Raw genomic sequence first — 288,358 nt, forward strand, 5'->3', positions numbered from 1 at the left:
ACCTAGCTTAAAATTAGAGCCCCTTTCTATATAAACATAAAAGAGTGGTCCAAGTTGATATTCTTTAATGTCTATTTGGATCCATATGTGTCACTACCAATAAAGGTAACTTTTGCAAAGGACTCTGAAGCACGAGCCAGACCACAGGCTTTCAAAAAGGTTTATTTTATTGTAATTCAGATCGGGGGGGATCTCAGGTGAGCCTCTTTTAACAGAACAGAAATGGTCTTCTTCCAGACAGCAGAGATGAGAAATTGATTAATTATGGCCAGAGTAGTACTGAGGGTTTTTTTTTTAGCAGCGATTTTGATTTGAGTACTTGAGCTTTTTTCTTTCTTTCTTTTCCCAGAACAGGCAGAATAGGGAGTTTTTTCAGGAAATACAGGAAGCAGTGGAGGGTGTGGAGGCTGTTGAGTTTCAGGTAAGTGAAAACATAACATGCCAGCTCAGGATTGCAGGTGAGTATTTTCCAGTAGCCCAGGGAGGTCTCAAAGGGTCTGGTGGCAAAGGAGGTCATAGTATTTTTGGCGCACTTGATCCAGGGTAACTGTGAACTCCAAACAGAAGGATTTAGGAAAAAAACACATTGTAAAGCAGCGTCCAGGTCCTCGCCATTATTTGTAGGATGAAACCCAGAGGTCAAACTCAGAATAGCTCTTAAGGCTAAAGGAAAGACTCTCCACACCTAAGAAATTAACTGAAGTCCTCTAATGTCTATGTAACTGGTAAACATGTTGAACTAGGAAGTTACTCGTTTTAGTGGAGGTTGAAAGTTTATTTAGAACAAAAGATGAGCCGACTTAGAAGATTTGTCCAAGTTTATTTTTATAAGACCAAATCACAAACAGCAGTTGCCTCAAGGCATTTTATATTTTAAGGTAAAAACACTAAATTAACAGAGAAAACAGAAGACCCCAACAATCAGATGACCCCCTCAGAGCAAGCACTTTGGCGACAGTGGGAAGGAAAAACTCCCTTTTAACAGTAAGAAACCTCTGACAGACCCAGGCTTAGGGAGGAATGGCCACTGTCATGTTCATAACCAGGTCATTTTAGAGTGCTTCATGGATAATGAAGGCAGACTGCTAATAGCACACAAAGGTGGTAGGATTGCTTTAGGTTCCAAAAGTTTAGCCTCTGGACAAAACTTTCATAAGAGGGCATCAGGTCTAATTCTGCAAGAACCAGGGGAGTAGGTAAGGTTAAACCTGAAGTGACCAAAAAACAGAGACCACCTTGCCTGTCTGGAGTTTAGTTGTCTGGCGGATTGCAGATAGGAATGATTTCAACATTTGACCAATGCCTCCGATCCACAGCTGACAGCTTACAGGTCCCAATATTTTTGCTTTGCTCAGCAGAAGTCCGATGTTGTGAAAGGAAAGAGCAGGAATGTAACTTACCGTGTGGGCCTAACCACACCAGAGTCAGAGGCATCCACCTCCACAATGAACTGTTAAATTAAGCCATTGATTCCCAAAGTGGGGGGCTGGGCTGGGCTGTCCAAATCACGGACAAACAGTATCCCACAGTTGTTTATGTTTTTAAACCTATTTTGCACAGAGAGACATTTTTTGAAAAAATTGATAGCAATGTGGAATATTATTACACAGTAAAGAAAAAAAAATACACATAAAATAATTACACCATAACAATGTTTTTTTTTCCTGTTATTTGAAAGAGGTAGCAGTTTATTTTATTGCAACCTGTAAATTATTGCAGTTTACTTTAATTTGTTTAATTGTTTACAGAAAGTTTGAGGTGTGAAATATAATGCAATGGAGTTTGAAAACAAAAAATGGGTGTGTGTCGCTGGATGATGTGTTTGTGCCGGGCAAGAGGGGGCGCAAAGATTTTCTTGTAAAAACAAAGGGAGGCCTAGCAAAAAAAGTTTGGGAACCACTGAATTAAGGTTAAATCAAAACTGGGGTTGAGGCGATCGTGTTCTTTAATTCCAGGAAGGCTGCATCTGCTTCAGTGGAAAAGAAAAACGTTTTTGAGGTGATGTGAGTTTTGTGACGGGAGCATCAACCTTACTGTAGTTCATGATGAATCATTGGCAGAAATAAACAATTCTTAGGAATCAGTGCGAGTGCGAGTGCGATTACTGCGTACAAATCTGCACAAATGAACCAGAGTTTGATTAAAATGAACTAAATGCCGTAGGTTCAGGAGTGACACCCACCATGTAAGATATTTTAATCTGTCATCAGGAAAGGAACAGAGAGACAAAAAAATCCCACCAGTTGCCCGAGTCTCGGGAGTCTCTGGACTTGATCAGAGTGATGCAGTTGGTTCTGTTATGGGAGCCTGAGGTAAGTTTGCATGAACTGACTGAACCATGCTACACAACTAACCAAGGTGTTCATGGGTAACTTGGTGCTACCAAAAAGGGCTTGATCATACTGGCCAAGCAACATGCATTGATTAGATATCGTATATGTGGCTGCAGAGTCCGTTTGGTTAGATTGTTCTGTCAAAATCAAACAAACAAGCGAGTTTTTCAAAGGACTCTGAAGCAGGGCTTAGATCACAGTGCTCAATTTTAAAGGGTTTATTTTACTGAATTCAAATCAACTGAGGGAGACTCTGGAGTTGGAAAAATCTCAGGTGACTGTTCACTTAACTGGAACGTTCTTCTCCCAAAGAGGAAAAATAGATTAGTTTTGGCCAGAGTTGCACCAAATAATATTTTCTGCCCTCAGTTAGACCACAAGGTAGAACCAGCCCAGACTCCACCTGAAAGTGCAGAAAAGGGGAAAGGCTACAGAGAGAGAAAAAGGGAGAAAAAAAGCCAGCCACCCATGGAGTGTGAGTGCTTACTGCTACTGGGTTCACATTGAAAAGCTCAGTATAATCAACACATGTTTACACAAACACAGGAAACTAAGACAGTGCTGGTTGTCTTGTTGTTGAAAAAACACATTCATTTATCTTTGTATTGCCATGTTTCAACATGAAAATCACACTCATATGTATGCAGATCACTTTCATAACCCACCAGTGGAGGTCACTGTTCTCCTGTTGCACTTCCTGTGACCTTATGGACAAGAAGGCTGCAGGACCTATAGGTCCTCAGGTCACAGTGTGGAGAGATTTGGTAGTAAGGATCGATCAGTGTGGCAACTGAGCACAGTCTCACACAGTGTGGTCTACACACTGGATATAAAGTCAAACACACCGATAATACAACTACAAGACACGTACGTGTAAGTGAATATAGTACGGCTGATAATCACAGCACAAGAAGCGACTGAACTATGTTAGCAACGTATTCAGTTTGGATTTTAAGACTGATGCTATGGTTGCAGTCTATCTTGCTATTCTACATGCATTTTTCTATTTCTAGACTAAAACCACTTGAAAGTGTTGCAGATGCTCATGATCAAAAGCTTAAACCAACAAATTTGCTTTGATCATAATGCAAAGACATGCGGAGCTCTTACTATTCAGACCACCAGTAGAGTGTACGGCTGTAAAAACATGACAAAATGGCATTTAATCCCACAGACATCCATTACGTAGTACCTTTGCAACAAACAAACTTACCAAAATCTAATTATTCGACAAAAAAGACAAAGAAAGGTAAAAAGAACAAGACATGCAAGCAACAATATGTCAGACATATGTTACAAAGATACATGCTAAAGATGAAAGGATTTTCAAAGAGACATATTTTAATCACAATGTACAAATATATTAATGAAATAAGTCTCACTTTTTTTTACTTTCCCTTTGTAATTTCTCTGTTCCTAAAGTTGTGCTATTTTCATTGATAAATATCCACCAAAACAAGAACGTGGGGCACTGTCAGGCTGTATAAAATAAAATGCAGCTAATTCCTCTTCAAACTCAAACAGCTGTTTCCAGTTATTTTGATTGATTAGACATCTGGTCAGACTGAAATGTGAAGAAAGAAAAATAATGTGAAGAAAGTGTATTAATGATGATATTGGTGTTATTTGTCCCACCTTAACAGGTGCAACAAAGCTAACAGGAGGGTGAGACATCAGCCAATCACAGCCACACCCACACACCCTACACAAGAGGTTTACTCGGGACAGAACAAAAAAAATGCTTTAACAGCTGAAATAAAGACAAAATGAAAATTGATGTTGACCTTACTTACACAACTGGAAGTGAAAAAAAAGTTGGTTCAAATTCAAATGCAATGTTACCGTACTTTACACTTTATTATCATTAGCTTCAAAATGTGATCTAATCCTGCTTTTAGAGCACCAGGTTAAAGTACAAGTATAACCAACCTGGGAGTTGATTCACTGGATGACATTACCAATGCATACATACCCATCCATTTCTGATTTGGTAATAAAGATTAGACTAAAGTTAGGAAAAGATCATCTTTTTGGCTCAAGTTGCTGTGGACATTTTTCCCTGTTAAACCACACTATCCTTCTAATCATATCCAAGAGGTGCCAGTGCCTGAGCACAAAAGTACAAAAGCTGAGTAGTGAAGGATGTTTCACTGGAGGGTATTTTGAAAGAAAGCAAATGAAATCCATCACCCATAAACAAGTTCAACACCAACATTTTTGCAACTCATTGAACAACATTTCTGCATTATGTAATAGTTTTTTTCTAAAGCTGTTGCAAATCAGTCCTGTATGAACGTAGCTTCTAAGAGACAGTGTTGTAAATGAAACTATCATTGATCCACTATGAAAATAATGATGATGCTGAGCAGAAATCAGACCGATGGCACTGGATTAGGTGTTAATGAGATTTACCAGCCCTAACACGTTGACTTGCATTAGTCAGAAAACAAGTCGGTCCCCCGTATGGTAAGTCGACGGAACAAATTCTCTGGGAATCGTCCAGAAACCCCCAAGAACCCAAAGGGAGAAGGAAGCCGTTAAATCATAAAAGGTTGACTTCACTCTTCTGAATGATTTGCCTTATTGAAACAGCATGTTGAAGCTGGACCATCAGAGGGATGCTGGAGTGATGCAATACGACCAGAGCTCTTCCACAGCGACTGGACCAGGCCTACAGCATTATGTGCTATAGTGTGGAGCAGGAAGTGTAGTGTGCAGGGTGGTTTTGGTTGGGCGGTAGGTGGGCAGGCGATCAAATCGAACAAATAAAAAATCACTAATGGGCCGGTTCACAAATTGAGAAGTCTGGAGTTGTTCCCCGCCTGGCAACCATTCCCACTCGTTTGGAGATGGTGAGGAGTGTGAAGGGGGTGAAATGAAGGAGGGCGTTTACAAATTTAGTCTGGGAGGAAACGAGCTTAGCACTGCGGCTGGCTGAAGCCGGTGCCGCTTTTGGTTTTGGCGGTTGTACTGGGTCCAGATCTAAATGGAGGTTTTAGTGTGGCGACCCCGGGCTGTTTGAGGTGTGGTCTGACTGGGTGCGGGGGCCCTGCACAGCATCACACACGTCTACTCAGGCTCCAATTCCTTCAAGCTGGAGGCAAAGGGGAACCATCACACCAGGCATTTCCAACCAACCCCCCCATTATAGATGATGATCTCACCCCGGCTGTCCACGGCCATTACAGACACAGAAAATGGCCACCTAAGAGCAGCAAGTGAGTTAGATGACACCATTAGAGGAGCATAACAGACTCTAGAGACACATTTTTGCAGAGGCATTATCATCAGCGCTGTGTTATGTTTGAAATAACACCTTCTCGGGGGGAGAAAACGAGCCTGTTTTTAGCTTATGTTTTGAATCTATCAGATTAATTTTGTACATTTTTGTCAAAGGAGCCAAATAATTTTTTCAAACAAAACAAAAGTAACAGGAAAAAGTGGAGTGTGTGAATGTTCCCGGCAGCAGTAATATTAAAAAAAATACTTTGAAAGTAAAAAGGTATCTGTTAAACTAAAAAAAATTAAAGGTTTATGTTTAACAAGTGCATTTTAAGCAGAAAAACCTTCCTTCTCAGAGTTTAAACAAGACATTCTTTCCCCATCATGTAAACAGAAATGTGTCGAATCTCATGCGAGTAAAAGCACAAATGTACTTTGCCCATCTCAAGCCAGAGTTAGTCAGATTGAAAATGACAAAATGATTTTAAAGCCGTCACAGTTTTTTCTTTATGCTGTCTCACTGTCACTCCCTGAGAGGGCTGCCGTTCTCTTTATGCAATTGAGCTGTAAACGGAGACAACTTTTACTGTCTCTCTTCATCATATATCACTGACATCCCGCGATCCTGCATACGGACAATATTCCTGACAACTGCTGTAAATCTGCGGCTGAAGCTTGAAAGGAAATGAGCAGCGACGACAGCTTCCACACCACCCGCATACAGTCATCCCGACACAGCCACTGTCCCTGTTCTGTTATTACTCACAAAATCAGCTCAGTGTGATATGGTATTTGTCAATGAAACTGTAGCACATTTAAGTATTGTCTCCTTATTAAGAATTTGAGTCCTAAAAATATGTTCAAGTTAAGGAGCCGGACAAAAATGAGTAAAAACTACTTGCTGCTACTAATTTTAAAGTTATTTTCTATTGATTACAATCATGAAAATGGCTTGTCTTCTAACACATTTAATGCTTGCAATTGTTTTAAAAGAGATAATAATAAAATTTATTTAAAAAAAAAATCACTGTACTCACTCCATCTTGGGTCAGGAGAAATCAGTGTTCTAACTTCTGCAGGTTTCTACTTATTTACAAAGACACTTCAGTTATCACGTCTGTACTTGGCTGCACGCTTTAGAGGCTCACTGAGTGTTATACACTCTGAAGTGTTTCCATATTAGCCGGAGACTAAAACAAGAGGAAAATCTTTAATACTGATTACGCACACACTGGGCCTTTTTAAATGCTCATATTAGACTCCGAAGCCGAGAGAGCTGGCATCAAAGCTTTTCTGTAGTGAAGCATATTACACATCCGGGCCCGTTAAATTTGGGGATTTGAGTGCAGCAAGTGGCAGCAAGAATAACTGAAAGGATTTAGTTTTATCATAAAGTCTGGTAAGCTGGTGTGCCAGCAGATTTCTTTTTAAATGCAGTATATAAATATATAGTGTTTTGTAACACACTCTAAAGTTGCTGCATGTGGACATACAGGCAGCAATTATAACTTCTCCTAAAAAAGATATTTTACATTATTACGTCTGTGTTTTTCTAATTTGTGTTTGAGCCCCATAACGACATATTTGTTACATATTAACAAATATATTAACATCTTTGTTCACTTCCAGGTGCCATATAAGGATAATTTACATGCTAAATAAAGGAAATATGAAAACATACAGTTACACTTCTCTCATTTTTTCATTTCTTTAATGCGTATAAAACACTTTCAACACATTATTTCTTTTATGCCTCTGTTGGACTTTTGTTGTTAGCTCTGTTTGCTTTTGATCATGTCATTGCTTGTGTGCTTATCCGTGTAGTACTTCTGTATTGGCCTATTTGCATTTCCAGTTAAGATTTTTCTCTTCCAGGCTCTCAGGGGCTTTTAAATCCAACTACACAACTTCCTTCTATTCTTTTCTTCTAATTTTTGCTCTGTTTTGTGTTTTGCCTAGAAGAAAAAAAAAAAAAAAAGAACCCTTAGAAGTTTTAATAACATGTTAAAGAAATGCAGATATACTTTTTCACTGTTTTATCTTTTGGCTAAAGCCAGAACTTTCACTGTTGCTGGCTGGTAAAATTTCAGCAATTAGACAAAGTTTGGTAATTTAGCAGCAAATGGCGATGTTAACTTTAAACACCATCACACACTCCTTAAATTAGTGTAAGAAAAGGAGTAAAGTGGTAGTTGCATGTTTGTTTTGGTGACGGTGGCACTGAGCTGTGGTTGCTGTAATCTGTCCTGCCTGTGGGACTGACTGACAGCCACAGGTTGAGCAGCAGGTCTTTTACCTTCAGTTTCTGTCTACTGTAGAGATAACATGCTGTCCCGAGCCCGGCTTTAAGATCATTGCAAACACAGCCTCTTGATAGCCTCTTCTTTTGAACTTTTTATGCTTTACACACACACACACACTCGCCTTAAAACGTCATGTCACATGTCATCACATAAAAAGTCAGACAAACGTGTGCTTTTGGAGGCCAACACAGGTAGCGGTGGATTTACAGCACCACGGTTTGTGCCAGTATTCAGAATATCATCAAATGGGGCCATTTTTATTTCCAAATAAGAGTTGTTGTTGTTTTTTTTTTATTTCAGAGTTGAAACACATTTGAAAATGCATTTAAACCATCATGCAACACTGAATATCTTCACTGAATACAAACTAATGACGTTTACTTTTAGGGTTCAGTGCTCTTAAAGGCACAATATGTAACCAGTGTCAGGGATTACATTTAATTTAAAAAAAGAAAAGCTAATTAAATATATATAAATGTGTGAAATATTTAATTGCTTTTATGAGGGCAATAAGACTCTTTGATCCTTCTTTTTTTTAACAATAAAAGATGTCAGCTTTAACTATGAGTGTATCCCTATTTTACACACCAACACTCTCGCACTTATTCACACACTAGAACATTTTGCCTCATAAAGCTCACAAGGGCCAAAGACTCGGACCGACTGAAAACACCCACGCCACAGGCCATCGGTGCAGCGAGACCAGCAATAGGATTGGAAACACGTGTGTATTAATACCTGCTCAAGGCCCTGAGCAAATATATAGCCTGGGCTAACCTGCTAATAGCCTTAATTTGTAAGATAAACAGTAGAAGAGTTTGACACTCACTCACCTAAGGTGCCTTTCCTCTGCTGCGCTGCCTCTGCTGCCTTCAGAGGCTTTGGAGGGACTGGGGGGGAGCGACAGCGGCAAAGTTACAGCCTGCCTCCGCCATGCTATCTGTTAAAGTAATTTTCCCCTCAAAGAGGAATTAATTTCCTTTCTCGGGCGGCTCACAGAGCCCCATGGCACAGCCTGACTGAATCCCCAGAGCGTGGAGTCATCGTGACCGTCTCCCTCTAAAACCTGGCCGAGCCATGAAAGCTCTGAAGCAGCTTTGACTTTTAATTTTGTTTTATAGATTATATTGATTTAATTTATACTGTGTATTCTTTTCATTTATACTGCGGGCAGTGTGCAAGTGTGCTTTTGAGTTTTAGAAAACAGAAGTAGGAAGGAAAGGAGATATCTATCAGATGATTATTCATCTGTATTTCACCGAAAATGTAAAACACTTAAGTTACAATTTAATTCTATTATATGAACCATCAATATCACGCAAAGTGTTACATTTTAAATTACATGACTAAGAAAATTTAATTGCATAGAACCATTTTTATAATTCCCCCATTAGGTCAATACCATACAGCTACAAATCCTTATTATGTCTCATCTTTTTCTTCCAAGACTTTCTGTCTTAAATGAGGTTGACAGGAGAAAAATAAATGAATTTTATTTGATTTTATTTGAGCTTTAGTTGAGCTCTGGATATGAATAATTAGAGAAAATAAGAGAAACCAGTGACACATTCACAGCTGTTTTCCAGCTGCTATTTTCCCCCCTACTTCTCACAAAGAATGACTTTTCTTTTATAGCCAAACAAATTTAAAGAGAGACACTAATGTTAGGAGCAAAGAATTTATGAACAACTTTCCTTCTGTTCATTTCCTTCTCTACACTCGAATACTCTCCACATACTAATATATATATATATATATATATATATATATATATATATATATATATATATATATATACATACATACATACATACATAGAGAGAGAATGTGTTACAAGCATAGTTTATACAAAAACAATGTGTTGGCATCTGAAATTGTATACAATAGCGTTTCCACATTTGCCACGGCAATTATTGGTGATAAAAAATAGTGGAATAAAGTTTGTTATTTCAGGAAGCAGATTCTTGACCTTCACGACCTCGTATCAAAAGTCGAAATGTATCCATATCGGTTTAATGATGTGTTTCATTTCAAAATGAGATAAACACCATTTCCAAAAAAAAAGTCACATTCACAAAATGATTGGTTACACTACATTAAAAAGGAACCGTGGTCATTCTAAGTCTAGCATGGGCAAAATGTTAGCCTTCCTTTCACTCAAACACTTATTTTGGAACCAAACTTTTCATATTTGTTGCCAATAAGTTGCAAGTCTGCATCGCAGTGACAAAATAGCTCTCTTAACATCACATGATCGTGATAGTGATGGTTTAAAGTGACCTTTAATGGACGCTACAAGCATCCTGCCCGCTACCACCAACTTTTGACAAAGATGGGGTGACACGCTGAGTTAACCCCTGACACCTCTCCTTCGCTCTCTCTTCACACTCTCTCCCTTCCCCTCATACGACCTCCCTCTCCCTCCCCCAGCCCCACCCATGAACCATTAAGGCTGTTTTCTTGTAGGAAAAAAAGATGGCCACCCGAGGTCAGATCCAAGTCCAAAATAAATTGCCTTCTTTCCTGAGGCTCAGCCATTTTAATAGTACAGATTTATTATGCTGTGCTTTTTGGAGGGTGATCATATGTATGTGGTCAGTAGCGCGTATGCAGTCTATGACCCAGCCTCCCTCTCACGTTACACCCTATTTATAACATCCCCTGCGCTGGCTCCCCTCGTTCTGCAGTTCCTAGGAACCTCCTTCTGCTCCCAGCCTCAAGCTCCAGTCCCGTGTTCCTCCTGACATCTGAGAGGCTCAGCTGCAACTTGTCCTGGGCTAACTGTTTATCCTGTACAGCCTGGCAACTGGCCGCATGCTCTGGATTACCACAAGACACCCATTTCAAAACACATTTTACTTGCTGCTCTGACTATTTTTTCCTAACTGAAGAGAAAAGTTTTGGGATAGTCAAGGGAGAAAGGGAAGCATCTTGGATATGCGCTTGTGATCTTTCTGTTTTTGGTTGATTTAGTAACATTGCCTCTTACGCTTGCCCTTCTCGCCTTTCCTGGAGGGCCGTGTGTGTGTTTGCACACAATGGATCACACACTGTTCGGCTGCCTGCGGAGCCCCCACGCCCCGGCGCAGGCCCTACATCCCGCCTTCACCCAGTCTCCCCTGGCGCTTCACGGACGCTCGGACCACGTCTCCTACCCTGACCTGGCCTCTTCGTCGTCCTCCTCCTCTACCTCCTCACCCTCGCCCTGTATCATCTCCAGCTACCCAGGTGATGACAGCCTGTTTCCTGGGCAGCACCACCACCACCCTCACCGCGGCCACCTGCCCTCCCAGCAGCATCACCACCCACCTCAGCACCATACATCTTGGCATATCCCGCAGATGCCGTCACCTGGCAGCAGTACTCGCCACAGTCTTTGCCACCCACACTCCCACTCATCCCACGACAATGGGCCCACGCCTTCAGACCTGGGCCACCCCGGTGGGCCCAGTATGTGCGCCAGCACCCCCAGTCTAGGCAGTGGCAGCACCCCTACAGGGGCCTCTTGTGTGCCTGCAGACTTTGGCAGACAGACTTTGTCACCTGCTGAGGCCGAGAAGAGAAACGGCAAGAGGAAAAGTGACAGTTCAGGTAAGAGAAGCTGGGATTTTCTGAAGCGAGAAGTGAAGCAGTTCTAAAGGCAGAGATTTCATTTGTGTGTTTTTTTAAAGCTGACACATTGCACAACCCGAGACTTCATGTAAAATACATTGGAGGCATTTCTAAAATGTCTTTGTTCATTATTTTACTTGGATAAACATTTTAACATAAATATCAGCGTTTAAGAAATTCCACACAGAGCTCAAGAATAACAGAAACATCTGTACACATCACTCTAAATCATTCAACAGCACGACTGTTGGGAATTCTGCAGCTCCGATACAAAAACAAAAAAATGTCTGGAAAGCAGTTTGTAGGTGCCGGCTGACACGCAGCAAGGCAGGAGGCGACAGGCGGACTGAAGCGTGGAGCAAAGGCCACATCATAAGTGTGCGGGCACATCTAACTACTGGCATGTTTTGTTTAAAAATCACATCTGGTTTGTTGCGACACTTTTTAGAGAGCTGAGAATAAAGAGGGCAGTAAAGAATTAATGTCATGGATAGTAAAAGACTACACCGGTGCCTCATGGCACACTAAACAACCGGGCGGACGCAAATTGTTTTCATTTACTAAAAACTGCAGTTAAAAGAAATCGCAGGTTTACTGAAGTAAAATGAAAGTGAAGATATTTGAGTGTCATGTTTAACAAAGGCCAAGTTTAGATAGGGAACTTCCTACTGTTACAAAATGAATGTAGCTAATCATATTAATATTTGATCTTTTTTCATTGATTTTAAATTATCTTATTATCACAACAAAAAAAAAAAAACACCACTTAATTCCTATAAAATTTAAAAGACCATTACAAGTTTCCTTTATTTTTATCTACAGGCAGTTGTATGTTCAGTACAGTAAAGGTCCCGAGGGCAGTGAGCTTTAACGACACCTTTTTGTTAAATTTTACATTTGTGATTCTCCCAAAAATCACCCTTGAACTATGCATGTATAATCATTTTATTGTTCTTGAATCGGCCTCATTCATACAAATGTATTTAAAAATTCAAAACCACAGATAATTATAAAAAGCACACTTCTCACAAATCATTAATAAATAAACACCTTTTTAATACAATTTTTAAATTGATAATACACCAGCTGATGACCTGCAAAACCTTTGCAACCTGCAGGCACCACAATAATCAATCACACGATGACAAATGGCCGGGGTCGGGTCGCAAGAAATCTCACTAGCAAAGTGATATCAGTGAGAGTTTCTCACAGAAAGTCTTCTCGCCAGTTTGTTTCCATTTGAGGACTGCAGCCTGTCATTGCTAATCCTGCACCCTTTGGATAAGGTCTCTGTACTCACAGTGCATCATCTGCAGTTGACCGGTGATATTCCCACATCTCCACAGGATACTTGGAGAGTGTGTTTTTTCCCCCTCTGACTGGTTGGGTGTTGCGGTAGCTGACAACAAGTTTATATACCAAAAGTTGGGGAAATATAACAGGATTAACTTCAGACTGACTTTAAAAAATAATACAAAACAAAACACCACTGGCACTAATTTAGTTTTCAATCCAAATTCTGCGTTGATTATTAGAAACTCCATAAGTGAACTGAAATATTTGCCATTTTACAACATAAAAAGACAAAGTTTTTAACGTTTTATTTTCCTTTGCACTAAATGTCCAATTGTCCACATGCAAAATGTTGAAATAGTACATTTAACCCATTAATTTATTACTCTACCTCCTACTCCCTTTCCTCTTTTGTCAAATCACTGGAAAACTGAGCCCTTGCCTCCAGATCCCACTTCCTCTGCAACAATAGTCACTGCGTACTCATTACATGTGCAGTGCATTCTCCCAATGCTAACACCAATCACGCTGATTATTGGGGCTAACTAGGCTGCTGACTCAGTCAGCTGTCTAAATATCAGAGCGCTGCCTGTTGCATGAGATAGAGCTCTGATTAGGTTTCACCATCTGGACGAGAAACTTGAGCGAAACCTGAATTTAGATACAGAAATAATAACAAAACCCGAGAGCTCACTTCCATGCTAGAGTTTACCCCCTTTTTTTGCTCAAATATGAAGCTTCTCGGCTTTCTGTCTTTAATACCCAACTGTGAATGTTTCCTTAAGGAAGGACGGAGGGTCAGCTAATGAGATGAGTCCGTGTGTCTGGTTTCTGGGGAACCTGCAGCAGACTTTCAGCTGCAGTGACGGCAGAGGGCCTTTGCTTAGTTTCTCGGTCACATTTGCACAGTACTGTCAAGGGAGTGTTCGTCCTTTAAAAGTTACTAGATTTTCTGTGGGGAACAATAAAAGGTGCTTCAAGTCTTATTTTGTTGAGGCAGAGTTGTAAAACAGACGAGTGAAGTGCCGAAGGCGTTTTGCTGGCATTCGAAATTTCTTTTAAAGCAGTTTAAGAAAAACATTGTGGCATCGTTGATGTGTTTGAATTCATTTTTGTGCATAAAAAAAAAAAAATAAATAAAATCTATTTTTCAGTAAAGGGAAAACAACCAGTGCTTATGTTCCCAGCATAAGAAAAATAACCCGATCATTATTTTATCCATCCAATCTTACATTATTTTTTAAAAGCGTCACTCCTGTAATGCGCTAAGTTCATTTGGGAACCCTCAACGATGTGCCCTGTCTGGGTGCATGTATTTTTCTCATATTATTCCTGCTTTTTTGTGGAGAGATGAAAGTTACAGGGAGAACCTAATTGCTGTGGTGTAGTGGCTGGGTCATAAAAGCCCGCCGCTTGTTTCAGCTCCAGGCCTATTGGTCTGGAGCAGCTGGCTCTGTTATACTTTTATTTCTCTTTACACAATGTCTGTGTTTACCAGAGAGAGTGGATGAACACATCTGAAAGGCCTGCTTCAATAAGACACACACTGTAGCAAAAGGACTGAAATTACAGAGAGGGAAAGGCAAGGTCAAGGGGGAGCTGGACACAAGTTGCGGGTCAAGCAATGATCGGTTTCATTTCATAAAACCCGTGAGGGAATTCTTGCAGTCTTATATATGTTTTGTTTGTCCTTGGCTCTAAAACTGTGTGACTACCATACAAATATAACTTTTGTAGGGCAGTTTCAGTTTACCTCTCATCTTCTCTTCAGACTCAAGGGAGTTATTTTGCTTGAGAAAATATACACTTAATTAGAAGGAAGATTCTCTTTATGACAGGAAAACAGAACCAGCAGGGGTCCCCGATGGGACAAATCTGAGTTAAAGTTGAAGTTTCCTCTCTTATGTGGCTTCACACTTTGCACCGTTTGTGAGTCTGGCTCTGAGCTGCACGACTATTTACAGTTTGGCTTGACGTAGACCTGCTGGATTAACACACACAACAGAACAGGACCGCAGATGAATTAGCATGCAATCGCTACTGCCTTCAAGTGCAATGTGCAACTGAAGCGTGTCCAACAGAGAAACCACAAAGACTGCTCACAATAGGAAAATTTTGGAGGGCAAATGAGCCGTATGTGTTTTCTTCGGAAAGTTTGTGGAAATACCAAAACAAAAAGTATTTTTCTGGCATGATGAATTAAAGTGGAGATGTCACAAGCTAGGAATTTATATTTTTTTAAGGAAGTGCATAATTTGTTCCAAGTTCCCACTTTGCCCATATTTGTATTACTGGTATATGCATTTTTGAAGACGTTCGTTTGCAGCTTCCTGGATTTTACATATCTAACATCTGATCTTATGACTGCAGTATATTTGCTGACTTTCTGAAAACTGCAAACTTAATGGCAATCAAAAGACACACAGTTGAAAAATAATAGGATCAAAATAAATGCAAATAGCAGCACTTCAGACACTTTTTCCTTTCCTGATATAAAATTTAAAGCTGGAGCAGCAGACTTCTTCAAGCCAAATTACATCCATGTTGACAGTAAAAGAGCCAGCCTATTGTAATAGCACAGCTGCCGTCGTGCAGACACACATGTGTTGCCGCCCATGAGTCCTTCCAGCCACTTAAAGTATTCATAAACAATGTCTGAACAATAAAGTGTGACTGACAGCTCTCACTGTTTCTCTTACTTTGCCCCTTTTCTCCCCCTGCTGATTTGCACCTGCCACGTAACATTTGCCTTATTTTTATTTTTGCTGCATATAAATCTGCTCTGAGTGCAACACAAACCTGTGTGGTGTTTGGTTTCAGAGTCCCAGGATGGGAATTACAAGTCAGACGTGAGCAGCAAGCCCAGGAAGGAGAGGACGGCATTCACCAAGGAGCAAATCCGAGAGCTGGAGGCAGAGTTCGCCCACCACAACTACCTAACCAGACTAAGGCGCTACGAGATTGCTGTCAACCTCGACCTCACTGAAAGACAAGTATGTTCCTACCCACCACTGTTTGTTTTCCCCTGGGTTTAGACATTATTGAACCCCCCCCCCCCATTAGCACATTAATGCCATGTTGTGAAAACAAAGGCGGCCTCGGGACGACGAGGAGGCTTTTCAGCTTGCTACTGTGTTTTTGTAACTTCGGTGTGAGGGCTATTGTACTCCAGATGTGGCTGTATGAAGGGACTATCATATTCCAGATGTTCCTGACTATTCTTTCAGGCCATCCACAGTCAAGACAGGGAGACGGGTTTAAGGAAGTGCTGTCTAGCAAGTCACTTCCTCTCTCCCACTACCCCTGCAAATACAAATTGGTCTCTGAGCGTGGGCCGATTGCTGTAAAATGCAGGCACATGAAATAAATAACAGGAGACAAATGGTTGAGGGAAGGAAAAAGTGTAGTGTCTGTTTTTCTGTGACACCCGTTTGGAAGTTTTAACTCACACTTAGTTGACCCCATGCCAGCAATATTTTGCGTTGTGATAAGGTGTAGTTTGAATGTAAAAAACAGACGTTTTATGAGATGCTCTTAGAAGCAAATCACCACATTAGACCCACAAATTATGTATGTATATATATATATACATATATATATATATATATATATATATATATATATATATATATATATATATGTAGAGAGAGAGAGAGAGAGAGAGAGAGAGAGAGAGAGAGATGTGTGAGTGTGTGTGTATCACACCACATAATATTGCTGGCATGGGGTCAACTAAGTGCGAGTTAAAGCTTCCAAACGGGTGTCACAGAACAACAGACACTACACTTTTTCCTTCCCTCAACCATTTGTCTCCTGTTATATATTTCATGTGCCTGCATTTTACATCAATCGGCCCACGCTCAGAGACCAATTTGATAGCATGCATTTATAGCATGCATGCTGGTTAAATTCCAGAGCTTAGTGGAACACATTAATGATTTTAGTTCCACTTACTCTTACTGCTTTCACATATAAATATGTCAGCTACAAGAAAGTAAAAAAAGTTGCACTAAAATGTATAATAGATTAAACAGAGGGACACAAATTAAAGTGCATTACTAAACATGAAAACCTAAATTTCAAAAGAGGTGATTTGTTAGGGAGGAAAAGAAAAGATTAATCTTAAATTGATTTAAGATTAAATCAAGGAAAAGTCTTGATTTACGACCCTGTCCCCCCAGTTAGAATGTAAATAAATACATAATTAAATGCAAATAATTTAAAAGATATATTTAAATGCAAAGATTACAAAAGCCAATAAATAGGTGTGTCAATCTATTTGAGAATCATACATTTTTAACATATAATTTCATTTTAATTTGATGCCAAAAACACAGTAAGAAACTGGAACTGGGACATGTTTCCCCTTGTTGCATCATCCCTTCATTTAACAACAATCGGTTTGGGAAAAGTGTTTGGGAAAAGGTTTTCTCCTTCTTGCTTGTCATAGGATTTCGGCAGTTGAGCCTCAAATTTTTTTTGTTTGCTTTGTAAGCCACCGAATGTTTTAAGTGGGCGACAGGTCAAGACTGCAAATAGGCCAGTGTAGCACCAAGGGTCTATTACTGTGCACTGTAAATGTCCTCATTTAAAATTATGTTTTAATAAATTTAACCTAGTTTTTACTGGGCTGTGTGCATTACTTGCATAATAGAACACGTTGTTAAAAAGTTTCTACTTGACTTTTCTGAGAATGGAATATTTCCACGAGTGCAAAGGATCATGGTACTGTTAATGTTTAATTTAGTGCTGTAGTGTTGTGATCTTTTTTTTCAGTCATGTGTTTAGACTTTGATTCTTGTGGATATCTGATGTGGTTTCCAGGGTTTGTGCTTCAAAGGACAGTGTAAAGGTTTAGCTATTAATAGGATGAGACGGTCAGTGATGCTGTTTAACTTTGCGATTTTGTAACTGTGTGGTGTGTGGGGCAGAAAAAACACACTGATATCTTTGTTTCTTAACATGTTATGCAAATAATGTGTAAAAGTACTTTTTTTTTAAATAAAAGACCTTACAAGTTTTATGAATATGCAAAACTACAGTTGTAAAAAAAAGTACATTTAACAAAACTGAATAGAGATTTCTTTGGTATATACTCACCAACCACTTTAATAAGCAGAGATTGTGGTCCATACTGACATGAGAGCATTACACAGTTGCTGCAGATTTTTCTGCTCCACATGCATGATGGGAATCTCCCATTCCTTCACATCCAAAAAAGTGCTCTCTTGAACTGAGTTCTGGTGACTATGGAGGCCATTTGAGTACAGTGAACTCACTGATATGTTCAAGAAACCAGTTTGAGATGATCTGTGACATGGCATGTTAGGGGCACGAAGATGGGTACGCTGGGGTCATAAAGGGATGGACGTGGTCAGCAGCAGTACTCGGGCTTGTTGTGGTGTTTAGTCGATGCTCACTTGGTATGACGGAACTCCAAGTGTGCCAAGAAAGTTTTCCCTCACACCATTACAACACTACCGCCAGCCTGAACTGTTGATGCAAGGGAGGATGAGCCAATCTTTTGTGTTGTTTACGACAAATTCTGACCCAACCATCCAAATGTTGCAGCAGAAATTGAGACTCATCAGAACAGCCAATGTTTTTCCAATCCTGTTCTCCAATTTTGTTTCCCGTTCTTTGGTGACTTGTAGTGCATTCAGAGAGGCTCTTCTTTTTCTTCTATCAGCACAAAACTATCTGGCCATTCTCTTCTGACCTCTGGCATCAACAAAGCAATTTTTGCCAAGAGAACTGCTGCTCTTTGGATAGTTCCTCTTTTTCTGACCATTCTCTGTAAACCCTAAAGATGGTAGTGTGGGGAAATTCCAGCAGATCAGAAGTTTCTGAAATACTCAGACCAAGCCATCTGGCAACAATAACCATGCCACATTCTGAGTCACTTAAATCACCTTTCTTTGCCATTCTGATGGTTGGATTTAACTTCAACAGATCTGCTTGACCATGCCCACAAGTCTAAATATATTGAGTTGTTGCAATGTGATTGGCTGATGAACATTTGCTGGTGTACCTAACAAAGCAGACAGCTACAGTGTATATTAAGTTTATATGAAAACGTAGTGAAATCTTTGAATCCCACTAAATGTGGTGACTTTCAGAGTAATGTGCTTCTCAGGCTGTAAGCAAATGTAAATTGTAACATGAATGTGAAATGTACCTTAATGTGTATAAGTCATGCTCTGCTTTTCCATCACATTTCAAAGTCGCAAAAACTCAAGAAAAGGCCCAACTTTTTTCAGCCTTCTCCAAGACTATCGCAATTAATCTTTACGTGGCTTTACAGAGCAGGAAATTTGTGTGAAATTTTGTCAGCTTATGCAGCATATGTTGTGTGTGACCTCAGTTTGGTCTGGGAAGTAGAGCAAGAGATAGTGAGGTAAATATTGGCAATGCAATCAGTTCTTGATTTATGCTGCGTGTGCTGTTTGGGGAAATCTGATGGATGTTTTATGTCTTGCAAAAATAGAAATATTTTCAAAGATGGCAGCTGTAAAGCTCCCACGCCTAATCCCTTGCATGACTGGGTTTAACAGAGAGTTTATTGTAGATTGAGAGTAGATAAGAGAGTAGATTGTAGCTACACACCTAATTGCAGTCATTAAATGTTGTAAACAAAAATGTGATATAAACCTAATCAAACTTTGAAGGTTTTAATCAATATCATTTTTATCCAGATTTGACTTGAAATTTTAAATTGCACGAACCAGTGCTTCTTGTCTTCTTTTGTACGTGTATTACATTAGTGCACCAGAGTGTTTCCAGAGAGGCCATTTCCAGACAACCACGTGCCCTATAAGTTCTCCCTATATGCTTGTTTCACACCTGTAGCTGGACCTACCCAAACCTGAGTTCAGGGTCTTTGGTATTTTGTATAAACTGAGTGTCACTTTCAGTGTAATGTTAAGCAGTTCAGGTACACTGCAGGTGAGTCTGAATAGTAAATTTTTCTGATATCTTGAGAATATTACTAAATAAATGCTGCTCAGCTTCAGTCCTTGTCCCTCTCCTGCTTTTAGCAAAGACCCCAAAGCCTGTGAAGAATCCGAGGTGGTGCTCAGTCCATTGTACACCCTTAACATTTAAGACAAACGTTTGTGCTGTCAACTAACTTCCTGACCATGTGACTGCTCACCCCCCTGGGAATGACACTCCCCAAAAATAAACCGCTTCCACCCTGCATGACAGGGACAAGCTCGGCTTCCCATCTCATCCTCCCCCTCCCTTCGAGCGCGTGTGTCGACACTAACGGAGCCACTGCTTCTATTTGACGTGTAAACTGTTTTAAGCAACAGCTTAATCATCAGTCTGAGAGACGTAAATACGGTCGGGGCTGTTGAGTCAGGGAAAAACAGGTAGACACCAAGTGCCAGATGTAACCGAACATCCATACATAATTGTTGGTGTAGAAATAGCTGCCAAACTTTAAGAGAAAGTTGCTGTCGAGAGCATTAAGGCTTCCTAATTACTTTTTGGTGATTTATGTTGAGTTTAATCTCTCTTCAAGTGCAACGACATTGATATTTTCTGTCTCCGTGCAGGTGAAGGTGTGGTTCCAGAACAGAAGGATGAAGTGGAAAAGAGTGAAGGGTGGCCAGCAGGGGGCAGCAGCTCGAGAGAAAGAACTGGTGAACGTGAAAAAGGGGACGCTGCTGCCTTCAGAGTTCTCTGGCATTGCGGCGCTCCACCATTCGACGGACTCCTTAGCCAATGAAGACAGTCATGACAGCGACCAGAGCTCTGAGCATGCCCACTTATGATGCACACACGTGCAACCCTGTGCCCCCGGAGCCTCCGCCTCAGGACCGTCCTTAGAAGGACTGCTGTTTGCTGATTCGCCATCGTCATACAACGATGCTAAAAAACATGTACAAATGTACAGAGGAATGATGTATAGTAGAGACGGAGTTGTCATGCAGGCAAAATGTAAATTTGATGAACTGAGCACATAAAAGGAGACGGTGCCATTGGTTTAGAAAGTCCTCAAATGCCAAAAAAGAGAAAAATATTATGAATCTGGAAATGTGAGATCATTGGTTATATAATTCTTCTGGACAGTACAAACAAATTTGGAAATCATATTCATTTAAACATTCCATGTTTGCCTTGAGAAAAGCAGGCTGTGGCTTCGATTTGCACTGTTAAACATACAGTCTGCCCTCAATCGGTTTCTACTGTAAAAACTGTAAATTAGAATGTAATGGAGTTATTGGTTAAATCAAGTGCCAGGAAATGAAATTTGCCTAGCTAATATAAATGATTTGTAAATAAATATCAGTATTGTTTTACCTTAACAACGATTCTATACCCAGACTATTCAGCTCATGCAGTAATAAACACTGATGGTTCTTAAGCTGACACTTTTCTGCCTGGAGATGATGTTTTGCAAACAAATCTGAAACCCCTTTTTCAAGGTCTGTTGCAAATTGAATAAAAATTTAACCAGTGGTAAATGGAATTTCTTATGTACAACTTTTTCCCCCATTTATGCAGCCATCCACACTTACAAATCCAAGGTGATGAATGTGTGTTCCACAAAGTGAAGCCGAAACCAATTAAAAATTGCAGAGTGTGTAGAAAGCCGCTGATGTGGGAGCAAACTAAAATCACCTTTGCCTGGGGGCAGGGTAGGGGCTCCAGCCCGCAAAGGATCGGATTCTGTTACAACATCCAGTTGAAAATAATTTCATGTCTTGATCTCATCTTTCAGCGCGTTGTGATTGTGCATGCTAATTTGTTTAAGAGGCACCACTACATTTTTTTTCGCTCCCCCAAACCCACAGCATGAGCGTGATTTCTTTTTCTGTTTTCCCTGCCACTTTATTTCCATGCATTATTCTTTAGAAAGTATTTACAAATATGAAACACTCACCGTTTCCACAATGTCTTAAATTTTAACCTGGGAACAGTATCGTCCTCGATGTAACAGACCATATATGTAACTGATAAACAAGTCACAGATATGTTCTTGCCACAACCAGCTTTCCCCTGACCTCTGGAGCTTGGCTGCTGTAATTAAAACAAAAGCAAGTAAGTAAAATTTTCTTTAAGCCTCTAAAGTTTACGTATAAACTCTTGAATAAATACAAAAATTGCCCAACTTCAATCTGCCTGTATATGGCTTTATGCACATAACATCATGCAAAAACCTCTATAAATCAGATCTCGATTTATAGAGGTTTTTGCATGTTGTTATGTGCATACAGCTCAAGAGTTGTCTGCCATATCAGATGTGACACAACCACAGCTACAGAAGGAAAATGTGCATTCCCTGACTGGTTGTCATGTGGTTCCTGGTGGTTGTTTGCTGTCACTAGGCAAAACTGGTCACCAGCAAATTATTGGGGTTGCCCATAGTTTGCATGGAAGATGCAGGCATGTCTGCAAACACTTGCTAACTACTAGCAAAATGACAGTAAAGCTTGAAAAAGTGCAAAACAAACTATAAATGGAGACTATTTGACTTCAAAGTAAAAGTTGTACCTTGGAGCTGTGGTCAATGTGTTTCAAAAGCCACAGCTTTTACTTTGAAGGTAAATGGTCTCTGCTTCTGCTTTGTGTCACACTTTTCACAGTTTCACTACTGCCTTGCAAGTATTTGGTGAGTGTGTTCCATGCAACTTGGAACCATCGAAATCACAAGGTGGCCTTCTTTAACATGGCAAAGAATGTATATTCTTAGTAACCGTATGTCACAAATGGTCCACAAATTAATGTCATGTGGTTAATGATCATGTGACCACAAAAAAAAAAAAAACTTAAAATAAGGACTATACACAATTACACTTATTCGTATGCTAAGTATGACAGCATAACATATGCTAATAGCCCGGTGAACAGAAAATGTTAAATATTTTATCCAGCAGTGAGTCTTATTATCAGCTAAGGATAGCTCTGGTTGGCTATCAAGCTTAGTTAGCAAGGCACTCAGTAATTGTACATCATGATATAGGATGCAATGCACATATTTGCATGGTCAAAAAACAAGTGTAAAACAATAAGTAAGGCTAAATCCTTAGAATTTATTTTAGTTGAATGGAACAAAACCCTTCAAGAATCAAATCCTGTTACTTGGGCATTTTCTTAGGTAGCATTAAAAAAGTAACTTTAATTTCAAAACTGCGTATATAAAACTTCAAATCTGACATAAAATGCTTAAACAAAATAATATTATAAAATGTTTTTTTTCTCCTGCATTTAAGGATCAAAAGGCCTAAAAAGTCAATGACAATCAGTGGCTTTAGATGATTACAAGCAAAATAACTGCTAGCAACGCTAAGCGGGCGGTGGCCGAGTTAATGTTTTATAAACTTTGAGGTAAGGAGTTGAAGTGACTATCAGTGACAGGACATGATACTATTGATTAACTGATAGTAGATACATTATAGGGTTATCAGTTAGCAACCAACAATCTGAGAAAAAGTGGTGCACAAAAAGCAAATTGCCCTAAAGCGGCCCAAATCTTATCAGTGCATTTAAACCTAAACAACATTAAAGGTGTGGTGCTTATAAAAAAATAATATTCCCTTGTTACCTGATACTGAACAAATAGATGAGTTTAAGTTGTCTTTCTTTTACTTTCAAATAAGCTACATGATTAAAAACAAACAAATAAACAAACAAAAACATCTCATTAAAGGGTCAAATCCCAGAGGTTGTTACCTCCTTATGTAGCCTTATGTAGCCAACCCTCCCCCATCCATTTTTAAATCAGTTACAGTGACCAGATGTCCCACTTCATGTGGGACTGCACACCATCTTTATGACCGCTGCCCCACAAAAGCGAACAAGTGTGAGTCATGGCACATTCCCACTAGAACCCAACAATGATCAACAGACAGAGCAGCAGCTTAACAGTTATTGCAACACACACAAAAAAAAATACGGTAATCTGTGTACACGATGACGACTGCATAAAACTGTAAAAATTAAACTTTCGTTTTCATTTATACTCACAGTATTTACATAGTGATGCATTTGGGAAAACAGTCTCCAAATAATACAATGCTACTGTGAATTTGTCCTTCACATGATCAATGACAGGCCTACAACATGCACAGTATGTGTCTCTATGGTTTAAGTAACGTGTCTCCTGCAAACACAAGATCTCACATTTAGTTTATGACCTTTAAGGGTCAAGGTCCACCCAATAAGTTACTGCTGTTTGAGCTCTGTATAATCATTCGGTTCACAGTAGTTTGGCACTTCTGCACCAATCATGTACCCAGCTTGACTGAAGAGGACACTGAGCTGATTGTCCAATGCAGGTCAGACTTTGGGAAGTACCCCTCATGTCTCTTTCAAACCAAAAAAGAAGTCATCCATCAGCTTGTGCAGCTAGTTTTAAAGCATGACCAAAAATAAATGGAAATGTGTTGAGGGAACTGTCAGCTGTTCTAGTGTGTGGTGATCTTATTCACTCACTTCTGTGCTTGGATGCATCTCTCAGTATGCCTCTGTAATCTATATAAACTGTAAACTATATATAATCTATACATATATGCCCCTTGTCTAGTTCATATTGGCTGTAACCCTGTCGAATACTTTGAACAGTTTTACCTGACATTCAGACAAATAGCAACAGTGCGTGAAGATTAAACAGCTGGATAACTTCACTTCAGCTCACAAAAACATTCTCCACCCTCCAACACACGCAGACAGTAAGCTGCGTAAACAAACTCTCGCGAGATAAAATGACGTCAAATGATACTAATGTATCAGCCTGACCAAAGGTAAACTTTCGTCCTATAAAGGGGATTTAAAGGTAATTGGTCGCAGTAACAGAACCCTGCGGCCACTTTAAACCCGGGCAGAGTCGGTTTCCTCGATGTGAGAAGTTTACTCATCCGCTTGCACGCTCTCTATTTCGTAAGCGACCTACTCTAGGTGAAAGGGGCAGGGCGCTTAGACTGTGAGCAGACGTCTTGAAGTGGTTTAGCAGAACTTCGCACCTGCACAGGTAACAGAAACTCACCTGTGTAGCAGCTGTGAGTGATCCGCTGTCAGATCTGAAACCATGGAGTACGATTCGGTGTCGAGGGGAGCCCGAGCCATGTTTTTCATGCTCACACCGAATGAATCATCTTTTGAGAAAGTGGAGGATGTCCCTCAGTATGTGCAGCAGGTGGGTGTCGCCTCGTTCTCGTTCACAACTAATACATCTGGTGTTTTAGGGTTATACTGAACCCGCCCCATTGTCCCCTCACTTTATCAGATACAGTTGACAGAGCCTTTTCACTTGGTCAGTAAAGTATCGATTTGAGTTGAGTCAATCAACTGAAAATCGGCATATTTAAAACAGTTGAAGTATTCGTCAGAAGAAAAAGGTCAAACAGTCTGTTTTTCTTCTTTCTAAATGAGACTTTTGAACTGAACAGTTTTTATTCAGAGCACTTAGAGCTCTGGGGAGTAAGTGCATGAGTAAATATGAAGTGAAATTTGAAGTTTAAGTTAATAAATGTCAGCCTATGGAGAATATTGCATTAAGTATGGAAAAGTTACATTTGTATCAACACAGTAACTAATCTGCTCAACTTATATAAATCTAATTACTTCTGCCTAATGAAAAATTTATAGCAACGTTCTTTCTTTTCTCCTTCTGTCACTTTACAGCATCTCAATTACCCTTTTATTGTGACAAATGGCTGGTGCAGGTTTAACAACACATGTTTGTTATGAGTTTTTATGAGCAAATCAGGGGAGGAGAACAATTACCCTCGCAGCAGGAGTCCTAAAAATCCACTAACAAGTGTGATAAAGCAAATTTGTTGTTACTGCAGGGCTTACTGGTGATTAATATTTTGCTTGGGCGTGCCTGAGCAGTTTAGTGACTCGGCACTGTTTACAGCATGTCGTTAATTATTCTTCATCACTGTCATTCTGTGATCCCAACAGGCCAAATTAGTCAAAGGGGGGAAAATCACAATGCAATCTTGTGATTTTTGGAGTTATTTGGAATTGTGGGCTTCTGGGTTGTTACCAGTTCTCTCAGCTGTTTGGTGATTTGAATGCAAACACAAAATTTCTCAGACAGCAGTGATAAAAGTGTTTTGTCAGTCTGCATGTTTTTAGCCAACATCACTCAACTGTGACCTTTTTAAAATGGCTGTTTGGGGGGTGGGGGGGACATCTGGTCCACAAATGTTATTTTCCATGTAGGTTTGAATTCAGAAGAAAATAAAATACAATTATTACAACGCCACAACAAACAGTCCACACAAGCTCAAAGTATACTCAAGTTTAAAAAAAGGCTTGTGCAATTTTTAGTTCAAAATATAATCGCGAACAGTGTGACTGCATGCAAGATCATAAAGAACTGAAAAGAAAGAAGGTGATGCAAGTATTAAAAAGACAAAATAATGAAGAGAAGCTTTTCCTTTTGTTTTTTGATGCGCCATTTGAGAATCAGCTTGCCTTGCTGAAAAATCTTGCCGCAAGCTGTCAAGAACTCAGGGGTGCAGCGGTAAAACTATCTGCTAGATAGGAGAGGGGGGGTGATGTCGGGGGGTGGGGGTTTTAGGCCAGCGTCCAGAATGATAATCTCTCTCTCAGCGGGTTTGGAGGAGGTCTGCCTACGCAGCGAGCCCATTTGTTTGCTGCAGCTTTGCAGTCTGCTGCCAGATGTTGGAGTGTTGCGTGTGATCACTGGTCTCTGGTGGTGCTCTCGCCTCTGCTTGTGCGCACACATTCACACACACTTGCATCACACACCTGCATGTTAAAGTTGAATCATTCACATGGGGATTTGTACACACACACACACACACTCTCACTTTAATCCACACATGAATACGCACACTTCCTCCCTCCTCACCTGCAGATGTGCTCCTCTGTGGTCTCGTCACGCCTTTCATTCCTTGCTGCTCTTGTGGGGGCCATGTGTCCCCTTTATGACTGCAGTCACTTGGTCAATGAGCACATTTGAGCTAAAGCTAAGCAGCAGGGCTCACATGCTGCCAAAGTCATTGTTGTGACCCGTTTGCTAACCCCGTCCCTCACTAATTTGTTCCATGTTTGACAAACCCATCAAGAGGTTATTACGGCTTTCCACGACTGTTACAAATAAAGGCATGTCACTGACTGTTTGCTTGGTGCTCACCATTTGTTTTGTCAAAAGCAATTATTGTCATGTGTTCATGGCAACTTTTTCTGTTTGCTATTTGGTTCTTACAATGTAAGAAGTTATTCTTTTAAAGTAGGTTTTATTCATTTACAGACATTTTACCCCATGAAACTCTTTCTGCTGTTGTTCGTTTCTCTTTAAGTGTGAACTTTCAGTTTTTAACTATGTATCTTTAAAATGAGTAAAAGTTGGTGCACATCTTTCCAGATGAGTGTTTTCTAACTTGCAAAAACACCAAAAGTTTATGTACAGTCCATTACAATTGAAAAAGATTATACTTATTTGACTTATGAGCATTTTAAACTGCTTTTTAAAATTATCAAACATTCATCTGAAAGAAAAAAAAAATACTAAAAACCAACTTGCATAGCAGATGAGCCTCTTTTCTTAATATATTATTTGAGGTTATGCTAAAAATGCCATATTTGTTTTCCAAGACTTAAAGAATGAATTTCTAGGCACAGCCAAGTGTTGGGGGGTTTTCAGTTTGGTGCTTTTTGCAGATTATGTGGTGGTTCTAGCTGCTTCAGGCAGTGACCTCCAACTCACAAGGTTTGCAGCTGAGTATGAAACAGTGTAATAACAATTAGTCCCAAGTATGAATTGGTCCCAATTAGTCCCGAGGCAATGCTTCTCAGCCAGAGAAGGGTGGAGTGTGCACTCCATTTCAGGATCAAACTTCTGCTCCAAGTCAAGGAGTTTAAATATATTGGGACCTTCTTGACTTAGTGGAGAGGGTGTAGAGAGCAGCGTCAGTAGTAACATGGCTGCTGTACCATCTGTTGTGGCGAAGAGAGCTAAGCATGAAAGTGAAGCTGGCAATTTACTGGCCAGTGTACTTGTGTACTTGCCTACCCTCCTCAATGACTGTGAAATGTGAGTATTGAGTGAAAGAATAAGATCATAGATAGAAGTAGTGAATATGAGTTTCTGGGCTCTCCTTTAGAGATGAGGTGAGAAGCTTGGTCATTCAGGAAGGGTTCAGAGTAGAGCTGCTACACATCAAAAGCAGAAACGTTGATGTGCTTTGGGTATCTGACTAGGATGTTGTGGTTGATCTGCCCCCCATGCCCCCCCCCGACACCTAAAACCTTAGACGTCAGTTTGCTTGAAACGCTCAGCTCTTATTGTCTCTTTTTTCCTACCAGTGTGCCTACCCGATGTCAGCTCAAAGAATTCCATGTTTCATGAAACTGTGGCTCAGAATGTGCATTGAATACAAAGGTGGATGAATCCATGTGTAGATCAGCCAGTTAGAAGAAATTTGACTGTTTAGGGAGGATGGCCTTAAAGTGATAATGAAGTGGATGGTTTCTAATAGAACAGGAACTTAAGAATTGCATAAAGGCACAGTATAAGAGGAGTAAGAATTCTACTGAAATGTGAATCATGCAAAGTTGATTTAGTAGAGGTCCATGATGAAATTATGGAGCTGGAAAAGGGCACATCAGCCCTTTACTTGTTCCTGTAACATAAGATGCGTAGCTTGTTTACCTGCGGTCTCCATCTATTTACGTAGCCTAACAGACTTAATGCGCTCTCTCTGAACATGTATGACTTTATATTATCAGTGAGCGTGAAGACAATTAGGTTTCTTAAAATAAGATCTTGCTCCTCATTCTATTTTGCTTGGGTTCTGCCTGACATCACTGAAATGAAAGCTTGCTGTTGGTTAGCACTGATGTTTAATTCATCCACTGAGATAATTTCTACCTCCACTGCTGCCGTGCTTGGATAAATGTTTTTGTTCACCAATCTGCCAATTGGTTGTGGTTTTATACCCGTTGCTCCAGACTCATACAGTGAAACAAACATCATGGATCACAAGACATGAAAGTCCTGCAAGCTTTTAGCTCATCTGCCAAAACAAATGCTCAACACAACGGGTAATGGCAACAGAGGACTTGGAACAGTTGTGTTTTCATGGTTTGTAACACTGCTGAATCATGATTTTGTGTCTGTGCAGGCAACTCCTTTCTTTGTGGGACTGATAGTTCTGGAGCTGGTGGTGGGCTTTCTGAAGACGGGGGCCCCAGTGATCACAATCAGTGATGGAATCACCTCCCTATCTGCTGGAATGGTCTCCAGACTCCCACTGTGAGTGTTTAGGCAGGTCAGGTCACATAGTAATAGTGCAAGTAAGGCATAATTTGGCTTCTGTTCATTTTAAACACCGTGGTTTGGTGTTTTTTATATGGCTGAGCAATGTGGTTTTTTTTTTGTTTGTTTGTTTGTTTTTAGTTTAGGTTTTTTAGTTTATTTTTTTAGGTGCTGTAACTCTGGATCTTGTATTAAAGAACCATTACCTGTTAAAAGTGAGTTCATGTGAGGAGGCCAGCAGGGAACAGATAAATTAGGTGATAAAAGGATGCAGTATGGCAGGTTTAGGATGTTCAACAGAACTGAATATAACTATTAATATTTATTTTTTCAAACAAACTTCAGCTTACTGAAATTGGTTTTAAGATGGTTCTCTTAAAATGGTTCTTATAGTGGTTCATCTTCAATGTAAATATAAAGTTAGTTTCAAAGTTAGTTGAACATAATCTTTTCTAGTTCTGCATCGTTTTAAAATGTGGATTGAAATGGGGAGCAGTAATAGGGCTGAATGATGGGAACTCCAACAGGGGAGGCTTTGTAATACCTGATGTACAAAATTACTTACAAATTAAACAAATTTCTGTCAAGATGGAACACAAGGTGAACAGATGACTATCGTGATCCTTGGAGCGCAGCTGTACGTGATCACAAACTGAATGCTGTACTTGCATAAGCACATTTGAGCTGACACTGAGCTTTGACCTTTCCTCTCCACAGCTTGCTGATGAGAGGCTGTGAGCTGAGCGCTTACATGCATGTGTGGAACCACTACCGCTTGGTGGAGCTGCCCTGGGACTCTGCCTGGACCTGGTGGTTCACCTTCTTGGGAGTGGACTTTGGCTACTACTGGGTCCACCGTTTTGCTCACGGTACCAGTCGTACACTCACCCACAGCTGAAGGGAATTTATTGTGCAGATTTTAATTTACAAAAAAAAATGTTTTGTGTAACAAGTTATGTTAATAGTTGTTGTTTTTTGCGTGTGTTCTGAAAACACGATTGCTCCTTTACCTGTAGGGTGCAGCTAAAAAGTTCTGAGACCCGCCCAAAAAAACCAACGACATACCTGATTTTAAATTTGCGTGCTCACCTTCTGTTGTGTTCACCATTGTTAGTCAGTCAATACAAACTATAGCACAGGAAGAGTCTCTTTTGTTACCTGTTGGGGTTTACAAGTTTATAGTCATGATTTCTTTGGCTGAAAAATTTGAATGTAGACACATTGTAACATATTAAATGCGAGATTCTATTTATTCAGGAATTTCAACCATAATGAGCACAGTACATTCAAAATATTCTTACCTGTTCCAACAGGGTAAGGTTGTTAATTGACAACACATCTTGATTTTGTTTTACTCAACTAAATATCATAACAGGAATAACAGCAAACCAAATCTAAAGTTCAGTTAATTGACTAAAATAGAAATAGTAAAAGTTGGATCTTTTTGCCGCTAAGTGCTCCACGTGGTTTGCGAAGCGTCTTGTTTTCCTTGATATCACACGCAAAATGTTTCCATGTTTCCATTCTTCTCTTCGTCCCGTGTTGACATTACTTTGCATTTTCATGGGAAACGGAGCATGGGAGCTAGTTGTACCGTTTCCAAAAAAACCGCTGTGCAGTTTCCCAGGGATGGATTAAATCTGCCCGTCTAACCTTACTGCACAAGGACATTGCTTCTGATTGCATCACTTCCACATTGGTCGCACCTTTCTACACAACTTGACTGGGTCTAGTCTCTCCACAATATTTTCCTTATAGTTGAAGCAAGTGTTCATACATGTCATCATCGTTTTTCTCCTTGTGCTTTAGTTTTTATTCATTGTCTGCATTTCTTTAAAAAAAGGTCGTTGACAAATAATTGCTTTACAGAATTATCACTAACTGGCACCATTACCACTGGCAAAAGCAGAGACCTGAGATATTCCGGTCATTCAGTTGGGGTTGATCCTCCATTTCTATGGCTTATTTCTGCAAGATGTGTCTTGTGTTCCATAACCTTTGTGAAAACTCCAGGTGCACAAGTATCTAGATCCACACTGTTTTGTAACATTGCTTGAAATGAACTTATAAAGAGCATTGTCCTGGTCAAGGTTGGTGACTCCTGTCAGTTTGGATTCATGGTGTTTGTTGTAAAATTTTTACAATGAGCAATTTGTGAATAGTAATAAAACCATTTAAAACATGTATCCAGGTTCATGCTGCTGAGTTGTGAATCACTCTGCTGCTTTTGGCTGCTCCCTTATTCACAAGAGGATGTCGTAGCAGGTAGCTCTACATGTTTGATTGTTAGTAGATTTTATTTCATTTTTTTTAATATACAGAGAATGCTCTACCTCACAAAATGGCAAAGGGATTTGTCTCCTCTTGGGATCAAACTGGTGATCTTGCGCTTGTTAGGCCAGTATGTAAAGTAATAACAAAAGCTGCAAAGTTAGCTGATGATAAATGGCTGTAAAATATTGATTTAGTTGCCATCCCCACAGGGAGGAGTCTTGAAGATAGGATGCACATCATGCTTTTCTGGACGTTGTAGAGGAAGCAATTATTTTTGAGTTACATCCAGCTGCTTCAGAGCTGTGCAGATGTGAGAGGCCATGGTCTCCAGAGGACTCCGGTCTTAACCCAGAGCTGTTGCAGCAGCAGGCTGTATAAAGTCATGTCTCAGAAGTAGCAACGTCCTGCAGAATATGGCTTTAAAAAAAAAAAACATATTAAAAAAATGTACATGTCAAAGAATTTTGTAGAGTAGTGGCTCTACAAAAAAGGCTTCTCCACATGTCTTGTCTGATGTTCATGCCAGATGCTCAGCTGCCACTCAGCACATCGGAAGAGAGCTATTTATCTGTGGCCTGCGCTGATGTTTATTTGTGTCAGAGGCACATCAAGCTGACCGCTGTCTAGTCCACATAGCTTTGGATGAAAGTCCACTGGTTCTGTGTTGATGTTAGAATCTGAGTAAACAGAAGCTGTGTTTTTTAAACTTTCTGCCACAGCTGAACTGGCCTCTGTGCTTTTGAGGTGACCGAGAGCATCAGCTCAAGATGCTGGTGGTCAGTTTTACTTTGACTTTTACTGTGCACTTTCAGAGTGCAAGGCATATAACCATCATGGTTATGTCTTTGTGTAAGTTGGAGTTTAGGCACTTTGGAATACAGTGTAAGATGGTAAATTACAATCAGACATTCAGTGTCTGGTGTAACTATTAATGATGAACATACAGCATTTAAGTTTTAAAAATCTACACGGCAACCTCTGTAGTGCCTGCAAAGATGAGTAACTTGGATTTTTTTTTTTTCAGTGCACACTGTTTAATTGAGGAATAGCTTTAGATGCACACATATTACTTTATTATTTTTATAGGGACATGAGGGATCCTCGTTTCTTGTTAGCATCACCTGCACACTAAACCTTTAAATGATCAATGACCTGGTAATGAAAACGAGTGTCAAAGTACGGATGCGAGTTACCTCGTCTTACATGGACTGGGACTGCACCACACTTTCCTGGCAGGATGACAGGATGCTCATATTTTTCTGTGAGCTGAGGAACTCATGAGTCCATGTGGTATCTGTTTAAAAAGCCTGCTTTCCTTTTAAATGGGAAATGCATGAAAGAAGAAAAAAGCATTTTTAAAAAAGTTTAATAACTTAAAAGAAACAAGTGAATCTGCAAAAAGCCAAAGTTGCAACATAAGACTTGGCTAATGAATACAAAAACATCAGCTTGTGTCAATGTATTGCATCATATTTGAAAAATGAGAAAATCTGTGTAGCTGCTCAGCAGCTGTATTGATGATGATAAGCTTTTATGTTGTCTGGATGCTCACCGGTGATTCAATCAAAGTATCTGTGAATCATTGAGGCAAGAATTGGCAGTCCTATTAATTGGGTCTCTCAGTTCAGCTGTTGGGACAGAATAAATCCAAACCACTACCTGATCTGGGAAAAAAATACTGGGCAAGGATCAACTTTCTGACTGGAAAAGTGCAGAGTCCATCTATCATGTACACAAAGCTCCAGACTTTTGTTTTGACAATCCAAGAAAACTGAGTTAAGTAACATTCACTGATTTTTAAGTAAAGTAAAGTGTGCGTGTTAGTCCCCATAGGGAAATAGTTCCTCTGCATTTAACCCATTCACCCAGTGAAGCAGTGGGCAGCCACCAATGCAGCGCCCGGGGAGCAGTGTGTAGGGACGGTACCTTGCTCAGGGGTACCTCAGGGTAGCCGTTCAGTGGAGTCGAACCCCCGACCTTCTGATCATGGGGCCGCCACTCTACCTACTGAGCTATCCCTGCCCAAGAAGTATTCTGTCTGCTGAATAACATCCAATAACACCTGAAAGGCGATCTCATGACGTTTTCCCACTGTTGTCGTCCTCTTGGTGTCACATGATGCAGAGGAATGTTGCCAATACTGTGACATATCTCTGTGGTGTGTTCGGTTGGAATTATTTTATTTTTGAACTGCAGAATCAGTTTTGTCTCAAAAATGTTCCACTTACTTTCATTTCCTCTTTCTCCAGCCTCTTTGGGTTGTTATTATGGAAGATTGCGAGGTTGCAGATAGTCATCTGGTGCAGTGCTTGCTCAGGAATATAAGCTTTTTCCCTTGTTACCAAAGGGAAGTGGCTGTCCCTGACCACAGGACAGGGCCGGCACGGTCCTCACTCCTCACTCTGGTCAGGCGAGGTCATCTTGGTCAACCATTTTCTGACCTCCAGCTTCTTCCAGAGGAAGGTTCAACCAAAATGTTCCAATGTGAGTGAGGCATGTTTCCTATAAAGAAGCACTGAAGAATGAAATGGATGTAAGACGAGCACTGTTGCCATTTGTTGCCTCAACAGTCTGAACACTGCAACTGTAATTGTAGTGTCCAAATGAATAAGATAGAACTCGTAATATTGCATAATAAGAAAAAGATCACAATAGAAAAATGCTAGAAGAACCAACTACATGCTTGGAAATGTCAGCCTCAGCATGAAATATCACTTTGTTTGACCAGCTTTATGGATATTTTCATAGTTTCCCCCTCATGACTTCCACATGAAAAGATGATTCAAAGATAACTGGAAGGGCAGCAGTCGTCTGTGCTGATGCCATCTTTACTAAGGAGACCTTATTAATTTGATGTTGCTCTTTCCAGACACTGATCTTGGGGATAACAGCAAATTAAAGAAGACTGAGCGGTTCAATCTCCAGCTCTGTTTTTTAATTTGAGCTGGATGAAACTCGGGATTCTCATTCACAAAAGAAAAGGCGAAAGCCTTTTACTACACTGTATTTATGGCCTTTGGCACTTGGTGTGATTCTGCTTAGGAAAACACCCGTTGTGGTTAAAGTTGAGGCAAATCTGGAATTCCAAACATTTGAATGACCTTTGCGCACATACAGGCTCAAATGAAGTGTTTGTTTATGCTAACTCCCAATATCAGTATTTGCTTGATCACATTGCTAATGCCAGAATTTTCACGAATCATTGCTGTAACTTTACTTGGTACTGCTTGGTAATGTTTATCTATCTTTTCATGAAAGAAAAGATGTAAATGTTCAATTGCTGACAGATTTCCAGAAAATTTAACTCCTCTGGCCTCTGAAATAATATGACCCTTGGTAAACATTTAACCGCTAGTTTATCTATTAGCAGCCATAGAAGCCACCTTCTATAAACGCATTGATTCAATAATCAATGCGTTTATGATGACTGACAAGAATAGAAAACAGATTCCCATTTTAACCCCACACTTTTTTTTGGGTTCCTTCTCCCCACAGTTCTTTCAGCAGCAGACGCACTATATATGTTAAAAACGCTGCTATTCTGAACCAGCCTGAACGCAGATGGTTTTGGGTGAGCAGCAGGCCAGCTTGATTCAGATGCGGCCATGTTGTTGACAGCACTGTTGATTCTGTTTATTCTAACCTCATATCGCGAGTGCCACTAATAGCAGCTCTGCTCTTGGGCAGCATCTATATCCAGGCATGCCTGCCAGAGTAAAGCCATTAATCAGCTAGTCAGCTGTCTGTACTCTGATTATATGTGAGGTAATGGAGTTATGCTGCAGTTGTCTCACCACAGTAACTGCTGCTGCTCACAGAGCTCAGAAACACCAGAGCATCACTTAAAGGTCCTGTGAGATGGTATCATTACTTCCACAAAGTGATGTATTTTGAGACAAGGGCAGTTTAATCTGATTTTAACAGCACAGAACTGGAATTGGTAAACACTGTATGGTGGCATTTTTAACTGGATTTTTTTTTTTTTTAAATACTGGCTAGTGCATTTCTAGATTAAAGTAGTTTTGGATTATTCATGATCCAAGCTGGAACAGAAATATGATAAGAAGTAGCACTAAAAATTCAGTTGTATATGTTGTAATCCTTATAAAGTAGTGCACTTTACATTCAACCATGATAAAGCAAAGGAACTAAACTATATAAAGTGGACACTGGATTATTTATCTTCTACTTTCGGTGACAATTAGATAGGAGTACTTTGAAAAAAAAATTGGTTAATCAATTTTAATGTTTGCGCACGTAATATTAACCCTGTTAATCATTACTTTTGGTTCAGAGAGGACCATTATAGTTAAAGATTTTTATTTACCTCATTATATTTGTCATTATGCCTCTAATGTGGGCCCTCTCTGACTTCTCTGCATGCACAGTAAATCAGAAGCAGCAATATCCAGACAGTGGTGTTGTTTAGTTGGTCAGTGACAACAAATTGTTTTGGTCTGATGCAGCATAGGAGGAGGAGAAGCTGGGCAGAGGTAGGTTTCAACATGGATTGCGGTTTAGCAGCAAATATGATGCAGCTGCACCACTGCAGCTGATACTATGTGACATTTTCCAGTGTCACATAGTATCAGCTGAGGCATCAGCTTGATGGCATTTTTTTTTTTAAACATACAAGTTAAAATGATTTGGAGTCAAGGAAATGGATGATTTATTAGTTCATACAGACAATTAAATTTAGCTGCAATCCCAGTAGATAACCTGAACTCAACTCAACAAACAAACCTAACTTTAACTTTCTGCTGGTGTGTCCAAACACCCGCTGTCATTCAGCCCTGCAGACAGCAGCAGTTGTTGAGACAAACAGATGTGCTTATCACTGTCCATCCATCCCAAAGGAGAGCTGGGCGGTGTGGATGTTGTTTAAAGAGAAGCACCTTCTGGCTGTGGGGCAAGGTTGAGAGGGTCTGGGCCTTGAAAAGACCCCCAGGCAGCCAGGTCTTCATAAATCTTTATTCTGACAGCAAGTTCCTGGCCTAGTGCAGGTTGCAGGGCCAACAGAAGAATCTGGACTCCTGCTTGGTTTGCTGGTTCTGTCTGTACGGTTTGGTCAGGATGTGGGAGTCTCACTCACGCAAGCAGAACAGAGCAAGTGAAAGGCCTCATGGGAGGTAAAGATAACATCAACAGTGATCTATAGGCCTCTTTGCTCATACTGTCTGCTCTGTGTGCATTGAGAGGGAAAGAACTTTAGAATAAGACCAAGAAAAACTGGTCTGATTGAACCTACACATCACAAAGAGATAATATCCACAGTGCCTGTATGTACAGCTTTAACCAAAGTGTGGAAAAGAAGTGTGTGTTATGATCACTGAGAGGGTCGCTGAGCTCAGCAGAGGCCAGAGTCAGGCTGTCTGCTGCCCTCGTGTGCTCTGCTCGCTGCATGGACAGACTTCCCTCTGTCAACAGTTTTGACAGAAGAGGTGATTTCAGCTGCAGACAAAGCTGAGGACAAACTTCCACTGAGTGGAGAGATGAAGTGTGAATGTGAAAAATGAATACGAGGATAGATTAGTAAAACTTTTTTTTGTTTTTTTTTTTTTTACTTTTGAATTTTAACCAAACCTGCATTTTTACGTAGGATTTTCTCATTTCCTGTTAAATTTTTCACTATTACTACATTGCTTGTTCTTGAGTGGTAAGACATTACTTCAGCAATTATTGTTTTTATTTGATTTGCTGGATATAGTCTTTTTATGTAATATTTAAAATGAAAAAAAAAAATCATTACCAATTTATTTTTTTCTTTAAATGTCTCTCCTTTTCATGTGAATGGGGTCTGATTACCTGAAACATACACATGCAAAGCAGTAATTGAAATTTCTCTTTAAACTTGGACATTATAAATGTCATTTAAACTCTCATTATATACTAAAAACTATAAATGGGTTCAACTGTAAATGTTTTTGTCTTAGAAATGTCTTAGAAAAAAAAGCCCCGTCTTGGACAGTCTCGGTCGTTGTGTCCTTGGGCAAGACACTTCCCCCGTTGCCTACTGGTGGTGGTCAGAGGGCCCGGTGGCACCAGTGTCCGGCAGCCTCGCCTCTGTCAGTGCGCCCCAGGGTGGCTGTGGCTACAATGTAGCTTGCCATCACCAGTGTGTGAATGTGTGTGTGAATGGGTGGATGACTGGATGTGTAAAGCGCTTTGGGGTCCTTAGGGACTAGTAAAGCGCTATATAAATACAGGCCATTTACTATTTACCAAATGCTGAAACCAAAATTAAATTTTTTATAATGTACTCAGTTTTAATTTGATGCCACCAAGGCATTTTAATGAAGCTGGGAAAGGTGTATGCTAAACAGTGTTTCACCACTTTTTAAACAGTTCAGTAAACCTCTGGGAACTGAAGAGGTGGATTCTGATGTTGGGTCTGCAACAGAAAGCAATAAAAGGGAGGGCAAAGAACTGGTGCTTTGGATTTCAGCACACTGAAATAATGGACGTGGAAATATGATCAATTAAAGCACAATGTTGATATAACAAAATTAAACAGAAAATCAATTTTATTTCTCCTGTCACTTTCTTTGCATAGTTTTTACACCCTGTTTGTGAGAGCTGCAAGTGGGCCTGACCAGGGTTAGTGTGTTTACTTTAGAGTGTGTGACTGAACTGTGTGGACAGCATGAAGTATGGCAGAGATGGAGGAGAGTTGGCCGACCATCCCACTGAGCCCTGCGTTGCTGTTTGGGTTGGCACCCTATCCAAGAGTCCTCCAATCCAAACACTGGAGAGCTGTTCACAGCCCATTAGTCCTGTGATTGACAGGGCAGCCCACCACTCAGAGGGCTGCACATGATGGCTGAAGGATGTTGCTTAATACTGCCAAGTGTTTGTCTCTGCGGGTGATGATTTAGACATCTAATTGATGTAACTGTAAAAGCATTTTATATGGTTAAAAGAGTGTCAGTTTGGATCTACTCCTATGGTGATTATTTTTCTTTTATTTAGTCATATTTTCTTCTTATAGAAGCATTATTCAAGGTATAAATTGGCAGTTGTAGGGGCTTGGTGGTGGCCTTGACTAGAGCTAAATTTATGGATCTCAATTGGACTTTGGCTCTTGTGTTTACATGACTCTGGTTATATAAACACTGCTCCTGACATGGTTTGGATAGATGTAAACAGGCCGTGTCAAAGTTTAACCTAGTCACATTACATGACTGATTATGATTTCATTATTATGGACCTTGATTACGTGCCAGATAATGATTCTAAAAAAAAAGTTATAACGTAGACGTCCTGCAATATCTCTTCAATTGAGCCCACGTACTGGGACAGTAAGTTTCAGCTGCAGCAGTGTTTAAAAAGTTGCAGAACAAACTGTTCAAAAGATGAATGAAAAGAAAAACATGAACCTTTACAGTAAAGGGATTCTCTGGGTATTTTATCCCGGATGAACCCCCATTTTGTTGCAATTGACTCTAGGCTGTAACAAAAAAGTGTGTCCACAATATTGAGCTTTAAGTGATTTATTTACAGGAGGAAAAGGAAATCAGTTGTGTGGTATGTGGTGAGTCTGTTCTTTAGCCTAGAAATCTCTCTTTTGTGAACAGAGAAGAACACGAATAAATCTCCAGGTCACAAATGGTCCCCAGTGACAGCCAGCTGTTCGGGCTTCCTCTGCTCCTGCTCAGGGTCACATGACTTTAGAAGGCAAACTCTGCCATCACACATTCTTTCCCAAATAAGATGACATGAGTGAGTGTTATTAAAATTGGCTTCATCACACACTGGATTGTTTATGACTTTGAGCCAGGTGAAAATTTCACTTCCTCTAATACTTTCCTAGTTTGAGACTTCATCCTTGGCAATATTTGGTCTTTAGTGCCCGTTAGTTATTGCACTAATAGGTATAAATATGCCATAGTTGAAACCTTCTTTTTAGCATTTGCTTAACTATTAAACATCACATTTTGTGTTTCTATTCTCAGTCTGTTAGCAGGCTTCCATTAGCATGGCAGCAAAGAGCCCAAAATCCATTACCATTTTTAATCTTAAATCGTGAGTTGTTTAAATTACATTACTAAACTTAAAGTTAACTAATCAATCAAAAATCTTTTAGAAAAATGTTTCAAAGTTCAAAAGTGCCTTTATTCCCAGTGAGTCTTTTGGAAGACTCACTTGGGGGGGGTGTTTTTTTTTTTTTTTTTTTTTGGAGGGGTACCACATCAGGTGAGTAGTAACAAAGGAATAAAGTCTTGCTTTGCATTATTCAGATGAGTATTTAACCATGGAGTTATTAAACCTGAACACTGATTTAGTTTTAACGCATATGAACCATGTGCTGTGGCCATACTTATGTGGTAGCAGTGTCTTAGAAAAGAGGAGCGAGCTTCAGGAGAAATGCCCCCCACCTCCACTTATTGCAAGTTTTGCTTTATCTTTCAGTTTCTTTAGCTTTTCTGCTAGCGGCCCCTTTTAAATATCTGCTAGTTTGGGTTCAAGACAGAGATCCCCTTTTTAGATTTTTACGATTTGGCTTAAAACCCTTAATAAAGCTTAGTTGGGGTTGAACCAGGTGACCCTACTCAGACTTCCAATGTACTGAACACTCATAAGCACACATAAGTGAAACTACTATTGCATATCACAATCGGAACCTTTTTTTTAAAAAAAAAAAAAAAAGCTATGCTTTTATTACCCATCTATTTCACAGTTGATTGTTTCTCCCTGAAACTGGTTCTGCTGGAGTGGGGGTGGGGGATACTACCACCCTATTTATACCAAGTGCCTTCACATAAGGGATTGTCTGGTTGTTGAGGTTGTTTTTGCTCTAATATTGTACATTCTGACAATAAATAAAAACTAAATGAACTAAATAAGATTACAACTGCTTTTGGTACCTGCAGTTACACGGATATGCACTAGGGGTTAAACAGTTGAGCAAAGCAGTGGCACATTTAGGTTTCCCGAGTTTACTGGGGAACTGACAGTCACAAACATGTATCTCCTGTGGGTGTGGTAAAAAAGTGTCATAAATGTCCATCACCTGATTAGTATGCACTCATCCTTGTTGTTCCCTAGAAATCCTGATTTAAGGCTCACTGGAGGACAGATGGAAGGGCCGTCCACAGCATTTCTGTGCTCTTGCTGGGAACGTGGGCTCTGTGGCACTGGTTCTCACCATTAACGGGGCTTCCCTCCTGAATAGACCCTGCCAAACTATGCAGTGTCCCGCCGAGTCCAGAGATGAGGACATGGGCTTGCAGTGAAGCTTAGCTGTTCCAACTTCCTATCAATGACAACAAACATCAATCTTAGCCGCCCTTAGTCTTGAACCCCGCCAAGCATGACTCCAGTTAGAAGAAAAAAAGCAAGAGCTTCAGGCTGCTGGAATTGAACAAAGGCTGGCTTATCCTCTGAATATGTCTCTTAGCAGGACAGTTCATCTTTGAATACCCTATGGTTCAGAGCGGAAGAAATATCATAATTTTTGTGCTTGACTGTTGTAGTTCAGTCACTCTCCTTCCTTCTTCCTCTCCTCCCACACTTCTCTCCTCTGCCTCATCAGCAGATTTCAGTGGCACTTGGGTTTAATAAAGTTTGAAACAAAATCCAACCCTGTTGCTTCCATTTTGAGTCAATCCAAAATATGGCATTTAACACGATACATGACACTTCCAAAAACAGTCTGTGACATTTATTCTCACACCTGCTGAAGTCCAGCAATAACCCTGTTAAATATGAGTGGTGTGGACCTTTTCACTTGAGGTTTTCTGAAACTGAATTCTGCCTCACTGTCACTGATTAGAAATGTGTTAGAACAGATCACCATGCTCCTCCACTCTCTTACCACTCACCTTAAGTTTTCAGCAGTTTGTTTGTTCAGGTGCAGAGACCCGCGACCCATTTTTGTTTCACGACTGCTGGCCTTAATACAACTCACATATTTGTGAAATGGAGAGCAAGGAAGAGTTAAACTTGTCAACATTATATATTTGTAATTTTCTTTTCTTTTGTTTTTTCTATAAAGGTGTCACTGAGCTGTTCATAAACCATTGTCCTCGAAGTGTCTCTTCCTGTGTGGTGTCCTTCCATTAACAGTGTTCTAATTGGTTTGTACAGTGAACACATGAACATCAATATCAGCAACCTGCAAAACGTGATGCTCTTGGGTTCTTGTTCACAGCTTTCATCTTTTTATGGTGTTCTCATGTATGATCTGGTCCTTGGAAATCCTTAGTAGGATTCTGTAGCTTCTATGTAATGCTTATTCTGTAGTCATTTGTAAGCAAGTCATGGCTAACACCAACCAATCAAGAGCAGATTTGATTGGTTGACAAGAGCAGATTTGTCAAATATTGATTTACAACTTTATGTATTGATGGGTAATTTTACAACCCGTATTTTTAATTTCACTTGGACATGTTAGTATGGAAGTTCTTGTATTTTATTTTCTTTTTATTAAGCCTGGACTGTGATTGATTTTGCTCTTGTCTACAACTGAGGTGTGAAAAGAACCTTTTACCCTCCTTCACTTCAGGGGTGGTCATGAAGTGGTTGACAAAGTTGCCTGACAACAAGGTTCCTGATTTGAGTTTTCTATTCTGTGTGAAGGTTGCATTGTAGCCACACTAGGGGCATGATCAGATTAATTGCTGCTCTAATTTGGCCATCTGCGTCAGCTGTGACAGGCTTCAGGCTGTGAAAGTCTTAGATGAAGATTGACTTCATTTGATTAGTCAATGTTGAAGTCCTAGGAATTCCAAAGAGTTGGCGAACCTAGACAGAAAAGATATGGGCATTTCTCAAGTGTCAAATGTCTTGATGAGAAAACATTTAGATGAATAATAATAATAATAAAAAACAAAAACAATATAAAGTGTCGTTTGAGCCAATTCTAAGCTGAGATTTTTTTAATTTTCAACCACCCAATTGTGACCACATTCACAGATCCTAATACCTAATTTAACTCAAATGTAATCGCATTACACAACAAGGCTGCAAAAAGAAACTCAAACCTAATTTAATTGCTGAGGCTTTTACTATAGGGAATATATTACCATATATAGTCTGCATATAGGGTTATGTGGTTCTGAAGTATTTGAAGGTTACTATTCTCCTTGTACAGCAGCAGAAGCCAAAGTAGCCAGGAGGTGCCAAAAAGCACAGACCAGACGGGGTGGTCCGGAAACGGTCTGGAGATCCAGTGAAACTTAACAAGCATGTTCCCTTTGGATGTTAAAATGAAGTGTAACACAGATATTAATGTAGCAAGTATCACAACACAGCAGAGGAATGTAAACTGGAGCACTGGGACATCAAGCTGGACGCTAACCAGCTGCAGCCAAATACCCCCATAGTCATAATAGCCTGAAATCCCTACCCCCTTATGACCAGCAAGGCTCAGGTCTCAGGTTTTCTTCACAGCTGGCCAGAAGCAAGGTTAAAATGGCTCCTCCTGGGGATAAAAGTGTATAGTTGCTTATTTGGGGATTGGGCAGGGTTTGATTGGCATAAATCATTTGTTATACTGAGAGCCTTTAAGGCTAGTGCATGGATTGTATATAGAGGGCTACATGGCTGCTGTCTAATCTTTAACAATGTGTGTGTATGATTGCTCTTCAGAGGTTGCTGTCCTTTGGGCTGCTCACCAGGTTCATCACAGTTCAGAGTACTACAACCTTACCACTGCCCTCAGACAATCTGTTACCCAGCCGTTTACCTCATGGGTAAGACAATATTCATTCTTTTAAAGGATGTTTCAAGTGATAGCCTTTGTTTTAAACACACAGATTTTTTTTTCTAATAGAACAACATGATTGCATTCAAACACAAGTTACAGTATTAGACAATTGTAATTTGAAAAACGAGATTCGGCTAACTACAGTAACTAGCTATCTCCAAAGAGTCTCTCATTCCACAGTCAAACTCCAAGTCCACTGTAGCAGACTGCATGTTTTACTGCTTGTGGTGTAGAAACCTGCTCTGAGCTGGAGGGCCACTCTAAACAGAACCTGTGCCAGGTGCAGACCTGTACAGCTGCAACGTAGAACATGGACTACCACCAGTGCCAGCAGTAGTTTTAGGTTGATGAGATGAAGACTTCACTGAAGAGTCAGTTGATGTCATTGTGACATACGTTTTTAATTTAAGCCTGGGTGCATCAAGTGTCATTGCTAACAACAAGAATACAGTGTAATTTCATGGGAAACATTGGATGATGAACGACTGAAATGCTCTAACGAATATTGTCTGCATATCCAAAACTTAATGTTTTTGTTTTTTTTTTTTTTATTTCTCTGCACCATGGAGCTGCCTCATTGTCCAAAAACAATGAAAAAGAAATCTAGTCACACTTTGGTACTAGATAACTTGATTCTTCTGATCACAGTGGACTTGGAGTTTGACTCATTTACTCAAGTGCAATCCAACTGCTGTAAAGACTCTTGACCACCAAATCTGCCCAAAATATGTCCCTAACAAATGGACTCCTAATATATAACTTCTAATATAAAGCACTTTGAGGCAACTGACTATTGGGATTTGGCGCTACATTTAAAAATTAAAATAAGTTTTATTCAGTTTTGAATAATAAAGACTTAAACCTACAGGACATTGTTACCTGAATTGTTTTACTTTTGTTTAACATAGTCAGTCAGGAAAATAATAAAAGCATCATTGAGCATCATTTAGCAAAAACAGGCTTGTAGTTCCACCTTATTGGAGCAATAAACCTGTGTTATTGGGACCCTGTCACATTGTACTATGGTTCCATAAGATTTCTGTTGAAATCTTTCTTTCTTCAGGTTTTCTATTTGCCGATGGCTCTGGCTGTACCTCCATCCATATTCGCTGTTCACATACAATTAAACCTGCTCTACCAGTTCTGGATCCATACTGAGGTAAATGCCAAACAGGCTCATTCAACAGTGTATGTGTTTTTTTTCTGTTAAAAATGCCAAAACAAGGGCCTGATTTTAATACTAACCCACGGTAGTTGTCCATATTCTTTGCTTACGTTTTCACTAGGTGTGTATTTATAAGAGATTTGGTGTCAGTACATTATAAAGATGACACTGTTACTGTTTAAAGGTTTGGAGTGGCATTTTCCTATAAAAACGACTCACTTGTTATGTTTTTATGTATATATATTTTTCCCTTAAACTGAATCGAAATCATTACTGACTCTGGATGTATGTCATCATCAAACTGTGTTTCCTGCCTGGTTGAGTGGTTGCTTGTAGGTTAATAGTCATTTTTCATGGAAGATCTAGAGTTGTCTGCAAACACCTGCTACCTACTTTCTGAGGAGTAGTGAAACTTAAAAAAGTGAAACATTCCCAAAAAGGAGAACATTTGCCTTCAGAGTTAAAGTTGCAATATTTTTAAATTGTTTTGTTTGCAGCTGTAAGAACAGCTGTTACTTTGAAGCTAAATATTTTAGTACATATGTAAGAATTCCTTTTCTAGCAATAATGAAATTTCAATGAGGTACAATTAAGTGCTGAAATGAAACGTTTTTGCATGTTATATTTGGTTCTACAACAGACTCTAAATGCCTTTTTGAGCAGTTATTTAGAAGCATTATCTAAATAGACATTAAGTGGTCACCTGGCTATAGACATTGGATGTTGAGGACTGGCAGACAATCACCTTACCGTTGGGGAATTCTTCTGCAGATTTCAATTCGGGGTAGTTTTTCTTCAGTTTATATCCAAAATATCAAAGTTTTGTTTATCTATGGTGACATAATGTCTGGAAAAATGCTTATTTGTCAATTATTCAATGGCATAATTCAGTAACATGGCTGCAACTTCATTGTTTAGTCAAAGAGGTATTATACCTCTATGATGCAATTATAAAATATTTTCAGGCAGCATGTAGCACTACCAGATTAGTATTACCTGAATTAATGTGGTTGTTGTTTAAAGAATCAATAGGAACAAAAAATCTGTAAAGTTGTCTGTCTCTCTGTGCCAGTGCTAATCTGTCTGTTAAGCCAGACTTTTGTGGACTCCATGTTGCAGTGGAGCCTGTATTCAATAAAAAATAATGAGATTTTATGAAATATTCCAAACAGAAGCATGACCATTCTGTCTGCTTTTTAAAGTGACTGAGAGTATCACTTTTACAATCCCCACAATCGTTAGAGGGAATGAATGGATTTGGAACGCCCTCGATCTTTTAGTGCGCTATTAGTGAGAACAGTCGTAATAGTCACAATTTTCTGAGGGATGTAATTTATGCCTTCTCTAGAGGGTGTTTTTTTTTTTTTTTTTTTTGATGTCATAGAATTTACTGGCTCACTATTCGCTGCAGCTTCAGAGCTGGAGTGAAGTCGTGGAGACCCCTTTCATTCAAGATAAAACTCTCACGCTCGGCTGCCAGGCGCAGCCATTATGTGGAAATAATGAATCGCAGAGAAATTCTGTCCAACCACGCACATTTCTCCGTCTGTCATACTGATGTGATCCATCGAAATATGACTTGCAACCAAAAGAGAAACATGAACTGTGTGAAATATGCTCAGTGTGACCTCTTTAATCTATAATGACTCACGGAGGAATCAGTTTGGTACCTTCCAACAAGAAATGAATAAGAAAATGTATTCCTGATGGTTTAAACCGTGTGTGTGTGTGTGTGTGTGTGTGTGTGTGTGTGTGTGTGTGTGTGTGTGTGTGTGTGTGTGTGTGTGTGTGTGTGTGTGTGTGTGTGTGTGTGTGTGTGTGTGTGTGTGTGTGTGTGACAATGTCTTTAACCATTGTCAGGAGTTTTCTGCTATTGCCACAAAGTCTTTTTTCCAACACTGTAGTTGTTGTCCTTACATCTCCAATAAATAATATTATTTATGGTGAAATTAACTCTTTTGAGTGTGTTAATCAGGGCAACAAATGTAATTATGGATGTTGTGAATATTTGAAAGTGATTCTGACAGCTATAGTAAGGCTTCCAACAGCAATTTGCTGGAATATTTAACTTTTTTTAGTACTAGTTTAGATTTAAAGAGTTGCCCAAATTATTTCCATCGGCCAGTCTTAGTAGCTGGGTATCGGCCCGCCAGGACCTCCGCTCCTGGCCGCCGCCTGGCTCACAATGCACCCGACCCCTATGGTACCTCCTGCGGGGTCTCTCCCTTAGAGATAGGGTGAGAAATTCGGCAATTCGGGAGGGGCTCAGAGTAGAGCCGCTGCTCCTCCACATTGAAAGGAGACAGTTGAGGTGGTTCGGGCATCTGACAAGGATGCCTCCTGGGTGCCTCCTGGGTGAGGTGTTCCGGGCATGTCCCACCGGGAGGAGGCCCCGGGGCAGACCCAGGACACGCTGAAGAGATTATATCTCTCAGCTGGCCTGTGAAGCCCTTGGTGTTCCCCTGGACAAGCTCTAGGAAGTGACTGGGGAGAGGGCGGCCTGGGCTTCTCTGCTTAGGCTGCTGCCCCCGGTACACAGCCCCGGATAAGCGGAAGAAGATGGATGGATGGATGGATATTTCCATTGGTCAGAGAAATGGTTTTGTTAATGCAACTCTTGCCAATTGAAACACTAGGGCAACAGTTTTATTCAAATTCAAATAAAGTTTCATCATTCCACTATTTAATGTTGTTTGTTTGTTAAGCATCCACAGTTTTCAAGAAAATTCATTGTGATCATTGACAGTTTTCTTTGTGGTAGCTACATGAATACTTCTGTGCTGCCACCATCAGACCAGTTATACCAGTTGCCTTCACTTATAGTACTGTAGCATTCCTGCTCTCCAGAAGATGAAACTTCGTGAGTTTACCCACTGCAGCAAAAGGGTTTTCTGTCCACTTCATTCCAAACAGAATTGTTATTGCATGTAAAGTAATATATATTTGGTACTATTGCTCTGTTTTGGGACCCCCTGTGCCCTTCAACATACACACAGATGTTAATGGCTGCAGACATTACACTGAGATGTCTGAATGGGACCAGATGGAAGAAGAGTGATTATTCTAGTGTTTCGACAAACAGGCAGTTGGACTAGTGGCAATAACAGCAACAACTATTTCATTCTGGTTTCTCTGGGAGATAGAAAATAATAAGTTGTCTGAATTTTGTCTTTACTGGAGCATAAACGAAGCAAAAAGGACAAAAAGAAATTAAACACTTCAATGCTGTCACTGGGAAACCAAGTAAAGATGGTTTATTTGTATTTTAATTTGTATAAGGAAAATGAAAGTGGTTATTACTTTAAAGTTGATTTTATGTCTTTCTTCCAGTTAATCAGAGACCTTGGACCTCTGGAGTGGATCTTGAACACTCCAAAACACCACAGAGTTCATCATGGTAAGAGGACGGTAATTTTATCCAACCTTACGCTGTTTACATCAAACATTGCATAAGGACTGAAAGATGTTTTATGGATCAGAGTTAATTCTGAAAATGTTTATATATCACTGAGATAACAGATATCTTTTTAAAAATGTGAATAAGTAATACAGCAACCTCACAAATGTAAACTTAACAGGGCGGAACCTTTATTGCATTGACAAGAACTATGGTGGTATTCTGATTATTTGGGACAGATTATTTGGTAAGTCATTTGTATTTGCTTCTTATTGTTTTTCTTTTGGATGCAAGTGAATGTACTTTATTTATGACAGTGTGACTTTTGTGTCAGTGTGTCTGTGATGGCATTTGTAGAGTGTGACAGCTGGATCACCACTGAGTTGTATCAACATTTGTATCTGTTCTAAAATAATAAAATTCCTACAATGGGATTAATTCTTAATGCCACCAGTGCTGCCCCCCACATCTGTTTTGTGCAAAAGGCAAATGGTTCTTCTTGCACTGACTATACCATTTATAGCTGCTGTTGACATGCATTATTTTTAGCCACACAGATCTCAAATACACAAAACTGCATAGTAACCCTTGCACGGGAAACTGTATTTCTATAGATTTTTTTCTAAAATTTGAAATCGGAACTTTCCCTTCAAAGATTCAAAGCATTCAGGTGAAATACTTTAATTATGATCAAATTTCTGTATGATGGACTTTCTGTACCATGGAAGTCTTCCAGGTGTTGTTAGTTTCTCCTGTCTGTGATAGTCTTGATTACTTGAGTTCAGAACAACTGAAATTCTTTTGGTTTATGAAGATACTTTTACCTCTCATCTGATTTTCTTTAGTTTCAAAAACTATTGGAGACCCCTATTGAGGTTGTCCCTTTTGGAGGTGGTCCTGAGAGTGATTGTGAGTCTACACGAGTGAGGCTGTGAACCCAGGCATGGGTCATTATGCTCACAGGAGTAAAGATGTGGAGTCTGAGACATTGCCATGCCACATGGCCATAAAAGTTAAGGTCATCTGGTTCAAGGTTTGAGTGGGGGTTGAAATGCCTGCAAAGGGATGTCAAGACTGTGACTTATAGGTGGGGAATATTTGGTGTCGTATGCTTCAATTTGGTGATGATGGCTCACAGTAGAAATAGATGGCCTCCTCTCAAATTGTTGTCATTGTCCAAAATATGAATATTCAGAGGCACTCCTTTGAGGATACGAAGTGTATCCGTACGTCTGCGGCTGACAGTCCACTAGGAATGAAATACCTGGGACTCCATCAGTTTTTAGAACCAAAGAAAGAAATCCTGTTCCTTTCAACTCAAATGCTTAAGACTACCGTGGCCTACATAACTGAGAACATGCAGACATACCTGTGATGCTTGGGCTTGAAAAATTAAGGTATCACCAAATACTACAGTGATGAAAATAAAACAGTTTGCCACAAATGTCTGTGCAGGGTATCTGTTTAAATCATGAGAAACCCACTTCTCTGTAGTTGATGGAGGTTTTATAGATGTTGAATAGATGTTCCTGGTATTTTTATAGTACCTTATTGTTTTTAGGGTATATGTTCAAAGAAAAGTCAGTTTATGCAAAGGATACTGACTCAAAGGAGCGTTTCTACATTCCCTTAGTAGCATTTTCACTGTTAAACTGGAGGCCGAATTAACCATTGTCTGTCACTAACCCTCTCAGAGTTTTAGCATCTTTTAGTTCATTTTCATTTTGCACTTCAGTTTTATTGTCTTGGTCAAGTGAACAACAGATAAAATCAATGAAAAGCTGGTGAACGTGGAGCATTTAGCAGCTGGGTGGAGGGACAAATAGCTTAAAGATGAAGAAAATGCTAATAACAAGAGAAACGTGATTCATTTCATGTTTGTCTTTCTGGTGACACGTTTTCTTTGTTGGATATTTAAACATCTTAAACTTTTAAACCTTAATGTATTACCTCAGGTTTTAAGAATAAATAACAGGAATAGGAGTTTGAGGCATTTATTCACATCATTTTGTTTTGCACACCGCTATTCATACCATCCCCAGGTACCTTTGCTCAAGAAGCCGACCAAGTCGTGTACGGCCTGGTTTTCCCCATCAAAAGATTTGAAATCCTCTATGTGCAGGTTAGTCTCATCTTTCATCATTGATGTGGCTACCACAAGTTGGCGATTGGTCAAGCAGCTCACCTCCATCTGGGTATAAACACCTTTGGTAGATGAGGTGTGAGCTCATGTTTCCCTCACTGGCCGAGTGGCCATTTTGTAACCATAACATTATGACTCTACTCTAAACAAACTGCCCAGTTGAGGTGAAAGAGGCCAATAAAATGTAATGCCAGGTGGATGTTATGATTATTTTTGCTGCCATCACTGCTGGCAGAGCACTGCATGAGCAATGTTCTGCCTAAAGAAAATAGAAACATTCATTCTAGGATTATTGCTGTTCCTTTGTTAGTATTCATCAGTTAAATGTAGTGTTTGATTATTTATTAAGGTCTAATTTGGTTGTATTTTTTTTTCTTTTAGTTGCATTACTACTTGTATTTGTGGAAGAAATCCAAAACCTACAAAACTATCAGCAACAAACTGTCAACTTTCCTCAACGGTCCAAGTTGGAAACCTGGTAAACGTCGGCTGGGTGACCACAATGACAATCCAAAGGTTTGCATCATTTCTAAGGACAAAATGCCCTCATGCTTCATTACCCATCATTTTGACAGACACAACACACAGGCCTAAATGACTCAGAGCATTCCTTATTGAAGGACTCGTATATTCTGCCAGTTTTACAAGAAACTGCCACATCAAATAAAAGCTGCAAAGCCTTTGTAGAGGCGACACAATAAGTTTAGTTTCACTGTCTTTAAACACAGTCTGCGTGAATAAAACCACTTGCAGTTTAGCGTAAATGTGCATGTGTGTGCGTGACTTTGTGTGTATGCAGAAAGAAATACAGGCTCCAGCTGAATGCCCCGGTGGTTAGCTTTGAAATAACGCTGATGGTGTCGCATATTTAGTTCCCTCATGCTTCAGACTGCAAAAAAAAAAGTCCCCTTTGACTTTACGATTAAATTGGCTCTTTAAACCCAGCAGGGTAATTCTAAACATGGTCAGAGCTGGAACTTAACTGAAATATCTTGAAAGGCTTTATGTAGGCGGCTACTTCTTGATATCTGCTGGTGAAGGAAAGAGGAAAAAGAGGGGAGTGAAAGAGGAAAAAGGGTTCAACGTGTTTCAACTCTGAGAATAAACAGAGCAGCAGACTGGAATATCTACAGGGTTGGGGATGGGATTTTGAGGGGGAACCCACATGTGATGGTTTGGTTCCTCAAAATCCTGGGAAACCCCCTGAATGAGAAACAGGCATTGCTGATTGGCCAGTTATTTTTCATTCCCATAAAGCCCTCAGGGCTTAATTACTTATTGTCTTGGACAGAAGGGAAAAACAGGTCAAATGACTCAGGGAATTCTTACAGAAGGACTCAGATATTCCTCAGTGTTTAAGGGAAACCGCTGCACCCAATAAATCCTGGATGACTTTGTAAATGGAAAACAACAAGCTAATTTTCACCAGTTCTGAAATTCCACTAGTAGGACACTAAAGTAAGAAAAGGTCTTTTTGAAGAAAGGCACATTGGGTGGGTTTACAAGTTTGTTTGTTTGTTTTTAATTAAAGTTTAGCATCTTTTCCTCATCTTTATCATACCCTTTTGTTTTGTTTTTTTCACCACCAGCATGCAGTGTTTATACATGGCATATTCTCAGAGTTAGCCACTGGGTGCAATTGCATTCTACAAATGGCATTTTCTTTGTTTCTGTCATTACTGGTAGAGAATAATTTCGTCATGCATGACTCAGATGATTTGCTGGAAATGATTCATGCACATATCTGAACATGCTGCAAAATAGTGACATGCATTTAGAGAAGAAAGTTTGGTGGTTGCAGACGGTTTCCTTTAATCCAGTCTGTTAACCTAATATGAGACGACTGGACCGCTTAGCTCATCATTTGTTCAACAGAACAGTGAAAAGAGTCTGTTGCTGTTTATGTTCTGTTGCATGTCACAGTACCCTTAAAGTCATCTTTTTCTTTGTCCAATGGGAGCTATGTGTATCATTTTAAGGCAAACTAGCGTGAGGTGTAGCAAATAATAAAACCTATATTGACCTAACACTTTGTTTGTGTAAACATAACATCTGAGAAAATTAATTTATTGATTATCAATCTGAAATTTTTAGACTATTGTGATAATGCCACAATCATAAAGCAGACATGTGTTGTTGTTGTGTGTGTGGACGAAGAAGCCTGTGAATAGTCTTGGTGCATGTTCTGTCATCATTTGAACTATTTTAACTATTCACAGGCTTCTGTGAATGTGGGGTAATGTGTCACTGGTTAATGGCTTCAGTTGTTTTTTTGAGTCAGAAATAATAGCTTACATGATGTTTTTAGAAGATCTGGGGATTTGGGGTACTAGTTTTGAATTCAAATGACAGCATGACATTAAAGCTGTTACCATCAGGGTAAAATTGGTATTTAAGCCATGTTGGCTGTGAGAAACTGTTCAAAAATATCAAGGTTCGGGGAATTAAACATGTTTATTTTCCATTCACAGGTTACCGGAAAGGAAGTGCCTCATAATCCCAGCTGGTCACTGCCTGTACAAATTTATGCAGTCATACATTTCCTTTTGGTGCTGAAGACTTACCATGATTTGTTTGAAAACAACATGGTATGTATTTGTCACATTAGACAAAGTGATTGTTATTAAACTTTATTTGGAGGGTGACACTTCAGCTCCCTTCATAGAGTTCTTTAAATTCCCTTTCTTAGTTGGATTTGTCAGATATATATATATATATAGGATTAAATCTGGGGTAGCTTAGTCTAGACTAACTATTGATATGTTTAGGCTACTGTAATCCCTCAAAGTATGACAAGGTGGTCCAGAGTTCCCAATTTAAGACTATCTGAGTTTACGTGTTTGTTTGCCAACACTGATTCATCCAGTTATCCAGTTTGTTGTGGCTGGTCCATAATGGAGCAGAGTCCTCTACTTAGCCAGCAGAAAAAGACTAGCTGTGTCTAACATCATGACAGAATGACGGATCAGCATTCCCCTTTAAAGCAACCTTGTCTATTATTTTCCACCCGACAAGCCAAAAGACCCCCTTCCTCCTCCTTCAGGAAAAAAAAGAAAGAAAAGAACCTCCCCAGCAGTTATCTTTGGAAGGATTTTTCCCCCAAGCACAGTTTTGGTTAGCCAGAAAGTGCTGTCACACCCAACCTCTTCAAACTCTAAATAAAATGCCCTGTCTTCTCTCCCCCCCCCGATCGCTACCTCCATGGGGCTCTGTTAGTTGTGGTCACCTCTCACACACAAGCACATACACCTCCTCTGCAGCATCGAGGGATCCCCTCCCTTTTGGCGAACGAAACACCAGCTGGTGGTCCAGCAGTGAACACAAACGCCTTAATTGTCGAGTCAACCATTTCCCAAACCAAATAGCCTTCAGGATGCAGCAATCAGACTTGGAGGGAAAATAACAAAGTGAGCTCCTTGGCCCAACAATAAATCATGTCACTCTTATGTATTTATACCCACATGTTCGCTAGCTGCTTATTTAGCTTGACAATTGAAGACACGCTGCCGGACAATTTATGTGCTTTGTGTTAATTCGAAGCCATGAAAACATGGCTATTTCAAACAAGTGAAGCTACTCTTCAATTACATCATCATCAGGCCAGTGTGTATGCTTTACATTTACGTATTTTAAACAGTTATTATTAGAGGCAGTGAGGGAAATTGACCATCAGAACTTTTTCTCATTTAAAGTATGTTTGGGCATTTCTACCCAGCAGACCAAAACTGAAACACACACACACACACATGCACAAACACAGGTTTTGCTTTCACTCTTTTGAAGTTTTTGCAAATTACCAAAAGTACAAAAATATTCACTATTTGAGCAAAAGTACTGAGCTGCACTGGTAATCTCTGAATTAAGGTGTTCTCAATAGCATTGCCACAGGTGTATGAAATAAAGCATTAAGTCCACCGTGTCTTTACAAGCAATGTTCTAAAGAGCTCACTGAATTAGTTTGCTAATATAATAGGATCCACTGATGCAACAAGTCAATTTTTGAGATTTCTTCTCTGCTAGATATTCCACGATCAGATGGTGGTATTGTGAAGTATTTCAGAACAGCTGCAACGCAGACTGTAAAGTTGAAGAGTGCATATAAGAGTGCATGTAATAGTTACCAATGCTCTCAGTGACTGACTTAATAACTACAGACTTCCAAATTGCCAGGCATTAACATCAGCACAAAAGCTGTACGCCAGAAGCTTCATGGCATAAAGTCCCATTTGGAGCCTTTAAGTGAAGGTTTATTTTTTCTTTTTTCCCACCACAGTACATTTCAGATTTTTGAAGGTAGACACATGAGCATGGGGGCAGATCTGACTGTAAAATCAAGAGCTACTATAAGCTCATTGGCTAATGAATCACACAGTAGAGCAAGCCCTGCTTTTCCCCCCATTTGAATCTAATACAGTAAGAGTGCAATCAGTTCTACAAAATATAAAATGCTGAGACTACTTTAGAAGAGCGGTTTATTCAGATGTGTGGTCACTTTGGATGATGTAGTTTGTAGAGCTGTCCTTGTTACTTTACATTAACAGGTGTGTTATTTTGTTATCCCATTTAATGGTTTGCTGGAAACTCTCCTTAAAATAGTTCAGTATAACAGGAATCATGTTTACCTACCTGATACCTGATTCATTATTACATGTTACTTGCACTGTTTTTTGGTTTGTTTGTTTTTTCCTGTTTGATCAGTCTTCGTCAATAATGGCCTGGGTAATTAGTTAATTTGCTCATCTCAAGAGACAACATAACACAATCAGTCCTTACAGTGCTGCCACCAGATGTTAACTGTCATTTCTGACCTCTGCTGATATTGCTACAAGTTGTCAGTTGATCACTTGAAAAATTACCATGACAAAAGAAGCACAAAGTGTTTCTTTAAAAACTCTTGGAAATGAAATGTGAGTTGGTGACACTTTTTATGGAGGAATTTCTCTCTAGTGTAGTGTCTCAGCTGCATGCCCCCTGGATGATAGAAAGACAAACAAACAACAACAAAAAAAGATTAGGTTACTAAATACGTCTGGTCTGCTGAGCCCCTCGGGTTATCAGACACAGAAAAGTTCACATAACCTTTGATATCAAAAAAATTCTCCTCTCATTATACGCTTACCAAAAATAACGACATCCATAGCCCTTGAACTCCATTGTAGTGATTAATCTGCCTTAATAAACTATGAATGAAGGTCACCCTAGACTGTCAGTCCTTCACAGATGGACTGAGCTCAAATTATTTCCTTGTCTGATTCATGGAAAGCATTATTGTATCCGTGTTCCTGTAAGAGGCTCCTGGTAATATTGTGCTTATGGCAGCTTATGGGTTATGACTTGGATAAACGTATAGAAATACAGTTTTATTGCATCCTGTTGATGGGTTGATTTTTGTGCTGGCAAGCGCGAGCCCTCTGGGTATTTACAGCATGGGAGCAGTCAGTGAGATTTGGCTGTTAGACTCTGTATTGAGTGTCAGAGAAATATAAACCAAAGCTGACAGCCCACAGCATCCTCAGGAGACAATGGCTTTCCAACGGCTGCCCTTAGCCAAGGCCGTAGGTTAGAGAACACAGATTAGAGCGTACGTTACTCTTTGTGTTTATGCAAGTCTGTTTGTGTGTATGTTCCAAATAGCTTGGAAAGGTCAGTGAGAATCTGCATTGGATTTCTCCTCCAAAGTTGGTTGTTTTGGCTCCATTTAGGGGATTCAAACTACAGTCTCTTCAACTGTGGTCAAGTCCCCTGTCAAGACCCATCTGGGATGATTAGAGTGTCTATGTAAACTAGGCATGTCAGTGTAAAGTAAGAGGCAGCATATCGTGTGTGCCAGTACACTTATTCCGAAGGTCAGACATGTTTTGGTTGGCATTACAGCTCTGCGGTTTATGACTGCTCTCCCAGTAAGGTCTCCTGTGATCGTAACTTGACCGGCCATGATATTGATTTAAGGGTTTGAATCTAATGTATTTTTTCCTGACCGCATTTCTCATGGTATGCAAATGTATCTCAATCCTAGATACTGTCCCAGTTAACTATTCTGGGTATGACTGGCTACGTTCTGCTCACTCTCACGTCTCTGGGGTTCCTCATCGACCAGAGGTACAGTACAGATATTTCGTTATGGATTCATTTTCAAAGAGACTTTTAGAGGATTTAAAAATTAGACTAAACAGTTAAAAATGTCTTGGGGGGGAAGGTTAGAGAAAAGCAAGACGGAGAACTATTCTGGCTTTGGTAGAGGTTCTCAAGCTTTGAGTCGCAATCATCCAAAGACTGAATTTGAAGGAATACAAAATGTGGACTGTTAAAATTAGCATTGAAGTAAAAATGCCAAGTTGATTGTACTTATCTGTTTAGATTTCTTCAGTTGTTCTTTATTCTCCTCTGAGCTGCTAATTCCTAATAATGTATTTGCATCTTAAACTCAATGATTCTGAAAATGGCTTGCTTTTAAGACAGTCCAACCTCTTGTGGGGTCCAAGAACGAATCAAAGAAAAACTCTCAAAGAATCTCTGTGGCTGGGAGCTATAGCTCTTTGCCAGCCCAGAGTTAAAGGTCTGAACATTAGTATTAATATTACTGTGGGGTGGTCAGTAGTATGTACCCTTGTTTTCAGTAACTAAACTATGAACCTTGCATTGAATCATTTCATTTCTCTTCATTGTTACCAAATAAAACTCTGCATACTTAGCTTGTGAAATTCACTAAAAGAAACAGAAACAGCATAAAGACACACTCCTACTATACATACATTTGTTGTGAGTGAATGTAAGATTAAATTCAGTCGACGCAAGTACCACAACACTGGAGCTGACTTCAAATCTCAAATCAAATCTCTCCTCATCAACTCTATTTGATCAGCACAGGAAGTTGATATTAGCTCACATTAAAATATAATTATTCCATCTAAGTGATGCGTTGTTGCTTAATGTGTCCTTATATTCAGGCCATCATCGGCTGTCTTGGAGCTATTTCGCTGTGTCGTCATGATGACATTGCTGAGGTACAACTACATGAAGCCCCTCGCACCTTCACTGGCAGTGCCTACAGAGGTAAGTGCAACTGTAATGTGTGGAGTGCAGTTTAAAATAGGCAGCATGACTTGAGATTTTCTTTTCATTTTGCCTAAATAATAAGCAAATATGTGTGCCGTATATGAAAGATGGAATTGGTGTTCATATCTGGAAAGTGAAGCCAGTGCAAAAGTACCTTAAACCTGTATTTTTAAAAATAGATGGGCTGATATTTCATATTAAAAAGAATAAATATATAAATAATAAATAGGTGTGCAGGGAAGAAAAAAGCCCTTACACTTAAACACATCTGTGAGCTCTGTCTTGAGGATTATTTAATCCATGTTGCTAGGTGCAAGTCTTGTCTTATGCAGCATGATAATGCAATTTAGCAATTCTAAGCAAGCTAGACAATAATGCAGGGTAAGATCGGTAGCCTTGTTACATTGCAATGCACTGCTTGCTATGGACAAGTGAAGTGTCCACTGATCCACCCCAATACCCTCAAATCCCAAATTCAAGGCTTCAGAAAACAAACCAAATGTTGATGTTGGTGATGTCAATCTTTTACAGAATTTGTGATGAACCTGGTGCCTCTTTTTACTGCAATATACTTCACCTGCTGGTGTACAGCAGGTGAGTTGGAATATAGGACACACATATTAACAAGCATACAGTTCATGGAAAAACTCTGTTTGTTTGCTTTTTTGGTACTTTTTTTAATGATTATTAGACATAACTTGTCTAGGACTGCCACGACAGATACCATAGGCAAAAGTATCGGGCCACATCTCTTAATCTCTGAATTCAGGGGATTTCATAGCACCTAGCCATGAAGTTTGCCTTTGCAAACATTTGTGAGAGAATAGGTTATTTTACGGAGCTCACTGAATTTGAGTGTGGTATTTTTAACAGATGCCACCATTGCAACAATTCAGTTTGTGAAAATTCTTTAGATATTCCATGATCAACTCTATGTGGTGTCAGGAAATGGCAGCTCAGCTTTAAAGACCTGCTAAATTGGACTGAGTCAGTTGCACAGATGCAGTTATGTGACAATTCATAAGACAGGTGAACTATGGAGGATTTATATATTTAATTAGCAGTTTATCTGCTCATTCCTGCTGCTTCTCGCTGTTTTCCAAAGTAACACATTGCTTTATTACTAGCTGCTTTGTTAAAATGTGCTACTGTGCACCCTGATCTGTCTGTTACTGGTCTTTAGAGTCACTGCAGTTTCTGCTAAATTTATGATTACAAATACGTATTGCATATTTCAAAGGCTGTTCATTTGCTGGTCTAGCAACATCTTTCTTTAGCATTTTCTTTTATCAGAATTGATTATTAGTGAATAATGGTCTGTCTTTATGCATTCCTTTGATGGTGTTAATACATCCTGGTAATGATGTTTGCTCTTTGTTGATATGCAAGTTGTAACTGGTTGACATTGCCCATTTGATCCACTAAACAATTTAGTTTAATTTTATCCACTGATTTTGTGATATCATCACTATCTTGAGTTGTTGTGCAACAATAATGGTGGCACTGTTGACTTAACAGCCACCTGTCTAGCTGCCATTTCCCTGTCTCAAAATGAGGTATTCGTCTAGATTACTTACAAAGGTGCTGTCCCTTTCACGAGTTAAACAATCTTTGATGGAGTGCCTACATGCACTGGTCCCAGAGACCATGTTTACCCATTTTTAAGTTTGTAGTTTGGCCAAGTCTTGGAAATAACATTAATTAGCCACAGTGAAGTTGTTTTTTCAGCTGCAGATATTAGCGGTTACCAGTTAAAACAAAGAATGAATTCTGATGTATTAATCGAGTGCCCAGATCAGCAAAATGCGATGGCCTTATTGCTAAAAGAAAAAAAAGTAGCACTAAAACATGATGGTAAAATGGATGTTTAAAAGCAGCGCTGTTGACAGAGAAAAAATTAAATTTGGCTAAAATCTTACATTGAGTTCTCTTTTCACGTATGTGTGTGTGTGTGTGAGCTTTTCATCACACGGCATGATGTTGTTCATCTGCACTCTGATTTTGCTCATTCATCAGGAAATTGTAGCTGTTTGTACTACTATGTTTCTTTTGGCTCAGCAGCCGAGGTTCAAAGATCATGGAAACAGCAGTTGACAAAACAAACTAACCTCAGGTTAGTAGCTGTTCTGGAGCTTCCAGTCATATCGCATGACCTTTTTATTTAGGTTTTTTTAAATACCCCATACCCCATGGAACTTATACCTTCCAGCAGTCATTTTGATATTCACATTCTCAATGTGGTGACCTTCCGAATAATTTCCAAAAACTATTTCATATAATTTTTCAAAGTACCATAATTACATGTGGTGGAAATCCTTTATTCATTTGACTTGATATAGTGTTTGGCCACATGTGTAATTCCCTCCATCAAAGTATAGTTCAGCTTGAAAACGAGAACCAGTTTTTGTCCAAAATACATTATATGCAACATTGAAACTGTCTAAACACAAAGTCCAACCAACAACACCTAATTAGTCTGTTATTAGGGTGTAGAATAAAGACTGGGTATACAGTGAATCATTGCATAAGCATGTTTTTCTAAGGCTACTTACTAATTGCTTTCTCTGGTGGTAGTATGTTTTCTATCTCTGTGCGTGTTGAAACTAGTTTTATTTAGCATCACAGTCTGATTATATACTTGGAGCCTAATTCCAGCTTGTTAACTATGGAAAATACTGGAAATAAAAGAGAAAAAAATATGTCTTATATGTCTTAAGATGACAGTGGTATGATTTTCACAGTGCAGCACTTAGAAATCCTTACTTTATGAAATCATTGAGGAAAAATATGTGAAGCTCTGGTATTAAATGCGCATATGCCTCATGTATCGTGTTTCTTCGGTTTGTGTGTGTCTAGCCTGTTTGCCTGTAATTGTGTGTGTTGTGTGGTCTGTGTTGTGTGTGTGAAATGTGTGAGCTGGGTGCTAAGTCCAGCCTCGCAGCCCTGTGATCTATGAGTCCAGATGCGTCGCCCAATTGACCATAAAATTGGCGTGCCTTTCTGGCTCTGGCAGCTCAACTGTAAGGCGGCTGACCTCTCATTACTTGCCCTCCCTTGCAGCTTTTTTTTTTTTTTTGTCCTCCCGCTTTCTGCCTCCGCTCACCGCTTGCTGTCTCAGCTAGTGTGAATGAGAGCAACACTTCTGGAACCAATTAACGTCGTCTGCTGCTAACTAGCGCTGGCTGATGAGATTTGCACGTGAGATTTGCAATCGCTGCTTTTATGTCCTCTGACTGCACATCTGTGGCGCTCAGGTGTTCAAATGACAACCCGAGGCTCTCCAACCTTTTCTTTTTCTCACCATAAAATGAAATAAAACTGAATGAATAATAATTCATCTAAAATGAAGCGCATAACCAATCACCTCGAGAGCAACGAAACGGGGTGATTTATGCTGCACATGCTGCACGGCTGTGTCACTTTGACAGGGCTGTAAGTTTTATGCAGCCGTTTCCTTAAGCAAATCATTAGGCCTCATTTCAAGTCATAGTACATCAGTTTGAGCTGAATGAATGTCTTGCTTGCAGGTGGGGCTCATTGAAAATCCTCACAATTTACTTGAAATGGTTCCTGACATGTTTGTGCCCTTTGTTCAGAACTACAGCAAAGGGGAATATGGTTGAACCACCCCCAGACTTTAAGGTACTCAAGTGATATATGGATCTGACGCGTGAGGCGAACGGCGGGCTCTTTGTTACAGAGGGAGGGCTTGTTTTGAAGTCGAGCCAATCAATTAACAGTCACTCGAAATGTAAAAGGGTTAAATTCACATTTAATTGTCTTCAGACTCACTGTACATTTGAGAGAGGGGGAGGGGGAAGTACAACAAAAAAACTACAAAAACTAGGTCGGTTTGTGGTCCTTCAAAACCAGTGGTGTGATATACTGCACCCTTAAAACTCACAGTGGTATTTATAGTGGCTCTGGAGATTTCCCTTGTAAAGCTGCAGGCTTGACCTGTAAACCAGGGCTGCCTCTTGCTCCCAGCCGCCCACTCGCCCGCCCAAACCCACGTCTGTGCGGCTCACATGACGGCCTCACTGCTTCAGAGGAGACTAAGCTGGTAACCAGGGCTGATGGAAGCTTTAGCTCTATGTGCATGTAATATTTATTTGTATTTGTGTGTGCTGTTAACTTTAATTTGCTTTAATTTATGTCATTTAAATAAAATTGTAATTACATATACATACCTGGAAATATTGCAGCTTATAAATATAATCTTTGTCTTTCTGGTGCACAAACTATAGAAGAATAGAGGTTTAAATTACAGTCAATATTTAAGCACTTTATTGTGCGCAACATACTGAGTTTAAGAAATCATTTATACATTAATGTCAGCTTGGATAGCTTATCAGATTTACATGCATGATAGACAATTTTAAAACATCTAAATAAACAAAGCCTGTTGTGCTGTGGCTGCACAGTTTAATCATTTAGGTTTGAAATGAGTGACATTTATTTAAGAAGACTATGAATAACTGTACACTGGTCACAGCACACTTCTGGGTTTTCTGGTCACACCAACACAACCTTTGCTAACCAGCACTACAAACCAGATTTTGCTTCCTATTATTTCCCATTCTCCACACTGAAACACAAGCTAAAGAGTCTCTGTTTTGATGCAGTGGGCAAGTTTGGGCGTGCATGGGGGTGTGCGAGTTGAAGAGGTCAAAATGAGACTTTCTCAGGGTGAAGTAAAAATAGCCGCAGTGCAGGGGTGCACAAGGAGACGGGTCATGTTAAAATGTTATTTTTCTTTTTTAAGCTTTTGTTTGGGCGGACTCTTTTTTTTTTTTTTTTTTTTTTTTTTTTTTTCCTTTTTTTTTTTATCACACCTCGTAAAGGCAGCAAACTGGCATTTGGAGAATATGTAATTTATGCTTAAAAATTGATTTAAATTATCATTTCCTTAAATCAGTAATTTGATCATCTAAATAACTAAACATTTAATCGATTTAACCACAACATTGTGCACTTGAGGATGTCATCACCTAAAAGCTATATTTTTGCCTATGTTTGACCTCAAACATTTTATTTTATTCTTTTACCCTTTGCGTCACCTATATTTCTGTGTTTGCAGTGTGGCTGGGTGGGTGGGGCATGTGCACAGTGATGTAACACATGGTTTTATGCTGTGTGGGCCTCTGGTTTTGCCTGAAGGCACAAGAAAACAGGCCACAGAGCAGATCATAGACACTCTGTATCCCAGAGTAATTATGCAACTATTCTCTCAAAGACCACTAACAGCAATTTAAGAGGAGAGCTCATAAAAATTCACCTGCCAGGCTCAAACCATTTTTTTTGGTTTTAGTAAGAAATAAAAAAACAACAACTTTGTTTACAATTCGTTTTTTTCCCCCCTCCATTATTCTTGATAGCTGCAGATGGATGTAAAATTTTAAAAAGGCATGCAACTAAAATAATTTAAAAAAGCCAGAGATGCTTTTATTATAGTCTGCTTTTCTTTTCTTTTACAGTGACTGAAATGTTTCCTTGTAATAAAAGAATTTAAGTAGTTTATTAGCTCATGCGGGTTTGACTCTTGAAGGAAAAATAAATCTGTGTAATGCCTTTGATTCCAAAACGTATACATGTAAAAAATGTTTTTAAACCCTTTAGGATTTTCACTCTCCGTTCTCCTGCTGATACCACTTGCCAATCTCTCAGATCCTTTTTCTGTCAGACTAAACGGGAAGATGAGGTGCTCCACAGCTAAATGAAGAGGTCACAACAATATTATTAAGTTCATGTCAAACACAAAGGCTTCGCCTCAACACACATTCGCTTTATCTTCAACAAATCACCATACTTGTCTTTAAAAATGACAGCTCACACCCCGGCTTTCCCACCATTCCAGCCATGAGTGAGCAGATAAGGCAGTCGGCGGTGAGAGGTCGCTGTGTTGTTTCCACTGGACAAAACTCAGGTGCGAGGGGTTAGCGGTCTCTTCTTTTGAAGCAGGAATGTGTGGTGGCAAGAGGCAGTGCTGAGGTTAACAGGCTTGTTTGGGGCTGTGGAAACTCGGCGAGCATGACATCATCTGAGAGCTCGCAGGAATGGAAAAGGAAAGGAAATCTCCTCCCAGGGAGAAAATGGAGGGATTTGAAAGAGAAATGCTGGGTAGGACTGTTCCGTTGGAGTAAACAGCGGGGTGGTCGAGCATACACAGTGTGAAATATTATCACTCAATGTGCAGGGGATCGTGCCCGTCAAAGAGTAACCACTTGGTTTATGTTGTCAAACCACTTGCCAGGTAAAGTTATGGAAATCTAACAGAAAGTGGACCTTTGGGAGATTTCTAGGAATATTTAGTTTGGCTTTTGCGGTATCAGGTTTTCTGGTCTACAGTGGCTTTCTTTTAAATTTGTATTCCTATTTGTGCTTTAATTCATGGGTCATTCAGTTTGTGATATTGCTTCCGAGCCAGCGTGTGAACCTGATTGAACCTGACAAAAGCTCTTCTGATGTGTGCACGTGGTTTCTCCCTATTCTAAAAGGCACCGAAAGCTGATTTCAGAGAACTTGAATGCTGGTTTCCAAAGAAGTCTGCTCGCAAATTCAAAACATTACAAATTATAAAAGGTTTAAAGTTCAGAATAAATTAAAGTTTTATACTGTAAAATGTTTCGATAGTGCTGAATGAAGGCTTAGCATATTAATTTAGCTATCTTTATCGCAGTGCAAGCTTTCATCACTCAGGACTCAGTTTATTAATCTCTCTTTCGAGGCTACGTTCATTGGATTACTGGCTAACAATCACACGTCTGATTTTGTAGTAAAATTCTTTGTGGTGTATTTTTTTCCTTAGTAGTTCAAGCTACAGCTTTTTGCCTGAAGCGAGCTGGAAAATGTCTCCTTCTGCCAGGATTTGTGAGCAGTGGGGGGGTTTCAAGTTTGGAAAGTCTTCAAATCTGAGGCTGTAAAAGTTTGAGTGGCTGCTATCAGAGAAGTGACCACAATAAGCACATTCTCTGCTGTCCGGTCACAAAACAAACTGCATGAACTGAGGCTCAATCAATATTTTCTACCCTGACAATTAAAAAGGTGTTTTAAAAAACAAAAAGGTCTGTTTGCCAACAGCATTTTTCTTCTTGGAACTTCATGTGGAACTTTCAGACTTTGTTTGAGTCCTTATCTACCACTTAAGCCAAAATCTCCAATCCACATTTTAACACCTGCCACATGTTTCTCATGCTGGGGTCCGAACATTCAAGCGTGTACCTGCACTTTTACAATCATATAATTGACATGGACCTGGTTTTGGCCACTCAAAATGTGACACATTGCACTACACAGGCATGCTGACTGTGTGCAGCAGCTTGTTGATAATGTGGTTTATAGTAACCACAACCCTATGGCGTACTCTTTCTTATCTACAGTACTGTGCAAAAATCTTGTTCCTTTCAATGAACCAGACTTTGATGATGATGATGATGATGATAATAACAATAATATATTTTTTGTGACGGTCTTTCAACTTTTCTTTGGATACTAGCTGCTCTCTAACTCCAGTCAGCTCCTTGTACCCGATCATTTTCAGGGGATTTTTTTTTTAAATTTTTCATTCAAACATAAAAAGGCACCTAACTCAAACAAATTTCAAATTTTATCTTAAGGCTGTTGCTACATCACATTTGCCAAAGATAACAGTTGGGCAGTCATAAAATAGCATTTTTTCAACAGCGTGATGATTCCCAAAGAGCTATTTAGATGAAAACTTGGCGTGCCGTTACGTGATGTGCAGCGTGTCCTTTAAGAACATGAGGAAACTGGGCAAATGGAGGAGAAAGACAGTAATGTCTTAAAAAATGTACAGCACATAAACGGCATCAGAAAGTCATGTCCTTAAGAAATTCAGCAGTTGCTGTGTACAGAAAAGACCTAATACAGGACCTGAAGTCTGTCTACTGCTTTGCCAAAGTCTCAGCAGAAGCCATAACAAGGCCACTTATCATTCTTAGATAGTTTTTGTTGGACAAATCCTTCTCTGTAAAGACGAAGGTCTTGAAGCTCTGAGACAGTGACTTACTTGCAAAGGTGACCAAACTCACTAATACTTTCCTAAAATGATCGACTTCTTCCTCTGCAGAAGCTAAAGCTTCATTTTTGCTTATGAAAACCAAATTATCATCTTTGCACGGACGTCTTACTGGCTCGTGGTAGATTTGTCTCCTTCTTTCATATTGCTGCCAAATTCCTTAATGTTATCTGTGCTGCTGATTTACGTGTTCTTTTGAAGAGGTCTGATTTTTGTTTCAGATTGCCATAGTTAAATAAACTTAAACAGGGCTGTAGATATTTGTAGAGAAGTTTTTCTGCTGTACCAGTGGTTTGGCTCAGGCCTGTAGAGATGCACTTGGCACCAAACTCCACAGTAGGAATGTACAACAGAGACCGTTTTAATTTGTATAAATGTCAGTGGGTGGATTATAGAAATCAGGGTAAAGATACACGTCTTAGAGGCCCTTGGAGGCTCATTCATGTGTACTTCTTCTTAGAGGAATGTATTGAGCTAATCCACAGTGGACCCAAACATCTTCTCTCGGCTTGATAAAAATACAAACGGGGCTTCATTTTGCAAGAGCATAACCTCCTGTCTGCTCCATACACTGTTTTTTCTTTCATTTCCTTTTCTGGAGTTTTGCCAAATAGCTCGCCTTCTGCTTTCCTGCTGGCTAGTGTGCTCTTTAGCAATTAACCAGCCAATCTGGCCACCCAGGGAACCACGGTTAATACTGAGGTGATGACTTCTTCTCTTATTGAGGCTGAAGCGGTGCCAGGCTGCTGGACTCCGAAGTGTGCTGAAGAGATATGAAAGCTGGTGTCCTCTGGGTTTTCTCGTATGGTTTCAATGAGGCATAGTGGTCTGGATGAGTTGTAGCTGACCTTACATGTGACCTTCGAAGAGACACATGGTAGATGACTGCAGCTTACCAGATGTGTAAAGTAAAACTTCTAAACAACTGTATCACTCTAAACTAGCATATCATCAGGCCACTTTGTGTTTTGCTACACTTCGCCATGTGGCCACTACTGTTTCACATGTGTTTTGTCTGGCTGTGTTGTGTGTGCGTGGGAGCGTAACGGCGATATTTCTCATGGCAGCGCTACAGAGTAGGCACTACACTCATTCTCTGGTGGGACGTTAAACTGCTCGGCGTATCCTTCCTGAGTCTGCTCAAACAACCAGCACAGAGACTGTATATCTGCTCATAATGAACAGACAGGAAGTCGTGTGTGTGTGTGTGTGTGTGTGTGTGTCTCTCTCTCTCTCCCTCTCTCTGTACACATGTTTTGTGTATATGTGCAGGTGTACTTGTGTGGGACTGTGCACAAAAAGCTACCTATGCTCATGTGTCCATACTTCTGTAGATGAAAATGGTGATTAGTTAACTTCCAAGTGTAAATTTCAAACTTCAACTATTATTTACCACAAGTATGTACAGAGTAAACGCACTACTACAACTGTAAAATTATGTTAAAGCTGTAATGGAAAGTGTGTAAATATTAATAGAAAAAAAGATTTGTTGATAAAAGAACTGGATAATTAAAAAAAAAATCAGATAACACAGAGATGACAAAATGCAAAAACACTGGAACTAAGTGGATGATCTTAAACAAGAGGATATGAAAGAGTAACCTGGGGGGGGGGGGGGGATTATAAAGATGTCAATGTTTGGCATTTTAATTAGTTTTATTGCTCATATATTTGGTAAAGGTACATATGAAGTGTATACAAAACCTGTGGGCTAATTGAACCCATGTGAGAGCAACTTTGAACGTTTTTCCTAGTCCCAGAATAGTCCAACCAGAATTTTTAATGGTTAAAGGTCACTGTTAATTTGCATCATTCCACACCATGTGATCAAGTGACTATTTCCCCTTGATAAAAGTTTATATAAGACAGGCTAAAATCTATAATATTGTGCATGTGTATATTTTATATACATGTATTTAAAAATAAAATGCAGTACATAAATTTGCACAGTTTATAAAATCTTTCTTGCCAAAACCCCCAAAACTTAATTTCTCCCATGTTTTTGTTTGAAGTAAAGAATGCAGAAATTTGTGTAACAATATTCAGACTCCTCAAGATGCTTTTTCTGATCTTAGTGGGTGTTCGTGTCAATCTGAAACTCATGTTAATAATTTTTAACACTGCATGAACCTCCAGTAATTAACACCTCACCAGTGAACTAATCAGACGCCTGTGTCTGCATTTCTGTTTATTAACAAATGCTATCAAATGTGGCGTAGTTGCGTTAGAGCGCTGGTACGTGGCAAGCAGCACAGAGTTGCTATATAAACTTAAAATTAACCAAATTGTTATAACAAATCAAACAGAATGCAAACTGTAATTTCATTTCTCTCAAGTCTTTAGAAATGTGGCGTTTGGATTATTAACAAGAATTTTATATAGTTTATTTTCACCAGTTCAGCAATGTCCTGATGTAGCACGCTACACCCACACAGGCAGTTTCAAACAAAAAAGCTCCGAATAATTTTCCGATGCAGTTCAGTCCAGGTCTGGTGGACTGTAGGCAGCCATATGGAGAGGGAGCTCTGGAAACATCCCATTACAGGTCATATATCACACGTCTGACAGCAGCCATTCTGCCTTGTTTTCATTTCAATCACGAGTGCAGCTGCATTGGAGAACAGCAAGACTCCGCCATGTTAACCCACTGAAGGCTGGAAGGTTGTTACTGTTATTGTTAGAGGACACTAAGGCACACCCTGGGGTGTCCAATGTCTCCTTCATGCTTAATATCCATCAGCGGCACCCAAAATGACCCAGCTCAATATGGTGTTGGATGAGTGTGGTTCTCAAGGCCAATACATGTGTGGGAACTGGTCACATTGAAGTGACATTTCACTGAGAGTAAAGCACTAAAATGTTATTCAGGTAGAGATAATTGTTTACTTACAGTAAAGTTGGTTAATCGTGATTAAATGTAGCTTGAAAGAGACACACAATAGGTGTTGCAAGTCTTTAGATGTCAACTAATCTATATGTTTATGCAGACTTGAAATTTATACAAAGGGCCACCATGCTTCATTTCTTCCCTATTTTAGTTTTGTAGTTTGTGAATTTTTAAGCTATTGCCAAAAACAAGTTGGCTGTAGCTTAGCCAAGTGAAGAAAACAGTTTTTCAATGAATGCAGTTACATTTCAGGGAGATGCATTTTTATTATTTATCTGATCTCATTGATAATTTAGGTAAACAAAAACATGACATGACAAATGTCTGTTTTGTAACACGGTGCAGTTTATACAAATCAGAAACTACAGCTGAGCATCCTTATTAAGAATATTTAAACATTACCACTATACTACATAACATATTCGACTATGATAGAGTAATACTAGACTATTTTATGGTATCTAATAAACTGGCATCTTGAAGTAACTGAGCTGCTTTTGAGCAAAACATGTGGTGTGCATCAATTTCTTAGTGGAGCTGGGAGCGTGACTACTTTCTAACCAGACTGGTATTGAAATGGAATAAGCAAAGGTAAACAAAGAAACAAGAAAAAACCTACAGAACCACATGTTAGTGGCTCCTTGAATCACTACCCTTAACTAAGTGCTTTCTGCCCCAAACTGAGTGAGTGTGAGTCGATCTGCTGAGATGTCTACTTTGGGAGTCAGTGGTGTCTGGCCGTAGTGCTTATTTGTAGATGATCAAACCTGCTTCCTTCCACTATGTAATCTGTCCCACATGGATTTCCTACAGACTCCATATACATGTAGCATAGTGGCTCAAACGGAGAGATGGGAACAGGGAAAAATTGGTGCCCTCAACATGCGGCTTTGATAGAAACCTCTGTCATGTTTTGGTCCTTAGTTTGAGTGAAATGTGATTTGCGAGGTTCTGCCAATTCTGCATACTGCTCTCGATCTCAATCCATCTTAGACAAACACAATGCAGCTTTACTGATTTGTAATCGTCCATCTGTTTTTCCTTCTGGGAGTTGTTGAAACTATTGAAATACCTCTACCCGATATTTTACAGAGGCAGATCACTGATTTAAAATTTGGGTGCATTTCTTGTTTTATTCTGAGTTTCTACATGATTCTCAATCCTTATCAAAAAACACACTGAACCTAACTGAAAACATCTCACTTAGTGATAGTTTGTCTATAGCATGTTTTTGTCTTTTACTTAAATAAATGTAGCAGTAAATTTAGTTTTATTTTTATTTTTTGCTGAAGTGTTGTTATCAGAAAGTGTTTTCTTACAACTTACCAAAATGTGTGTTGTGTTCCTAATTTGCTAATCTTACCAGACAGCTGATCAGTGTTTGTATATCCGAGGTGCACTACGCTGATCAAAATGCTCACATTAAAAATAAGTCTCTGCAGTTTCAAGGAAGTTTTCCTCTGACTTACAGTCAGATATTTTTATCAGTTACTCGACTTTATGAAGATAGATATTATAATTAACAGTAACACTTCATTATTATTATTATTTTTTTGAGTCAGTGACCAATTATTTCTCTTAATTACGTTTTAATGAACTAAATAGAACTAATATTACCATTGCGTTATAAAAAGTTAGTTTTAGGTTCTTAAAAGAAAAATGATAATACACTTCTTTACAAATGTTCTCCAGAGTAAATCATTCAATTCAAAGTTGTTTGTATGAATGTATGTATGTTTTTATTTCAGTAGTACTACTCATAAATGTATCAGCAGCATTTTAATGTTAGATGGCAAAGCTCTTGGTATTTTTATCTACTTTATATACTGTTAGATGGTTTAATCTGTTTGTGTCAAAACAAGTTTTGTAGAAAACCCTTGGTGGTCTAGCTGCCAATTAAATGTAGTGTGGAAAAAGTTTGATACCCTCCCTTCAAATCTATTTCTTTTATACTGCTTCCCATCGGCACTTGTGTAATATAGAATATGAATATATATATATATATATAGATATATATATATATATATGTACACTTTTTTTTTTTTTTTAAATCACAAGTAGTGGTGTTCATTTGAAAAATGAATGTGACTTTGGTTTGAATCTATCATCACACGCCAAGTCCCTTCTTTGCTTTTGTTTCATCCAGTGGTTCATTCAGCAGGAAGCAGGGAGGCTGTTCTCAGAGCAGGTAGCGAGAGGTGGAAAAGCAGAGAGAGGTCTGTGCTGTACGTCCTCTCTCTGTCTCTGAGGAGAACAGCTGTTGTGTCCAGGAAGAAATTGGGCTTTTTTTTCCCTATTGGCCTTTTTTGCCTATGATGGACAACGGTCTGATTTTGGCTTGAGTTGCAATGTAGGATGCAGTTTATGAGCCAGAACCCAGTGAGGAGTGGAGGCAAGGGCTGTTTTGGGCAAAGCCCCCCTTCGTTCTCTCTGAATAGCAAGGTTCCCTATGGCTGTGACCCTTGTGACCCTGTTGTGAGAGCATCGGGGGAGAAGCCCTGCTTCTTAACCTCTAAGCCTACTTTCTGCATCATCCTGAGACTGGCTGCATCTGAGGTGTCTGTTTTCTTTCAGTTGCAGCATTGCTTTCAAAGTTTAACATCATGTTGTAATAGAAATGTTATTTTTTTATCTATTTTTTTTTTACTCTTGTGACAGCACAACATTTTATAGGCTACACTTAAGCTTTGTAAATTAAAGAGCATTTATACGTACAAAAGTGAGCAAATATACAGCTTATAGTACTTCCAGTGCTCAAATAGTTCTAAATGGAGGAGACTTTTTTTGTAGCTCATAAACCAAATGAAGAAAACATTTACATAACATACAACATACTCTCTGTATATTGTCAAGCACCTATAAAATTGTATTACCGCTATATTACAAATAAATTAGTTTTCATTCCAAGACCATCATGCCCTATAACTTGTATACATAAACTCAATCCATCTACTAGCGATAACCACAGCTTGATCCCAGTCACGTAAAATGTTGCTGTTCTTTGAGGCACAAGAGTTCTGTTGGGCACAATTGTTAATCAAATTTGAATGCGAAAGTTATCAAATGTAAACATTTTCTTAGTCTTACATGATATTAATCACAACAATGGAGTTGTTTTGCAATAAGCTTTGCAGTCTTGTGGCGTGAAAGTGCGACCATATCAATAATTCACAATTTAAAAAAATCGATCAATGACATAATCTCCCTAAATCATTTGTTACGTCCATTTATGTAAATAGAAAGTCGGACTGTGAGCTCAGGAAGTTTTACAGAGTTGTTTTCTAGTCAAAGTTTGAACAGATTTCACTGTGATTTTGATAGCACAGCGCTGCAGTTGCTAGTTTTTTAGTTTGTTTTTTAATTTTATCTCCCAGTAATGTTGGTGGTAATGGTAATCTTAACACAAGTATTAACAAACTGCGGTAGTTGTCATTTTGAATGAAATGGATCAACTCGAGTCTTCTGATCCTAACCACCTCTGTCAAACTTGTCCAGGCCTTTGTCTCCCTCTCTCTGCTGTTCTGGGCTCTGCACAGCATCGTCTCTCAGCTGCTCAGCATCAAGAAGAAGGCTAACTGATCCAGCTCAAGATGGCACAAAGTGATGGATGGAAAACCTTTGGCATTGTCATTGCTGAAATAATTTCCATATTATCATAATTTTAATCATTTTAAACACTGTGCATCACTTTATGTAGTACTGATATCTATATGTTCAAGATAAAACTATTTTTTGCTTGATTAATTTTTACAAAATTTTATAAGTAACTTCAAGGTTCATCTTAAAGGTTTTTGTCATGTAAAACAGTCACAACCCAAGGCAAGGTGCTCACCATATGTTTTTGTTCTCCAGAACAACTCGTTCTGTTTAATGAAGTCATATTTTTTGCGTTTGCTTAAAATGTGTTCAAGTGGTGCTGCAGTAACTAACTTGCTTAACTTCAAAATAGTCACGTTTATTTTCTGTTGTTTCACATCAGTTACTATGCAACTATATATACTTTTTTTTAAACAAATGTTCTCATTGATGAATGTTAATCTTGCATCTGAGTTTCAGTTTTTTGCACAACATTGCACAGTGTTTTTTTTTTCTTTGCTCAATTAAATAAAGCATTGTAATTTTTTGCCTTATGTAAGACTCCTTTAATGTCTTAAAGATTCTAGAGGGTGTGCAGCTTGTCAGATTCAACTTGGTTTTGAAACATCAGATTAGTCATGTGAATTATTCTTCCCAACCTCCAGATCTTGTGTGGGAGTGACAAACAGTCCACAGCAGATGGTGCTGTCATCACTCATAGTTGGTTTCTTTTCAATCAAACATCTTGTTCTCAAGAGACACCTGCTCAGCCTTTTAACATTAAGGCATTTATCAAAAGCTTGAGGTTGAGTAAAGGAAAACAAGCCTGATCAAAGAAAGCAACCACCTTATCGGAGTGCTTGTTTGATTTAAAAGACAAAAAACCCCACATCAGTACAACATTTTCAGCATGGAAATTCAATTTTTTTTCATCTGGCTGCTGCTTAAGCTTCATAAGTCACCTTAAAACCAGAGTCATGAAAGTATCTGGTGATCCAAATGAAAAGTGTGCATTTAAATTAATGTTGAATGAAAGCTGAAGGAGCAAAAGCTAGAAAAAGGAAAAAGCGTAAGTGTATGAGAGTCTGACAAGAGCCATATAGTGATGGTTAGATGAGTGGGTCAGAGCTACCCCACAATGGTAGCTCTTGTGAGGTGTTCCTGGTCTGCAGTGGTCAGTATCTATCAAAGGGACCAAGGTAGAAAAAGTGGTAAACCAGCAATGGGTCTTGAGCAGCCAAGGCTCACTGAAGCACGTGTTGAGCAAAGGCTGGCCCATGTGGTGTGATCTTACAGACAAGCTACTGTAGCTCTAATTGCTGAAAAATTTGGGGGGCCTCCATGGTTCTTGTTTCTCTAGCAGATCTCACAGATGCTCAATTAGATTAAGAGCTGAGAGAGCAGGGAAGGGCGACTGGTAAGTGAAGAGAGTGATGTTGGAGTATCGTGAGAGACGGTGAAATCTCTGCATCATTGAACATGGCGCACCACTGAAAACATTTTAGCTACTAATGTTTTTTTCTGCAAGATTATTCCTTGAAGGCTTTTAAGGCAACAACAGGAATTACAGTGGCTTGCAAAAGTATTCGGCCCCCTTGAACTTTTCCACATTTTGTCACATTACAGCCACAAACATGAATAAATTTTATTGGAATTCCACATGAAGGACCAATACAAAGTGGTGTACACGTGAGAAGTGGAACGAAAATCATACATGATTCCAAACAAACCGTGACATTTGGACAGTATTTTGAGTGTGTTGTTTTGGGGAAACCATGTAACAATGTAACCGTATTCGAAACAAAGCCAGCTTCATCACACAACAGCAACGTAGTGGACATGTTGACGTCCAAAAAGAAGAAAAAAAAAAAAACCTTTCCAGCTTTGACGCATGCCTGGCCATCCTCAAAATCCTCCATAAAGATTTTCAGGCATTGCCCGAGACCATGGCATTACGCCTGCAGCAGGTGGAAACATTCAGGTCTGTGAAATCCCTCACTGAGGGAACGGCCCGGATCTCAGAAGAAATTTTTTTTTTTTAAATCTAAGAAACTGTCATCGAGCACCACATGAAGGACAACTTGGTGTTTTCATGAGTACCAGAGAAGGCAGAAGAGGACCCCAAAACAACAGTGAGTCATTTCATCCAGACTCGCCTCAAACTTCGGAATATGTAGTTAAAAACTTCCGCTTCCATCGTGTCCATTGTTTGGGAGGTTGACGATCTGATGCACGCAGACACAGACCGATTGTGGCTAAATTTGAACACTTCAAACAAAAAGCTGGTGAAGAACTGTGGATGGGAGCTGGGAGGAACGGACTTCAGTTTCAACGACTGGTTACCCATAGAGATCCTAGTGCAACGCAAGGTCCTGTTCCCAATCCAAGATAAGTTTATTCAAGGAGGCTCCTGACTTGTCATCACTAACATCGCGCCATGGCTGTGCCGAGTCAGGTGAAAAGACAATGCAGATTTTGATGTTGTTATTTTTCTTAAGTCACTCAAAATGGTTCTTGGGTGGCTGCACCACCTTATTCCCCTTGTCACCTTTCACATCTCTTCTTGTCTTCTTCTGTACTCAGCATAATTTATGCTATGTCTTCAGTGCTACAATTTACCACACGAACATACAGAAGTCATACAGCCATACCAAAAACACACACATCAATATACACAACAGACATACACAACCATATACACACCAACATACAGCCATACAAGACAGACAGACACACACCTCTTTAGTAAACATTCAATAGTCTAAACATGACCATAGTGAGGTTTGTCACTACTAATCTACAGTATCTCACAAAAGTGACTACACCCCTCCCATCTTTTCATGGGACAACATTAAAGATTTGGCACTTTGATACAATGTAAAGTAGTCAGTGTACGGCTTGTATAACAGCGTAAATTTACTGTCACCTCAAAATAACTCAACATACAGCCATCAATGTCTAAACCACTGGCAACCAAAGTGAGTGAAAATGTCCAAACTGTGCCCAAAGTGTCAATATTTTGTGCGGCAACCATTATTTTTCAACACTGCCTCAACTCTGTTGGGCATGGAGTTCACTAGAGCTTCACAGGTTGCCACTGGAATCCTCTTCCACTCCTCCATAGGATTTAAACCAAGTTAAAACCGTACCTTTGAGACCAACAACATGTTCCAATCTTGATAGAAGAATGTTGTGGTTAACCGTGTCAAAAGCAGCAGTCAAGTCAAGTAAAACTAAAACCACGGAATAGCCAGAGTCAACGGTTAAGAGAAGATCATTAAAAACTCTAAGTTAGGCTGTCTCTGTGCTGTGGCGAGGTTTAAAACTAGACTGAAACTTTTCATTAATACCATTTACATCTAAAAAGGCCTGAAGTTGTTTTAGAACTACCTTTTCCAATATTTTGGAATTAAAAGGGAGTTTGGAGATCGGCCTGTAGTTAGTGAGACCATTAGGGTCAAGATTTTTCCTTTTCATAATAGGTTGCACAACAGCATGCTTAAAGACAGACGGTACACAACCTGATGACAATGATGCATTCAGCAGAAATAAGATACAAGGACAAATAATATGTAAAGCTTCCTTAACGAAACGACAAGGAAGAATATCGTGCGGGGAACCAGAGATTTTGAGATGATCAATTATATCTTTTAAAGTAGAATAAGACACTGGATGGCTGCAAACTTTCTGCTTTTTAATTCAGATAAAACTGAGGTTATTGTACTCGGTCCTGAAAATCTTAGAAATATGGTATCTAACCAGATTCTTACAATGGATGGCATTACCTTGGCCTCCAGTAACGCTGTGAGGAACCTTGGAGTCATTTTTTACCAAGACATGTCCTTCAACACACATATTAAACAAATATGTAAGACTGCTTTCTTCCATTTGCGCAACATCTCTAAAATTAGAAATATCCTGTCTCAGAGTGATGCTGAAAAACTAGTTCATGCATTTATTACTTCCAGGCTGGACTACTGTAATTCATTATTATTAGGAAGTCCTAAAAAGTCTTCAGTTAATCCAAAACGCTGCAACAAGAGTACTGACAGGGACTTATACAGCCGCATATCACCTAGGACGCAAGTGATCAGCATGGCTGAGGGAATGACATCAATGGAACATCAACAACAAGACTGCAAAAGGAAGCAGTTAGGGACATCCGATCTACGAACTGAGCCACTGGAGCATCCGTATCTCACCTTCTATACAGACAGATGTTGATACAGGGGAGGAAATTTGCTATGGAGAGACGTGGAACATCGGCACAAGGAAACATCACACAACCTGCCTTAGCTCAGATGGCAGAAATTGTGGCTTTCACCAAAGCTCTACAACTTTCAGAAGGAAAAAGAGTAAAACATCTATACAGACTCAGCAATTCATGTCAATGGACCACAATGGAGACAGTTTTTACAGCCAATATTCCAGTAAAACAGAAAGAACAATTGGAAGAACTGATACAAGCTGCCCAAGGGAAGTGGCAGTGAGGAAATACAAGGACATCAAATGAACCAAACATGGTTGGCAAAAGGAAAAGTACCACCTTCTCTCTTCCACACTCTGTCCACCAGCATCCTGTTGTTTTTCTCCCTCTGCATCAGGTTTTCCTTCAGGTGTGACATCCATTATCACTGCATTCAGGGTTGCTGGATGACTGGTGTCCCCAGGTGTACTGTCAGATTTAGGCAATCTAAAACAGTCAGGTAGTTCAGGGTAGAGTTTAAGCACAGTAGAAACTCCAGGAGTTGTAGTTGGCAGCCCAGTTCTTTGTGATGATGACTGTGATTTTTGGTCTTCCCCTTGTAACTTGCAGTCTGGATCTTGGATTCTTACTCGTCTTCCTTTTCCTCTTAGCATCCAGTAGCACATATCTATTGTCATCATGTGCTCTCGCTTTTTGTCAATTTCCTTCCTCTTGGAGCCTCCTGATGTCCTTCCTTTTTCCTTCCTTTCTCAGTGTGCTTGCTCATATTCTTCATTAGCTTGTTTCTCTATTTGGAATATGGTTTCACTCCTGGGTATGTAAAGGTGATATATAGCCTCCCTTTTTCCAGTGATCCCATTTCTTGTTCAATTTGTTATCCATTGTAGATCTTGCTTTCTTATCTTTTATACCATCCAGCATCCGGTCGTTGACATATTTTTCTAATTGACCCAAATTCTCCATTCTGGGTGAAATTGCAATGCTCGCCATTACGTTTTTATTTAAATTCTCTTTTTTTTGTTTTTGTTCAAGTTCCTATCCCTTTTTCTTTTTTTCTATCTGTTTTTTGTTTTCTTCTAGAAACAAGGGCTCCCTTACTCCCAGGTCTAATTATTATTACGTCTTTCTTTTATTCTTTGAAACCAAAACTGAAAGTCAACTTCACCAATGACTACAAATTAGACACTCAACCTCTATTTTGAAACGATGACAAAGCAATGCTTTTCTCTTTTCCCGAAATTGCAAATATCAATTTTAACAATAAAATAATACTGAAAATAAAAACTGCAAACTTAATGATTTTAATTCAAAGCAAGCAAAATCACAGCTATTCAACCCAGCTGGTAAATAATTCAAAAAGAGTGTATTAAACTAATAAAAGATGAGATCAACCATGCCAAAATTCAGCTTAGGAATTAACTCAAAAAGAATCTCTAACAAGACTTGATAAGAAATTAATCAAACATAATAAGATTTGATTTATCAATAAACTTAACAGTAATTATTTCAGAATCAAACAAAACAAATATCAGAATGAATTGAGGAATTGATTCACTCAGTTAACTATACATTAAACAGATAAGAGTCAATCAAAGAAAATTATACAGCATAAACAGAATAGCAGTTAATTTAGAACTGTTAACATTTATCAGTCCGACAAAAATCAAATATAAGATCAAATGTAAAAGCAAAAACTAACCCCAAGACTATTAACTTGTCACCAACTGATAATAAAAATTAATCTCAAGATCAACTGCAAGGATCAGAAACAAATACCGGAAATTCTATAGCTTTCAGCTGATTACAGACTGACTAACAATATCAAATTAAACTGATCAATATTCAAAAACAGACACGAAAACAAATGCCAAACTTTATAGCTGTTTCCAGATGTCAGAAATCAATTTAAGGGAGAATCAGAATAGAAACCCAATTAGCAGTTAACTCTATAGCTGTTAACTGATGACAACAAATTGCAAATCAGTAGAAGGATCAAAAATTCAAAAAATAAACATAAAACAAATACCAGTTAATTCTTTTAGCTACTGACTGACGATAACAAACAAAAAATAAGAGTCAATTTAATATTTATCTTCAGAAACACCAAATTGTTTATCAAACAAAACCAAGTCAGACATTTCACATTTAACCATATCAGATAAAAACAAAACCGAAGGTCAATTTAGTATTTAAGGTTTCAAAATCATTAAACTGTTTATCAAACCATTTAGCCTAATGAGATGAAAGTTAAACTTTCTGGAGATTTTTACTGTGCTATGCAAAAAACAATCACACAGCATTTCATAAAAAGAATATCACATCAACAAAAGTAGTTGTGGTAGTGTAATGCTTTGGGGCTGCTTTTCTGCTTTGGTAACTGGGTGACTTGTCATAGTTTAACATAAAAAAAAAATGACAATAATTTTTTGTCTAAAACATTAGAAAATCCTTCAGGAGAATGTCTGGTCATCAATTTCTGCCCTGAATCTTTAGCACACTTGAGTTATAAGGCTGAGCAATGATCCAAAGCATCCCAAGTCTCTCTAAGTTTCACTATTCTCCTTGTTCTCTTGTTTCTTGGGTTGAATGTAACATTGCAGCTTGAAATCAGTCAATCCTTGGCTTGTTAGCTTGGCTCTTAGCTGTGATAGAATAGAAAGATAAGTAGGTGGTTTCATCATTTTCTTGAAGCTATCTGTCAGTATATTTATCCATTGCTCTTTCTGTTTTTGTTTGTTTGTTTGCTTTTTTTTTTCCAGAAGCAAAAACAAGGATTTTACCTGCTGGAGGATCTGGGCATTAGTTGCAGAGTCACTTAAGTCAACATCAGTCACAAACTTCAGCTTCACTGTCGTCCTCAACTTTGCAACTTAGAAGGAAACATGTTGTTATAAAATAACAGTAAGTTTTGACAAATTGAGAAACAGGAGTTAGGGTTAGTCAGGACAAGTTTTTTTTGTGTGTGTGTGTGTTTGTTTGTTTGTTTTGTGTGTGTGTTATTGAACATTTACCTTGATGGCAAATGAAAACATATTTTATTGTACATATGTCGTCATCCCACACGTGGAGGTTATTCTCGACCACACAATGCTGGTTACCCGGAGGGTTATTTGGGCTGGAACTTCGCCAGTTTCTAAAGGAGCTCTGACTCTTGTCAGACCAGGTCCATGGCACTCGGTACAGACCGATCCAAATGTCATCACTGTTTGGTTTTAATGAACTGACCTCAGCGTTCTCCTCACTGTTTTCGATCACTGCCAAGTTCATACTTAGTTTTATGCAGTGTTCTCGAGCAGAGGCCCAATTTTTTGTAGTAGAGATGTACATGTAGTTTTTCTTGTTTTGCTCTGTAACTGCAGCAGATAGAAAATGAACCAGTGAGGGGGAAACGCATGAAGCAAGTGTTTAAGCATCCATGGCAGATGATAGATGTTCAATTTATTAGGGATATTAATCAGTTAGCATTGCAGTAAATGATTACAAGTTTTGGATAATCAATTTAATGTTTTCCAATAAGTTCAAACTTTTTGAGCTAAGGTTTTTCTTATATTTTATACAGCAAATCTTCAGTGATGCTTTCTGTCAAATCTGCCAGTGAAAAATGCAGGTGAAGTCAGTAGTCAGGTCAGTAGGTGAAATCCATGAATGAAAATATTTTCTTACCATTGCAGCAAGCAAAAGTTTTGCTTTCACCACAGTTTTTATCGTACCACTTTCCTCCAAGACCCATTATCACACAGGTTTCTTTTGCATGAGAATAATCTGGTTGAGTAGAGTCCCAGTTGTGGTAATCAATTTTGCTCGTTTCACCAGTTATTGCCCATCTCCAGGAGTTGGTGTCATTGCCTAGCGTATTCTTCCAGGATTTGGGATCATCCTGCAGTCCAATCCATGCCCAGTCGTAGGAAAAATATGAATTTAGCCTGCTTATATCATCCATGCTTTCAATGGTGGCCAGGTCAGTGTACTTCTCTCTGCAGTATTGTTGAGCTTCGTTCCAGCTAATTTTTTTGTCAACGTAGTAGTACTTACGAGGAGGGAACTTTGAGCAGGAGCAGAGACTAAATCCTTAACAATGATAATTGATAGTATAAGTAGTATTAGATTCCTCACAGTACACACAAGAAAAGGGTAAAACAAACATTAAAGATTCTTTTTGCCCTTACAATTTTTTAACTACATTGACAGGCTACACAGGGTACCAGTCTACTAATATAAAAACTGCTAAAGGAGGGCAGTAATATTGCAGTAATGACCAAATGTTATATGATCAATATTGAATTCAGTGTTTGTCATTATATTTGGGATTTAAGTATCTGCATACAGTTTTTGTGATAGAAAACATTTTTATTTTTAAACATATCCCAACAGCATATTTTACTTTGTTGCTGGGGTCATGAATGGGTCATAACTACTCGATTATCTGAAGACGAAACAATAATTCAAGTTTATTTCAACCATGGCATATTTACCTTTTTAGTCAGAGCTTAGACACTATGTTAGAATTTAGCAACTCAGCGCTGAGTTGCTCCTGCAGACTTGATTTTGGGCTCTTTTGTGGATTCCAGTTCAAATAACAATGGCCAACACTGTAAGGAATCTTGAAATCGTTTTATATATGTCCTTCCAGTATATGTCCTTCTGTGTCCATATTAAACAAATATATTGGACTGCTTTTTTGCATTTACACAATATCTCTTCACAACCTTCAGCTGATCCAAAATACTGAAGCAAGAGTGACAAGGACTCGAAAGAGAGACAATATTTTTTCCCATATCGGCTTAATTGACTTGTAAGCTAAATTGAAAAGTGTGTTGTTGTTTTTTAGTAGCATGAAAGCACTCCAACAGGCCACTTTTCTCGGTAGGTAGTGCCATAATTTTAATCACATTTACTGGCAGTAAACCTTTAATGTAAGTTCCTCATAAAAGTAATGTTACTCAACACTTGTTTGTGTATGCTCTGCAGCTCTCCATTGAAACAGACACATGGAGCAGAGCAGTTGCTCATAAAAGAGAGACGTGAAGTTTTTGTCCCTGAAAATTTATGAGTGAGAGTTGAGGAAGTGTCTGCATGGGAGTAGTTCATGTTATGCACAGTGTCAAAGGTATAGCTTTAGAAGATCATTTTTAGGAGTTTATATAATGCCTGGAAAAGGAGTATCAAGTTATTGTTTCACCTCTTTGCACCTCCTCAACGTTTTAATAAAATGAAACATATAATTCTTTCTGACACACTGTTTTCATAATTGAATATGTTTTTTATGGCTTCCTTTTCAACTTTACAATTCAAATCACACATTTCCATTATACAAATTTGGGATCTTACCAAAGAAGAGGAGAGTCAGTGTTGGGAAACAGCCCATTTCTGATTTCACTGTAAAGAGAAGGAAATAGGTATAAATAAAACACCACTTTAGAGCTTTTGCATTACTTTGCATTTGTTTCCAGTTTTCTCTGATTGATGTGTTAATCAGCTAAAGAATGACATAACATGCTTTTGAGAATGAGAATAAGGTCAGAAAATAATGACTTTAAAAGTTTACTTTGGGGATATGTAAAAAAAAAAAAAAGAAGATTACTATGAAAATATACAACACTAGATACTTAAATTGTAAGAAATAAATGTATAAAATTACAGTAAAAATTGTTCTAACAGTCTAATTGCCCAGATAAATTATTTGTTTACTTATTTTACTGTAGACACAAGAGAAAGAAACAGATTTTTTTATACTACATTGTGAAAAAACAGGAACTTTTCTGTCATTTAATTGTTTATATATTACTTCATCACTTTGTTTCGCATTGTTGAAAGATGTCAATTGGGCCAGAGTTTTTATTGGGCGGCTTCTGGCCCCCAAGCCTTATGTTTGCCATGTCTGCCTTAGCATCACTGGCAGGTTTGTTAGGTTTTGCAGCCATTTCAACCATTATCCCTGCCACACTCATTGTCTCCACAAAGAGCAAGTATATGTTCGTATTGAATGAGTTGTTTTTTCAATAAAATGACGGAAAATAGTGAAAATTTGGAAAAAGTTAGAATTCCCAAATAATGTCTACAAACCAGTACACACCCAAGATTTATTCACTTTACAGCTGTTATCTTTGTATTTTTAGGAGTTGATCTTTCATTTTCTTTTTCTGTGTTTATTGTTAGTCAATATTAAACTAAAAAGAGACAAACACTGTTCATTTATTGACATATAATATATGCAATAGAATGAATTGTTCCATCTGTAATTTCTATGTAAAGAGACAATAAAAAAACATTAACAACAACAAAATCTAAATGTATTGTAACACTCAAATGGTGAAAATATAAAGATATACTTACAAGTTTGTTGAATATTGTTTTAAGGTTGAGATCTGAATGCTCCACATATGAATGCAGACGATGAGTTGGCCACCCGTTTTGAATGGTCAGTCTTTGACCTTATTTTCATATGTAAATCATAAAACAAATTCTCTAGAGGTGGTAGCACTCACACTAGTCACTAGGTTGAGATCTGAATGCTCCACATATGAATGCAGACGATGAATTGGCCACCCTTCAGTCAGTCAGTCAGTCAGTCTTCGACCTTATTTTCATATGTATATTTTCATATTTACACTGGCTGCCTGTCCGTCAGAGGATAGACTTTAAAGTTCTGATGCTGGTCTATAAAGCTCTGAATGGTTTAGGACCAAAATACATCAGTGACCTCCTGACCCAGTATGAACCTTCCAGATCCCTCAGGTCACCTGGATCCGGTCTTTTATCAGTTCCCAGAGTCAGAACCAGACACAGAGAAGCTGCATTCAGCTTTTATGCTCCTTACATCTGGAACAAACTCCCAGAAAGCCTCAGATCAGCTGAAACACTCAGTTTATTTAAATCCAGGTTGAAGACTCACTTATTCTCAGCTGCATTTAAATAAAGCACCAAATCCGCACTTAAGCTTAAATTTCAAAACTTACATTTTAACTTCTGATTTTATCTACTGTTCTGATTTTATCTGTTTTGATTTTTGATTTTATATACTGTTTTGTTTGTTTGTTTGTTTGTTTTTTTGTTTGTTTGCTTGCTTTAATCAATTTTAAATCATGTTTTTTATTTGTTTTTGTTTCTAATGTCTCTGTAAAGCACTTTGAATCACCTTGTTGTTGAATTGTGCTATACAAATAAACTTGCCTTGCCTTGCTTTATGTAAATCATAAGGCAAATTCTCTAGAGGTGGTAACACACATCCAATAAGTCACTGTGACATACTTAAATAAATAATAAATATTTTTTTTATTTATATAGCACCTTTCAAGACAGAATCACAAAGTGCTGCACATAAGATTACAAGTCATAAAAAGATTTAAAAAGAGAAAATAAAACAGGCAAAAAATGTAACCAAAAGCAGTTTTAAAAAGGTGAGTTTTGAGTTGTTTTTTTAAAAACAGCTGCTGAGTCCGCAGTTCTTAATGTTTGAGGGAGAGAGTTCCACAGTCTAGCTGCCACAGTGGCAAAAGCTCTATCACCCTTAGTCCTCCTCTTAGTATTTTTTAAAGCAAGTAAGCCCTGATCAGATGACCTCAAAGACCTGCTAGGGACATAGGGCTGTAGCAGATCAAAGATGTAGGCTGGTGCCAGTCCGTGCACAGCTCTGTAAGTCAAGACCAGGATCTTAAAATTGACTCTAAATTTAACAGGAAGCCAGTGTAACTGAGATAACAACGGTGTCACGTGTGAGTACTTGGAGGATTTTGTCAAAAGCCTAGCTGCAGTGTTTTGCACAACCTGCAGACGATCCAGAGAACCTTTGCTTAGACACATAAACAGCGAATTACAATAATCCAAGCGTGACGAAATAAATGCATGTATAGCAATCTCCAATTCAGAGCGAGATAAAATCGGGCTTAGCTTAGTCACATTTCTTAAATGATAAAAACAAGACCGAACCAGAGATTTCACATGCCCATCCAATGTGAGACTCGAGTCAAAGGTGACACCTAAATTCCTGATAGAGGATTTAAGATACACTGAAAGAGGACCAAGGGCTTTCACTATCTGTGATAAAAATCTATCAGGGGCGCATACGAGGACTTCGGTTTTCCCCTCATTGACTTGGAGGAAATTTGCAGCCATCCAACGTTTGATCAAATCTAAGCAATCATTCAGACGCTGAAGCTTAGATAAATCCTCGGGCATAAAAGAAACGTACAACTGAATATCATCAGCATAACAGTGATAAGAAATGTCCTCAAAAGAGCCCATTATATGCTGGAGGGGGAGAAGATATATTAAAAACAATAAAGGCCCCAAAACTGACCCTTGAGGGACACCATAAGTAAGGGAGGTAGAGGATGACCTAAAATCGGAGACTGCCACAGAAAAGGATCGGTGATGGAGATAAGAGGAGAACCACTCTAAAATAATACTGAAAATAAAAACTGCAAACTTAATGATTTTAATTCAAAGCAAGCAAAATCACAGCTATTCAACCCAGCTGGTAAATAATTCAAAAAGAGTGTATTAAACTAATAAAAGATGAGATCAACCATGCCAAAATTCAGCTTAGGAATTAACTCAAAAAGAATCTCTAACAAGACTTGATAAGAAATTAATCAAACATAATAAGATTTGATTTATCAATAAACTTAACAGTAATTATTTCAGAATCAAACAAAACAAATATCAGAATGAATTGAGGAATTGATTCACTCAGTTAACTATACATTAAACAGATAAGAGTCAATCAAAGAAAATTATACAGCATAAACAGAATAGCAGTTAATTTAGAACTGTTAACATTTATCAGTCCGACAAAAATCAAATATAAGATCAAATGTAAAAGCAAAAACTAACCCCAAGACTATTAACTTGTCACCAACTGATAATAAAAATTAATCTCAAGATCAACTGCAAGGATCAGAAACAAATACCAGAAATTCTATAGCTTTCAGCTGATTACAGACTGACTAACAATATCAAATTAATCTGATCAATATTCAAAAACAGACACGAAAACAAATGCCAAACTTTATAGCTGTTTCCTGATGTCAGAAATCAATTTAAGGGAGAATCAGAATAGAAACCCAATTAGCAGTTAACTCTATAGCTGTTAACTGATGACAACAAATTGCAAATCAGTAGAAGGATCAAAAATTCAAAAAATAAACATAAAACAAATACCAGTTAATTCTTTTAGCTACTGACTGACGATAACAAACAAAAAATAAGAGTCAATTTAATATTTATCTTCAGAAACACCAAATTGTTTATCAAACAAAACCAAGTCAGACATTTCACATTTAACCATATCAGATAAAAACAAAACCGAAGGTCAATTTAGTATTTAAGGTTTCAAAATCATTAAACTGTTTATCAAACCATTTAGCCTAATGAGATGAAAGTTAAACTTTCTGGAGATTTTTACTGTGCTATGCAAAAAACAATCACACAGCATTTCATAAAAAGAATATCACATCAACAAAAGTAGTTGTGGTAGTGTAATGCTTTGGGGCTGCTTTTCTGCTTTGGTAACTGGGTGACTTGTCATAGTTTAACATAAAAAAAAAATGACAATAATTTTTTGTCTAAAACATTAGAAAATCCTTCAGGAGAATGTCTGGTCATCAATTTCTGCCCTGAATCTTTAGCACACTTGAGTTATAAGGCTGAGCAATGATCCAAAGCATCCCAAGTCTCTCTAAGTTTCACTATTCTCCTTGTTCTCTTGTTTCTTGGGTTGAATGTTCCATTGCAGCTTGAAATCAGTCAATCCTTGGCTTGTTAGCTTGGCTCTTAGCTGTGATAGAATAGAAAGATAAGTAGGTGGTTTCATCATTTTCTTGAAGCTATCTGTCAGTATATTTATCCATTGCTCTTTCTGTTTTTGTTTGTTTGTTTGCTTTTTTTTTTCCAGAAGCAAAAACAAGGATTTTACCTGCTGGAGGATCTGGGCATTAGTTGCAGAGTCACTTAAGTCAACATCAGTCACAAACTTCAGCTTCACTGTCGTCCTCAACTTTGCAACTTAGAAGGAAACATGTTGTTATAAAATAACAGTAAGTTTTGACAAATTGAGAAACAGGAGTTAGGGTTAGTCAGGACAAGTTTTTTTTATGTGTGTGTGTGTGTGTTTGTTTGTTTGTTTTGTGTGTGTGTTATTGAACATTTACCTTGATGGCAAATGAAAACATATTTTATTGTACATATGTCGTCATCCCACACGTGGAGGTTATTCTCGACCACACAATGCTGGTTACCCGGAGGGTTATTTGGGCTGGAACTTCGCCAGTTTCTAAAGGAGCTCTGACTCTTGTCAGACCAGGTCCATGGCACTCGGTACAGACCGATCCAAATGTCATCACTGTTTGGTTTTAATGAACTGACCTCAGCGTTCTCCTCACTGTTTTCGATCACTGCCAAGTTCATACTTAGTTTTATGCAGTGTTCTCGAGCAGAGGCCCAATTTTTTGTAGTAGAGATGTACATGTAGTTTTTCTTGTTTTGCTCTGTAACTGCAGCAGATAGAAAATGAACCAGTGAGGGGGAAACGCATGAAGCAAGTGTTTAAGCATCCATGGCAGATGATAGATGTTCAATTTATTAGGGATATTAATCAGTTAGCATTGCAGTAAATGATTACAAGTTTTGGATAATCAATTTAATGTTTTCCAATAAGTTCAAACTTTTTGAGCTAAGGTTTTTCTTATATTTTATACAGCAAATCTTCAGTGATGCTTTCTGTCAAATCTGCCAGTGAAAAATGCAGGTGAAGTCAGTAGTCAGGTCAGTAGGTGAAATCCATGAATGAAAATATTTTCTTACCATTGCAGCAAGCAAAAGTTTTGCTTTCACCACAGTTTTTATCGTACCACTTTCCTCCAAGACCCATTATCACACAGGTTTCTTTTGCATGAGAATAATCTGGTTGAGTAGAGTCCCAGTTGTGGTAATCAATTTTGCTCGTTTCACCAGTTATTGCCCATCTCCAGGAGTTGGTGTCATTGCCTAGCGTATTCTTCCAGGATTTGGGATCATCCTGCAGTCCAATCCATGCCCAGTCGTAGGAAAAATATGAATTTAGCCTGCTTATATCATCCATGCTTTCAATGGTGGCCAGGTCAGTGTACTTCTCTCTGCAGTATTGTTGAGCTTCGTTCCAGCTAATTTTTTTGTCAACGTAGTAGTACTTACGAGGAGGGAACTTTGAGCAGGAGCAGAGACTAAATCCTTAACAATGATAATTGATAGTATAAGTAGTATTAGATTCCTCACAGTACACACAAGAAAAGGGTAAAACAAACATTAAAGATTCTTTTTGCCCTTACAATTTTTTAACTACATTGACAGGCTACACAGGGTACCAGTCTACTAATATAAAAACTGCTAAAGGAGGGCAGTAATATTGCAGTAATGACCAAATGTTATATGATCAATATTGAATTCAGTGTTTGTCATTATATTTGGGATTTAAGTATCTGCATACAGTTTTTGTGATAGAAAACATTTTTATTTTTAAACATATCCCAACAGCATATTTTACTTTGTTGCTGGGGTCATGAATGGGTCATAACTACTCGATTATCTGAAGACGAAACAATAATTCAAGTTTATTTCAACCATGGCATATTTACCTTTTTAGTCAGAGCTTAGACACTATGTTAGAATTTAGCAACTCAGCGCTGAGTTGCTCCTGCAGACTTGATTTTGGGCTCTTTTGTGGATTCCAGTTCAAATAACAATGGCCAACACTGTAAGGAATCTTGAAATCGTTTTATATATGTCCTTCCAGTATATGTCCTTCTGTGTCCATATTAAACAAATATATTGGACTGCTTTTTTGCATTTACACAATATCTCTTCACAACCTTCAGCTGATCCAAAATACTGAAGCAAGAGTGACAAGGACTCGAAAGAGAGACAATATTTTTTCCCATATCGGCTTAATTGACTTGTAAGCTAAATTGAAAAGTGTGTTGTTGTTTTTTAGTAGCATGAAAGCACTCCAACAGGCCACTTTTCTCGGTAGGTAGTGCCATAATTTTAATCACATTTACTGGCAGTAAACCTTTAATGTAAGTTCCTCATAAAAGTAATGTTACTCAACACTTGTTTGTGTATGCTCTGCAGCTCTCCATTGAAACAGACACATGGAGCAGAGCAGTTGCTCATAAAAGAGAGACGTGAAGTTTTTGTCCCTGAAAATTTATGAGTGAGAGTTGAGGAAGTGTCTGCATGGGAGTAGTTCATGTTATGCACAGTGTCAAAGGTATAGCTTTAGAAGATCATTTTTAGGAGTTTATATAATGCCTGGAAAAGGAGTATCAAGTTATTGTTTCACCTCTTTGCACCTCCTCAACGTTTTAATAAAATGAAACATATAATTCTTTCTGACACACTGTTTTCATAATTGAATATGTTTTTTATGGCTTCCTTTTCAACTTTACAATTCAAATCACACATTTCCATTATACAAATTTGGGATCTTACCAAAGAAGAGGAGAGTCAGTGTTGGGAAACAGCCCATTTCTGATTTCACTGTAAAGAGAAGGAAATAGGTATAAATAAAACACCACTTTAGAGCTTTTGCATTACTTTGCATTTGTTTCCAGTTTTCTCTGATTGATGTGTTAATCAGCTAAAGAATGACATAACATGCTTTTGAGAATGAGAATAAGGTCAGAAAATAATGACTTTAAAAGTTTACTTTGGGGATATGTAAAAAAAAAAAAAAGAAGATTACTATGAAAATATACAACACTAGATACTTAAATTGTAAGAAATAAATGTATAAAATTACAGTAAAAATTGTTCTAACAGTCTAATTGCCCAGATAAATTATTTGTTTACTTATTTTACTGTAGACACAAGAGAAAGAAACAGATTTTTTTATACTACATTGTGAAAAAACAGGAACTTTTCTGTCATTTAATTGTTTATATATTACTTCATCACTTTGTTTCGCATTGTTGAAAGATGTCAATTGGGCCAGAGTTTTTATTGGGCGGCTTCTGGCCCCCAAGCCTTATGTTTGCCATGTCTGCCTTAGCATCACTGGCAGGTTTGTTAGGTTTTGCAGCCATTTCAACCATTATCCCTGCCACACTCATTGTCTCCACAAAGAGCAAGTATATGTTCGTATTGAATGAGTTGTTTTTTCAATAAAATGACGGAAAATAGTGAAAATTTGGAAAAAGTTAGAATTCCCAAATAATGTCTACAAACCAGTACACACCCAAGATTTATTCACTTTACAGCTGTTATCTTTGTATTTTTAGGAGTTGATCTTTCATTTTCTTTTTCTGTGTTTATTGTTAGTCAATATTAAACTAAAAAGAGACAAACACTGTTCATTTATTGACATATAATATATGCAATAGAATGAATACATATTGTTCCATCTGTAATTTCTATGTAAAGAGACAATAAAAAAACATTAACAATAACAAAATCTAAATGTATTGTAACACTCAAATGGTGAAAATATAAAGATATACTTACAAGTCTGTCGAATATTGTTTTAAGGTTGAGATCTGAATGCTCCACATATGAATGCAGACGATGAATTGGCCACCCTTCAGTCAGTCAGTCAGTCAGTCTTCGACCTTATTTTCATATGTATATTTTCATATTTACACTGGCTGCCTGTCCGTCAGAGGATAGACTTTAAAGTTCTGATGCTGGTCTATAAAGCTCTGAATGGTTTAGGACCAAAATACATCAGTGACCTCCTGACCCAGTATGAACCTTCCAGATCCCTCAGGTCACCTGGATCTGGTCTTTTATCAGTTCCCAGAGTCAGAACCAGACACAGAGAAGCTGCATTCAGCTTTTATGCTCCTTATATCTGGAACAAACTCCCAGAAAGCCTCAGATCAGCTGAAACACTCAGTTTATTTAAATCCAGGTTGAAGACTCACTTATTCTCAGCTGCATTTAAATAAAGCACCAAATCCGCACTTAAGCTTAAATTTCAAAACTTACATTTTAACTACTGATTTTATCTACTGTTCTGATTTTATCTGTTTTGATTTTTGATTTTATATACTGTTTTGTTTGTTTGTTTGTTTGTTTTTTTGTTTGTTTGCTTGCTTTAATCAATTTTAAATCATGTTTTTTATTTGTTTTTGTTTCTAATGTCTCTGTAAAGCACTTTGAATCACCTTGTTGTTGAATTGTGCTATACAAATAAACTTGCCTTGCCTTGCTTTATGTAAATCATAAGGCAAATTCTCTAGAGGTGGTAACACACATCCAATAAGTCACTGTGACATACTTAAATAAATAATAAATATTTTTTTTATTTATATAGCACCTTTCAAGACAGAATCACAAAGTGCTGCACATAAGATTACAAGTCATAAAAAGATTTAAAAAGAGAAAATAAAACAGGCAAAAAATGTAACCAAAAGCAGTTTTAAAAAGGTGAGTTTTGAGTTGTTTTTTTAAAAACAGCTGCTGAGTCCGCAGTTCTTAATGTTTGGGGGAGAGAGTTCCACAGTCTAGCTGCCACAGTGGCAAAAGCTCTATCACCCTTAGTCCTCCTCTTAGTATTTTTTAAAGCAAGTAAGCCCTGATCAGATGACCTCAAAGACCTGCTAGGGACATAGGGCTGTAGCAGATCAAAGATGTAGGCTGGTGCCAGTCCGTGCACAGCTCTGTAAGTCAAGACCAGGATCTTAAAATTGACTCTAAATTTAACAGGAAGCCAGTGTAACTGAGATAACAACGGTGTCACATGTGAGTACTTGGAGGATTTTGTCAAAAGCCTAGCTGCAGCGTTTTTGCACAACCTGCAGACGATCCAGAGAACCTTTGCTTAGACACATAAACAGCGAATTACAATAATCCAAGCGTGACGAAATAAATGCATGTATAGCAATCTCCAATTCAGAGCGAGATAAAATCGGGCTTAGCTTAGTCACATTTCTTAAATGATAAAAACAAGACCGAACCAGAGATTTCACATGCCCATCCAATGTGAGACTCGAGTCAAAGGTGACACCTAAATTCCTGATAGAGGATTTAAGATACACTGAAAGAGGACCAAGGGCTTTCACTATCTGTGATAAAAATCTATCAGGGGCGCATACGAGGACTTCGGTTTTCCCCTCATTGACTTGGAGGAAATTTGCAGCCATCCAAGGTTTGATCAAATCTAAGCAATCATTCAGACGCCGAAGCTTAGATAAATCCTCGGGCATAAAAGAAACGTACAACTGAATATCATCAGCATAACAGTGATAAGAAATGTCCTCAAAAGAGCCCATTATATGCTGGAGGGGGAGAAGATATATTAAAAACAATAAAGGCCCCAAAACTGACCCTTGAGGGACACCATAAGTAAGGGAGGTAGAGGATGACCTAAAATCGGAGACTGCCACAGAAAAGGATCGGTGATGGAGATAAGAGGAGAACCACTCTAAAATAATACTGAAAATAAAAACTGCAAACTTAATGATTTTAATTCAAAGCAAGCAAAATCACAGCTATTCAACCCAGCTGGTAAATAATTCAAAAAGAGTGTATTAAACTAATAAAAGATGAGATCAACCATGCCAAAATTCAGCTTAGGAATTAACTCAAAAAGAATCTCTAACAAGACTTGATAAGAAATTAATCAAACATAATAAGATTTGATTTATCAATAAACTTAACAGTAATTATTTCAGAATCAAACAAAACAAATATCAGAATGAATTGAGGAATTGATTCACTCAGTTAACTATACATTAAACAGATAAGAGTCAATCAAAGAAAATTATACAGCATAAACAGAATAGCAGTTAATTTAGAACTGTTAACATTTATCAGTCCGACAAAAATCAAATATAAGATCAAATGTAAAAGCAAAAACTAACCCCAAGACTATTAACTTGTCACCAACTGATAATAAAAATTAATCTCAAGATCAACTGCAAGGATCAGAAACAAATACCGGAAATTCTATAGCTTTCAGCTGATTACAGACTGACTAACAATATCAAATTAAACTGATCAATATTCAAAAACAGACACGAAAACAAATGCCAAACTTTATAGCTGTTTCCAGATGTCAGAAATCAATTTAAGGGAGAATCAGAATAGAAACCCAATTAGCAGTTAACTCTATAGCTGTTAACTGATGACAACAAATTGCAAATCAGTAGAAGGATCAAAAATTCAAAAAATAAACATAAAACAAATACCAGTTAATTCTTTTAGCTACTGACTGACGATAACAAACAAAAAATAAGAGTCAATTTAATATTTATCTTCAGAAACACCAAATTGTTTATCAAACAAAACCAAGTCAGACATTTCACATTTAACCATATCAGATAAAAACAAAACCGAAGGTCAATTTAGTATTTAAGGTTTCAAAATCATTAAACTGTTTATCAAACCATTTAGCCTAATGAGATGAAAGTTAAACTTTCTGGAGATTTTTACTGTGCTATGCAAAAAACAATCACACAGCATTTCATAAAAAGAATATCACATCAACAAAAGTAGTTGTGGTAGTGTAATGCTTTGGGGCTGCTTTTCTGCTTTGGTAACTGGGTGACTTGTCATAGTTTAACATAAAAAAAAAATGACAATAGTTTTTTGTCTAAAACATTAGAAAATCCTTCAGGAGAATGTCTGGTCATCAATTTCTGCCCTGAATCTTTAGCACACTTGAGTTATAAGGCTGAGCAATGATCCAAAGCATCCCAAGTCTCTCTAAGTTTCACTATTCTCCTTGTTCTCTTGTTTCTTGGGTTGAATGTAACATTGCAGCTTGAAATCAGTCAATCCTTGGCTTGTTAGCTTGGCTCTTAGCTGTGATAGAATAGAAAGATAAGTAGGTGGTTTCATCATTTTCTTGAAGCTATCTGTCAGTATATTTATCCATTGCTCTTTCTGTTTTTGTTTGTTTGTTTGCTTTTTTTTTTCCAGAAGCAAAAACAAGGATTTTACCTGCTGGAGGATCTGGGCATTAGTTGCAGAGTCACTTAAGTCAACATCAGTCACAAACTTCAGCTTCACTGTCGTCCTCAACTTTGCAACTTAGAAGGAAACATGTTGTTATAAAATAACAGTAAGTTTTGACAAATTGAGAAACAGGAGTTAGGGTTAGTCAGGACAAGTTTTTTTTGTGTGTGTGTGTGTGTGTGTTTGTTTGTTTGTTTTGTGTGTGTGTTATTGAACATTTACCTTGATGGCAAATGAAAACATATTTTATTGTACATATGTCGTCATCCCACACGTGGAGGTTATTCTCGACCACACAATGCTGGTTACCCGGAGGGTTATTTGGGCTGGAACTTCGCCAGTTTCTAAAGGAGCTCTGACTCTTGTCAGACCAGGTCCATGGCACTCGGTACAGACCGATCCAAATGTCATCACTGTTTGGTTTTAATGAACTGACCTCAGCGTTCTCCTCACTGTTTTCGATCACTGCCAAGTTCATACTTAGTTTTATGCAGTGTTCTCGAGCAGAGGCCCAATTTTTTGTAGTAGAGATGTACATGTAGTTTTTCTTGTTTTGCTCTGTAACTGCAGCAGATAGAAAATGAACCAGTGAGGGGGAAACGCATGAAGCAAGTGTTTAAGCATCCATGGCAGATGATAGATGTTCAATTTATTAGGGATATTAATCAGTTAGCATTGCAGTAAATGATTACAAGTTTTGGATAATCAATTTAATGTTTTCCAATAAGTTCAAACTTTTTGAGCTAAGGTTTTTCTTATATTTTATACAGCAAATCTTCAGTGATGCTTTCTGTCAAATCTGCCAGTGAAAAATGCAGGTGAAGTCAGTAGTCAGGTCAGTAGGTGAAATCCATGAATGAAAATATTTTCTTACCATTGCAGCAAGCAAAAGTTTTGCTTTCACCACAGTTTTTATCGTACCACTTTCCTCCAAGACCCATTATCACACAGGTTTCTTTTGCATGAGAATAATCTGGTTGAGTAGAGTCCCAGTTGTGGTAATCAATTTTGCTCGTTTCACCAGTTATTGCCCATCTCCAGGAGTTGGTGTCATTGCCTAGCGTATTCTTCCAGGATTTGGGATCATCCTGCAGTCCAATCCATGCCCAGTCGTAGGAAAAATATGAATTTAGCCTGCTTATATCATCCATGCTTTCAATGGTGGCCAGGTCAGTGTACTTCTCTCTGCAGTATTGTTGAGCTTCGTTCCAGCTAATTTTTTTGTCAACGTAGTAGTACTTACGAGGAGGGAACTTTGAGCAGGAGCAGAGACTAAATCCTTAACAATGATAATTGATAGTATAAGTAGTATTAGATTCCTCACAGTACACACAAGAAAAGGGTAAAACAAACATTAAAGATTCTTTTTGCCCTTACAATTTTTTAACTACATTGACAGGCTACACAGGGTACCAGTCTACTAATATAAAAACTGCTAAAGGAGGGCAGTAATATTGCAGTAATGACCAAATGTTATATGATCAATATTGAATTCAGTGTTTGTCATTATATTTGGGATTTAAGTATCTGCATACAGTTTTTGTGATAGAAAACATTTTTATTTTTAAACATATCCCAACAGCATATTTTACTTTGTTGCTGGGGTCATGAATGGGTCATAACTACTCGATTATCTGAAGACGAAACAATAATTCAAGTTTATTTCAACCATGGCATATTTACCTTTTTAGTCAGAGCTTAGACACTATGTTAGAATTTAGCAACTCAGCGCTGAGTTGCTCCTGCAGACTTGATTTTGGGCTCTTTTGTGGATTCCAGTTCAAATAACAATGGCCAACACTGTAAGGAATCTTGAAATCGTTTTATATATGTCCTTCCAGTATATGTCCTTCTGTGTCCATATTAAACAAATATATTGGACTGCTTTTTTGCATTTACACAATATCTCTTCACAACCTTCAGCTGATCCAAAATACTGAAGCAAGAGTGACAAGGACTCGAAAGAGAGACAATATTTTTTCCCATATTGGCTTAATTGACTTGTCAGCTAAATTGAAAAGTGTGTTGTTGTTTTTTAGTAGCATGAAAGCACTCCAACAGGCCACTTTTCTCGGTAGGTAGTGCCATAATTTTAATCACATTTACTGGCAGTAAACCTTTAATGTAAGTTCCTCATAAAAGTAATGTTACTCAACACTTGTTTGTGTATGCTCTGCAGCTCTCCATTGAAACAGACACATGGAGCAGAGCAGTTGCTCATAAAAGAGAGACGTGAAGTTTTTGTCCCTGAAAATTTATGAGTGAGAGTTGAGGAAGTGTCTGCATGGGAGTAGTTCATGTTATGCACAGTGTCAAAGGTATAGCTTTAGAAGATCATTTTTAGGAGTTTATATAATGCCTGGAAAAGGAGTATCAAGTTATTGTTTCACCTCTTTGCACCTCCTCAAAGTTTTAATAAAATGAAACATATAATTCTTTCTGACACACTGTTTTCATAATTGAATATGTTTTTTATGGCTTCCTTTTCAACTTTACAATTCAAATCACACATTTCCATTATACAAATTTGGGATCTTACCAAAGAAGAGGAGAGTCAGTGTTGGGAAACAGCCCATTTCTGATTTCACTGTAAAGAGAAGGAAATAGGTATAAATAAAACACCACTTTAGAGCTTTTGCATTACTTTGCATTTGTTTCCAGTTTTCTCTGATTGATGTGTTAATCAGCTAAAGAATGACATAACATGCTTTTGAGAATGAGAATAAGGTCAGAAAATAATGACTTTAAAAGTTTACTTTGGGGATATGTAAAAAAAAAAAAAAGAAGATTACTATGAAAATATACAACACTAGATACTTAAATTGTAAGAAATAAATGTATAAAATTACAGTAAAAATTGTTCTAACAGTCTAATTGCCCAGATAAATTATTTGTTTACTTATTTTACTGTAGACACAAGAGAAAGAAACAGATTTTTTTATACTACATTGTGAAAAAACAGGAACTTTTCTGTCATTTAATTGTTTATATATTACTTCATCACTTTGTTTCGCATTGTTGAAAGATGTCAATTGGGCCAGAGTTTTTATTGGGCGGCTTCTGGCCCCCAAGCCTTATGTTTGCCATGTCTGCCTTAGCATCACTGGCAGGTTTGTTAGGTTTTGCAGCCATTTCAACCATTATCCCTGCCACACTCATTGTCTCCACAAAGAGCAAGTATATGTTCGTATTGAATGAGTTGTTTTTTCAATAAAATGACGGAAAATAGTGAAAATTTGGAAAAAGTTAGAATTCCCAAATAATGTCTACAAACCAGTACACACCCAAGATTTATTCACTTTACAGCTGTTATCTTTGTATTTTTAGGAGTTGATCTTTCATTTTCTTTTTCTGTGTTTATTGTTAGTCAATATTAAACTAAAAAGAGACAAACACTGTTCATTTATTGACATATAATATATGCAATAGAATGAATTGTTCCATCTGTAATTTCTATGTAAAGAGACAATAAAAAAACATTAACAACAACAAAATCTAAATGTATTGTAACACTCAAATGGTGAAAATATAAAGATATACTTACAAGTTTGTTGAATATTGTTTTAAGGTTGAGATCTGAATGCTCCACATATGAATGCAGACGATGAGTTGGCCACCCGTTTTGAATGGTCAGTCTTTGACCTTATTTTCATATGTAAATCATAAAACAAATTCTCTAGAGGTGGTAGCACTCACACTAGTCACTAGGTTGAGATCTGAATGCTCCACATATGAATGCAGACGATGAATTGGCCACCCTTCAGTCAGTCAGTCAGTCAGTCTTCGACCTTATTTTCATATGTATATTTTCATATTTACACTGGCTGCCTGTCCGTCAGAGGATAGACTTTAAAGTTCTGATGCTGGTCTATAAAGCTCTGAATGGTTTAGGACCAAAATACATCAGTGACCTCCTGACCCAGTATGAACCTTCCAGATCCCTCAGGTCACCTGGATCCGGTCTTTTATCAGTTCCCAGAGTCAGAACCAGACACAGAGAAGCTGCATTCAGCTTTTATGCTCCTTACATCTGGAACAAACTCCCAGAAAGCCTCAGATCAGCTGAAACACTCAGTTTATTTAAATCCAGGTTGAAGACTCACTTATTCTCAGCTGCATTTAAATAAAGCACCAAATCCGCACTTAAGCTTAAATTTCAAAACTTACATTTTAACTTCTGATTTTATCTACTGTTCTGATTTTATCTGTTTTGATTTTTGATTTTATATACTGTTTTGTTTGTTTGTTTGTTTGTTTGTTTTTTTGTTTGTTTGCTTGCTTTAATCAATTTTAAATCATGTTTTTTATTTGTTTTTGTTTCTAATGTCTCTGTAAAGCACTTTGAATCACCTTGTTGTTGAATTGTGCTATACAAATAAACTTGCCTTGCCTTGCTTTATGTAAATCATAAGGCAAATTCTCTAGAGGTGGTAACGCACATCCAATAAGTCACTGTGACATACTTAAATAAATAATAAATATTTTTTTTATTTATATAGCACCTTTCAAGACAGAATCACAAAGTGCTGCACATAAGATTACAAGTCATAAAAAGATTTAAAAAGAGAAAATAAAACAGGCAAAAAATGTAACCAAAAGCAGTTTTAAAAAGGTGAGTTTTGAGTTGTTTTTTTAAAAACAGCTGCTGAGTCCGCAGTTCTTAATGTTTGGGGGAGAGAGTTCCACAGTCTAGCTGCCACAGTGGCAAAAGCTCTATCACCCTTAGTCCTCCTCTTAGTATTTTTTAAAGCAAGTAAGCCCTGATCAGATGACCTCAAAGACCTGCTAGGGACATAGGGCTGTAGCAGATCAAAGATGTAGGCTGGTGCCAGTCCGTGCACAGCTCTGTAAGTCAAGACCAGGATCTTAAAATTGACTCTAAATTTAACAGGAAGCCAGTGTAACTGAGATAACAACGGTGTCACGTGTGAGTACTTGGAGGATTTTGTCAAAAGCCTAGCTGCAGTGTTTTGCACAACCTGCAGACGATCCAGAGAACCTTTGCTTAGACACATAAACAGCGAATTACAATAATCCAAGCGTGACGAAATAAATGCATGTATAGCAATCTCCAATTCAGAGCGAGATAAAATCGGGCTTAGCTTAGTCACATTTCTTAAATGATAAAAACAAGACCGAACCAGAGATTTCACATGCCCATCCAATGTGAGACTCGAGTCAAAGGTGACACCTAAATTCCTGATAGAGGATTTAAGATACACTGAAAGAGGACCAAGGGCTTTCACTATCTGTGATAAAAATCTATCAGGGGCGCATACGAGGACTTCGGTTTTCCCCTCATTGACTTGGAGGAAATTTGCAGCCATCCAACGTTTGATCAAATCTAAGCAATCATTCAGACGCTGAAGCTTAGATAAATCCTCGGGCATAAAAGAAACGTACAACTGAATATCATCAGCATAACAGTGATAAGAAATGTCCTCAAAAGAGCCCATTATATGCTGGAGGGGGAGAAGATATATTAAAAACAATAAAGGCCCCAAAACTGACCCTTGAGGGACACCATAAGTAAGGGAGGTAGAGGATGACCTAAAATCGGAGACTGCCACAGAAAAGGATCGGTGATGGAGATAAGAGGAGAACCACTCTAAAATAATACTGAAAATAAAAACTGCAAACTTAATGATTTTAATTCAAAGCAAGAAAAATCACAGCTATTCAACCCAGCTGGTAAATAATTCAAAAAGAGTGTATTAAACTAATAAAAGATGAGATCAACCATGCCAAAATTCAGCTTAGGAATTAACTCAAAAAGAATCTCTAACAAGACTTGATAAGAAATTAATCAAACATAATAAGATTTGATTTATCAATAAACTTAACAGTAATTATTTCAGAATCAAACAAAACAAATATCAGAATGAATTGAGGAATTGATTCACTCAGTTAACTATACATTAAACAGATAAGAGTCAATCAAAGAAAATTATACAGCATAAACAGAATAGCAGTTAATTTAGAACTGTTAACATTTATCAGTCCGACAAAAATCAAATATAAGATCAAATGTAAAAGCAAAAACTAACCCCAAGACTATTAACTTGTCACCAACTGATAATAAAAATTAATCTCAAGATCAACTGCAAGGATCAGAAACAAATACCGGAAATTCTATAGCTTTCAGCTGATTACAGACTGACTAACAATATCAAATTAAACTGATCAATATTCAAAAACAGACACGAAAACAAATGCCAAACTTTATAGCTGTTTCCTGATGTCAGAAATCAATTTAAGGGAGAATCAGAATAGAAACCCAATTAGCAGTTAACTCTATAGCTGTTAACTGATGACAACAAATTGCAAATCAGTAGAAGGATCAAAAATTCAAAAAATAAACATAAAACAAATACCAGTTAATTCTTTTAGCTACTGACTGACGATAACAAACAAAAAATAAGAGTCAATTTAATATTTATCTTCAGAAACACCAAATTGTTTATCAAACAAAACCAAGTCAGACATTTCACATTTAACCATATCAGATAAAAACAAAACCGAAGGTCAATTTAGTATTTAAGGTTTCAAAATCATTAAACTGTTTATCAAACCATTTAGCCTAATGAGATGAAAGTTAAACTTTCTGGAGATTTTTACTGTGCTATGCAAAAAACAATCACACAGCATTTCATAAAAAGAATATCACATCAACAAAAGTAGTTGTGGTAGTGTAATGCTTTGGGGCTGCTTTTCTGCTTTGGTAACTGGGTGACTTGTCATAGTTTAACATAAAAAAAAAATGACAATAATTTTTTGTCTAAAACATTAGAAAATCCTTCAGGAGAATGTCTGGTCATCAATTTCTGCCCTGAATCTTTAGCACACTTGAGTTATAAGGCTGAGCAATGATCCAAAGCATCCCAAGTCTCTCTAAGTTTCACTATTCTCCTTGTTCTCTTGTTTCTTGGGTTGAATGTTCCATTGCAGCTTGAAATCAGTCAATCCTTGGCTTGTTAGCTTGGCTCTTAGCTGTGATAGAATAGAAAGATAAGTAGGTGGTTTCATCATTTTCTTGAAGCTATCTGTCAGTATATTTATCCATTGCTCTTTCTGTTTTTGTTTGTTTGTTTGCTTTTTTTTTTCCAGAAGCAAAAACAAGGATTTTACCTGCTGGAGGATCTGGGCATTAGTTGCAGAGTCACTTAAGTCAACATCAGTCACAAACTTCAGCTTCACTGTCGTCCTCAACTTTGCAACTTAGAAGGAAACATGTTGTTATAAAATAACAGTAAGTTTTGACAAATTGAGAAACAGGAGTTAGGGTTAGTCAGGACAAGTTTTTTTTATGTGTGTGTGTGTGTGTGTTTGTTTGTTTGTTTTGTGTGTGTGTTATTGAACATTTACCTTGATGGCAAATGAAAACATATTTTATTGTACATATGTCGTCATCCCACACGTGGAGGTTATTCTCGACCACACAATGCTGGTTACCCGGAGGGTTATTTGGGCTGGAACTTCGCCAGTTTCTAAAGGAGCTCTGACTCTTGTCAGACCAGGTCCATGGCACTCGGTACAGACCGATCCAAATGTCATCACTGTTTGGTTTTAATGAACTGACCTCAGCGTTCTCCTCACTGTTTTCGATCACTGCCAAGTTCATACTTAGTTTTATGCAGTGTTCTCGAGCAGAGGCCCAATTTTTTGTAGTAGAGATGTACATGTAGTTTTTCTTGTTTTGCTCTGTAACTGCAGCAGATAGAAAATGAACCAGTGAGGGGGAAACGCATGAAGCAAGTGTTTAAGCATCCATGGCAGATGATAGATGTTCAATTTATTAGGGATATTAATCAGTTAGCATTGCAGTAAATGATTACAAGTTTTGGATAATCAATTTAATGTTTTCCAATAAGTTCAAACTTTTTGAGCTAAGGTTTTTCTTATATTTTATACAGCAAATCTTCAGTGATGCTTTCTGTCAAATCTGCCAGTGAAAAATGCAGGTGAAGTCAGTAGTCAGGTCAGTAGGTGAAATCCATGAATGAAAATATTTTCTTACCATTGCAGCAAGCAAAAGTTTTGCTTTCACCACAGTTTTTATCGTACCACTTTCCTCCAAGACCCATTATCACACAGGTTTCTTTTGCATGAGAATAATCTGGTTGAGTAGAGTCCCAGTTGTGGTAATCAATTTTGCTCGTTTCACCAGTTATTGCCCATCTCCAGGAGTTGGTGTCATTGCCTAGCGTATTCTTCCAGGATTTGGGATCATCCTGCAGTCCAATCCATGCCCAGTCGTAGGAAAAATATGAATTTAGCCTGCTTATATCATCCATGCTTTCAATGGTGGCCAGGTCAGTGTACTTCTCTCTGCAGTATTGTTGAGCTTCGTTCCAGCTAATTTTTTTGTCAACGTAGTAGTACTTACGAGGAGGGAACTTTGAGCAGGAGCAGAGACTAAATCCTTAACAATGATAATTGATAGTATAAGTAGTATTAGATTCCTCACAGTACACACAAGAAAAGGGTAAAACAAACATTAAAGATTCTTTTTGCCCTTACAATTTTTTAACTACATTGACAGGCTACACAGGGTACCAGTCTACTAATATAAAAACTGCTAAAGGAGGGCAGTAATATTGCAGTAATGACCAAATGTTATATGATCAATATTGAATTCAGTGTTTGTCATTATATTTGGGATTTAAGTATCTGCATACAGTTTTTGTGATAGAAAACATTTTTATTTTTAAACATATCCCAACAGCATATTTCACTTTGTTGCTGGGGTCATGAATGGGTCATAACTACTCGATTATCTGAAGACGAAACAATAATTCAAGTTTATTTCAACCATGGCATATTTACCTTTTTAGTCAGAGCTTAGACACTATGTTAGAATTTAGCAACTCAGCGCTGAGTTGCTCCTGCAGACTTGATTTTGGGCTCTTTTGTGGATTCCAGTTCAAATAACAATGGCCAACACTGTAAGGAATCTTGAAATCGTTTTATATATGTCCTTCCAGTATATGTCCTTCTGTGTCCATATTAAACAAATATATTGGACTGCTTTTTTGCATTTACACAATATCTCTTCACAACCTTCAGCTGATCCAAAATACTGAAGCAAGAGTGACAAGGACTCGAAAGAGAGACAATATTTTTTCCCATATTGGCTTAATTGACTTGTCAGCTAAATTGAAAAGTGTGTTGTTGTTTTTTAGTAGCATGAAAGCACTCCAACAGGCCACTTTTCTCGGTAGGTAGTGCCATAATTTTAATCACATTTACTGGCAGTAAACCTTTAATGTAAGTTCCTCATAAAAGTAATGTTACTCAACACTTGTTTGTGTATGCTCTGCAGCTCTCCATTGAAACAGACACATGGAGCAGAGCAGTTGCTCATAAAAGAGAGACGTGAAGTTTTTGTCCCTGAAAATTTATGAGTGAGAGTTGAGGAAGTGTCTGCATGGGAGTAGTTCATGTTATGCACAGTGTCAAAGGTATAGCTTTAGAAGATAATTTTTAGGAGTTTATATAATGCCTGGAAAAGGAGTATCAAGTTATTGTTTCACCTCTTTGCACCTCCTCAAAGTTTTAATAAAATGAAACATATAATTCTTTCTGACACACTGTTTTCATAATTGAATATGTTTTTTATGGCTTCCTTTTCAACTTTACAATTCAAATCACACATTTCCATTATACAAATTTGGGATCTTACCAAAGAAGAGGAGAGTCAGTGTTGGGAAACAGCCCATTTCTGATTTCACTGTAAAGAGAAGGAAATAGGTATAAATAAAACACCAACTTTAGAGCTTTTGCATTACTTTGCATTTGTTTCCAGTTTTCTCTGATTGATGTGTTAATCAGCTAAAGAATGACATAACATGCTTTTGAGAATGAGAATAAGGTCAGAAAATAATGACTTTAAAAGTTCACTTTGGGGATATGTAAAAAAAAAAAAAAAGAAGATTACTATGAAAATATACAACACTAGATACTTAAATTGTAAGAAATAAATGTATAAAAATTACAGTAAAAATTGTTCTAACAGTCTAATTGCCCAGATAAATTATTTGTTTACTTATTTTACTGTAGACACAAGAGAAAGAAACAGATTTTTTTATACTACATTGTGAAAAAACAGGAACTTTTCTGTCATTTAATTGTTTATATATTACTTCATCACTTTGTTTCGCATTGTTGAAAGATGTCAATTGGGCCAGAGTTTTTATTGGGCGGCTTCTGGCCCCCAAGCCTTATGTTTGCCATGTCCGCCTTAGCATCACTGGCAGGTTTGTTAGGTTTTGCAGCCATTTCAACCATTATCCCTGCCACACTCATTGTCTCCACAAAGAGCAAGTATATGTTCGTATTGAATGAGTTGTTTTTTCAATAAAATGACGGAAAATAGTGAAAATTTGGAAAAAGTTAGAATTCCCAAATAATGTCTACAAACCAGTACACACCCAAGATTTATTCACTTTACAGCTGTTATCTTTGTATTTTTAGGAGTTGATCTTTCATTTTCTTTTTCTGTGTTTATTGTTAGTCAATATTAAACTAAAAAGAGACAAACACTGTTCATTTATTGACATATAATATATGCAATAGAATGAATTGTTCCATCTGTAATTTCTATGTAAAGAGACAATAAAAAAACATTAACAACAACAAAATCTAAATGTATTGTAACACTCAAATGGTGAAAATATAAAGATATACTTACAAGTTTGTTGAATATTGTTTTAAGGTTGAGATCTGAATGCTCCACATATGAATGCAGACGATGAGTTGGCCACCCGTTTTGAATGGTCAGTCTTTGACCTTATTTTCATATGTAAATCATAAAACAAATTCTCTAGAGGTGGTAGCACTCACACTAGTCACTGTGACATACTTGACTAGAAGACCAACAGTGATGCTGTGTAAAAGAAGGAGATGAGCAGAATCTACTTTCTGATGAAGCTCAGATCACTTTCTACACGCAGCAAGATGTTAGAAAGCTTCAATCACTTCGCCAGTAGTTGGATGGGGCCGGTCCCTTCTGGGGGTCCTTAAGGATCAGGACTGTCCGGCCTTCTGTTAGCCAGAAGGTTCCACAGAGGCAAGCTCTGAGCACAAGATCTATAGAGGCTGGAGTGCATCACACCAGGCATCACACCAAGATCCCATGTGCTGTGTAAAGATGCCCCTGAAACAATCCAGCACATAACAGCAGTGTGCAAGATGCTAGCAGGCAGGGCATTCATGAAACGCCATAACTAAGCAATGTATGTTGTATGTACTTGTGCAAGTATTTGGACCAGTACATACACTGTAGGCAAATGTGTGTTTATGTGCGCTTAACGTATAATGCAAACTTATAGATTACGATCCAGACACAAAAAGTTGTGTAGTTCATTTTGATGGGGTTGTAATTCACATTACTGCCCCATGAAATCACCAGATTAATTACAGTTTTTAAAAAAAGATCCAAATGAGCAGAATCCCACAGAGCTGGAAACATCTGTTTCTTCTGTTGCAGATAGTGCTGATTTCTGTGGCTTCAAACATCTTAACTGATCTCACTTTAACCTCCAGCAGCTGTTAAAATCAAAACACTTACTGTGACATGACTGCTGAAAGGGATGTGGAAAGCATTCAACTTGCTGCAAGGGTTGAAACCAAGGTAGGGATCACATCGGACACATTTCACACATTCTTGTACCTTTAACATTATAGTGGTACCCACAGAACTGTCATGCCTTGTGGTGTTTTCATCTCGCCAGCCTGCTTCACCTACTGAAAACATCATTTAACAACGTTTCAGGCAGTCTTAACTAAAATGAACTTTTGTTTTTTCCTCCTCCCCCACATTTGGATGCAGTACTTACAAACATCCAAGTAATATTTCTTTGTAGTCGCCTGGTGTTAAAACCTGCAATGCAGAGGCAGTGTTCTGCTCAATGTAATTTAAAGTTGTTTAACATTCCTTTTTTCTAACTTTAAACCTTAGTAAACAAAAATTATTAGATAAACAGCTAATTGCCTCCAACTCTCACACAATGATAAAAGAGTCCAACCTAATATTTCTGGCTTACAGTATTTCTGGTGCATTAACTTAAACATACAGCAAATGTAAATGAAAAAGACAGAAAACCAAGGATGCCAATCTCAGTTTCCTGAATGAATGTTGTGCATATTTGTGCCACTGTCCTCCCAGTTGAGTCCTGGCAAAGTCTTCATAGCCTGTGTCCTGTTGTTGGGAAAGTTTACAGTAGTGGTGTTGACTTTAATAAATTACAAAATAAGACAAGAAAAATAATAGAGAGTATTGAAATTACATATTGAAGTATTTGCATTATTTTGTGCAGGGGTTATAACATGAATGTCAGCTGATAATGCCTTCAAATTTTGAAGAAGTGCAAACAAGCTAAGTACAGCTCCATAACACTGGTGGTGAGGCCTGTGGAGGAGACTGATGCCTTTAGGTAAAGCTGTCACTCTGAGGGAAATTAAGGAACCTGATTATGTGATGGAGGGGATGCTGCCAATATCAAATATGTAATGACATAATGTCAATACACTGAGAGGTCGATTTAATGAGCTACCAACTCTCTGAACAATATCACAAACAAATGGAATGGAATAATTATTTGTACAATATTTTTTTCTGAAAGTAGGGTTATAATGTAATGGATTACTTTTTTGATAGTAGTAATCTTGACGTGGAGTGAAAGAAGTGATATTGCACAATGCTGCATGTGAATTTCTTTCTATGGTTGGAAAAATCAATTTCTGACTAAGGCTGAGGACTTTTTTTGCTATTCTTTATATTATATCTAAGGTTTTGTTACTATTACAGTTATTTTTCAGTTATTTATTTATAGACTAGTTTTAAAAGTTATATTTAACTTTTAGTTTTTACCTTTTGTTGGAATTCCAATAGAAACGAATTAACATTAAACATGATAAAATTTGTACCTGCTGATGTAATGAACGGTAATAAAAACTATTATGGAAAACAAATGTGTTGCTGACACCTTCAAACTGTTTTTCAACATACCGACTCCTCCATGCTACAGAATGGATCAGTCATTAGGCAGTTAGTTTGCTTCAGGCTTGTGTTATGTTCAGTCTATTTTTACAAATCATTTCTGAGGGGGGGAAAAAAACTAAACAGAAATGGTATGAAAAGAGTTTGTTTACAATTCTCTTTTCTACAACAATAAATATGGAACAATGGAAACATTTTAGGTATAGGTGTAAAATGTGTCATTTTACTAAAAATATAACAATTAATCTGTCAAGAGTCCTCCTCCTTTCAGCTGTGTTCTAATTCTATGCTTTCAAAGGATGTATTGCTTTTACATTTATCCACTGACAGAATGAGATGCTGGCATATTGAGCCCAGCGTGAATTAGCTTTCACCTTACTAAAGAGGTGTAAAGGGGATTCTGCCTAAAGCTTCAGTGAACAGATAGAGGAGGTGCTGCTCCAAATACTTGATCAATAAGACATCAATGAGAATTAGGTCTCTCTGGGCTTGTTGCAATGTAAAAGAGAACAAAAATAAACCAGGAATCATTTTGTCCTCCACAATGTAATTGCTGTTATTTACAATGATAACCTCTGAATTACTTTTGTGATCAATTCATTTGGTTATGTTAAAAATGTTTTGACCTAAAATTTGTTAGTAATGGTACAGGTACGAGTGATGGCTGTAAACTTGTAAAAAAAATGGAATATACAAAGGTCTTTCAGTGAAGTCATGGCTATTAATATCTGTGAGTCATACAACAGAGTTTTAACTCAAAGTTCAAAATCGATCATTCAACAGTTTTCATCTTTCCCCACCAGATTGTAGCTCTAAGTCTCGCCTACTGAAGAGATGCAGTAAATCATTAAACAGATCCAATGAATAGGTGCATGTAACAAGCTAAAACTTCAGTATAATTGTGTGTATGTGTGTTTTATGTTTTAATTGCTATTTGTTAGAATCTTTACATTATTTTAACAAGTGTTAAATTTTATATAACAGATGCAATGTAGACATCTGTTTTAGAAAATGTTAGCAAATGTTATTTAAACAAGAGCAAATGGTATTTGAAGAGGTTATTTTCAGCCGTGGATTATTACACATTTGTTGCCCCAGGGAAGTATTTACTGCAGCAAATATGGAACCTAAGTGCGAACATCCATCACAATAAAGGGGAATCCATTGCTGTGATCTGTGACACAAAGGCTGTATAACAGTTTAGATACAGGCAATATTAAATGAGTAAATTATGCATTTTGATCTTTTTATTGAAGAAATTTAAAAAAAAATCACATGGTCTATTGAAATATAACATAAAAATATGTAATCTCTGAATGTACAAAACTGCCCAATAGGCAAACTATAAGATACTTTGGACCTGAAACTATCTGCCGGTGAGAGGAAGATGAATCCCCACTGATGGCTGCATCCATGACTTCCACTTAAAACATCCATTTACTCTGTTTGAAAGTAGTATTCTGAAAATGTATCCCTTCACAGTGATGCGGTAAATCAACCTCCTCTTGTTCTCTCTGCTGATGTACTCTCAGCAGTACAGTAAAAATTCTCATTCTACACTCCATAAAATAAAAAGCAAATTATTTTATGAGTAATAAGTTACTTTAATTTCGAGTAAAATTATGTGAACATACTCATTCTAGTCATTCTGAAACCAAACATTTGCAACCAAGAGATGAAAAAAATCCTCCAGCACACCAGACTCATTACAACAATAATTGGAAATGCAAAAAAGCTCCATACTGGATTTTCCACAATCTGCAACGCTGCTTAATAAAATGTGTCATTCCTTTGGTTCATCTTAGCAGCCATAAAATGTACTGCAACACATGTCCACACTGTTGACATTTAAGATGATGACTTCTTTCATGCCTTCTGGCTATGTAGCCCATTTCAGGGTTTTTAGTCAGAGGTCATGGACACTTGGCTCCATCCAGAACTCCTCTCTGCTCATAAATTTCTGCTCTGAGCGAGCTCTCCACACTTCAAGTCAAACATTAGGCCTAGTTTGCAGTATTTGTTTTTAAAGCTTGAAAATTAGCCAAGACCTTATCTGATTGAAGAGACAGAAAGCATCTATCACCCTATAGATGAATTTGCTGACTAAACATCAGTTTCGAGAATCTCCAACAACACGTGCTCTCGCTTCTTACAGTTTTTTGCAGAGTTGATTCCTCCTGCTTTGCACTGAGACAGTTTAATCAAATCAAGCACGTAAATTGGTGAATCCTAAATGTATTACTGATCTTGTCATTTGAACTGCAAAAAAATAGAAAATTGTAAATGGAATTAAAATATGAGGTTGGAGAGACGGCGAAGAATGCAGCTCTTATTCTGCTGTGAATGAAGGTAGCGTCATGCCAGTTTGATAACATCGCAGCACTTGTTAGTGTAAGGATGTGTTCTGCTCACTGGGTCGAGGACGAATCACATCAGCAGTGGTCATGAAAACCTGAGATTGCCTGAATGCACCGGCGACTCCACCAACATCACCTCTGCTGATCACTGCTACAGTACCTGGAACAAACACACACCTGATCATCGTTAATATCGGTGCACAGTGCTGTATCTAAAACCTTTTGTTGCTTTTTGTTTTGTTTTTTTTAAATCCACTTTTATTCAAATGAAGCATAAGATTTAGGAGCACACTTCTGAATCGTTGCCTTGCATTGTTTTTATTTACTACTCAGAAAGTCAGCAGCCATTAAATATTTTGATCCTGGTAAAATAAACATTTGGAAGCAATCCATCATGACTGCTATGGTACTGATTAATAGTATTCAGTCAACCTTTATTATAACCATTATAAATTAATTAATAATCTTAAATTAAACTTATGGAACTTTTAGTTAACTGATTACGTTAATAACTGATACATAAAATAATTTAGTACTTCTTTTATGAATGTTAATATATTTAAAATGGACTCCTTAGCTGATAAAAATGACAGAATTACAGTGGCTTGCAAAGTATTCGGCCCCCTTGAACTTTCCCACATTTTGTCACATTACAGCCACAAACATGAATCAATTTTATTGGAATTCCACATGAAAGACCAACACAAAGTGGTGTACACGTGAGAAGTGGAACGAAAATCATACATGATTCCAAACATTTTTTACAAATAAATAACTGAAAAGTGGGGTGTGCGTAATTATTCAGCCCCCTGAGTCGATACTTTGTAGAACCACCTTTTGCTGCAATTACAGCTGCCAGTCTTTTAGGGTATGTTTCTACCAGCTTTGCACATCTAGCCACTGAAATCCTTCCCCATTCTTCTTTGTAAAACAGCTCCAGCTCAGTCAGATTAGATGCACAGTGTTTGTGAACAGCAGTTGTCAGATCTTGCCACAGATTCTCAATTGGATTTAGACACCAGACAGGTCAGGGATAAAGTTATTGAGAAATTTAAAGCAGGCTTAGGCTACAAAAAGATTTCCCAAGCCCTGAACATCCCACGGAGCACTGTTCAAGCGACCATTCAGAAGTGGAAGGAGTATGGCACAACTGTAAACCTACCAAGACAAGGCCGTCAACCTAAACTCACAGGCCAAACAAGGCGAGCGCTGAGGAGGACTATATACAAAACAAGAGAAATTACTTTGTCTTGATTGTGTCTAAACGGTCGCTTTGGTCAAGGCTAGTTGACAGCAGCAACCTTGGAGAACAATGACGTCTCTGAGCCTAGAGTGTTAGTCCCATAAGTACATGGATAATAGAAATTTGTGTGCACTCCTCCACAGATGTACCACACAGGATAAGGGTTCGAGGGATGACTGCAAGGAGTTGTAAAACACAATAAAAGTAATGCACCATTAATGTTTTTTTTAAACAGTAAACGGTGTATGACTATTGATATAATTTTGGTTAGAAAGGCTAAATGTTTGGAAAAGATGCTTATTTTAATTTAGAGATTTGAAACTGTATCAACAGAAACATAAGCATACCCAAACCCTTTGATCTATGATCTATGAATTGTAGAGCAATGAAAAACACTGCAGTATTAGTCCCTATTAATTTTATGACATTAAATAGACGTTTTATAGAAAATTAAGTTCTCTTTAACAAAAAACGTTTATTTAGTATTGCACACATGTTGTTTGTTTTATATAAATGCTGTATGAATAAATCGATGTCATTCATCAGTTACAATGTTATTTGTCTGTGTGGTTCCCTGTTTTTTCTCCTTTTCCCTCATTACATGGCAGATGGGAAGAGTGAACAAATGTGATTTGCTCCCTCTGAGCCAAGAATGTTCCAGTGACTCATCCTAAGTTAATACTCTATAGTTCAGTGCTCTCCATGGGGACAGATAGAGATCCTACTACACAAACACTGGCATGAATTTGTAATTGTGGGCACATGTAAACACCCCTTAAATTCATACATGTACAGAGGCTCCAACATTTCACGGCTATGCTGTATTTTTGTATTTGCTCGGCGTGTAGTGGATTGCCGTGCCCTGCAGTCTCTACTGTCTGAGCCACAGACGGGCACGGGATGATGGGCACAAAAACCACAAATTTCTTAGATTTGTGTCATCTGATACATGAAGAATCTTTTTTGTTTGTTTGTTTTACTGGTGCTTTAAACCTATAAGCTTTGTTCACCCACAAATATTTTTCCAATGAAAAGATTTGCAAATTACACAAGCATAGTTTGTCACAGCTGAACATCTGAAAGATGCTCTTAGCAAACACTGGTGCAAATACCATGACAACAGAAACAAAGATACAACCATGAAACAATGTGTCAGTGGTTATACAGTCTGTGTCCTACTATATTATTATCACTATCACTAATATTATCAGTATTTTAAAAATACATTTGTAAATAACATTTTAAAATGGCTAGTATTTGAAGCTTGATATTCCTAACTTATTTTTATATGTTTTCTACATTATGCTTAAATCTTCTGGGTATATTTTAATTCCCATTCACCAAAGATCATCAAAAGATCATTGCTCACATATATAAATATGGTAAATAGACTGATTCTTACATAGTGCTGTTCTACTCTCTGAGTACTCAAATCACTTTTTATACAGCGTGCCTTATTCACCCATTCACACAAGCACTTTCTCCTGCTCTAAAAATAAAATCCATCCATCCATCTTCAAAGAACTGATCAAGCATTTGTTAAGAAAGATAAAATAACCAGCGAGGAAGACAAAATTGTGGCATGTTTACATTTAAATTTGCCACATTGCTTTGATGAAAAGTATCTTATGTAAATATCAGATTGTATTAAGATTTTATCTCATTTAAATGGTTGGAAGATCTTCAGCTGGAGTCATTTGCTGAACATTAAATCTGAAGAAATATTGCACTACAAGGTAGAGATTTTTTAGATTTTTAGATTTAAAACTTAATGGATCTATTTGGACATGTTTCATTTGGTTATGCTTCTAAGTATTTGGAAGTCTAATTGTTATAACAGAGGAGTTACATCTTCTCCAACATGTTCAAAACTGAAATTAGTTGTGCATTTTAGTCTCCCTTCCATAACTTCCTGTATACATGGACACACTTTCTCAAAATGACTGCTGCCTAGTGTTTACACATGAATGTTGCTCTACCTTGTAAAGCACTTTGGCTTCTGCCTGGGGATGGATACATGGCAAATAAGCCCCAGCTGTCTGTGACCTAGCCAGCATCAATCTGACCAACTCCTCCGGGAAGAAAGACCAAGGGTCAGCCTGTGTAGATGCTCACGACTTATATAATGGTCCCTTTATGATTCTGTCTATCTTCCACATCCAGGCTGTTATTTATAGCACAAAGGAAGAGTGAAGTAGAACTGATATGGGCTTTGGACATTTGTTTGAGAAAGAGGTTTGAGTCATAGAACCTAAAATTGCTTTCATTGCAGTATTGTGTAGAACAAAGGGTGTTTATAGTACTACTTTCTTCATCATTCAGTTAAATTTGGCTTTATAAAAACAAACAAAACAAAAAATGAATGACTAAATGAATTAAATGTAACCAAAGAGATTTTTTTCCACCCCAGACCAGCTCCGATCCTGTCACTCAGGACAAGACGAAACTAACAGAAAGCTGAGTGTGCTATGTGTGTTTGTGTCTGTGTTTCACTCTATTTTTGGAGACAGAAGGGTGTCATTGATGCAGAGAGGCTAATTTAACCTGCCTCCATTGTGTCTGCCCCACATATATATAATGATCTCATAATGATGCAGGTCTGTTGCTCCTGGAGCTTACTGACATCTGAGGGCTATCTTTTGTGTCATCAGGATCCAGAATGTTCTGAAAAAAAAAAATTCACAAATAATTCATTTTTTATAAAGAACTGAATTTGACTCGAGCTAAATTGGTGCCACTCTTTAAAATATTTAGGCTCTAAAAATAAAGTGGCTGTGCTAAAAAATCTATATTTGGCATAGGCTACAGCTCTACTTGAATTATTTATATTATAAATATTTATTTTTTTACTGTTGCTAAAACAAGAATGCTAAAACAATATTATGCACATCTAAACATTTACTGGAATAACAGTTGCAGTCTGTCACATCCCTCCACTTTCTTGATGATACAAATATAATTCTGACAAGTCTGCACACGTTCAACAAACCTGCCTACTTTCCTGCCTGGTTCATATAATCTAAACATTATTAATCCAGTAGGTCTTATTTAAAGCGCATATACATTCATACAGTGTATTAAATACAATAATTTTCCTCTCTCACACACAATACCTTGCAGCAGCTGTGCTGCCTTCAGTCTGTTTTACATATTTATTTATTTAAAAAAAATATATTTTAGTTTGAACTACTTTGTAAAATATTTTACTTGGTTAGCCCAACTGGTAATGTTAGGGTAAACGAAACCACCTTTGTAGAGCAGGCCTCACTTGTATTTGTGTGTATTTGTGTTTGGATTCATTAATATTTTGCAGAATCAGTATGACTGGTTTGAGAACAGGCCTTTGTTCATAGATTTTTTTTCTTTTTAATGTTCTGTTTTGGTTCGGTCTCACACGTCCCCACTCCCTATAGTCTAATTTGAAACTGCACTAAAAATTCTTTGATGAACCTGCCAAGCACCGCAGCAAACTTAGTAATCAGCTAGCTGGTAAACACAGCGGAACGTTTAGCATCTAAATAGCCAGACATTTCACTGAGGAGTTGTTGGATACCAAGCCGGAGGCAGTAAGTACTGACATTTAAAAGCTTGTGTTTGCCTGATATGCAAAGAGGAAGCAGACGCAGCAATGTTGGCCAACGTGTTCATCATTACAGCTTTACAAGCTGATAAGAGCAGTGTCTCCTTACAGCTCGCTGCTTAAAGTTTACTTTGTGTAAATAAACTTTAATAGTGACGCTCATGTAATTATGTTTTTCCTATAATAGATTTCTTTGTTTTAGAATGAACTTAATTATACTCAAATTATACAGTAAAATTGGCCAGATCCTGGCTGCGCATCACTCTGAGAAGCAGATGTCTTGTAGTTAGTCATTGCTAGTCACATGTGAAGGACATGTCAATATTTCAACTGGCTCTGCCACTCTGACACAAATGTAAACGCCCACATGACCTACCCAGATAGCCTGGAGGCGCCACTGCCACACCGCCAATATCTGGGTCATTGTTCAGCAACCTTTTATGAAACTCAATTCATGCTGAGGCTTGTGGGTCGGATTAAATGCTGCTTCCAGTAGGTGGGAGGTTACATAAAAGGTTTCAATGTACAGGTTATCTAAAGGTGGGCTGGTAAGTGAATAGGATATATTAGGTTTGTTCCAAGAAGTGAAATGCTTATTACTCTCAAGTCTTTTTCTCTGCACAACACTGAGTGAAAAGCAGAACTGCACGGCAAGAACTGTTGCTGAGTCACCTTCATGTCTACTGCAGAAGTGTTTTGTTGTGAACATAGCACAAAACATTTCTGCTGCACACTTGTGTTTATGCGTTTGGGACTTATCTTTTAATCCAGGCCCCAAAATCAAAGTTGGATGACACCCTTCATCATCTGAAATATCATAAAAAGGAGCAACGTCAAATCTTTATAACTACCACAATTTAAGCTCTAGTGAAAAGCCAGCTGTCAATTGAGCTCAGACTACAAAAGCACTTAGTGTGGCTGAAAGGGTTAAATGTGACTCATTCTTACGATAGACATTTCCTGCATCAAACCAACACTGAAACTTGATTTCAGTTAAATTTGTGCCAATTTGTGTCATTCTGTGCCACTGGGGAGATTTCTTACATTTCATATGTTAGTGGTGTGGCTTTAACCCTCTGACTTCATTACTATTGATTGCTTCAACTGAGGCCAAATTGAGCTAATTTGTATGTGAGCACTCAGCATGCATCTCTTTGAATAGGAGTATCAGCTCAAATGTCTAAAATGTCAATGACTGTGTTTTGAATATTAATGAAGGATGAACACCCATCACCTAAGGAAGCTGTCCCTCTTTTTTAAATACAGCCACAAAAGGAAGCATTATTTTAATCTTAGAGATATGACTGTTTGAAAGCCAAGGCAGTTTATTCCCAGTGAGGCGAAACCTTTATTTTCTCAGGATAGTTTATCGCTCTCAGGAAAATTCTCCTGTGTGCTGTTATAAGTTGGTATGACATCCTGTGATGCGTCCAGTACACTATGTAGAAAAGTGGTAAAAATAGCTCACCAAATAGTTCCTAAGTGGCCAGGCAGGCAGGACTGATTGATCATGCAAGGTTTTCTGTGAATCTTCAAGATAGAAACTGCACCAGTGCTAACGGCAAAGTGTAAAACATCTACAGCTCCTCAAATGGCCACTTGACACTCCAAAAGCAAGTCAGTCCTAATAGACTCCCATGTTAAAGCATCTAGCTTGAGTAAAAATGAAGTTAAAATTTTTGTACAACTAGAAACAAAAGTATGTGGAGCCAATAGCTATTGGCTGTCAAGGCTTGAGTTACTGAACTGGACCTTCTAACTGTGTGGTGGCGTGTTGGTGACTTTTGGAGAATTTCTTATATAACTGTTTCTGGATTGCATCACTTTAAAAAAAAAAAGTGATGCAATCCAGAAATCGAGAATTCGTGAATTTAAGGTAAAAATTTGCATTGCACTTTTTTAAGCTTTATTACCGCTTGGCAAGTAGTAAGTGAGTGTTTGCAGACATGTCAGTTTTTTCAATGCAAACTACAGGCAACTGTGACAGTCTGCTCGTGACCAAAGCAAATACAAGGAGGTTTTTGATACAGCAACCTCTTTGCAGACAATTTCAGCAACCTGCAGGAAATACGTGGCAATCGGTCAGGGATTACAGATTTTTCCCTAGCAACTAGTGTTTATATCACATCCTGTTTGGCAGACAACTCTTGGGTTATTTATTTATGACATCACATGAGTAACTTTTATAGGACCAGCAGTCTTTTTGTAAGTGCTTTCACCACCAGTTAAGCCTTCAGATAGATTGCTTTTTCTGAATACATTTTCAGACACAGACGCTGTTTACTGTTTATAGCCAGAAACCAGAAGCCGATGTCATGGTGGTTACGACTTTTATACATATATTCAGCTTATACTGGTAACCCACCTGTCTACCTTCTTTTAATGTTTAGCAGGGAGAGGTTCTTGCAGTCTGTGATTTCTTTGTTTCATCGATGCTCAGTGACAAATTGAGCTTTTACACCATCCTACTGCTTTGCAGATTTAATCTCTGTAGGCTTTCTAATTCATATTTAAAGTTAGTCCCAGTGCTATTGTGACATATTCAGTTTTAATGATTGTTTTGTGTTCAGGCTGTGTGGGGAGAAGTGGGCTGCATTTGTACGTAGCCTTCCAGTAAATCTGACTGTGGTGGTGGTAAGACAGGAAATCCTTGATTCACACAAATAGGAAGTTATTGAAACCACAAATATTGAAACCTATCAGCTAATGCAGAGCTTTAGTCAATACAAAGCATCCTCACATACTATGCCCTCTTCTGTTTAAGATAGGTCAGTGTGACATGGAGAGCCATGGTGATGGCATTCTCTGTGGATCTATAAGCTTTGTAGGCTTACGCTACACAGGGGTAGAGGAAGGGTGGATATGTTCTTTAATGCCAAGCACTTTGACATGATGGGTTTCTGAGCCACTAGTCAGTTAGACATCTGATGCTCATAATGTACCTTATCTCATGTTGTTTTTGGTATTGTTGTTAATATTGTAGCTGTGCTTACTGTTGCAAATCAACATAACCTATACTGTTTTTTTCTATACATATATTAAAATTACACTGTGGTTGAAGCGTCTCGTAACTGTTTTGTGTGTCTATAGCTTCAAATTAGTAACTACAAATGGATTTATAACCACCAGTGTTAGGTCCATATATTTATAGGTTAGCTACATTTAACAAGCTATTCTAAAAATCACAAATATTCTCATTATTGACTATACTCTTTTGATGGGTACTGAAAACGAGCTTTCATATCTGTTTGATGTTATGTTTGTGTGTCCTCTGTGCAAAAATGGGAGAAGAGAATGGAAAAAATTGCTCACAAAAAGCGTGCCCTCCTCCTCCACCACCTCCTCCACCTCCTGTGCATCATCTCTGTCATTTTCTATTTCCACTCTATTTGTCACCCTTTCTCATCTTTCATTCTCAACTTGTGCTTCACCCTTCACCCTCTCTCACATCTCTGTCTTCATCTTTCTAGTTTTCCCACCTTTTTTCAGCCCTCTGGAGAGAACATCCTACAGGTTGCTGCACTTACTGCCTGCCGTTTGGAATGCTAATGTGGTCGGCTGATGCATGACACAGTGACCAGAGTGAAGATAGCTTGAAAGGAGGAGAGAATTGGGGAGTAGTAGAGAGGGAAATGAGAAAGACAGAGCGAAAGCGAGAGAGCATAGGACCTCCGGGTTTTCAGGGGAGGGAGGGGAAGGTGAATAACAGAGCAGTAGAGGGGAGGGATGGAGGGATGTGACGTGAGCGAGCGGGAGTATGGAAACTGATCATTGCAGGCAGAGCAGCGCTGGATGATTTTACTCTCCCTCATCCTCTCTCTCTCTCTCTCTCTCTCTCACCACCCCACATCCCCTGTGATGCTGCTCTGACCAGACTCTGCCTCAGAGAAAAACAAACACTAACCCATCCACATACTCATACACTGACAGGAAGCAGAGAGGGCTGCTGCTGCTCCTTCCTTCCTCTTTTTCTTACACAGATACACACTCTTCCACTCCATCTAATTGCACAACACCCACCTTGCCTTGCAGCTAAGAGAAGATCAAGAGGAGGGCACGGCAGGAATGTGAGTGAGGAGCTGCATCTGAAAACGCCTGCCCAAAAGGACTCCTCCTTCATCTGTCTTGGTGATTAACTCCAGATCTGCAGCAGGTGAGCGAGGCATGTTGAATTCTCATCTGATTCCCTGTGTTGCATGTCGCAGTGGCCACTACCTACTGATTCTCTGTGTCAAAGCATTAGTGGTATCTGAGCTAAGATCTTCTCCAAGTGGTGTGTAACACATGGTTCTACATGTTATCTCCTCACTGCACTACTAACGGACAATGAAGCTTATCTGATAACATTTGCAGAGCTGGGTTTTGTTCAGAGGATGCCAGCTGAGTGTTTTTGTGGGGATGCACTGCAGTCAGGCAACGCCGAAAAGGAGGATGATTACAGTGCAGTGCGAAGCAGGAACGTACTGCACACACCAGTACTATATTTGAGATTGTATTCTCTGTGCTGGAATTAGACTCAGTGGAGATCTGATATAAACAACAAGATTTCCCATCAGCTCCTTTTCTTTTCTTTTTTTTGCTGCCTGTCCAAACATTAAGAAAGACAGTGCAGAGCGTTTCTAGTTTAAGCTCCAGAGGCAGATCAAAGTTTATGTGAGGGAGGCTGATTCCCACGCACGCAGTGTGTTAAGGCAGCAGCACCGGTGGCTTCATATTCTGTTGCTTTATCTTTGCTATATAGTGTATATAATAATAAAGACACTCAATTAAGTATATAGGCTTGATGTAGCCTATCACCTCTTCAGAGTAACTGTGGCACAAGCTTTCTGAACATTCATTCACATGCGTATTTACACACACACACACACACACATACACGCTTCCATGATCTTAGATATGATTTCAAACTAAAGTACACAAATTCATACCTCATACCAAGCACATTATTGTATATTAAATATACACAAGCGTACAAACACACACACACAGTTATTCTCCACATGAATGAACACTTGTTGATCCAGATTTTCAGTTCCCAGTTATTGGGTCAAATGCTTCACAGGCAATGTGAAACACATGCGCACATACACACACCCACACAGATGCCTGAGTGACACCTACAGAAACAAAAGGGAAAGCAAGGTCATGTGGATCTGAACAGCAGAGCTGTGATGTTGGCTGAATTGGTACTACTTCAGAGATGTGTTTGCATTGAACGGATAATTCAGCGTGGCAATTCAGTATTTGCTTTAATTAAAGGGCAAAAATCAGCGAGGCATGTTATCCATTCTCTGATATGATATCTAATCCTTCTGAACCACGTTCTTAATACTCTCCTGTCAAACCTGAAATTAATGTTTGCACACCTTTGTTTTACATGTGATTGATGTTCTGTGTTTTGCCTTTGCTAAGTGCAGCACAATGCTTTACATCAGCCGCAGACTCTGACACGTTTTGTTTGACATCATGCTTTAAAAGCTGTTATAATGCAGACAAAAGTACTGGTGAAGCACAAACATTGACGCCACTTAATTTACCTCCAGTGAAACCCTGGATGTTGGACTCTGCTCAAAAATGCAAGTACCTGCCTACAAAAACCCATTTAGCCTGAACTTGATCACGTTGTCTTCATAGCAACTGCTCAGGATGATATTTTGAAGCAGCACCAAGGCGGATCTCTAATCTTTTAATGTCCAAATTAGGATTTTTTAAAAAAATACAAGGATCCCTCCACTTGTTGCAGAGATTTCGTGATGTAACCATTTAAGCAAAACAGATGAACTGACTTTAGATTCAGGGCTTATTTTCTTGCAGTGCTGCACATACATCACACCCATGGTCGAATTATGTATTTTTATAACTGGCTTTGTTTTTTGTAATCTCTTTATTGAAATGCATATTCCAAGTGCAAGGTCCAAAACCACCAAAGCAATGATAGGCAGGAATATACTGCAATATTTGAGTTGTGACATTATGTATAACACAAATATTACACTTCCTGGGTTGATAGTTTTTAATTTTCATAAATTTGAATTGTGAATACATGGGACTAGATATCACCTGTTTGCTTTTTAGTGTTGGGACTTGTTTCTATGTATAAAAAGATCTAATTTTTTAATGATAGTGTATTTTGTACCAACATGTCTTAAACTTTAAATTATTCATCCTGCTCTGGCTAACAAACACGAATCTCAATGCTTGAAACACCAAGATCTAGCAGAGGAAGAGGGACATTTTAGTTGAGATGGCAGCTGCAGAATGAGGAACATGCAGGAAGAAAAAAATGTGCTCTGATTATCAGAGGAAAAATAATATATCTATTCCTTTATTGCTTTAAAATGTGCCAGCAAATGTTTGCTTTCTCCAGCTAATTAGAGACTATATGTAATCCTATTGTGTCTTATTCAGCAACAAAGCTGTTGTGTCTTACCAGCTTTGCTTTTTGTACTGACATTATGTAAAGAAAAGATGTCTGTGGGGGTGAATCGGGCTGATTTTGATGTCTTGTTGTGTTCCAGTGTGAGACTCCCTGCTGTGTGTTGCTGCACGGGGAATGCACGGTGGATATAGAGACGTGGCCTGAACACAATGAGCAGCCAGGACAAATGGGTCACACTGACCCCAGCTGAATTCGCCTTGCTACAGGAATACACTCAGTGTGAGTAGAGGAGGTACTCTCAGTTTGCATCTGACTGTGTTAAGGAAGCTGTGCTTTTTCTTCAGGGACAATAAGAGGTGACATTACACAGTCTGGTTGATATCTGTGTCCTTAAACTGCAGCCTAAAATGTATATTGTATACAAAAGTTGGACTTGCAACTGGCGTCTTCTAGTCTTACTGACCATTCAAAGTACTTTCACAGCGCAAACACTTTAACTGCCTTACATAAGTGGCCAATTTAGAGTCACCAATCAACATGCATGTATTTAGAATACAAGGAACAGGGAGAACTCAAAACTGCACACAGGATTGACCACAGCACAGGAATACAGCTTCAAGGTCTGAAAAGACAAACCTGTGCCTTAACCTGGAATCTTTCTAATGGCCAGCAGGAAGCTTGGTCATATGGAAGTCTATAGGACAATGACGGTTTGTCATCCTCGATGCCTCAGTAATTCTAAGCTCAGTCATTAGTTGCATGTGTTAATAAATACAACATGAACTTTGTAAATCCCAGTTAGAGCCAAAAAGGAAGAAAAACATACAGAGTCCCTCTGTTTGTCAGTCAGATCAACCTTTTACTCATCACATCCAATTTCAACAGCAAAAATGCTCAGCCTTAATGTGTCACGACACGACAGTCTATGACCAGACCTCAGAACCATGGTAACCTCGGAAAATTTGCTTAGATTCTTCTGAAAGGATGAATTTTGTTTCATTATTTTTTTTCTTTTCATAATCACAGTCAGGTAGCTTGAGAGTCAATTATTACAAAGTATTTGTGATGATTTAACCTAAAGGTAGGAGACTGGAACTTCAGTCTCTTGATCAAATGTTGGTAACTTGATATCTACTGTGTACTTTTTCCATGTTTTGTAGTAGAAATACACCAATATGCTTTCTTGGGAATGCTTAAAGCCAGATTCATTGTCTGGTTTGTGTCTGGTTTATTTAGTTCTTTGTCTAACCAGAGACGGTTATGAGAATTAAACTAAGGGATAGGCAAAGGAGATGGACTTACGTGCAGTCTCACAAACATTGTGTCACCAAACAGTCATTATTATTCCCTCTCACCTTTTCTTCTGTTTTTCTTTAGCAAGAAGATTTGTTTACATCATACTACTCCTTATTAATTTTTTATGTTGAAGGTATAAAGTTTTGTCTACATTCTGAGTGCAGGATTTAAGGTGAAAATCTATTTGGTGACATCTTGATGAACTGTAGATCACCTACAGGTTTAAGTTATATACACAGATCCATCTTTTAAACTAGTTTGTGTTCAACTGTGTTTTCAGCCTACATTCAGACAGAAGTTAAATCAACAAGTTTCTTGATGTTCTGATCCAAACAATAAATAGTTGAAATGTTGAAGTCATGCACGGTGACTCCTCTGTGTGATACCGAGATCTACAGTTGCCATGAAAACACTTCTCTGTTCAGGTCAGCATGAAACATGCTTCTCTGTAGATACATCATGTATAATCAGAGGAGGATAGGAATATGAAAATGTTTCATTGTTTTGATTGAAGCTTAATGCTGACCTTGATCTTTGAGCAGATGAGAGAAAACATTTATTGTGAAGAAGCAGAAGACTGTAATTGACTTTTCATCAGCAGATTTTTTTTAAATAAAAGAGATACTTGGGATTAGATATGTAACTGAGCCGGTAAGTATACACGGACATTTCCTGTAATTTCTCATCCCAGCATTCTGGAGAATATTGTTCTCTTACTGGGATCTATACAATAAGACTGGGCCTCATTCTGCACTTTATGCTTAGAAATGTTTTTCCTTACAGACAAAATGGATATGCATGCAAAATTACAGTTTCATGAAATGCATGCACCTCCCAGTTTTGTTTTTACCACCATGTTTATCGTAGTGAACCAGAATCGTTTTAAATTGAAAAGCCTGCACTCTATATTTGGAATCAGCATGCTGTTACTGCCACGTTTCGTTTACCTCAGGGTGTATCATGGGGAGAGCACTGAAACTGAGAAAAGCCCGATCACTCACTAGGCCAGTTTTAGTTATGGACAGGGTTAAGCTAATCCCACCCAAAACATCTTCCTGCACAGCCAATTAAAAGTTGAGAAAGTTGTTTTCAGCCAATTGAAAAAAAGCACAGAAAACACTTCTGATTGGAAAGACAGATTACAGCCCACCTCCAAAGTCTCCTATTGCACAGCCTTTAAATGCAATCAGTTAACGCACAGAGGTGCTCTTGTCCCTTAGTTAACCCACGCACTTTAACATAAGGGTAGATCATCACATCATGTTTTTTTTTCTTTTTTCTGCAGTTTGTAAAATGAGTATTTTGCTTCTGCTAAATCCATAGGAGACTTTTCCATTAGTGCTTCTTTTCTCACAGGCTGCATGGCACTGAGACAGAGCCTACGACTGTGTGACTGCATTTACTTTTCCAGTAGATGTGTGTTGTGCATTTTATTCTTTTTATAAAAGGATATTTTTACTTGTGTACTACCCTGGCAGTGAATGAGCATCATAACAACAAGAAAATTAAAAAAATAAATAAAATAAATAAAACAATCCTGAGAGAGGAGAACCCACCAACTGAACAAGGACTCAAATCAGCATCTACAGGTTACATGTCAGCTGTTATAACATCAGGTCTTTGTGTCACCCATGTTGCCCTCCTATTATTTATGACATGGCAGGCTGGAATTGAAAGCAAAGCTTAGTCTGGCAATGAATGTTTTGTTCCCTGAGTGGTTGAGGCCTATAAAGATAAAAAACAAAAAAAGAGAGAAGGAAACCTGTTCTTGAGGAATATCACTTTTGTTGTTTAGAAATAAGGTTCTAATAATAATTTACTCTACATGCCTTTCATATTCAAGTAAATGTGTTTTGTAATGAATTTAAGTCACTCTTAGTTAGTTTCTAATTGGCAACAGGTCGACATAGTTTTCCTTATATAAAAAAGACAAGAATTTAATCTCTGCAACAACAAAAAATGGCTATCCTGTTTGCTAACAGGCTGAAACATTAAAGCTGTTAGGATAAACATATCTTTGACTGATCCCTCCACAAAAAAGGAAATAGATGACGTATTCTGCTCGAACTCTCTGCTACAAAAGCAAAACAAATATGTTTAAGTATCTCCTCATTAACTCGTGTCACTGCTTTGTTTATTTAATTTTCTCCAAAGTTTTGAGTTGAGGCAAGTTTTCACTTCGTCACTGGAAGTTCTTGGAAAGCTGGCAGGATTTCAGCATCATGCCTTCCGTAATCCTCATAAATGGAAGCAAAACCCAGACGTTCCCGTGCACTACGCACAAACACATATTCTCTCCAGTAGCATCAAACCACCAGGGTAACAACAACAGTGTGTCTGTTAATGTAAACTGCAGTGCAGTTAGAGTCGCTGTGGTTAACATCAGTTGTTCTAATTATATAATCTTGACATTGTAATTGCCTGCTCTAACTTGTCTTGCTGATGTAGAAAACTGAAGCTGCTGAAGCGTTTAATCTTTGTGGCAAGCTATGATTGATTCATTTGCAGCCCAACAGTTGGCTTCCCTGCTCACCAGGCTGCGCTCTGGATGCCTGGAGTTTATGTTACGCTCCAACATGTTGACACATTTCATCATTTGAAATGGTACCAGGAATGGAAAATATGATGATACCTGGCATGCTGACTGCAGGACACCATGCACCACCCACACATAGTTTTGGACAGACGCTGGAGATACGAACACCAGTCACAGTAAATCGTTTAAAGTGAGACAAATTATGGAACTAGCTGTGGAGAAGAATAGTTGTTACGTATTCAGTGTTTCTACAACCTAAGTGGTGTTTTTGTAGTGTCCTTGTGTAACGTCACAGTAGATGTTTCATATGTCAGTTATTTTCAGTCCCAAACAAGACATCTTTTAGTCATTTGAAACAATTTTTTATTTCATTTGCTCTTAGTTTGAATCTTAATAATTAATGCTTTCCATCTCTTGAGCTCTTGTACCAGCTTCTCACTTGGTTTAAAACAACATTGTTCTTTATTCTGTGAAACGTTCCTCTTCTTTTTGGCACATAGTGCATTATGGTGGGGTTTTTACGTGTTTTGCAAATATTTTGGGTTTTGAATCATTCAAAATAGAAGAAAGGGGAGAAGGGAAGAAGTATAATAAAAAAAAAAGACACATAGTGGTCATAATGGGCAATTATCTACACGTGTGTGGAGGCACATGCACGTGGATGTGTGTGTGTGGAAGACAATTTCTGGATAATTATGTTTCAATGAGCTTGGGGCGATTCTTTGTGCCCTCTGCAGCTACAGGTTATTAAAATATCCCTTTATCTGAGCTATAACAATGGACATCACATCCCCTCGCCTTCCTTTTTAATCTCTACTTTTATCTCCCTTGTACTGCATCTCACCCTTCATTCTCATTAAAGTGAGGAGTTCACACTTTCATAACGATTTAATGGCCGTGTGCTGAGGCAGGCACCTAAGATCTGGCTCACAACAATTAAGAGCTTCTATCCATACAATAGATTTACTAATGCAAGTTATGTGGCAGTGAGCTGTTTAACAGAAGGGCAATTATTTACCAAAGAAGGTAAAAAAAAATCCTCAGAGTGTTTATGAGCCTCAAAAACATTACATTTCTGTTCTGTTGTTCCTCATTATTGTGTGGCACAGAATGGTTAAGTCATTATCCTGATAGAGAAAACACACTGTAATTCAGCTGTGCCTGCTGAATGTAACAGGCAGTGGATACATAATCACTCTGCTCGGTAATGGTTTTGCATAGTTGGTGTGCTCATAAAGATGGTCAATAATGATGACACACAGTCAGTTCAGTGTGGGTTGTTTATTTCTAGTCTGTATTGGTAAAATGCGTCCTGAGAAAATCAAAGATCCAAAGCTATTAGTGCAGGAGGTGACAAATTGCTGTCGAGAGGGGAAGAGAGCTCAAATGCAAATGCAAATCGAGACAGAATACCTGCTATTATTAGCAATAACACATAGATTTTTGGACATGTCTTTTCTTCAGAATCTACAGTGTGGTAAATAAGGTCCAAGCTCTTGTAACTGGTGGCTCTACAGCAGACTACATCTATTTAAGGTCTGATTCTCTGAAATATGTTTTTTTTTTCAGTCAAATTCTTTTTATACAGGTTTATTCTTATTTGCTTTATTTCCCTTCCTTAACTGCAAGGCTAACCTCTCAACAGATCAGATGATTATAAATCTGCACTGTTAGAAAAAAACATCTTAAAAAAACAGTAATATTCCGGCAGCTGGGGTGCCAAAATAATACCGTAAAATAACAGAAAATAACTTACTCATAAAAATACGGTTATTTCCAGTAATGAAAATACAATTTGTTGCCCTAACTTTACATGGGATTTTGCCTTTTTCAAGTGCTTTTAAACATTAAATTAGGAACAATTTAATGTGATTAAACAATGAAATTACCTATAAACAAGGTCAATGAATGTGGCAATATGAATAATAATACTTAAATGTACAGAAATATACAGTTAACAGTTGGTTTAAATAATAATGGATTACATTCATATCGTGCTTTTTGAGATCCTCAAAGCGCTTTACAATTCCACTTTATAATTCCCCTCTGGCCATCACCAGTAGGTGAAGTGTCTTGCCCAAGGACACAACGGCCGAGAGTGTCCGAGCCGGGGCTCGAACCGGCAACCTTCTGATTACAAGGCAAACTGCCAACTCTTGAGCCACGATCGCCCTAAATAGCAATAATAATAATAATTATTTGATGTAAAAAAAAGTTTATAAGAATCATTTTATATATTTTTCCATAGCATTACATTTGAATTTAACAGTTCAATCTTTCAAATAACGGACAAATATTTGTGAAATCATGATACATTTGTGAATGTATTTTAACAATCTAAATATGCATATGTACAGACAGATACATTTAAAAAAACAATAAAATTATGTTTTATTACATTACAGTGATCTTACGTTAATTTACATTTGAAATGTGAAATCACAGTCTATTGATGTAAATTTAATGATATTCTAGAAGAACAGTACAAAACTGTAAAATACACAGTAAAATACTTTTAGATTAGGTTTTTTTTTTTTTTACAGTGTGGGGCATGCTGTTCAGTTTCATAAACAGCAACATAACCTCAGCTTCCCGGGCTGCTCGATTTACCTCATAGCAGGTTGGGATGTTAGTTCTAGAAACATTTCTTCAGCTCAAACACACAAGCAGACAAACATATGTTCACTGGACACTTCAGTTATGCCCTGTTGGAACTGGATTGGAGCCTATTTTACCTTGAGAACTGTTCTAATTATTCATGGTACAGATTCAACAAGGTGCTGGAAACATTCCTCAGACATTGGTGCATATCGGCATGATAACACCACACTATTGCTGCAAATCCTTGATGTAAATCTCCTGTTTTAGCACACCCTGAGCTGCTCTAGTAGATTAAGATCTGCTGACAATGTAGTGAACTCACTGTCAGGTTCCAGAAACCAGATTTTCACTTTGCAACATAGAAATGGTCAGCGCCAATACTCAGGTGGCCTGTGGTGTTAGTTGATGCTCCACTAGTACTAAGGGGCACAAAGTGTTTTTACATTATTATTACACAACCACATTATTACATCACTACCACCAGTAACCACTGGTACCATTCACACTGTCTTGTTGTTTGCACCCATTTGTAACCCTACCATTCCAGTGCTGCAACAGAAATCAAGACAAAAAGTGAATTATGTGAATCCCATGTGAATTATAACCGCAGCTTCATGTTTTTAGCTAACAGAAGTGGCACCCAGTGTGGTCCTCTGCTGCTGTGACCTGCTTCAGTTTTTTGATATGTTGTGCATCTAGAGATGGTTTTCTGCATTCCTTGGTTGTAACGAGTGGTTTTTTGAGTAAGGATTGCCTTGCTATAAGCTCGAAGCAGTCTGCTGATTCTCCTCTGACTTCTGACATCAACAAAGCATTTTTGCACAGAGGGCTGCTATTTACTGGATAAGTTCTTCTTTTTGGGCTCTTTATTGTAAACCATAGGGATGGTTGTGTTGAAAACTCCCAGCAGATCAGCAGTTTCTAAAACACTCAGATCCACCACCTGATGCCAACAATCATGCTGTGCACAAAATCATCTCTAGTCACCATTCTGATACTCAGTTTGAATTTCAGTAAGCCATCTTGACCAATGGCCAGTGCATATTTATCTGTTGGTGACGATGAAAAACAGTAATTAAACAGTAATTACTTATCAACATAAAAAATATCCCTCACAGGCCTTTTTCATTTGTATAAAGAGAGCAGAAAGATACCATACGTCAAGCACAAACTTAAACAAGCTTCTTAATGTAATTTGTAATGTGCACACACCAACTTATGCTTAGAGAGGAATGTGAGAAAATTAACTTCACTAACATTAGAACCTGGTATCTGTGGTGCAGCAAATTGATTCAGCAGTAGGGCTCATAAACTCTCTGTAGCATGCAGTAATTATCACAGCAAATCTCTGCCTGATGAAGTTATTTTTGTCCAGTGCTGAGTGCTTAAACAGAGAGTGAAAATAATGAGCCACTGTGGTGATTTCAGTCTGTTTTCTGTGTTTTTAGTCACAGCAGTCTTCGGCATTTTGTCTCTTTCAGGGAAATGACAATAGTTATATCATTTTTGTGTGGTTCAATTCAGATTTTTAACTTTACATAATGTTTACATTTAATATTTACCCATATTGGAAAGAGTTGTATTATCATGTAATATATGCTACAAGTGACTGTGACCACAGTTAAAGTGGGCACACCTTCAGCTGTGTGTGTACGACTGCTTTTAGAGAGATAACTAGAGCAGATATACTGTATTCATATTCACATTTACTACATTCACCCACCTTGTCCCCCAACTGCCTATGCTGAGTCTGACTGTCACACATTAGTCTGCACTGGATGTAACAATACCTGCATGCAGTAGCAGTGGCACATCTGTCACAGAAATGCTGCAGGTTGAATTGGTAGTAGAATTAAAATTATCCAGCAGATAAAGAGCAGCAGAAGGATGAAATCCCAGCTGCAGCTGAGGTCCGAGCAACAACCACACCGAGGCACCGCCTCAATCATCAATGCTAGACAAACATCTGCATCTCAGCCAGTGGGTGTATAGAGATTGGTTATTAATAAGTAATGAGCAGTAAATATTTGCTTAGTTTTCCCTTAACTTGAAAGATACAGTAATTTGGCTATACAAATACACCAGCTGTTCATATGGACTAGAAGGAATACAAAGGTTTTGGTATATTTAAATCCTGTACACTCTACCTCTAATAATAAAATTAGATCATACTGTATATAAAATATTCACACTTGTAGTTTTCTAGCTGTTAATTTGCTACAACTATAAACTGAGTGTTCAGGATTTATTTTTCCATGTCACGACAAAATATAGCGCTTACATCATAAATGAGAAATATTTTTTAAAAATGCTAAAGATGTATCTACCAAAAAAAAAAAAGAAGAAAATTATTTAGGGTTATTTTATTCTTCTGTCTGCCTTAGAAGTAGTACCTTATACAAGTTAAGTGTATTATGTTTGTGTATTATTTTATTTCAAGTGAATAATTTTTCCCAGAACTCGTAATTTACCACATTTTTTACATCTTAGGGGAATTAACCTGATGCATTTTCCTTTATCTAAGTACTAATTCCCTTTGCAAGCAGCCTGCATATTTCATTAATGGTCCATCTCTTCCCTGCTGAAAATAGTTATTTGGTATTGTATTTGGTTTAGTATATTATTGTGACCTTTACATGTGTTCACAATTCTGTTTTATCTAGTTGTTATCCCCGGTTGGTGTTGTAGCACTCAGATGCGCAAACCACATTTCAACTCCTGCCCTGTATTTGAACTTGAGGTACTTTTACAAATGTCTGCCATGCCTGTTTACATGTCCTGTTAAAGGCCATGGCTGGTTTGTAGTTGTACTAAATGTGGATGATATATTTTATGAAGCCCTGAATAAGATCTAAAAGATATTAAGTCAGGTTTCATTCATGGTCTGACCTTTACAGTTGGTAGAGCAGGATACATCTTCACAGGTCTGACTCACATATGGAGGCGTGTCTCCCTGTAGGCATCAAAATGCTGCATCCAAGTTAAATCAGCAATACTGAGTGCATGACGTGCATGCCTCTATAGCACTTACAGGTGCATCCACACCTGCATGGGTACAGAACAAATGACACCTACTGCAGATAGGGTAACTCCATGAACCCACATTTGTTTTTATAAATTAAAAACCAGAAAATGCAAAGTACTTTGAACTATATAATATAACCGAATTATGTAGATATCAGTCATATATAAAACATAACACAAATAAAGCATGTCTGAATGTTTTCTCATAGACTCAACCAAGAAGCTGAAGGATGTGCTGCAGGAGTTCCATGGAGATGGTGTGTTGGCTAAATACAATCCAGAAGAGGTATGTTCAGTTTATACTGGATTATATAACACATAGTTTATAGTCTATTGACTCAGGAAATGCCAACAGCAAGCATATATAACACTTCAGCATTTCTTTCCGAAAACATGAGTAAGTGATTTAGAGAGATTTTAAACATGCATACATTTTCTGTTAGCCGTCAGGGCTGGGGGGCTGGGAGGAGGTGCTGGCCGTCGGACTGGGGTCTGGGATGCGGGGCCTCCCTGCTACTGCAGATAAGGAGGTGGTCCGCTTGCCTCCACCCCAGAGAGAAGGGTTACATCTCCTGGGTCTAGGTGCGGCTTGCCCCTCTGGGGGCGGGGGTACCTGGACCTGGGATATAGAGTATGTTTGGGGAGTGCGACTGTCTGTGCAGTGTCTATTTGTGTCTGTCTACACGTTGGGTGAGTGCCGAGTATTTGGTTGTGCATATGGGGGTGGGAATGCACGTCTGTGTCCGCGTGTGCCTGTTTGTCTGTGTCTATATGTCAGGTTGGGTCTTAGACTCAACCTCTCTGGGTACATCTCAGGCCCTCTAAAGTACGGAGGCCTATCTCCCCTCACCACACTCCCTGCCGGTGGCTGATGCCCTCAGACGTTGGTGTGTTGGTGGTCCTTGTCGTCTGGGGCTGGGCGCTCATGCATGTACCGGCTCACTCCTGGTGGCCGATTGGCGGGGCCGGGCGCCTGTGGCCCGGCTGGGCTCCTTCCGGGGGGTGGGATGCCCTCAGGCCTCTGGCCTCTGGGCCTGAAGCTTGGTCCTCTCTGGCACAGCTGGCTGCCGGCAGAGCCCGCGGGCACGCCACTGCAACCCCCTCTGGCCTCTGCTCCGTAGCTGCGGGGTGACCTCTCGTTTGGGGCTCTACTCAGCTCTTCCCAGGAGGGTGGCACGGTTCCCCCCCCCTTTGGTGGTCCTCCTCGGGTCCTTGTACTCTGGGGCCTCTGGATATCTGGGGCCTGGATCTCCTCCATACCTGCGCCCACTCACATCCTGGGCCATCTGACCTCAGGAATTCGCATGATAAGGTGGGGCCAGGTTTCACAATGAACACACCCGAAACTCTGGCTGATTGGGACCCACACCCAGTTTCACACCTTGGCTCAGGCGATTAGAGGATCATCAGGGGGTCCTTTTGTCCCTCTGTGGGGGGATACTCCCACTAGGTTTATATCTGGGACTCTCCACCATTTGACCTTAGAACTGAAGAAGCTTCTCGGATGAGAGGTGAAACGTCTTCAAGTAACTTAAAGAAGTCCAGACGCTTTTCTTTGCAAGCTCCTTTGACTACGATGACCTGGATGACTGAGAACCTTCACAGACACTCTTTGTTGTTTGCTTTCTCTTCTGTTTTTTTTCTCCATACAGGTGATCCAGGCGTTTTGTTTGTTTGTTTGTTTGTTTTTTCCTTTCTTCCCCCCCTTCTCACCGTCTTTTCTCCCCTTTGGTTTTCTTTCTCTCCCTCTCTTTCTTTCATTCTTTCTCCCTGTCCTATCCCCCAGTCACGTCTGTCCCGTTTGTAGCAACCGAAAATAAAATAAATACATAATTATAATAAAGGTCAATCAAATGGACCAATATGGCAAGACAATGATGATCCACTTGGTAAAATAAATCCGCTTGGCATCTTTCTTGGCCTTAAGACAACAATTCTGATGGCTAAAGATCCAAACGGGACACAAAAAAAAAACAAAAAACAAAAAAAACATGCATACATTTTATAGATAAAACAATAATCAAGAATGCAACTAAAAAAATGCATACTCAACTACTAATTGCTGCATCATAACAGTTCACAAATCTCTAATTCAATAACAGATAATCACAACTACATAACTGCATTTTCAAAATGTGTGTAAATATGTGATGTGCTTATTTTGTGCATTTTAAATGACATAACCATGTGATACTTCCATGAATATGTCGTGATTCTTTCTTTCTTCAATGCTGCGGAGTGTAGAAGCAGGAAATTCTCAGCCAGGTATCTGCTGTCTCTTCCTCTTGATTTATTTTTCATTTATTGTCTGTGTTTTTCTAGTTTCTCTAATCACTAAATAATTGAACTCTCTTAAGGATTGTAGAAACTTCTAGAGGCAATGCAACCTATTGCAGGAAAATATTAAACCCTTAAAGTGTTTACCACAATCAGGTAATAACCATGTGCGTGAGCAAAATGACATAAAAAAAATAGGCTCACTGTTGTATCTGTCTGAACACAACTTGCAAATTGATACAGCTAGCAAAACACAACAAAACAAAAACAGTTGTCATCAAAGCTGCATAAAAAGGCATCTGTATGAAGGCCACACATAGTGCCGTAAATAAAAGAAGCTAAAACCCAGTCCAAACAACAATTCAGACATAGCCAAGTACAAAAATGTGCAACATTTTGCAAAATATTGAAAACATGATACTGAAAATCCTCGCCATTTCACTCAAACCTGAATTCAACAACTAGCGCTCTTATTTTTATTTTGTTTTAGGAGATTGACTTCCAGGGCTTTAAGGTCTTTATGCAAACATTCCTGGAGAGTGAACTCCCTGAAGAGTTCTGTCAACACCTTTTCATGTCGTTTAGCAACAAAGGACCCAAACCCAGTCCCTCATCTTCTGACAAACCTCGAGTCTCTGGTAAGTGTAGAAAAGAAATTCTTTCCCTAACATGCCCTCAGTTCATAAACACAGCATGTTGGTGTTTTATAGTCAGTGATGTGTATAAGAAAACATCCCCACTTGTGTTGCTATGGTTCAGCCAATATGTCAGTTATTCTCTTCCTTCACTGTGCTTCTTTTGGGGATTGTTATTGTCATCGTAGAGAATGAATCACTTTACTCTTCCTTTGCTGTGTGAAAAAAAAATGGCGCCATCACTGTTTCTGTTTTGTGCCATTGGACAATTTATTCAATTTAATGCCAAGTCCAGCCCGATGGCACTCAGTGTAAATTGTAGTGTAGAAGCTGCCAATTGTCTTGGCAATAGTTTTGTTTGTTTATAGCAATATACTAATGTCTCATTTGTGTGTGGTAATGACTAACTGATATTAAAATAATACTTAACACTTCAGATCAGTCCTCATTCAGACAGCATCTCCTGCACTGCCACTTGGCTTTGACACCTCCTTGACTGCCTACCAGCTCAGATAATTAATAATAAAGTCTGTCTCGTGTCACTGAGTGCTAAAAAGCAACATGTGTTTTATCTTCAAGTGACCAGGCTCTCTAGCTCTCATTAGATAAGGTTTTTATGAAGTTTCATTGTCCACAGAGGAAGGAGGTTGGGGTGGATGATTTGAATTTTTGAAACAATAAACTCAGAGTAAGTTGGGCAAAACAGTCCTGGTATTGTTTTTATTACACTTCTAATATTGACGGCCTTTAATAAATCCTCAATAAAAATGTCAAAATACAAAACGTAATCTTAGTTTATGGTTTTCATAAACTGAACAATAAACTTGTATAACCATAATGTTCAGTTTATTGTAGTATATTTCTCCAGTGTGATATCATGACACACAAGGTGACTAAGCAGTGAGAACAGTGTGTATGTGAACTAGCTATTGACTATACTGCCAGAGCTTGAGTTGGCTAATCTCCTGCTTCAGCTTTACTTCATGTATAATAGGTCCAAAAGGAAAACTTAAGCAGATCACTCAAGGTTTAAAAATAAATAAAAGAAAATGGGGGAAAAAATATTTTCTCTTCCCATAATAAATAAAAAAGGTGTTTAAACATCTGTTTGTCTGCCTTATAAGAACAAATACATGAAACATATATAAACTTAATAGCAATGTTAACAACAATATTAATAATGAACTTTCTTGTGTGTGTGTGTGTGTGTGCGTGTGTGCGTGCGTGTGTGCGTGTGTGTGTGTGTGTAAATGAGTAGATAAATAAATAAAAATAAATACAATAAAATAGATAAAGCCCAAACCAAGAGATTCAGTTAAAACATAACATAACATTTCCATATTGTGTGCATTCTTTCCGACTGGTGAAGCATTAACATCTGGTACCAAATATTCTGAATTTTTTTGAATACATTCAACCATTTTTAAGATATAGCTTCTTCTTTTCTTTTTACATGCAGCGAACAAATCTGTCATAAGCACTCTGTTTTTGGAGGATACCTTTTCTGGCATAATGCATAGATAGAAAATCATATCTAAGATGGTAGTTGTAAGTGTATATTGTTATTTAAGTGGAGAACTTTTTGGAATAATAGGTTGTCAAACATCAGCTTTGTTTTGTGAAACAAGACAGCTGCACCATCTGTGTGAAATGTCAGCTTCAGATAAAGTACAACTGGACCTCATTCTAAGTGTCCTAACAATAATTACAAAACAAACTCAGAATTGTCATGACTCCCAGCTTTGGGAAAGATAACCTTGTAGTGGAGCTATTCACAAATTTCTTTTAAAACTATGTCAGTAATGTGTAGCAAATGTTTGTGTAAGCTTGATTAAATGTAAAATTTTCATAACTAGGTTTCCTCCAAAAACATTGTATTGTTCCTAATTACTGTGAACTTAAATAACAATAACTGAAAATGATGTGTGTGGGCTTTAGTTGTTACATTTGATTTGAAGCACAGTTAAAATAATGGAATTGCCTCCCAGATTGAGACATGTTTCTGCCATTGAACCACAGGAAGAAATGAGTTTATTATAGAAAGGTTATAAAAAAAAATGTTCTCCAGTTACTAGTCTTATTCTGTGACTGGAAATTGAAAACTTTCCTTGTGGGGATTGAGGAGTACTGGAGTACATTTACAGCAAAAAAATGAGGTTTCTATAACTGCCATTCTATAAATTCATTTGTAGCCTTACATAGAGGCATTATTTTTTTCTTGAAAGTAATACTTGGTTAGCTGGTAGTGCATTAGTAAGTAAATTAATAATCATAAAGAGTAAACATAATATCCTAATATAGTTTGAATACACAGCCTGGTAATTGGTTTGATTCAAAGGTTTAAAGAATCTTAACAGGTTACTGTATTTACTCATGTATTAAATGTAAGTTTAACTCAATCAGGACAAAAGCTGTCCACACAACAAAAAAACTTAGAAAAATAACAAGAAATATAGTTTACCTAAGGCCATTAACTTAGATTATTCATATCATGATCTTTTGTACATGCAGCGTTTGATCACATTGTTTGCCCCAATTACGAGGCTGTGTGAAACTGGATCAGTGCAGCCTGTGCGAGTGTTTCGATTCGCCCTTATTGATCCAGCATGCTAGCTATAAGCCTTCTCATCACCCTTTGTGTCCATCTAATGACACAGAATGAAGCAAGTGATACGTTTTAAAGAAGAAACGAGAAGAAACATTAATGAGAAAACCAAAACCCAAATTCCTGTTTTCAGGTCCAGTAAATTTAAAGCTTAGTCTTCACAGTTCATTTGGTAGACGGTTGCCCTAATTTGTGTCATTAATAGTGGACCTTTTCTTGCACTTATAAGGGACATATTTTTCTAATGTATCCGTTTTCTCTTAAACAACAGAACTTCTCTATTTATGGTCACTTAAAAAATCCAGTATTCTCTTCAGTTCATTGTGTGTCATGACCTATGACATTTATCCACCCATGGGATGAATGTGAGGTCGTTATGGAATCATTATTGTTAAAGTTACCCAATCTTGCTACTGATACTGCCATCTGAGGAATTTTGCTAAGTATTAACTTTTAATGGCACTCATTTGTCATGATTGATTTTCCCTCTCAGTTAGGCCATTGTAACACTATTTAAACTGGTATCAATCAGAAATCAGTCAGTAAATTAAAAATGCAATAGAAAGACCCCTAAAAATTTGTTTTCAAAGTGACATTAAGATTTTGTTTATTACTTTAAAGGCCCTTCATGGCCTGGGAGACAGTAGAATTGGAGAGACAGTAGAATTCATGTCTCAGCACAGTCTGACATTTTGTCATTTTACTTCTTTAACTATTTAGTTAACATTTAGTTTAGGTTATTAGGTTATTATTTTGTGCTGTTTTGACATTGCATTTGAGTCTTGCATGTCTTTATTGATGTAAAAATGGTTTCTAAGATTTAATCTTAGTGTTTACATTTTTTAGTTTTTTAATCTTTGATTTGATGTTGTGTGTTTTAATTTTGTAATGCTGGTTTTTATACATACTCCTACAGAGTAGGAGTACAGATGTTACTCACTCCTGTAGGCTTTATTTTGAGCTTTAGTTTTCCCATAACAAGAGAAACATTATCTATTTATGTTTTCTGTTTGTTTTCTTTTATTTTATGTGAGCACAGTGAATTGATAATGTAGCTAACACTACTAAGTGTTTGCCTCTGCCCTACCCTCTCTGCTCACACTGCATTTTAACACTGACAAATTTCTAGTAAATCTGTTCTCATTTGCATATTTTTCTCTTTTTGTTGTCACACTGTGGTGCAAACACGGAATATTGAATGAAACACAACCCATTAAGACTAATGTAAAACAGCTGCCCCTTTCAAAACATTTATAACCTGCTTCTCTGCACAGCTAAAATCCCAGTGTTATATCTTAAAAACAACAATAAAGAAACAAACAAACAAAACAGCTGATTGGGTTTTCTACATGTTGTACTTGACTGTAATGTACGTGTTATGTACTATATTGTGACGTTTACAGCATTTTCACTGAACAGCTTAGTTCTCCAATACTCACAAATGAGAGGCTGTCACAGTGGCATTAACCTTTATGTATATAACCACTACAGTCTCATCTTCAGTGGACCAGCTGACCTTTCAAAGAAGAGTGGGACCTTAAAAGAACAAGAGCTAAAACAGAGTAAACAGCAGAGTTGCAGCAATGTAGAGAATGAAAATATGTGTCAATTTGTTCATTTTATGCCAAATTATGAGGCTGTAAATAATAAGTATATTGATTTGGAACATTAAACACAATGTGATAGGGCTGAAGTATTGTCATCCCTAGACACCATACACATGCAGATTGTTCTGACTATATGACTGATATCAGACATCCAAACCCAGTAGCTTATTGGGCTAACATTAGAGGTGGCATAAAGGATGTTTTAACCTTTCATGTGTTGGTCCTGCAGGACTAAAGCTGATCAAAGGCAACTCCACCCCTCTGAAGACCCCTACTCTGCCCAGGCCCCTAGATACAGTCCAGCTTAAGGACATTGTGTGTTACCTCTCCTTGCTAGAGGGTGGGCGTCCTGAGGACAAGCTTGAATGTGAGTATCATCCTATGTCACATGTCTGGGGCCTATGTTAATATGCCGTAAACATCAGCAATGCAGTAATGTGCAAATAGTGATTGTACTTGTCCTAACACTATGCAATAGACAATAAACACTGGGAACCTTGAATATACAAATAAAAAGATAAAATGCAGATGCCAAACAACTGAGGTACCAGTACGCAGAAGAAATGTCACTGGTTGTTAGAGCTCAGTGGGTGAAAAGCAGTTTTTCAGGCCAAATAAGGTCAAACTGAAGCCCAGTGAAAAAGACAAGAGGGTGAGAGGGAGCAAAGCAGTGACTCCTGGCAAAGCGATATCTCCTTGTCTGTGGATGCATTCTCTAGTGTGTGCTTATTAGCAAAATAATAATAAACCACACATGCCTCATATGTACCAACCTTTCTGTTAAGAAACTGTGACTCTTTGGTCAAAAAATAACTCATGGTCAAAAAATAACCAGTGTTAAAACACATCTCAGTGAACTGAATGAGATCTAGAAAAAGACTCGTAACAGTGTGAAGTGGTTCCTTCTGAATGTGCTTTTTAAGTGTGGGGACAACTTTAAAAAGAACCTTCAGTAAAGGTTTGAAAAATGTTGACCTTTGTTCTCAAGCTGTGATTGTGCTCTGAAAAGCTCTCGGTCCTTGACTTGCCTATGGATGTTTAGCTCAGCCAGTTTTTCACATTTTCTTTTTCTGTTTGGGCTTTGATGAAAGATTTGTGGAATCCTTGATTCTAAAAATATGTCAGTGGTAGACTTTTTTTTAGCGAATACCCAAAGAAGAATTTTTTTTTGATGTAATATATATCCTGTTGCAATAGTAAATGTTCATATAGACCCATTCATGTTTTGGTGAGGATTTATTTTTTTTATTTTTTATTTTTGTATCCAGTAGGAGTTTGTCTGTATATAGTCCAATTTCTTTTAAACTCGAATGTCGAATGTCCATTCCTTGGGTTTCTTGGCCCAAACAAATCTCTTCAGTTTGTTGCTTTTTCTTAGCAGTAGTTTAATAGCAGCTATTTGACAAAAAAGGCCTGATTCACGCAGTCTCCTTTGAACAATTGATGTAGAAACATGCCTGCTACGGGAACTCTGTCTTGCATTTACAGTGGCTTGCAAAAGTATTCGGCCCCCTTGAACTTTTCTACATTTTGTCACATTACAGCCACAAACATGAATCAATTTTATTGGAATTCCACATGAAAGACCAATACAAAGTGATGTACACGTGAGAAGTGGAACGAAAATCATACATGATTCCAAACATTTTTTACAAATAAATAACTGAAAAGTGGGGTGTGCGTAATTATTCAGCCCCCTGAGTCGATACTTTGTAGAACCACCTTTTGCTGCAATTACAGCTGCCAGTCTTTTAGGGTATGTCTCTACCAGCTTTGCACATCTAGAGACTGAAATCCTTGCCCATTCTTCTTTGCAAAACAGCTCCAGCTCATTCAGATTAGATGCACAGTGTTTGTGAACAGCAGTTGTCAGATCTTGCCACAGATTCTCGATTGGATTTAGATCTGGACTTTGACTGGTTTTGACAGTGGGGATGGTGTGTTCAGAGTGATGTGCAGTGTTAGTTTTCCTCCACACGTGTTGCATTTTGGCCAAAAAGTTCCATTTTGGTCTCATCTGACCAGAGCACCTTCTTCCACATGTTTGCTGTGTCCCCCACATGGCTTGTGGCAAACTGCAAATGGGACTTCTTATGGTTTTCTGTTAACAATGGCTTTCTTCTTGCCACTCTTCCATAAAGGCCAACTTTGTGCAGTGCACGACTAATAGTTGTCCTATGGACAGATTCCCCCACCTGAGCTGTAGATCTCTGCAGCTCGTCCAGAGTCACCATGGGCCTCTTGGCTGCATTTCTGATCAGCGCTCTCCTTGTTCAGCCTGTGAGTTTAGGTGGACGGCCTTGTCTTGGTAGGTTTACAGTTGTGCCATACTCCTTCCATTTCTGAATGATCGCTTGAACAGTGCTCTGTGGGATGTTCAAGGCTTGGGAAATCTTTTTGTAGCCTAAGCCTGCTTTAAATTTCTCAATAACTTTATCCCTGACCTGTCTGGTGTGTTCTTTGGACTTCATGGTGTTGTTGCTCCTAATATTCTCTTAGACAACCTCTGAGGCCGTCACAGAGCAGCTGTATTTGTACTGACATTAGATTACACACAGGTGCACTCTATTAACTCATTAGCACTCATCAGGCAATGTCTATGGGCAACTGACTGCACTCAGACCAAAGGGGGCTGAATAATTACGCACACCCCACTTTTCAGTTATTTATTTGTAAAAAATGTTTGGAATCATGTATGATTTTCGTTCCACTTCTCACGTGTACACCACTTTGTGTTGGTCTTTCACGTGGAATTCCAATAAAATTGAGTCATGTTTGTGGCTGTAATGTGACAAAATGTGGAAAAGTTCAAGGGGGCCGAATACTTTTGCAAGCCACTGTATCTGGGCTCTAATCTGAGGTGCTGTTAACTTGCAATTTCTGGGGATGGTGACTCGGATGAATTTATCCTCTGCAGCAGAGATGATTCTTGATCTTCCTTTCTGGGGGTGGTCCTCATGTGAGCCAGTTTCGTCTTAGCGCTTGATGGTTTTTACGACTCCACTTGGAGACACATTCAAATTTTTAGCAATTTTCCAGACTGACTGACCTTCAGTTCTTAAAGTAATGATGGACTGTCGTATCTCTTTACTTAGCTGATTGGTTCTTGCCATAATATGAATTCTATCAGTTGTCAAATAGGGCTCTCAGCTGTGTACTAACCTGACTTCTGTACAACACAACTGATGTCAACGAAGCAAAGGGAGGCTACTTTGAGGAATCCAAAATATAAAACATATTTAGAGTCATTTATCAATTTTTTCTTTGCTACATAATTCCATATATCTTGCTTCATATATCTGATGTCTTCAGTATGTGTCTACAATGTATAAAGTAGTAAAAATAAAGAAAAACATTACATTACTCTAATGCAGGGGTGCCCAATCCTAGTCCTCGAGAGCTACTGTCCTGCAGTTTTTAGATGCATCCCTAATGGTTTGATTACCTCTTCAGCATGCCATCAAGTTTGGCAAAGGCCTGATAACAAGCCATTCATTTGATTCAGGTGTGTCAAAACAAGGATGCATCTAAAACCTGCAGGACGGTAGCTCTCGAGGACTGGGATTGGACACCCCTGCTCTAATGTATATATAATCTAGTAACAGTAACCCACCTGCTGTTCAAACTTTTTGTTTGGTTGGCCGATGACAAGAAAGTTGGGTCGGAAGAAGGAAGAAAGAAGCTAAAACTGGTTCTGTAAGAAATTGGATGGACCGACTCATCCAAAACTCCTTGATTAGAGTCCAAGAATAAAATTATGGAATTGGAAATTAGCAATTAGTTCCCTTTATTATAAATGATGCTCAACAATTAGTAAAATACTCAACTCAAACTTCTGTTTTAATGTCTTGTTGCAGTCAAAATATTTGCGTAATAACTTTGTACCTGCTGGTTTCTTTGTTTGGTTTGCTTTTTTTCTCAGCATTTTATCTGAGTGAGTCAGACTTTCCTGAGATGTTTTTGGTAATTAAGAAGTGCATTCAACCGAATTGTTTTTCTTATTGCATTATGCTTTACTTAAAACGAATTAAGGTAAAATGTTTCCTCTTGCAGCCAGTCTTATCAGCCATTAACATTTTGGGTTTTCTAAACTCAAAGGTTCTAATCTGGCCACAGCCTAAATGCCTATTTTATTATAAATGTAAAAATCAATCTTTTTTTCTGCATCTCCACTTTCTGTCTTAATGCAGATCCCCTTCTTTTAAAGTGATCTTCTGAGCTCCCATAAAGCTTCACCAACAGGTGTTTGATACCTCATTTTGGCAGCCTATTGACACACCTCTTAATTGCAGTCATTGCGTATATTATTCACAAAGTTTTCTCAATTGGACAGCAGCCGTTTTTTCTGTTTTCTGTGTTTTTAATGCTCATGCTTCTGCTAAATTATCGAGTAATGTTGCTCCCATTAAGCAAAGGGGATTATTAAATAATTCAGCAGATGGTACCTGTGACTGGGAACACATTATGGAATTAACTATGGGTGATGTGTCATTGCTGCACCCTGTCCCTGTAAACCGCTGTGGGCTTTAACATGTTATTTCGGTAGAGGATGGCTCCCTCTTCTGGACTGTTTGAAAATGCACAGCACAGATTTAAAGTGGTTCTTAGACACATATGTGCTGCTTTATTTACATCAGGATCATTAAAAATTAAAATAGCTTTAAAAAATACAGATTGCATGTAAACGTACAAATAAAAATGAGAAAGAGAATAAAAATAAATTTAAAAATTCCCACTTTCAGGTATTTTTGCTACAGGCCATTAAAGACTTTAAGAAAACACTTCTTATGATAACAAAATGATTAATTATTTCAGTTTTTTTTTAAATCTGAGAAATAACAAACTAAAAAGGTCAAAACTAACAAAAACGTACAATACAGTTTTTTCTTTTTATTGTTGATTTTTAAATAAAAGGTAGTTTATGTCCTTTAATTATTTATACCTAATATTTATTTCTGAAATAAAATGTGCAGTGAGGGGTTTTTTTTTGGTAACATTATTCCACTAATAAACAGGGGGCAGTAGTACACATATACAGCAATGTACCCACACTTTCTAATAAATGTGGATGCAAACTTAATCAAGTTGTGGCTTATTACAGCTGTTTCTGTGGGAAAATTAATTTTGTCAGTTTGTTAAAGGTGAGTAAGTTTTTTATTAATTAACTTTTTAAAAATTATTTATTTATTTTCAATGCAGACCTCCTGGGACACATATCAAGTCTCACTTACAACTGTCACACTGCCGTTATTTATGTTTGATCCCTGTTTACAGTTTTAACTGGCCTCACCAAAGTCCATAAAATGTATTTCTCATTTTTCTTTTAGATGATAACAATGACCTGAATAGTAATCAGGAAACAGCTTATTTGCAGTCACAATTATTTTAAAGATTTGTATGTTTGAAAGAAATTTCTTTTCTTATTTCAGCCCATTTGTACTCCTGGTATCATGTCAACACCCTTTTCGCTCTCTTTACTTTTGGGTCCTCTTTGATCACTACAGTCACCCCCTTCTAACACCCTCAACCTCCACCCAACAGCAGACACCAGGATCAGCCACCACCATCACCTCTGTTTCCCTGGAAACTGGCAATTAGCTCCTCGTTAGTGGCCTGACAAGCTGCCATGTGACATCAACTCTTTAGTGATGATGTCAGTAGCCACGATGTGCTGCATCCAAGCCAGGCTGGAGGTGGGGCAGTGTTTTTTTTTCTATCTATAGGCATTAGCCTGAAACAGTGTGCACAGCCATTTCCTGTTGATGTTGTTGTCACAGCTCAGCAGGACTTATAGTACTGTGCAAAACCCTTCATATCATTATATTTTGCAAGGAACATTAACTGCAAAACTGCAAACACACAGAAATACATGGAAATACCATAATAAGGCAAAAAAAAACAAAGTTTGTGCAATTATAACTAGCTTGAAAATAGCCATCCTTGGCTTTGATGTTGGACAAGCTTTTAAGTAGTTCTTCTAACTTCTTGGAGGATATTACAAAAGTCTTTGGGTGATGCTGGCTTTTGTGCTGTTCCCTGTCAAGATGTTCCCCCACTGCTTCAATAAGCAAATAAGGTCTGGGCTCCTTTCAGGTGCAAACACCAAAGACGTCTAGCTAGTATTTTTCCTGGAAAATTAAAAGTACACTCAGAAAAATAAAGGTGCCAACTGGAACCAAAAGTGGTTCTTTAGACTGATGCCATAGAAGAACCTTTTTTGGTGCCACAAAGAACCTTTCAAACAATGGTTCTTTGAAGAACCATTTCTTTCAGTGGTTCATTGAAGAACCTTTAAAGGTGCCCCAAAGAACCATCAAGAAATGGTTCTTTGGGGCACCTTTAATGGTTTTTCAAAGAACCTTTTTAAAAATGGTTCTTTAAAGAACCATTTTTAAAAAGGTCCTTTAAATGGTTCTTTAAAAAAAACATTTTAAAGAACCTTTTTTGAGTGGTTCTTTAAAAAACCATTTTAAATCTTTCAAAATAAAATGTATCATAAATTGAATTTGAGTAGGGTAAAATAAATACGAGCACAGCATAGACATATATTAATGATTTATTGTCATTTTGTAGTTACCAAAAGACAAAAAAGGCATTTTAACCCTCAGCACAACATCACTACTAATACATGTCACATATTAGTGTTTTAAACAGTAATAATTAAATATATTTGCCATACTAGAAATAAATATATATAAATACTATATCTACAGATAACACAACAATGAATACATGTATTGTTTAATTAATAAAACATCAGAAAGTGATAAAACACATTAGAAATAGCAATAGCTTCATAACAGACCAATAAATCAACACATTTTCATCAGCAGATGTTTGCATGTTCAGTAAAAACATTTCAACAACAAGTTTATGATTAAAATGATCAATGAACTTCAGCCTTACGCTATGTAATGTACGTTTCATGTTGTACTCATGGTCCTTTGTTAGTCCAGTTTAGGATAATGTCTCTGACGTATGTGTCATATCAAATATATGTCATATCAAAACAAGCCCACACCTGCAGTTGTTTCAGTTTTTCACTGGTGTTTCCTGTTAGCTGGTCAACCTCACTCAGGCGGACATCCATATCAGCCAACCAAACGACAAGTTCCTCCCTTTGTGCTTCAAATCCCTCCCACTCTGAGACAAGGAGCTGAAAGAGAGAGAAAAGAGTCAATTATAAAGAAGAGAGAAAAGTGAAACCCTCCTCAGAAGGTCTGACTCGCATACCTGCAGTTGACCTGTGATGGACTCCAGTTTGGCGTTCACGTCATCCCTCGCCGATGCCAGCAGCCGAGTCTGCAGGGTGCCCTGGAAGAGCTGAGTTAATGTTCGACTCCTCCTGGTCAGGCTCTCCAGCTGGATGAGCCAAGGTCTCCCCTCTCGCGGCTGCCTCTGAACACAGAAACACAAATTGCATCTGAAGCAGGAGGTGCAGATTTTTTTTGCTATTCCTTTCTAAATCCAGGCTAGATCACGTGGAGGTATTTGGAAAACTTTTTTGGCCAGCGGACGACTGTTGTCTTGCAGAAAGTCAAATCAATCAAACATATGCATACACAATCAATTCACAAGAACACATTATAAAAAATACGTCCAGTTCTTGCCTGATTTCAAGTGAATTCTGCATCAAAACAGGGTGACAGAAGTAAAACGAGTGCTTGCAGCAAATGTGAGCACAAAGCCTCACTTTGTACAAGCCTGCTATTAAAGTTCTCCTCTATGCAGACGACTTTCCTCACGTCACAACAGGCTTCAGGCGCCATTTTAGTGACTTTAACAATATATTAAATTTTAATATCGGTCTAGCTGACATTAGGTTATGTACGCAGCACGCAATTGAACCACATATTTTAGAAGCCAAAGGTTCAAAATAGCTGGGAGCACCTTCACTTAATTATAACAGTGGTTTTGTTAGGAAAACAGTTGGATACTAAATTGCGCTGCCGTCAACGGCTAACGTATCTAGCTAATCGCTACTGTTAGCACAACATTAACAGCAAGCTACAATGACGAGTAACAAAAACAAAACAGTAATAAGGTTTTAATGAAAATGTTTTACCTTTTCCAACAGTCCCAGAATCCAGAGCTTCAAAGTCCAGCAGAAACTGAAGACTGTTATCCGCCTCGCTGTCACTGGCCGTGAGAAAGAGTTTTTTTTTCCGAAAGGTCAAGGCCCGCCGCTCGCGCACTCTGTCTGCGCATCCCAACGACTGACCCCCTCCGTCCGCTCCCGGGAGGTTATAGTATGACGTGTTCTGACGTCACTCTCTCTCTCCCTGTCATTTATTTGGCTCGAAACACATATTAACAAATTGCTCAGTTCAACAACTTATTCGAACGAGGAACAATGCTTTCAAATCCGGGGACCAGGAGGCATACAGTGTTGCCAGGGCCAACCTGAGAAGAGGCATTAAGACTGCCAAGCAGCAGCACAGGAGGCGTATCGAGGCCAGGTTTGAGAACAACACAAACCCAAGGCAGGTCTGGGAGGGCATCAGGGCTATCACGGACTACAAAAGGAGAACACCATCACCCTCAGCCGACAGTTCTATTCTGGCTGAGGATCTAAATCTCTTTTATGCCCGTTTTGATAGGGAGAACACCGACCCTGTCCTGTCCCCTCTCCCCTCAACCGACCCTGCTCCAGTCCTGAGCACTCATGAGCTGAGGCGTGTGTTCCGGAGCATTAACACCAGGAAGGCGGCCGGGCCAGATGGAGTGCTGGGCCGGGTGCTAAAAGACTGTGCTGCGGACCTGGCGGACGTCTTCACCTCTATATATAACACCTCGTTGTCCTGTTCACTGGTACCATCCTGTTTCAAAGCAGCAACCATCGTTCCCATCCCAAAACAGTCAAATGTCACATGTCTGAACGATTTCAGACCTGTGGCACTCACCCCCATTCCCGCCAAATGCCTGGAGAGACTGGTCATTAAACACATCAGAGCTGCTTTTCCACCATCCCTGGACTCGCACCAGTTTGCATACAGGGAGAACCGGTCAACCGAGGATGCGATCGCCACAGTGCTGCACACATTACTGAAGCACTTGGAACACAGGAACACCTATGCACGGCTCCTCTTTGTAGACTACAGCTCGGCTTTTAATACCATCCGGCCATACAAACTCCGTCCCAAACTCCACCAACTGGGACTTAACTCCTCTCTGTGCAACTGGATTGTGGACTTCCTCACTAACCGTAGACAGAGTGTCAGAGTGGGTAAGAACATCTCTTCCACCCTTGTGGTCAACACTGGTGCCCCTCAGGGGTGTGTCCTGAGCCCTCTGCTATACACTCTCTTCACCCATGACTGTATTTCCTCCTGCGCGTCCAATCTCATTGTTAAGTTTGCCGATGACACTACAGTGCTCGGACTTATATCCAACAACGATGAGACAAACTACAGGACAGAGGTGCAACAACTAGAGTCATGGTGCCACGACAATAACTTGGTCTTAAACACCAAAAAGACCAAGGAGATCATTGTAGATTTCCGGAGGAAGGGTCATAACAACCATCTGCCTCTCTTCATTGGCAGTGAGGCGGTGGAGAGGGTGAGTAGTTTTAAATTCTTGGGGGTAACTGTGACCGAGGACCTGTCCTGGGGCAACCATATCACCTCAGTTGCACGGAAGGCCCAACAGCGCCTCTACTACCTGAGGAGACTGCGGAGCGCACACATTCCCAGATCTCTGATGTTGAACTTCTACAACTGTGCCATCAGCAGTGTTCTGATGTATGGATTTCTAGTGTGGTTCCCCAGCTGCACCAAGGCCGATCAGCAAGCACTCCAGCGGGTGGTGAAAGAAGCTGGCAGAATTATTGGAACAAGTCTGCCAGAGATTAGTAATATCTTCCCCACTCGCTGTCTGAGGAGGGTGCATAGTATCCTGCGGGACCAACATCACCCTGCGCGCCACCTTTTCCACCTGCTGTCCTCAGGGAGAAGGTACAGGTCTATACAGGCCAGAACATCCAGATTGGCCAACAGCCTGTATCCACAGGCTGTGAGGCTTCTGAACTCTCTGCCCCCCTCTCACGGACAATAACCATATCCAACTTTTTAATAGCACTGAGCTGGTCTGCATTGGTGCATCATATCTTTATTCTCTTTCCCCCTCCTGTCCCCCCCCCTCTTTCTTAAATAGATAACTATCATATCTGACATCATATCTCACAGTACAATAATATTGAATGGGTTGCATTGTTGTACTTTGTCATGTTTCTCAGGTTTTTGTCTGAATTTCTTATGAACATTACTTGTCATGTTCTCATGTTGTTGCTAAGGATTGTCTTATTGCACTGGAGTCACACTGGGTTAAATATTTACACTTGGGTTTTAAGGGGTATTTATTATTTTCTTCATTATTGTATTTATGGGTTGTACGGAAGCCCCAAACGCAATTTCATTGTTCTCTGACAATGACAATAAATACTTAAATAAAATAAACAACTACTCAGATCATTTACCTAAGCAGTGTGCTTTGTCAAAACGAAGCGTGTGTTCATTACACTGACATTCTGTTCTGCAATTGTTATTTACTTGTATTTTATAATTTGACTTTACATACTGCTGGGTGGTTTGTAAAGTTTACAATAACTAGTATTATCATTATGCTATATTTTCAAAAAATATATAATAATCTCAAAAGTAATGCCTTGGAGTAGAAAATAGTAATGCTTTATTAAAATTTAAAACTAAAGTACAGTATTTGAATGTGTGTATTGTGTCTACTGTTTGTTAACTCACGATATTCATAATGGGTTTGCAGGGTTAGGGGTGTGTGTGTGTGTGTGTGTGTGGGGGGGGGGGGGGGGGGGGGGTTTAGGGTCTTTAGGCTTTCCCCCCCCACCCCTGCCACCAGTATATTTTTAAGCAAATATTTCTAACTTTTATTTGAATATTCTGTTTCCTACCATCTTCTCTTAAAGGGTAATTGCCAGGTAACCCGCCCTCCCCCTTGGCACACACATGCACACAAAGAAAACACACAGTATAATTCACAGCCTCGTTATAGTGAATAAATATTTATGCCATTTACACCATCAAACTTAGATTGCTAAGGATGAAGAACCTTTTGTTTTTTAAAGAACCATTTGTAATAGCTGAAGAACCATCCACAAAATAAAAAGGTTCTTTGACGTATGATGGTTCTTTAAAGAACCATGAAGACATCTGAAGAACCATTTAAGAACCATAATTTTTCTGAGTGTAGAGAAGTGCTTAAAACTTTATATAACTCTGCAAGAGATGCACATATGCACATATGCTATGTGTAAGGTGTTTTTGCCTCAAGTTGTGAAACAAGTTTGCGGTTCCCACCTTTAGCTGGAAGTTTTCTTGCATATTTAGCAAAATACTTCACTTTGTTGCAGTTTGATGAAGCATTTTAGGTACTAAATCATCATTGAAGGTTTACATGCAGTTCTGACTCTGTTGCTATTGCAACAACATTGCGATATGACAGTTTTGCATCAGGTAAAAATTTCTAACAGGCAATATGATATGCAGCAGGCCTAATTCCAAAGTGAATCATAATCTGTTGATACCTTTCTGTGTTCATAATTTCATTAATTCCGACAATATCCCCAACACCACTGATTGAAATGCAGGCCCCAAACCATGACACAGCCTCCACCGTGTTTTACACATGACTGTAGCTATTCAAATTTGAATTCGTCACTCCATTAGACCTGCTGCCACTGATTTTCAGTCCAGTTCTTATGTAATTTGACATACCCCAGGCTTTTCTCACCATTTCCTTTCCTTCTCCCGGGTCCTGTGTCAGGTTTTCAGATACTGTTTATATGCTCATCTGCTGTAAATAGGATTTTAGGCCTGCTACTTTTCTGTCCTCTACTTGCTCAGTTTCCCTACGGTTTTTAAGGACACACTGCACATCGTCTCGAAATACGCATTAGGGGTGTAAGGGGTCTTTTTATGCTTGAATGATCCACAGATCATGGTTCAACCAGTCCAATACATTCCCCTGTAAGGTGCAAAGAACCAGACTGAAAATAAGAGCAAGACTAGCCAAAAAAATAAAGGTCAGAAATATTATTGGTCTAAATCACAAAAAAAAGACTTACTTTTTGACACAAAAATATAAAGAAGTGAGGAGATTCAAGATTTTGTCACAGCGCCATAAAATTACTGACGTTAAGAGATGATCAATCACATCTGTGATTTAGGAGCTGTCCGTTTCCATGGTGACACTTTTAAGTGGTAATTGGGGGACACTTAAAGTTGCAGCTTCAGAGGCTGATGAGACAGCTGCTGAGATAAAGACTTTGGTTTGCCTCTGCGTGCACTGACATGCTATTGGCACTGAAGAGTGTAGCCAAAGCTAGAGTGGCACTAAATACTGACCTGAAAGACGGAGAAACTTTGGAGAATCCAGGATGTTACTACAATAAGCTGACATTTTCTTTTTGTCTCCATAGTCATGTTTCGACTCTACGACACAGATGGAAATGGCTCCTTGGACAGCTCGGTAAATATTTCCCTTTTGGAGTGTTTGTTTTGATTTACAAAATCAGGATCCTACCTCAGAATACTTTAGTTTTTAATGAGCAAAATGGTTTTGTTATTGGTTTTTTATGAGCTTTTATGGCATTGATAATATTATATATGCAAGATTATATAAGCTCAAGTTCCACTTGCCAATTACTATGACTGGTAATTGGCAAGTGGACTTGACTGACAAATGGCTGACTGGCTACTGTGATTTACCCACATAAGCAGATGAGTTTATAGAGAAAACCCATATGAGAGAAACAGAAAAAAAATCCAGCAATTATATGGGGAGAAATGCCTTGTTGATGCCAGAGGTCAGTGGAGAATGGCCGGATTAGTTTGTTGTAATAGGAAGGCAACACTAACTTGGCCAAGAACAGGATTCTGAGGCTGAAATTCACACGGGCTCATCAAAATTAGACCTACCTTCCCATGTGATGTCTGTGCTATGGATGTATGGTCGGAGGGGTCCTATTTCACTGCAGGTGTAAACTTTGCATGTGACAAATAAAAGTCTCCATCCATCCATTCATCCATCCATCCATCCATCCATCCATCCATCAAACCAAACACTGGGAAAATGTTACCTGGTTTCTTGAACATGACAATGAGTTCACTGTACTTAAATTGCCACCACAGTCACCAGATCCTATAGAACACCCTTGGAATGTGGTGGAATGGGAGATTCCTATCATGGATTTGCAGCAACTGTATGATACTATCATGTCAATAAGCAGCAAAGTCTCTGAGGGATGTTTCCAGCCCCTTTGTTGGATTTATGACATGAAGAATAAAGTTAATTCTGGAAACAAAAAGTGGTCCAAACTAGTACTAACAAGGCATATCTACTGTCATAAAGTGGTCAGTGAGCATTTAAGCAATCCAGTGGCTTGTCCGATGACATAGATTTTCAGTTTTTCAGGGTTTCTGAGACTTTTTTCTGTCAGGTAACAGATATCCAGCTCTGTTCACCACTTAGATAACTTTTTAAATAAAAAATTATAATATTTAACAGCTAAACTATCATCAGATGATAGTCGATGGTTTCAAGGGTGGATTCATAATAATAGACTATAAGATTTGCAAGCTGTCTTTTGTAAATGTAGGATAACGTTTTTTGCTGATTATCTTTCTAATATCTCTGTATTTTCTTCTTCAGTTCTTCTCCCTTGATCTTTTTTTCTAAATGTTATCAGTTAATCTCCATTTTTTTAATCATTTCTGTCCATCAGTTTCTATTTCTCTGTATGTCTGTTTCTCCATCATCAAAATCATTTAAATAAATTAAGTAAATTAATGGATGAAATGGGAAGAGTAATGGAGAAAAACAAGGATGAGTAAAATCTGTGGCTTGGACATAGTTATGAATGAAAGAGCACTGCTCATTATCTGTGCAGAGTGTGTAGGAGGGAGTGGGGGTTTAAATTAAAGAGTTAAAAGGGAGATAGAGAAGGTGGAGTGGGTTTGGTAACGTATTCAATTATTAGTCATCTCTCACCCATTATTGGACGGCAGATAGAAAGCATAATAGAAAACAGAGGACTAATGAGAGGGCAGAGAGAATACAAATGTAGGCAGAGATAGCCATTCAGTGGGACCCAAATCATACTCAGAATTTAAGAGAAAATAAAAAAACTGTATGAACTCTTCATTTACACTCATACACTCTAGTTTTTAAAGATATCCTAAGTGCATCATAGTGATTCAGTGTGGTACTAGATAATAACATCACCCGCCTCTGCCCCCAAAAACCAACCATTGTAATTAAACCTTCAGCTTCAGAGTGCTTCCCACACTGCCTTTGTTTTTGCTGTGTGCAACTCTTCTCTGCGGAAGAATGACATTTCCAACCTGCTATTACGAGCTGTTCATCAGTCTATTCATGCCAAAGAAATTTAGTGACATTAACTTAAGGCTGCGACATACAGAAAGGTAAACACAGTGTTTTTGTGCCTATAATGACCGTCTGTGGTGTCGCCGCAGGAGTTAGAGCACATTGTCTCCCAGATGATGCATGTCGCAGAGTACCTGGAATGGGATGTGACTGAGCTGAAACCAGTAAGGAGTATATTCATACCCTATGTTGCTTGAGAAATAGAGTATGCATGAAAATATTGCTTACTAGCCTGAGACAATCATGTGTACTCAACTCAATATGTTTTTTTTTTTGTTGTTGTTTTTACTGTAGATCCTTCAGGAAATGATGCAGGAGATTGACTACGATCACGATGGTACTGTATCACTGGAAGAGTGGATCCAGGGAGGGATGACCACCATCCCCCTGCTAGTCTTGCTGGGCCTGGAGACAGTGAGTCCACAGAGAGAGTCACATTTGGTGCTAATACTGAGAAGCCCAAAGCTTTCTTAGATGCACAGTGCTATGCTAGTACAGTACTATGCTAAAACTAAAATTCTCCAAGTCTTTAGAAATTGGTTGCTTTTTCACTCATTTCTAGCCCAGACTTTGACTTGACCATTCTCAGAAGAACACTTTTTGTTTGATACAGTAAGCTGTACAGTAAGGCACATAACTCAAGGGATGAAGCTAGGCACAGAACCAATTCAAAGTTGACTATTTAAGTTGTAAATGTAAAAACATAGCATAGTTTAATTCCCAAAGAGCTACAGCATTAGCTGGACTTTTCAGTTCACGCTTTTTCCACTAGGTGGAAGCATTTGACTACCTTTTAATAAAAACTTACCACGTATCCTTTTTTTATGAATGAATATTACTACAAAAGAGTAACAGAAAATCATGCCTTCTGTCCTTACTGAATTTAGACTGCTTGACCTAGAATAATATACAAAGAAAATCAAAATGCTTTGTCTTGATGAAATCCCCCAAAAGTTGATTCTGTTAATCTGAATTCAGTGTTTTCAGTGGGAGAAACGTTTCATCACTCATCAAGTGACTTCTTCAGTCTCAGCTAACTGCATGTTTCCCAAATTTTATAAGCACTACAAATACATAATGACGGAATCTAGCACCATTTCCTAAGAATGAGCCATGAGGGTAGTTTCATGATCATTAATATGCAAATTGTCATCACCATTGATTTGTGGCCATGAGAACTGTTCACAGAGAGTTGGAGAATGGCTGCAATCAAAGCTGTAAGAGAGTGAACAGCATCCCAGCGGACTGGGAAGCAGAAGAACATCATATCAAAGAAGCCCTGAGTAACTGTGGTTATCCCAGCTGGGCATGGGAAGCTGGGAAGAGGCTTGGAGAACACTCCAGGCAATCCAGGAGAGAAGACGGAAAAATGCTGCCTAAGCAAAAACCATTGGCGATCCGTTATGCATCAGGAGTTTCGGAACAGCCGAGACACATTTTTTTCAAAACAGTCTCAATGACTTTTAAAGACCAAAAAAAATCCAAAGAATCATCCACCGCAAAGACCCAGTTTCCTACCTGAAACAGAGCGATATGGTGTACACGATGAAGTTCAAGAGGAAACCAAACACAGCGCAACATGGAGGAGCTACCCTGTCAGGCCACTCATTCAGTGATGAAGGGAGGAAGGCTGGTTTGAGCATGGAGTCAAGGAGGCCATTTATGTGAAAAGGAAACAACGGTGGCTGAACCGAGGAGGGGGCCTGAGATGGTGAAAGATGGACTCTTATCTCATCTCTTGATTGCAGCTGTTTCACAAATCAGCTGAGACTGAAGAAGTCACTTGGGTAAGTGATGTAATGTTTCTCCCACTGAAAACGTTGCATCCAGAAGAACAAAATCAACTACAAAGTGCTTTTGTACAGAATTCAACTTGCAATAAAAGGAACACATTTAGTCAATCAGATGATTAACTGGTGATTGTCCAGCCTGAATATGAAGCCATGTGATACAGCAGTGGATTAGTGACTCGGTGACTGTTCCATCAGTTAATCGTTGCACCTGTTTCTGTTGCTGCAGAACGTAAAAGATGATGGGCAGCACGTGTGGAGACTGAAGCACTTCAATAAGCCAGCCTACTGTAACCTGTGTCTCAACATGCTAATAGGACTGGGGAAGCAGGGTCTCTGCTGCTCATGTGAGTAATTCAGTCAGTGTTACAGGTTTGACAGATGCACTTATCTGTTTAAAAAGATGAAATGTAACATTGCAAGATCTGTAAGATCTGCGTGGCCTTTCATGCATTAAAGGTAGTGATAAGGATATTTACATAAAACAACTGACATCAAAAAGTAAATGTCTAATAATTTTGATTTAGTGCCACATGATTGTCTAAAACACAGGACAGGTGGAGATAAAGGAGAAGTAAACAGTTTAACAGAGACTTTTATTTTAAAAGGATAAGACCTGCATATGTTTCAGCCTCCTACAGTGCACCCTTTACTGAGTTATAAAAAGATGAACAAACACATAACTCAAACCCTAGTGTACATACTTTACAACAAAAGAGAAGTTCTTCTTTGTTCTTTTGCTCATTCAAAACAATGTTTTTGTGTTTTGTTTTTTGCTCCAGTCTGCAAGTACACAGTCCACGAGCGCTGTGTGGCTCGTGCTCCGCTGTCTTGCATCAAAACCTATGTCAAGTCCAAGAAAAACACAGAGGTACGTCCAATTGGAGTGTTTACCAGTCGGCACGCTTGGATCAGCAGTGCTCCGTGGAGCTTAGGATAAGGGCTTCTCTTCCTCTCATGGAATTGCAACAACTCAATCTGCTACTAAGCATTTCTAATTACCAGGATAAACCCAGTTTAGAGACGGGGATGCAGACAGCACTGTTTGCTTTGCTTTCTCCTCCTCACTCTCTGTTTTTCCTTCTTGTTTCCTTCTTGTTCCTTCTTGCTTGTTTTCCCTTCCTCCTTGCTTTCTTTAATTGTTGTGTCACTTGTGCTTTTGTATATATCTTGTTTTTCTGCACCATGTTTCTTTTCTCACTTTTTTCCCTCTCTGTGTGCTATCTCTCCTTTTCTCTGCAGGTAATGCATCATTTCTGGGTGGAAGGGAACTGCCCCACCAAGTGTGACAAGTGTCACAAAACCATTAAGTGTTACCAGGGTCTGACTGGGCTCCACTGTGTTTGGTGTCAAATCACGGTAAGCCGCCACCCGAAGAGAGGCAGCCACCTCCTTATTATATTCCCACTGCTTCTTGTTGTTTAGGGTTTCATTTTTGCACCTCTCCTACCTCACAAGTCATCCCACCAATTTACACTCCCAAAACACTTGTTTGCAGTTGCACGTTAATAGAAAATAAAATGGAGACAATGACACATGTAATGTAAATTAGTCTGGAGAATATACCTGAAATTGTACACTTAAACATGCGCTCTTATTGACACGAGTTGGTTGTTAATAACGGTTGCCACCTCCTCCAGCTCCATAACAAGTGTGCCTCACATGTGAAACCTGAGTGTGACTGTGGACCCCTGAAGGATCACATCCTGCCCCCCAACTCAATCTGCCCCATCGTCCTGGTAAGACTTCACTTCTGATGGGTCAGCAGTCCCGAGGCTCGGTGAACCTGACCTCGTTTGGAACTGTTACCCGAGGATCCAATCATCAGCCTGTGTTCTCCCACTGAGCTCTGAAATGGCACCAAATTATTTTGTAGAAGTTTATTTCCAAAATTGTATGAGTGCGCTTCACGAGGAAGGACTCTTACTTACTCAATAAAAACTCCATTTAAACTTATGTGGGGAAAGTTTGCCAGAAAAGGTCAAAAGCCAACATAAAAAGTTACAACATGAATTTTTTATTAATAACCTCGTTGTTTTGTATTTATGTTTGTAACTTTTTATTTGGTTATGGCAGATTTGTAAGTTGCAATATGTAAAATAAGCTTTTCTTTCAGTAAAATTCTTCAACTAGCAACAGATTAAATGTGAACTTATAAGAAAACTACTGGGAAATTACAGATATATAATATTAAGATTGACAGTTTATATTCTGACTTCTTCTTTCTGCTAAAAAAAAAAAAAAAAATGTTAGAGATTACTAAATCTGCAGCCTACACTAAGCTGTTCACGTCATTGTAGTCATAAAACGATAGCAGGTCTCTAGAGACGACTTTACAGCAACAGATACTAGACACACAGTTCACTCCAATTCTGGCAGTAAACCATGTATTTACCTATGCACCATTCTATCCAATAATAATAATAATAATGTACTTTGGTGTCACGGTTCGATATTTTTTCGATACAAAAAAATGTTCATGCCTTTTTAATTTGTCATTTATTAAAATTATAAATAAATATTTTAACTCAAAAGTACAGTTTTTAAATGTAATGTTGCTGAAACAACAAAATAATTAAAAAAAATAAATTTGTCTGATCGAGAAATCACTCATCTTTGGAAAAGAGAGTTTATTACAGAGAAATGGCTCTTTCCAAAATAAAAGCTATACTATACGCTTCTTCTGGGGTATATTCTCAGCAGCATATTAAACATATCAGGTCCCCATAAGGAGAATCAAGTGCTAACGGCTGTCTAAATGACTCGGGTAAAGTTTGTAGCATGTGTGCTTGTTGTTTTTGTCTGCTTCCACTTGTCTTTGCACTAGGATGATGTCGGCGTAAATGTGCAGTCATATTCATTGTGTTCCCACTAGTGCCGTCAACGTTAGTCTGAAATGACGTTAACGCCATAACGCGGCAAATCTCCGTTAACGAGTTACCGCGGATCACCCTGTGCGTGGGGCTGCACGGCGTCAACACGTTAACGAGCTAACTGCGCTAACGCACTAGTTCCCACCCATGTAATTGAGCATTGCGTGGCACATCCGACATACTGTTTTACTTTTGTCCATGATGCGCTTACCTTCAGGGTCATACTTCACATGAAAACCAAAATAGTTCCAAACGCCAGATCCGAATGAGGGTGGGGGAGGTTCAATTGAGGCAGTTGCCATTTGCAACAAGCTTAACTTCTGTCTCCCTAGCTTGCGCTGCGCTCAGTGGATCTGCGCTCAACACAGACAGCATCGTCAGAAGAAAAGTTGATACAATAAATTAAAAATTTTGAAATTTTGTATTGTTCGATGCGTACTGAACCGAAAGCACTGTATCGATACGAGAATTGTTGCACCCCTAATGTATATATATATATATATATATATATATATATATATATATATATATATATATATATATATTTAATTGCAGGGGAAAAAAACAATGCTCTTGTAATTGTGTGACCTTTGACCACAGGAAAGACAGTCTACACTGAGGAAGGACTCTCGGTCAAGTCAGTCAGGCCGAGGAAAGATGCAGAGAGCCAATTCTGTCACAGTCGATGGCCAAGGACTGCAGGTTGTACTCGAGTCTGGCTTTTCTATTTATTTTTTCACGTTTGACAGTTTTGTGCCTTAATATTTTTTATAGTTTTTATTTACTAATCACAATCCCATACTACAGTGAGTGCAGAATTCATGCTTTGGGGTTGTTTTTTTTTTGTATTTTATTTGTTTTTAGATATTTCATTGATAATAAGGTTATGCTTCACAGTTTGAAAAGGCCCACAATGAGGAGAGGGGGGTTGATAAATCCTTAATTTTCAGATTCATTAATTTATTTTAAAATTACAAAAGTTGAAAAATCTGTTAGTAGTTGAAAAAATCTGTTTTGATCCAGTGAAAGCACAAGTCTTCACTTCACAAACAAGCGAACATACAACAGTCCGATTATTTGGGGTGCAGGTGCAGAATAAGTGGTTATATGATCTGAAACGTTATGTGGATGCCAAGAAATAGGCTCATTTTGAAATAAATAAAAACAAAGAGTAACTCAGAGATAAACTGAAATACATGTTAAAAAGCTTGCTTGCTAAATTCTGCACAGCCATAAATTGGATACAGTCAGATTATTTTAAGGTCCCATCCAGAAATCAAACCGTTTTTCATGAATACCGATTTTTTAAATGAAGCTCTGTATGATGGGCCTCTGCAGACCCTGCTGGTAATCAGTATCTCATGGCAGAGTCTTGTCCAGCCTGATGCTCTCTAATATCTGTCAGCCAGCATGTTGGCGATGGAAGCCTGCCGCCGTCTGTGGCGACTGCACGTCTACGCGTGGATGAGAGAGAAATATGATGAATCATATCCCAGGCACATCCATCTATGCTCCTCGCTGGCTAACCAGCGTAATAATCAAGATTATTATTTATAATTACAGGAAGTAATGGATCACTCTGAACTGGACAGGGAGCTCATTAATTCACCCTTGGCCTGCTGGGATAGCAGGCAGGGGGAGTTAAGTGCTTCATCTGTGTCAGGGAGAGCACTGGGCGAGTTGTTGCAGACTAACTGCAGGAAGGGTAATTCAAACAGGGGCCGCTGAGTCAGAGCTTGTTTATGTGGCGCTTTGTGAGATCGGCCTCTGACATCGCAGGCTCTGCCTGTCCACAGATTCACTACCACTCAGAGACACTGGAAAATCCGTTCTCACGTCACTCAAAGCAAACTGTCTGGCTGATTAGAAAGCAGTCGCAAATAAGTACTTGGTATCAGGTTGAGTATTGACTGACTGTAAGATAGAGGACTTCTTGTTTTTTATGTCAGAGGTATTTACAGGGCTTTATGGGCTCTGAAGCCAGAAAAACAGCTTGCATTCAAAAGTTGAGTTTAATAGTCCCAAACTTTAAAAATAATATTTAAAAGTATTTAAGGATAATGTTGTTGTCAGCTTGACATTTTATTGGTGTCAACAAAACCCCCAAAATAAAACAAAACAAGACAAAAAATATCAAAAAGTGATGCTCAAACATCAAGCAGGATATGGCTTATTTGTCTTTGATGTAGAGGTCTGTTATTGTCAGAATGTTTAAAGAGAACATGAATTAGTTTCTGTAACGTAAGGTGAGTGATGTGTTTGTGACTTTAATTCACCAATCAGGAGTGGCACTGCCACACTTGTGTTTTGCGTAGTGTAATGACAATAAATGCTTTCTATGCTATTCTATTTATTACTGCCAAAAACACAGATGCTGTAGTTCATTTTGAGGCAATCCTGAGGAATTGTCCTGGACCTGGAGCTTCTAACCACTGTGGTTCACGTGTATTAATTACCTACAATGGTGGTGCAATTGCCCACTGGTGGACAGTGAAGATACTGCAAGAAATTGTAATTAAAAATTTTGCAGTGGAATTTTACATTTTCATTCCAATTTCTACTTTAAAAAACATGTAAAACAGAAAACTAGAACCTACTGGATTTCAAAATGAGATGTTATTCATCATTTTCTGACCTATTCTTGATCATCATCATTAGTGGGAAAGAATTCAAATGGAGCGGTTGTTATGAGGTCGTAGTAAAAGTATTAACAGAGATATTGTCTCATGAAGCAAAATGAGGAAAAGATATAAATGAACCAGGGGGAAAAAATAATGAAGGACATCCTTTGTCATATGCTCATCTGCTGGTTGAATATCCAATGAAAGATCTGAGTGGGTCGGCGTAAATTTGAGAATGACTCGCCTGCGGTGAAAAACTATATTTACTTGAATTATTTGAGTAAGAATGAATACATGATTTTTTTTGACAATAAAAAAGCAAAACAGGGTTTCTTTGAAAAATAAAGGTATCAGTTCCTCAAAAATCAAGGGACCTGTGATAGTGTATAATGTAGTTTCAGAGATACTGGCTAAAATCTCCATCACTTCCATCTTCCTTTATAATTAGATATTATAATTAACCCAAGATTAAGTTTTTACTCGGGCGAAGAAACATGAAGCACACACAGACATTATCCCAGCCAGGTAAAAGGAAAACTGCAGTATATAACGAATCAGATGACTGGCATGCCTTGAAAGTGCTGTATATACTTGGCAAAATTTCTGAGGGATATGGCTTGAAAGTGAATTCCTGTGAAGCATCCTGCAGTCTCCAAACACCAACAGTTTGTTTTGACATCTCCCATTCAGATCACAACAATAGAGGGCACTCATCCTCTGCTGGTGTTTGTCAATCCGAAGAGCGGGGGGAAGCAGGGAGAGAGGTAAGTACACAATCTGTCTCAACATGCTACATGAAGCCTCTAAAGCCCCGCTCCTCAGCCGCAGAGGGAAGGCAACAGCGTGGCCTCTGGCCGCCAAGTGCTTTAGGCTTGCTCAGTCAAATAAAAACAAAATAACATTTACCTAAAGCACTGGACGCCTCTGCCGTCAGCTCTCTTTTCTTTCTTTCTCACACACACATACACACACTCTTGCTTCAGACAGCCTTCTCACTGTCATGTCACTGGCTGGTTCCCCTTCTTTAACCCAGGGCTAATTGGGTTATTACTGAAACATATTCATTCACTCCTTATTACTCCGGCCCTCATTTGTTTAAATTATGAGATCAAAATATGACTTCAGCCAGTTGATATAATGAAATTGAAATTAAAATGAATTAGTCTTTCTAATGGTTTCTCCTCAAGGGGACTTTGGGTATGTCCCATCCCACTGCCCAGTCCACTGCCTCGTTACATTGTGATTGGACCCTGGACTGCATTTGCACTTAACAGGCTAAATTCCCTGAAGTGGAAACGAATGTGTGATATTTGAGAGCGACATTTGCATTGCTTCTTAGTTTTTTCCGATGTTATTTTTTTATTTATTTCTTCTGTAGGATTTACAGAAAGTTCCAGTATCTTCTGAACCCAAGACAAGTCTACAACCTGGCTAAAAATGGGCCCATGCCGGGGTACGTTGTTGACCAGATCATCTTTAGTGATATCTCACACATCTGTAGTGTGAGATACCGTTTTAAAAATGTATTATTTCCATGAAAGAAGCTAAATGTCAATATAATATATTTTTCACAGGTTACTTTTTTTTATGTTTAAAGCATCCAAATTTCACACTCATATGACGATTGAGGTTTGCTTTTTTAAAGTGTTTCAGACACATAAATATGGCGAGAGGAAAAATCTGCAGCCCTTTTATCAATCTAAGATCTAAACCCTAAAAGCAGGTAGATATTTTCCAAAATGATTTGTGTTAAAAAAAAAAAAAAACATTATATTTAAAAACACTGTAGCTTATAACCACAGATAAACACAGAAAGCACGTTAGCAGCCTTAACAGAAATGAAAAGGCTGTTTCAGTGTACTCGTGAAAATCAGAGTATTGTTTTCTAATGTAATTAAAAAAGTGAACATGACTGCTCTTAGATTATTAAATCCCAAAACAACTGCCATGATATGTCTAAAGAACTGAAGAAATAATAAATAGTAATAATAATGACTATAGTATAAACAAAGCAAGAAAAAAGGAATAAAGATTCACAACTTCTTTACTGATACACTATGCTCAGCATTAGTTTTATATTTTTTGTTTTATGTGTTAATTTTTCTTTATTAGCTTTATAACTGGCAGCAGTATCTGTAGTAAGTTACTTTGCATTAAGAAAATTGTCTTTTTATATAAATTATTGCGGAAAAATTGAAAGAACTGTTTATAAAAGGAGAAGCAAAGATAGGAAAAACACAAAATCTAAAAGCATCCCTTTGTTTGTTACCTCACTAATCAGATCAGCTAATGACCTTCTGTTTACACACCCAGTAGTGTTTTCGGTTGTTGCCCACATATAATAACCACCATCACATGCAAGAGAGGCCTGTAGCATTAAACCTCTCACTCGGTTCCCTCAGACAGAACAGACACAAATGAGGTGAGTTCACACATAACAAATCCTGGAGACGATAGCATCATGCTGACGAGCAGCGACTCCATATGCATAAGGCTGAACGCAGAGCTGGTGACACAAGTGACTGACGGATAGAGAGAGGTGAAACGCTCGCCATACCACATGTGATCGCGCATACAGACAAGCAGCTCACTGCAGGCTGGTAGTGTGGGCAGCTCCAGGTTTCCTATGGTTCACATTTGTGATTAAGAAAATGAATGGATGATTTACATGCACAACGCTTCTCCACTTTGCTGTTTGCGTCCAGCAGCGTTTAAACACACAGGAATGCTTCAGCGTCGTGCTGCCACGTTGTTTGGCTTTGATTAGATGTGAAAACAGAATCTTTGTGTCTTATAAAAAATAAATACACAGCAGCACTCACAGGGTAAAAAAAAAAACCCTCCACGAGGTTTAGACTGGCACAGCTTTCACTGTGCCAACACAACTCCCAAGTTTTAGGGACTGACCTTGTGGCCACTGTTTGTTTCTCTGTTGATGTGGCTGAAACATCACCTGTCTCTCCTCTGCAGTCTGGGGTCGAATCCGTGGCTTCTTCCTAGAGTTGAGAACATTCCAGATGACCTTCTCCTACTCTAACCTTGTTAATATTTTGTCAAGTGTACTCACTGCAGCACACATTAGCAGGGTGAACGGTCACCGTCGGACACTGCAGGCCGAGGCAGCCGCACGCACTGCTGTCAATTAGCTGCTTCAATAATGCAATTACAGCAAATTAAGTGTTTGTTTCTTGGTATTTAAATATCCCCAAAGTTGCCTTTCATGTTTGCGGCCGTCTGTTTTGCGTCTAATATGGTTTGTGGTCCCAGTTGGAGAGTAATTGAGCGAATCATTTACCCGCCATACGAGGCTCGGAGGCTGGCTCATTCAGTTAGGGCTTTGTTATTGTGAAGGAACGGAAGAAGTTGGACTGAACACTGCCTGTCATGATCCAATTAGGCCTCGAACAGGCAGGCTAGCTCACTGAATGAATAATTATCAATGCGACATGTGTTATTTTGTGGGATTAGATGGGGGTTTGCAGTGAAGCAGTGTGCTGTTGCAGTAGGCTCAAAAATATGCTCATAATATGCACACCGTGTCTGTGTCATGTGAATTTTAAACGCAAGAAAGACTGAAAAAAGAGACATTTTAATGCACCTTAACTTTTAAAATCATTTTCAATTATGTTCAGGGAAAACTGAAGATAAAAGATATCTTCTGTAACCAGTGCAAGACATCTAAAAGTAAGACGTTTGTTACAGGTTGAATTTCTTCAGAGATGTTCCTGATTTCAGAGTGTTGGCCTGTGGAGGTGATGGCACTGTGGGCTGGATCCTGGACTTCATTGGTACAGAATATGCTACTTTTCAAGTTTTTTTTTATTTTGTCACAACTTTGCCAAGAATTTGGTCCTCATGTTCATTTCAAAAAAAAAAAAAAAAAAAAAAAAAAAAAACTGCAAGCCTTCTGAGGTGCTACAGTACATGTGCACATACTGCATTCAGTTACCTGTAAAGTAATAAACATAGTACTGTAGCACTTAAACACCCCATTTCCTTTTTTGGCAAAATTGCCTTTGTTTTTATTATTTTTCAAAGGCTGCAGCACTCTTGTTGTCCAGCCTGAAATGGTAAAGTGTAATAAATGGGTTGTATATGAACACTTTCATTACATCCAAGCCTGTGTATTCAGAGGTGGTAAAATGGGATGATTACGTGAGTTGGAAAACAACATATTAGTCATCATTTGAAGGGGAAAAAAAACACCCGGCCTTCTCTGTTTGGTCTTGAAGATGTGTTACTTGTTTGGGCTCTCAAAAATTGCCTCAATTTTTTATCAATCAAAACAAAGAGAGGTAATAACTGTCAGGCAAAATGTGCCTCTTGAAATAGACTGTACAACTGGACATTCATGTTGACTTCTAGTATTACTAGTTGGGCTGAAAAAGGGATTTGATGGTTTCTTTGCAAGTTCTTGCAGTGAGTTTGTTTTCTTGGTTTGGCCTTGTTTCACACCTTGTTGTGATATTTGTCCTGCTGCTCTAGATAAGGCCAACCTGGACAAGAACCCCCCTGTGTGTATACTTCCTCTTGGCACGGGCAACGACCTGGCAAGATGTCTGCGATGGGGAGGAGGTACTGACAGAAAACAGATACATAACAGTCAACAACATGGCCTCACATCCCTTTGCTGTAGTGAAAGGTAGAGGTATAAATGTCCTGCATTAGAAATCCAGTGTTAATATTGTTTGTAATGCTCTAATTATTCTGGAACATCAATGTGGCTAAAACTAATAATTACTTTATTTGGTGCTCTAAAAATAATATGCAAATTAACTGATTAAATAGAGCAAACAGTGGAATGCCCAGAGTGATGTCTACATGTTTTGTACTTTCCAGGCAAATACATAAATATTCAATTATATAAAACAAAGAAAAGCTGCTTTTTTAAAAAAAAAAAAAAAAGTTATTTATTTATTTATTTTAAGAGACTGCTTTGAGTTCATGGGCAAGCACTTAGAGACATGCAGAAGGAAAAACTCCCTTTTAACAGGAAAAAAAAACCTCAAGCAGAACCAGGCTCAGCCATCTGTCATGACCAGCTGAGGTGGATGTATTGGAGAATTGTACAGAGACCAATATCACCTAAATAAAGCACATTCAACAATAAATAAATAAATAACCTTAGCCAAAGCTGCCCACACAGTGTGTTAGTCTGTTTTACTGCTCAGGAATTTATAGATTTGTATTCTATATTTCACAAGCATTAAAAAATGCTGTTTTGGCCGTTTTTATTCAAAGCTGCTACATCTCTAGAAAAACTTATTTATATGGGGAGTTCACATTTGAAATGAATATAGAAATTAAACTTTGAGACCAGAACTGGGGTTTTTTTTTTTCCAACTAGGCTGTAGACATTTTTTTTTCTGCTGTAAGTGAGGCAATTTTTAACTCACTTTGGATCCAGCCTCAAAAGGAAATGCCGTTTTTGGCACTTGTAAACTGACTTAATTTTTTCACAATAGGTCAAAATACCAAATAAAGAACAAACAAAAATGTACAACACAATATAACCTAAGGATTTTATAATAACAAAATCATTAAGTATAAGTAAGAAAATTGAGTAATACTGGAAGTAAATTGTCTATATGCATGTATAAAAAATATTTGGAAACTCACTTGTATTTTCGTGTATTTGCCCATGCACCTGTGTTTGCAAAGTGTCAGTCATGTGGCACGAGATATTCTAGACCCATTTTAACATCTCACTTGTCTCATCTTATTCTTCCTGAGGCTATGAGGGAGAAAGCCTCCTTAAGATCCTGCGGGACATTGAGAACAGTACAGAGGTGATGCTGGATCGCTGGAAGATTGATGTCACACCCACAGACAAGGAAGAGCGAGGGGACCCAGTGCCTTACAGCATTATAAACAACTACTTTTCCATTGGAGTGGTAAGTTGAACACTGAGACAATAAGGAGCAAAGATACCTTTTGTTTTAACTTGGTATTTTATGTTATATGATTTTGATGTAATACCCTTTGTCAGATCTTCTCACTTTGAACAGTATTTAATAATGTTTAGTGCTGAAGAAAAAAAACAGGATGTCCACATTAAATACATTTAGATGTAAATAGTCTTTGTATTTGATTTTATGTATAATTGTTTCTGCACACACACAAATGGCAGCTAATTGCATGTTGCTTAGCAATTGCATGATGCCTCTCACTACAAAAACACCTGCTTGTGAAGGGGATTGGGGTAAGTCTCACGTTCTAGGTGTCAGATGTGACTCTTGTGTTGAAACAAACAAAAGAAAAAGCAGTAAACTGTTTAGCATCTGCATATTCTCAGGGATTTTGGTGTTATTTCTTCACACATTTTTAATAATCAAAATCAGCAACGTAAATATTTTGACTGTTTTTGATTGAAACAAAAAAAATCTATGAATAAGTAAACTTGCTAAGACTATAAAAACAAAGAACGATGTGTAAAAAAAAAGGCAATGTGCAAATTAAGATAAAATTAAAGATTTTATGGGTTTAAAAAGTACTTTAGCTTTAGCTGGAAAAAAACTACAATGAAAACCAAAACTTCAACCTTAGGCTCAATGTGTAAAGTGATGTGTTGAAATATAAATACTACTAATAATAAGATTACAATTTTAACTTATATAGATGCTGCATTCCCAGGTTGGGTGTAAAGGCTTTAACACGCTTATATCACAATGCAAGACATAATAATAAACAATAAAAACTACCACAATAAAGACTCTCAACGATGAACCAGTTGCAATATAAATTTCCTTGTGGGGCTCGCGTGGGTAATAGAATGTGCTGTCCACTAATCACAGGGTTGATTGTTTGATCCTCACCTTTAGCAAGATACTGAACCTCAAGCTGTTTCTGCTGGGAGGCCAGGGCCATTGGTGTGTGAGCATGTGTAAACAGGTGAATGGGAAGCATTGAAAGTGTTGTGCTGAAATACTGTAAAGGCTCTCTGTATGTGGAGACAATTTATCACTTGTGCGCTGCTGAGAGAATGTGAATATGGCACCTTTTTACGCCTTACACACCAAAGGACAGTTTAGTCTTTGTAAGAAAGAGTCTCAGACAAAGAATGATACCAGTAGACAGTTTAACCTAGAAAAAAAAAAATAGAAATAGCTGCTAACGTGTGGACTCCTGTGCTCAAAATTAAAATTCCTCTCTCAATAATTCTTCTTTCTGACTGTTATGGAAGGTTGAATACAGAAGGTAGAACAGCGAGTGGAGTACATGCAGTAACAGCCTAATCAGTCAATTTATTTGTTGTGATCACATTGTGGTTAGGCCTTTATTGAGATGTGCTCAAACCTCTACCATCTCTGATCGATAAACAGGGCCTGTTGTGTATTTGCATGAAGTTACGCATCCATTCGCACCTCCCCTGTCCATCAGCACCATAATGACACTGATTTCACGTAGCTCGTGTTAGCCATTACTGATAAATGTCAGGGGGAAATATGGTAATTGACATTTACAGGTGGTAGAGGAGGGAGTCGCTCGGGTTTGTCAGATTTGTAGAGACCATGGCAGGGACATAAGTGATGCATGGCCCTAGAAATGTTAGTTGAATAACACCTCCAGCCCTGGGCTCTTAATGACGATGTTTGAGGATATTAGAGGACGGGTCTTGTTAACATTGTGATAAAGGAGAACAATAGCTGTAATCTGTCTACAGTGATGAACATATGGTGATGTGTTCAGGGGGAAGTGGTAACAGTTTGAAATACATCCCAGAGCATTCATCCAAATGTTCAAATGCATTAATAGCCTAGCATAAATGTCAGACACACAAGTTACTTCATCTGCTGCTTCATTTGGAGAACTTTCAAGTCAGATTTATTTGTGTAACATTTTCAGAAACAACAAATAAGTGAACATTCAAAGATCGACTTCTGAAAAAGGCGATCACAAACAAGAAAATAAATGTATTGCTATCAAATTATATAATATCATTTATATATTAGCATTTTTCATCATTATGTTAAAATGGTACATTTTTGTCTACTTGATTGTAATGGAGATTGTTGATGGTAAAAACAACATTCAGCCAAATGCAAATGGGCCTTTTTAAAAAACACAGAATGTACAAAAGATTGTTGTTACTACTGTGAAGCCATCTTTTGTTTTGTGTCCTCTCATACTAGCTGCAACTGTGCACCATGATCTTTTTTCTTCAAAGTCAGAAGTGACTATGTTTGAATGCGAGGGTAGAGTACTAAGTCAACTAAAGTTAACACTTGCTATCTTTGTTAGCAAAGTGTATCAATACCCTATATGCATGCATCATGCAGACATAAGTAGCTGCTAATGTATCAGTAACACAATTTAGTAGCAGAATCCATGTAGCCAGGTGTGTCAACGCTGACCTGTTACCTAACAATGCATAACATTAACTCTTAATGCATTTTAAAAAGTGAGTTATACTGCACAAAAATTCACCCCCAAAGAGTTAAGATAAAACAGTTTTTTCTTCTTTTTTTCCCAACCTGCCAGGCGGACATTTTTATTTCTTGCTTCGAATTTCAAAACTGATGTTAACTCTCTTTTTGGTACCTAAAAGTGGTCATTCAAGAAATTTTTGATACTTATGCATTGGCAAGACTGCGATTGTTTTAAAGGTGCAACATGTAGCTTTGAGCAGTCGTAGAGTTGGGTTTCATTCTTTTTCACTGAACATTTAACTTAAGTGATAGAGAAAACAGTGATTGGAGACTGCAACTCAACCAAAATATTTGCAATTGTGTGCAATAACTTTGTGATCTTGTTGCCTTTGAAATGGTTGCTTTGAAGGGAAGGACCAGGTCTGTTACCACTCACAGCCAGTTGTCATCTTCAAAGCGACTTTGGTGTGTCAAACCAATAAAACAGAGTCAGTCTACTATCAGTTTGACCCTGAATGAGGGCAAGTTGTCAACTGCATCAAATGTGTTTATATAATCTGGTGACTAACAGTAATAAATTGGCAAAAATAACAAATGTATTGCAGACAATGACAGACTAGGTGCAGGTTGGCAATTTAACTTCAGACTGTGGTGCTCTGCAACCTTGCTATTATATAGAACTATAACTAGAGTAAAACGGATGATCTGATATCGTCGTGTTGGTGTTGTTCCCACATCATCATGAAAATGTTGTTCCAGGTTCAACATTGCAAGTGACCAGTCACATTCTTGTGACGTTATTCTTTTGCGCGCCCATTCGTGCATTTATGAAATTCCAATGTTGCAAGGACAATATCAGTTCTGCTTACCGTTTATTAAAGGGTTAGGGTTAAGGTCAGGGTTAGGGTCAGGGTCCGTTGATCGGCGGACAGAGGCGGTTTCTCGCAGCTTAAGTACAGTTTTTTGTTTTACAGCGTTTTTTCCCGAAGTCGCAAAAGTATGACGTCACAACATTCTGATTGGTCACTTGCAATGTTGATCCTGGAACAACATTTAGTATGATGATCTGGGAACAACACCAACACGACGATATCAGATCGTGCAGAGTAAAACCATTTGATAACTAGTTGACTCAAGTCCCGTATTGACTCACCAATTACTGGGAGTCAGGTTCCCTTCCAAATAATTGTGACCTGTGCAATCCAAAGTAGGGTCTCACACGCAACCTCTAGGTGACCAGTTGGTCGCAGCAATTACTCGCAGTTGATTGCCAAATGTGACAATCTTCAGTGTAGTCACCAGGTTACCATTGATTTTTCCTAGTTGCAAGGAGGCTGCCATCCTGTTTTTAGGCTTGTGTGACTGAAACATAAAGATGCATAATTTTGCTCAAAATGTGGTGGGTTTTAATGTTAGTACGTGCAGTCAACCAAACATGCAGTACTCTAAAAAAACGTGAAGTTTTAATGCTTTAATGATTGCTTCTTGTTGAAGCAAACATTGAGAGAAAACGTCTTTGGCCTGACATCTTTGGCTCATAAACTCATTATAACCCCTATTGTCTTTGCTCTGTTGGTGGGATTAGTATACAGTGGGCGCGATGATGACAAATGAAGTTGTTTGTGGGGGATTAAGAAGACTTTGAGGTCTCTATGGATTTGAGTGTGATACAATATTTTGTTTGCATCAATTTTTTTGCTTTCCGTTGAATGAGAGAATTACATTAAAGATTATGCGACAAGTCAAGCTAATAATTACTTCAGAGATTATGCAGATGAAGAGTAGATTGTTTCTGTAATGACACTGTTGAAATCAAAAGATCAGCAATAGCAGCCAACTCGGACGATGACTGTCACTGGCAACATATGCTTGGAAGTCATTTCCATGAGTCCTTTTAAATTTGTATTCATTTTAGGATCCATTTGGAGGATCCTAAAAGCAGAGTGGTTATGGCACATACCAGACAGATTTTGGCCATCATCTCTTTGTGCATTTCCTGTCTTTCTTTCTTATGTCCCCTTGTAATAAAGGCCAGAGGTGTTTAAACGTGACTGACTGCTCTGATACTGGTCAGTCACCAATAATGCGTTATAGTAACCGAAGAACAAAAGAACAATACTTTATCTGATCTCATTCTTGTCCCACAGCACAGGTATTTCTTCTTCTTTCTTTTTCTTGAATTTTTCCAGCCTAACCTTCTGCCATGGCCCAGTTGGATTGAGAATTAATGACGCCATCCCTTTGGGAGGATGTGGAAGTGACGTGAAGTGTAATGATCTCAATCAGGGCCAGGGGTGAGAGACAGAACTAATCACTGAGCGCACTCCGCTACCATAATGCAGTCAGTCGCCCTAATGACCCTGGCACTCCTGTCAAAGCCATTACTCTCCACTGTAGTGAAAGGCACATCAAACCGCTGAAGCCCACTCATAATTGGACTAAACTTTGAGCTATGAGAGGACATTACACATGTCCTGTATTAATTTGGGTGCCAGATTTTTACATTGGTAATTATTTGAGGGCAGCTGGGGGTGAAGGGGGGGGGGGGGGGGTGAGTGAGCTGACGGCGCATCAGACCTGTGAGGGGGTCAGTGCATAAGAATGTGTCATACATGTATTCAAGGTTTGGCCCACTACTCCTGTCATATTGGTGTTTTATTGTGTTGTTTTTACACATACAGTCAGAAAACTAGTAAAATGTATCCAGTTAGACAAACACAACAGCTTAACTAACTAACTAACTTTTTTTTTCAACTCAGTTTTGCAGAACAGCTAAAATTACACTCAACCAAGAAAGCTCTTTGTAACTTACAGCAATTTTTAAAAGTTATTTATTAAATTCTGCTTAGATAGACATAATTAGATATTAATTAAACATTTGAAACCCATTGAAACGAAAAGATATTTCTTGATAAGTCGTGTTTGGCGCAAAAAAGAACCCTGAAACAATTTTGTCATTTTATACTGCACACATTTTGAACGTACCCTTGACCGAGATGTGCAGTGCACGCTGGTGTATTAGCATGGTGTATAGTGAATAATTTAAAAAATAAAACAATGGGCAAGGAAGAAAAAAATAGCTATTCACCTGCTGTTCACTTGTAATTTATTACAAGAATGGAAAGAAAATAATTTTATATTCAGAATATTACAGTATTGTAATTCGCAAATTTCAATTTTATATTTTAGATTGGTCCAAATTGATTTTCACAAAATAATTTAGGAGGTAAAACAAAACATCAAAAGCACAAAGTGATTTTGTTTCAGAAGCTTTCCAGGTGGGGTTGTTTCTATTTGTTTTCTATTTTTATTTGTGTTTCTGAATAAAAAAAAAAATTAAATAAATCAAAGCTAATATAATAATATTTTTGTTTTTGTTTTGATAGAGGTTTTGCTTTTCTGTGTAAATTTGTATATGACTTTGAACATTTTTCATGTTTTTATCAAACATTTGTACAGATAAAATTATATTTTGTTATATATACTATATGTGAATACTGTAAATGTTCTGTATTTTGGTTATAGGAGCATTAGAGTGTTTCTTTTTTAAGTTTTTTAATTTAAAGCAAACAAACAGTACAGCAATGTAGAACGACAAAGTGCTTTATTCACTCTGGGTTGCTTGAAATCGCTGTTTACTGTTGCAAAGCCACAGCTCCACTTGTACAGATCTCAGATAATAGACCCAAACCAAAGGGGAGACAACCTCTCCTGGCTTTTGCTCTCTTGTTTGCAGCTATTGTCCTGTTTGTAAGAAAATCAAGTTACAATCTCTCAGATATATCCATCACCTCACCTTTCTTGCTCACGATGGAAGTGTGAGGCGAGTCTGCGGGGATCTTGAAGAAATCTTTTGGTCTTCTGCTTACAGCGTCTTGAAGAGACATCAAGAGAAACTCCATTGATTTTTCTCTTTTGGCTTCTTCTAAATTTCTGTACAGAGAGCTAGCAGGGGGTCCTCCCTGTAGGTGCTGTTTCAATAGTGCCACTCAAAATGGAGTGGGTCAAAACAGATTGCTTCAGCGGAGGGGGGGCGAGGAACAAGCCCAGAAAGTTTACAGCAACTTTTCCCTCACTCTTTCTTGAGATGTCTTCAGAGCAAGATAAGTTTTCATCAGAGTTTTTCACAAAGGCCAGTACACGTTTTTCTGCTGACACGGACTTGGAAGTGTAAATTAAAGGAAATTTATGTTTTTCCTTCATTAGAGTCAGGCCTCACGCCCTGAGAGGTTTTGTGCATACTTTACGGCATATTTGAGTTCATATGTCATGTTCACCTGCTTACTGGTGTTCCGATTAAATACCCTGTTTAGCATTTTTGCACAAATGCTCTTTGATATTAAAATATCCAATATATTTTAACTCAAACTGTGGTGCTGTGCTCCAGTACATTTAAACAGTTAATGCCCAGGTTAATACAAAGAAAGTATACTACTGTGAAGGGAAATTTATTAGTAGGCAGTAGTCTTTTTTTTCCATTTCAAAAATGAGATTACAGGTAAACTAAAATGAAACACTTCATATACATTTAAATCGTTTATTTAAAAGTACCTTTGACTGCATTGTGATTTTATGAAAAACTGTGCAATATTCAAAATGTTATTGTTATTAATCAACAAAAACCTTTGTCATGTGAGAGAATGATGAGTGATTATAGGTATTTAGGTTTAGAAGTAGATTGGAGAAAATCTGAACTGCAGAGAGAAGAGTGGTGAGTGACATACAGAGAAAGAAAACAACTTGGTTGCTGAGGTTTCAGCAGCTTCCTGTAGGGTGGTTAGGAGCAGTATGTGTTTAATTAATTAGCCCGTATGGAAGCAGCATGTTTTCATCAGGGTCTCTGTCAACTTCATCCAAAGCTTAGCAACCTTCTGTGTACTACAGCTCCTGTAATCTTATAGCGATAAACACCATGGACATCCAAGATGTGCCTGCAATGTTTGAGAAGTGTGGAGTAAACTACCATCTCCAAATATCAGCTGACATAAATTTAAACTTTAACGTAATAAAATTTTGCATGCTATTAATTGTTGTAATGACATGAGTACAAAGGATTATTAGGGCCACATTAAAAAAAAATATTAAAGATATATTAAAGAGAAAAAATTTGAAATGTGGTGATTACAGTTGTTTTTTCAAGACTGTACCCTCTACAAAATGCCTTGTGTGGATGATTTAGTGAAACAAATTGATCTGCCGTTTTGTGATACAACATACATCCTCTTTATTGCACGAGGGTGTAACCATCAATAACCTCGCATCTGTCCATTACCAGTCATTTCATTTCGTACAAATCCACTCTTCCAACTTTGTGTGGTTTTTTCCATCTGACCATTTGCAGCTTTCTGCACCATCTTTTCAAAGTCCTTACACTTTATCACCGCACTGTGTTTATGTGCTAAAAGGGAAATCATTTCCTTCCTTCTTACTAAAACTGGCAGTTTGTCTTGAAAGAACAACTGTAAGCTCCACCTTTCGACTTTTTTCTCAAAATAGATTTTTGATTTTATTCTCAGAATTTTGACTTTAACCTAAAAATCCTAATTACATTTTTTTCTTAATGAGGTCCTAATACTTTGTTGTAGAGAAGAGCTTATTTATTAATTAATACATTTTTTTACCTAGAGTTCCATACACTAAAGTGTCCAAAACTAGAGGTTGCAAGACTGTAATTCACTTATGATCTGTTGTTAAACTATTACACCAACTTGCTTCAATAAAACATACGATTTTATTGTCTCTTTCAGGATGCCTCAATCGCACATCGTTTCCATGTTATGAGAGAGAAGCACCCTGAGAAGTTTAACAGCAGGTATGTTTCTGTTTTGTTCTTTTGGGCCATTGGAGCTATTGCCATTGGACAAGAGGCATTGCACATCCTGGACCAGTAAATGGCAGGGCTCACCCAGAGAGACAGACAACCATTCCCTGTCACATCCACATCTATGGCTAAATTCAAATCACCAATCAACTTAACATGCAAAATCCTCAAAGAGGGGCCCTGCTTAAAATCAATATCTCTTAACAAACATATTGATCAGTGGTTCCCCAGTTTTTCAGCTGGACCACTATTTTGTAGATGTACCCAAACAGGCATTGTTTGAAACATCCTTTTGTTGCATTGTTTTTTTGAAAATACTGACTGCAGTTAATACATACAGTTTGTTTTGGACGTTACTATGAATGGTAGAGATCTATTGTCTGGTTTGGGTTTACCTAGCACTCTCTTCACTAACTTGTCCATACAATCCTAGCACTACGGAAGTTTTATGGCCTCACTGTGCTCTTCCTGTTTCACTATGTGCTAGATTGTCTGGTAATTTATTAAATAGCAATAGTTCTCTAGTCTTTCTAAAGGTCTTTAAAAGGTTTTTAGGGTTTTTGTTTTTAGGAGAGGGTTTTTTGTTTGTTTGTTCATTTGTTTTGTTTTTTGTTTGTTTGTTTTTTAGACATTGACTGATTGTGTCTGACACCTTTTTTCTGCAAAATGAAAACTAGCATCCTCTGAAAGACAGCTTAACAAAGAAGCAATTTTTTAAATTGTATCTTTACACACTTTGCGGTCTTTGTTCCCATTTCTTAAGCTAAGATAAAACAGTTTGACATAATATTAGGCATAATTATTGCACCAATGGGGTGATTCCGAGAGAGTTACTACCTGAAAACTAAAGCATGGACATGCTGAGATATATATCTTGGCATGTGGTGTCCCCCAGTAGTGTCCTCAACTAGAAGGAAATGGAAATGGCAAATTTCAAGGGTAAAAACTATCCACAGTGCAGGAACAGTATCTGAAAGTCAGGACCACAGGACCTGAGATATACATCTATCCTTTCAATTGATCCACCTACTGTTGCATGACCGTAATCCCCAAAACACACAAAAAAGCATCATCAGTCATGGACTGGCCTCCCCAGAGCGCACACCATGTGGGGTCATCTTGACAAAATGGAATAAAAAGCAGCTGACATCCAAAGAAGACATTTGAATGTCCTTCAAGAAGCCTGGAAAATTGTTCCTGAAGGCTGCTTTAAGAAATTACAAGAAAGTTTGTGTAAGAGAGTTCAGACAGTGAAGAATCAAGGTTTTCATACCAAATTGCTACACCCATTTCACATTTTCCTTTTAAATATCAAGAAAGGAAAGGTGACTTAAGACGTTTGCACAGTATTGTTGATCTGTATCATTGTAATTTGCTAGTGAAGGGAATCAAGGGAAAAATCTGTCTCACTTATAACTTGTATTGGACCCCCTGCCTATTTTTGGATGGTACACCATCATTTAATGAGTGCGGCAGTGATTGCAAAAGTACAGGGTTTGTGATTATCTAGTATCTTGTTTATTTCTTTCTTGGAATAAAAGCTATTATGTGACATTGCAAGGTTCAAATTTTTTTCATCTACCACCCATGTCTAACAACAAACTCCTCCACCTTTATTCTTATATATGTTGGTACAAAAAAGAAGGACATTATGATAGATCATTTCTACCAACAAGCTCAACGTAAATAAATCTCAAGTTCATAAAACATAAAAAGAAAATATCAGAGAAATCAAATCGTGCATTTTTCACAGTCTAAATAAACCTGCAGTGCATTTGCAGAACCTCTGTTTGACCCTTTTTATGACAGCACAACATGTTTCTTCTCAGCAGGATGAATGGACAGGCTACATGTTTAGCATTTGTGATTACCTTGAGGAGATGCGTTCACCTTTGGAGATGAAAAAATGTGGCATCTATGTTTCCATCAATATTTAACATCTCCAATACATCTCCACTAGCGCCAGGGAGTAATTGCAGGCCTAATTGAATTTGCTTGGCTAGTTTGACATCATGGATCAGTCAGACTGATGACACACAGCCTCCTAATAATCCCATTTGTACTCATTATCATATTTTACTCTGGCCTTAGTACAACATTTAGCCAGCTATTCTTCTGCTGCACGAACATGCAGATAAGCCAGTGAAATGGTCCAAGCGGAAGTAAAGGGGGTTTCAAATAAACACGGGCCTGTTAGTCAATGCTGACAATGATTACGACAGATGTGGCACCATGTTGGAAAAGAGCCAGCAAGCAAGAAAGGACTATATCAACTCTGAATTTCCTCATTAAACAAAGAGGGTGTTATGTGGTCATCATCCACTCCAACATGGTGCCACATCCTTTGCAGATGCTGGTAAATTATTTTCCTGTTTATCACACTCCATCACATTGTGCGTCTACATTTTAGGCATACAGACTGCATCACTGTTGTTTTACCCCATCTTAAGCCCTAGTGAAAAATGATTGAGATATTTTAAGAAAATTATTCTGTCTGTTATTTGAATTCAATTAATAATTCACACAGGGGAATGAGTTTAGGATCTCTCTATTACACACTATCCTTGCCAATTCAATAATGCATGATTATAGTTTTTCAAGGTAGCATAGATTTTGTTAGATTTGTCCAAAGGGCTTATGTCCATTGGAAGTATATTGCAACTTATCACTGAGTCATTTTCCTGCAGCTGGAAGCTCTTTTTCAGGAACTTCTATGACAACTGAAGCAAAGGGTTGCATGTCTTGAGGGGAAGACTTCATTCCACTGTTATTAAGTAGGCGTTGGTGCAAAGCGAGTTAAAGAAGACTGAGCAAGTACAATGTTTTTAACAGTATTCAAAAATCATGAAACTGATTTAATATATTAATTCACTTTAAGGTTTCTCTTAAACATTTGTCACTATACAGAGATATGTAATGATACTTACAGTTTGCTTTAAAATAAAAAAGTAACGTGAATATACCTTGTAAGCAATATTTCAATAAAAAGAAAATGGAAGCATTGTTACTACGAAATAAGTTTAGAAAGATCCAATTTTCTTTGTTTTTGTTGGGTTTCATATAAAATATACACACAAGGTGCACACGATCTTTAGAGCTGAGACGATGCAACATATGGTTTTCATTTCTGTTATAACTGATTAACTCTTAACAGATGATGTTTAAATAAAATTGAAATATTCCTTTTTCGGTGTTTAATATGCATGCTATATTTTTTATAGTATAATTATAATTTTTGTGATTCTTAAATTAAAGGAGTTCTTAATTGTCACTAAAATAAGACAACAAATTAACAAATTTCCCACGTGTGGGACTAATAAAGGTTGTCTTATCCTAAAAAATGATTTATTGTCCTTTCTACTCATTTCATTTTAACCCCCTTGTTTTGCTTTAATTCTTCACAGCAAAGATTCGACAAGGTGCTAGAAACCTTCTTAGAGATTTGGGTCCATATTGACATGATAGTATCACATAGAAGCTGTAAATTTGTCAGCTACACACCCTGTGATGGGAATCTCCCATTCCGTCACATCATAAAGGTCCTAATTGGACTAATATCTGGTGACTGTAGAGGGCATTTGAGTTTAAACCAGTTTAAAATTATTTGAGCTTTGCTCTGACCTCTGATATCAGAAAGTGGTATTTTTACCCAGAGAACTATCACTCACTTCATAGTTTCTTCTTTCTGGACCATTCTCTGTAAACCCTAAACATGGTTGTGTGGGAAATTCCCAGTTGATCAGCAGTTTCTGAAATAGTCAGATTAGCCCATCTGACATTGACATTTGAATCTTTTGTCTTTGCCATTCTAATGCTTTGTTTAAGCTTCAGCAGGTTGTTTTGACCATGTCTACATGCCTAAATCCTCTGAATTTATACCATGCTATTGGTTAATTAGATACTTCTGTTGATAAACAGATGAATGTACTTCTCTTTTGATATCACTTTAAGAATACAAGCAAAATCTGCAGTTTTATAAATCCCCGGTTAATAAACTTCAATGCAAACCTAAGAATGTCGTCTTAATACTGATATTTAAAATGTAGCCATTGTTTATCTGTCATCCTTTTTGATGCTTTGCCTTTGCTCTAGATTTAGTTTCCAGGTCACGATATGTAATAAAAAGTAACGTATGAGACATCAGTACAATGTGTGAAGAGAGAAATGTCAAAGCAGTAATAGGTGTTTTATGAACAAAAATCTATATATTTATGTCACCGCTGTGACCTTACAGAAACTACGTGTTTAACCAGCTTTAATTGCCAGAGAAATAACATAATTAATGAACAGCACTAATTATGAAATGAGGGGATTTTGTTGATGAAATGCTGGGGTCATATTCTCTCTCTCCTTCCATTTTTCTCATTCTTTCTATCTCTTGTATTTGCACCTTGGGGTGATTACCAGGGTGAAGGTGTGAAGATTTGACACTCGGCAGATAGATTCATTTACTGCCACTGCCGGACCTGGAGGTGATAATGAGGTCGAGGATTAAAAGCAGACAATCAGTCGGCCCGTGACGAGGGCCGCGCCACCTCCTCCCCCTCATGACACTCCTCCTCGACCGCCTTGTTAAAATATACTGGTCCCTTTCCCCCCATTTTTTGCTGATCTCCCATGTAATTATACACTAATCTCTAACTCTGAGGGGAGAGATGGATGGTGAGAGAAACAAGGAAAGAGAGGTGGAGAAGCAGAGAGTTGAGAAATTAATAACTTAGATTTTTGTGTAGTTTCATTCTTTTATACTGTTAACTTTTTTCATGTTCTAACCAGTGCTCAGATTTGTCACAACCCTGGTACAGTTTACACTAATGTCATTTTTTTACACAATGTAACTCATATGAAATAAAGTGACAGCAAATTGAGGCAAAATAACAGTCACAAGAAAGATTTTTCTGTCTTCCCTTAAAAATGATTGGTAAAAATGTTCTGGCTTGATAGTTGTACATTTCCTAAACAATCATCTCAGCCTTTTTGTTTTCTTTGTTATCAGTTTGTAATTATTTTTCCAGTGTTTAGCACATTTTACTTATAACAATACTTATTTGAATTTCCCTACAGCTTACAAATTCTTGTAGAAATTATCTACCCAAATTGATATAAGCTGCTCTAAGACTTAATTGCAATGTGTAACACCAGAAAAAACAGTGCACAATAGAACCCAGTGTAATCACATGCGGTGTGATAGTCTTGAACCATTGTTCTACCACAACTATATGAACAATGCACAGTGCTAAACAGAACAATGTATTTATTGTAGTCTTGTTTCAAGCCTCATTTTATATAGAATCCACACATTGTGGCTATAACATGGTTACATCTAAGAAAAGATGGCCATATAAACTGTATGTAAACAATGGGCATGTTAAAGTGTCCCTGTATAAGATACTAAATGGGAATCAGAATGTCAGTTATCAAATAAACTTCTATATTAATGTACGTGTGGATGTTTGGATGAGGCTTGTCAAATAGAAGTGTTCTGAATTCTCAGTAAGCTCTTTTTCAGGAACTTGGATAAAAAGAGAATGGTTGGATGGATAAATGGCAGTTTGTTGTTCTCTAGCTTTCAGGTGTGTGTTAACTCAATGCTGCAGTCTTCCCAGGAGTAGGTATTTCATCAAAATTCAGCCCAGGGTTAGACCATGTAATGCTGAAAAAAAGACAGCTACATCTCAGGCCCTCAGGCAGCGTGTTAAATGTTAAGGTTCATGACAGTACTATTAGAGAAAGGCTAATATGGCTAGGGAGAAAGCCTCTTCTCTATGAATAAAACTAACAAAAAAAAACATTGCAGTGCAGCTTAGGTTTGCAAAGTTGCATCTGAACAAACCATAACATTTCCGCGACAAATGAGACCAAAGTAGAGCTTTCTGGTGATCATGCACAGTCCCACGTTTGCAGAAGATTTATCACAGCATATCGGCACAAACACTTCATGCTCATTGTCTGTTATTTGGGCTTGTTTTGCAACCACAGAAGCTGTGCACTTGGCAGTCACTGAGTTGACCATGAACTCTTTAATATACCGAAGTATCCTAGAGTCAGATTTTGAGATAATCTTCTAAAAACTAAAGCCTGATGGAAATTGAGTCAGCAAATCTATAACAGAATGGTTGAAAAAGAAAAGGAACAAGGTGTTGCAATGGTCCAGTCAAGTCCAGATCTCAACCCAATTGAAATGCCATGTAGGGACTTTAAGGGAGCTGGAAATAAATAAATGCTGCAAACCTCGATGAACTGAAGCAATGTTGTAAAGAAGAATGGGAAAAAATACAGAAAGCAATTACTTCATGTTGTTGCTGCTAAAGGTAGTTCTTCACATTGCTGAATCATGGGGTGAAACCAAGATTGCTGTGAAAACGTTCTTATTCATATAACTCTATGTAAAATATGATTTACATTCCGTTTTTTCCCACTGGCATCGCTTTTCACTAGAACAATGATAACATGATAAAAACAATGAAGTCTCTGTGCAGCATTTTCCACATTAATCAGATGATTTTAGATCTGTGAGGGAAAACATCTGATTTGGGACCTTTCAGTGTGAAAACTGCTGTGGCTGCAATGTTTGTTTGTTCTGTGGCATCCGTCATGGCACCTTGATGTTCCGATGATATTTGCTCTGCTTACCCAGATCTATTTTCGGTCCTGAGACATCTAACACCGTCAGCACACTCCTCCAGAGCCTCTCTGCCCCTGTGTGCCCACAGGTTCTTGCTGTGCTGTGTAACCATCCTGAGTTAACCTTTCCTGAAGGCACAGGGAAGCCCAGGCATGAAGCACTCTTTAGCATAATGAGTATGTTCATCAAAGCACTTCGTTGTGCTGGATGGGGCTGCTGGATTCACCAACGCACACACACCAGACAGCCCATGTTAATGTGTGTGTATGCATGTAGGTGTGTATGCGTTTCCCGCTGAGCTGGAAGCAGTGCCACAGGTGATGGCACTATTACACACACTCAATTACACACACACACAAGCATGGTGGACCTCAGCGGAGGCTGCCCTCATTTGAGGATGAAATCATTTCTGCGACCAAAGTGTCATCTATAATTAATGACCATTTGTGTGTAATTTAGAGGGATCTCACCTGTGGCCCTGTCCTCAGCTCAGTGGGAGCACAAACAGACCCATACGCAACAAAAAAGGTATAAACTGAAGTAAACGTGCAGGCAAAAATGTGCACATAGGTAGCAAGCTTTAGGAACGTAAAAAAATAAATAAACAATTAAGTGATGAAATTTTAACCTGTTCAAATTGATACTTATACATTAAACTAAATCACATGCCCACCTAACTGAAACAAACAGCTCCCTGCTGATGTGCTGCTGATGTGTAGACCGTAGATAAATGTGTTACTAAAGTGCCTGAAGTCATATAAATAATATAAAATCATTAATAACAGTATTGCTGTGTTAAGTTTATTTAAGGTGTATAAAAACCCTAGAATGTCTTTTATTTCATCTGTTAAATAGAGACATTTATTTACTCAACGATTTTTTTTATTAATGCACAAAATAAAATATTTAACTCAACCTATGAACACAACATAACCCAAAGCACTACCGCTGTTAACTTTGCTCATCTAAGTAACGTTATCTCGATTTAATTAGGGTTTTACGGGTTGGAGCATGTAGACGTCTGGACAGATACATTTTAAGGAAGCGAGTCACAGTGATGAAGCAACTGGAGATGATAGAAAGTCAAAAAGATTCAGCATCCTCAACCGGCGGGAAAAATGCTAGTAGTACAAAATGGGCAGGTCCCGAGTTAAACTTTTCTCAACATTGAGGCAAGTGATTGAAGTGACTGCCAATAACCACAAACACCTGAACAAAAGTACTGGGCCACACCTCTGAATCTTTGAATTCAGGTGTTTTTAATACCGTTAGCCCAGGTGTATAGCATGACCTAGCCACGCAGACTGTCTTTACAAACATTTGTGACAGAATGGGCCATTCTAAACAGTTCACTGAATTTGAGTGTGCTATATTACTGCATGAAGCAAATCTGACAAATTTCTTCTTGATATTCTTCAATCAACTGTAAGTGGAAGCATTTGAAACCACCATGGCATACAGACCTCGAACGCTCTGCTGACTCTGCTGGCTTTACAATCAGCACAGCTGTACACCAGCAGCTTTTTGGCTTGGGTTTCCATGGCCCAACAGCTCCAGTATGTGTAATGTATAGGTGGCCAAATACTTTGGTGATATAGTATATATTTGAGGGTTTCCTAAGCAACCAGTGCTCGTAAAGTCCACTCCAGCAGCCGGTAGTGACAAAGTGATGCATGATGAGCAATCACTTCCTGCATCACTTCCTGTGTGTGCACATGAGTTTAATTTAACAATGAGAATTTTAAAGACATTGTGTTAGCGAGGCCTGTCTATGGCACACAATTAATTTCCTTTTGTTTATTAACTTGTTTGGTTTTTTGGATTCCAAGTGAAAATTTACATCTATCTATCTATCTATCTATCTATCTATCTATCTATCTATAGATATTTCTATATCTACATAGACTCAGAAGCGTATGTTAGCAAAAGGACACCTATTGCTTCTGCTTCAAGTGTAGTCAACAATTTCATTTAAAATAAGTTTATGTCAGTTATCAATGAATGCTGACAATTGTAAAGTTAAGTACACGAGTAGAACCACATCATGTGTACAGCTGCAACAACATAGCTTTATTGTTTCATATTCATGTGGCCACTGAAATGGTGAAGCGTGCAGCTCCGCTTGCGTAACTATTTTCTGTGTTAACCAAAGAGATTTAGGATGTCTGGCTTATCATTTCACTCACAGCAATGCAAGATTTTATACATCAGTTTTATCACTTGTTTTTTGTTAAGAAAAACACACACACACCCTTGAATCCATTGCAGTACAGCAGAATACCTTTTTCAAGCTGCTTGCTACATCTCTGAAGGCAAGATGCACCATGGGTCATTTCTCAAACTGCCATTCGGAGTTGGAGCACTCCAGGCAGTGTCATGTTAAACAAAACAGTGCATTGATGCAATGCACAAAGAGTTGGTTATGTCAATGTGATATTTATCACCTCTGATCAAGAAGAAATTAGTGTGAAAATAAGGTCGTAGATCATTGTGGGTTAGATTAAGTGTCAGAGAGGGGGCAAAAAAAAAAATCAATGACCATGTGCTTCATGTTCAGTGTGGCCAGTCAAAAGTGCATCTAAAGGTGCTGTGGCCTCAGGACAGCAATGCTACACTGAAGCTCATCACCTATGACATCCTTTATTTGTAACCAAGCAGTGGCAGTTTTATAAACATTGTTCAGATTCAGGCTTTCTCCTTTTTTTTTCTTTTTTTTTCCCTTTTAGCTTGTAATGTTTTTCTAAAGCTCTTTTCTTTTTTCCTCTTAGTCACACAGTTTGTATTTTCCTTCCCTCTTTCAGTTTGGTTTTGTGATTTGTCTGTGCAAATAAACCACACTTCAGTCACTCTGGAAACCTGAGCCACTGTTTTCTTTTGGCCTGCCAGCTGTACGTACTACAGCTGATCTGACATGTACACCGCTAAAGTTATTACTGCAGTGCACTTTGCATTGATACACTGCAGCTACAATCACAACAGAGGTGCTGCAGCTACTCGGAGAACTGCAAACCTGCTGCACATGTTATTATTGCTGATGTTTGGGGTTTTTTTTTCATCCTTAAAATGCAAATTGCTCTCACCAGCAATATAATTTACTTCAAAGATGCCTGCAAGGGTTCGACAGCATAACATCAGCCAACATTTAAGTAAATGGGTACTTTATGTTTGCTTTTATTACACTTAACATAGAGTGAGTCCTCCTAATCCTCCTTGCAAGCATCGTCTTATTCAAATGGTCTCCCTACTCTGGTCTCTCTATTGAAGATGCTCCTCATAGTCAGTCTGTCAGATGAATCCAGCGTTTGGCATCGGGCAGCAGATAACAAATGACAGGACGATGTAGCCAATGAGATTCTCCTAATTATCTAATGACCAGGGACATGAGGTGATTTGTTGCCCCAATGAGCTTGTTAGGTTAAGTGGTGGGCATCGACAGGGCGGTCAGATGTTGTCTCTTGCTGTATCTCTTATTAGTGTGTTTTGCTTTCCCGCATTTGACTGTAGTTTTTCGGGGTCACTTGCTATGAAAACCAAGAAATATTTTCCCTTTCATCATACTCATGATACAATACTCTTGGGATGTGATCCGTTATACACACGATATGTTCCAGAATGATCATCTATGGAAAATCCCAGTATTTGTGTAACTGAAGATGAAAAATTACCCCCGAACAGGACTCACGTGGTCTGCTTTCCAGCTATATTCTCTTATATGAGTTAATCAACTTTCAGTTACTTTAGGTTATGCAGCAGTACCTTTTGTTATGCTAATGTTATCATTTGTTTTTTCCATCTGCTCCTCACCTTATTTGCTTTTTTCAAACTGCCATAGAAGTCCATATCCATATTTTGTCATTGGCCATAATACCAGAAGGAACATGAGATACTGTTTCCTCAACATTTTGCTCACGACGAAACTGTACAATAATAATAATGGATTGCATTTATATAGAGCTTTTCGGGGCCCTCAAAGCACTGTACAATTCCACTATTCATTCACTCTCACATTCACACACTGGTGGAGGCAGCTACAGTTGTAGCCACAGCTGCCCCGGGGCAGATTGACAGAGGCGAGGCTGCCATATCGCGCCATCGGCCCCTCTGGCCATCACCAGTAGGCGGTAGGCTGAAGTGTCTTGCCCAAGGACACAATGACCGAGACTGTCCAAGCCGGGGCTCAAACCGGCAACCTTCCGGTTACAAGACGAACTGCCACGATCGCCCCCCAATGCAGATTTCAGATTCTGTGCTTTTATACTACTACTAATTTTGCCCCTCCCCCTAAAAAAAATTATCCATTTTTTTATCTGTCAAAAATGAACCAAAGATATCATGTTTGTTTGTTTCCGCCTGTCTTACTGTGTGGGGTACAAGTTAGCTACAAGTAACTAATAGTTATGATAAGGAGTAGGATACAAAGCACTCTGAAAGCACTTTCTTAACCCTGAAACAATTAACACAATCACAGTGATTCATCAGATTTTACGCTGATCCCTCTGGAGCTACAAACTTATTGTTACAACTTCTGTTTCATTACTTAGTAATTGTCCCCAGAAAGCAGATTTTGGTTTGTAAATCTTGGTGCATCTTCTCATTACGGTGTGTTCACATCGAATATTAAACAAAGTTTATTTATTTGGTTAGTTTTAAACTTTGGTTTTTATTCCTTTACGTCACAATATTCATATTCAACACTTCCTTGTGTCCTTGTGTTACTATGTCACAACCAAGCTGGTGAATTTAAATGAGGAGTGATGTGAGGAACAATGCTGTGTTTGACAGCTAAGATGCTGATTGCAAAATGTAACAGTTGTATTTGTTATTGCACTTTGTTTTCTCACCGTTTTCGTCATGCCTCCATATGTTCTACATTTGCACATTTTGGAATAAGTGCAAGGTTATAGCTCCAGTTAAAAATATACATTTATAGAAAATCTCCAGCTAAGTTTATGGCACTTTGACACAATCTGTGTCTGTTAACTCTCTTTTTGTCAGTGAATGCAGTTGTTGTCTTCAAAACTCTTAATTTGCATTACTTCTAAATATGCCTAAATATGCCTTCAGCTACATCTGTCTCTCTCTCTGGTTTTGCTGTGTTATATATATATATATATAAAACACAGCAAAACCAGTTTCAGTACAACAGCAGTAAGAATGGAAGGTCCAAAACATTGCATGTAGTGTATCTGGGTCCATTCTCTGCATTAACCACAAGATTTGATTACGCCTTTCAGAGTAGCCACCTTCATTTGTTTATTTGCAAATTTGCACAGGTTTTGTTTATGTGTTCTCCTGGGCTTTCCCTCTCGTCTGGCCAGTTTACAGACTCATGATGACAATGGTGGTGTGGTGGTGGTGGAGGAGATGTAGGAATGTGTTATGTAAATTCTCCCAGCATGGCCCTGGTCGTCCTTATACCTCTTACCACCTTCCTCTGCTTTCTTCCCTCTGCTATTGACCATGTTGCACATTATAAATCAAGTGTACCTTGCTAGTACTCTAATGAAAGCTCATTTATAAAGTGGCTAAATGGTCCTGACAAAAGTCCTAATGAGGAAATCAATAATTCAGTGATTGTTGCTGTGCTTATACTAATACGTTCCTCTTGTAGTGCTTTGATCCCAGCTAGGAGAGTAACATTTGTTACTGTATTCAGTTCTGCTTGTCAGCATTGTTGTAGTTTTTTTTTCTTTCCTTGAATCTTTGAGATAAATGATGTCCCGTTAGAAACATCAAAAGCTGTCTCACATGTTCTTCAATATCCAATAAACTTCTTTTTGATGAGGAAAGAGTGAAGAAATGTAAAAAATATTTTCACTTGAATTGTTAATATGAAACATTACTCTGGTATTTGCTCGGCACAAATCACTGTGATTAATGAGAGGTTTAATGTTTTTATTGAATTGCTTGCAATGACCATTTTTTCTCCACCATCCCACCATCTACTGCACTGAAGTACTTTTCACTGAAGTCGCCAGCAGGAGGTTTGGTTATTTGCCAAAAAAAAAAGAGAAAGTTGAGAAGAAACATGTTGAGTAATTTACCTCATAGCATGGTGAAGAAAGTTAGTGTTGACTTATTGTAAAGCAGTAAACAGAGCTGAACGTAAAAAAATCTGTGACCTAATTCACTGTATTTGTTTCACAGTGTCATAACCTGTTAAGCAGTTATTTTTATTAGTATCACACTCACATTAGCAGTGCAGTGTTTTACAAGTTTTCCATGACTGTCTTAAAATAACCTCTAGGCTTCTTTTACTCCATCCACATTTCCCCATAAATACAGTCATTGTGAAGCTGATGACCTGATCTAACAAGTTTGGCTTAAAGAAAATAAGTTCAAAGATCCAGCCTCCTCTAATTGCATGAAACCGAGCTAGTGATAGTTCTTTCAAGTCTTGTTTAAAGCAAAGTTGATGAATTCTTCTTGTTCAGGGGTTTAAATTATTAAAGAAATAAAATAAATAATGCAGTATTCAAATTATCCTTGACATGCAGTTTTACTTTCACCTGTTTTACACAAAGATGCACATATTAATGTTACTTTATTAATGAAAATCAAATTACAATTACAGTTTTATTTTATTTGTGTACCTGAGAGAAAATACAATACAGTATAGCAGTGTTTGGACAGATGGTGACTCACCCCTGCAAGGTCATTGATCATCAGCCTTAGGGACTGGAGTGTACACTGTAGGAAGCCTGGGGAGCAGCACCCTAGTCCTCTGTTAATTGCCAGGGCAGGTAGATTACCCTCTTATGCCCCTCCCTGCTCCTTAATGTTGGGCACGGCCACCCGAAGTGCTCCCTCAGATGCCTCCTTAACTAGCTTTGAATTCAGTGATTAATGAAACACATTATACTTCTTTTGGATTAATGGCTGTGTGGTTTTAGCAAGCTGTAAATGGTAAAAGTACATTTCCTGTGTAGATTAAAAGATTCTTTTTCAAACATGATTCAAGCACAAACCCACCTTCATGGAGTGGTCTTCTATTTTTTTTTATATAATCCAGTATAGGAGACTAAAGACAGAGAGCACAAGCTTCAGATTTTGATGTGGGGAAAACACTCCCATGTTTCCTTTTTTCTCGGTCCCTTTGCAGTTCCTGTTGTTTTGTTTTTTTCAGAACAAAGAATAAGCTGTGGTACTTTGAGTTCGGCACGTCGGAGACCTTTTCGGCCACATGTAAGAAGCTCCACGACTTTCTGGAGGTTGAGGTAACTCAAACCATGTATTTTGTTTTTGGAGACTTTTCCAAGAAAAGAAACAAAAGCAAAAGCATATATTTTGAAATGTGTTGCTTTGTAACTTATTCTTCTTTTTCTCAGCTCTTAGATACGAAGCAATCATGTATTCTTTATTATTAAGGGTATTTCACTAGCAGTCAGGTAAGAATATTGATGTCATTTAAGATATTCTCGTCTTCTGCTGCTCCATAAATAGCACTAATGTATACTAGTTTCAGATTCACCCAGACAAAGTGTGGATGTGTGAAGGCTATCTGTGCACCTCCCCACCCACTTCTCACATAACCTTAGTGTAACACACAGGTAATTAGCCCTACACGACCCTGCTGTGTGTGATATTGAGTGATAATGAAGATGGTGTCTATACAATTCATCTTCCCTCTTCTCAGAGCTATCCACACAGTGCAGAGGTCTTCATTAATTAGGGCTGAGTAGTGCTTACATTACTGAAGAAGGACAGGTAGGGAGATGATGAGACCTCCCTGAGTGATAAAATGCACCATTTAGAGTAATATATAATACAATATTTCTGGGTTAACACAGAATAACTATGAGGACACTTGCCCCTTCATGCTGGGCTCTTTTAAGCATAATTAAAATGAGTGCAGGATGGGTCAAGCAGTTAGTACAAACTGTACTTATGTTTTAAAGTTAAAACAACCAGGTGCTCTGGTGTTCTCCCATCTTTCTAAAATTCTGATTCCTAGATCTCTACTTAATAAGATTAAGCATATATTAGCTATGTGCCTAAATGAAACCAAATAGTGGAGAGTAAGAAGAAACTAAAACTTGTCTTACCTTAAGAACACTTTAGAAATAAAGATTTGATTTTAGGTTATAAGAGTAATATTTGAACATCTGGGGTTGTAATTGAACTTATTTCAACTCTATTTTTCTAATAAAGTAGTTTTTATACTTTACTGAACAGTAACTGAAAACAGAACTACACAAAGTGGACTTCCAGTTCATGGATTGAAAAATTCACATCTTACCTTCTCTTTCAAAGATGACCTCCCTGTGCTTACTAATATTTTTAAGAGCTGTGTCACGTTATGGCACAACAGCAGCATTGACACTCTGGGGTGAGAACTGGTTAAGAATCAAAGGTTCGTCTCACTTAGACAAAGCAATATATTCTGGTTTAGACATTGGGGAAAAACACTGTTTAGGGTTCATCATCTTATAGACTATTTCAGGATCAAACTGTAGTACAAAGCTTGTGATGAAACAGATTGTATCTGTCCTTCTCTTTCTGTGTTCTTTTAAAAGTGTGATGGTGTTACTCTGGACCTTAGCAGTATTTCCTTGGAAGGCATTGCCATTCTCAACATTCCCAGCATGCACGGTGGCTCCAACCTTTGGGGTGAAAGCAAGAAGAGGAGGGGCAACCGCAAGGGAGGAAAGAAGGGTCAAGACAAAAGGACACCTGTGCTCGACCCCAAAGAACTCATGTTTGCGGTTCAAGGTAGCTCTGACACCCGAATTTTACAGTTGTTTACATAAATGCTGAAGTCAGTGTGGTTAGAAAGCTTAATTACATTACGAATCTAAATTCACAGAGAAAATGTGTTATTGCTAAATAAAATGCTCCAATGACCTGTGTTATACTTGGCTATGTGGCTACAAAGCCACATTTAGCAACATAGCTTGAAGGAGCATGTTGTAGCCTATTGATTTTTTGGTAAGTGGCCACTTTGGTGTAGTACATATTGCATTAACTGATGTGAAAGTTCAGGCTCTAGCTGCTGGGCTGGGGTCTGCATACACTCAGCTTTACCATCACTCTGGGGGTTTTCATTAGCTTTGTGTTAGCATGTTTTCTGTGCACATGCTTCCAGAGTGCCAACGTAGTGTTAACAGAATAATGTGGCTGTGTCTGTCTGTGAGGCATATCGCATTTGCATTCGTCCTTTCATTCAGTCAAAATAAAAGTAAGGTTCATATCCCTATTCCTCAAAAGCTGTAGACCACTCCAGCATTTTCCTCCTCCTGCACACAAACTTAAATCAGCTGACAGTTTTGGAGGGTTTTTTGTTGTCAACCTTGTGTCCAGTAACACGAGTAACAAAATAACTGACTGAAAAATGTAATGTGATTACTATAACACATTATTTTGGGAGCCGTTACGCCCACTATTTTTTCAATAGCTGAACATTTCTGGCTAAATCTGTCGGCATGTTGTAACGTAATTGGTGAGTCATCAACAGCAGTCAAACCTCTGCATGCTACATACCATGGTTGGTTTGCTCTGTTAAACAACAATAGTGCAAGTTAAACAGCTTTGACAGTGTAGGAGGTTCTTCTCCCTGAAGCCCACATCAGACACTAACAGTCTGTGTCCTTGCTCCTATCAGACAGATCAAAGACTAAACTTTGGGCCAAACTTTTCCTGAGCACATTAATATTTCACTGATGACAAGGTGAATCACAGCCAGCAGGTTTTGTTTGCAAAGAAGAGGTACAATCATGTCACAGTTTGGAACTGTCACTTGTGTATTAATGGTCTGTGTGGGCACCAGTGGACAGGCTCTGTTAATAGGAGCTGACTGAGTGGGGTGTTGGGCATACCCCTGAATCCATTTACGTCAAAAGGAAGCCCATCAATGGGAATATATGAATGAACGAAACACAATGAGTCAGCTGCTCTGTGGTAACTGGTGAAATTGTGTGAGCCGCTTTAGGGAGTTAATAGCAAAGGGTAGAAAATATCCGGAAAGCAGAATGTTCTAGTACTGCAGTGAAAAATTACAGACAATATAATCTTTCTTTCAAATACATAGTAAGAACTATATATATATATATATATATATATATATATATATATATATATATATGTGTGTGTGGCTTAATATATCATCACTGCACAAGTGTTTTCAGTTATTGTAGTCCTGTTGAAAGGGAATACAATTTAGTTTTACTTTTTGTTAAGCTTTCATATCAATATGTCCCAATTTTATCCATGTTTACAACGTAGCTTGAATGACAACGGGTTGCTAATCTGTTCATTATTGAAATCATTTTATTACTAATCATTGCTGTTGAGGAGTCTTTCTAAATTCTTTTGTAGACTCACAGCCGTGAATTCTGGATTTACTTGGCTTTTGTATTTTATTTCTATCATGTCTAACTGTGCCTGTTCAGGTGATGCACAGTATGTTTTTTAGGTTTCCTGCTGAGATGGTGTGTTTGTACCTGGGGATGAAGTGGATGTTACAATCAGTGTCTGGCTTTGAGACATGACGAGCCAGCAAGGATCTCCAGACATGGCTGCCAGTGATCCCTTATGAGACTTCACTGGCCATAGCACAATTTCTGGAAAATAAAAAGCCCTCTGTGAAGCACACTATGGAGAATTCATTCTTTTTAGTTGTGATTCAATTTTCTGTTTCCTTTGGTGCTGTTTTGCCTTTAAAGATGGTTAAAGGCGGCACATTTTAAATTGGACTCTTTTTCACAGTCACAGCATTTATTGTGTAAAATGAATCTGTTTTATGTTGTTTAAAAAACTGAGAAAACAAGTGAGAGACAGTGAGGAAGTAGACAAGGAAACACAACTCAGTCCTACAATAAATAACCCATAAAAAAGTCATTCTCCAGTACATTAACATCACCTTTTTGATGCTTCGAGCTGAGCATTTTCGTCAGTAGGCTTGCCCTGTAACATACTCTGCTGTGTCATCTTGGATATCAAACATGACCATCATTTAGAAAAGAAATGCAGTGTTGTATTTAATAAGACTTCTAATTTGCAACCAGGACCATAAAATTATCAAGGACATGTTCACCGATGGCAGTTTTCTCACTGACTTCCATACAACCAGACTTCTTTTTTTGGGCGACCCCCTGCTGACAGTTAGAAAAATCGAGGTTTAAGGATTTCAGTAGACTTCAGGTTAAACCAATGCAAAACCATAATAAAAAGGAACCATGTGGCACGTGCACTGTGAGGGACACATTTGATCAATGCAAAGCCCAGCTTTGCTATGATGAGCACTCCATTTATCCCTGAAAAAAAATCAATCACTTCTGTGTTTGTATTTAAAAAAAATAGAGGCCACAGTCTAAACCTGGAAAGGCACTTAGTGTGAGTGGGGAGTATTTCCCTTTGTTTATGTGTGTCCATACCCATTTGAGCCTGTGTATTGATGTGGGTGGGTGTGTTTGTGTTGTCCACCTGTACTGTATATCTTAGAATAGATGCCCTTGTGGAAGGTGCCCTCAAGGTGAGCAGCCAAACTTGTTAGATCAAGAGAACAGCGTATTTAGAGGTAAACACACAGGAGTGCATTAGCCCAGAGGGGGCAGAGGGTGACGCACAGGACTGTTGGCAGAGATCATTTTTTGTCAAGTTGTATGTGTAGTTGCATCTGTGTGTGGATGGGTGGGCTGGTGGGTGGCTAGGGGATGAAAAAAAAAACCCTGACCTTTCGGGAGCTGTTAAATCGTCCCGCTGGTGACGCCAGGAGACAAGCCCCTCAGGTGGAAGGGAATGGCTGCAGAGTGAATTATTTAGAATAGGGGCTTCATGTGTGGGTGGAGGGGTTGATGCTTGGGACTGATCCCCCGTGACAAGCCCCATGAAGCTTTCATTGGAGGATCGGCCTCCACACGCCCTCCCTCCTTGTTCCGCCATTCCTCTTTAGTTTTACTTTCAGCAGATCGGCTGCTGGTCCTGCTCTGCTCCGTCACTGTCTGTCTTTTATTCCTCTGCTCTCACCCTGTCACTCCACATGTGTCAGTGCAGCCACTGGCCTGGACAGGTAGTTGTGTGACAGTGACAAGGACGTTGTTTCTAATCTCTCTCTCTGATGGGAAGATGTGGCTAAGATTAAAGTCGCAGTGTGCTGCTTTTTCATGTCCCATACGGACACTGGTTCATATCATTGTTTCATTCACTATCACTTGTAGTGTTTATCAATTTGAAATCCTGATTTCTTGACCTACGTAAGGGACATTGATTCGAGATTAAATAAATAAGATGATTTGGTTTATATTTGGCCATAGACTGCTTATCATGACTTTTTATACGTACGACTCTGGATACTGTAGCTCCAGTGAAAACTAAGGTCTCTAATCAGAAGTACCTGACTCCGTGGTATAATTCTCAAACACGTACCCTAAAGCAGATGACTCGTAATCTGGAGAGGAAATGGCGTGTCACAAATTTAGAGGATCATCATTTAGCCTGGAGAAATAGTTTGCTGCTTTATAAGAAAGCCCTCCGCAAAGCCAGAACATCTTACTATTCATCACTGATTGAAGAAAATAAGAACAACCCCAGGTTTCTCTTCAGCACTGTAGCCAGGCTGACAAACAGTCAGAGCTCTGTTGAGCCAACCATCCCTTTAACGTTAACTAGTAATGACTTCATGAACTTCTTCACAAATAAAATTTTTATCATTAGAGAAAAAATTACCAGTAATCATCCCACAGATGTAATATTATCTACAGCTACTCTTAGTACCATTGATGTTAAGTTAGACTCTTTTTCTCCAATTGATCTTTCTGAGTTAACTTCAATAATTACTTCCTCCAAACCATCAACGTGTCTTTTAGACCCCATTCCTACAAAACTGCTCAAAGAAGTCCTGCCATTAATTAATTCTTCGATCTTAAATATGATCAACCTATCTCTAATAATCGGCTATGTACCACAGGCCTTCAAGCTGGCTGTAGTTAAACCTTTACTCAAAAAGCCATCTCTAGACCCAGCAGTCTTAGCTAATTATAGGCCAATCTCCAACCTTCCTTTCATATCAAAAATCCTTGAAAGAGTAGTTGTCAAACAGCTAACAGATCATCTGCAGAGGAATGGTTTATTTGAAGAGTTTCAGTCAGGTTTCAGAGCTCATCACAGCACAGAAACAGCTTTAGTGAAGGTTACAAATGATCTTCTTATGGCCTCTGACAGTGGACTCATCTCTGTGCTTGTCCTGCTAGACCTCAGTGCAGCGTTCGATACTGTTGACCATAATATCCTATTAGAGCGATTAGAACATGCTGTAGGTATTACAGGTACTGCACTGCAGTGGTTTGTATCATATCTATCTAATAGACTCCAATTTGTGCATGTAAATGGAGAGTCCTCTTCACACACTGAGGTTAATTATGGAGTTCCACAGGGTTCAGTGCTAGGACCAATTCTGTTTACATTATACATGCTTCCCTTAGGCAGCATCATTAGAAGACATAGCATACATTTTCACTGCTATGCAGATGACACCCAGCTCTATCTGTCCATGAAGCCAGATAACACACACCAATTAGTTAAACTGCAGGAATGTCTTAAAGACATAAAGACCTGGATGGCCGCTAACTTTCTGCTTCTTAATTCAGATAAAACTGAGGTTATTGTACTCGGCCCTGAAAATCTTAGAAATATGGTATCTAACCAGATTCATACTCTGGATGGCATTACCTTGGCCTCCAGTAACGCTGTGAGGAACCTTGGAGTCATTTTTGACCAGGACATGTCCTTCAACGCACATATTAAACAAATATGTAAGACTGCTTTCTTCCATTTGCGCAACATCTCTAAAATTAGAAATATCCTGTCTCAGAGTGACGCTGAAAAACTAGTTCATGCATTTATTACTTCCAGGCTGGACTACTGTAATTCATTATTATCAGGATGTCCAAAAAACTCACTGAAAAGCCTTCAGCTAATCCAAAATGCTGCAGCAAGAGTACTGACAGGGACTAGAAGGAGAGAGCATATTTCTCCTGTTTTGGCTTCCCTTCATTGGCTTCCTGTTAAGTCCAGAATTGAATTCAAAATCCTGCTCCTCACATACAAGGTCTTAAATAATCAGGCCCCATCTTATCTTAATGACCTTGTAGTACCATATCACCCTATTAGAGCACTTCGCTCTCGCTCTGCAGGCCTACTTGTTGTTCCTAGAGTATTTAAAAGTAGAATGGGAGGCAGAGCCTTCAGTTTTCAGGCCCCTCTTCTGTGGAACCAGCTTCCAGTTTGGATTCGGGAGACAGAAACTATCTCTACTTTTAAGATTAGGCTTAAAACTTTCCTTTTTGCTAAAGCATATAGTTAGGGCTGGACCAGGTGACCCTGAATCCTCCCTTAGTTATGCTGCAATAGACGTAGGCTGCCGGGGGATTCCCATGATGCATTGAGTTTTTCCTTTCCAGTCACCTTTCTCACTCACTATGTATTAATAGACCTCTCTGCATTGAATCATATCTGTTATTAACCTCTGTCTCTCTTCCACAGCATGTCTTTTATCCTGTCTTCCTTCTCTCACCCCAACCGGTCGCAGCAGATGGCCGCCCCTCCCTGAGCCTGGTTCTGCCGGAGGTTTCTTCCTGTTAAAAGGGAGTTTTTCCTTCCCACTGTCGCCAAAGTGCTTGCTCATAGGGGGTCATATGATTGTTGGGTTTTTCTCTGTATCTATGAAGCGCCTTGAGGCGACTTTTGTTGTGATTTGGCGCTATATAAATAAAATTGAATTGAATTGAATTGAATTTATAATTTGGCCTCTTTCTAAACGGTTAGGTGATTCAGTTTTTCTCCCAGTTTATCTCTGAGAACATGTTGGTTTTTTACTATATTTAGGCGAGTGTGCTTTGTATTGTAGATCCAGGTGAATCATTTGAACTTCCCGTAAATGGAATAATTGATGGTGATTCAAGAAGAAAAAATGGAAATTCACAAAAAAAAACCCACTCGAGATAAAATATGATTTCAGTCCATTAAGACCCTTATTGAAGTCGTGTGTCCTCATTTCTTAGAAAGAGATGAAAATATGCCTAATTTTAAGTTTTGCCTGAAGGCCATTTCTCCTCCAAGACTAGTGCTTTTGTACTATTTTGCCATATTTCATGACATTTCATGGAGAGGTGGAACATGGACAGATTAGAAAAGATTCTGATCAGAATCAATTTCCTTACAATTCTGAGACAGAGGATAGCTTCTGTAATTTTTTTTATCATTTTGAAAACTATTTTTTTTCAACTCTTAATTTGAAAGAACAATTTTTACCTGAAGGTTCATTTCAGGCTTTTGTAAAAATGAGACCGAATGCTCCTATCAGGAAATACAATACAATTTAATTTGTAAGGGTAAGGGTTTGTTGAGTTTTAAACAGTTTCATTATTCTGTTTAGTGGTGCCAGTGGACATATTTTAATTTCTTTGGACTGTAGATCCAGGCAAGGTATCAGCATCAATGCAAATAAGTGTACACTGCAAGGCACTGGAGTGTAAGAAAGTCGGTAAACTCATTTTCAGAAAAGAAAATAAACTTAAGTTACAGTATGTCAAGTTGTATATTGCGGGTGAGCAATATACAACTTGATACATAACTAACATTAATGATTTGTCACAACCTTAATATACTGCGTCAGCATCTTTACTTTTAAATTAAATATACTTGATATACTTTGGTGTAGCTGACTTTAGAGTAAATAAACTTAGAAAATGTAATTTTGGAAACTTATTTGGACCTTTAAATAAAAGTACTTATATGGGAGACAGATGTTGTACAACATCAGAAATGTAGCTCAGCTCTAACCACACTACTCTTCTAGAGTACCGTGCAAAAGATTTGAGCCACATCTCATTTCTTTACATTTTACTAGGACACGCCCTCAGCTGTGTTTTACAGATGGCTGTAGACATTCACTATTGTACCTCTCACCTTACCTCTTCCATACATTTGAATTCATCTCATTTCTAATGGGGAGTCAGTGAAGAGCAGATAGATTAACTAACGGCCTATATCAGGTCTTTATTGGCTTTCAGATGCTGTTCATCTGTAGATAGTTGGAGTGCTACTTCTCCTTTTGTCCTCTATTTTACACACAAGAAGGCCTGAAAGCTCTAAAAACAAAACAAAATATAAAGAAATGAGTGATATACAGGACTGTATGTCACTGCAGCAACACGATTTACAACAAGAATTCACAAAATAATAGGCTCCGTTTTTTCATCAGGGTTGGTCTTTAATTCTTTGAGACATCGTAAAAGTTGTAACTAAAAGCAAATTTGTGTCTGTGAGTGTGTTTCAGTGTGTGTGCGTGTGTGTGTGTCTGTTGGCTGCACAGGGTCCTCCTGCCCTTCTTAAACCAGCACAGCTACAGCCTTTGCATTCTTTCCCAAGCTAAGAGCTCTAGAGTATAATAGATCTTTGTAGCTCGGGGCAAACAGGAATCCCTATCGCTTTGGTGATGCTGTCCATCATATATGTCACCATGGGCCTGCATGAGCCGTTCACATCAACGTGAGAAGTCACGTGACAGGGGGAGCAACTTTAAAGCTCAGTGTCAGGGAGGTCAACCTGCTCTGGATTGTATGTGTACACACTCTTCCACTCCGACCCTGGAAAGTGCTGCACTCAAAGTCCAGCGCTGAGATAGGGGCAGACGCATGTCCATCACCATGGTGACAGCTGGAGACACCAGCTCGGCGGCGGCAACAACATCTCACCGCAACAGCAACATTGCCCACGACACTCCTTCAGGAAACCAACACGACTCACGTACACACGGCATTGCGGGGCTAACACGCTCACACACACCGAGTGCCTAAAAATGGGTCTTAGTTTCAATTAGTGTCTGTATACTACCAACAGCGAGGCAGCAGCTTCTTAATTTGTGGAGGGATGAGTTGATGGAGAGTCGGAGGCAGAGCGGGCCTCCGAAACAGATGGGCCCTGCGTGACACTGGGCTTCCAGCAGGGGCAAAATCAATGCTCATAACTGAAAAACAGAAGAGAAATTAATAATTATATTATCACAAGATTGCTTTGCATTGCCGGTGCAATCTAATTAATAGCTGTTTTGTTTGTAGCTTGTTGCCTTTTTTCTATCTTTTTTTTTAAACAGTGAATATTAAATATTTCAGCAACAGAAGGCAAACTCTGAAGTGAGGAACATCACATGTCATGTTCTTTTATTCTTCCTCACCTCCTTCTCACTTTCCTCTTCCCCTCCTCGCTTTTGTACTTTGTTTCATGTGTCTTCTCACTCCTAGTACGAGTTTTTTGCATTGTTTACCTCTCATGTGAATGGTAGCTACATTCAAAAGCAGCAGTGATACTATAACATAATGAGGACAAAACTTGGCTGGACTTTGCATGGTTAAAAAAGTGTTTTCTCTTTGCTTTGTTGCTTTTGTTTGATTTTGTCTCAGACCTATCTGACCAGCTCTTGGAGGTTGTGGGACTCGAAGGAGCCATGGAGATGGGTCAGATCTACACTGGCCTGAAGAGCGCTGGACGACGCTTGGCACAGTGCTCCTCTGTGACTATCAGGTCAGTCTTTAACAATGTTTTGTGCCTGTTTCTTCCAATTATTATATTGTTTTTAGTTTATTATGGTAGCAAATGCTATGGCATATAAGAAAAAGCATAAAAATGCTATGAGTATAAATTAAGGTGATGATTTTTAAGCATCCTGGTGCAGAATGCTTTTATTTGGTTTTATTGTGAAGATTTGTTACAGCATGTTTTCTCGTTCTTCACTTACAGAACCAGTAAATCCCTTCCAATGCAGATTGATGGTGAACCTTGGATGCAGACTCCGTGCACTGTAAGTTGAACTGCATTTCCACAAATGGTTCATCCAAACTAAAGACAGTTATATGCCAATATAAAGTAAACTGTAAGGGCAGTGAAAGAAGAATCGAGCAAAGTATTTTGTAATCTCCATTTACAAAAAAAAGATTTGCAAATGAAAAAATTTTAATACGTTTAACATATGGAATCTGCAGTCTGACAGTCATATTGATGCTTGAGAATTTTTCCAACATGTGGCAATGAGCATCCATGATTCATTCTGTAAATTCAAGTTTTCAAAAAGCTCTTTGTTTGTTTTTTATTCTGAGCTTAAAGAGTAACATCAGACTGTTTGAGGAACCTCTGAGGAAACACATAGTTACTGTTGTGTGGGAGATCTTGAGTTCTACTATGAAAATGCCCCACACGGGCATCATGAAGATAAAAAACAAAAGTGAAAATTAAATGCTTGTTAGGTGAAAAACAATGGTTTTGAAACCACATCAGCTATTTAACTGTATGCTAACAAAGCCTGCTCTATTGCAACTGCATTATAAAACCAAATTCTTAATGATTCAAGTCTTATTTCTTCTAATTTGCTCATCGTCTAGATCGCAAACGTGTACCTCGATAAGTGTTTTCTCTCTGTCCAAGTTGCTCGTTTTTCAAAAGGAAACTCCTGAGTTTGCGTTGATTACGGTTGTGTTTAGCTTTAATTAGAACACCACTGCAGATGAAGTGCTGCTGAGATTTACATATGGATCGCCCAGCCATGACAAAACAAGTGGCCTGCAAGTGCTCTTGTATCTGCTGGCACAACTACACGGAGCAAAGTTGGGCTCTGACGATACATAATTGTGCTGCAATGATTTCCAAGGAAAGTTTTTCATTCTGTATGTCTGAACTGAATCTGAATCACTTAACGCGTTAAATGCCTACAAAAACATCACACTTCAAATTGGATGTTGTTCCACTAATTATTAACAACAGCAGCTATGCAAATGCATATCAGTCTCTGCATGCATACCATGTTTAACACCATAACCATTTAAGATTTTAAGCTAAATGCAGCATGTGTCACTCTGATGAGTAGATCTAAAATAACTGGCACCATATTTCCAAATTTGATTCTGGTACAATGCACCTTCATTAGGGTCTAAGTAAAATCCCCCCTCGGTTTTCTTAATTTGGATGATTAATTGTGACCTGGTAGCTCATTACATCCATGCTTCATTTGAGCAAATTATTTTATTTTCTGTCTAAAAGCCATATTGTTCCATGGGCCCTTGAACCACATAAATGCTGCATCTAAAGAAACAGAGCTTGATTACCATCCAAATTTATTTCAGGTATCACTTTAGATCTTTTTTTCTTTTTTTGGCCACTGTCTTGTCTATAAAAACTATCATGTTTATGGCAAAGTACTTGATAAACATTAACTTCAATCATGTTTAATGATGGCAGAAAGCCCACAAAAGCTAAGTAATTGCTCCAGCGTCAGAGTGCAAGCACAATAAATGGCAGCTTTCCTTTGAAGTGAATGTGGTCCTTTGAATGCAGATGGTAGCATTTCCCCTCCCCATTACTGCGTTTAGACTCTTAGTGCGACTCTATAATGATGTGCTTAATATGACAACCCTTGATTGTTGATATTTGGGGTTCCATCGATCTACAGTTGCAACTCCTAAAAGAAATTGCATCATTGCGGGCAAACAGGATATTGTCAGATAATATAAAATTCAGTCTTTACAGTAATCCACAATAATATGTTATCGGAGTCACTAACCCCAGGGATTCTCAAAGTTTGTTGTAGTCAGGACGTTCAAATATGCATTCATAAGCCACTTGACAAGAACTCATTTGGATGCAACATCCATATGGAGGATTTTTTTTTAATTGTTAATGCATTGCTGAATTTGCTTCTGTGGGGATAAAGTGCTGGGTATAATGAACAGTGGATAGAGACCTTATTATTTCATGGGGATAACCTTCTGAGATTTAAAAGAAAGGTAAACATAATTCAAAAAAGTCATTTGTTGATTATGGAGGCGCTTTCATTTTATGGGTAAAAGTCTTCTGTAAATGAGCTGTGAAAACGAAATAATAGTTTAAATACCATTGTGTTTGTTGTGTTTGTGTTTATTGTTGTTGTTGATTGTGGCATCACATCAATATATATATGAAGTATATGTGCTGTAAAATTATCGCATTATGTTTATCTGAAAACAAGAAATGTCGTACAAAAAACCCACAAAAAACAGACCAAACAAAAAAATATAGTTTCACAGTATCAGGAGCTGTTTCAAAAACATGGATTGTGCACTAAAACAATTAAATACAATAATAACAAAAATAATTAATACAGAAAGAAAATGTGCTTGAATCAAAAGATAAGTAGACTATATTATGTGTTAAGTGTTATGTGTCAGTATTTTAGCTTACAGTCACGTCTGGCATATATATTTCAGTGGTTTGAGTCTAAATCAGGGGTGTCAAACATGAGGCCCGTGGGCCTGAATCGGCCCGTCAAAGACTTCAGTCTGGTCCGCTGGATGACTTTGGAAAAAGTGAAGGAGAACAGAAATTTTGTACTTTAATTGTTTTTTCATAGGTTTACAAAGGAGTCTAAACCTTTTCAGACTGACTGATCCTAAAGAGTTTCTTTTTCATCGTTTTTTTGTTTTATCTTTAGCCAACTGCACTTATATTATACACAGGTTCTATTTAAGTCATTTCTTGATTCAGCATGTCATAGGGCCTGGGTGTGGTTAGTATTTTTTTGGTTAATAAATGAAGTCATCATTTTACAAACACAGTTTTGTGTTTACTTGGGTTGATTTAGTCAAATGTTAAAATTAGTTTGATAGTGTGATAGATGCAATTATGACACATATGCAAAAAACTAAGAAACAAGGAAGGGAGCAAATACTTTTTCACAGCACTGTACATAGCAGGCGTGCTGGAGTAAACAAATAATAAGAGTGGGTGATGTCAAGAAAGTGAATATGGCTTACAACACTTGGCAAAGCAGAAAGACAAATTGACAAGACATCAGTTTTTTTCATCGTGGATTAAAGAGTGAATGCTCCCTATAAGCCAGGCAACATTGGGAAAACTCCCTTTATAGTCTACTGTATAGTAAGCACTGAGTGATTTCATAATGCTACTGAAAAATGCTATGTGAAGATGTTAACAGACAGCTTAAAACACATTTCCTTTCTGAGCTAAATCTCAGCTCTCTCTTTTCTTATACCAGATTGAGATCGTTCACAAGAACCAAGCTCCCATGCTAATGGGACCACCACAAGGTCGAAGCTTCTTCTCTTCACTGATCAGACGAACTCGCACTGAGAGCAAAGACTGAACTTCAAGACCTCCGAGTGCTCACACACACCTGCAGGGCAGTAGTCACCGGTTGATCTTAGCTGGGCTTGTTTGTAAAGGAGCCCTTTGTCTGATTGATAGCCCAGCATACAGTAGCAAAGTGTAGGATCAGGATGTGTCGCCTGCAGCATGGAGATGTCACTGAGAAGCCCACATTGAATCCAAAGCGAGGCGAGTTTAGGACTGACACTTTCTTCTACAGTCTGTGGTGTAATTTCGCTCCAAAAATATTGAAGCTATTTATGGAAGTTCACTTCTGTTCTTCTATTTTCTAAACTTCTGTTTTTATTTTTGCTGTTGTGCTCTGTGCCATGTGTAACAAACCCACCGCTGAATGTGTTTTGTGAGATGTATTTATTTATTTATTTATTTATTCATATTTAACTGCTATTGATGTTTTCTAATGTTTTATTTTTGTATTTGCATACCCCTGATGCATGATGGACAGTGAAAGAGGCTGGTGCTGTTGGAGATGACATATCTGGAGTTTGCATCTGATTTTTCCCAAAGTGTTTAGTAAAAAGTGAAGTGTCTCTACCCGACATCTCTTCTGCGCTTCAGTCATGAATGGCTTCAAATAGTGCAAAGACAGAGAATCTGCTTTCGTTTCATGTTTCCTGCAAGTCATCCTTGTCATGTTTTGATTGGCTGTTTTGCTTCTCCGTCAGTGGAAAGATTAGGAATGATTATTGATTGCTCATAAAAAATGCATGACACTCTTTGTTTTACGTTGCACGAGAGATTTCCAGACAGTTTTACCAGATCTGTGCACACTTTCTGTTGCATGAATGACCATGATCTCTTTTGACACTTATGGAAATTGATCATTTTGAATCTGCATCTACAGCACAGCTCTGTTTCAACCACATCATCATTTATCTGCATTTTTATGGGATCCTGTGCTTTCTTAACAGGTACTCAGGCATATTAGAATGAAAATCTTTGAAAAGCCACAGAAAACAACTATATTTATCTTGTATAGTTAGCACTTGTATAGTTATGTTCACAAGAAGCAGCTTGACCTTCTATGGTAACTGATTTTTTTCTGATGTTTGTTGATGAGGGTTTACGGACCGCTGCACAGGTAAGCGTCCATTAAACAGTGAAAGATCTACAAAATTGCTATTGACATTCATGTATATACAGTGCTGTGCAAATTCCTCATTTCTTTATATTTTGCTTCTAAGTATCCAGACTGTCTTACAGGCTTTCAAAGTTTTCCTTTGGATATTGGCTGTTTTTACACTCATTTTCAGTCCGGTCCAATTTTCAGAGGATTTTTTGTTTGTTTGTTTCTTAAGCTACTTAACACTGATTTTTAAATCATTCAGTGTTGTCTACGTAACAGACAAGTTAGCAAAAAGACAGTTTTAATTTTTAACTTTAGCACCTTGTTAATAGCATGATCCCATTTCTTTAGTTGAATATCCCCCCAAAAAAGTTAATGCCAAAGATAACTTAGTTTACTGGCATAAAATAGTGTTTTGGACCAACAAGGGGATTATTAGCCAAAAATCTGGCTTATTTTAGCATGTCGTGCACTATGTCCTTAAAACAGCATATGGAAGTCGTGTCCTTCAGAAACAGCAAAAACACCTGAGTCAGGTCTCTTTGTCAATACAGACTTGACCCAGAGACCGGAAAGATGCATCTGGCCTTTCAATTGATCCATCTCCTTTCAGCAAAGCCCCATCATAAATGTTCTCAGTATGAAGGTGGCTATGAAGAAGCCATTCTTAAAGAAGGGAAACAGGGAAAGAAATCACAAAAAAAGACTATAAATCAGCGGTAACAGGTCTTGTGAAGTTGATCCAAATGTTACATTTTGAGTTAAAATATGTTTGGAGCAGGTCAGGAGAGAGCAACCACAGGGAGTGTCTACAGGCATCTGTAATACACAGTGGAGGCTCTGTCATGGTGTTGGGCTGCATTTCAGTGTTGGGGATTTTGCCAAAATTGGAATTATGACCGCGCAAAACTACCAGCTGATTTTAATCCACCATGATGTACCATCTGGAAAGCATTGGATTGGCAAAAGCTTAATTCTTCAGCATGACAATGATCCCAAACTCACTGCCAATGCAGTAAAAGTATACGTGGATAGAAAAACACAAAACAAGACACTAAGTAATGGCTTGGCCTCCATAGAGCTCGAACCTTAACATAATTGCAGCACTGGGGGATCATCTCAACAGAGAAGAGACCAAAAGGAAGCCAACATCCAAAATAGAGCTTTGAATGTCATTCAAGGAGCCTGGAGAACTATTCCTAAAGAAATATCTAGAACGCTGCCCAAGAGAGTTCAGAAATTCAACATGTTGGTAACAGCCTTTTAAAGAATCAATACTGAAAATGAGTCACATTTTATAATAGTCACTAACATATGCACAGTTGCCATTTATAGATAATAATTTCCTATGAGTATCCTCCTTAATACAGAGCATTAAGTGGCTGGGTGGTATCGGTCTTATTCAGTGCTTTTCTGCACTAATTTCGTTCAGGCTGACCAAAGACTAAAAGTACTCACTTATTCATATTCTGGGGACATTATGTTACAGACCTACCAGCGAGACACACATTTGCATGTTTTGGGAAGAATTTTAGGCTTGACTGTTTCGGTCTTTATAAGTGCCATATGCCGGCGGAGACGATAGCCAAGGAGTCTCCCATGTCTTTTTGCTTTGTATTGTGTAGCGTTTATACAGTGAGGTTGTATTTTTGTACACAGTATTATTTATTTTTCTGCTTTTTGCTTCACTCTAGAACTCACACCATTTTGTTGTTGTCTAAAAAGAAATTATGCCTGCCAGTGTTGACTGAGAAAAGTGATGGAAACAATAAAAAAGCTTGTTGTTTGGCATTGTGTTCGGGAATTTTTTTTAACCTTTACTCCTTAATGATGCATAGTAGTCACATATTAGTCAAAAGATTGTTGGTATAACAGATTCAAATTCTTCGGGCGTCACAGTTCGCGCTGTTGCCTCAAAGAAAGAAGCTTTGAGGCAACAGCGCGATTTGAATCAGTGCAGTCTTTATGTCCTCTCTGGTCCTGTGTTTCCTCAGGTGCTCCATCCTCCTCCAGAGACATGCATGCTAGATTAATTGATAATTATAAGTATGACACAAATATGAGGTAGGCGCTTTAATTGCAATTATAATATTGTGTTTTCTGTATGAACAAAATTGACAAAAGGGCGACATAAATGCAAGGCTGTTATCGTACATATAACTCCAGAAAATTCAGTCAGGATATTGTCTCCATTGCTGTTTATCAAATTTAGCATAGCAGTGTATCAGCAACGGTCTACTGCTTGCTTTCACACTACTAGAAATGTTTAAGTAGAAGTTAATGATTAGAGTAGAATTAGCTAAATTACCAGCTCTGTTTCCACAGAGGCACAATGGGACATCATGCAGTCTTTGTACTAGAAAAGTAGCTCTTTATAGAACACTGATGGCCAGTGTGACTAAGTTGGGTAATTTCGTTGTCACATGCAGTACAACTCTGGGCAATACAGTTAGGTCTATAACTTTTGGGGCAGTTACACCACTTTTTGCAATGTGCCTCTGTACACCACCGCAGAGTTTGTGGCCCTCTCTCCATTCAGTTTTGTATTTAATAATTAAAAAGCATGTTCTACTGGGTTGAAATGAGGTAACTGCCTTGGCCATCGAAGAATAGGGTTAGGATCCCATCTCTTTGTCTTGAGAAACTCTTTTGCAATATGCTTTGGTTCATTATCCACTACACACTATAATAACACTGCCAACACTAATAGCCCAGTTCCACTGGCAGCTATACATGCCCAATGCCATAACATTGTCTCCACCATGTTTGACAGATGATGTCGTATTAATTGAGTCATGAGCTGCCTCTTTCCTTCTAGATGCCTTTTTTCTTCCCATTATTTCAGCACCAGCTAATCTTGGTCATCATCTGTCCAAAGTCTAATCTTTCCTTCTTGTTCTTCGGTGTAACCTGTGGTTTGGACCTTGTTGCATCTTTAACATTCATGAAGGGATTTCATGATTGCAGACCTTGACAATGATACTCCCCCCTCATTGAGTGTTCTTGACTGGGCTTTCTCTATCCAGTCTTCTGTGGTCTTTGGGGATGTTTGGTTTTGCTGAACTGGCCAATTCCTCCATGTTTTATAAGAATGTAACAGATTCTTGACTTGGACACGACTAAAGTTTTTGCAATCTTTCTGATAGTTTTATTTTGGTCTCCCCCCCCCCCCCAGTCTAATGATTCTAAGGCGTCCTTAACTTGCAACAGTATCTCATGGGACTTCATACTATGCAATAAAAAAATACCAAATGCAAGTTTGACACAAGTCCAGATCTTTAATCTGCTTAATTTGTCATGGGACAATGAGGGAACAGCTCTCAATTGGCCAATGATTCTGTGCCTATGAAAATGGGGCACAGATATAAAACATCTGTAATAACATTTGTCAAACCCCTTGAATTAAAGCTGCAAGTCTATACTTCAATCTAATTATGATCATTTAAAGTCAAAGTTCAATGAGGTGGTTTACAGAGGCAAAATTACAAAACTTTTGCTGCTAGCCAAAAACCTATGGACCTAACTGATTCTCTGAGACAATGGCTTTAGTTTCATTTTTGTGCCACTAGTTTGCAGCCATTTGTTTCTAAGCAAACCCAGATAGTACATGGTTTTTCATCTCTTTTCACCAACAGGGAGATATTGGCTTGGAATTTGAATCTACATAACTCTAATCTCTGTATTATTGTAGAGTCTTTGCTTACAGTATAAAGCACCTGGAGACTGCTATACTATAGCAATCACTATTACTATACTACATAAATAAAATCGAATTAAACTGAATAACTACTCATTAGTTAGTATAACTTCCCAAGATTAATGCTCATTCCCATTAAATATATTCTGTTCATGTTAGTTTAACGCCCTGTGAATTCCTGATCTTCAACATTTGTTTTTCATCTTGCATCCTAGAGGAGATAGCTCTATTTCTCTCTCTCTCTCTCACTCCCATGTGAGTGATAGTGAAATTACTAGAATGTAAAAATGTTTGGCAATAAGCTTTCACTTGCCACTAATTTTTCTTCTTCTTCTTTTTTAATAGGACAAAAGAATGCAAGAAATGTTTCAATAAATGCTCAAAGAGGAGAAGCAGCAAATGAAGTGTTTAACTGTCTTTATAATGATTATTCTTGTCCCCTATTTTTAGTCACCTCAATTTTGGCTAAATAAGTACAAGTGAAACACAGTGTAGTAATCTGGAGTAACTTCAGTGTCTTGAGTTTAATTTTTTTTTTAAATAAAACAGATGGGGAAAACCCCAATTATATTCTTTTGGAGTGGCACTTGGTTTAGGGTATTGGCTGTCTCAGTGTCAGATGGGTAGACTCCTGCACTTGACCTGCGTTTCTCCATCCTCAGGGTGTTCAGCAGGAGTGACACAGTACTTCACTTCACATCCACTTCACCTGCCTGGTAATGGAACCCTGCCTGGATCCAAGATGGCACCAGCGTGACCACCACTGACTTCCGATATGCCCGTCTTTCAGTCAAGTGTTTGATGCACTGGTAAAGTTCTCTTTCAGGGTTTTATCCTAGATCTGTTCTGTATCCTGGCAAGCAAATCTATGTTGATTATTATGCACCCAACACACATTTTTACAAATTACAACTTAGCTGCAACAGCGACAAAAAAGCATTCCTGACAGTGGTAATGATTATTTTTTTGCCCTTGACCTTCTTTCAAAAATAACGCCTGTAAGCTTTAAATATAGGTGTGCAACCAGGAAACTGCAGACATCCTACAACGGTCAGACCAAACAGAAAAAGAGATCTAAGGTGAGAAACTTATCAGATTCACAAAACAAAGTAGTATTTTATTCTGAAAAGTCTGGTTCTTTAAATCTTTCTTGTCATGTACAACACGTTCAAGTTTATTTATTGTTGTGATGTACATGCTATTCTATTTAACTCAAAGCCACGGTGTCAAACTTCTTTAGTTCATAGACCACATACAGACAAATTTTCATCTTAAGACCAGTAAAATCATTTCATACACACTTAGAAAAAAAATTCTAAGAATAAAGAAGTACATTCTGAAATTGTTCATCAGAGCTGTAGCCAAGATTTTTAAAAAGCTGAAACCATAAACCTAAGAAAGACATTCCCCATCCAAATTCCTTAAAAATGTGCCAGACAACAGAAGGCATTATTTTTTATTATTTTTTTTTCATGTAATGAGTGATCCATTTATAGAACAGATGAAAAACAGCCTGAGATGCATGAGGAAAAATTAGAAATTCCAAAACTATATCTCAATGTTATGATTCAAAGATTTTGTTAAAAAACATATACCACCATGTAACTTTCCAATAATTCCAAAAAACAAAAAGATTTTACTCTAGTTCTGCCACTGTATTGTTGTATTTATTGGCAGTTTTAGTCCTCGGGGCTGTATGTTTGACATCCCTGCCCTTAACTACTTTGGCATTGAAAATAATAGTTAAATTAAGATTTTGTTATGATAAATAACACTTGCTGGATGTCACATACTTAATATTTTTAGAGTTTATTCGGGCTCTGAGAAGAATTCATGGTAAATTGCGAAAGCGTGTTCATGCGAATAACAAATAAGTACCCATATGTCCAATACAAAATCTTGTTTTGAGTATTGACACCAGTGTCATCAGTTTAAGGCCTAAAAAGATAAACATAAGCACATCGATATTCTCCGAAATGCTGGTGTTTGGTTATTTCACATAACTAACATTTTCTATGTATTGTTTAAACTGAAGAAAAGAAATGCACAGATCAGACGTAACCTGTTATTAGTATACATTATCACAGTGGCTTTTTGAAGTCATGCCATATTTTTTTCTATTGAAAGAATAAAGTGCATTTGCAACTTTTAATGTTTTAATATCGGTGTTAACTGCTAGTAACTGTACTGGCCAACCTTGGTACTGGTATTATATAATATTAAATGTAAAGCAAATGTTATGCTTTAGCTGTAAAACTGCACGATTAAAACTTCCCATGACATTCAGGTTTGGGATCTGGACTTCCCTCTTAATTTAAAATGGTTTGAGGAAGCGGGGTTCAGTGGGATTTCTTTTCTGTTTTTTTTGTAGGATTTTTTTTTCTGCCCGCTGACCTGGACTTTACTTCCAGGTCAGTGCCTTCTGCAGGTCTCAACAAAGTATCCCTTTACAGGAGAGGGAAGAGCTGGCGCTTCAGCAAGTCCCCCTGGAGGCTCTTCAAAACACCGTTACCATGGACACAAACTTGACCGGGAGAAGAGTGAGTGGTGTGTTTGTGTGTCTCACACTGTATGCGATTGCGAAAAAAACGAGAAGGAGAGGGGGTGAAGACGTGCGCGAGAGGGCGGGGGTGTGCAGGTGCAGTTTGCATGTGTTTCAGTATAAATACAAAATAGTGACAAGTTGTCATGAAGTTTGGTGCCTAGTTTCGGCTTAAAAACTCAAAAGTCCAAACTTAAACAAAGCGAGATGAGCGCACGACAATGTTGTCATTGACTTCGCCCGCGCTTACCGCCTGCAGCCGTGCGTGATTGACTGCCAGCAATCTGATCCAGTGAAAGACATTGACAACCAATAGGAAACGGAGTGCGGCTTGTTTCCATGGGAGGCCCCGGGAGGCGATGCCAAGCCGCTAGAAAGCAACACAGTGAGCGGGGAGAGGCGCAGGCAGCAGCCGGGACTGTGGAGATCCTGCAGCCGCTCTGTAGCTCTCAGCAAATGAAACCGGCGCGAAGTTAGTAGGTAAGTACATGCAGTTTTACACACTTCCTCTCATTTCTAAGTTTATTACAGAGCGAAAAACATTTTGGTGCGCCCTCTAGCTCAGCGCACCGCTCTTTTACGCACCAACTTAACTGTACCGCATGATCGCCGGAGGTGCCGTCGGTCATTCCGGGCTCAGAATAATATCAGAGGGTTCATACACTGAATAAAACTGAGATTTAAACCCGAAGTTCTTCTCCTCCTTATTCCTGCTTCCTATTTATCTGCCTGTTTGAAGGGTGGCCGGACAGGAGACTGGAGACTTTGCAGATTGCTCGCCCGTTAAAGCCACAACAGTGCAGAATGGATGGATTTCACGATCAGCAAGTGCCTTACTATAACTCCAGAGTGAGTGATCACTGCCTCAAAAGAAGAAAAGTTGAAATGAAATCAGTTTCACTCATCCTTCTCTTCTTCCAGCTCCCACCCCATTAAGGAAAATACTTCATCTTGATTTTTTTCTGCCTTTTGTACTGTGGATGGCTGTTCTCTCTAATGCATTCTATTTGTTCTGATCTCACCTCTGTCTTTCTCTCTGCTGCTGCCAACACTCATTTCTCCCTCAGGGACCATTTAAGTTTCATCTAATCATCAAAGATAAACAGCCAAACAAGGTGCCCATTACTTTACCCTGTGTTATTGGTTATGCACCATGTAACAACTTGTTAATTATGCCTGATAAGTGAAGCACAGACACAGTGAAGCATGGGTCAAGCTTTAGAAGTGTGTGAGGCATTAATCAGAGGCTCATTGAGGCTCTTTCATTTGCTATTTCAGTTGCACATGTGATGCAGCCAACAACAGAATTACTGCTCCAGCAAGAAGAAGAAAAATTGATGAGTGTGTGTGTGTTTTTTTCTTTCCCAAAAGCTGCAAGAAAAGACAACGAGCTGCGAGAGGCCAGCAAATGACAGAAAGAGAAAATTCATTAAGTCCGACCTGGCTCTGGACACTGAAGGTAGGACAGAGGGAGAAGTTAATTTCACGGCTTCTAAACATTTAGCAAAATTCAATTGGTTTGTGGCCACCTGTGCTGCTAACTACAGAATCTCAATTACAGCACAGCGGCCTGTGATGATTCTCACAAGCCTCTTTTCAGTGGTCAGAAACACAAATTGACTTGTTATTAGCTGCACACATGCTCTGTGAGCTCCAGTGGCATATCAGCCAGTAATAGTGAATGCACTTGTTTCTGATACTTCTCTTGAGCTTTGACTGTTTTTCAACTGCCTTCAAACCTTGATCTCTGCCTCGGTTTCCCTTTCAGAGCTCTTCCAGGACCTCAGTCAGCTGCAAGAGACTTGGCTAGCAGAAGGTGAGTGTTTTAAATCTTGAGCAAAAAAAGGAGGAGAGATGGGTAAAAATGAATAGGTTGTGAGTGTTGGGGGGGGGGGGTGCTGCCTGGAGTTACATGCCTAGCGTCGCAGTCCAATTAAAAGCCTGTGTGGAAGAGGCACCTTGTGTGTCATGCATACATTAGAGACTGTGAGCGAGGGGTCTTGAGGGAGACCGAGGAGGCTCTACCCAGAGAGTGTCATCACAAATTACCAGGAGAAGGCTCTCCGACGCTCACTGTCTCTTCTGCTTTTGGCAGGAGCTAACGCGCTGCACGCCAGCCGCCACTACCTCCACCTCCACCAGAGCTCTGCTGTAGCCTACCAGCTCTATTACTCTCACTCACTCTGTCATCTCCTCTCTCTCCCCTTTCTGTCTCTCTCTCTTTCCCTCTCTCTCTTTGCTTCCTCTCAGCACACCTCTCTATCTTGTACAGCTGTACCTTCACCTTGTCTTCTTCAATTTCATTTCTTGGTGGCAAAAAAAGAGAGAATGGATCTATGAGAAATTTTTTTTCTCCGCAAACTTCCAAAACAGCAGCCAGCTCTCAAAGCGACAACTGATTTTTATTTTTTTTTTTAATATTACAATTTTCTTGCTTTTTTAATTTTTTTTTCTCTAATGGCAAGACTTGCTCATTGTGGTCTAACTGAGACGTGATGCTTCAGGATTTAAGTGCGAGCGTCCTCTTTCCTCCGTGTCTGCAGCACCGAAGTTTTGGTTAGTGGTGAATATTGTTCACTTTTGCTGTATTTCTTTGTGCATGCATGTTGGACTTTTTTGTCGACATCTCAGAAAGATGTAACGTACCTTAATATTGCATGTAATCTCAAAGTTTATATCCAAGTAAAAAAATAATTTTACAGTAAGAAGTATAATTTGAGATATACGTGAAGTGTTTGCTTTGCTTGCAAACAGATGGTGTAAAGTTGTACAGTGTGAGAGAACACAACTGTTTTATAAAGTTGGATTTTGAAGTAGTTTTTGCAAATATATATAAACCTCAAAATTAAAACAAATTCTAGTGTTTTTTCTGCAAAATGTCCAAAGCACAGGGTTAAAATGAAGTTTGTAAGTCACTTGATTATAATTGTCCCTATTATTGTACTAGACTATTATTATACTAGACTAATTCTAGACTTTGTATAGCTCGTTGGCTAATGTATAAAGTGTTATATGTGTTAGAAACTCACTGATTTATGTGCATTTTTCATATAGTTTTAAATTAAGGTTTAATAATGAAATATTAAAATTGAAAACTTTGTAGAATTGTATAAAACTGGAGTTGGAGTTATTATATTGTAATGCTAAAATGTTCTGCTTCATAATTTGGTTCATTTAAATACATTAACACCAAAAAGCATTTAGTCTAATGAGATGCTGATGTTAGTTTTACTGTACTGTCTTGTTTCATTTAAGTCAATCAAGTCATCTGCAGTTTGTGAATTTAGAATTTTTGTGTTCTGTTACCCGTTTGCAGCAATAAAAGGCTGCCTTCTTTTTTTCTAACAGTTCACATGTCGTAAAGCAATAATTCTAGTTGTCGTAGAATAACGTGTGCAATATAATTAAATAAACTTTAATACTTTTTTTTAACCATAGGATAGAGTCGTAAAACATTTACTGGAAGAGTGTCGAGATGAATTTTTCGCTTGCTCCCTTTACGCAGCCAAAGAAGACTCAATCATTTATTCGCTCCATCTATTCTTTAACACATGTGAAAACGCTTGCAGTGCAATCCAAAGCTTTTAAAAAATGAGAAGTATTCTTTAAAACAGATATTGGAAGAGTTGAGCCGACTCGGAGCGGCAGCGAGGTGAGATGAGGCGTCGCGGCTCGCACCGCAGGGTGTGTAAAAGAATAAGACACGATTTTAATATTTCAGTATCCAAAGTGGGAAAAGAGACAGCGGCTGATAAGAGGTATTACTGTTAAAGATTACAGTTCTGCCTGTCATGGATCAATGTGATGATGTGCGCCTCAAGATTGTAGATTTAATGAATGACTTCCTGTCCATTAAGATGAAAAGGAATACCTTCCCATTTGTGAGATTTATTAGTTCAGGTAATTGGAACGAGAGGAGAAATTATGAGCGACAGACTGAATTTCCGACTCCCGAGACCCAAGATGTTGAAGGTTGATCGTGACATGCGAATCTGTGACCTCCCCCCCAAAACTACATCTACCTTCTTTCTTCCATACAGTATTTTAAACTCGTTTTAGTTCCTTTTTTGTCAAAACAAAACAACAACAAAAAATGTATTGTACTTCTCAGATTTTTTGCTTTAAGATTGTTTTTCTTTTTTCGTTTGTTCACGCACTGGTGTCTCTGCAAAATTTTTGTGCCGATAGCGTCATTTGTCTTGGAAATCGTCACAGGCAGGATGATAAATTTGTTTAAAACTCAGCCCTGCTTACTGCTGTTGCAGGTTTAGACAACCATTCAAATAGTCTCAGGCCTCGTGTTTACAACCTTCCTCTTCTTTACCCTCGCTCCTGTTTTCCTTCTGTCCCTCTCCCTCCTTTTTTTGGTTTTGTGAATGGCGGCAGATTTCCAACTCTGCCGTTCTCCCCAGGAGTTTGTTGCAGAGATCAGCTGGCTCATTCACAGACTGAGGCCAGTGACTCATCCATCCTGTACTTCCTTTTGGTCACAGAGAGACTGCCACCTTCTTTGTGTTTAATTTATTTATTTATTTTTATTGTTTCTCCTCTGTGTCCGCTGAAGTTTCGAGAGATGTTGTGGTGTTTCAGCTGATTAAGAACTTGGTTTTTTATTAGGAAAAATTTGATTTGTTGTGGCGTATTTTATAAGGTTTGAGTAAGTGTTTTCCTAACTCTGTATCTGTTACATATTATTACATTTCCTTCAATTTATTACAAAAGCATACAAGTAGCCCTGTGTAAAATCTCCTGTTATGTCTTAATTCATTCCCACCAACTTAATTCCAAAAGGCCAAAATAGAGAGCTGGTAGCTTCTACTACACAAACATATGGAGTGAAGTTGCTTGTGCATATTTATTTTCTGGCGTCTGCACCCGCTTGACATTTTTAGAAAATAAGGAGCAATATCTCCTCTTCATCTGTTAATTGTTTACTCTCCTCAATTTTCACTTCTGGGACGAGAAATAAACCCACACTTGACCACATCAAGAGTGACAAAAAAGGAATATCAGTCATTTAAAAAAAAATAGGATCTCCAGACATGTCAAGGCATGCTGCACATACTGTGATAATGAGGATCCAGCTCATTTTGTTTATAAATAGATGTGCTAATGACACATTTAAATCTCTTTTTGCCTATCACCAGAGAGACTGAAACTTAAGGGACATGAAGAACTGTCACTGAGTGTAAATATGTGTTATATAAATATGTACATGCCTAATTGGAGCCCGAGTGGAGCAGGGCTTCATTATTTTAGCATTAGCCTGAGTGCAGGGGTGTTTGAAGCGCAGGTGAAGCTTTGGAGGGTTTGGAACAGACCTAACTCGGTAGGTACAGGTGGATTCACCAGTAGGGAAGAAGCCAATTAGATACTGTTAACAATGGGTGTTTGGCTGCTGGCAAGGAGCGAGAGCCGAGGCTGCAGAGCAGTCAATGGACAAGTCGACCTCAGGAAGTGAAAGTAGACGGTCAAAATATTATCTGTCAAGTACGAGTTTGTTGGAAAATATGACTCAACTGCTTTAGTAAATATCAGGGAATGTGTTAGTCACAGCAGTTCAAGGTTATTTAGTCTTTTGATTGCATCAGAGTTGTCGTCTTGGGGACTTTTTGTCCTTTTTCAAGCCGTGAAAGTCAGATTTTATTTTCAGAAAGAAAAAAAAATTAAATTAAGCTCTTTTTCTACAACAAATCAAAAGTGTTTTTGCTGTTTTCTTTTCTCTCTCTCTTTTTTAAGGGAATGATATAGATATAAAATCGAAAAGAAGTGCATAGAAAATGGACATTTGAACAACTGGGCTATAGTTGGATAACAAATGCGTAAAACGACTGAAAGTTTAAGAATGGATAAAAAAAAATCTATATTAAGATGTGTGTTTTTTATAATTCATTAATTGATTTTAATTTGCATGATTATTTCTATGACTCTGAAGATTTACAGCATATTGAAATCTTCTGCACATTTAAAATGATAAACACATTAAAAACACTTTTTTAGGCTTCTTTTCTTTTTTTTTTTAACTGACAACAGAAGCAGGCAGTGCTGGGATTGGCCAAACTAACATCCCAGAGGACTGTTTGCCAGAGGACAAATCTGTGATCAGTGCTGCGGTGTCCATCAACATCAGAAACAATCAATCCCTTTCTTCTTCTCTGCTCGTGTCTTTAGCTCAAGTTCCCGACAATGATGAGCAGTTCGTTCCAGATTTCCAGACTGAAAACTGTGAGTAAGAAACCATGTCGCTTTTCTCTGTGTCTCTTTGTCTGTGCATGTGTTATGTTTATGTGTGTGTGTGAACATCTGTGGCGTTTTTCTTTTTTTTTCACTCATCTTCACTGGTGTGTTTGTATTGGCGTAAAAAGCAAGTGACTGTGTGTGTTTTTCCATGTCTCTCAGTGCCCTCACCTTTGCTTGCACAAGTGCTCTCAGGAGAGCTGCAGCAATCTTGCAGGTTTACAGGTGCATGGTTTGGGTTGGGGGGTTATCTGTGTGTGCGTGTGTGTGTGTGTGTCTCTGTTTTCCCTTGTTGTTCTTGGGACCGCTACTGAGATATTATTGCACTGTGACTTATTTGCATAAGAAAACATCAAAATATTGTGGCTAACTTTTTTTTAGGTAGTTATTTTTAACTCCAGGTAGTCCAAACTGCTGTCAGTTGATGTCTGTTTTGAATTTTCTTTTTTTAATAAAATCTTAAAAATATGCTCCTCCTTGACCTTTCCCCAAACTCCTTTTTTGTGCAAACCATTGAGTGTGGTTATATTTTCTAAATCAGGCGGTGTAATATTAAGTACTCCTGCATTTATCCTTCTTTACTTGGAGGTTGGCTGGCCTTCTTTTACACTCCCTATCCTTCACTGGAGATTTTAAAGCATGAAAGCAAGTATGATCTGTTTTTTTGTGCTCCTTGCTCTACATATTTTATCCAACAAAAGGACAAATTCTGTTTCTAAGAATACTTCCTAAAAGTTTTAAAACATTTTCCAATGTCTGACAAGAGTTCATTTTTCACTCACAGTGATGAGGATAAGCTAGTTGGTCGTACTTCACCTGGCTGTATACGGTGGTTGCACACGGTGACTGGTTACTTGGCACGGCCCATTTCTGGAGGAAGTAGTGCCAAGGTGGGGACAGAAATTGAGTGAGTGGAACTCAGTGGGACCCAGATAGAGCACATGTCTTTCATTTGAGCCAAAATGCACATTAAACTGTGAGAAAAAATACAAAACCTCCCGGTGTCCTCAACACCCTTTAACCTGCAAATGAAAGTTGAACAAAAGGCAGAAGTTAGAGTTTTGAACAAGAACAAAGAGAGAAGGTCACATCTGACATTTAGTTTGGCAACTTTAATTGCATTTCAAGATTTAGTGGTCACAGATAACAGTTTGGTAAAATGAAGCTGTAAGAGATTTGGCATCAAGCGAGATCACAGGCCTTTTAACTCCATGTGACTCAGATCACAGCCTGAGATTATCGAGAAGGTTCCCGTTGGTGGGCTAGATTAGAAACCCGAGAGGGGTTTTTCTTTTTTCTCACTTTATTTTGCCACGAGTTCTCCTGCTCTATTGAAATGACAAACCTGAGGGGATTTGCCTGGCTACAGGCACTTGACTTTAGATGTCCTAATCTGATTTGGCTTTTAATTTAACTTGTGATTTAAGTTGCTCCAAAAGTGAATAAATGCGCCTTAAATCTAAACACATAAAACTGCATTAAACTAGTTATAATAGTCTAAAAAAATCCATTAAATGTCTGCACTTTATTTGATTCGTTTCATTAATTTTACTTTTTATAATTGTTCAGAACACTACAACACTAAAGACAACTGCTGTGTTAAAGGCAAAACATTTAAACTATGGGTGTGACTTAGCCTTGCCTAAAACCCAACATGGACTAGTGTGGTGTACAGTAGATAACCAGAGGTCACCAAGACTGTCCTGATGTCCTTCAGAGGTAGCCAGGGTGGGTGGCCATAGTGGCAGGAGACTGCTGACCATCTGAATTGTCCTGTTGGCAAACCTGCAGCAGGCTGGAGAGGCACTAACAGATGGCAGGAGGGTGAGGGCACCGTGGTTGGGCGCATGAGCAGGCATCCCAGCCGGCAGCTCTCCCATATGGGTTTTCACCAAGCCGAGAGATGGAGAGGCAAACGGTGAGGCAGGGAGACAGAAAGGTGAAGGTGAGGAGAGATAAAGCTGGAAGTTAACCCTAAAGAAAAGGCAGTGAGAGGATAGGGGCCGTTATGAAAATGGCAATATTAAATACTTTTAATGTCACCAAATCTAGTGAGAAATCCAAAGCTAACAGACAACTGATTCCACACAAATCAGTTACAGCAGCTTTTTCGTCTGTGAGCTCCATTGTTGCTCCAAAAACACTGAAGTGACTCACACTGTTGCACTGGGTAACATCTCCCTTTGTTACGATCAACGTGGGCACTCTCTGTTTTGTGTAAATCCCACATACTACCTCCTTGCTCCAAAAATACTCAGTACTGCCCATGTATGTGTTGTATATTTGTGTTAATCTGCATTTGAAAATAGTTGAGTCTGAAAACGTGTTTGAGCCAAATTTGTAAAGGTTACAGTGCTTAGCCCTTTAAATAATTTTCATCCTATCCTCAATAGCGTGGTGAAAATAGAAAAACAATACATTATTTACTCAGATTTAAAAAACTCAAAATTGAATTTTACAACATTAAAATAATTCACAACAGACATTAATATGTCAGTTGTGAATTATTAATGAACTTATCAAATTTGATTTAAATCAAACGTAAAACAAGCTAACAGTTAGCACAGTTAGCATTAGCCAAGATGTCCTATTTAGTTTGCTATCGATGTAAGCTAACTGCTACAATTAACAAGAAACATCTTATTTTATTGAGATGAATGTTTTCAAAGAAAATAAATTTTATCCCTAAATTTTTGTTCCTGTACTGCTGAAATAAAATTGGCAACAATAGTGAAATAGCTGTGATTTTATATTCCTAACGGAATAATAATAAAAAATCTGAAAAGAATAAGAAAGACATCTATTTTGAAGGCTTAAATATTGCAGCATAAAAGCTGGTGTATTCTGTATTTTCATGGCCAGACTCATCTTTCCTCATGAGAAGCTGTTGCAGCTTCTCTCAATGTCAACTTTGCACTCTGCGTCTATGCGACACAGAACCAGCATGTGAGCGGCCTCGAAGCGAAAGTGTCCTCAGGCTGAAGGAGGAGAAGGAGAAATTTCTTTGTCTCAAACTCCAACACAGATGCTTACCATTAGCATAACTTAGCAGGGAATGGAGGAGTAGAGGAGGTGTAAAATGAGGCCACACGTTACCAGCAGATCTGAGCCTCCATCATTTAACAGCAAAGGCGAGCACCTACAGTAGGTGAAAATGGAATGGAAGGTTTTTCGCTGTTGCCAAAAGACCTGTATTTTTTTATGAATGGACTAGAGAAATATCTGCCAAACGTAGGCTCCCGTTCTGCCAAAACGCACAATTTGTACCTTCAAAGTTGACAACAGCCGGAGCCAACAGTTATCTGATAGTGTACTGAAAGGACTGGCAAACAAACGGCTGCTAAAATAAAAATATTCGAATTAAGTGTTGTTGGAAAATGCAAAAAAAGGTTTTTTTTTATTTGCATGTGCCACAATGTTTAAAGGAAAGATTTCTGTTTAATCTGTACTGCAAAGGCTAAAGCAAATTGCCCAATGTTTAAGTCAGTGGTACAACGAAGAAAAGAACATTTGCATTCAAAATAGACCCAGTAATTGTTCTAACTGCCTCTTCTTTAAAACTGCCTACCATCTTAGTTAATCAATATGTAGATAATGAGAGCAATCAAGCAGTGATGGGCATGACATTCTGGACTAAAAAGGAAGTCTCTGTTTTAGTCAGAGGCAATGCCCTCGCTATTGATTTGTGTACCTTGGCACCCCGCTGACAAAATCTATTGTGACATTTCCATTTCTAATTTAATGCCCTGTGCTGCAGCACACGTGAAGCCATTGTTTAGAGCTGATGTGGCGCTTACGTTTAACGGCAGCATTTTTATAGACGTTGTTTTAATGTCATTCATTGTTAAATAAAGAAAGGAATTATGGTTCAGCTTCAGGTGAGCTGTAAACAAGAAGCCGGTGGAGTCGGCTCTTAAACTAAACAAATTCATGTGTGTTTAATGTAAACTGTAATTAGCCTGACACTGATTGTGATCTTGACAGCCAAAGCTGAGGTATTGTTTTGAGTCCATAATCTCTTAACAAGGCTTTGCGATGCCAGCGTCAACAAAGGTCTCCCCTCAGGAAATGTCTCTTTGACCTCCGATCGATGACCCAGAAAAGGTCAGGCCCCCAGCGAGGGCTGCAAACAACCCCTGAGCTTTGTCATGCCGGGCCCGTGTGGCCCATCACCCAGGGGGCTCGACTGTGCGTCAGATGGGTGTTGGCAGATCGACCCCTGCTCGTACAGCAGCTGTCTGTCAGCCGTGAGAAAACTCCTCAAAACATCCTTCTCTCTCAACTCCTTGTAGCCTCAGAGACCTTCTCGTATTTAAAAGAAAAACAGTCCTTAGCCACATATTTAAGTTTCTCTAGTACTCAAATATCTAAATGTTTGCACTTGAGTTGGACCAAGAGTTGATGGACTTTCTCCATTCATAATTCCTGGTTATAAAAGGAGAGGGCCATCTCTCAGTCTAAAACATCAATCAAAAATGATCGTCTTCAACCGCGGCTGGCCCTCTGTTGTGTTTGATAGAGCGCTGTGGGATGGCTTCGCTGTTGCTCTGTGAGCCGTCGCGGTGAGACGGCGATTGGCGAGGCAACCTGAGCCTGACTTCATTCTGACTGACTGGCTTTTTCTTCAGAAGCGCAGTCAATTGGATTAGCGTTGATCATGACTCTAGATGATGGGATGTTAATCAGGACTGATCAGGCACTTAACAGCCTCTCAGATGCACCGGGCTCACTGTGGGGCCATAGGTAGAGATCGCAGGCCCCCATTCAGATCAATGAGACTTGTTGTTGTCGTCTGGAACTTATTGACAGCCAGCTGAAAGCAGATAAAGCATTTATCGGAGCTCACCGCACACCCTGTTTTATGATTGTCATATTTCACTACCAGAGTCCCCATCAGGAAAGGCTGAATAAATGGGATTTGAAGTGAGTTGTTTGTGTAAGTGATGGCCTCAGATGTCATATCCTTTGGCAGATGGATGCTTAGAAAAGCAAGTGTTTTTAATATATCCATCACGAGTTCTCTTAATTAGTGATGGCTTGGCACATTCATGCCTGCTTGTATCTGCACTGTAACACGACTTTTTCCATTGTGGGTAAAGCTGCTGTGTGCAGTTCTGAAATTTAATTGTATTTTAAGTTTTGAAATTGAATCTGTTGTACTTAAATAAAACAAGCAGTATTTTTTTTCCAGACTGTGATCATCTCATTTAATTTTTGTGAATGATCTGTCAGATGTAAATGAAGACAGCGGTTTTAGTTTTTATTCATCTATTTTTTCCGTCCTGTGATTGTACGAATTCTGTCTCAGGTGCTTACAAGCAAATCCAGAAACAGTCTGCTGCTAAATGAACAAAAAAAATAGTCACAACCTTAAAAAAATGTTACAGTTTGACAGAGTGTAAATGTTAATTGTTCTTCCTCCTTCCCATCGTAGTGGCGTTCCACGGACTGCAGCTGAAGATCAAGAGGGAGCTGCACAGCCCGTGTTCAGAGCTGAGCTCCAACTGTAGCCAGGAGCGGCCCTTCAAACTCCAGTATGGAGAGAAGTGCCCGTACAGCATCAGGTGGGCTCCCCCCCACCGACACTTAAAACATCTTTTACAAATTATTAAAATGCTTTTGTACATTATACCTTTTTCAGATTTGTAAAGAAAACACAGAAAATAACATTTGGTTCCACATTCCTCACTTTAACAGAGGAATAAATGCAGGTGTGAAGGTTTATTGTAGGACAGTGATGACTAAATACTCACTTTAGCTTATCGTCAGTTTACTCTTGGTGAAGAATCTTTATGCTTTCTATACATTTGACATTTTTTTGGCTTTTTCATTCTGCATTGTAATTTTTATTTAACTGGAAATGACTTGCTAATCATTCCAAACTGCAAATCAAAGGACATCGAGATATGTACAGCTTTGGGTGGTGACTCTGAAGACATTAACGAGATATTTCCAATCAGAGGTATTTATGTGAGATTATGGCAGTCATGTTAGTTTTAATTGTCTGTTATAACTGAACTGAATCAGAGGGTTTCTGGAACCGCTGATTATGGAGTGGTTTAAAATGCCATTGATTCTAACTGCAGTCTGACATAAATGCCCTGAGGTAGTTTGTGATGCATTTCTTCACTTTGTGACATCTGCTCAGAGTCTTTACATCCAAATCTTGCACAAGGCTTCATAATTTATACAGTAAATCAAATTGGTTTAGAAAACAGTGAAAGGATAGTTGAGTGGGTAGGGCATTTGTTCCAAACTACCCTAAATACAGATCTTAAGACGAAGCTATCAGTTAAATAATCCTTAATTAAAAAGAGTTTAAATCGTGTAACGTACACTGGCAGTAACACAGGCATCTTTGACTCTTGCCTTCAACCCTTGCCATTACCCCAGTGCCTATGAGCAGAAGCAGCCCACAGGAATGAAGCCCTCCAGCCCAGTGACACCCCCCTGTAGCACCCCTGTGTCCCCACTTCATCATGGCTCACCCACGGCGGCCCCAACGCCCAAACCAGACAGGACCTACACCCACATACCGCCCTCGCAGCCTCTCCCTGATAACACCTACACTATGGACCACAGGTACTGCAGCCTGCAGCCTCTTACATTTACATCACATTTACATCTGGTGATCTTAGCTGGCAGTTGTACCAAGGATAGATTACAATAAGGTCACAGCAGCAGATGCACATTTGAGTTTCTGGTTTTGATTGAGTGAATCCTCAGTGGGCGGGGCCTGCCAACGACAACTTTCCCAACCATCGAATGCCATGTGGTCATCACTTGACTTTAGTGCTTTGAAATAGAGCTCATTCAATAAATCAATAGCAGAATGGAAAAAACAAAACAACAAACAGACCTACTAAGTTAATTATTTCAAGCAAAAGATTTTTTTTAGGTGTGAATTTTCCAGTTTAGGAGTAAAAATGTCAGATTTCTCTTATAATGTAATATAATGGATTTAAATGACACTTGTGATTCTCAAATTATTAAAGGAGAATAGAGCTAGCTAACATTAACATCCCTCTGCACAGTAACACAGTTGGCGGATGTGCACTGTATTAAGAAAATACTTTGTACATGAAACTTTTCAAAACAAGTTTTGTGGATTTTTAGAGTAATCAGGACACAAGAGGCATTTTACTTCTGAGTTACTCCCATGAGCACCACAAGCCAAGTGCCATAGGATAAATATGTATATTTGATTTTGGTTTGAGATTCTTTAATTCAATTTTCAGACAAATATTCCAAACCTTTCCTTTATTTTTTGCTTTTTCTGGTCACCTGTAGGCATAAACATAGGGGAAGCAAAAAGGCAAGCACTTGAAAACATCATTACGGATTTCAGAATTTTCACTGATACTCTATTATTGATTCATTGATTAGTAAAACAAAATGTACATGTTCTTGATTTATCTCCTTTTTGTCTCATCAAGTCTTTCACAATCAGGAGTCAGTGTCATGAATCCACTGAATTTGTCGTCTGTCTCAGATTTCGACGTCAGCTCTCAGAGCCCTGCCACTCGTTTCCCTCCCCGCCAACAATGGCTCGGGACGGCCGGCCCATCTACCACAGGCAGATGTCGGAGCCCAACATCCCTTTCCCTCCTCAAGGCTTCAAACAGGAGTACCCCGACCCCCTCTTCGAACACCCGGCCATGATGGGGGCCCCTATTCCCCACACATACCCAGCCGGCATGATGATCAAGCAAGAGCCGAGGGACTTCACCTATGACTCAGGTGAGCGATTTGAAAAGGTTTCTGTTGTTTGTGCTCCTTCAAACTCCTCTGGTAAGTGAAAGAGCAGAGAAGTGATAGCTGCCTGAGCATTATCATTTCAGGAATGAGAGAAGACATGGCGGGAGGGGGCGGTTTTATTGAGTTTGCCCATTATTAGGGCAGGGGATCTGGTTGGGCTGGGTGTCTGTGCTGTTCGCCATTTCCTGTGGTGCTCTAATAGAAAAAAAGGAGGGGGCTGAGCCTGGTCACAATCCAGAATCTGCCCTCCCACGCTTGTCCGCTCCCTTCGGTTAGAGAGTAAAGGGACCTAATCATCAGCCAGCGGCTCTGTGGAGCCTCTGTGGAGCCTGAGGCTACCTCAGGACATGAATGAACATTCGCCGGACTGCCGGGTTCATTCAGAAGGCGACAGAGTGGACCCAGGAGAGGAAGAGCTGGAGGAGAGTGTGTGTGACCAGTCAGGGGGAAAAAGCAACATTTGGTGCCTCATTCACATCTCTTTAAGTTACACCTGGTTTTCCTAACAGCAGCTCTGCAGTTTTTGTCATTGAGGAGTCAGGCAGCTGTGATTTTTGGTGTTTTCTCGCTTTTCCAGTGGCAACGTTACTTTGCAATAGATGTGTTTACCGAGTTTCACAACTATGTGGCTTCTAAATGCCAATTAGCACAACTGAAAAATGTATCAAAAAGAGAAAAAAAAAATAGAAAAGAAAAGAAAAACAAGGTTCAGTCCAAAAATAACCCTGTTCTTTAACAGTTTCTTGGGTTTCTTCTGGCCTATTTGCAGCAATGTTATTTGCATCAACCATTATTCTCTTGTTTTATTCGGGTTTTTTTGTTCGCAAATTTGGCCAAATACAGGCAAAAATTACAGAGCCCAAAATGACACTGGCAGCTTGATTTTCTCTTTAGTAATAACAGTCAATTCTTACATTTCACCGGGTGAAGCAAGGTGTTTTTTCATAGATAAATGAAATGGCTTTAACAATTAGAAGAATTGTTATTGATACAAGTAAACTGTCTACAAAGAATTGCGTGCAATCATAAAGCAAAAGTGGTGAAATATATTCGATCAACTGTTAAAATACCAAAAGGTCTTCCTTGTGTTGTGTCCACTACTTGGACCAAGATGTCCAAGATGGAGTATCAGAGTGAATTTATTAGCGGCCACAGTGGGGCATGTTGACTGGAGCTGGACTGTTGAAAAGGATGGGAGGGGATCTGGTAATTTCATTAGCAGCAATTTCCTCTACAAGTCCATTACTTTGATGAAGCTCAGAGAAATGTTTATGGGTCTAAATGAAGGGCTTCAGTCTGTTTATTGAACATTCACTTTGCAGCCCATTTGGCTGTTTTTTTGATCGCAGCATCTCATCTGTGTTGTGGGAGGTTTGGACATATACAGTAAATGGAAGAGTCGATTGGACAATGTAGTAAAGCCAACCGGTAAATGAAGGAAGAGAATTATGTAGTGGGGCATTTCTATCTTAACCATTTAAACCTCCGATTTAAAAAACTGCTTATGTCTATATAAAATTACATTTTTGGTTTAAGAATTATTCAAACCACAAGTCTTTATTTGATCTCTTGTTATAGCCATGATATTGATAAACCATGAGTGAGAACTTTTAAAGGTGCAGTTCACTCAAAAATCTATTTTAGTTGGTTGGTAGATCTTATAAGGAAAAGGGGTGCTTTGAAAACAACAAGGTGGGTGCGATTTAGGAAAAGGCAGATATTTCTAGAGCTGATATCTTTAAACCTGGCAAATTTGCATTAAAACGATCTAAACTTGGAAAAAAACAGAACCAAAGGAAGTGTGTTGGGGGGGTGAATTGTTCCTTTTTACCTAAAAATTGACCCCAGAAAAGTGACCGTCTGCATTTTGCACAGTTTATTTTAGCATCAGCTGAAATGTTGCTCAAACATCAGGACTCAATGTTAAATATGTATAAAGTATAGAATCAGCGAGTATTTATCACCACTGAAGAACTGAGCTGATCTGTCTCCTCAGGCCAGTGTGGGCGTGGTCTGATGGACGGCGAAAAGCATCATAAACAACATCAAAAAGTGTTTGTTCACGTTTTGAATGTATTGTTAGTATATCTTGACTGTTTTACAAAAGCATGTGTTCATTTCAAACTAGTGAAGAACTCATGAAGAAAAATGGAAAAACACGTGAAACAAAGCAAACAGCTTTGGCAGAAAACTGTATACTCACACTGGATGCAGTCAGTCATAATAAGAAGCTGATTGAGAAGATACACGTCAACCGTTTTAGCTAAACGTGCTGCAGCTGCACAGCGAAAACGTCAAAGAAACTAACACCTGCAGGTCCGTTTAGTTTTGATCTCAGAACGTGTGTAAAATAATCATCATGAGCCCTCGTATTATGAAAAAACTTACATCGTGTCAGCTCCTGTTTTCACACGAGTGCTGTGTTTTATTCAGTTGTAAATCTTCCTCTGAGTGGAGATGCTCGGGGCGCGTATCGGCAGTGTGATATAGTGAGCTCGCCCGTGGCTGGAAGCCATCGCAGCGCTGATGCTGAAGGGCATTTTCTTTAATCAGAGCCAGTGGTGCATTGAGTGAACAGGCTTTGACTGCTCTCAGATAACTGAGATAGTGTTCTTAATGCTGCCTTCGGGCCCTTTAACACCCACTCTCATTCTTGCCTGGGTTTCAGCAGAAGTGCCTAGCTGCCATTCTGTCTACTTACGGCAAGACGGCTATCTGGCTCACACTAACAGGACTGAAGGTACCAACGATGTTACGTGTGGATGTTGTGGTGGTGCACGTATGTGTTTTTGCTTCATGTGATATCAAACTATCTTTTTTTTCCCGATCTTGTTTTCCAGGTTGTATGTTTGACAAAGTGGCGAGGCACTTCTACGACGATACCTGCGTGGTGCCTGAAAAGGTGGAAGGTGAGTCCTGCAGTGACTCTTAAAATGAAAAGTATGCCACGTACCAACGATTCTGCCCATCATACAATAACCATTTTGCCCCGTTTTCTGTAGGCGACATCAAACAGGAGTCGGGCTTGTACCGTGAGGGCCCGTCGTACCAGCGCAGAGGCTCGCTGCAGCTCTGGCAGTTCCTGGTGGCTTTACTGGATGACCCGTCCAACTCCCACTTCATTGCCTGGACCGGCCGTGGCATGGAGTTTAAACTCATTGAGCCAGAAGAGGTAAGAGACACACAAAGGCACTGTCACAAAAAATCTTATTTTTCTATATTGTTATACTGAATTTTACTCCTTTAAAAAAATCTGTTTTTATTTTTCATGGCTTTTATACTTAAGCTTTTTGGACAGTCTTAGGTAAATGTTGCATTGTATTTCACTACATATATTGTTCAATAAAATCTTTAAAAGAGGTTTACCTACTTTCAGCTACTCAGAAGTAAATATTTGCTGCTTTGGACCGTTTTATGTAATTACAACTTAAATATATTTGGGTCGTAGACTTTTGGTTAAAAAAATGAAATGATTAAGCAGTGAAAGAAGGTAAGAAGGTAAGGTAAATCACTGCAAAACCAGATGAGGTCAGAGGTCAACGTGTGAATGAGTAATATTTTCTGCTCTCAAAATGTGGTAGACTTCTTTAAAAAATTGTTCTTACCGATCAGAAGACAAAGAGAGGAATCATTCTAACTGACAGGGAGCAAAAACGTCTTACATTTTAAAAAATATATATTATTGCTTTTCTTTAACACACAGGTTGGGGTAAGGGTTTGGAGTTAGGATTGGGATCATCACAGACGATGACTTGGACCTCAGAGGGTTATATATTCTACAGTCCACACTAAAGCCAACCAAGTGACCCTGATGACCTGCTCCTGTTAAATATTTCACAGGACATATTCCTAAAAATATAACCCATGTTGGCGGTTGGGCCTTTTGAAATGGAAACAGAGGCAGGGTTTGTGTATGGCCACATCACACACAGTGGGGCTCAGTCACTGCTGGAGGATGAAGGAGGATGCAGAGTGCAGGCAGGGGGTGAAAGTGTAGAATGGAGGAGATAGATGAGTACCGGGCAGTGGTCCATGCAGCCCGATGGTGTCTAGAAGCACGAGCCAGCTGCACCTAACAGGGGGCCCCATTCATGCCATCAGGTGACCAAACGCATTTGCTTTGAGGCGCCGCAGACAAACGTTAGGTAGCAGTTTCTGCATTTGCAGCATGTCAGCGGTTGCGGGGACAAGAAAAAATGTGAAAAAGAAAAAGCAGAAAAAACACAGTTGCATTGATTGGGGAAGGTATTATAGGAGATAAACTGTGAGAAACAAACAAAAATGAAAGTAAAAAGCAGAGTTTAAAAAAAGCAGCTAAGAGAATGCCGTGGGGCTGTGGGTTTGGACCGTGAGGCCGGGTGGCGGGTGGTCTGGTAGACAGGTGCTGTAACATCTGCTGCCTCCTCCGCTGGGTGTGTGACAAGCTCCTAATGAACACATCCCTGGTCAGGTCTGCACAAGCTGGACGCGCTCTAATTACTGTTATTAGGAAAATATGGATCGCTAAGTTTGTTTAACATTTTAGCTGCTGCAGCGTTCCTGTCTGGAAATCAGGGCAACCGTGCTCGTTTGTGTTAGATAAGTTTGCTTTCTGATAATGCTCTGTTTACTGACTGTCTTTATTGTCTTCATGTTCGTGTGTGTGATAAAGGTGGCACGTCGGTGGGGGATACAGAAGAACCGGCCAGCGATGAATTACGACAAACTCAGCAGATCATTGCGCTACTACTACGAGAAGGGAATCATGCAGAAGGTAAAAAAAAATACAAAAATTGTATCAACCAATTATAGTTCATCTGGTACACTGAAAGGGATCCAAAACTGTTCACCTTTTTTCTAAAAGATTTTTTGGATGTAAACATAGTATGAAAACAACTCATTTGGCTGCTATACCTGGCCTGTGTTAAAGGCGCTCCCATTCCCCCAGGTGCCTTATATAAGGAAAAGAGTGTCTCAAAAATGGTGAAACAGCTAAAAAAAGTTCATTTACACTTTATAGCTAAGAAATTGTAAAGCTTTTTCTGTATTGTGTGCAAAAATCAGTTTTTGCCAGGCTTGCGGCTCGTGTCCGCTTTACTCTTAAAGTGAAAACACAGATATGTTTGTTAATTTATCAAGTTATTCTTTGAATTAATCTTCATTATAGTGCATGTAGTATTTATGTAGTATATGTAGTAATGCCAGAAACAGATGTTTATAAACAGCAAACAAATGAGTAATAAATACATATATTTCTTCTTCTTTGCAAGCTACATATTCATTATATAAGGGAAAGTAATCAGTTACATCATCACCATCAAACATCACTGTTTGATGAACCAGCTACGTCAAAGTGTCCCTGCACTAAAACAATTGTTCAGCAAAATATTTACAAAAACAATAGATGTGCAAATAATGACCATTCTTTTTGAGATCAGCTACCACGCATATATAATTTGTAAGGATTTGAGTGTTATACAAATAATTTCCATAAGCGGTATAGATGTTGATTAACTTGGTACTGGACTAAGTTTCTTTCAGATCAATTAGTGCGTTTAGTGAGAGTTAGGACCTACACTGCATATGCTGTGATCATTGTCATAAGATTATTTATGCAAAAATACTTCAGATCAAGAGTAATGATTTTTTTTTTTAACAGAACACTGGATAAACACACTTTTCTGTCAGGTTTTTTGTTTCCTGAGGTATTAGTTTGACAGTTAGAAGCATCTCCAGAAAGCATTCATTAGTAGGCAGGACAGAAGAGGTTGAGCACTTTTAGGTGGAATTATACTTGCTGGTTGGAGGTCAAGAACTGCTGGCCAAGTTTAAATAAAATAAGGAAGAAACAGCAAAGAAAACGTAAATCTGCTCCTGAGATCACTTTTACCTCTGAGAAGCGATGAAGTGGATTTCTACCAAATCCACGTGTGACATAAGACGTTTAAAAAAGCAATCAGTGTCTCAAAGATAATTTTAGAAAACTTAGTAAAACCACTCTATAATTTATTCTGGTGTTTTAAAATAACTCTTTTAATGGATAAGCTGTTTTCGCTTAGGTTGGGGATAGTTCATTTGTTTGAAGTGGGTTTGTATAAAACACTGATCCACAAAAAACAAAACAAAAAAAAACAATACATGGTGGTTAGGATGCCCCAAAGCAACAAAGGGTACCAGCACAGAAGCTAAAGCCACGTGCTGCTGTGCTCTAGATCAGGAGCACGAAGCATTTTAGTCACCTAAAAGTAGTTTTTGTGCACTTTTTAAAATATTTGACTGTTTTACGATTGGAGAATTGTCAAGTCATTGTATCCACATCAAAGCCAGCAGATACTATTTACGAGTTACTGGACTATTGTTGTCTCGTTTGGTTGGTTGGTATGTGTTAATGTGTGATGCTAGTGTTTTAATGGCTTAATTTAGATCAGATTCGATGTGTGAAAACGCAAAAGTCACACGGCATTAGAACGGCCATTTTTTATTTTATTGTGAGTGGGGGCGGGGCTCCATGAGTCAGAGAGTATAATGAGAGAGCAGAGATGCAAATACTGCAAATTTTAATGAAGCTTTTTGTAAACAAACATCAAATGATATGGATACAAATGCTATTAAGTAATCCTGTATCTTGTTTGAAAACACTTAAAGCTCAATGCACCTCTTGAGCTTTAAGCGTGGAAGCGAAAGCAGAATTGTTGATGACATTTGGAGATCAGCTTTAAAAGTTTAAAAAATGTTTTTTTTTTATTAATTTTTTTTAAAGATATTTAATCTTTTTTTTCCATCTGGTGGATTAAAGTGAAAGATTACACTCAGTCACTGTAGAATATGCTGTGAAAAAATGGTTTAAAAACAAGACCTCTCCGTCTTTCTCCAGGTGGCCGGCGAGAGATATGTCTACAAGTTCGTGTGTGACCCCGAGGCCTTGTTCTCCATGGCGTTTCCTGACAATCAGCGGCCGGTGCTGAAGACTGACATGGAGCGGCAGATCAACGAGGAGGACACGGTGCCGCTGTCACACTTTGACGAAAACATGGCATACGTACAGGAGGGACCCTACTGCCAGCCGCACCCCTACAGCGAGGGCTACGTTTATTAACGTCAGCCCCACAAAACCCACACCTCCACCCTACCCTCCTCCCACCTGCCTCCATCCGTACACATGAGACTGTCGTGTCCTCTAACTCGCAGCCGCTCGGGGAATTAGACTGAACACACACATGCAGCGGCGCTTCCCTTCCCCTCTGTCTCAAACACGTACACGTCCTTTTGCTCTTGTCTTTCTGACCGCACAGCAAGATGGAGAGTGCACTTTATGGACCGGAATGGCGCGATGTTAGCCTGCCGGGGGCTAGCTATGTGATTGGCTTTTTACTCGTTTATGTTTGTACATTAATGTGGGAATCATTCCGTTTGTTTGGTTGTTTTTTGAAGTCCTTATGATTTTGAGCATGTGCCGCCCTAACGAGACTGGACTAATTTACGGTCACTTTGATCTCCTGCTAAAGAAACCGTCTCATCTACACTCACAAAAGATGGCCATTTGTTTGACTGTCTTTCTTTTTGTCTTCATCCTGTACTGGAAACGTGTTAACGATACTTTTATGGTGAAGTGACATGATTATAGACTTGAAAAAGTAATGTGATTATAAAAGAGACATTTAGCTATCAGTGAGAACTGCCTCGCCACCGGTCTGAACACCGCACCTTTGTCCGTCAATGCCCGTCGTCCAATCAGACTGTAGATTTCATCATGTAGGTGTTGTAATGACATAAACTCCACTGGATCCTCAGCAGCTCAACAACCTTGTGGGTCAGTAAAGATGAGACTTTCACTTATAAGGACGCACTCCGGGAAAAAAAAATGTCTGGATGACAAAAAAAATACTTTCTCTGCGTCACACGTGAATGGCCCGTGTTTAGGATCGAAGACAAAGCTACAGGCTGCTGTAAAATAAGTCATTCACTGTAAACAGCAGTGTAATGTGTCAGAGCAGGAGTCACTCATTCGTCCTTCAGGTGTTCAGTTTTTCAATGGATAACAGGTGAAAAGTGTATGTACAGTCAAAGTGGTTACAGCAGCCAGTCAGTTCATATTCAGGATAATGTTTGCATCCCCAGCTAAAAAACAAAAAACATCTGATTTCATTGGCACAGACAATAAAAAGGAAAAAAAAGATATAAAATCAAATTTCTCCCTTGAATTGTTTTCAGTTTTGTTCCAGGTGAACGAGAGGTGTATATTTTGCTTAAAAACTGTTGCTTTGCCATTAATAGGTTGCTTTTTGGTTAAAAAAAAAAAAAAAACAACGTAAAAGAAATATTTAGAGTTTTATAATGTGATGAATAAAAATCATGGTATATTAAATTGTTCCATTGTATAATCAGGTAAATGCACATTTTGTTGCTGCTTCAAATTGTAAGTGTATTTTCTAGTCTCGAGAAAATGACAACAGGGGGAAAAAAGAAAAAAAAAACAGCGCAGCAGCTATGGCCTGCTATTCTGGATTTCTCTTTATTTTTTGTCTCTTTTTTTTCCGTCAATTTCAGCATTAAAAAAATTACTCTGAATTTTGTTCTCAAGATTCACGTGTGTGGGATGGGATTGGCAATAGGAAAAATTCTGTAATAAAATAGTTCTGAAAAACAAAGTGATGAGCACTTCTCAAATGTTTTAATTGATCATAATATAAAGAAAAGTTTAAGAGCTTCAGTGTTTCTTCTCTTGGCAGTTTTATATATTCCTTACATATGATAAATCTTTTTTTTTTTCAATCAAGCTGAATATTTATCATGTCTGTCCCGACAAGGTCATAAATTTACAAAGTGGAAGTGGGAAAAGAAAACACCATAGCAGGTGTGTGTGTGTATGTGTGTGTAGACTAACAGATTATAGACTCTTGTCAATTTCCAAGTTGGAAAGAAAACTCCCAATCACAAAGCATTTAACCAAAGTGACACCTGAGGAAAAATCAATGGCTAATTTAAGACCTCGCTTTTTCATGTAGGTGAATTGTTTCTGTCCTTTTGTGTCTGGTGCTGGCAGTAATGAAAAAAAAACCAGCAACAAAAAAAGCAGCAACACTCCCTTAAAGTTATCATTTCCTTTTGTAAGGTGTCACTATTGCTAAAAATCAATGACTAATTTAAGGAAGCATTGTTTAATTGGTTCCACTGATTTGAAAAATGAAAACGGATGTGTAAGTAATGAAAAAACACCACTTGCCTTAATTTGTCAGAGCAGGTTACAAGCCGAGCCTATTACAGTCCCCACGCTTAGGTTTTTCTTTTTTATTGATTGTCTGTAGGGAAGGGAATTGCCCTTAACTTTAAACACCTGATTGCTTCCCCGAGGATATTTAACAACATCTAATCCGACATATACAAAAGTAAAAACAGCAGTGCGGCTTTTAATATGATGAATGGCGCTTCTATTTTGGGTTTTCCTCTTAAAATGGCACTAAACTGGAGTAAAGAGTGCTTGTTCAGTATTGAAAAAGTAGGTCAATGAGGTGAAGACGGGGCTACCTTTTTAGATAATTAGTTATATCCTGTGTGTATTTACTGTCTGAGCACTATAATCAAATGTAAATATTTTTATCAAAAATATTTCAGCACCACACTTCTGTTCTTAAGAAGAAAATGCACATAAGAAAATATAATCCAACATTTAATTTAAGCAGATTATTGGAACATGTAGACATTATCATTGGTGGTGGAGGAAAGAAATTAAGTGCATTTATTCAAGTATAATTCTTTGTACTTTGTATTTGTACTTTTTTTTTAGCTCTTTACCTTCTACATGTATTTACAGTCCTATCTATATTTAAAGATAACAGATTCCAAGTTGTTTATGCCTTATAGATGTAAAACACTATATACTATACAGTGGTTTACAGTAACATATAAAACCTAGCAGTTTATCGAGTGCCAAAATGTGCAGGCCTGCTACTTTAACAGCAGGACTTTAACTGAGTACATTTCACTAATTCAAAGATGGGTTTAAAGTATCTTGACATTATGGTACTCTTTCACTTAAAGGATTTCCAAGAGGTAAGATTCCTTCTGTAAAGTGCCGGACTACATAGGCGGACTATCCCTGAGCAGCTCTGTGCAAGGAGAACCAGTTTTTGCGTCAGAGGCTGTATGTGGTTTGACTTTTGCTGTTCAAATGAACTTCACGGTTACAGACCGAACACAAATGACTGTGGTTTATTCAAAGTCCCATCATTGAAATCCAATGCAAACACTTTGGTGCTTTAAATATGTGGTGAGTTTTCCATGTGAGTGGTGAGCTGCTGGTGGGACAACAGCACTGCAGCATTTTCCACCTGTATGTCGTGAATAGTGTGAAGGTCACTTGCAGGATTAGTTGTCTTACACCTTTTAAAGGCATTCTGTCGCTGAGGCTGAAAATCGCCATGCAAATCCTGTTATCTGGCCCCAACTCAGGGAATCAGGGCCTCAGCTATCAACATATTTACCATTTATGGACATATGCTTTACATCCTGTGCCACCAGCCAAATCCTCCCCTCCTCTGCTGCACTACCGGCTAATATTCTGTGTATCTGAACTGTGAATTGTGGTCCTCCCCCACTGTAACAAACAGATGGCCGCTCGATCTTGAGTCATCACAAACCCATTACCAGAGTGACTTGTCCTCAGCCAGGCTGCCTTGATTCGTGCCCGATGGCTCTCGCCAGTGTTTGCTCAGGCTCTTAAGTCATCCTCAGGCTTCACAGCGCACTGTGTTTGCTCAGGTTAAATGGCTTGTGCTGCCCCTGGAGTCTCCTGATTGGCTGTGACACTGCAGTGTTTGACAAGTGAAATGACACCGAGTGGCCCCCGTCGCAGCAAATGTGTTTGGCTGTTTGAAACAAGTTGGCTTTTAATACAGCGTGTTTACACACTAAAAAGCCCTAAGTGTGTTTCTATCTGTGTTGCCAGTGTCTATCAGTGGCCAGACCAGTGAGCATAAATCATTCAGAGGTAATTCAGAGGAACAACAGAGGCTCTAAGAGGAAAAAGCAGGGAAATTATAAAGCCTCTATAATGGAGGCCCCTATTACAGCTGCTGGTCCAGTTTAAGACTGCCTTATAAATGGTTTTATTATCTAGGAGGCTCTATTTTGGCTACATCTGTTCAGAATCACCATTTCTGAGTACAATTCTGAGCAGTAATCAAAAAGTTTTTGAAACACCCTCATTTTCTTCAGAGGTCGTGATTCCTAAATTCAAAGTACAGTCAACTCTTTACTCTTGCATTTCTTTTTTTTATCAATTAGAGAGCACTCTGCAGTGTGCTGCAGGACACAAACACACACACACAAACCTGGGTCATAATTTCTTTCAGTCACCGGGGCCGGCGTGCGGATCAAAGGTCTCGGAGAAGCTGCTGACTGCTGAAACAAGCGTGGTTGTTGTCTAATTTAACAAGGATCCTGTGTTTTCGGGAGGTTTCAGGCAACACCACAGGTCCCTCACTCATTACGCTTTTCTCTCTCTTGTTGATCATCTTCCTGCTTCGAAACAGATGAAACACAAAAGCTAACTCCCCACCAATTCCACCCCCCAACACAAAGACTGTGACAGTAATAAATAGCCTGTGTGATCCAGGTTTAGAAAGCTGTGAAATTGGATATTGAGATGCTCTCCGGAGCTGCGGGTCGGGAGTAGTTTCAGACTAGACTGTGGGAATCGTCTAATCCGATCACCCGGAATGTAAGACGGGCTAATCGCCTAACAGGCCGGGCCTCTTGTGCCCACGGGGCATTGGTGGTGGGGAATTGATGCCTTTCTCTTTTTAAAATGGGATTTATCAACTCTTTAGTTTCACTGAGAATCATAGAAACACTTTTAAATCTTTTGTTTGTCAGGATGTTGACATATTTCAGGAGTAATTAAATGTTACTGCGCAACGGAGTACATTCTGTTCATGTTTTACAGTAGCGAAAACACTCCAAAAAAGGATTTTTTTTTACTTAGTCATTTTCTTGAGTCCATGAAAAGCTTTTCTTCCATTTAAAAAGCTCCTCATGAATTCCATTCAAGAAATGATAATGCTGTAAACAAAATAAGTGAAACTACTTTGGTATAACGAAACAGATCCTTAATTCAAACCTAAACTAAATACCATTCTGTCAGTTGTAAAAGTTAGCAAAAACTCACAGTAGACCACTATCTGTACCCATTGAATAGAACATACTGCTCTACATTCAATGTGTTTGTGCAAAAAAAAATCATTCCATCCAAGTGAAGTAGCCACATGTTATGTTCTCATTTCTGAGACTCTATGAAGACACCAGCGTTTGTGCAAACAGCTTTGATCAGAGTCTGATGAAACCTAATGAAAGCTGTTTGCTGTAATGTTGGTGTCTTAATAAACATGAGAACACAGCATGTGGCTACTTTATCTCAATGAAAAACTGGATATTGGACACTCCTGTTTTTCACTGTCGATGTAATGAAGAGTTGTTTTTCGGACTAACCTGGCAAAATGTTCATATTTGCTCATATGTTCAAATTATATTTGTTTCTATCACTTTCAGGATAGCATATGTGCATGCACCTTTCACAGTACTCTGTGCAAGAATACACACACACATATATATATATATATATATATATATATATATATATATATATATATATATATTCAATGCACATGTGCACATGTGGTGTATCAAATGCTTTGTAACTGAGAAAAACTTGAGCTTTATTCCTGGAAACTTATTTTGTCATCAAAAAGTTAAGCATATTTAGTGTATTTCATGACAGCCTGTTAGAGAGGCTAGTACTATCTCATTAGGGTATTGTGGTTTTAAGCCTCACAGAAAGACATCCCTCAAGACTTTTTTTTCAGGTAGTATGCAAACATGTAAAATATCAGCTATCTGTGAGTTAGTTCTAAAAATATCAGCACTGGCAGCTTCCTCCAAAACCCTCGAATTGAGCCCTAACACCGTCTCTGCATCTCTGGCCTGGCACGCCACCCGTCTCTTCACCTTCCACAATGTCGTTTGATCTCCGCGACGCTGTCAACGCCACAGATCAACCTCACAACAGACCTTGTAGCCACAGCCACCCAGCGAGGTGGCCAGCCATCTGTCACAGGGGCCTGGAGACCTTGGGCTGCAAAGGGTCCAACCCCCTCCCATGCACCCCACACCCCCTCCCAGGGCCCATTAGCTCTCCCTAATGCAGCCAGTGTAGGCCCTAACAGGCACAAAATGGACTGCTACTCATCCTCCTTAATTCCCAAATGAGTTCTCTTTAGCATATACATAATTCATTTCTTGAAGTCACTTACGGGCGTCTTTCACCCATTTAGCAAATACTCATGTCGGGTTTATCTTTTTTAGTTTAACAGTTTTCAGGTGCGTAAATCTGATCACAGCTGCTATAAAGAGAGATTAATCTAAAATAATCTGAGTGTGAAATACACAAGCAAAAGAGAGGCTGGATTTCAGAGTCATGCAATGAGATTTAAATAGCAAGCAAGGAGCCTGGAAAAGTATACTAATGTAGTCAGATGAAGATAGATAATACGGGGTAAATTTAGACCACCTCACATTCATAATACCTAATGCCCTTTAAATAGGCTTAAGAGGAGGACTAGAAATAGGCTGTGTTAATTAATTATTTTCACTAGATTCCTTCTTCTTCTTCTTGCTTTCCTTTCCACGGGCGTGTTAATTCTTTCTTGGCGAATATGTGGCAGCCATGTCAAATCTACTAAATAATGCACTTGTTACGATACACCTTAATTTCTTGGATAGAGAGGAATTCATGAGGTATTCGCCAGTTAAATTGAATACAGAGAGTAATATTTTTTCTTAATATTATTCTGGATTCCTGCTCAGGGTTAAGTGTGGAGACTAATGCGAGGAAAACTGAGGAAAACTGTGTTTTGAGAAATGTTGGACAGTAAATAGCAAGTGCAGCAAAAAGGGAGGTTTGGGAGTAGATTTTGGGAGTCATCAAGCAGACAAGAAAAGGTGTTAAACATGATTATAAATACACTATGATAACTCTTTTGCACTTGTCATTAAATATCAGATAAGACTAAAAAAGCACCACGGCCTCGGTGTTAAATGAAAACATTTATAGTAAAATGTATTCCAAGTGAAAATAAGCGAACAATTATAAGCACACAGCAGACTCTAAAAATAACAGGAAAATAAACCCCGCTGTGGTTAACTCATATTTGAGGCTCAGTCTCAAAACACATGTCATAAATAGGAGTGACAAAGATATCTCTGGCTATCATAAAAACTGCAAAACACACATGGGACAAGCGCACCATTGTCCTCATAAGCCACATGAGAAACATAGGCATAGTGTGATAGTACAAATGGCACGCTTCCAGGATCCCCTCCGCAAGCCACACGATGAAGAGCAGAGTAAATACATTACACTCGAGGACCTGTAGGCACAGACACAAAGGCTGCAGGAGCAGGCCGAGGCAGCAAGCTGACCAAACCGCTCATGTGAAAAGAGATTCTGCTCTGGACCCCCGTTGTCCTGTTTTGGCAACAGAGGGCAGGGGGACCAAGTGCTGAGCCAGGACAATATGTTTTTTCAAATGCCCCTCAGCCAATATTTATTTAGCTACAAGCTGGCATGTCTGAGGAGCTCGTGGCAGCCAAGACGGGCGTGCAACCGTGATTTTCAAGATGTTACAAACATCAGGCTTCAGTATGATTCTGACCTTGCTAATGTCCAATAAATTACAAATGAGTCATGTGTGATAACTGCTGCAATGCCACATTTGGTGCTGAATTATGGGATGGCAGTGAAGGCAAAAAAACAAATAGACAATTTTGTTATTTACCAGGAAAACAGATGGAATAAAATAGTTTTCTGACAGGCTACTCCTTCATTCAGAAACAATTTTAAAAAGCCAATAAAGGGCAGTCGAGATTCAGTCTAGTCGCAGCAGTAATTTTGGTAACTAGCTGTAGATTGCAAATGATGAACAGTGAGGTGCAGGATAATAACATAGCCCTGCATATTGTAGACTTGTGTTAGAAAGAGTAAATGGGGGAGAGAGGAGGAAAAGAGAGGGAGAGAGGGGGGACTTTATTTATTTCTTTCTGGCTTTTAAAACAGATGGTTCCTTATGTGCTGAGCGGAAGTGTCTGTTAACTCAGTTGGCTCACTATTGGTGGCTGCCGGCCAATGACAACAACGGGATCGGGGAGTGTGAGCAACAGTGCAGTTTGCTTTCTTCAGATGCTCTGCGAACAGAAGGATGGCAGCCTGCAGATACTGTTGCACGGCCACCCAAGCCTGGCGGTGCCAGCGCAGGCACCCATCACACCTCTATGCGGCACCCTCTCCATCTCACTGCTGCAAGTGTGGGTTACAGGACAAAACGAGGCCAAAAGCTCAGGGAAAGAGTTCAAGTTGTAAAGGAGGAGAGTTTGTTTGTATGGAATTCATTTAGTATTCGTTTCTGTCCAGCCCATCTCCACTTGTGTTTCAAATGACCTGCAATATTTGCATCTCAAGCAAATCATGTAGGGATCAGGACAATATAGGTGCATTAATAATTTACTGTGTTGACTGTCAGGTCCAGACAATTCCTTTTTAACATGTTTAGTGGTAGTGTTTTTTTAAACCGTTTTGCTATACAGGAATGTTACGTTTCAATGTCATCAATAGCGTCATCTCAAATGTCTCTCAAAAAAGCTTTTACAGTGTCATGAGAGCATTGTACTACTTCTATCATTGCTTCTTGGAGAAAGAAGTAAGATCAAATCCCCAAAGTATTCACAGAAATTCAATGGTTACTGGATTAAGCGACACCACTCTGTACAGTGCAAGAAATGGTGAGACTTATCAAGGAAGAAAGAAAGGATGGTGGAGGTTGGGGTGGATGATGGGCAAGCATTACATCACATTTGGTCCTTTTTATTAAACATAAGCATTTTCTTGATATTTCCCAAACTGTAGGATTAATGTTGCCATTTGACGTTGAAAAGTTGGATGTTTGACTTTCCCTGTCATGCGTATGATTTATACATGAAAAAGTTGATATTAATAGGCAAGGTTTCTTTGTGCTCACCTTGGAAAATATTTGTAGAAAATACTGAAAATATACTCTTAGAATAAAAAGACTAAATGCAATATTAACCATTTTAACTTGCTAATTTAACTTTTGTCTTAACTTTAACTGTTAAAACAATTTAAAAGGCTAAAAACAACAACAGCTGTGCAGTGGCCTTTGGAATTTGCATATTACAGAAAATATTTTTTTAATGGCGGTGTCATGTACTTCAAGAAAAGAGCAGTGCTTTAGGTGAGGACTGAGCTGCAGGCACCAACATTTAAGTGCAGAAAAGTGCAATTCCTCTAATGTCCACTTGAGGCTTTCTTCACAACTGAGTCGATACTCATAGACTTCCATGTTAAAATATAGACATATAGACATTCACAGCCTAGCAATACAGACGGTTTTGGTTTCTTTAGCTCATTTACAGCTTTATGAAAACTGAATGGATATGTTTTTTTTTAAACCATCAATTAAAACTGTATTTTTTCTTTTTAGGAGTGTGGCTTATTTGAGTAATAACTTGGTAATTTTTCATGTTGACTGTTGTAATAAAAGACACTTGAGGGAGTTGGTTAAGTTTCTTCACAACCTGCTTTTAACTGCTTAAAGTTATTGCATTACTTAGTATTAGAGTGAATTACAAAAATGCCAGATGAAAGCTCCTCAGTTCTACCCTGTGATCCAAATGTGGTCATTCCAGATGAAAGTAAAAGGCTCAAAATCTGAATTCAAGGCTTCAAAAAGATCTTATTCAGCCACAAACAATATGGCATTTGTATGCATGTTTTTCCAACTGACGTTCACTATTATGCGGGCATATAAGCACACTAACCTCAGAATATGTTGTAATGTTCCTCTGGTCTCTGCTACATGTTGCATTTATGCATTATCTCAAGAACTCTAAAATATTTTGTGTCAACAATACAAAAAACAAAAAACTTATGATGCATCATCTGAGAGTTACAATAATTAAATTACTCTATATGTCTTCACACTAAGAGGTCCAGGAGGTGTAATCAGTCTATAGGAAATGTGTCTAATTAACTAGTTGATTAATCAGTATGCTAATGAAACCATATTGATACAGTTCCATGTATCTGATTTGGGGCCTAGCATGGAATGAGATCAAATCAGAGCAGTGGGACAGTTGTTGTGCTGAAATGATGGCTCCAGTATCTGACAATATGCTCCAGAGCAGAAAACACACATGGAAACACTTGTGTGTCTACCCATATGGTTGCATTTGTAGTGCATCTGGCTCAGCATGCCATATACAGTTACCAACCTATACTTCCAGTTGTATTCGCACCTCACGATGCCACGCGCAAAGTGAAAATTAAAGGCAGAAGGCTTGTGTGATGGGATTAATTAGACGGAGGCCAAGTGAAGTCACACTCCTCGTGGCATACACACTGCAACCCTCAATTACTCACAGTGAACAAAGCAATTAAAAGGTCTGTCCTATAGAGTTACCTAGGACTGGATTGTGAGCTGTCTATAGTGAAACCCCCAGGGGCCTAAGGAGCTCCACTAGCCAGGTCCACAGGTAGGTAATTACTATTGATCAACTGGCATTAGAGCATGAGAAACGACATTGTTATTTTTGCCAGTGCTCTATTTTAGGCGTCCTCTTGAACAGCAGGGTTGAGCTCATGTGCTGATACAAAGAAAGGGATTCAAAAAAAGACAGGCAGGCAGATAGCAGAACTGCTCTGGAAGTGCATATATGCATGAGGTACAATGCATTTAATATACCTGACTGTGATGAAAAGAGGCCATCATCCTTTCTTGATGTGCAGTTTTCCATATTTTGGAATAATACCTGTTGTTAGAGTTATGATAAGTAAGTCAAAGCTAGAATCAGATTTAGTTTGAAATGAGAAAAAATAAACACAAAAATACAGGAAAAAAATAACCATGAGAATAATTACTTTAATAGGCAAATTACATAACAGTTTGGTGCTTTTTTGTAAATAAAGATGTATGAATAGAAGATTTTAACCAGTGAGCCAATTATCAATTTGTAAGTTTAATTAACATTTAGAGACACTTGACTTACCATCAACCTCCAGAGAAGTCACAGTGAGGCTTAATGAGATGCCTCCTTTAAAATACTTAAAACCAGGGTAGGCAACATGTATTTGTCATGGATGAATATTTTACAATAACCATTTGGTATATTGTAATTTCAGTAATCTGAGAGGGAGCCCTGCAGCTCTGCTGAGCTTTATTTCCAGGATTTATAAAATCTAGCCCATTTTAGGAGATTGGGATTAATCATATTGATTCCAGATCAGATCCCACGAGGACCATAAAGAATTAGAAAATGGAAAAACCATCAGCTCAATACTGACAACAGTTTATGTTTGTATTAGCACATTCCTTGACTTTATCTGTATTCGTACTCAGTGAACGACAGGATGCACAATAAGTCTTTGACCACATAATTCTGTTATGCTTAAAGAAAGAAATAATCCACATTGGTAGGTTACAGGTGTGGTGGAAGCATAAACCATCTCCTAAAGGCATATGAGTTATAATTCCACAAAATTCTTTGTAAGGGTTATTAAGGGTTACTTTTAGAATAAAAATAAACAACATGCCCTTCTTCAGAGCACACAACTTTATACTTGTTATGACAACTTTCTTCTATACTTGACAAATACCCAAATCACTACTGAATGAAAAGATCCTTAGCTGTCAGCTTGGCAGACAAAGCCATCTTATCTCCTCTCCAAGGCCACTGCAAGATTTGAGAAATAACAAAGTACAAATACTCACCGCTCCTTATTGTTCATGTGAAATAGGCTAAATATATAGTTTATTTATCATTAATAGTGCTATACTCAGTGGTTAGAGTGAGCTGAAATGATCTGGAACAATGGAGTTTTTTTTGGTGCAGGTGTCAAGAAGTTGTAGTCACGGTACTTCTGCACCTAGCCAGAATTACAGAAGAGTAACGAGCATAAAGGAACTTATATTTGTAAATGGCAGGTAATTTCATATGCAGTGTGTCTAACAGCTCAACAAATATCAGCAAACATACAAACTGTTTCAATTTGTCACCCAGTGTGTCTGTTAGCTAAAGGTACAGCTGACATATTTCCCAGGAAGAGAGAGGACTCCAAGATATGGAGAAAAAGGTAAGAGAGAGAGAAGATCAAGTAGCAAGAAAATTTAAAGCTGACTGTGCTGACTGTAGTGAAGTTCACGGTGAAAAACTGATAAAGTGTCATGACAGCTGTTCATATTTTTATTTTAACTTCTGCAAAAGGAAATGTAAGAAAGGAAAAGAGGTAAACTAAACACTGATGTTGGACAACAACCGAGTTGTGCATCATGTAACTCTTACCAACATGGATGCATATAGAGTACACTACGTGGCATCTCCAACAATGAAGCAGTGAACTTAACATGTTGGCTTCCTTTACTCAGTTTCTTCCATCCAGACGCTCCTATTAACTGTATACAGACTGCAGTATCTCAATAGATTCATTGACTGTTTTATCCCCCTCCTGCACGCACACACACCTACACACACACAATGGTCTTTTATTAACTTTGCAGCAGGCTATGCTTCAATAGACTTATTCACACACTTGCACGGGTAAATACAGTATATACATGTGTGACCAGAGCAGTGACCTCGGAGCAGGGTACTACCATCACCACACTGATACCATCCAGCCCTGTTCACACACACACACGCACGCACGCACGCACACACGCACACACACACACACACACACACACACACACACCACGCCCTCAGACTCTTGACTGATTTAGACTGATTGTCCCAGTGTCGTGTTTAGTCCTGAGCGAGTCCAAGTCACTGCCGGGTTACACTGATAATGTTTACATCGTTTGACTCCTTGACAGAGCCATTGTCTCATTCACACTCCCTCCTGGGTTATTTTTTTTCCCCCCACTGTCACCCACTTCCTTTTTTTCTTCCCCTTCATTTTCCCTCTCTTTCTCTCTACCTTTCGTGTTGCCTCACTTTCTCACTTTGCTGCTTTCCCCTCCTCTCCTGCAGCTATTCTTAGCTGGGAGCTGTATGCAGTGACTGTCTCCACCTCAAAAACAAAAATCCTTGAGGGAAGAGTGATTTGAATACAGGTTTGTACCTCAAAGCAGTGAATATTTTTATCCCTTTTTTTAGAGACTCTAGAAGTCCATCCAAAAAGTGCCTTCACTCCCGGTCCTTGGAGGCCTTTCAAAGTTTAATGTGCTGTAATTGAGATTCCGACAGAGGATCCAAAGAGTCTTCCAAGAAATGATCTTGAGCATCAAGCTTCCATCGTTTGAGTTTTCACTTAACAAAAGATTTTCTTCAGACACAGGCTTTTTAATCAAAACATTTAACATATTGTTTTTGAATTCATCCCAAAAGTAAAACATGTTGCTAGAAAAACAATATGTATATGAGAAGTTCTTAGAGTACACTTACTATGTTTTCCTTATTTTCTGTCATACGTTGTTTGTCATATACTACAACAATGGTGGATTCCCATATTGAACATGGCCAAAGTTTCAAATAATGAAGTCAACATATGTCGGAGTAATCCATGTGAGCCAAAATCTGAGATTTCAGACTGCTTTCAACACAGTTTTTCCCCTCTGTGCCCTTTATAATATCAGACACATAGCTCTGGTTGTGAGCATGGCAATCCCATCCACTTGCTCTTTAAAGCTTCTGTTTGTGAGGTGCAACCAATCAGAAGGCTAAAAGGGACAGGGACCCAAAAGGAAACCAGCTTGTTGCTATCAGTAGATGAACTGAGGGTCTGCACCAAGGGCCTCATATAGGCATTATTATTATGAACTGTGAATCATGCAAAGCTACTCTACTATAGTAAAAGAATTAAATTAGAACTGTAACTGTTCCCCTGAAAATCTGATATACACTACCAGTCAAAAGTTTGGACACACTCTCATGTTTTGGTTTTTTGGTTTTTTTTTTACTACTTTCTACATTGTAGATACAGAAGACATCAAATATATGAAGGAAGATATATGGAATTATGTAACAAAGAAAAACTGTATACGTAAATCTCAATATGTTTTATATTTTAGATCCCTCAAAATAGCCACCCTTGGCTTTGTGGACAGGGTTGCAAACCCCTGGCCTTCTCTCAGTGAGCTTCATGATGTAGTCACCTGAAATGTTTTCAGGTCACACGTGTGCCTTTTCAGGGTTCATTTGTGGAATTTCTTGCCTTCTTAATGGGGTTAGGGGCAATTAGTTGTGTTGTGCAGAAGTCAGGTTGGTACACAGCTGACAGCCCTATTTGAGAACTATTAGAATCCATTTTACGGCAAGAACCAATCAGCTAAGTAAAGAGAAACAACAGTCTATCATTAATTTAAGAGCTGGAGGTCAGTTAGTCTGGAAAATTGCTAAAACTTTGAATTTGTCTGCAAGTGCAGTCACAAAAATCATCAAGCACTATGACGAAACTGGCTCACGTGAGGACCGCCCCAGGAAAGGAAGACCAAGACTCACCTCTGCTGCTGAGGATAAATTCATCCGAGTCACCAGCCTCAGAAATCGCAGACAGAGTTCCAGAACCAGACACATCTCTTCATCAACTGTTCAAAGGAGACTGCGTGAATCAGGCCTTTTTGATCAAATAGCTGCTAAGAAACTGCTACTAAGGAAAAGCAACAAGGAGAAGAGATTTGTTTGGGCCAAGAAACCCATGTTATGGACATCAGACCAGTGAAATCTGTGCTTTGGTCTGATGAGTCCAAATTTGAGATCTTTGGTTCTACTCGCCTTGTCTTTCAGTTCAGAAAACTTGAACGGATGGTCTCTACATTCATGGTTCCCACCATGAAACATGGACATGGTGGTGTGATGGTGTGGGGGTGCTTCATGTGTTGTTTGGTACCAGGCCTCGGATGTGAAATCGATGGTTTTCTGTGTTTTTATAGCTTTTTATCGTTATTTTTCCCTGGGTCTTTTCCTGTGTGTTATAAATGATCTTTTTTTGGTACTGGTACTGGTTTTAGTTTGTTGTATTTATCTGTGACACTGTAAAGCCCGGTCCGTGAAAGTATTGTTCGACATAAACTGGTCAGTGGTGCAAAAAAGGTTGGGGACCGCTGCTCTAGACATTCTTTGTTTTTTGCCTTCCAGAAGCTACCTACTTCTGCTGATGAAGTGCAACCATAGATGGTGTAACTTTGTTTGTTTTTTAAAAATGGCAGGTAATTTCAAAGGCAGGTCAAAAAATATCTGTAAACACACAAATCATTTCCATGCAAGTTTTTTTTGCCAGCAAAGCAGTTGCTATATTTTAGGCGAGGGCTGTTCAGCAAGTGACATTTGATAAAGAGAACATTTAAAAGTTACATTTAATAATAATTTGTGTTGTATTTTTTAAATCAGACAGTGGACCTGTACATGATGTGTTTCTGAGGTTATCCGTATATTTCATATAGAGAAACAACAAATTAAACTGAAAACTAATTTCATGTTATTCAAAGGTCATACTGACATTAATTGGAGACTAAGCTGAGTTAACGTGATATAAGTATACAGTTATGTTGCATTAGTGGTAGGGTAGACTGTAATATCCATGCTCACTGCTACTTTAGGTCCTGTCTAGCAGCAGAAGTATAATATGAGAGAAAAACATGAGAGCAATGACAGCAGCACAGGAGTCATTTTCGCTTTTGTGTACTTAGAAAAACGTTTATCCTATATATTGTCCTATCTACAATACCCTGTAGATGTGGCTTCAGAATAACAGTCCAAACAAGTGCCACATGTGGTTTTAGAGTATCTTGACTTGCTTACAGGAGGACTTTGGAGTCATATATTTTAATGTATGTAACACTTGCCAAGTTCCACCTTAAAAACTAGCTTTGTAGTGGTAGAAAATCAGCTATAACAGCATGAATCTCAGATAATTCACTTGGCCAGGACCACGAAGAACAACAAATCATACAGTAGCAGCACAGGTCAGCTGATAATAGCCTGTTCCAAACAAAGAAAACTGATTTGTGTAACTTATTTCTAAGCAAGTGAAGCCTCCTCCTGTCAATTCCCATATTAACCTCCAGTCGTTATATGATCAAAAGCATCAGCTAAGTGTGCCTTTAGGTGAGTCAGATGCTGTTGTTGAGGATAGAAATTGCCTATGAAAAATATATGGAAATAATCTCATAATTTAACAAGAATATTTACTCCGAGAATGCCAATGCTAGAAAACATTTGCCCTGCTTCTTTCCTGTTAAGCATCAAGACATCAATCAGGGATTAGAAATTAATTTCTTGAATATCAGATTGGCTCAGACACAGCTCTGCATCTGTTCTGCTGCTTCTGGTGTGTATGTGTGTGAGGACACAGCTAATACAATCAGGCCTTCTCAGGAAAGAAAAACAGGTTTAACTTCAGCAATCCTTGGCTTAATTCTCATTGAAGCCCCAAATTGACATGTCTCCCTTATGATCTTGACATATTATTAAGATTTAATGGTGGAATTATGATCATTAAAACAACATGACTGATACAGGGGGCAGATGATGAGCTATTAATTTAACCTACTCTTCCTGTAATAATATTGAAACAGACAGTCTGCCAGTTATTAGATCATAATTAGCTGGTGCAATCTGTACGGAATCCAAGGAAATGACGCCAAGTTAGCCGCACGGAGCGGCGCAGCTCACTCGTCGATTAGCCTGAGAGACAATCAGACGTCGACAGCCTCTTTTCAGTCAGTTTCACGAAACAAACAAATTGTACGGCGCAGGAGTCCGTGTTTGAATAAGGACTATATAATAGACCAGATGGTAGAAAAAGAAAATAAGTGGCACTGCTTTCATTGGTTTGCTGCCACCCAAACACCAGGCTTTGTTTGACTGACATGTGTTTGTCTGCCGTTGTTGTTTTCTGCTCTACCATGAAACTAAAATGAGGCCTCACAGAGTAGACCTTTATGCCCACAGTTTTATCCTCCTCTTCTCTCTTCCATTTGTCTTTTCTATCCCTGCATGCAGTAAACATGAATTTCTGTGCTTTTAATGCTTTGCCAACTACCACACCCTGGCTCTCTGATTTCCATACAGAGTGTGTGAGCCCACTTATGTTTATGTGTGTGTGTGTGTGCACCTACATTAGCTGTGCCAGTTTAGCAATGAAAAATCTGCACCCTCAGCTGTTTTACCCTTAGCACAGAAGAGAGAGAAAGCACACCACACTGTAGGCGTCCCTCTCTATTAACTCTCTCCTCCGGCATTTCTCCAGGTAGCGTTCGCCAAAGTCGTCCTATTAATAAGCAACATATTTGATTTTCAATGCGCAACGTATTATCTCAGGCCCCCAAAACACCACGAGATATGAGACGTATGGTCGGGGCAGAATTATTCAGAAGAGTTGAAGAGTGTGGGAGAGGTGTTACGCCGCCCTGGGGCGCCCAACATGCTTTGGGTGGGTGAGAACGTAGAGCTGAGAACATGGAGCTCAACAGCTCAGACGCCCCAGGTGAGCGGGGAGCTGAGAATGCCAAATCTTGCAATTAGATTTCATTTTCCTTGTCACAAAGAAAAGAATTGTTTACCACATGCAGCACACGGAAGCTCAAACTGTCCCGAAACAACTAATCGTGAGCATTGCATCACAGATTTGGTAAAAATTAAATAATGTGGCAGAAACTAGGTGTCAACAGAAGATTAAAATAGACATCATGTGTCATAGCTAGTGTTCGAAAACACGTACCCGTAAAACGTACTGCCATGTAGATGTCTTGTAATGTGATAGTTTGGACTCAGTACAAACAATGTGATACAATGAGTTCTGAACTTGGAATGCACTTGATGTGCCAATTTTAACAAGTGCTCAAAATGATCAAACTGTGGTTTCTTCCCACTTTCGTAAATAAGCATTTTTTTTTTATACTTTATTTTTATTTAGTTTTAGGAACAGGATGTAAATAAGCATTTTAAGAGTTCCTGAAGCATGGAAATGCTTCCACTTCAAAGGGCCAAATCAGAAGAAATCTAGCAGAAATCTAGACACAGATGCTACAAGGAAGATCAACATTAAAATGTCAGACACTGATTTTTGTTTTTGAAGCCTCAAAATTAGCATTTTAATTGCTACCATGCTTTTTTGGAGCCAGAAATGACCAAATATAGACCTGAGGTTGGAGTGCTTGCTAAGTTCACCGCTAATAATACAAAAGCTGTTTAGCCAGCTGCACCCATAAACTGTACAGAAACAACACCAGACACAGCAGCACGCTAAGTAACAGAGTAATACAAAAGAAATATAAAAATAGAATATAACTCTTCTAGAGAGGAGACAAAGGAGACAACCAGTTTAGTTACATAAATTTTAACCATTAAGTTAAGTTTTTACCAAGATTTCATGACAAATCAAGTGAGCATTAGAGTTTATACTTTAATTCTATACTGTTGTAATTGTTTTTGCTATCAGAGGAGTCGCCCCCTGCTGCCCATGCAAAAAAATACAGGTTCAAGACAAGTCTGTGTTGGCTTAATTTTCAAGCCCTCGTTTCCATCTTTTGTATACAGTCTGTGTGCATCACCCTGATTTGGTTTGTTTATCAAAGCTGCAGAAAAGATTGATACAAAAAGTATAAACATATATATATTTTTTACCTTAAGATTAAAAGTATCCTTGTCTGTTTTGCATGTTTATTGAAATCTTTTCGGCTTATCGGTGAAAAAAAAACAGCCTCAAAAACATTAATGATGATGCAGAGCCAGGGCCAGAATACATCATATAAAATAATAAATAATAATAAATAATAATAAATAATAAACGATGATTCATTTTCAGAAACATCTGTTTGTGATGCCCCTTAACAGTGGAAGGTGGAGTTTTCCTCTAAGCTCTGTTCACTCTGTTACCTCCATTTGAATAAACTCCACTCAGGAGGTTCCTTTATAGAGTTTACTAAACTAGTGGTTCAGTGTTTTTGTTGCAGGAGAAGAATTTACATTTAAAGAAAACAAAACCAAGAGCAAGAGACAAATTAAAGCTAACATTATAACAAGTGTGATTCACAATAGAACAAGCAGTCATTTGAACTTTTTCATTTATTATTATCTGTGACTGATTTTCACTTCACTTCTCCCATGCACAGGTGTATGTGCAGTGTTACTTTATTAGCTTAATTAGGATTAACCATGACCTGCATCCACACCAGTTCCTTATTGCCCATTCTTACTTCTTGAGTTTAAAGTGATGTAAGTCTGTCATTTCTCCGTTTGGAACCCTGACCTACTCTCTGCACTTTTTCGTGCCCATACTTCTATAATTTTGTTTTCTTTGCTCTTCTTTTTGCATCATTCAAAAGCTTTAGTCTCACACCAACAATGCAGTTTTACACCCCCCACTCGAAAAAACAAAACAAAACAACAGCGTATAAGATGATGTGGATATGCGGAGACTCTGACTAGAGTCTTTGTGATTTTCATGTCTCAAAATCACAAAGTTCCGAGACTATTTGCAGACAAAACAATAACATGAGATGGGAGCCTGCTGCTTGGCCCATTGCTGCCCTTGGTTAGGGAGTGGTGAGCAGCGGTGACTGTGTCCTGTGCTGATTACAGTACTGATGGGCCTCCGTTTGTCACTGCTCTTGCGAGCTCCAGCACAGAGCAGCAGGGATCCCTGATTACTTAATTGCTTGTAAGAGCTCATTAAAGCTTCCTATCCATCATAAGTCATATGGCGAGTATCAATTTCAGAGTGAGAGATGGAGAGAGAAAGAGACAGAGAGATGCTTAGAACTCTGATGAGCAATTAGTGACGTGAAACGCCTTTGAATTGTTAAAGTCTCATTTCTTTGTGAAATATCTGGAATTTATCACATGGATGGATGCTGCTGCGTTACCATCCTCTCAAAGTTTTAGAGTGACGATACAACAAAGTGAGTTTCCTTTGGAGATAACAAAGGAAGTTACACAGATCCAAGGAAAGAGAATAAATCTTCAGATAGTTTTTATTAAGAAGTTGGAAAGAGTGTTTCTTTTGCCCCTGTGTGGTATGTTTGTGCAGATTTATTTTTGTATTTATATCATATTGTTGAATCAGAGTAAAAGACCCCACACTTCATTGCATTTCTCACCCCTCAGCTAAATTCTCTTTTCATCATCTGAAGAACAACACCTTTCAAGCTAAACGGTCATTTTCATGGTTTCCACTGATGTTGGTCTCAATAGGTTATGGACTTTTGCCATCTTTTTTTCTTTTCCCCCTTCTGCAATCCCCGAAGGGAGGGGGGGGGAAGCATCCAGTAATTTGGATCCATAGCTTAGAAGAGCTTTACAAGATACTCACAATCTTACCAGGTGCAAAATTAGAATTGGATGCTGTTCGTATTAATTGGTGATCATTTGCAAAGCGGGTGGAAAAAACGTCTTTTGCCAAGAGCAAGTCTTACAAGCCCCCAGCTGGGGTTGTCAGGGGCAGGCTTGTTGGCATTGTGGCAGCATATGTTTGGTGCCAAGAACACCATTGATTTGCATTTCTTTTATATGAATTTTACAAAGCAGAAATGCTCTTTTGTGTAGAAGTGATCCCAAAAGTGAGTGTTGCAATTAATCACAAGTGAAATTTATCGGCTGATGAAAAGCCATAATTCTACTTGCAATCTTTTTTTTTTTTTTTTTTTTAGGAAAAAGTGGCAGCATCTGCAGTGCACTCGCTTTTTGATGAATGTGCCTTTAAAGCTGTGCAGTTTGGCTCCATTTAAAACTGGCTTGAAGAAAGAAAAACAGCAGTGCGATCTTTGAGATACTGCAAATGCCATAAGTCATGAAAATAGTTCTTCTGTCTGGAAAACAAGCACTGCATAATGTCGCTCAGTGACGCAAACTTGAAAAAGTGCTTGCATGATTGAAACGAAACTGTGACATGAGCAAATGGATATTAGGTAAGATTTAAAACTTGTGTAGGATCATATGATCGAGATCCAAATAACTCTTAGCACATAACAACCTGGATACAAAAACCACTTCAAAAATATTTAACTCACCTACCGCACATCAGCCTATTGGGATACGTAATTGATCCAATTAAGCAATTAATTCTTTGGTAGGATTAAAGACGATCCGCCTCGTATGTGTACAGACGAGACTGCCCCTGCCAAGAGATGGACAAGCTCCAGCTTTTTGCTTCATCTCCAAGGTGGCTCCAGATGGGTTGGGGGCTTGAGACTCATCTGTGGCCAACTGGTCTAAACCTCACACTGAGACTAGCCTACAGTATCATAAAACCAAAGTCCCTGAACAAGACTCAGAAACGTGTTCCTGCATCTTCTTGTCAATATTGGAAAAGCATTATTAAATGATGCATTTCCCTGCTGATCTCTCTCCTCTCTACGCTGTAAAGATACCCTTTGGAGCTTTCTTGTAAACAGCCTCACCTTTACTTCTTCTCACCAATGCATGTCTAGCAGACAAATCAGTTTCCAGCTAAAACAGCTTTAATCGTTATTTTTGATAATAAATATGTCAATGTGGCAATTTTAGAAATCTAAGGCTGTCTAACTTTAAAAAAATCACCTAAGTCTGCATCTGTTTTGACTCACTCTCACCGCAGCTGTTTTTGTTTTGTTTTTTACAGAAAAACTTATATTTAAAAAAGAAACAGAAAGATACACCAATTGCACTGTTTGCTAACATCTTAGGCTTAAAGGTCAACCTTAACGCTGTAAGACCCAACCCATCAAAAAATAGCCAGAAAATTCAGATTTTTTGGGGGGAACTGAGATGTTTATTTTTTTCTTGCTTTATCATGTTGTGATGATATATTTTTATTATATTTATTATATATTTTTTGTATTGCATTTGATACATCGGCAACTTTGCTTCACAGCTTACTGTTGGCGACCAGTTTGGCCAAACAATACATGGGTTGTTGCAGATTTACAAATTAACCAAAAAATATGAAGACTTGAGATGCCAAAACTCTTAAAACATGAGTTTTATCAATGATGTTTTTAGTTTTCAATACTGCGCTCTTTTTACAGTGGTTATACTGTGTGGTTGTTGCTGATCAGTTTTTTCAGTGTCTCATTTTAATGTGTAATATTTCCATTTACATCTTTAGTGCAACATAGAGGCTTCCGCAATAAAATAAAATGCACAAGGATATAGTGAATTTTCCTTTAGTTTATATAATTTATTAAAAATCTATTAATTAAGTTAAAGTAAAATTTAAAAAATAGATAAAACAAGGCATTCACTGAATAATAAAACCTCACTGCAATTAAAGTGACCTTACTGGACCTGAACATATGAGCGTGATAAAAACAACAACAAAAAAACTTTAAATAAATTTAAAAAACGTCAGACGGATGCTCAGTTTTCACTTGTACAATGTAACATTTCATTTTCTAATTATTACTGGCAACTGATACGCTGATATGCTGAGCATGAAATACAAACAAAACTTCAATGTGCTTAAAAATGAAAAAACATCTCCACAGCAACACAAAAGAGCCCAAAGTGGCATGTTAGAATTTTGCACCAGTGTCTTGTAGCCTTCAGGTAAACCTTCAAGGCAATATTGTAGTTTAAAAGTCTCATGTATCTCAGTGGTTTCACTAAACATAAATGTTAAAACAAACAATTTTTAACAGTGGATTAGGATCCAGATCCTGAGTGCGTGTCAGATTCACTCAGCTACAGTACGTATGTGTGTCCTCATTGTAATGAAGGAACATATTCCTTATGCAACAATGATTAAACTGCGTGGTTTTAAAAGCTTTTGTGCAACAATGGAGCTCCACAGCACAAAGAAATTGCACACTTTAGACTTCTGTATTTGTTTGAAACTATTTGTTGCTGGTTTTGGTCTTTTAATGTTTTTATTGGTTTTACAACTGAGGAATCTTTTGAGATCAAGATTTCCTTCCTTCCTTAAACTGTGATGATGCTGATTTAGAAAAGGCAATGGCACAACACAAAGCGGATGTCACATGCACTGGAAGATAGATGATAGATCACTCAGTGTGGCCCACGAGACTGAAAAAAGTATTTGAGCTCGTGACACTTGTGAGAAAGAGTAAACTGTTGGTTCGACAAACTTTCCCAGCCTCTAAGCCGACTTTCTGTTCTCCAAGAGTTCCCCAGTGATCAATATTAAAGAGGGGAAGGACAGAGTTCCACCAAGGGCTCCGTGGATAAAACTGCACCCGTCCTCCCCACTGGAGCGGCTCTCTGAAAGCCTTGAGTTATATTCCTGTAATTAGCTAAGTATCCACACCAGCTCCCGCTCTGGTCCCCGTCGACTTCGGTATGCTCATCCCCGTAGATGCGACGCAATCATAAAAACACCAACATGGGGCGAGGCGGGGGGAAATCAACGCATCAAAAAACAAACTTTAAACAATGTCCCTACTTCTCATCTGTAACTTTTTTCCCCTTACACCTAGCATTTTTTCTTCTGTCATGAGTATAAGGGGCAAGAGCGATGCATCCCTTTTTGCCTCTTCCAAGGATAATGATTTACAAAATGCCTCTCATCAAAGAATTCATTAACAACGAACGTTAATTAAAAAATAAATGAGTAAACATCAATATCAAATCTCAGCACTGTGGAAGGGAATACATTATGCAGAGTAATGATGTTTGAAAGGGGCTTTAGCACCTCTGTGGGACTCTTTTAAACCCCTTACCTCTTAGGCAGTTGCTTATTTTGCAACCCTTTGTTGTTTAACAACAAAGAGAATGGGCTCTCATAATGTTATATTAATCAGCGGATTAATATTTCAATTTGATTTGCTTTATAGTTGAGGTGCTGTTGGCATTTCCATTTTCCCTCCATATGTGCAGCGATGTTAAGTGGTATCATTACCATTTTCTACCTGGGGGTTCAGGGAGATAACAGGCACCAGTGATAGCTCTATTCGGTGGGGGGAGAGGGAGGATTTTGGGGGGCACTCATGCATTTTTAAAGGTCCGTGTTTGGTGTGCCTTCACATCCATTATTCTCAAATGTTGCACGCAAACAGCTGAGTCACAGGCTTTCTGCCCAGCCACAGGACAACAAGAAACAATAACACCCTGAAAGTCAAGATTGGAGTGCCCAGTGTAACGGTGTCCGCAGATATACAGGCAAATAGGATTTCTTCAATCTAAATTGTATTGGACAAATCTTTGTTCCCACTGGAGTCTATGGATCGAGTCAAATGATGTGTTAAAATTATAGAGGAAACACAAGATGAGCGTGCTTAATTTATTTTTTCTGAACTCTTTTTGCAGGTGAGAACAAAGATTTCCCACTTGAAGAAAACCAAACAAAAATACAGCGTCAGTCCACTTTCAGGTGCACTGTGAGATTGTAATTAGTCACCAATAAGAAAGAACACATGAACAAACCAAACTTTGAGTATGAGAAGCCTGACTTTGATATGTAGGGTTTTTTTTTTCAACTAATAAAAGCTTTTACTATTATAATAAAATGAATTTATGCCAGCGACTGACATTTACAAAATGTCAATGGCAGAATATCTTCACCTGTTTTGTGCAGAAGTTTTTCCTAATTATAACCCACTCCTGGGTAAGCACATGTCGCTCTAGGTTTGTAAGTCATAAAGGGTAATAACAGAAGATAGTTTACTGAACTATACTTTTTGTTGTGCATAAATACTCCATTATACACTCTTTGGCCAATTTCTTAGGTACACCTTACTAATGCTGGGTTGGACCTCCAATTTTTCTGTCTTATATTGTCTATTTTTGATGACCCTGTGTGAATTGTAGCCTCAGTTTGTTGCTCTTTGATTTGATTTTTTTTATTGATTAGCATTCAAATATCTCAGTGAAGACAGAATAAAGATTACCACAAAGCAAGAAAGCATGAGACAAGGCTAATCAAAAGGTATTGGCTGAAGCATTTGCTTATTACTCCAACCCAATTTTTAAAGAAATCTGTTCCCCTTAAGTCATATTGACTCTCTCTGACTTTGAACAGCTTCTGAGTACTGGGGCAAAGCAAGTTATTTTGTGCTTTATACATTATCTGTGCCATTTTATATTCAACTAAATCATAAAATTTCAGGGTATTCAGATTAATAAACAAAATGTTAGTTGGTTCTATATAGTTTGATTGGTTTATAATTCTTATAGCTCTTTTTTGTAACTTGAAAATAGGAAGAGTGTTCGTTTTATATGCATTACCCCATATCTCCAGACAATAAGTCATATATGGAAGCAACAGAGTACAATAAAGTGTGTATAATGATTTTTTGTTCAGGACATGCTTTGTTTTATAGAGAATAGCAATGGTTTTTGACATTTAGCCTCTTAGCCAACAGGAGCAGCATCCAGTGTGGTCTTCTACTGCTGTAGCCCGTCAGCTTCAAGGATCAGTGTGTTTTGCATTCAGAGATGCTCTTCTGCATACCTTGTCTGTAATTAGTGTGTGCTTATTTGAGTTACTTTGACTTTCATTCATCTCAGCTCAGCCTGGCAATACTCCTCTGACTTCTGGCATTAACAAGGCATTTTCACCAAGAGAACTCCCGCTCACTGGATATTTTCTCTTTTTCTGACCATTCTCTGTAACCCTTAGAGATGGTTGTATAAGAAAATCCCAATAGACCAGCAGCTTCTGAAATACTCAGGACAGCCCATCTAGCACCAACAACCATGCCAAAGATACCTTTCTTTCTCTCTCTGATTCTCAGTTTGAACTTCAGCAGGTCGTCTTGAGAGTGTCTACAGGCCTAAATGTACTGAGTTGCTTCAACAAACTGTATCTAAAAAACTATGTAGTGAGTGACTCTCACATGTGCATTAATGTGTAGATAAAAATTGCATCCTAATTAAAGATAAATGTCATTTTTCATTGTATTTGTCCTCTAAAGAAAGTCAGATGACTCAGGATGGGTTTAGATGAGATGAAGGTGGTCTGATGCATCAATTTGAAGAGTTCAGTCTTTATAGAGTAAATCAGCTGAGAGATACTTGTTTGCATGGATCAAGAGGCTATCCTTTGACTTTTTGTTGGAGCATAGAGGAACCCCAACTCTTGTGAGGTTTTGGTTGCCACCAGTTGCTACAGTCCTGCTCATCATTCCCTTAAGCAGTCTACCCATTGTTTCTATCACTAGTAGATTAACCACCTTTGCCGAACTGACAGCTCAAGAGGTTGTGAGTGCAGTGCAGTGCTCACTTTTTTCCTGCTTGCTTTAAGACATGTCGACACATGCCTGCATTGTTTGAATGTATTTTAAAAGACTTAAAGTGTGTGAGTATTTTTGGTTTCTAAGATTTAGAGATACTTTTTCCATATGTAACTTTGTTTATTTCCAGTCCAAATTTACAACCAAGAATCATTTTGTACATTTATTTAGCTTTTTTAAAAGAGTATTTTAAATATTCATTTCCTGTAACTAAGGTGTGATATTTTAGTTTAAAAGTGCTGCATTTCAGTTGTTTATATTTCATTCAAGGTGCTTTTGTGTTGTTAACACTGGTCAGATTTCAAACAGTGAACTGAGACACACATAAAACAAGATTTCCTGGTAGGATTAAGTGGTGGAACTATTCTCCTAAGTGGAGGCATAGGCATTAATTTCAGTATCATTACTGACATTTCATATCTTACTCTTACTATTTCATTAGTAATCCAGGTTTGATGTGCCACTACATTACAGAACTAAGGGCCCTGCCTAAAACACGCCCTTTGTTCTTGTTTGAATACTAGCCAGCTGGTTTGGGTGCTCCACTTGGTTCTTGGAAATCAAGCTCACCTGGAATCTTTCCTGGAATTGTTTGACATTCTTGTGGGAACTTCTTATGTTTGTGGCTGCAGCTGATTCGGTCTACTACTGCTTTTCTACACCTCAAATACATTCCAAAAACTTTCACCAATGGAAATGTTCACAGAAAACACAACCTTATCACTGGGTTCACTAACACCGATTGATATGTTACCAAAATATACTTTTCTGAAGTAACAAGCTGTCTGGGCCTGCTCTGTGATCACTCTCTCATTCATTACTATGTCGACTCAGTAAAGTTAAAAAGTCTCAGAAGACACAAGGGAGACAAAAGACATGATTGCATTTGGACTCCGCAAAAAATAGCTCCCTATATATTAGGTAATCATAAAAGGCCACGCTCTGCAGATAAACATAACCTGTATGATCAGTGTCAACTTTGGTTTACTTCTCAGTCCCCAGCTAATCACATCCTATCAGCAGTGCACGACTTAAAGAAAACAGACAAGCAATTAGGACATGAATTATTTGTCATAAACATCATTCACTGCCATGCAAATGCAACATAATTGCCCAGCAGACCTTGAGTGACAAGTCATTAGATGATTGTTCACAACGGTTGATTACGATATGACAGGCGTGTCTCACTTCATACATAGCTCGAGTTAAGTGTTGATCATTTTAAGATGCCTCTGCTCATCACATCCAAACCCTCAATAAACAGCAACATTACTACAGTACAAATATTGGCTGTTTTTTAATTATTTTTCAAGCGTTTCCTTGTAGCAGTCTCATTTAGCGCTCTGAAAACCAAACTGAAAGAAGAAAATCTTGAAATAAACGAGATCTGAAAATAGAGCATAACTATATAAGGTACAATGTGTCTGGTGACGATATCAGGGGGTCAGATAGTCTTTGACTGCCTTGATTTGTATGTTAACTTGTCCGATTTCTTTCTGTGCACTATCACTGTGAACACAAAATGTTTACAGATCATGCAGTGATCATCGGATGCAAACACATACACCCTTAGCTCCAAACTGAAGATGCCAAATCATTTTCACAGCAGACAATTTGACTTGTTATAGTTTTTTTTTAAGTACAGGTGTTATGAATGTTAAAATCTTTGTTCTTCAAGTGTTCCCCCGGTGGCATAACTGTAAGAAAACTGAAAGTGAAACAGCCAAATGAAATTCAGCAGTCATTATTTTTATCATGTTGTTTGTCTAATAAAAAAAAGAATTACCTCTGATTGTAGTTCCTTAATAGTTTTTGCATCTTTATACTATAAATACTGTGTATTCCCCTGTGAGCCTGAATGGTTTTATTCCTAATCATAACCAAGTGGATTTGGTGTGTAAACCCAACCAAACAGTTAGAGAAAACAAAGCTTAAATCAATAACAATAGTCACACGGAGGAGTGGAACCTTAGGCCGCGGGTTCAAAAGTCTGTGTATTATATATTCCCCACTCTTACTGTCTCTTCATGTGCACATAATCTGTTATAAACTGGGATAAAAGTTGGAGATACCAAAAGATTTACCTCTAAAAGAAACAGAGTGCAGTTTTGCAGGATTTGCTATCCAGGCTCGTCACGCTTCATGTAACATTATTTGCATGTCAAAGTGTTATACAGACCCTGGTAATCTTTAAAATAGGATAAAAAAAAACAGTGGGTTAGAGAAAAGTTATCGTCATAGTTATAAGCAACCTGTGACAGTGTTAACAGGACTAATCTTTGTTCATTCTTACTTTTTGTTCTTTTTTTTAATAATTATTTTTATTTACAAAAAAACCTCAAAGGGTCATGCAGGGTCCCATATGAAATGTGTCGTTCTCTCATAAATCTGTGATGCTTCCTAATTACCACAGTGACCCCTTTATCTACAGTATGTCTGTGAATAGGTGTTCGTACGTGGTGTACTTACACACGTTGGTGTACTTACACACCTGTTAATGTGTTTGTGTGTGTATGAGCACGTGCACGCTGCCCTTCATAATCAGGGGTCTGAAAGAGCCCCCACTCTGCCAGTGAATTGCTCACAGCTGTGGCCCCTTGTCGCGCTGGCAACCTCGGCCCTGTCATCGTGCGTCCGCCTATCTGACCTGCTAATTTGGAGCATATGTAAGTGCTCTTAAAGTGGCGGGCCTTTTGACATGCCACAAACAGCAGCTGTGGCAGCTGCCCCGAAGGAAAGCTTTATTTAATTCAATTACATCTTTTGGAGATATGTAAACGAGGAGATGAGGGGCAGGGAGGGGTGGGAGAGAGGAGGAGGAAGGGGAGGGGGTGAAGGGGAGGAGAGAGGAGGACAGGAGGTGGTCTCTTCTCCATTCACCACTACACCTATACTCATCACACCCCTCTAGCTTTCCCTTCTCTTGCACCCAGAAGACCCTCCACCCCGTTTGATCACCGTCGCCTCCTTTCCAACTCCAAACCCGAAAGTGTCAAGGCCCAGGTGGCTCGATAGCAAATGATTGGGTGAGTAACAGTTGCAAAACCCTTACCTCCCCTCCTCTCCTTTGCAGTACCCTCCACCCCCCTCTCACTGTCTCTCCAGCGGGGGAGTCTGAGGGGGGATAATCAGGGTCAGGATCCTCTGCCACACTGATCAGTGCGTCTCAACCCCCGGGCAGCCCTGCAATTAATGCGCCGTTGAAAGGGAGCAAAAATATTCACCATCTGGCAATTAGGGCTCATAGGCTCCCTCTTTCTGCCTCTCCTCCTCTTCTTTGCCTCTCTGGGCTTTAAATGCAATTGTGATCTTATTCTTGTTCCAGCTTCAGTGCCTAACACTGGCCCAAGGCCCATTTGCCACTCAGAGGGCCTATATAGGAATGAACGAACGCAGGATCGCAATCCAGGGCAATTCAGAAACCCCTCTTAGTCCTAAAATGGAGACGTAATAACGACTCTTCTTGTTATTTTTCTCCCCCCCCCACTCTGCTGAGGATTCATCCCATCTCTTGCTCTTCCAGCCCCAGCTGCTGCTGGCCTGAAAAGGGGCTTGAAAGAGACTGGTGTCATCACGATCAAATTAACTCTTTCTCTGTGGATGGGAGCAAAGGTTGTCAATGGTACTGTCGTCTGTAGTCGTTTTTTTAACACATCAATGATGTTATGATTAGTCATTTTACTGCCAACAATGGCCGCCAAATGCTTGTGAATGCCCTTTCCTTCAAAGAGGATCGGAGGGCTGTTGAAAGACATTGATTTTGAGAGAAGTCAGACATCTTTCCAGTTTTTTTGCTCCCTTCTGCTCTTCTCCACTTGCTCATTGTGAAATTCAAATCTGAGAATGACAAATAGAGTGATTACGTTTACCATTGATCTGGCTAGTTTTGAGTTGCAAATGTGCAACCTCGACATTTGGCTAGTGTGTGAATCAAGGTCTTGGGGACAATGGAGAAGCAAATTTGAGGAAGTAGTTGGTCGCAGATACCACATGCACAGACAGGCATGCTGCAAAGGAAAGCTGTGCATCTCATAAAGGAGGCCAAGAGGGTTTTCCCATTGATCGAGACATTTACATTTTTGTAAAATCGAGACGAGAGCATGTTCCAAATGTTCTCTCAAATGAAGACAGAGCGAAAAGAAAACCACACCGACGCTTTCTTTCAGGTTCTTTCCTTCACGTCACGTAACAGGGCCTGTAAGGTCAGCGATCGTCGACTCAACAAGAACCCCTCCGACGCCTCCCCGAGTTCCGCTGACCTCGATCTCTCTCGTCTTTAATTGCTACCACCATCCCTACAGCAAGCTGCCGCCATTGTGCTTTCCTGTAAAGCGATAATTACACATGTTGAATTATTAACAGTCATTATCAAAGCTTGTGGTTAACTTGTTTTGTTGTAGTGTAAGGTTCCTGTGATCTCGGGCAGTCATTACTTATTAACAGACTGGATGCTTTTCCCCCAGTCGCCACATGTCGATGCGTGGCGTTAATGACGCACCCATCCTGTTTTCCCCCATTTTAGCTTCAGTTAAATGGCAAAAAATAATATTGGGGTTACATTAAAGGGGGGGGGGGGGGGGGGGGGGGGGTAGCAATGATGACTATTTATTGGCCCTAGATGAAATCATTATCATAAAGGGAAATTAATTAAACCAGTATTTTCAATTGACTGTTTGCATAGTCAAGGACTGTTTTCTGTCAATGTTTTTCTTCGGGGAGGTGCACACTCATAACTGAACCCAGACTGATGACCAACCAGGGCATCTGCAGGCATTATACTGCTCTCAAATGTTTCTTCACAGTGTGAACTTTGGAACAGATTTAAGAACTATTTCTCATGATTATTTATGTATATATTTTTGCTGTTGTGTAAAGTAGCGAGTCTCAGCATAAGGTACACCACAGTGTATCTCTGCTTTTTTCAAAGAGGTCATGGGAAGATCTAGCAGCGGTACAATCAGGAGAAAAGAAGAAAATGGCCTTTTTTAATTCCACGTGTAATAAGAACATTACATTACAACAGTTGAACCCAACAGTTTTTTGCATGGTATGTATAAAAACTGTTTAGGTCCAGTCAAAGTGAGGTCTAAAGCTTGACTGACAGTCCTGCAGTACAGGTTAAATACTGTACTATGTGTTAAGCTTTAGTCTGCAGTACCCTAACCTTGTGTTTTAGAGAAAAAAGAAAGTTTTTCATGGCAAAAATAATAATAGCTATTTTCCCCTCATTGCTATAACTGTCAATAACAATTTCCAAACCCCCAAAATCACTTACTGTGTTAGCATATAAGTTTAGGGGTTAGAGTTTGGGTACTTCTTAACTCTTGGAAAATCTTGGAAAGTGCTGAAAGATGTTTCTACTTTGAGCACTAAGTGACCTTTATTGTATTCTCTGCTAGAAATAATTTATTAGAACAACAAGTCAACATTTAGGAAAATGACCACAGACTTTGATTATTATTTTCTCCATATTTAACCGTCATGAGGTTGACAACACACTTGTAAAAGTTGCAGGGTAAAAATACAGCTTCATAAACAGTAACTTTAATTTGATTATATATATATATATATATCTCCCTTCCAAACCCTGTAATTAAACAATTTGTGTTAAATTTATGACACAGGATCATGACTTTCAAAACAACTTTGACTGAATTTAGTCTGTCAGGTGAACGTTTGCGGGCAGATACTCCAGGAATACCCCGCGTGACCTTCAAAAACAACCACATGGCCTCAAAATTCAACTATCCAAATGGAATCAGAGTACGAAAATAGAAAAACAAACATTGAGGGCAGAAACCGTAACAGACAACGGTGACCTGCTTGTCCTTTTCGAACCCCTCCCCACACAGAGATATCTCCTGGAGGAAAAACAAGAGCCTGGAAAAAGCAGGTATTCCATATCAAAACAACAAACCGGGTCTGAGAGACGGGCTGTGGCTGTAGATGAGGAGCTTTCATAAGCACTTAAATCGCAAACAGGTTGACCACACACGCTGAAAGGGGGTGGGAGGGGTGGTGCAGCACTTCAACACAGGGGTTTTTTGCACATGCAAATGTAGCATTTGTGTGACTGGCACACCAAACTGCAGCCAGGCAGGGATAGAGCCAGGCTGAACCTTCACCTGCAAGACCTCCACACAAGCAAAACCCCAACACACATGCACTTAGTTCTCCTTTTATTCTCCCTTCCGTTCTTTTGTTGCTCCATAGTTTGTAGTTCTATTATAGGTCAATCTGCCAGCAGTGCTGAACATAGAACGCGTCAAAAATATTCTGCTTAAAGTCCAAGTTATTTGTCCAAATTTTCCCTTGCATAAATGCACGTTAAAAAATGATTCAGTATGTTTACTTTTTTATTTTCTGCACTTTAATCACCGATTTGTCTCTATTTATGCTGTATGATTTCTTTAATAGATCCTTTTTAACTACTTATATGTCACTTGTAAGTTAATCCATAACAATTCAATTTCAATTCAAAGGGAAAATGATAAGGATATGGAAAAAAGATGTGCAAAATATTAAATCTACAACATAATTAGAAGCTGTCAAATAAATGTGGTGGAATAAAACAGCACACGAATAAGAGAAAAATCCTCTCTTATAATTTCAAATCTCCTCTCCCCACCTCCTTTCCTTTCTTTCTTTCTCGTCACATCATCTGGTCCTTCCATTCTTCATCAGTTACCTTATCTGAAGCTCTCACTCCGCTCTCCCCTCACTCACCCTCTCTCCCTCTTTCTCAGCGTTGAACAAATGGGTAATAAGCGCCACTTTGTACCTCTCTCGTCTTTCAGATCCAGAGTGAAGAGTCTGATTAAATAATCATTGGAGGAGCGGTGTGTGTGCGGCTTTCCCCCTACTCCTCACCTTGGGGACATATTGTCCCCTGTCACTGAAACCTCGGGGACAGAAGGCTCCGCCGTGGGGAGGCTCAGTGGGGGAGCAAGGAGCTGATGAAACGAAGATCGGGTAATGAAGGCATGGCCCATGGCTTCCGTGGCTCTGCCATATGTTTCACCAAATGCAAATTGCCCCCCAATTCAAACAACTTTTTCATCTTGATATATGCAAATGTGTTTATAAATACGGGCTTATAAATATAGCATTACAGTTTGTACGGAGGGAGCTTTGAATCATTTTCTCCCTCGCTCTGCTGTTGTTATATGTGGCTGCGGCGCAGCGTGACAAGCTTTAACGAACAGACACGTACCTAGCAGCGGCTAATGGTGTCCTGGGGGACAGGAAGTAAGGTGGTCAAACTGGGAGAGCAGCGCTGACTGGCCTGAGAACCAATGAGAGTTGTCCTGATGAATCTCTTATCCAATTAAAATTAACCCAGTTATCACAGAGGCCAATGGCAAATCAAAGAGGGCACGTTGACAAGTGAGTGCAGGAGATGAGGTGAAGTGGCCACGTTTGAACTTTTGACATTTTGAAATCTGGAATCATTTTGCTTTGCCTTGAATTATCTTGAAGGTTCAAAATCCCACTTCAATAGTGCACAATCAGTAATCCTTAATCCAAAAAATAGATAAAATGTGGATTAAGAAGCAAAAAGTCCTGAGTGTACATGAGTTCTGTAAGGCAGATCCTGTGGATAACGTCATCTAAATACTAAAAAGAGAGTGTGAGTGTGTGTTTGTGTGTTACGCTCAGAGCAATGAACCCAAAACATCAACATCAAAGAGGCAAAATGTTAAATAATGATAAAGCCTTGATTGCAGTCTAATTAACTTGATTGAGCTACCCAAGAGCTGAATGGCTTATGTATTTCTAGTCTGACCTGGAAAAACTTTGTGACATATCTTCATCCAAAAGTTTAAAAAATATATGTGTTTCATCTTATTTGAAAAACTGATTATTTATCAGGTCACGGGCCATTCATAAGCCTCCTGAATCTCTGTCACTCAGGCTTCTCGAGGACAGCTGAGGGTGTTAGCCAATCCAGGTTGGGGGTGCAGTCAGGTGTCAGTCGCTGCAGAGATGATCAGATTGTCACAGTCCCACTGCTTCCCTTGGAGACGGCACCTGAGTCGATGCCTGTGCCAACATCTTCATCATCACCCGCAGCAACAGCAGCTGGCCGCTCTGGACTGGACCGCATGGGTGAAGCGGGCCAAGTGGGTCAGACCTCACTGAGAGCGCAGAGCCAGTCAGCCGTGAGGCCCGTTGTTGTTCTTTGTGGGAGTGTAGTGCATTCTGTGTAGTGTATTCCTATGTACTGGTCTGTTGACAGTGATGTTTATATATCCAGTTTCTTGGAAAACTCCTTTTTATTCATATTTCAACAGCGTGACAGATCATAGACGGGGTAAATATTAATCGCGGTAATTATCAGATTTGAATAAGCTCTGATTACCATTACAGTACTTCTGCAATTCAAGTGCAGTTTTACCATCTTTATTCTTACGTGTCAATTATGGATGTCAGCAAGGCCCATTTGTAATTTCTTTGTTGCAGACTCCTCTCAGTGCCACAGTCTGCTCACTAAGTGTGTCACAATAACCCTGTAAAGACGGTAACAGGCACACTTTTGTCAATAATGCACATCTGATATCTAAAAAATGGTGTCTAACTGTTCATTTTTAATGCCACCTTCAGGCACAATGATTTGAGAATGAAATTAAGCTGAATTAAGCCAGAAAAAGGTATAAATAGATATGGATATTGTTAAATTTATCCATGATGACCACAGGTTCAAATTCTGTATCATATGAGAGTCATGCTATTCCCTGTTACCAAAAGCCTGGAAGCCCCTTCTATTTCATAAGCTCTGTTTGTTTTGGTAGCACTGGATGTCCTAAGTGTTTGGTGTCTTCTGTTTTGCCTCTAGAAAAGAGCTCAAGGACACTTTTGCCTCTTGTTGATAGTGTAGACACTCACTGTGCTCTCTTATCTGGAGGCAGGTATGAAGAAAACTTTGATACGTTTCATGTGTTTTTCCTATTTCACATTATTTCAGCATGATGCATTGTGTTATGTTTCCCATAACACAATGCATCAATAACACGTCGCTGAGCAATGTGTTGAAATGACGCAAGAGTCACTGTTTCAGGAATCAGCATGTAAACTGAAAAGATCTTACCATGAGGCCCATTTAGCAGCTACTCTGCTGTTTTTTCTTTTCTTTTCTTTCTTTTTTATTTGGATCACAAAGTCTTCCTTGCCATCTGGAGTTAAATTTCTAGTTTTTCACTTTTTTGATCATTTCAAAACTTCTCATTCGTGTTCAAGTAGCAGCTGAGCTTCATTCTTGACCTCAGAAACAAGCAGTTTTTATCTCCAGAAGACATGGAAATAAAGTCCTTAGTAAAGTGCTCAAGAAATAACATTTGAACATACACAGCTCACTTACACATGGCAATACCATGTACTTCTCAAGATCTGTTGAAAGTCCTATAGAGCAGCTATTAAATACATATAGTGAGACTGCAGAGAATGTCAGCTAGTCAGCTAAAAGGAAAAAGAAAAGCAATATATATTATCTCCTTAACCTTTTGGGAGTAGATATGCATCCAATAAAAAAATATGTTAAAAATTCCATAATTGATGCTTTGGTTTTTATGTTCAAATACATCGTTGTTAGGTCTAAGACCTCAAATAAATACTTTAAGGTCCGAAAAGCGTCATAGTCATAGTGGTTACAACAGTAAATCTGCAACGGCACAGAAAGGTTATTGCAAAAAGGAACACAGACATTTTTTTTCCATTATGTTGAAATAAAAGCATCCTCATAAGTTGAGGGCATTGTGAAGTAAATAATCCACGCTGACCTCTTCCCTCTGTGGAATTTGTGACTCTACAATAACATCAACTTAATTTGTTTGTTGAAAATTGCCATCCGATTGGGCATTTACTGGAGTACCAAAGCAAAACAGACATTAACAGGACAAAAGCCTTAGATTAAAGTTCATTCGAGAATTGGATTACACGGCCCTGCTGTTGTCTTCCCCTTTTTATGTTATGTGGAAGCAGAGACATGATAAGAGAGAGGCATAGCAAGAAAAATCCTGAAAGGAAATCTACGGGAGATTTCCACAACATTGCAAATGGTGGTAGAGGTATAACAGCCATGGGGAAAAGCTTTTTACATCCAGGTGTTGCTTAAAAGCCAGCAAACTGTTGCATTTGACTCAGCCTACCATCATTCATTATTCTATAGAAAATAAAATGCAAACGAGGACACACATGTAAGTAGTTCACTCAGTAGCTGCTGATGTCACTTTCATGCTCTCTCCTACACTGATAACCATCCAGCTGATCTGAGGCCTGCATGAGTCCACTGGTCTTCAGGTCTTGACAAATGAGTTGCGCTGGTTACAGTAACCTCCAGGTTCACAGTGAGCTCATTAGCCCGAGTGCTCCGCTGCTAATCAGGGGGGGTTATAACTGGATGCTCATTAATCACAGACAGAGACCTGGCATGCAACTGCAGTTAAAGCAGTAGTGAACGCTGCTGCCACGTGAAGTATACTACAGGTGTGGTGTGTTGGGTTAACGCAGCAACACAAGGGTTACAGTATTCACTGCTGCTGTGGAAAAAAAGTAAACAAAGAAAGCAGTGAAATAACTGTGATCACAGGGAGTTTAGAGACAAGCCGGTTAAAAAGGGTGTGATTAAAGCCTTTAATTGGTCTTATGAGAAACAAAGGTTGTGAATTAGATCTACTGATGAAGATAAATGCAGATTTTGACTGGTTGTTCAGAGGATGTTTGACTGTTTATCTAAAGATATATACAGTATGACCAATCACATTTTCATTGAATCGAGACCTTAGCTACAATCACTGTAAAGCCTTGATTAACCACCAGCTAAGCTAAATGCCCCGAGCGCCACATGTTTCATTATTCTTGATGAAATCATTCATTTACACTTAATTTTATGCTAAACAAGGACATTAGAGATGTTTTTTTTTTCCAAATATAGTAGTATAAGAGATAAATATAAAAATAAGGCAGAACAAAAGTGATTTATCAACGTTTTAGGCCTCCATGAGATGCCCAGACAGGCTCGGCGCTGCTGCCATCGATGCTCCAAGTCTCTGCTGGATCTCAATTTTCCAGAAATATTTCTTATATTATTTTATTGATGACAGAGTTCAAAAGTGGTTGTCTAGTATATCAGATCAAAAATATCTAACAGATGTTCCTTTGAGTTGTTATTTGATGACTGTAAACTTTGACCTCTTGTGCCTTTATGGCAACTTCAGGAGATAAACATTTCATCATAGGACAAAGGTGATTAATAAGAACAATTCTATATTCATTTCCAGTGACCTTCCTCATAACAAAGTCATCAGATATGATCTTTGTAGTGGTTTTCCTTTAATTTGTCACTTGCACTTGTTTTTTGTAAATAGCATATTTAGAGGTCACTCCATTTGGCGCTGTTGCTTATTTATAGTTTATTGCGACTGAAACCAGTGCTTACTTGTTTGTTTGTTTGTGTTGGTACTCTTCATTTAAGCAGGAAACTATGACATATTCTCACCTGATCTCATGAGTGTTTAAAACAAAAACATGTTTCAGTTCCAACATAATGGTGCTACCATTTATTTACATTTGTGGTCTTTTTTAAGCAGAAACGTGTGGACCTCGTTCCCAATTGGACACTGGCACCATGTAGGTGGGAAACAGACATATGTTCAAAGCTGGTTCTAACTTTGACTGTGTGCCATCTGGTCCTGAGCAGGTAATGAATTTAAGACTGAAAGTCACCAAAAGACTCTCTAGAGCTCCGTAGATGAGCTTTCACCTGTAGGTGATTCACCACCAAAGCTTTAATCTTTCCGAGCGGCTGTCTTTAAAGAACTTTAATTAACTTTTGAAAGTGGTTTTGCTCATATGGGTGAAGTCTTGTCCTTCATGCTGAGAATCTCCAGCAGAGCTGTTTCATCAACAAGCACCAAGACACTGTCTAATGTCTGTCACATATGTTTACTGCAGACATTAGACACATCTATTAAGCATCCTAACTGATGAATTTTGCCAAATGTCATAGTGAGCCTGGCTCATATATCTCTGCAGAAAAAACATGAAGTTGTACTGTAATAAACTTTACATTAACTGGATGCTTGCGGGCTGCCATGAGCTCTCCGTGTGTTTAGAGTTACAATAGCTCCCTCTTGAGGGATTGATGTGAGGAAACAGGAGGGCAGAAATATAAAAGAGACAGGCTACTAAAACTGTGGATTCACTCTGTATTATTTATATGATTTAAACTTATTTATAGTTATTTATATGTGACTTTTGCATCTATTTTTTTTCTGTGTTATTAGTTATTATAGTTATTATATAATTATTATTGTAGTTACATGATTTTTTTATTATCATAGAAATGTAGTGGGGGTAATTCACACTGGTCATAATATTAAGATGGAAAACATGTTTATGATCGAATTTATTAAAGATACATATCAATGACAAAAGTAAACGAAGTATCTTTGTACTGTGTGTTTGTACAGTGTGTACAATCACCTACATAAACAGTTTCTGTTTGCGTGTGTGCCACACTGTCCCCGGTGCCCTCATTAACACCACAGTGTATTGACTGAAATGAAGCATCAGCCTGCTGCATTGTTGATCACATGACTCTCAGATGGATGGATGTTGGTGAGAAGGTTGGCAAAGGAAGTGCATGGGTGTCCTCTGTTTCATGTGAGTATTAAAGCAACATCCGAGGTGATACCAAAATGAGTGGCAGCAAGAAAATTTTATGTTAGATTGATTTAACTGATAGGAATCAACCAGATAACGGAATAAAGAAATTTGCTGCCTCCACATTTAAAGTCCAACATAATGAATCACGAGAGCAGGGCATCACGGCTGTACACCAGAGGGCAGCAAATGACAGCATGCCAGTTTGAGTCAGTACAGATAGTATAGTCCTCTGTAGCTCCACATAAATAGAAAAAAAATGAATAGTAAATGTTTGTTTTATATGGATTCTATGTCTGATACTGTAACATATTCTTGTAAACGCCCCCTTTTTTCTATACAACGCAGTTCTTAGTTTTTATTATGACACCAGTCAACAACATATGGAGGAACAAAAATGCAAACACAGCCTTCAAAATGCCTGTTGGAGACATAAAATCGGTAAATATTGCTTTAACACAGGAATTCTGTAAAATCACTTTATGGTCAAGTGAAATAAGCTCTAAATGCAACATTTGCAACTCACTGATATGGTCCTGCAAATCACTTTGGGGGAGCGGGTGGTCATCAGAACACTGGGCAGCATAACATTACCTGTTGGTTAGTGAAGTCCTATTGGTTCATCATATTGATGTTTTAACACTGGGAGTGATCAGTGAGAGTTGGCTCTGACTGTGAAACTGTACACTTGTTAGTGTATCCTGGCCGATCCACTTTTCTGTCTCTTAGAAACGCCATTATCTACAAAATGGACTTAATGTTCTACTCAGCATCAAATAAATCTAGCAACTGAGCTCATAAAGATGCCAGGCCACTATTTACTGAGGTTACATTTCACGGCCTTCAGCCATAAACTTCTACACAATGGCAGGCCTTTTCATAACCAAAGCTAATGCCCCCTGCTGATCACTAAAAGAATTCATGTTTAAAGCCTTTTTCTATACCCATCTACTACAATGCATATGATCACAAGTTGCCATGAGTGTCTCAACTCACTGGCCTGGTCAATATTGGCCACCAAGAGAAAGCAGTCCTGTTCTGCAGAAGTACAAAATCTGTGAAAAATGGAGGTGTGGCAATACATCACCGGTTTATCAGCGAGATAGCTTCCCATTTGGACCTTTATCTTGCACTTCATTTTACATACCTTCTGCTGAAAAAAGACGATTTGAGAGTCATAGACCCTTAGGCCATAACCTGGTTAGTTGCACAGTACTGTCAAAGGACACCCTGACCATAACTGAAACACATCAGTTACTTGTATCATTCTATACCCTGGGAAACGAGAACAACTTGGATGAAGGTAGTGAGTCTGAACCAAAACATTAAAATGGCACTCTGAAAATGATCAAAACAAAGACACTCAGATACACTTTAGAGCTGAAGCAATTATAAAGTTGACATTACATATCTGTGGGGTCACCACTATGAGTATTATCAGGATTTGTTGTGAAAGCTAAGTGCAACTTGTATATAAAATATTTGTTTATGTGTGCTGTAGGATGCATCCAGTGAAACCCCAACACTCCACACAAATAGAGTACATTTACTATTTCATGAGCCACAGGAGCCTGCAGTTTAAATGCGGTAATCCCAAAATCAGTGTCTCTGTGCATTTACAGGACAAGAGCACTGAGACACAGCAAAGCATTAGAAGGAGCTTTTTTTGTTTGTTTGTTTTTTCTGTGGCAGTCACCAAAACAAATGTCTTGACTTCCCCCCACTGCTCCATGCAGTCAACCCCCATGGACCAGGAGGCTGAGTTACACACAAGCATGTAAACACACCCACAGAGATCCATGTAGTTCTGTTTCCCACACTCCTCTCATTGCTCACATTAAGAGAATTCCCTCCAGACACTCATGCATTAAACAGCCAGGGAGTTGAATGTATGCATGTGCTGTAATTGGCGGATTATAAATTCCAACACTTGTGGCACTGTTGACTTTCCTATCTCTGATTCCCCCGTGTATTCTTTTCAAAGGACTCTGTTTATAGGCTTTTTGGTGAAAAACCACAGTTTAATACGAGTCCTGCAGCCCCAGTCTGGTGAAATACACACACGTTATAATTGGGCCCTTTTACATGGAGATAAATTATGCATGAACTTAATGGTCGGGGTTTGTGGCCCCTGCTGTAATGGAAACTGCAAGGGTTTGAAAATCTCTATAGGGAATCAGCAGAAATATATAATGTATACTTTGTTCATTAAAATCATACGTGGTTACTTTAATGCAAGCCCTCAATCATTACAAGGAAAATGAATGTGACATTTTCCTTTTTCTCCAATGTGCCAGGATTATAAACGCTGATATCTGCCTTTATTTTTACTGCACTTGAGACATCAGAGCTTCTTTCAGACTCAATAACTATAGACTTAAACTGTAGCTTCTCCCCTGTCTGTCAGCAATATAAAGAAAATGCACAATAAAACTTTGGAGCACACCTCCTTCTGAGCATGCGAACATATGCACACCTTCACCGCACACACAAATTTTTAATGTAGCATGAAAACCACAGGCTGAGTGGAGAAATAACCACCAGCTAAATGCTGTTAAAGACTGGCAGGACATCAGCAACTATTTTAAAGTCCCATTCAGTTGTTCAGATCATTCAGTGTTTGACTATTTAAAAAAAGAGAGGCGATGCAGTTTTGAATCCAGCAGCTGAAATTAATGGAGGAAAAAGCTGTTTTCCTGCCTTGCATGGAGTCAGGCCAACTTTTATGGGTGTAAATCACATTTCTTTTGAAACAGTGACTCAAATAAACATAAAACTTGCTTCATCACCCAAGCACTTTGCACATTAAAACTTGCTATAGGCAACAGAATCACAGAGAAGTATAATAATTCAACCTAATGTCTTGAGATTAACTGATTTTACAATGTGCCATGTGCTTACTTGAAGTATGAACCTAATCGGTGTTGGTAGGTAGACAATAGGTGGGCTGTAGCAGTAACAACCACCCTAACTAAGGGTTAGGGCTGTCAAACATATAGTCTGTGGGGCAGACTGGGCCTACCAGAGGGTCCAGTTTGGCCCAGTTTATAGCTTTGGAAAATACTGGAAATTACAGTGAAGTCATAAAATAATCCAGGCAATCAAAACATTTCTGGTCATCTATTTTGGAGCACAAACCAGTCAAAACATCAAAACTCTCCAAGTTGAACACAACCCCGACTGCTGGCACAATAACAACAATAAGAACTGTCTCAGAAATAAAAAAGAAACTAAATCCAAAGTGTTGATGACAAACGGCATTAAGTTTTATTACAGTAAAGCTTTAATATAATCATTTTTCTCAGGGACTCCTTTCCAGCAATATACAGACCTCCAGTCCCACCTGACTGCAGACTCTACTATGCCAGCCTCGGTGTGTTACCACCCACACTCCTCCAACTCTTTCTGTCTCAGTGAATGAGGGGAATGTCGTTACAGAGGAGTTGGAACCGTTTGGGATTTACAGTTAAACCAATTATTTATGAGGTCATGCGAAGTCTTTGCGTTTGACCGATCACTGAAACCACGTTATCAGGCTTGTCTGAGCAAAAGAGCCTCATTTTGATACACTGAAAGTCAAATAAGAAAGGGAAAAAAAATGATACATTACTGAAGAACATAATGGAGGGATATTGGTAGTAGCTACACACAGCTAAACATGAAATGCTACATGCAGCCTTATAGAAAGCAACCTGTACAGAAAAGCATGTTTGCGCATAGGAGTACACTCATGTGTTGCTCATTTGAGCCGATATGGAATGAATGCAGGATTTGCCTCATTTAAAGAAGTCAGGCATTGAAGTATGAGTGTGTGAGGTATAAGATTCACATGATTTGGATTTACCACTCACAAGTAATCTGACTTCACAAGTTCTTTGAAAGCTTAAATTAAAATGTTTTGGTTTGAGAGGACTGGGAGGCTTTTTTCACGCAAATGCAACTACAACTCCATGTATAGAGTCAAAATCATTACTACAGGTTTAGGATAAGTACAGCTTTATGTACAGTGTGAATAATTTAAGCAGCAATCGAAAGATATATTCTGTTGTTACAACTTGGTAATTAATTGTGTTTTTGAGGTAATTAATACTGCTTAGTGCTAGGCCATGTCTAGACATACATTCACACTCACACACACACACACACACACACACACACACACACACACACACACACACACACACACACACACTCCTCTTGCACTGCATGCACGTCAGGTATTCCTAAGGGTGCCCTTACCCTTGGGTAAGGGTATTGCTGCTGGGAGCTAATTGCTTCTCTTTTCCATTTTGTTTTGTAGTTGGCACTCTGTTAGTCTACCTTTGGTTTTCTTCCTTTTGAGTTGGCAGCACCCTGCGGTTTGTCTCTTATTGTGCTTCCTACATATATTTTTCAACAATAAATATCCTTACCAAAGCAACATCTGCTTGCATGTTTTTTCCTTCTACCCTAGCTGAGATGGGGCAAAGAAAAATACTCCAAGGACAACTGTTAAAGCTCCTAAAATCAGCATTTTTATATTCGTAGTGGTTGAAACGTCTACTTCATGCATTCATTATGAAGTGCCAGCAGAGAATTATAAACCCAACATTGCACACTTGCAGTACATTTATATCTCACAATACGTTAGGTAACCTCAATGATCTCCAACGAGCAGCATTTGGCGATAGTGGGAATGGAAAATCTTCATTAAGCTAAATTTAGATTCAAAATGTACAAATTCTTTTAGAGTCAGCTTTTCAAAAGCTCAAAAATGACCCAGTTTGATTGCTGGTACCCACACCCCAGCCCCACACCAACTGATGTGCTGCTGTCATGTCATGTGAACCCCGAAATAGCTGCTGCTGTAGTTGTAAATAGAAGCAGGAAATTCTCACATATTTTTAACCCCCACCCCACTTAAGATTGAGGTGCCTTAAGACTGAGCTTTTTAAAAACGTATTACTTTCTATTTATTTTTCCATACATTTTATATAATGTATTCCATTTATTATATAGATAAATGTGAAAGTGGACTTCTTAGTAAGGTAAAAGGAAAATTTAGGGAAAGGAAAAGAACAACTGAGCTACTTTTCAAAGTGACCCAGCTCTTTGCTGTCATTAAGATGTTGCACAATCATGTGTTATGACGCACAATGACTGCTTTGGCAAGTGGCACAATAGCACTTTTACTGAATGTATGAATGAATATATTTAGATTTGATTCTGATGTTCTGATACTTGATTTGCAGTTTTTCTTTCTTCTTCTTTTTTCTTTTTGGTGAAGTACATGCTGGTCTAATCATCGCTCTGATTATCTTGGTTGAGACTGGGGAAAAAAAGGAAATTTAATCTAAATATGAGGATACTTATGTTAAAAGGATAACATGCTTTTTACAGAAGGTTCAGATCATGGACATCAAAGGAGACAAACAGAGAAAGATAATAAAGAAATGTTTGTTCTCTCTCTGAAAATGCTGATCTAGCTCTGTACTAAATGATTAAACCCACCTGATTGTGATAGCAGAGATAAAAGTTCTAGCAATATAGGCATCGGAGAATCACTGACATTTTACACCCTCTCATCCCTGTGACCTAAGATGCCCTTCAGCTCATTTGTGTATGTTTCAAACTCCGAAGTCAAAAGCGAATGAACATACATAATGTATGTTCCCTTGTTGACGAGACAAAAAGAGCACTAATGACTGTTGTTGCTTGACTTCACCGGACATAATTTTAGGTTTTGAGTTACACTTTTGTCCTCACAGAGTGAGCTCTGAGCACCTGCTGAGGAAAGCATCAACAAACTGTGGCGGTGGAAGTGCTTTATTGTTAGCCTGCTGACTTTTGTGTTTGCTCAGTGACATCATGGTAGGATGTCAAGTGAGTAATGGAGGTTTGTTTACTGACAGGGTGTACCAGGCATGCCAGCAGAAAGAAGTAAGGTTGGGCTTTTATGTACTGGAGCTGGAGGCCTAACACTCTGGTATTCTAGTCCAGATTAAAAGTTCTAAATACCGCTGCAGGGACAGCATCAAAATTAAAAGTCAAGCGAAATAAATTTGACTACACTTCTAGCAACACATGAAACAAGAAACCAAAAACTCTTATCCTGACAACTATGTCATGGTGTAAGGTTTAAGTTACTGAGTTTTGGTTGTTCGTTGCGTTTCCTCTTTTATTTGAAAGTATTACTTTCCTTGTGTGTCCTTAATTCTTTTACATCCTTTGTTTTCTCTCACTTTTGTTTGCTCTGCCCTGATTGTTTTCACATGTATTTATTGTACTGTATTCAGTGCTTTAGTCCTCCAGATTTCAGATCCCTTTCTCTTTCTCCCCACATGATGTCTTATTCATGATATGTTTTTTTAAAGTTTTTAAAGACTGCTTTTAATTATATTCAGAATATTCCACACAGACAAACAGTGAATGGCAGAAGAGCACACAGTTGTTTTAAATGACTAAAACAACTTACAAAGATACTTTGTAAAAATACAAAGACACTTTGTTACAAAGATACTTTGTTTGTAAAGTCTTCCACTCACCATGACAGCGTGTACCACACCCATTTTATACAGTGAGGGTAAAAAGCTACGGAATGAATAGACAGATTGTTGTATCTTCCAGATCTGACAAGTTAACCCAAGTGTAAGTTTCAGGAACTTGCATTCTTTTCACTAGCCACATCTGGGCAATATAAATATTTGCAAAATGACTTCCAATCAAATTTTTGGTCATTTTAAGTGTCATATAGGTGGACTGCACAGGGTATGCTCACTGGCTAAGGACTTGTAGATCACAATAAGAGTGTGGTTTCACAGTCAGACCCACACCTCTCTTGTCACAATGAGTTTCAAAACAAACAAATGTCAAGCACCGACAATGTTATGGCCAGTAAGCGAATCCGTGTTGATGTTAATCATAAACCATGGATGAAGTGAAGTCTAGGCACTTCTGAGAGACTTTAACTTGGCCTTCGTGTGAAGTGACAAAGTGCTGCACAGCTCGGCCAGAGAAAAGGAATCAAAAGTGCAAAAAAGGCCTAGAGAGTAAAATGGAGGATTATCTGACAAAAAACAAAGGCAGCACACCACTGGCAGTGTTAACGTGGAGGCTTTGTTGGCACTGGACCTTAATCACTTCTTTGCCTGTTTTGACTCAGACAGGACCAGTTTAGCTATACACACCCCAGACCACAGACTTGCTTACACTCTCTTTCCAGGCACATCAAGTGAACCATGTGTTCAGGTCTGTGAATCAGAGGAAGGTCCCTAAATCAGACGTCCCCAGCAAAGTTCTTAAAGTTCAGCTCGCAGTGGTCTTCACCAAGCTCTCCAATGTCTGCCTGTCATCCTCTGCTGTCCCACCCTATCTTTAAGATGCTACCACAACCCCTGTTCCCTAGAATTCAACAATGAGTTATTTCAGACTCATTGCTCTAACAGCTATGGTCAAAAATGCTTTAAAAGGCTTGTGTTTCAACACATCAAAAATTGCCTTTCTTCCACCTTTGACCTCAATCAGTAGCTTATAAAGCAAACAGATCCACCGAAAAAAAACATGTTCACAGCTAACAGAATGCCAACATCGGTACCCACACCTGCTCCACCCTCATGCTCAGCACTGGGTTGCCTCAGGGCTGTCTGCTCAGCCTCCTCTTCTATGCAGTATCCACACGCGACTGTACTCCCACCCACCTTAGAAATGCAATTATAAAATTTGCAGACTGTAATCCGATTGCTTTTTTCAAGTAACGAGTAAAGTAAGGGATTACTAATGCAAAAAAGGTAATTAGATTACTGTTACACCCCCGTAAGCACGCTGCGTTACTGCGTTACTAAAACCGTGATTTTTTTGCGAAAGTGTCGCATGACAATGATGTAAGCAAGTGCGACGCTCTTGGCAAAAGCTGTGTGCAGATCAACAATGGATAATATAACAAGTGCGGCAGATAGTATGAGCGTGTAGCGTTTAAAGCTTGCGAGTACTTACCTTACTTTGAGTTTGATTCCATAAAAAGTGACAAAAACATTAGCGTCCGCTGTTCACTGCGTGGGAAGAAAACTTCTTTTTACAGCGAAAAAAACCCCTAAACTTCAGAGCAAGCACCGACAGTACCCTGCCACGGGAATGTGAAACTCCCAGATCCTTCTACTGACCGCTACAACACACCTGCACCAGGGCAAACCTCCGCCTGCCCCACTCCTGCTATACAGCTGAAAATAGAGCAACAGGACCGCTGAGTCTTTGATTTTATTTATTTTCTGCTGTGTTTCACTTGCATTTATTTGAAAGAGTGAGTGTAAACACAAAAAAATATTTTATTTTATATGCTGGAATGTGCAGAAAATAGGTTTAAATGTTAAACAAATTTCTTCCAGTCAGAGAATGTTGCATATAATTTAATGTTTGCTTCAAGCTTAAAGTTAAAAGATTAAAACTAATAAAACTAGTTTCAAAAAGAGACTTTTTCATTTGATTACATTTTAAATGATGGATTATGCAGGAAAAAATAGAATTGGGCTGAAAGATCTATTGCTTTATTACCCTTTTTAAAAAAAAGTAACTAAGTAACTAAGTAACAAATTACTTTTGAAAATAAGTAATCACTAAATGTCTGTGAAGGTTCTCAGTCATCCAGGTCATCGTAGTCTAAGGAGCTTGGAAAGAAAAGCGTCTGGACTTCTTTGAGTTGCTTGAAGACGTTTCACCTCTCATCCGAGAAGCTTCTTCAGTTCTAAGGGTCAATGGTGGAGAGTCCCAGATTTATCACTAAAGTCACTAAAGTAATGGGATTACTTTTTGGGGGAAGTAATCAGTAATTAGTTACTGATGACTTTTTTCAAGTAACTTGACCAACACTGGATACCACACATGAATCATATGCAGTAATTGACAGACTGGTGTGTCAGGAACAACCTTAATCTGAACACCAACAAAACAAAGTAAGTGGTCATGGACTTCAGGAGGCACAAAGCTGAGCCCACCTCTCCACACAGTCTCAGTTGATGTGGAGTGGATCTCTGTTAAATTCCTGGGTACTTACATCTCTGAGGATCTTTCCCGGTGAATGCAGCATCTGTGCTAAAGAAGGTTCAGCAGCACCTCCACTTCTTGATGGTTTTCAAGAGGAATAAAGGATGCTGCTTGATGACGGTTGACAGTTGAGAGTGTACTGCCACATGCTATCATTGGCCAGCTGTAATGTGGCTGACAAGAAAGGACTGCAAAGGGTGATAGGATCATAGGATGTCCTTTACCCTTTTTGTATGAAGCTGCTAGCTTTCGATGTCTTTTCAGAGCAAAAAGTATCATTAGAGACCACTTTGATACTGTGCAAAACTTGTTCAGTATACTGCCCTCTGGAAGGAGGTACAGAAGCATCAAAAGTAGAAAAGGTAAATTACAAAATAGCTTAGAAAATAGCTTCTCTTTTCAGGGACACTAAATGCACCCTCCAAACTCCTAATCTTCAGAACATGACTTTAGAAATAAGTGGGTACAGTAACTACATCCATCTTTAACACTGTCTTTGGTATATAAAAAACACACTTCCACAAAGGATGCACCTGTGCATCCTCCATCACAGCTCCTCTGCCAAGTCTCTTCTGTCCTTAATCCTCTTCCCTTATAATGCCTCTAAGGAGTTGAGAGATGTTTGAGATTGACTTCTGGGTCACAGACATGTGGACAGAGAGACAAATTAAAGAAATGAGAAAAGCCCTGTTTTTGTTTGTTTGTTTGTCAGATTGTATGTATGCTATGCTCATGTTTCATCTGAGCTCCTACACCATCCTCATGAGTTTGTTTGTTTTATTGCTATCCCCTTACCATTACCCTTAGTCTTAAGTTTTCTTCCTGGGGCACTCCATGATGCATATACATACAACTGACATTCACAAAAACATCACCATGAAACAAACAAGATCTTTAAATACCAATAGTATTTGAATTCACAGAAGAGAAGACATTAAAAAATAATCAAAATAGATATGAGCAAAACCATTTTCATAGAATAAATAATCATTCTAATAACCGTTACTAATAAGCATTCGTTTGTTTCTTTTCCGGTTTTGTATATGAATTTTGTATATGAATTAGTTTTCATCCTTTGGACATTTTATTTTGGAGTTATCACCGTTTAATAATGTTTGCTATTTGTTGGATTTGCTGATTTTTGATTCAGCCTTTTGTTCCTCTTTCACTACACATACAAAAATACGGTCATGTATTACAATCAACTGGACTAATCTACACAACTAACTAATCAACACTGATACTGCATTAATGCATTTACTTGCTAGCAAATGCATTAATGTTTTTCTGTTAATGTGTAATGATGGCATACAATAAAGGGAACACTGAAAATAAAAGTTTTTAAAAAGTAAAGAAAATGATGAAAGTCTATAAATTTGAATAATGAAACATTTATGATTAAAAAATGTCAAATACAGAGCATGTAAATCTGAATCAGAAAAATGTCTGACGGAGTTATCATAGCAACAAATATGCAACAAACAGCAAGCATGCATATAGAGATATAGGAATAAAATACAAATATACATATAAATATAAATATAAAAGGACATGTATATGTGCAAATATATGTCGTAGTGTACAAAAGTGACAGAGTGCACTGAGGTGTGATTAATTCTGTTCCACATGTGTGGATCTGACCCATGTAGATGAATTAAAGAGACTGATAGCTTCAGGAAGGAACGACCTCCTGTAACTTTCGCTCAGACAGCAACGTTGAAGGAACCTGTTCAGTCTGTTGCTTCCTTTGCTTTGATGGCTGCACGCCAGAACGCCACGGCAAAGAAGATGGTGCTCGCAACAACAGACGATAAAACATTTAGAGCAGCCTGCTGCATACATTGAAGGATCTGAGCCTTTGTAGAAAGTAAAGCCGACTCAGACCCTTTTGGTAGGCAGACCACTTCAACTTGTGATCCAGTTGAACTTCCAGATACTTGTAGGATGTGACTATTTCTCATCAGTCCCACCAATGCAGACAGGGGAGAGTCGGGATCTGTTTCTGCCAGATGATTTAAAATGAGTAAAATGGCTGTAATGTCTATGTACAAATGATTAAACAAGAAGCATGAAATTTACAAATAATACAACTCATCAGATACCTAAAGGTAGAACACTTCTACAGTTTTACTCAAATAATCAGCTAGAAATACTTTGCCAGTATAAGTCTTTTTTTTTCCTTTACTAGTATTTAGCTTAAAGTGTAACTGAGTCTTGCTTGTGACTCTGAGTCTATAGACAATTACCATAACAGTGGAACCCCAACTTACGAATACCCCGTTTCACTGAACGGCAATATTTTCGCCCGTGTTACGGCAAAATGCCCGAGTAACGAAATCTGCTGGCTCTGATTGACTGAGCCTACATTGCCCACAATGCTTTCTGAATCATGTGACAACCCCTTGGCTTCCGCACTTGCGCTTCGCTGTTCCACTTGAACGACATATTGTTGTTCTAGTTAGCAATTAGCCTATAGCCTATCGTTCAGCATCGCCTCACTCAAAATGCGCGATGGGTGCTTCGACTTACGAAAATTTTTGACTTACGAAAGACCATCGGGAACAAATTAATTTCGTAAGTCGGGGTTCCACTGTACTTGCATTTTTATATAACAGAAGAAATTGCGGGAAGTGCAATGCAGTGCTTTTTTCTAAAGATATGGTAGCTGTCTATTTCTAGTGCGATACTTCTCAAAAAAGCTTAATTGCTCTTTAGTGATATATTCAGCAATTCCTAAATACCCATCAAACTATGTGATTGAACAGGAAATGGATATAGTCTGACCTGCTTGAATAATTCAGGCTTTCATTTAGGAGGACCACATGCAATCAATCAGCAGCACAGGGGGAGGGAAGTCATTTTTCATTACTTGTGCACATTGTGCACAGGTATGTCTACAAAAACAGATTAAAATTTATTTCCATTGTTATCACAAACAGGCTGCTGTTATGCAACTGGAGGTTATTGGGTGAGGTATTCTGCTTCCTGGTCAGCAAGCATAGGAAAAGTGCATTTCCCTCCCCTCTGGCTTCATTGGGATGCAAGTGGGGTAAGGTCTTCATTGGATGTGAAGGCCTTTGTTTGTGTCTGGTTTTAAGTAGGGCCCATTTGTCCCACTGTCTCAACAGACACACGGGAGTTTATTAGCTGGAGGTTGACCTAGTTGCCTTGTCTAGCCTGCGCTTGTCTATGAGACCATTTGAGAGTGAAAAGAGAAAAGTGGGGGTTGAGAACAGAAAAAAAATGGGAGGAACTGGGGTACGCCTGCACCTCCTCCCCTGCTGAGTGATGGGACAGCTGAGGGCAACTGCGTAGCAGCTAAACAAACCCACATTTTCTCACTGCTCTCGCTGCAGAAATAGAACAGCAGCATCCATCCAGGCATTTGCAACAACTGATGCTGGAGGGCAAAATGCTGTTGTAATACTGCTCATATTACATGCAACAGATTATTAATTTATATGAAAATATGAATAGGATTATTAATATAAAAAACTGCATTTGATTACTTTAAAAATCCTTGGACTTAATACTGTAACTCAATGCTGTTAAATTTGTATCATTTTTTCCTACCTTCTTTAACAGGAAGTGACTTTTTTTCTCATTTCTTGCAAGACAAATTTATAGTAAATAGTAAACATTAACCCCATGTTTTAAAAACCCTTTCTGCTCTTTCTCTGTGTTACTAAAGTAAAGTAGCTCGGTTAAAACCTACAATACTACACTACTACAGTTACCTATTGCTCACATGTTTGCTGACATGTTACCTAAACTGATTTTACAAAGCCTACACTGATAGTCGCATCGTACATATTTTCTTGTAGCCAGCAGGAAGTTAACACTTTCACCTGACGCATGAAAAACTGTACTGAGACTTATGTAGTAACCGGAAGAATTCCATGTCAAGTTTTTGTCGTATGAGTTAACCATACGTGTAGTTTCTCAGGAGGTGCACGTCAGGTTACGTAGGAGGTTGTGGCATAGGGTTAAAATGGGGTTCCGTTTATGGCGCAAGTTATGATGCAGATGCAGAAGTATAATTCGCAGTAAGATCCTTAGTTTAATGGTGCATTCCTAAAATGAATTTTTGAGTTCCCAGTCAGAATTCGAATGTGGAACTATCCCTCAATTTCCCATTTGGAAAGTCAGAGCAGCCCCAGGAACCCTGAGCTAACAATACAAGATGGTAATGGATGTCAACATCAGTGAAACTGTAAAACCTTTCAACTGTACTGCCACTGTTGTTTATTTGTGGACTACATAAGTCATACACAAACCACCGACCAGGCTCTGTTCATGAATGTGCTGCAGCTGTGTTTTTAAGCACAAAAATATAAGTATTATGCTGCATTGCTAATACACCTGAATGGCTCTATCGTGCTAAGAATCAAAAGAAATCCTGTTTTTCTTTTCATTAGATTTCCAAGGTATGTGGAACGCAGCATAAGACTGGGATAAGACAGAAAGCTAGCCTCAAGGGAAAACAAGCTTGTGTACCCATTGTGGTAGGATACTAGGAAGCTAATTGAAGAGTTGTGTCAGGAAGCCCATCCAAGTAACATTCATGCTAAATCAATTATGTGGATCCATCCTCTGTGGGAAACAAAGGGGCAGTTTTTATTTTTATCATGTTTTTATGCTTTTCTGCCCCCTAGTGGCCAAATTTTGTAAAATGCAGCTTTAAGTAGAAATATTAATATTACAATTTTAAAACATAGACCTGGTTTAAAAAAAGCGAAAACATTTAAAGCAAAACTTTAGTAGTTGTATTAGTGCTTAAGATTAAAAATTGAATAGCTATTCACATACCAGTTGTTATCGGACTTCAATAAAAACATCCTAAATTTTAAATTATAGTCATTTGAAAACTGAATTGACTTTAAAATACACAAAACATCAAAATAAACGTGTATAAAAGTACTAAAATCAAAAGTACAACACTGATTAAGTTGGAGATGTAACTTACTTTACTTACATGTCTGCCTACAAATGTACACTTGTCACAAATACTGTCATGAACCAATTTTACCCCCCCTCAAACATAGCTATAACTCTACCAAAGGCTATTTATCACACAGATTATGGAGATGTTTATGCGAGAATGGTGACTTCACTTGCTTCGAATGTGACATGTAAACACTTTTCAGACATCAAATAACTGCATGATATTTCACTTGTAATGAATAAGAAGTGTAGGGCTTCTCGAAATAGGAATAGAACCTTTACTGTTGAGTAAATTAGCCTACTTGCGTCACTTTCCAAGACTGGAAGGACTTGCAAATATCTAAAGCTAAAAACATACAAGGGATCTAATCTACAGTGCCTGTTAATTTCCATTGCAGTGCCCTCATTTCCTTGTAGCCATCAGGAAGTGATTTGTTTACATCCTAGAAACGCTTACAGCTCTTATCACCTTTTAGCTGTCTTATACTATCTTTTTCTCGCTTCTGCTCTTTTAGTAATGACTGAATTTAGTCCTAAGGTTCCAGAAAGTTCATCATATCTCAGGGTGTTGTAGAAAAAAATATGCTGTCAGCTCTTACATGTGAATGTCTTAATATGCTTCATACCAAATTTAAAGTAGCCTTATCAGCAGCAGCACCCATCGAAACCAGACAGAAGGAATCAAACAGGAATAGATATTTTGTCACCATTCCCAGACTGGGATTTAAAGCAGCAGATCAGAATGGGAATACAGACCCAACCCTTAAAATGTCACATGCCACAATATGTCACGTGTAATTCTCCAGGCAGTATTGCTAAGGTTAGGGAAAAAAACAGCTATGCAAGTGGTAATAATAGGTGTTGATGGAACGTGCACTTTTAGGTTTTGCTTCCCAGAACTGCTTCTGCTCGTGTGCTTGAGTGTGAGAGAGTGTGCAGGGCCAGTAGTTAAACACTTCCTGAAGAACTAGGATGCACCTGCTCTGCCTGAACAGTTCTTTTCCAACACGTCACAACTGTTCCCTGTAGTCTGAGTCCATTGTATAAAATGCTGCTGAACTTGCAGAACACTACACAGCGGTCACATGCTCTTATGATTTGTTGCAATGTTTACTTTCTGATCTTGCGCAAATCTAAGTTCTTCAGTATAGAGTCCAACTAATGTGACTGAATTTATATCTTGCTGACTTGCAAAACATTTTTCCCTTTTGAGTCAGGGTTTATCTAATAAATCATACATTGTATAAAAGATGGCTGTGTCCCAATTCAAGGGCTGCATCCTTCGGAGGACCCAGCCTTCGTGGTCTACGTGGGCCGGGTCCTCCGAAGACCAAGAAGGCTGGAAGTGCGAATATGTGATATCTTGATGAAACCGAGCAGATATTTGAAATTGACACACCTACATTCTCGCCTGAAAATATGTTAAAAGTTTATTTTGTGACCCAGAAAGAGTAATATTTCAAACTCTTTAGCTGCACTAATTTGCTATTGCGGCGTTTAAAAGTATTTTTATATTATTATACAAATATTATGAATAGTAATTTAATTAATAAAGTATTGAAAAGAGTAGTAAGAGTCAAAGTAGAACTAAGTAGCTGTTGCCATTGTTGGAAACTGGAATTGGCTGGGCCGCGCTATGAATTCTGGGATAGGTTGGGCCATGAAGAATACACCGATCCTACAAATTCGGGGAAAAGAAGGACGCATTTGTCAGCCACATTTGGAGCAGCCTTTGAATTGAGACAGCCTTCGTCATCTGGCTGTGATGTAATCGGCCTTTAAATGTGGCCTTCGAAGGATGCAGCGACTGAATTGGGACATAGCGAATTTGGAGCCTTTAACCTGCATTTTTGCCAAAGGCCATCAGAGGGCAACTCATGTGGTTGTAAGTGATCTTGATATATGGTCTCAACACACATGATTATAGTCAGGGTTACAAGTTCCTCATTTTCTCAGTCAGAGTCCACTCACGCTCATCATGTTTGGATTCAAAACAGCAAGATGGCTTAGGCCAAAATGCTCTGTTCAAGGCTTCATAATAGCAGTTTTCTAACCAATGAGTGACATCATGGCGGTGACATCTATACATTATATGCAGCATATGGACTGATTCAGTGCATTTTGCTCACTGTTGGAACACCAAGTACCTAAAGATAATTCCATTCATTCGTCCATCCACCCACCAAGTCCTGCTGCTGGTTCTCCCAGACTATGGTATTCCCAGGTCATCTATGACATGTAATCTGCCCAGTGTGTCTTGGCTTTAGAGTGTCCTACAGTTGTACATGCCTAAAATACCTTACATATTCATGTGCTTGTTATTTTTTGTGAAAGTGAGGCAAAAATGACAAGTCATTGCTCCCACTGCAACAGATAGAAGATGTCGCCTTTCTTGCAACCTGCTTTGCTCTGAATATTTTTCCAACAGGTGGAAAAAATGTTGGCTGTTACAGCAGACCAAGTGAAACAAAGAACAGCTGTGTTAACTCCAGGTTTTCCCAAACATGTATAATTGTGATAGACATGCACAGTTTCTACATGTTTTCATGCGGCAAATGTCCAAATATCGATGGTGCTAAACATAAATACTGCAGCGATAATAGTGCTGTAAAACATATATGTAATCAATGTTTTTTTTCATTGAGCATGTTGCTCTCTTTCCTCCTGATTTAACTTCCTCTTTTTTGCGTCATCCACTTTTCCTTCCATTCAAATTTTTCCTAAAGTCAACATGCATAACAGACACTGAAACCAACAGCTGGTAGAAAGACAAACTTCCCCTGAAACCCCCACGCTGAAGTCCCCTACTTATTTGACAAACAAATAAAAAGCTTTTAAAATCTAGATGGCCTCCAATCGTCACATATAAAAATATTATTATCTCAATAAACAACTTTGTAGATGTAGATGCTTGAGTTAATCATGATAGCAGTTTAGGGGAATCACTAAAATGCTCTGATTGGTCCTTATGCTGAACAAGGAGTCATCTGTCTTTTCTAAAGGTGAACACTGGCTACTTTTGAAGTCTCTGCTTTCAGTCCTTACTGTCTCTCTGAGCTCAGGGGCCCCGCTTCAGCATATCAACCCCTGCCCAAAAACAAAGCCACTTTGTGTGTGTGTGTGTGTGTGCGGTTTATCTCAATGCCGCAAAGATAGATTGCTAATGAGGCTCCAGTCTTTAGACTCAGATCTGGCTTTGGGACTCTTGTATCAGATTTCAGCTCCCATTTATAAAAAGGGGGGTACCATTAGTTTACTTTTGTTTCTGAAGATCAAGCAGAGCACAAAGGAATTTTTAAACTTTTTGTGTGTGTGTCTTTTTGTGCTTCTTTGGAATAGATTGAAGAAGACAGAATGCATTAGTGTTGACTTAGGTATTGTTTAAATCAGTTGCTTGTTGCACATCACATCAGAAACCTCAGTGAAACAGAAGGGATGTGCAACTACTGTGATAAAGAAACTAAAATAAAACCCTTGCTGGAGTGACCTGTTCTTTAGGTTTGTGACAAAGAACAAAGCATGAGAATTTAATCTGGGATTAAATGTGTCTGTGAATGCAGTCAGGTTTGTATGAATGTGATCTGTCTTGTTGGCTTTTTTGACAGAAAAGTAAAACAGTAAATAATAAAGAAGCTAAACTCAATACGGTGAATACATGAAATCAAAACAACACCACTTGTTTTACCCCTAGCAACTATTTTGATTGTGTAGTATATTGATTTAAAGATTTTTACCCACCTGTCGCTGGGGTCAGACAGGTGTTTTGCAACGTTTTTTTCAACATCTGTAACTCTCTTAATCCTGAACAATTTGCTCATTTCCAACAGTTCCTGAAAGCAGTGACTCTGTGCTTTTCTGTGATGTTAGGGTCATTATGATACGGTGTCCCAGCAGCCTGCGAATGAGTGAGTGTGATGAAAATTTACAGAAAACAGACATTTGGGCTCTTTTGTTTGGGCTCTCAGCCATACAGCATATGGTCGTCTGCTGATCCAGTAAGCTACAGCGGCACCTACATTTGGGCTCTTTTTGCCATGTTTTTTAGTTTTTGCTATGTGCTGTGTTGTTTTCTATGTATCTCGACGTGGTCCCCTTCCTGGGATTAGCATAATGACCCTAACATCACTGAAAAAAAAAGCACAAAGTTGACGCTTTTGGAAACCACTGGAATTTTGCGATTGCGCCAATGGTTTATGAGTTACGGTAATTTGACCTAAAACCAATGCGTCGGTTTTAACGGGCTAATCTAAAGTCTCAGTAAATACTTCCTTACTTACTATATCACCTAAATCACATCTTAATGTCCAAAATGAATATAATTCAAAGTGTGCTTTATACAGCAAGCGTATCTTGTAAATTACAAGTTGATACTGTATGAGTGTGCAGTTTTCTTCAGTTTCAGTCAGATCCAGCACTCAATCACAAGCTTTTTGTTAATTGAAACATGACTTGAAATGCCTTGTATAAAAAACAAAAGAAATGTAAGAAAATTTTTAAATAATTAGTATATGAATATCTGCGGTTTACTCTGCCCATAAAACAAAAACATGTCAATGTTTAACAATGGCAGATATTCAGCTCCAGGTCATATTCTTGAACATTGCTTCCAGTATCCTTCTACATTGGACCACTCCCTAGAACCGCATCTGCTTTTGTCATTGACCTCAAGCTTGCATGGAAGTAATCACCATTTTCTGTGTCAAGGGCAATTCTCGTCATGTCATGGAAAAAATCTCTAACTAACTCGCCCAGCAGGTAGGACATGGTGCTATCATGGTGTGATATCTGTGGAAGTGTTTAAATCTAGTAACAATTATTCAGTAACATGAGAACAGGTGACTAGGCGGTGATCTTTAACCAACCAATCATCATCACAAAAGGTTTCATTAGATGGATCCACAGAGCCATTGCTTTTGAATGTAAATCAACTCATTACAGCAGCTGGTGTCAAATGGAGGTGATGACGGATTCTTTTTTGTCACTTAACTTGTAGCTCTGTGCATACTGCTAAGGATTATGCTGCATGTTGACTGTCACATTTCTAAGAAGATTGCATTAATTTACAAGAAAGATTGTTCAGCTAAGTCACAGACTAACTTCATGTCATCCCAGAGCAAAAAGCTCCAATCTGGCAGGTTATTTAAAATCAAACATCTGAACGTGAAAAAAATGCGACAATATTTGTAGTGTATTCTTGCACAGGTATTCCAAAAATGTACTTTTTTTCTGGTGGAAACACAAATTAAACAGAGATGTTACTAACAATTATCTGCAAAAAAATCAGACATGAATAAATGGGAGTTAGGAGTGCTCAGACAAAAGACCACTGTGGGAGTGAAAGTAGTAAGAGGCTTAACATTGGCTCCATAACAGTACACGCTATGTACAGGGAATTTACTGCCATTGGAGATGGCGTAGAAAAAGAAAAGGGAGGTGAAGATTGTAGGGGTTGCAAACAGTCCTATATTTTATCCTGATAAGAATTAGATGATGATAAAAAATGTTTGCAGAGGAATCTCTCACTTGTACAGCTACCAAAGGTATTTGTTTTTACAGGACAAGGCTACTTTTTATTTAAGAATGATATGTATATGTAAAATTTTGCAGTTATGGCATTTCTTTCCATACAAGAATAACAAAAACAGTTTATCTGTAACTGTAAAACTATTTCCATTAATAGCTTTGTAAGCATTGTCTAAGGTTAGATTTGTTGAAGATTTTTGCACGAGAGAAATAAGTCCTCCACAATGACAGATTCAAGTGATAGAATTATTAAGTATTTGTTTGTATATGTAAAATGATTATAAATTATGAAGATCCATATGAAACAGTTTGGTTTTTAAACATATTTGAAAAAGTCTACATTTAAGTCCAACTTTGTTTGTGCTGGTGTTCGTATAAATCTGTGGGTACAGTTTTACAGAGTGAAATGTTTGTCTAAATATGTAAAAAAAAAAAAAGGAAAAAAAAAAGAGAGAAAATTTCAATGGAATTAACTTTTTCTTTCACATTATTAATATAATCTCAAATGAGTATACTGCAATCCAATATATGGTCATGGCAGTTATGCCGACACATACAGATGTGATCTGATGCAGTTTGCTAACGTTAGTTTATATCTTTGCACCAGCACTAGCACTCCATTCCACATTACAAAAAATGCATGTCACTTTCACACAGTGTCTGCTTTTCAGGCTTGGAAACTTTGACTTTATATACAGTTCATTATTGATGGTCTCATATTTTTGTGATCCACATTTCTTGATTGCTTTGTGTTTCCTGACCATCTGCCTTCCCAGGTCACTATCATCTGTGAGTTTCAGTCCCGGTTTCACTTCGCTCCCTGCTTTATTTTGAAGGTTAGTTTCTCATGTGGGTTTGCTTTTACTTCCCTCCTTTCTGTTAGATTTACATATTGAAAGAAGTGGATACAATTTACACCTACTGACTTCTTTCTATTAGCTAAGAAAGTCCAAAAGCAAATTGCATCAGTTGCATGCTTAAACTTCGCATAAATATGCACAGGATTTTATACCCATACTCATCAGAAACATACTTCTTTCTATTGCCGGACTTTTGATCTGAAAACTCGACAGATGTTTTCAACTAATTTGTTTTTTACTCTTTTTAAATTTACATTATGCTGCTAGGTTCAATATGTCATTGGTTTAAAATGATCTAGTAATAGATTTACAAATACAATTAAGCACAGTCTTGGTTTGGAAAAGTCTTGTTACTGTGGCTACCATATGTGCTGTGGGAGTCTGACTTTAATTTATTTTGATTTATGGCTTTGGGGGCAAGAAGGGTAACCCGCTACACTCCTGCACCCCCTCCCTCCTCCCTACACTGTAGGAGTTGGAAATCTGGTTCTCATAGAAAACCTGCAACCTGGCTTTTTCATTCCACACGGCACCTCTGCCACAACAGCAGGGGACATCCAAATGCTGACTTTTTTTTCCTTTTTTTTTTAGCTATTTTTTAAGATAAAGACCTAATCTAGGTCACAGGTGTTGACACCTTTCAGTTGCCAAGATAAAGTGCAGTCTTTCCACCCTCAGAGGTGAGACGGGTGTCCCCAGGCATCCCTGAGACTGGTGTAGATAACAGGGCCTCTCTGACTCTGCAGAAACCTCAGCAATCCCGTCTTATCTGTTTCTTTGCCACGGCTGTGGGGCAGATGGTCCCCATGTGCACCACCCTTCAAAATATCTCTGATCAGTGTAACCAGGCATAAAACTTTAGATTCATAAAGCCAGAGGCTCCTGTGGTGAAGGGCCAGCTCTAATTGCCATGGAAATCGGGGCAGATTCAAAAACTCTGGCCAGCAAGTTGGAAGCGTTAATCATTGAGGAACATCAATATAACCGCCCCTCCCTTCCTTGTCCCTACTAAAAAAGGGTCCAGTTCATTATTCAGCTTCTCCTTTCTTTGCAGTTAATGAACTCCTTGCAGAGACTCCTCATGTTGTGGCTGTTTAAATACCTCCATCGGTGCTAATGCCAATATCAGGGGAGTCGTGCTGTTTGTACAAACTGGAGGTCGGCAGCAGCCAGCTTCATTACAGGGGAGTGAAGAAAAACAACAAACCAGCTGAGACATCAGTGCCTCTTATTTACTGGTGGAATGAAATGATGTCTGTTAGGTTTCACTGCAGATTTCATTAAAGTCCAATGTGATTCCAATAAGAACAATTTGATTTTGAGAAATTGTGAGTGGCTCATTGAGACCTTCTATATTTAGTCTCAAAAGGCATTAAAGAAAAGGTCAAGAAACATATGAATCAATGACACAGGCTAAAATCCTTCAACTGGTTTGTGAGGTCCTTAATTTTAAACTGACATTTTATCAAGTGACTAAATTAAATCAGAATGTGCTAAATAAGTACAGGTTGGAGAAAGGACCCATGCAGAACATGCAGATTCCACACATAGAGGCCCAAGTCAAACCCAGTACCATCTTTCTTGATGTGAGGCAACGTTGCTGACCACTGCACCACTCTCCTATTGGACAATCAGAAGAAAGTGAATGGATGGATTGT

At 38.6% G+C, this 288,358-nt stretch overlaps 8 protein-coding genes across 24 annotated transcripts; 4 read left to right on the top strand and 4 right to left on the bottom strand.

Annotated features, from left to right (window-relative positions):
- Positions 1-10,557: 10,557 nt before the first annotated feature.
- Positions 10,558-21,887, top strand: meox2a (mesenchyme homeobox 2a). Its single transcript, XM_084944153.1, has 3 exons — positions 10,558-11,449; positions 15,584-15,756; positions 20,323-21,887. Exons 1-3 carry the CDS (start codon positions 10,897-10,899, stop codon positions 20,539-20,541), a joined length of 945 nt encoding a protein of 314 aa, XP_084800279.1. The 5' UTR covers positions 10,558-10,896; the 3' UTR covers positions 20,542-21,887.
- A 2,576-nt stretch (positions 21,888-24,463) lies between these two features.
- Positions 24,464-78,310, top strand: agmo (alkylglycerol monooxygenase). 3 transcript variants are annotated; one of them, XM_084944137.1, is made up of 13 exons: positions 24,464-24,905; positions 28,870-29,000; positions 29,721-29,872; positions 42,867-42,970; positions 44,048-44,143; positions 47,480-47,546; positions 47,728-47,793; positions 49,589-49,668; positions 50,071-50,205; positions 52,161-52,277; positions 55,706-55,788; positions 56,637-56,742; positions 78,213-78,310. In XM_084944137.1, exons 1-13 carry the CDS (start codon positions 24,798-24,800, stop codon positions 78,270-78,272), a joined length of 1,305 nt encoding a protein of 434 aa, XP_084800263.1. In that variant the 5' UTR covers positions 24,464-24,797; the 3' UTR covers positions 78,273-78,310. The 3 variants fall into 3 exon arrangements, with proteins under 3 accessions (XP_084800263.1, XP_084800262.1, XP_084800264.1); XM_084944136.1 differs by lacking the exon at positions 78,213-78,310 and adding an exon at positions 71,166-71,770 and having other exon boundaries at positions 24,465-24,905; XM_084944138.1 differs by lacking the exons at positions 47,728-47,793; positions 78,213-78,310 and adding an exon at positions 71,166-71,770 and having other exon boundaries at positions 24,465-24,905.
- Positions 76,773-81,923, bottom strand: LOC146378235 (lectin-like). 3 transcript variants are annotated; one of them, XM_084944144.1, is made up of 6 exons: positions 81,787-81,923; positions 80,782-80,829; positions 79,117-79,521; positions 78,465-78,806; positions 78,234-78,322; positions 76,773-78,095 (listed from the first exon to the last, which is right to left on the bottom strand). In XM_084944144.1, the coding sequence occupies exons 2-6, from the start codon at positions 80,816-80,818 to the stop codon at positions 77,997-77,999; spliced, it is 972 nt and encodes a 323-aa protein (XP_084800270.1). In that variant the 5' UTR covers positions 80,819-80,829; positions 81,787-81,923; the 3' UTR covers positions 76,773-77,996. The 3 variants fall into 3 exon arrangements, with proteins under 3 accessions (XP_084800270.1, XP_084800269.1, XP_084800271.1); XM_084944143.1 differs by lacking the exon at positions 81,787-81,923 and having other exon boundaries at positions 80,782-81,004; XM_084944145.1 differs by lacking the exon at positions 81,787-81,923 and having other exon boundaries at positions 79,117-81,003.
- Positions 81,924-82,775: 852 nt separating this feature from the next.
- On the bottom strand, positions 82,776-88,141 carry LOC146378236 (lectin-like). Of its 3 annotated transcripts, XM_084944139.1 has the most exons (5): positions 87,919-88,140; positions 86,254-86,658; positions 85,602-85,943; positions 85,367-85,455; positions 82,776-85,228 (listed from the first exon to the last, which is right to left on the bottom strand). In XM_084944139.1, the coding sequence occupies exons 1-5, from the start codon at positions 88,028-88,030 to the stop codon at positions 85,130-85,132; spliced, it is 1,047 nt and encodes a 348-aa protein (XP_084800265.1). In that variant the 5' UTR covers positions 88,031-88,140; the 3' UTR covers positions 82,776-85,129. The 3 variants fall into 3 exon arrangements, with proteins under 3 accessions (XP_084800265.1, XP_084800268.1, XP_084800266.1); XM_084944142.1 differs by having other exon boundaries at positions 86,254-88,138; XM_084944140.1 differs by lacking the exons at positions 82,776-85,228; positions 85,367-85,455 and having other exon boundaries at positions 85,486-85,943; positions 87,919-88,141.
- A 1,637-nt stretch (positions 88,142-89,778) lies between these two features.
- LOC146378237 (lectin-like) lies at positions 89,779-96,066 on the bottom strand. 4 transcript variants are annotated; one of them, XM_084944147.1, is made up of 6 exons: positions 95,930-96,066; positions 94,925-94,972; positions 93,260-93,664; positions 92,608-92,949; positions 92,371-92,459; positions 89,779-92,232 (listed from the first exon to the last, which is right to left on the bottom strand). In XM_084944147.1, the coding sequence occupies exons 2-6, from the start codon at positions 94,959-94,961 to the stop codon at positions 92,134-92,136; spliced, it is 972 nt and encodes a 323-aa protein (XP_084800273.1). In that variant the 5' UTR covers positions 94,962-94,972; positions 95,930-96,066; the 3' UTR covers positions 89,779-92,133. The 4 variants fall into 4 exon arrangements, with proteins under 4 accessions (XP_084800273.1, XP_084800275.1, XP_084800272.1 ...); XM_084944149.1 differs by having other exon boundaries at positions 93,260-94,972; XM_084944146.1 differs by lacking the exon at positions 95,930-96,066 and having other exon boundaries at positions 94,925-95,147.
- An 856-nt stretch (positions 96,067-96,922) lies between these two features.
- Positions 96,923-103,479, bottom strand: LOC146378238 (lectin-like). Of its 3 annotated transcripts, XM_084944150.1 has the most exons (6): positions 103,076-103,479; positions 102,068-102,115; positions 100,403-100,807; positions 99,751-100,092; positions 99,514-99,602; positions 96,923-99,375 (listed from the first exon to the last, which is right to left on the bottom strand). In XM_084944150.1, the coding sequence occupies exons 2-6, from the start codon at positions 102,102-102,104 to the stop codon at positions 99,277-99,279; spliced, it is 972 nt and encodes a 323-aa protein (XP_084800276.1). In that variant the 5' UTR covers positions 102,105-102,115; positions 103,076-103,479; the 3' UTR covers positions 96,923-99,276. The 3 variants fall into 3 exon arrangements, with proteins under 3 accessions (XP_084800276.1, XP_084800277.1, XP_084800278.1); XM_084944151.1 differs by lacking the exon at positions 103,076-103,479 and having other exon boundaries at positions 102,068-102,392; XM_084944152.1 differs by lacking the exons at positions 102,068-102,115; positions 103,076-103,479 and having other exon boundaries at positions 100,403-100,679.
- A 12,827-nt stretch (positions 103,480-116,306) lies between these two features.
- On the top strand, positions 116,307-202,046 carry dgkb (diacylglycerol kinase, beta). Its single transcript, XM_084944160.1, has 25 exons — positions 116,307-116,718; positions 119,084-119,223; positions 128,611-128,687; positions 130,646-130,666; positions 131,169-131,316; positions 135,755-135,892; positions 147,977-148,026; positions 150,033-150,107; positions 150,238-150,357; positions 151,963-152,080; positions 152,516-152,604; positions 152,976-153,092; positions 153,374-153,472; positions 155,207-155,308; positions 157,918-157,991; positions 158,606-158,680; positions 160,930-161,015; positions 161,713-161,802; positions 162,961-163,121; positions 171,344-171,408; positions 185,169-185,259; positions 186,559-186,754; positions 195,439-195,559; positions 195,776-195,836; positions 199,059-202,046. The coding sequence occupies exons 2-25, from the start codon at positions 119,154-119,156 to the stop codon at positions 199,164-199,166; spliced, it is 2,352 nt and encodes a 783-aa protein (XP_084800286.1). The 5' UTR covers positions 116,307-116,718; positions 119,084-119,153; the 3' UTR covers positions 199,167-202,046.
- Positions 202,047-206,863: 4,817 nt separating this feature from the next.
- On the top strand, positions 206,864-229,178 carry etv1 (ETS variant transcription factor 1). Of its 6 annotated transcripts, none has more exons than XM_084944161.1 (13): positions 206,864-206,974; positions 207,234-207,343; positions 207,866-207,953; positions 208,263-208,310; positions 212,666-212,719; positions 218,166-218,295; positions 219,125-219,313; positions 220,224-220,471; positions 223,158-223,229; positions 223,330-223,398; positions 223,492-223,661; positions 225,141-225,242; positions 227,343-229,178. In XM_084944161.1, exons 2-13 carry the CDS (start codon positions 207,299-207,301, stop codon positions 227,562-227,564), a joined length of 1,437 nt encoding a protein of 478 aa, XP_084800287.1. In that variant the 5' UTR covers positions 206,864-206,974; positions 207,234-207,298; the 3' UTR covers positions 227,565-229,178. The 6 variants fall into 6 exon arrangements, with proteins under 6 accessions (XP_084800287.1, XP_084800288.1, XP_084800292.1 ...); XM_084944162.1 differs by having other exon boundaries at positions 223,161-223,229; XM_084944166.1 differs by lacking the exon at positions 219,125-219,313.
- Positions 229,179-288,358: the final 59,180 nt, after the last annotated feature.

Source organism: Perissodus microlepis, chromosome 11, assembly GCF_051167445.1.
Source record: "Perissodus microlepis isolate ML-2025 ecotype Zambia chromosome 11, ASM5116744v1, whole genome shotgun sequence".
Classification (NCBI taxonomy): domain Eukaryota; kingdom Metazoa; phylum Chordata; class Actinopteri; order Cichliformes; family Cichlidae; genus Perissodus; species Perissodus microlepis.

Coding starts and splice junctions, on each gene's coding strand:
- LOC146378238 (XM_084944150.1), bottom strand. CDS start 102,104: ATGGGCTGTTTCCCAACACTGACTCTCCTCTTCTTTG. Junction 100,808..102,067: donor ACTGACTCTCCTCTTCTTTG/GTAAGATCCCAA, acceptor ATCATTGTTAAG/GATTTAGTCTCTGCTCCTGC. Junction 99,603..99,750: donor TGTTTTCATTTGCCATCAAG/GTAAATGTTCAA, acceptor TTTCCTTCTAAG/TTGCAAAGTTGAGGACGACA.
- LOC146378236 (XM_084944139.1), bottom strand. CDS start 88,030: ATGCAAAGTAATGCAAAAGCTCTAAAGTGGTGTTTTATTTATACCTAT. Junction 86,659..87,918: donor ACTGACTCTCCTCTTCTTTG/GTAAGATCCCAA, acceptor ATCATTGTTAAG/GATTTAGTCTCTGCTCCTGC. Junction 85,229..85,366: donor ATGCCCAGATCCTCCAGCAG/GTAAAATCCTTG, acceptor ATTCTATCACAG/CTAAGAGCCAAGCTAACAAG.
- agmo (XM_084944136.1), top strand. CDS start 24,798: ATGGAGTACGATTCGGTGTCGAGGGGAGCCCGAGCCATGTTTTTCATG. Junction 55,789..56,636: donor GGGTTCCTCATCGACCAGAG/GTACAGTACAGA, acceptor CCTTATATTCAG/GCCATCATCGGCTGTCTTGG. Junction 56,743..71,165: donor CACTGGCAGTGCCTACAGAG/GTAAGTGCAACT, acceptor AAACTTGTCCAG/GCCTTTGTCTCCCTCTCTCT.
- meox2a (XM_084944153.1), top strand. CDS start 10,897: ATGGATCACACACTGTTCGGCTGCCTGCGGAGCCCCCACGCCCCGGCG. Junction 11,450..15,583: donor GAGGAAAAGTGACAGTTCAG/GTAAGAGAAGCT, acceptor GTTTGGTTTCAG/AGTCCCAGGATGGGAATTAC. Junction 15,757..20,322: donor TCGACCTCACTGAAAGACAA/GTATGTTCCTAC, acceptor GTCTCCGTGCAG/GTGAAGGTGTGGTTCCAGAA.
- dgkb (XM_084944160.1), top strand. CDS start 119,154: ATGAGCAGCCAGGACAAATGGGTCACACTGACCCCAGCTGAATTCGCC. Junction 135,893..147,976: donor TCCTGAGGACAAGCTTGAAT/GTGAGTATCATC, acceptor TTGTCTCCATAG/TCATGTTTCGACTCTACGAC. Junction 158,681..160,929: donor AAAAATGGGCCCATGCCGGG/GTACGTTGTTGA, acceptor CGTTTGTTACAG/GTTGAATTTCTTCAGAGATG.
- etv1 (XM_084944161.1), top strand. CDS start 207,299: ATGGATGGATTTCACGATCAGCAAGTGCCTTACTATAACTCCAGA. Junction 208,311..212,665: donor AGAGACTTGGCTAGCAGAAG/GTGAGTGTTTTA, acceptor TCGTGTCTTTAG/CTCAAGTTCCCGACAATGAT. Junction 225,243..227,342: donor AGAAGGGAATCATGCAGAAG/GTAAAAAAAAAT, acceptor GTCTTTCTCCAG/GTGGCCGGCGAGAGATATGT.
- LOC146378235 (XM_084944143.1), bottom strand. CDS start 80,893: ATGCAAAGTAATGCAAAAGCTCTAAAGTGGTGTTTTATTTATACCTAT. Junction 78,807..79,116: donor AACTTTTGCTTGCTGCAATG/GTAAGAAAATAT, acceptor TATCTGCTGCAG/TTACAGAGCAAAACAAGAAA. Junction 78,096..78,233: donor ATGCCCAGATCCTCCAGCAG/GTAAAATCCTTG, acceptor ATTCTATCACAG/CTAAGAGCCAAGCTAACAAG.
- LOC146378237 (XM_084944146.1), bottom strand. CDS start 95,036: ATGCAAAGTAATGCAAAAGCTCTAAAGTGGTGTTTTATTTATACCTAT. Junction 93,665..94,924: donor ACTGACTCTCCTCTTCTTTG/GTAAGATCCCAA, acceptor ATCATTGTTAAG/GATTTAGTCTCTGCTCCTGC. Junction 92,950..93,259: donor AACTTTTGCTTGCTGCAATG/GTAAGAAAATAT, acceptor TATCTGCTGCAG/TTACAGAGCAAAACAAGAAA.